This window comes from Chiloscyllium punctatum, chromosome 34 (assembly GCF_047496795.1).
Source record: "Chiloscyllium punctatum isolate Juve2018m chromosome 34, sChiPun1.3, whole genome shotgun sequence".
NCBI lineage: Eukaryota > Metazoa > Chordata > Chondrichthyes > Orectolobiformes > Hemiscylliidae > Chiloscyllium > Chiloscyllium punctatum.
Genome location: NC_092772.1, coordinates 75140917 through 75429274, shown reverse-complemented (window position 1 = coordinate 75429274; position 288358 = coordinate 75140917). Strand labels below are relative to the sequence as shown.

At 47.4% G+C, this 288358-nt stretch overlaps 2 long non-coding RNA genes across 2 annotated transcripts; one reads left to right on the top strand and one right to left on the bottom strand.

Moving 5' to 3' along the window:
• Positions 1-108053: 108053 nt before the first annotated feature.
• Positions 108054-140949, bottom strand: LOC140458935 (uncharacterized). The gene is made up of 2 exons (XR_011953788.1): positions 140705-140949; positions 108054-114215 (listed from the first exon to the last, which is right to left on the bottom strand). It is a non-coding gene; the product is annotated as an uncharacterized lncRNA (long non-coding RNA).
• Positions 140950-141075: 126 nt separating this feature from the next.
• LOC140459039 (uncharacterized) lies at positions 141076-254484 on the top strand. Its single transcript, XR_011953834.1, has 3 exons — positions 141076-141241; positions 247856-248071; positions 253324-254484. It is a non-coding gene; the product is annotated as an uncharacterized lncRNA (long non-coding RNA).
• The last annotated feature ends 33874 nt before the right edge of the window (positions 254485-288358 follow it).

The following is a 288358-nucleotide window of genomic DNA, read 5'->3' as shown; positions in this document are numbered from 1 at the left end:
CCTCATCAATGAACTTTGTCACTTTCTCAAAGAATTCTATTAAGTTGGTAAGACATGACCTTCCCTGCACATAACCATCTTGTCTATCATTGATATGACCATTTTCATCCAAATGAGAAAAGACCCTATCCCTCAAAATCTTTTCTACCAGCTCCCCTACCCCTGATGACAGGCTCACTGGTCTATAATTAAGTGGATTATTCATGCTACCCTTCTTAAACAACAACTTTCCAGTCCTCCGGGACCTCAGTTGTGTTCAAGGATGCTACAAAGATATCTATTAATCCCCCAGCTATTTCCTGTCTCCCTTCCCTCAGTAATCTGCGAGAGCGGTGGAGCTTCTCGTCAAAAGGAAGAAGGCAGCTTACATAAGGTGGAGGAAGCTAGGGTCAAGCTCAGTTCTTGAGGATTACAGGCAGGCGAGGAAGGAGCTCAAAAATTGTCTGATGAGAGCCAGGAGGGGGCACGAGAAAGGCTTGGCAGAATGGGTTAGGGAGAACACAAAGGCATTTTACACTTATGTGAGGAATAAGAGAATAGTCAAAGAAAGAGTAGCGCCGATCAGGGATAGCATAGGGAACTTCTGTGTGGAGTCTGAGGAGGTAAGGGAAGCCCTAAATGTGTTTTTTGCTTCTGTCTTTACGAAAGAAACGAACTTTGTAGTGAATGAAACCATTGAAGAGCAGGTGTGTATATTGGAATGGATAGACATACTGGAAGCTGATGTGTTGAAAATTTTGTCAACCATTAAGATTGACAAGTCGTCAGGCCCAGACCAGATTTGTCTACGGCTGCTTTGGGAAACGAGAAATGCAATTGCTTCGCCACTTGCGAAGATCTTTTCATCCTCGCTCTCCACCACAGTCGTACCTGAGGACTGGAGTGAGGCAAATGTAATTCCTCTCTTCAAGAAAGGAAATAGGGAAATCCTCTGCAATTGTGTACCAGTAAGTCTCTTGTCTGTCTTCTGCAAGGTGTCAGAAAGGAATCTGAGGGATAGGATTTATGACCATTTGGAAGAGCATGGCTTGATTAAATGCAGTCAACACGGCTTTGTGAGGAGTTGGTCATGCCTCACAAACCTTATCGAGTTCTTTGAGGATGTGACTAGAAACTTTGATGAGGGTCGAGCTGTGGATATGGTGTATATCGACTTCAGCAAGGCACTTGATAAGGTTCCCCATGGTCGGCTCATTCAGAAGATCCAGAGGAATGGGATACAGGGGTACTTAGCTGTCTGGATACAGAATTAGCTGGCCAACAGAAGACAGCGAGTGGCAGTAGAATTAAAATATTCTGCCTAGAAGTCATGGGTGATTGGTGTTCCACATGGCTTTCTCCTTGGGCCTCAACTGTTTGTAACTTTTATTAATGACTTGGATGAGGGGATTGAAGGATGGGTCAGGAAATTTGCAGATGACACAAAGGTTGGAGGTGTCGTTGACATTATAGAGGGCTGTTGTAGGCTGCAGCGGGACATTGACAGGATGCAGAGATAGGCTGAGAGGTGACAGATGGAGTTCAACCTGGACAAATGCGAGGCGATGCATTTTGGAAGTTTGAATTTGAAAACTGAGTACAGGATTAAGGATAGGATTCTTGGCCGTGTGGAGGAACAGAGGGATCCTTGTGTGCAGGTATATAGTCCCCTTAACATGGCCACCGAAGTGGACAGAGTTGTTTAGAAAGCATATAGTGTTTTGGCTTTCATTAACAGGGGGATTGAGTTTAAGAGTCCAGAGATCTTGTTGCAGCTCTATAAAACTTTGGTTTGACCGCACTTGGAATACTGCGTCCAGTTCTGGTCGCCCTATAATAGGAAAGATTTTGGTGCTTTGGAGAGGGTTCAGAGGAGGTTTATCAGGATGCTGCCTGGACTGGAGGGCTTATCTTATAAAAAGAGGTTGACTGAGCTCGACTTTTTTCATTGGAAAAAAGGAGGAGGAGATGGGACCTGACTGATTATACAAGATAATGAGAGGCATAGATAGAGTGGATAACCAGAGACTATTTCCCAGGGCAGAGATGGCTAACACGAGGGGTCATAGTTTTAAGCTGGTAGGAGGAAACTATAGAGGGGATGTCAGAGGCGGGTTCTTTACACAGAGAGTTGTGAGAGCATGGAATGCGTTGCCAGCAACAGTTGTGGAAGCAAGGTCATTGGGGACATTTGAGAGACTGCTGGACATGCATATGGTCACAGAAATTTGAGGGTCCATACATGAGGATCAATGGTCGGCACAACATCGTGGGCTGAAGGGCCTGTTCTGTGCTGTACTGTTCTATGTTCTTTGTTCTAGATGATGGTAGCCTTTCTGCGGCAACGAACCGTGTAAGTAGAGTCAATGGATGGGAGATTGGCTGTGAACCTAACCTTCTGTAGTTTCCTATGTTCCTGGGCAGAGCGTTGCTGTATGAAGCCGTGACACACCCAGACAGTATGCTGTCAGTGGTGTATCTGTCGAAGTAGTACATGCTGAATTTACTGAGCCTCCTGAGGAAGAAGAGGCGTTATTGAACCTTCTTGACTGTCACACCTATGCAAGAAGACGAGGGTAGGTTGTCAGTTATCGTCACTCCGAGGGAGTTGATGCTCTGCACTGCCTCAACCATTGATGTAGATCACGGTGTGTTCCTCTCCTTTCTTTCTGAACTCAATGATCAGTTCCTTACTATTGCCAATTTGAGAGAGAGGTTATTATCATTACACCATGCCACTCAGCCCTCAATCGCCTTTCTGTATTCTGACTCATCGTTGTTTGATATCCCTCCTAATTTGGTAATGTTATAAGCGAACTTGTAGCTGGCGTTGTTTGGAATTTGACAACACAACCGCGTGTGTACAGGGCGTACAGTAGGGGGTGAAGACAGAGATATGGGAGTAGAGGGAGTAGGATATGGGGCTGAGGACACAGCCTTGGGAGTAGAGGGAGTAGAGTATGGGATGAGGACACAGCCATGGGAGTGCAGGGAGTACAGTTGGGGGCTGAGGGCACAGCCAGGTGTGTACAAGGAGTACAGTAGGGGGCTGAGGGCACAGCTGTGGATATACAGGGAGTACAGTAGGGGGCTGACAACATTGCTGTGGGTGCACGGAGAGTACAACAGGGGGCTGAGAACTCATCCTCCAGGAGTTCCAGTGTTGAGTTCTATTGTGGAGAATGTGCAGATACCTATCTTCACAGATTGTGGTCTCTGTGTCCAAAACCAGGTTATCCAGTTGCAGAGGGTGGAGCCGTGATCAAGGTAACAGAGTATTGAGATGAGTCTGGAGGGGATAACGATATTGAAGGTGGAGTTGTAGTCAATGACCAGGAGGCTGGTGTAGGCGTCCTTGTGGTCCAGGTGTTCCATGGATGAGGGCAGGGCAGGTATATGGCATCTGTTGTGGACCCGTTACATTATAGGACAGCAGGTCAGGCTGGGAGACTGAAGGTGTTGTGGGCCATAACCAGCGTCTCAAAGCACTTTATGTTGATTGAAGTCAGAGCCACTGTGGGGGAGTCATTAAGGAACGTTGCATGTGATTTCTCACTTACAAGGATGATGGTGGTCTTCTTGAAGTGGGTTGGGATTTCGGCTTCAGGAGGGAGAAGTTGAAGTTGTTTTTAAATACCTCTGTCAGTTGGTCCTCACAGGATCTGAGTGCTCAGCCAGGAATACTCTGCAGGCCTGTCATTTTCTTTGATTTGACCTGCAGGAAGACTGATCATGTCTGCTGTGGTGATAACAGGCACAGGTACATCTGATGCTGTCAGAGCAGGTTTCAGACTGACAGTCACACGTCATTCATCATAGACATTCCCTCCCCCAGCTCTCTCCATCATCATCAACATACAGTGACATTGGTTGTTGTGAGCAACACACAGTTAGTGTTGAGACAGAGTGATATCATTAGATTGGGATTGTGCAGCATCAAGTCTTGTGTCACCATAACGGGGTAAATTCATAACAATTCGGGGGCAGGGTGTGCTCCTACTGGGCGTCAGTGGTGTAGGGAGTGAAGATGTTACAGGTATAATTCCAGTCAAGCCACTGCTTTAACCTGAATGTAGTCAACCACTTTGAGTGCTGTGTCTTTTCAATGGTGGGCAGTTCTTAGGGAGTCAGGAAGTGCCATTTACATGAATCACCTGAACAAAGGACCTGAGGGCAGTTTTGCTCAGTTTGGAGATGATACAGTGATGGTTGGATCAGCAGGGGATATTCATGAAGTGGGGAGGCTGCATTAAAGCTTGGACAGTTTCGGACTGTGGGCAAACACGTGGCTGATGGAACACAATATGGAATCGTGTGAGATTCACTTTGATAGGCGGAATAGAGGCAGACACTATGTTCTAATAGGATCCATTGAATCTGAAGCACAAAAGGATTTTGAAGCACTCATCCTCTCTTTTTGGATAATGTGCAGGTTCAGTTGACAGGTAGGAAACCAAATGCAATGTTCGCATTCATTTCAAGGGATCTAGAATACAGGAGAAGAGCCATACTGCTGAGAATGTAATGGGCTATGTTCAGACAGCATTTGGAAGTTGTTTTGGGCGCTATCTCTGGGGGAAGATCTGCTGGTGTTGGAGGTGATCCATCCTGGGGATGGTGATTTGTCATATGGGCGGCAGTGTGTGTACTCGATGGAATTTAGAAGAATGGGAGGTGAGATATCTGATAGAAACTGATTGATCACTGCAATGATTGATACAGTCAGTGTGTAGAAGATAGTTCCACTAGTCATACAGACAATGACAAAATGGCAGTTTCAGAGTGAAAGAATAGGCGGAATGGCCTAAATCTATTACTATATCTCATGCTCTTTAGGTAGTAGGGTCTATTATTCAGTGCAGAATTGTAAGTCTGTGACCTGCTTTTGTAAGCCTTGTATTTGTATGGTGATTTTACTTCACGTTCTGTTCAATGGTAACCCCTATGGTATGAATGGTTGGAGTATTCAGTGTCAGCCAGTAGTCCATTAAACGTTGAATATAAACAGTGATCTGTGAATCTCATCTGGCGGGAGTACATTGTCTCTCCGATGATTGTCATTTTCAGTTTGGTATTTTCGAAGGATTGATCCTGTTACGCCAGTATTGATGAATTAAACAAAACAGACGCAACTTATCACAGCACACAGCAACAATAAGTCATCGAACACTGAACACCCTTCTAATAACAAAAAGTCTACAATGTTCTCTATAAGAAACACTGCTTTCCTGTTCATGTTCAAATCAGATAACCTTTCCCATTGAGATGCTCAACTGGGAACTGTACTTTAAAAATCTTTTTTTGGATGCAGGCATTGCTGGATGGGCCCAGCATTTCTTGTCCGTCCCTCGTTGCCCCCTTGAGAAAGTGGTGCTGAGCTGCCTTCGTGAACCTCTGCAGTCAACCTGCTGTGTGTTGACCCACAATGCTATTAAGGAGATTATTCCAGCGTTTTTACACAGCAACAGTGAAGGAACGGCGATATATTTCCACATCAGGATGTTGACTGGTTTGGAAGGGAATTTGTAAGTGGCGGTATTCGCATAAGTCTGCAGCCCTTGTCATTCTAGACGAAAGTGTTCGTGGGATTGATAGATGCTGTCTGAGGATTTTTGGGGAATTTCTGCATTATGTCTAGTAGATAGTACACACTTCAACTACTGAGAGACGGTGCTGGAGGGAGTGAATGCTTGTGGATGTGATGCCAATCAAATGGACTGTTTTGTCCAGGATGGTGTCAAACTTCTTGGTGCTGTTGGGTCTGCACTCATTCAGGCAAGTGAGAGTATTCCATCTCATTCCTGACTTGTGCCTAGTAGATGATGGACAGGCTTTGGTTAGTCAGCAGGTGAGTTACTCGCACAGTATTCCTAGCCTCTGATCTGCTCTTATATTTATGTGGCGAGTCCAGTTGAGTTTCTGGTCAATGATAACCCCCAGGATATTGATAGTGGGGAATTAAGTAATGGTAATGCTGCTGAACACCAAGTTGTTATATTGTTTCTTATTGGTGATGGTCATTGTCTGGCTTCTGTGTGGTTTGAATGTTACTTGCCACTTATCAGCCCAAACCTGGAGATGAACCACATCTTGTTGCATTTGGGCATGGGCTACTTCCATATCTGAGCATTTGTGAATGGTGCTGAACATTATGCAGTCATTGTCAAATATCCCCACGTCTGACCTTATGATGGATGGAAGCGCATTGATGAAGCAGCTGAAGATGCTTGGATCGAGGCTTTATCTGAAGTGTCACTGAAGATATTACCTAGTATGGTGATGAAACGTCTGATAATGAACCTTCCAGCTCAGCGAGCAAAACTACATTCACATTATCCTGAGAGACTGCTGCAGAAATGTTCTGGAGCAGAGATGACAGACCTCCAACAACAATGACCATCTACCTATCTGTCAGGTATGACACCAATAATGGAGTATTTGCCCGCAATGCCCTTTTTGATCGGATTCCATGATGCCACATTTGAAAGAATGTAGCATGACGTCAAGGGCTGGAATTCAGCTCCTTTTTCTATGTTTGAACCAAGGTTATCATGAGATGGATAGATATGGACAAACAGTGTTAAGAAGTTTTATTTAGAAATTCCTCTGGACTGCAAACCCTTTGTCTGGGTGTCATGCACTGTGAGCAGTGTGCTGATACCGGCTGTCATCCCAGATCACTTATTCCCAATAATGTTACAGAGCTAGGTTACTGACAGCGAACCAAATCCATTCGGCCAATAGATTAGTACCATGGAGAAGGTGGATTTTTAAAAAATAGACTATTCCAAGAACAGCAGGAAATTATAACAACCCCCACTGTGTGAGAGACTGATCCAGGGAATCTCAGTCAGGTGGATCACTGACTGGCGTGGAAATTAATCTGACTGGACTCAGATGTGAGCAAGAGCAAAGCTTTATTTTTAACCACTGCAGGGAACCAATACACTTGGCAAACACACCTTGTGTAAGGGCCCTGAACATTATTAACGTATTCCTTTTATGTCCTTCTTATCACACGCCCAATGACAAGAGTTGGGAAACATTCGAGTTCTTATTTTCTCATCCCCTTGCCGTGGACATAACTGTCTTTCTGTTTTCGTTAGCTTTTCTGCTGAATTCGCCTGCTCGCCAGACCAGGTTGAATGTGTACAAAGTTCAGTAAAGACAAGCTGTCTCTTCGACTGCAGAATTCAGCAAAGTGTTTGTAATGTTCAGAAAGTTTTAGAATTAGCGTAGTGTTCTCTTTCAGGTTTTACAGAAAATGTTAAGTTTGTTTCTTTTCTATTACACTGAGAGAGGGGAAATCAGGATCTCAGTTGTGGATCAAATAATGATTGATAAATATCACACACCACTTACATCGTCTGTAATCCACATTTCAATTTATATAGCTCCATATCAGGAGTACATTTTAACAACTGCATCTCTTTGTAGTTTGCATATTTCCGTCTGTTCAGAAAATCACTTTTCCCTGTATTTTGTATTGCATAAATGCATTTCATTAATATTGTCTCTGCTAACTCCTCATTGCAGATGTACCCTTGAATCTGTTCTTCATATGAGTTATAAAGAGTAATGTTCCAATGTTAGGAATTGGGGAACATCACTGTCCCTCCGCCCAGACTGAACAGTCATGTCCCCGAGTCCTCGTCATCTTCTCGCTTTTCCCCAATGTCATAATCACAATGTAAATGAAGTCTAGTAAATGATACTTCATTACAGTTCTTTAGCATCGAAAACATCAACAACATAACGCATACCTGCCCTCTCTGATTCTGGAATAACAATCTGAATTGTGTTTATCATGTACAATTCTGCATTAACATATCCATGTCGTTTGTTTGTTATAAAACCACATTGTCTCAGACACATTTTGCCATCAGATCATGAATGAAAGATGTTCGCTCAATGTGTTACTGATATTGCAATGACTGATCTGTAGTTACAGGATTTGTTTCTCCATATATGAGCAGAGAAGCATGTTTATGGTCTGTTAAACCTCTGGCATTATTTCCATGTCCAAGGCAGACTGAATGATTACACACAATCAATCTTCCATCTTCAACATTCCTTCCTTCAGTCACGCTCACATATCACACCCAGAATGCATGAATGTTCAAAGTCATTTTGAATTTTAATGAAACAGTATTGAATTGAAAGGGATTAACTGAGCTGTTTATTCAGCGATTGTTATTATGTCAGTCTCCATGGATCCTATGCGTCCCGAGAGAAATTCCCTCTTCTATGAAGAAGGGAATGTTTTCAGTGTTTTATCCCATCGTGTGATCAGGAGCAGCACCCACACCAGTAACAGGGATCCGCAGCTTCAAAGAGAGGGTAGGAGAGATCAGAAACTGATAGCAGTAGACTGGAATATTCCAACAATGGACAGGAGTTTATCCGATGGTCTTTACTAGCTTTCCCAGCCTTGGATATCATTAGTATCGTGGATTGAAGATGTACTGATGGTTATTCAAGCTGGTTACTATCCAATCCTTGCTATAGTTGGTACTCCTGGTAAGTCTCTCGAGCTGTCTAGTGAAACGGTCTGAACTGAATTTATGCTCATTATATGTAAATTTTGGAAAGGTGCAAGTCAACGTTTCCATTTTCAATCAAAGATTCCATTCCTTAGAAATTATAACGAACAAAGTACTCAATATCAGTTGCTCACCAATATGCGAGGATGAAACAGACTGTCCTCAACCTCCTTGATTCATTTTCCCCTGCCCAGTTTACATCTCCATATCTTCCCCTCTTACCAATCCTTTCCAGTACCACCGTTGTGACATCCAGTGTCCTCCTCAGCCTCATGCAATTCTTGAATAAACCTTTGTGCCTTTGTTAATTCCGGATGCAGCTATTTCACGTCCCTTCTACCACGTGTCCATTGCAAAACAATTGCACTTGACATGTTTAACTTGTTCTCTGCACAGAATCTGAAAGATGGGATGACAGTGTATGGTGGCCACATCATTGGTTCATAATCTTGAGCCACAGAATTATAATTTATTGTTATCGGTTTGCCTCATGCCCATTACAGAAAGCAGTGGGTCATCCTTCCCTAGTCAGGTTTCTGTGTGACTGCAAACCCACAGTACTGTGTTTTACCATTTTATGTCCTGTGGAAAGGCTGCACTAGCCACTCAGTTCAAGGTCGCCATAAGATGCTGGCCTGACCAGGTCTGCACAGATCCCGCAAGGGGAGATCTAAAGGAAAGATAGCTCCCTTCCTCTGCCTGTACCCCATACTCCAGCAGTTCATTTCCATTCAGGTAGGTGGCCATTCACTGTTTTAGATGGATTCTTTGTGATTGAGTCTCTCCCCTAGAGTGATGTCCATCTGAATAGGCACCTCCGGTGCTGGCTTTATTGATGCTGACCTACAGATGTAAGGATGTTTTAAATTGCAACTCAGTGACAGTGCATCGTAAATGAATAGTTTCCTATTTCACACAAAAGGAACGGAGCCAGATAAGTGAGGGAAAGGAATTTTTGCGATCAAACCTGAGAGTGTAGTTGAGGCCGTATTTGGGGCATTATGGACAGATTTTCTCTCCTTTATAAGAAGTGATTTTACCAGAGAGAATGTGAAAAGGAGTTCCACCAGATTAATCTCTGGGATAATGGCACCATGAGGAGTGAGTGAGGGTTGATCTGCAGCGCTGTGAGCTAATTCGAGGTGATTGCATTGAACCCTGGGGGGATGGGCAATCACTCATTATATTCTAAACAAACAACGGGAAGTTGATAGATCCCATGACTGTTGTTTCACTCAGGATGCATAATTATGGATAGTTTAAGTGCCTCTGAGGACATTACGCCCTCCCCCACCCCAACTAGCACTCCCCACTGTAATTGGCAGAGAAGGAGAGGTCCAGGTTTTAAATAAACTCTCCCCACATTAAATCAGTGCAATTGGTGTGTGATCCTGCACTGAATGTCATATTTTCCACCACCCCGACAGCAGCCACAATGCCTTCATTCTAAAACAGTTAACTATTCCCTCCACCTTCTGACCTTCATGAAGAACATGAATCCATCTTCTCGGAGATGCAAGCTGCCTCCTTGAGGTTTAAACCATAAGACGATAAGACATAGGAGCAGAAATTAGGCCATTTAGCCCATTGAGTCTGCACCACCATTCAATCATCGCTGATAGGTTTCTCAATCTCATTCTCCGACCTTCTCCTTGTAACCCTTGATTGTCTGGATAATCAAAAGCTTATCTGTCTCCGTCCCAAATATACTCAATGACCTGGCCCCCACAGCCTTCTGTGGCAACAAATTTCAAAGGTTCACCATTCTCTGGTTAAAGACATTTCTCCTTATCACAGTTCTAAAAGGTGCTCCCTTTCATCTAAGGCTGTGCTCTCTGTTTCTAGTCAAATGGAAACATCTTACCAACATCCACTCCGTCCAGGCCATTCAGTATTCTGCATGCTTCCATTACAATCCCTCTCATCCTTCTAAACTTTATCATGTATAGACCCAGAGTCCTCAAACATGCCTCATACGATAAGCTTTTCATTCCTACGACCATTCTTGTGAAGATCTTGTAAACATACCCCAGAGCCAGTACATCCTTCCTGAGATATGTGTCTCAAAATTACGCACAATACTCAAAATATGGTCTATTCAGAGCCGAATACAACCGTATTCAATTCCTCTCATAATAAATGCCATCAATAATAAATGCAATTGTACTCCTAACAATTGCCTCAACCTGCAATCTTACCTTGAGAGAACCCTGCACTAGAACTCCCAATTCCCTTTGCACTTCAGATTTCTGAATTTTCTCCCGATTTAAAAAATAGACCATGTCTCTATTCTTCGTGCCAAAATGCATGACCTCACATTTTGCGACGTTGGATTGCAGCTGCTGATCTCTTTACCTGTCCAACTCCTTCTTCAGCCTCTCCACCTCCTCAATATGAGCTGTCCATTTGCCTATCTTTGTATCGTCTGCAAACTTGTCCAAGACCTTCTTGAAGACAAGGTGGATAACTGTGTTTGGTCGAGCCTGCTCATTTCGTCTTCAAAGGATTCCAACAGATTTATCAAGCATGACCTTCCCTTGATGAAACTGTAGTGACTTTGCCCTATTTTAACAAACACTTCCAAGTATTCAGAAAACTCATCATTCACAATGGATTCCAGGATCTTACCCACGACCGAGTTTAAGCTATTCATTGTGGATCTTTTGTCTTTTTCCTTACTCCGTCGTTAAAGAGGGGTGTCACGTTAGTGGGTTTCCAGTGATCTGAGAGTATTCATTACTCGAGTGATTCCTGAAAGATCACCACGATCGCCTCCCTTCTCTGTTCCGCTATCTCCCTTATAACGCTGGGATATAGTCCATCTGGTCAAGGTTATTTAACTACCTTCAATTCTTTTCTAGCATGTTCTCCATGGTGGTGGCCAACATACTCAGCTCTGACCTCTCAATCGCTTGAATGTTTAATGTATTACTCGTGTCTTCCATCGCTAAAGCTGATACGAAGTAATTCTTCAGTTCCTTGGCTATTTTCTCGGTCCCAACTACTATCTCTCCAGTATCATTTTCCAGCAATCCAATGTTCAATTTTGCCGTCTTTTGTACTTTATGTATCGACAGAAACTGTTACAGTCTTCCTTAACATGACCCCAGACTGAATCATCTCTCTCCTTATTTTAGTTTGTTTGCCCTCAGTTTTATCTTGGTAAGCTTCCCAATCCTCAGATTTCCCTCCGCACTTTGCCACATTATATCCTTTCTCTTTTGCTTTTCTGCTATACCTGACTTCCCTAGTCAGCTATGGTTGCCTCATCCTTCCTATACAAGCCTCTTTTTCCTCAGGATAAATCTCTGTTGTAACCTGAATTACTCCCAAAATCTCCTGCCATTGCTGTTGCACTGTCTTTCCTGCTGGGCCAGTCTCCCAGTCAATTCCAACCACTCCTCCCTCATGTCCCTGTAATTGCCTTTATTCAGCTGTAATACCGTTACTACTGATTCTACCTTCTCCATCTGAAACTGAAGAGTAAGTTACATCATATTATGATCACTGCCTGCTAAGAATTCCTTCACCTTAAGCTCCTTCATCTATTTCGTCTGTACAAGCTGCTCCAAAAAGCCATCTCATACACTTTCCTCAAATTCCTTTCCTTGCAAACCATGACCAACCTGAATTCCCAGTCCACCTGCATAAATGAAATCCCACATGATCATTGTAACTTTGACTTTCCTACAGAACTTTCTAGCTCCTGGTGTATCTTGCACCCCAGCTCCCTGTACAAAACTCTAAGTGCATTTTTTCACCTTTTTGATTCCTCAATTCTACCGACACAGATTCTACACGATCTGACCTAACTTCATATCTTATTATTGATTATTGATTCAATTCTATTCTTAATAATGAAACAACTCTATCTCTCTGTCCACCTGCCTATCTTTTCGACAGGATGAATATCCTTGAATATTCAGCTCCTAATCCTGATCCTGTAATGACCATGTCATACCTGCCAATTTGTGAATGATTCACAAGCGTGTTAAACTTATTCCTTATGCTGCAAGCATTTCGATATGATAGTTTAGTCCTGTATTATCAGTCGCTCTTTTCACTTTCATTTGTTTGTCTAGCCGTTGGTACCGACACAGACCCTGTCCACTGGATCATTCCCCGCCCAATCCAAGTTCTTCTGTAGCCCAGATGATATATCCCAAACCCAAGTACCAGGTAGGCAACACATCATTCTGGACTCTCAATCCCAATCACAGAGAACAGTAGCTATGTCTCTAACTCTGATTATCCATCATTGGGCGGCACGGTGACAACACTGCTGCTTCAAAGTGCGAGGGACTCAATTCCAATCTCTGGACCCTGTCTGTGTGGACTTTGTAAATTCTTCCCGTGTCTACATTAGGAACATTAACTCTTTCATTTCTCCACAGTATGCCTCTGTGTTTGCTTCGGATTTCTACCATCTACACTATTTTTGCTTTGGTTCGACAGAGAAATCTAGCAAACGTGACAGGCTTTCGTAAAAGCAGCCGTGCATCGCGAGTTCCCTGGCTGTTTAGGAATCTTGCCCGGCCCCTTCCGTGTGTGCAGTGTCCCTGGATACCCATTCCATCCCTTTCATTCCCTCAGTCCATCGTCACTACATGCAGCCTTTTCTTGTGCCACCCCTGGGACTCCCCACACCCCATTGCCTGGCACTGGACACTCCCTTCGCAGGACTGTGCAAACAACGACACTGGGCACTTTCTGACCCATTGGCGATGCTGGGTAAAGATCCTGCCATTGAAAGGAACAGAATAACTAAAGTCCAATTGAATAGCAAAGCAGAGTAAACAAGCTGCATGACATCCATCTGCTCTGACATTTTCTAGTGTTCTGTTTATCCTCGTCCATCTGCAAATATATGGTTCATGTGTATACCTTGGTAAAAACAATGACTGCAGATGCTGGAAACCAGATTCTGGATTAGTGTTGCTGGAAGAGTACAGCCGTTCAGTGGTGCTCTTCCAGCACCACTAATCCCTATGTATACCTTGTCAAACAGGTTTAGTGTCGGGGATAGATATCAGATCCTCTGGGCATTGGACTGATTCAGTGGACTCCACTTTCCTGAGGTCACACTTAAGTTTTTATTATCAAGTTTATCCACTTTAAAGAAAAGGTCTTGCGAGAGTTCTGTTGAAAGGATATTTGAATTTTGGAGACACTAGAATATGTCACGTGCGAGTGAGGTTAGGAATAGGAAGGTAGCAAAGTTAAATACATGGCCAAATAGCTGGCAGGGCAGGCAGCACTTCTGATATGTGGATCATTGGGATTCCCGACTCGGTAGGACCTAAACAAGAAGGACTGGATGGACCTGAACTTGCAGCAATCTCTGATATGTGGAGAGGGGTATCGCAGGAAAGACAGTGGGACAGCAATGGCAGGTGATTCCAAGATTAATTCAGGAGACACTGCAGAGATCCATGCTGAGGAATAGAGGCATGATACAGGGAGAATAAGGCAACCAGGGCTGACGAGGGAAGTCAGGGATTGCATACAAGCAAAAGGGCAGTGGGAAATGAGAGAATTGGAAAACTTATAAAGACCAACAGAGGGCAAAACAATAAGGAGGGAGAAGATTAAATATAGGGGTAACCGAACCAGCAATATAGAGGAGACTGTAAGAGGTTCTTTAGATATATAAAGTGCAAAAGAGAGGTAAAAGTCATATTGGACACTGGTAAATGATGCTGAAGAGACAGTAGTGGGAAACAAATAAATGAACGAGGAACTTGGCGTCAGTCTTCACGGTGGAAGACATGAATAATTTCACAAAAGTTGAAGAGAGTGAGAGGGCAGAGCTGAGTGTGGTGGCCATCATCAAGAATAACATGTTACAAAACTGAATGGCCTGAATGTGGAGAAATCACCTGGACCAGATGGACTACACCCCCAGTCTTGGAAGGGAGATAGCTGAAGAGGTAGTGCAAGTATAAGTAGTAATCTTTCAGGAATGACTAAAATCAGGAAAGGACCAAGAAGCTGGAAATTGCACATGTCACACCCCGTTTAATAAGGGAGTTCAACAGAAAATGGAAAATTACAGACGGATTAGTCTTACCTTAGTAATGGGTAACAACCTGGAATCCATCGTGAAGGATGGGATTTCTGAATACTTGGAGGTCTTTGGTAAAATAGAACAGTGTCAACATGGTTTCATCAAGAGGAGGTCAGGCTTGACAAACCTGTTAGAATTCACTGAGGCAGTAACGAGCAGATTAGACCAAGAAAAACTATAGATGTTATCCGCTTGCTCCGCAAGAATCTTTGGCAAGGTGCCCCACAGGAGGCTATTGAGAAAGATAAGGGCCCATGGTGTTAGAAGCCATGTACGAACATGGATAGTAGCTTGACTGTCTGACAGAAAGCAGGGAGTTGGGATTAAAGAGTCCTTCTCAGGATGGCAGCCAGGGACCAGTGGTGTTCCATAAGACTCAATGTTGGGACCACAACTTTTCCCTTTATGCATTAATGATTTGCATGAAGGAACTGAGGGTATTCTGGCTAAGTTTTCAAAAAGTGCAAAGATAGATAGAGGGACATTGAAGAGGTGGTTCGGCTGCAGAAGGGTGCTCTAGCGAATCTCCTCAACTTCCCGCACCTCCGCCCCTGATCTCCACCATTCCAAATACAACAAGGAGAGAACCCCTCTGGTGTTCGACTTCCATCCCACCAACCACACGATACAACGCATCATCTTCCGCCATTTCCGCCACCAACAGTCAGATCCCACCACCAGAGGTATAATTCCTTCCCCACCCATATCAGCAGAGACCATTCCCTTCACAACTCCCTCGTGAGGTTCACGCGCCCCCCAACCCCACCCAGCCACCTTCCACTCCTGACACCTTCTTTGCCACTGCAAGAGGTATGAAACCTATGTCAACATTCTCTCCTCACCTCCATCCAAGGCTTCAAAGGATCCTTCCACATCAGGCAAAGAACATCCTGTGCATCCAAACACCACATCTACTCTGTCCATTGCAACGGATCTCCTCCCCATTGGGGAGACAGGGAATCAATTTGCAGAACGGTTCAGATAACACACTCGGACACACACACCCAACAACCCCACTTCCCTACCCTTCCACTACAACAAGTAGATGCAAGTTTTTGCCCTCCTCCATGGCCAATTTCTAGCCACCAGTCGTCTGGAGAAAGAATGCATCATCTTCCACCGAGAGACCCTCCAATCACACGATATCAAAGGCAATTTCACCAATTTCCTCATCTCCCCTCCCACCACCTTATCCCAGATCCAACCCTCTAGTTCAGTACCGCCCTCTTGAACTGTCCAACCTGTCCATCTTCCTTCCCATTTATCCACTCCACCTTCCACTCTGACTTTTCACTACCACCACTCACCTTCATCTAGCTTCCTCCCAGCCCCAGCCCCTCCCATTTATCTCTCAGCCCCCTTCCGCCCAACCCCCTCGTTCCTGATGAAGACTTTACGCCTGAAACACCGAATCTCCGGCTCCTCGGATGCCGCCTGACTCGCTGTGTTTTTCTAGCATCACACTTTTTGACCCTGATCTTCAGCATCTACTGTCTTTACTTTCTCCTACAGGTTAGGGGAGTGAGAAAAGATGTGGCAGATGGAGTATAATGTGGGCAAGTGTGACATCATGCACTTTGCCAGGAAGAATACTGGCATGGACTATTTCCTAAATAGCAAGCAGGTCAGAAGTCAAAAGTGCAAAAAGCCGAGGGAGGTCCAGTCCAGGAGTCTCGAAAGATAATCTTGCAGGTTGTCAATAGTTAGGAAGGCAAATACAATGATGGCATTTATTTCAAGAGGGCTTGAATATAAAAGCAGGGATGTACTTCTGAGGCTGTATAAGGCTTTGGTCAGGCGACATTTGGATTATTGTGCACACTGTTGTGTCCCATATCTCAGGAAGGATGTACTGGCCCCGGAGCGTTTTCCAAGGAGATTCACGAGAATGGTCCCAGGAATGAAAAGCTTAACATATGAAGAACATCTGAGGGCTCTGGTTCTATATATGATAGAGTTCAGAACATGTTAGGAGGTCGACTCGAAACTTACAGGATATTGAATGGCCTGGACAGAGTGGATTTCCGGACGATTTTTCCGATGGGAGGAGAGACTAGGCCCCGATGGGAAAGAGTAAAGAGAAGACCATTCAGAGCAGAGATACGGACGAACCTCTTCAGCCATAGAGTGGTGAATTATGGAATTTACTGCCAGAGAAGGCTGTCGAAGCCAGGTCACTGAGTATATTTAAGAGTGAGACAAATAGGTTCTTGATTGTAAGGGGGATCAAGGGTTACAGGTAGAAAGCGGGAGAATGCAGTTGAGAAGCTTAACAGCCATCATGGAATGGCGGAGCAGGCTCAAATGTCCTAATGGCCAAATTTCTGCTGCAATGTCTTCTATTTGTATGATTAATATTGGCTCTCCTCATTCCTCATTGGAGTTGTATCCCGGAATTTGATCTTCATATGTTTTAAGAAGAATCAAATTCCAATACTGATAGTTGGGAAATATCATATTCCGTCCCTCCACTCTCAGCAGCCATGTCCCCAATATCATAATCACACTGCAATAGAAATCCAGTGAAATTTATTTCATCATAGTTGATTGACATCGATAACATGATCAGCATGACTCTCACCTGCCTTCTCTGATCCTCGAATAACGATCTGAATTGTGTGTCACATCATATTCTCTGTTAACATATCCATGCCATTTGTCTGTTATCCTCATGTTGTTGTATGCACATTTTCCTGTCAGAGTCTGGACTAGAAAAGTTCTCTCCATATTTTACTGACATTATAATCACTGATCAGTACTTACAGACTATATGTTTCGATTTATCAAAGGAGAAACTTTTTTTAAAGTTCTGACAATCCTTTGACATACTCGCATATCTAAGGCAGATTGAATGATTACATACAATCAATCTACCATCTCAAATATTTCTTCCCTCTGTTCACCCCTCCCCCCCTACACACACACACATATCCCATGCCAAATGTGTAGCTTTCAACGTTTTTTTGAATTTTAATAAAATCAATATTGAATTCAAAGGGGTTAACTGAAGCTATTTGTTCAGTGACTGCGATTAATGTCAATTTCCATGGATCCTAATTATCACAATGGAGAGTTTTCATTGTTGAAAGATAAATGGGCTCTGTTCAATGTGCTATCCCATAGTATGAGGAGGAGCATCACTGACAGCACTAACACGGATCATCAGATCGAAAGAGAGAGAGAAACGTGGAGGAGAGATCAGAATTTGAGAACATTAGACTGGAATGTTCCGACAATGAACAGGAGTTTATCCTCGGGTCTTTACTGGCTTTCTCGGCCTTGGATATCATTAGCATGGCGATTCCAGGATATCCTTTGGATTATTCAGCGTGGTTACTATCCCATCCTCGTTATAGTTGGTGCTCCTAGTAAGTCATTATATTTAATAGGAGAAAGTGAGGACTGCAGTTGCTGGAGATCAGAGCTGAAAAATGTATTGCTGGAAAAGCGCAGCAGGTCAGGCACCATCCAAGGAGCAGGACAATCGACGTTTCGGGCATAAGTTCCTGAAGAAGGGCTTCAGCCCGAAAAGTCGATTCTCCTGCTCCTTGGATGCTGTCTGACCTGCTGCGCTTCTCCAGCAACACATTTTTCAGCTTTCAAGTCATTATATTTGTCGACTAAACCGGGTTGACCTGAATTTCTGCTCATTATATATAAATTTTGGCAAGTGCTAGTCAATGCCTTCAGTTCCAAACAAACATTCCTTTCCTTATATATTATAACTATCAAACTACTACAAACTACTATTTATAAATTACTCACTGATATGCGAGAAGGAACCAGACTGTTCTCAAACTCCATAATCCATTTTGTCCTTCACAGATTTACATCTCCATGTCCTCCCTTCTCACCAATCCTGTCCAATACCACCATGATAATATCCCAGTCTCGTCCTCAGTCTTAGTGCAACTTCTGAATAAACCATTTGTGCCTTTGTTCAATCCGAATGCAATAGTTTCACGTTCTTTCTAACCACATGTCCATCACTAAATAATTGCTCTTGAAGATGTTTAACTTGTTCGCTGCACATACGGGAGGACAGCTTATGGTGGTCAAGCCATTGACTGATAATTTAGAGCCACAGAATAATGGTCTGTTGGTATCTCATGAAGGAAATTGGGGTCTTTAAAAGCAACCAATATCATTTGTTATAAAGACCAATATGCTTGCCTCAAGACCTTTAGGGAAGTCAATGTGTCATGCTTACTTCGTCAGGTTTCGGTCTGACTTCTGTGATGAACACATGGGTGTACTGTACCATTGAGAGAATTAAAAGCCAGCAATAACTATCTGACAGCACCAAGTGTTCTGAAAAATAGATATAATGTAACATTTGGTCGAACAACCCGATTAGCTCATTGTCTCGAAACAAAAACAAATTCAGCAAAACATTTTAAATGATACCTCAAAATACCCACCTCCAACCAAGTATGAATTTATTGTATTGACAATCTTAAAAGCCAATAATACAATCTCCAATAATTTAGCGGGAAAAGACCATGGGAAAATTGAACAGTTGAGAGGAGAACTGCCAAGCTACCAGCGTTCAAAGACTGCCTGAAAAATAGCTTTCCTATAGGTACCTTTATTGATTAGTAACTGGTGAAGCAGAATACCCAAGAAGAAAATAAGACAGGAATATGGAGAAGAACCGAAAGCTTCCTGATTTTGAGATAAGAAGGTTTGTTTTGTAAATCTTAATTAGGAGTCTTATCGGACTAGTATTATGGAGGGGGAAGGTAAAAGACAGGTTAGAGGAAGAAGTTATAAATAGTCATTCGTTTATTATTCTCTGTTATACTTTAAGAAATAAAGTTATTAATTTTAACTTTAAATAGATTTGGCCTCGCGAATTATAACAAAATACTGCATGGGATAAATCTTTTCTCTGTCGCTGGTTTAAATTAAGCAGGAAGATATATCCTGTGTTGTAATACTACAAACCCAAAGCTATGCGATTTACTCTTTACAGTAAAGTGGAACAGCTGAACCAACCACTCAGTTCAAGATCTGCATAACATGCTGCCCTGACCAGGGCTTCATACATCCTGTGAGAGAAGAACAAGGTAGAGATAGCTCCCTTTCTCTGACTGTTTCCTGTATTGCTACATCTCATTTCCATTCAGGAACGTGATCATCCCCTATTTTAGGTGCATTCAATCTCAGTGAAATTCTCCCTGAGAGTGATGCAGAGTTCCATAGGCAACTCTGGTGCTCGCTTTATTGATGCTGACGTACAGATGTAAGGGACTTATAAATTCCATGTCAGTCGTAGTTCATAGAGAAGGAATGGCTTTTTGTGGCACAGGAAAGAAATGGCGATGTCTAACTGAGAGAAATGGATTATTGTGATCATCCAGGAGAGTGCTGTTGAGGCAGTATTTGGGGGACTGTGGATAGACTTTCTCCCAAGTTTCACCAGATAAATCCCTGGGATGATGGCACCATGACCAGTGAGTGAAGCTCAGTGAGAAAATAAGAGGTGATTGCATTGAACCTTAAGGGGGATGGACAATCACTCATGATGTTCTAAACAGACACGGTTACGGTGATAACTTCCATGTTTTTTTTCACGCAGATTACATGATTCTCGATAGTTTAAGAGCCTCTGAGAACTTTCCACATAACCACTCCCACTCCCTATTTCGACCGAGAAAGAGAGGAGAAAGGGAGGAGAGAGAGAGGGGGGAGAGACAGAGCGAGGGGGGTTCAGGTTTTTGAATAAACTGTCCCAACGTTAGTACAGTTCAATTGGTGGGTGATCCTGCAATGAACCTCATGTTATCCATAACCTCGACAGCAACAACAATGCCATCATTATAAAAGTATGAACTCTTTCCAGCAGTGTAGAGAGAAGGAAAGTCTTTTTCCGCGACAGGAAAGAAACGGAGATGTCTAAGAGGAAAAAGAGTTATTGTGATCATTGCTGAGAGTGTTGTTGAGGCAGCATTTGGGATATTGTGGACAGACTTTCTCTCCTTTATAAGGAATGATCGCCTTGCCACAGAGAGAGTGCAATGGGGTTTCACCAGACTCATCCCTCGGATGGTGGTGCCATGAGGAGAGAATGATGATTAATCTCCAGCGTTGTGAGAGAATGAGAGGCGATTGAATTGAACCTTGGGGGGAGGGACAGTCACTCACGATATTCTAAATAAACACTGATACGGTGAAATATTCCATGGCTTCTTTTATACTCGGGTTACATGACTGTCAATAGATTAAGACCCTCTGAGAATATTCCCCTCACTCCACACCCAATCCCCATTTCGCATGAGAGAGACAGCGAATCAGTCTTTGAATAAACCCTCCCCACATTAATACAGTGCATTCAGTGTGTGGTCCTGCACTGAAATTCTCGTTATTCGCAATCCGTACAGCAGCCACAATACCCTCATGCTAAAACAGTTAACCGTTCCCACCAGATTCCGACCCCCATGGAGAACATGGGTGTGTCTTCTTGGAGATGCAAGTTGCCTCCTTGAGACTTGGCACAAATCATTTGGCTTCCCTCCTCACTGTCAGCAAACATTGTTAAAGTAGCAAACGTTCTACAAACAATGGAACCTTGATTAACTAAATCTGTACACACTACTCCAGATGTGATCTCACTAAGACCCTGTACAGCAGCAGCAATGCTTTACCAGCCTGTTGTAAGGTTCCCACCCAGGTTAGAGCTGTCTCAGCTCTCTGGGGGAGATACAGAGCATTTATGAACGATCATTGTCCTTCTCTACTCCATCAGCATAACGGGAGATCTGGAGAAAATGTCACAATGATGCTTAAGAAGATCAGAAATGATGTGGCGAGATGATCTCTACCATTAATCTCCCCAAATCCAACATCGCTCAGATTCTCCAGAATCTAGTAAGGTGGAGTGCAAAAACAGCAAGGAGAAGGAAGCATTGATGGGAGTTATATATCAAAGTGAAAGCTGCTATACAATGGCTGGATATGTTTAAAACCGGGAAATGAGATATACACATGTGTGGGTACTGCAGTAATAATTTCCTGTTTACATTATATCTAAACTGTGTTAACCCAACTGAATGCTAATGCTGGGAAAAAATGGATTTCATGAGCATGTGTTAGATGGTGGCATTAACATTTTGTCGAGCACTGAGCTAGAGATCAGGTTATTTAGAAATTGGTGTTGGATGATCAGAAAAGCTAATTGGAAACTTTGCTGTAAAGGACATTTTGGGAACAGTGACCACAATGCATTGGTTTTCTTTTATGCTGTTTGAGTTCACGGTAGTTTTTGTTTTATTTGAAGTAACCGTTATAAATCTGAATCATGCAAGTCCTGAAGGTGTGAGGAGAAATTGGGGACTACAGATGGTGGAGTTCAGAGTCGAAGAGTGTGGTGCTGGAGATCAGAGTCGAGGAGTGTGGTGCTGGAAAAGCACAGTCAGGCAGCGTACAAGGATCAGGAGAATTGACGTTCTGGGCATAAGCCCTTCATCAGGAATGAGGCTTATGATGAAGGGAGCTGAGAGATAAATGAGAAGGCGGTGTGGCAGGAGGGAGGTAGCTAGGAATGCGATAGGTAGATGAAGGTGGGGTTGAAAGTGAAAGGTGATGAAGGGAGACGGAACGCCTCATCTACGACATACATTCAAGCCAGTGTGGTCTTCTCTACATTGGTAAGGCAGGTGGATCATTTCAGAGAACATCGCTGGAACAGCCACATTGACCAACTCCACCGCCTTGTGGCTGAACACTTTAACTCCCCTTTCCACTCTGCCAAGCACGAGAGAGTCCTGGGCCTCCTCCATCGCCAAACCCTAACCACCCGAAGCATGGATGAAGAATGGTTCCTCTTCTACCTTGAGACCCTCCAACCACAGGGGATTAATGTAGGTTTCACCGGTTTCCCCATTTCCCCTAACTCCACCTTATCCCAGTCCAATCTTCCAACTCAGCATCCTCCCTCCTTTTGAACGTTCCTATGTGTTCATCTTCCTTCCGATCAATCTGGTCCACCCGCCTCTCTGACCTCACCCTTTCAGCCTCACCTTCAACTATCTATTAGATCACAGGAATTAGCTTAGAAAAATGCCAAGTACCGTAGTAAGCCTGTGGATTCGGAGAAATATAGGACCCAGCAACGGATGACCAAGAAAAGAAAAGCAAACAGCGAAAAACATACAAACAAAAGAAAAACATAAAGACTGCAAAAAAAAGTACATCAGTGTATGAAACAAAAATAAAAACAAGGTCAAATATGGAACAATGGGTGTGCGGACAGAATAATTTATTGAAGACAACAGAGAAATCACAGGGAAAAGAAACAGTTTCTTTGTTTCTATCTTCAAGGCAGAATATCCAGAAATTCTCCCAGAAATACCAAGTGACCATGGGACTTGTGTAAGCAAAGTCTAAGATCATTCCTATAAGTGTTGAGGTCATGTTTTAAAAGAAAGCTGGATTGAGTATTTATAAATCTGACAGATCAGATGTACTTCATACAAGAATTTCAGAAAAAGCAGCAAAAGGCATATTGATTGCATCGCAGATTATCACGTTGTTTTCCAATACATTCCTGAAAGATATTTAGCCAATCTGGATAAGGCAAAGGTTACAAATATTATCCAACAGTTTAAGAAAGGATGAAGATGGAGAGTGGTGAACTGCAGATCAGTAACTTGTCATCCGCGGTCGGGTGTCTGTTGGGCTCGATTATAAAGAACGTGTTACTGGATATATAGAAGGTAATGGGAAAACTGGGGAGGATGATAATGCATCGATGAAACGAAAACCATAAGTGGCAAACATTTTTTGGAATGGTTTGAAGATGATTCTTGTGGACGTGGGCAATGAGGAGCTAATGGATAACGTATCGTTGGATATTCAAGAGGATCTTTTTTAAGAACTCTCCCACTAACATCATAAGAAAAGTTAAAGTAAAAGGAATTGGGAAGAATTGGGCGGCACAGTGTCATAGTGGTTAGCACTGCTACCTCACAGCGCCAGAGACACGGATTCAACTCCCGCCTCAGGTGACTCACTGTGTGGAGTTTGCACATTCTCCCCGTGTCTGTGTGGGTTTCCTCTGGGTGTTGCCGGTTTCCCCCCACAGTTCAAAGATGTGCAGGTCAGGTGAATTAGCCATGCTAAATTGCCCGTAGTGTTCGGTATGGGGTAAATGTAGGGGTATGGGTGCGTTGCGCTTCGGCGGGTCGGTGTGGACTTGTTGGGCCGAAGGGCCTGTTTCCACACTGTAATGCAATGTAATCTAAACACAAGCAAATAGGAAACGAAAAATTAGGTTTACATTCATGTGAATGTAATTGAAATAAAGAAGATGTCATGTGCCAGCTGCACAGAGTGTTGCTGAGACTACACTGAGAGTATTGTGTACCGCTTGGAGTCCCAATCTAAGATAGAATATACTATAGACGAACTGCAAAAGGTATTCTCCAGATTAATCCCTAAAATGGCAAGATTGTCTGATGTGGAAACTCAGCCTGTGATCTCGAGTTTCAAAAACTGAGAGGTGATTTTAGTGAAACTTAGAAACACAGAGGGGAGACAACAACCGAGGGACATGGAGAAGTGTAAGCAGGAGAGATGAGGGAGAATCCCATGATATTCTACACGGACAAGTAGAACAGAATAATCAGCAACAGTTAGTGTCCATTAGAAACCAAAGGGGCAATCAGTGTGTCAACCCGGAGAACATTGATAGATTGTTACATGTAAACATCACAGCAGTTTTACTTGGGAGAAGCAGGATGCAGGTACAGAATTGTGGGCGGCACGGTGGCACAGTGGTTAGCACTGCTGCCTCACAGCGCCTGAGACCCGGGTTCAATTCCCGCCTCAGGCGACTGACTGTGTGGAGTTTGCACGTTCTCCCCGTGTCTGCGTGGGTTTCCTCTGGGTGCTCCGGTTTCCTCCCACAGTCCAAAGATGTGCAGGCCAGGTGAATTGGCCATGCTAAATTGCCCATAGTGTTAGGTAAGGGGTAAATGTAGATGTAGTGGTATGGGTGGGTTACGCTTCGGCGGGGCGGTGTGGACTTGTTGGGCCGAACGGCCTGTTTCCACACTGTAAGTAATCTAATCTAATCTAATTCGAGAAGATGGACTGGAAAGCTCTTGGAAAGAGATTGATGTAAAATACGAGCAGCGGTTTGAGGCTTTGTCTGGTATAAAATTGGACCAATCTGCAGGTCTGGATAATGTTGGAGTCAAGGGAGGAAAGACGCTGATTGGAAATTTTAATTAGAATCTGACAATAGGGGAGGTGCCAGAGGACTGGAGAACAGCTATTATGATTGCACTGCACAGTAAGGGTGGTAGAGATAGACCAGGAAACTCTAGACGAGCGAGTATTAAATCACTGTTCGGGAAACTACTGGAGAAAATAGAGAAGGAGAAAATTGAACTCCAATCAGAATGGCAAGGTTTGATCAGGGATAATCATCATGACTTTATCAGAGGGAAGTCACACTACTGGAATTGATTCAATTAGTTGGAGGAGGTCGCTTATTTAGTTTTGATGCAATGCCTTTGACAAAGTTCCGGATGGGAAACTGAAAGAAAAAGTAAATTCTCACAGTATCAAGGATAACTTGAAAAGTTACAGCGAAAATTGTCTTAGTGTCAGGAGGCAGAGGGTGGTGGGAGAAGGCTGTTTGTGTGATTGGAGACCAGTGTCCCCTGATGTACCACAGGGATCAGTGTTGTGTCCCTTATTGTTTGTAGCATTCATAAATGGTATAGATGTGAATCTGGAGGGGGAGTGGGTGGAGGGGTGGGAGTTGTGATAAGCAAGTTTGTGTTTGACACAAAGATTGGCCGGGTGGATGGTAGTGAGGAGGAAGTTCTGATTTTACAGGAAAATACAAGTGGAATGATCAGATGGGCAGATCAATGGCAGATGGAATGTGATCCTGATAAATATGAGGTGATGTACTTTGGAAGGAGGAACCGGACATGGGGTGTACACAATGATTGGCAGCACACTAGGGAGCTCAGAGGGTATTTCTCCACACATCCCTGAATGTGACTGAACAGGGTAATGGACTAGTTAAGAATTGAACCTTGGGTGTCGCGTTTATTAATCCGGGAGTAGATTATAAGTGCTATACAGAGCTTGGTTTAGTCCATGATGGAGTACTGTATGTCGTTCTGGGAGCCTCATTATAAGGAAGGATGTGATTGTACTGGAGGGGTTTGCAGAGGAGATTCATCAGGATTTTCCCTGGGATGGAGCATATCAGCTATGGAGAGAGGCTGGATAAGCGCAGGTTGTTTACTTTTGACAGAGAAGGCTGAGGGAGATGTGATTCAGAAGGATAAGTTAACAAGGGGCATTAACAGGGTGGACAGACAGCAACTGTTCCTTTTAGACAGAGGATCAAGAACAAGGGAGCACACTTTTAAAGTGAAGGGTTTGAGGTTCAGAGAGGATTTAAAGACGACTTTTTCTTCACCCAGAGGGTGTTGGGGTCTGGAAAGTAATTTCTGAGAGGGGAGTTATCAAGGTTAACCTCTCAACTGTTAAAAGTACTTGGACAAGCACTTGGAAGTGCCATAACATTCCAGGCCATGAACCTTTTTTCGGAAAGTGGGACTAATATAGATCGTGCTGTATTTCTGTTGGCACAGTGACTATGCTCCTGTGAGTGTATGATGTGGAAGGTCAATGGTTGAGCAGCTTAACAAAAGAATTGATGGGTTTCTGGAGATAATGTACACAAAGGTTATAAGAGTGAACTGTTATAGCTTGTCAAATTATGTCAATGTGAGAAGTATGAAAAAAAGTGCAGGTTTTTTCCAGTTTGAAACCAGAGAATGGAGAAAGGGAAACAGAGAAATGGCAAAACTATGAATCCACTACTTCAGTTCTGTCTTCACAGAACTTTCTGACAATACCAGGAAAACCAAGTCTGGCGTGGAAAACGAAATAGTACATGGAACATAGAACATAGTAAGTAAATCGTTTGGGAGAAATTATTGGGACTGAAAATAATGGTCATAGACAACACTAACATAGATTTATGAAATGGGAATTATGTTTGAGAAACAGACTGGGAGACAAATGAAAGAGAAGCAATGGATGTAAAACATGTGGATTTTCAGAAAGATTTTGGTAAAGCTCCAAGCCTAGTTTGCAAAATCAAATCTTCGTGGATTGGGGTGAATATATGGCCATGCTTCTAGAATGGGACAGCTGGCAGGAGACAGTGAATAGAAATAAACAGACACGTGAAGCAACAGCCTGACATTGTATTTAAGGTAAGATTCTGTGAGTATGACTATATCCCTGACACCCCATCACCTTCCCCGGATATCTCCTGTCTCACCAGCAGGTCAGACAAAGCAGAAGTGGTGGCACAGTGGGATACAGTTGGAAGGGAATTGTTCTGGGAGTCCTCAACAGTGACTCTGTATCCCATGAACTCTCATGGTGTTAGTTTACACATGGGAAAGGAAACCTCCTGCTGATTACCATGTACCAGCCTCTCCCAACTGATGAGTCAGTACTCCTGAATGCTGACCAACACTTGGAGGAAGCACTGAGGGTGACAAAGGCACAAAATGCACTCTGGTTGGGGATGTCAATGTCCACAAAAAGAGTGGTTCAGCAGCAGGATTACTTATTGAGCTGGTTGGGTCCTAAAGGATATAACTTCTCGACTTGGTCTGCGGCAGGTGGTGAAGGAACCCACAAGAGGGAAAAGCCATATTTGATCACAGCCTTACTAATCTGCCAGTTGCAGAAGTATCTGTCCATGACAGTATCGGGTAAGAGTGACCACTACATAGTCATTGTGGAGATAAAGTCACACTTACATATTGAGAATAACCTCCACCATTTTAGGTGGCACTCTCACCATGCTAAATAGGACAGACTTTGAACAGATCTAGCAGCCCAAGTCTGGGTTTCGATAATATGTTGTGGGTCATCAATAGCAGCAGAATTGTACTCCCGCACAACCTCATGGTCTGGCATATCCCCCTCACAACAATTACCATCAAGCCAGAGGATCAACCTTGATTCAATGGAGTGTGCAGGAGGGCAGGAGCAGCACTGGGAATACCTGAAAATGAGGTGTCAGCCTGATGAAGTCACCAACCATGACTACCTGTGTGCCAAACAGCATAAGCAGTTAGTCATAGACAGAGCTAAGTGATCCCACAAGCAACGGTGCAGATCTAAGCTCTGCAGTCCTTCTACTTCTAGTTGAGAATAGTTCTGGACAATTAAACAAGTCATCGGAGGATGACATTCCACAAGTATCCCTATCCTTAATGATCGAAGAGCCTAGCACTTCAGTGCGAAAGATAACGTTCATGCATTCGCAACAATCTTCAGTCAGAAGTGCTGAGTGGATGATCCATCTCGGCCTCCTCCAATGGCCCTCAACAATTCAGTTACCAGTCATCAACCAATTTGATTCACTCCACACGATATCCAGGTTCAGTTGGAGACACTGGATACCTCACATACCCTGACAACATTCTGGCAATAGTACTGAAACGTTGTTCTCCAGACCTTGTCACTGCCCTCACCATGCCTTTCCAATACCATTACAACAACATTTCCCCGATTACATGGAAAATTACCCCAAGTATCTCCTGTATATAAAAAGCAGACCAAATCCAATCCTACCAATACCACTCCATCTGTCTACTCTCGAACATCAGTAAAGTGGTGGAAGGTCTCAGTGCTTTTAAGCAGCACCTGCTCAGCAATACCCTGGTCAATGACGCCCAGTTTGGGCACCCCCAGGGCCATCCAGCTCCTGACCTCATTACCGTGGTTCAAACATGGACAAAAGAGCTGAATTCCAGGTGGGGTGAGAGTGACAGCCCTTTAAATCAAGGCTGTCTTCGACCAAGTGTGTTATCAAGGGTCCTTAGCAACACTGGAATCAATGGGCATCAGGGGCAAATTCCCCGCTGGTTAGGATCATACCTGACACGTAGGAAGATGGTCATGGTTGATAAAGGTCAGTCAACTCAGCACCAGGATAAATCTGTAGGAGTCCCTCTGGCAGTGGCCTAGGCCCATACATCTTCAGGGCTGCTTCATCAATGACCTTGCCTCTATTATAAGGTCAGAAGTGGAGATGTTTGCCAATGATTGCACAATCTTCTGCAACATTTGTGGCTCCTCAGATACTGAAGCAGTCCATGTTCAAATACAACATGACCTGGACAGTATCCAGACTGACAAGTGACAAGTAATAGTCACGTCACACAAATGCCAGACCGTGAACATCACCACTAAAATACAATCTAACCTGCCCCTTGGCATTCAATGGTGTTACTGTCACTGAATCCACAGTGGACTGCAGCGGTTCAACAAGGCAGCTCACCACCACCTTCTCAAGGGGCAACCAGGGACAGGCAACAAATGCTGACCCAGCCAGTCACACCCAGCTTCAGGAAATAAATATTATTTTAATAAAATAACAGAGGAAGGTTTCTGGGATATCACAGAGATCAGTGCTCAGGTCCCAGTTGTTCACAATGCCCATTAAACATTTGGTTGCAGGAATCAAATACAATATATCCCAACCTGCTGATAGAACTAAAGGTTGTTGGATTGCGAGTGGGTGAGGAGGTTGTAAAAAAGCTTCAAGGTGACTAAGACAAGTGGAGTGAATGGGCAAATACGTGGCAGATGGAGAGCAAGGTGAGTTGAGGTGACAGTATGCCCATTGGTGGGAACAAGAGATTGGCAGCATTTCGTTTGAAAAGGGATTGTTTGAAACATGTTGACCTGAAAAGCGAAGTATGGGCCTTTTTGTTGGTTCCTTCTGCGCGGCACTCCGAGGTCCCTGCAGCACAGTGAGGTCTGAACCCACAAGGCAATACTGGGAATGGCATTCACACGCTGCCCAGTGTACATAGACCGACGAAGTGGGTAGCTGTAACATTGCAAAGGATCTGGATCTCCCTGTACACCAGTCACTGAAAGCAATATTGCAGGAGCAAGAACCAGATAGGAAGATCAATGATGTGCTGACCTTCATTTCAGGGGGATTTGAGTCCAGGAGTAAGCGTGTCTTACTGCAGCTGTAGAGAGCTTTGGTGTGACCCTATCTCAAACACTGTGCAGTATTCTGTGCAGATTTGGTCTCAGTACATAATAAAGGAAAAAACCTTACATTGAGGGAGAGCAGTGAAGGATGACCAGACCGATCTCTAGGATGACAGGCTTGTTGTGGGAGCAGAGTTTGGGGCGACTGGGCCTGTATTCCATGGGGTTTAGGAAAATGGGTGGAGATCTCAGTGAGATATATAAAACTCTGACAGGGTGAGATGGATTGGAAGCAGGGATAATAATTCCCCTGGATGTGGTGTCTAAAACAAGGGTCCGCAGTATTAGGTACAGAGAGACCATTCTGCAATAAGATGACAATAAATGTCTGCACTCAGTGACTGGTGAACCTGGGGAATGCGCTCTAAGCTGGAAGCCAAGACACTGAATATAAGTCCGGACGTAGAGACAGTAAGGGAATGGTGGGAGAGACTGAGAACGATATGGAAATAAATGGCCAGGTATCATTATATTGAATTGGGTAGCAAACTCGACAGACCAAATGGACTACTGCACATCCTACTTTATAGCTTTCCACAGTTAATCACATTAAGGGATGTGTACAGTGTGTGGGAAAAGTGCATTGTGTACGTATTTGAACATGAACTGGAATGGGGAAGGCTCAATGTGTTGTATGGCCTACTCCATTCCCGATGTTTCTGTGTCGGCTGTAAATGTTGTCGTAAGCTCTCAGATGTTAGGAAGCAGGTCTCTGCAGGGTCAACAGGACTGTGTTTCTCATTCACATTCTGTGTGTCTGCAGTCACGTTTAGGCCAGACCAGGAAATCACGGGAGATTCACTTTCTGAAAGTACATTTGTGAAGCAAATTGGTGTGTACAATCGACATTGGCTTGAAGGTCACTATTTACGGACACCAGATTTTGCATCTTAATATTTTGTCAATTGTGTTTAACTTACACCAGCTGCCAGTGCATTAGCCTGGTCTGGATTAGTAATCCAGTGACCTTTCCACAGCAGCACCATCTCCACATGGGGACCTATCTGAAATCATACTGAGCAGGTTATTTCTGTGCTGTTTGATAACTCTGTCAAAAAGAACTCCCACCAATTTGACTGTCGAGGTGGGACTGAGGGGGAGGTAACTGGTCAGATTGTAATTATAATCCTCTTAGGAACTGGATATAGTTGAGTAATTTTCCACATTACCAGGGAGATGTCAGAGTTGGAGCTGGAATGAAACAGCTTCCCCAGGGACACGGCTTATTGTGCAGCACAAGTCTTCAGTCCTATTACAAGAATGGTGTCAGGGACCATTGCCTTTTTCGTACGTACTGTGTTCAGCTGTTTCTTCATGTCACGTACAGCAAATTGAATTGGTTGAAGACTGGCATCTGTGATTCTGTGGGTATCATGGCGAGGGTGAGGTGGATCATCAACTCCACACTTCTGGCTGAGGGTGGTGCAGATACCACGTCCTAGTCTTTTAAACTGATGTACAGGACTGTTCAATTATTTAGGATGGGGATATTCGTGGAGCCCTTTCCTCCGTCATTTGTTTAATCATCCATCACCATTTATGACAGAATGTGATAGGATTGCGGAGCTTCGATCAGATCTGTTTGTCAAGAGTGGTAGCTTTAATGGGTTAGCATCAGGTTTAGGTTCACGTGGTTCTGACCCAGTCATGTTCACTCACAGTCATTACTGAAACATAGATCGTATTGATGGTCATGGCAGACCGTGGAAATTATTCGAGGCTAAAAGTTACAGGTTGTGGTTGAATGCTGTTCTGCTTCTCCTGCTGCTGTAGTCTACAGCACCACATAAATACGATACGCAGTTTTGAGCTGCAATATCTGCAGTGCAATTCTGCTGTCGGTCCTTTAGTTCACATCGAGACCCATTCACCCATCAGTCATGTACTCAGTGACCTACTCTGGTTTCTGGTGTGGTAACACTTCCATTTTCATACTCTCATTCTGCTGAAGGTCTCTTCCCGGGTCTTGCTTTCAATATGACACATTCTGCAAAACCAATTAACTGTTTTTAATCAATTGTTTAATTCATCTGAATCTTTTTCCTTGAGTAATACCACCTTCTGTGTTTAAAGTGAATGATTTTCCTCTGTTTCTCTCCCTGACCATGATTAAGAGCTCTGTAATATCAGTGATGCCAGCCTTATGTAGTTTCCGAGCCAATGAATTCTCTGGATTCCCAATCATTTTCACCACATTGTATGTTTCCTCTTTTGGTTTGATGCCATATTACTCATGGTTGCCTTGTCCTGCCATGAGTACGTTTCATCACCTTTGGGATAATTTCTGATATCCTCCGAAATATCCCCAGAAATTCCTGCTTTTGCTGTTCCATGGTCTGCCCTGCTCGGCTCCCCTTCCAATTAACTCTGGCCAGCTCCTCCCACATGTCATTGTAGTTACATTGTTCAATTATAATCACATTACATTAAGAAGAGACCAATAGATATAAACCAAAAGAAGGAGCTTTGAGACAGGAGACGCAAAAAATAATTGGTAAATTTCTTAACTAGATACAAAGAGAGAAAGAGCGAGACAACATAGATGAGGAAATATGAAAAATGAGAAAACTAGATCATCGAAAGAAGTAGATGCACATCCCTCAATGTTTTGGCAATTCCTGTGTGCTGTGGTCCTTTGTATAGTACATGTAAAACAGAGCAATATGTTCAAATGCTGAGTCTGATGCCAGAATTTTTATCTCCAATAATATGACAGACACTAGCTTTGGAAAGCATCCAACAGGCCAATATATTGAATTCTGGTAGAAAGGGGAGTAACTGAAATAGGTTGGGACACCAGAAGCAAGAATTTATAACACATTCTGATCAGAATGAGAAATTGGAGTGGAGAATTCCAGAAAAACAGGGAATGTTGAGGGAAGGGGAACATATCATTTTAGATGAGAATCAAATGACGTTTTAATGTTTTATAAATTTTATACATCATATGCATCACTTTTTGTTAACTGTGTCTCCGTTGTTAATTTAGAATGTGTTGTGCACATATGAAAAATGTTACTTATCTGCACTTTCACATTATTTAAACAGTGTGTATAAAATCATTCTTCCGCCATTGAATTGGTCCTGTTGTTGTGTTACCAGGATACATGAACACCAGCTGGCCACCAAAACCCATGACCCATTATCACTATGTTCCATACATACAGACAAAGAAGGGCACGACTTTGATTGGGACAAAGCACACACATACTAAGACACGCAACGACGTTCTTAGAGGAATGCCATTCTGACCAGAAGTCTGTCAATAAACACAGCAATTTAGATCCTAAATACCTTCTCTTGTAAAACAAAAGAACTGGAAATGACATCACCCATCCTAAGAACCCAAGACCTATAAATAGAGAGGTGCACCATACCACCAGCACTTCAGCAGAGACTCTCACTGATGATGTTACCTAGTCATAATGTCGAATCGTCAGAAAACAAACCTTCAAGCACAGCGAGCTAACATTCATACATACAAACTGTTATTTTTCTTGTATGAGTGGAACTTGGGAGTTCTTTGTCACTCATGTATTAACAGATTACGAGGTGAGGTGAGCTTTTTAGGTTTGTGGTTTTAATTAACAGAAGTGCTCGACATAGATGTTTCCACAGTTTGGGGCCCTGCCGTATGGGACTTGGACAGATTTGAACAGATTTCAGGTACAAAATATCCCAGCAAATTCCAACACGTTGCAATTAGTGACCTAGATCTTCAAATAAAACCGGTCAGAAAATCTGTTTAATTTTGTTTACTGGTGGTGGTTTAAATTAAAAGTGAGGGAAAATGCTTTTAACATTACGAAAGAGGTTCCCAAATTTGCCAAGAAAGTTTAGAAAGACAAAAGGAGGACATTTTTTAGAATTAGCAAATAGGTTGGAATTGGGTTTAACCAGGGACAAAAGGAAAGCTGAAATTGTAATGGAGTTAGTAAAGCACTTTGATGTATTAGAGAAACAGACAAGTGCACTCGAGTTAGATAAAACTTAAATTGCAAATATGGCAACTGAAGTTAGAAGATAAAGAAAGAGAAGGAAACAGAGAGAGAAAAAAAGTGAAGGAAAGGAAAAAGAAAGAGAGAGAGAATTTGAGATTCAGAAGTTGGGAATTAGACAAGAAAGTTAAATTAACAGGATGGAGACGAAGGGAGAACGTAGGGATGCATACAACTAGGTTAGTTACTTGCCATATTTCAGTGAGAAAAATGTCAAAACCTTTTTTATTTCATTTGAAAAAAATGACTCGGCTGATGACGTGTCCAGTGAATTTGTGGGTAATGCTCGTTCAGACTAAACTGGTGGGCACAGCTGGTGAGGTATGTACAGCGCTGTCAGATGAGGGGTCAAGAGATTATCAAGATGTCAAATTGGCTATTTTGATTGGTTATGAATTGGTACCAGAAGCATATGGACAGAGGTTCATAAAAATAGAGACGGAACCAGGTCAGACTTATGTTAAGTTTGAAAGAATTAACTACAGTCATTTTGATAGTTGGGTGCTGGATTTAACAATAGATAAGACCTGTGAGGCTCGAAGGGAGATTAATCTGCTGAAGAAGTTGAAAGACTCACTTCCAGAGACGGTAAAAATTCATGTGCACGAACAGAAAGTTCAAGAAGCGAGAAGCGCGGCAGAAATAGCAGGTAAATATGCATTGGTGCATGAGCTGAAATTTAGCTTCCAGGAGAATTTTCATGCTGTGAGGGAAAGAAATTGGGAGAAGGGAAGTTCACACATTACAAAGCGAACAGTAGCGCACAATAGTTTACCACAGGTGAAAAAAGAAGCCCAAAGGGGTTGAAAGGAGGTGAAAGGCCTCAGGTGTTCTCAGTAAAAGGGAGTGGAACACATAAAATGACAGTGCTGATGGTTTAAGAAGGGCACTGGGAAAAGGTGTTTTCATTGAAGTAAGCTGGGACACACTGTGATGGTCGTTGAAGGAAGGCACTTTGGGGAAAGATTCGGTAGAAGAGGTTAAGCCAGTGGCATTAGTGAAACTGGTAAAGGAGACCCCAAGTAGTGCGAGGAGCTGCAGGAGAGTGCACAGCCGAGGCAGGGTCTGGGTATGGATCTCTGAAAGAATTCGCCTCAGTAGATAAAGTTTACTTAGAAAGATCAGGGGGAGAAGGACAAGAAGTTATAATTTTGTGAGATATGGGATCTGCTCAGTCTCTAATAGTTGAGAAGTGAGACGCCAGAAAAGAACAAAAGATCTGGCAGCATCCAAAAAGCAGAACAATCGAATATCAGGCAGAAACCGATTGTCAGGAATGGCATGGGGGGACAATGGGGCTGAAAGATAAATATGAGGGTAGTAGCTGGGCTGGTGGGAGGGTCACTGGGAAGGCGATAAGATGATGTAGGTGGGAGTAATAGGGATATGTCAGTTGGTAGGGTGGAGTCAATCGGTGGGAAGGAAGCTGGCCAGTTCGGGTGGTTCAAGAGGGCAGTGCTTGTTTGAATGGTTCAATCTGGCAGAGGTTGGGGGAGGGGAGATTTGGAATTTGGTGAAGTCAACGTTGATGATGGTTCTAGTTTGAGGGTTCAAGTTGTCCTACCACCTATCCACAACACCCTCCTCTCCGACCTATCACCATCACACCCCAGCTGCGTCTACCTTTCACCTTCCAAGCTATCTTACACCCAGCTCCACTCCCACTCTCCTATTTATTTCTCGGCCCCCTTCCCCCTCCCTTACCCCACCTCCCACTTTCCTGATGAAGGATTTATGCCTGAAACGTCAACTCTTCTGCCCCTTGGATGCGGCCTGGTTGGCTATGCTTTTCCAGCCCCACACTGTTCAACTCTCATCTCCAGCATCTGCAGCCCTCACTTTCTCTTGGCCTCTAATGGTGAGAGATGAAAGTATTTTCACTCTTTCTGACATATTAATCAAGATCGTAACAATTTGTGGAATGGGGTTAGAAATTAAGTATTCCCTTGTGTAACATCAGGATGGAATGCCAAATCAAGGTTGGGGCAGTAACAGTGACAGTGAGTAACAAAGTGTCATTTCCAGGAATACAGTTTATTCTTGTGAACGATTTAACAGAATCCAAGGTGGGAGTGGCACCCCTTGTGTTGGAGAAGGCAAAAGGAAAACTAGGGAATTGGGGAGTTAAAAGAAAAATACCCAGGGTTTTTCCAGACTGTATAGTAACAAGATTCCACTGTCATAAGTTAGAGCAGGAAGGAAAACCGTAATAAAAAGCCAAAGGAGTTGATGTGCAGTGAACTGACTCCCTGTTTGATGTCACGGTGCAGGTAAAACCTGAACAGGCAGAGGGTCAGGCAGGGGTGTATAGTCCTGAAAGGCTAATGGACTTACAACAGAAATATGCACACACATTCACACACACATACACATGCACACACACAGAAAAGGAATCAAAATATATTGCCGAACGTTGTTAACTTAAAGATAGAATGCGAAAATTAAAATGGAGACCCCGATAGGTTAGTGCAGAAGGGAAATGGGCCGAAGTGCACCAGATTGTTTTAGAGGTAGCCAACAGTGTTACGGGTAGCACATAAACTAACTGCAGGGCGTCACCTAGTGTACAGAAGAATCAGGTTAAGGTACAGAGGCATTTCTAGTGGCCTGGAATGCACAAGGACGTGGTTATTTTTTGACGTACATGTCAAACATTCTAAATGGTAGGTAAGTCACAGGCAGTAATAAAGCCAGAACCTTTGTTACCAATTCCTGCATTCGAAGAACATTTCACGTAGGTTATGATGAGTTGTGTAGCTCCCCTATCTAAAATAAAAGTGGAAACTAATATTTGCTAACCATAATGGATGTGTCTACCAGATTTCCAGAGGCAATTCTATTATGGAATGTTCAGGTAAAAAGGGAGGTGGAGGAGTTGATAGCTTTCTTTACTCACTGTGGGTTCCACAGAGAGATTCAGTCAGACCAAGGTCTCATTTTACCAATCAGCTGTTTAAGGAAGTCATGGATAGCTTAGGCATACAGCAGTTTAAATCAAGGGCGTCCCATACTGAATCCCAGGGAACCTTGGAAAGTTAACATCAGACACTGAAGACCATATTAACAGTGTACTGTCAGGATTACCGGAATGATTGGAATGAAGGTGTCTCATTAAATTGTTTGCCATTAGACAAAAAATATTTGCCCGAAATAAATCTACTCAGTTTAGTTCCTTTGAGTTAATATTTGAATTGAGAGGTCCTTTGGAATTAATTGAATATAAATTGACAGGACAGAAGTCAGAGATCTCACACTCGGATTATGTATGTGAGGTGAGGGAGCGATCAGATGGAGTAGGTCAGTTCGCTAAACAGCACCTGAAGGGCTCAGCATAGAATGAAGCACGTGGCAGATAAAAACTCTGAAATTTTGACGATTTCCTGTGGGGATGACGTATTAGCATTGCCACCAGTGATAGGAATTCCATTCAAAGCCAGGTTTAGTGACTCAGGAACAGAGGTATGGTCAGATGAACAAATTGTGCAGTTTATCTGTAGTGACCTTAAGCAAGTGATTGAAAGCTCACATTTTACAGTTGGCAGAGCATGTTGAATGATTACAAGAAGCAAAGTTGGTAATAAACGTAAAGAATACAGAATTCACGAAGGCAGAGGTGACGTTCTTGGGACATTACATTGGACATGGAAGGTTGACCCCATGGAACACAAAGACAAAGGGCTTTGAGGAATTTCCACGACCGTCCTCGAAGAAAGAGGTGCTTCAATTTTTGGAACTGATTGGATTCTATCGGAAGTTTGTTCCAAACTTCAGCAGCCTATTGGCACCACTGATGGACTTAGTAAAGAAGGAAACAGAATTGTGGTGGACAGAACAATGCCAGGAGGTATTTGAGAATTTTAAAGAAGGATTAATCACCGCACCAGTTTTAGCTATACCAAATATTCTGAAACCCTTTGAAAATTCTATTTGCTTCTAGGGATATCGTGGTTGGAGATGTATTGATACAAAAAGGTTCTGATGGATTTGAATGGCTAATTGGCTACTTGTCGAAAAACGCAATATCCACCAGAAAGAAAAATAAAACATTCTCCATTATTGAAAAAGAATGATTAAGTTTTGCACTGACCTGACAATATTTTAATGTTTATGTGACAAATAAATTGTCGGAGATGGTTGTGGACAACGACAAACCTCTGAAGTTTTTTGGAATATTTAAAGACCAGAATATGAGAGTATTTCATTGGAGTCTTATCACACAAAGTTTAAACTTACAAAATGTACATGCTGTGGGTCCTAAAATGTGATAGCAGATGTGTTATCGCGGATTTAAAGGAAAAAGTTTCGGTAAGATTTGAGTTATTCCGGTTTAAATAAGTGTACAAAATTAATATGAATGACATAATTGAGATTAATACTTTTGTATTTCATAATAATGGGATTAAGAATTAGAGGAAAAGAAACGAAGCCATCTTTTCATTCTGATGGTTCTTTTGTTTTCTGAAGGAGGGAGGTCTTATGAAGCTGAAAGCATGTCAGGTCACTTTAAGACAGAATGGGTTTTGTTGAACAGAAAGTGCCCCACAGATGCCAGCTAAATGTCAGATTGTTCCATATGTCACAATTAGCTGGGAAATGGAGACCTGAGTTTTGGTTGCTCTTTTGACAACATTTCAAATACAACCAAAGATTTTAAATAACGTTCAGGATACCAGAAGCCAACGGAACTTGAATATTATTGTTTGGACACCTGGAAAGCAATCAAATTATGAGAATTGTTGTATCATGGGGAGTAGATAAACCCAGCATTTGAACACTAGAGGGAGAGCCGCTGCCATCCAACAGCAGAGTAACTGCTGCAGAGCAGGAGTGCTAACTGACCATCTCAAACACTCTCTATCAAAGACACATGGTCATGTAAACCTACTTGCAATAAAAACATGACCCAGGGAGATCAGCAGCTGAAAGGGTGAACACAGTGGGGAAGATAGAGACTGTGTGGTCTTGAGATTGTAATGTTTAATATGTGGGCTTTAGGAACAGAATATTTTTCCAGAGTCGGAGTCAGATAGTAAGTAGCTAAGAAAAGAGGGGCTTGTATTTGTGAATAGCTGTTGTTTAGTGTTCACTATTAAAGTTAAGAAACTAACTTGCTAATTTTTGTTTAAATAGTGGAATGTAGGAGATCTGTGTCGCTCATATTTTAACAGACGACGAGGTGAGGCCAGCTTTTCTGGGTGTTTGGTTTTAATTAACAGAGGGGTTTCGACTCTACGTTGTAAATGTCCATCCACGCTAACCCCAATTCCCTGCAGTTAGCCCATATCCTTCCAGTCCTTTCCTATCCACATATTTATCCAAATGCTTTTGAAATGTTGTTAATGTAACCCCCTCAACCATATCCGCTGGCAGCTCATCCACGTACCAGCCCTCTGTGTAAAGAAGTGGCACCTCAGGTTCCCTTTTATTCCTTCCCCTTTAACCTTAAACTTATCCTCTCTCGTCCTCGATTCTCTAAACCTTGGAAAAAGACTGAGAGCATTAACCCTGCCATCATGATCTTATTCAGCTCTATAAGGACTCCCTTAGTCTTCTACACGCTAAAGAAAAGGTCCTAGCTTGTCCAAACTCTCCCTATAACTCAGACGATTGGGTCCTGGCAACATCCTTGAAACTTTCTTCTGCACTCTTACTAATTTAATAACATCCTCCCTGTAACAATGTGACAAAACTGAATACAATACTCTCAGTGCAGCCTTACCAAAGTCCTGTGTAACTGCAACATAAATTCCCAACTTCACTACTCAATGTCCTCCCTGATGAAGGCCTGTGTGCCAAAAGCCTTCTTCACTGCCCTGCCTACCTGTGACTCCACTCTCAGGGAACCGTGCACCTGAACACCAAGGTCTCTTTGCCCACGACACACCTAAGATCCTCCCATTCACCATGAGACTCCTACCTTGATTTGAGTTCCCAAAATGTAAGACATCACACATCTATATTAAATTCCTTTTGCCATTTCTCTGCCCATTTTTCCACCTGATTAAGGTCCTGCTGAAATTTCTGATAAACTTCCTCACTGATCATGCTCCCACTTATTTTAGTGTCATCTGCAAACGTACTAATCATGCCTTGTACATTCTCAACTAATTCATAGATAACAAACAGCAATGGACCCAGCCTCCAGTCTGACAAGCATCCTTCCACTAAACCCTCTCTGCCTTCTACCATCAAACCAACCGTGTATCCAATTTGCCAGTTCCCCAGCATTCCACGTGGTGTCCCCTTCCAGAGCAGCCTGCCGTGTGGGACCTTATCAAAGGCCTTACTGAAATCCATATAGACTATGTCTACCGCTCTGTCCTCATCAACCTTCCTGGTCACTTCATCAAAGAATGCAAACAAATTTGGGAAGCATGAACTCCCATTCACAAGTCGATGCTGACTGCTCCGAATCAAACCCTGTGTCAGTAATGGGTGCAGTCAATGGTATGCTGTCCTTCATTGTAAGATGATTCGAGTACATAAGCAAAGCCATCTTCCTGCTGTTGTAGAGCCTTGCTGAGAGAGCATTTGGGGCACTCTCTACAGATTTGATGTCCTTTGTAAGGAATGATCTTCTTACCACAGACACGGGGATGGTAACATGAGGATAGAGTAAAGAAACTAAGTGTTTAACCTGTAGAGCTGTGAGAGACGAAGAAATGGTGACGCTGAAACACAAGATGTGGCAGCTATCACTTATTTCCAAAAGACACATTGGTAGTGTGAGAAATTCCATAATTTTCCCAGGATTGATTAGTTTGATTTATTGTCACGTGTACCTCAGTACAGGGAAACACTTTGTTTATGAGCGTGGGGGCAGGTCATAGTAAGCATGGCCAGACAGATCATAGGGTGGAAATAGATTTGGACCGAGTAAGGCATACAGGTTACACTGAACAGGACGTGCACTAGACAAGATCAACACAAGCAAGATCACCATTATTTGAACTTAGAGATTCATCTATCTAACATGGCTTTCCGAATAGTTTATATGCCTTTACTAACTCTCCCCACGTTATTGTGCAGTCGGCGTGTGAACCCTGTACTGAACGCCAGGTTGTTCACAATCCCCAACAGCAGCCACAATACCTTCCATCGGAAACAGGTAGCCATTCCCACCAGCTTCCGCCCTACATAGAGAACAACAGGCTGTCTTCTCAGAGTTGGAAGGTGCCTTCTTGAGACTTCACACAAGACATATGGCTTTCCTCCTCACCATGTTAAAGTCCCACGTGTGTATCATGAGCAACGGAGCCAGGAGGAACAACGTGGAACAGTCTGTCTGTGCAGCCTCTGTCCCAATTGTTCATCATGTTAGAGCATCAATTAGGAAACACTTAAGACGCCGATGCTGGAGATCAGAGTAGAGCGTTGATTGCTGGAAAAGCACAGCAGGTCAGGCAGCATCCGAGAAGCAGGAGAATCGACGTTTCGGAATAAGACATTCATCAGGAATCAGCATCAATTACCACATTCTGCCCCCGTGTAAGTGCATTGAGGCGGGAATGGCCTCCTGCTGTTCCTGTATAAGTGACTCAAGGAGCTGATTGGCATCTTCCTCTTCCGATTGGACAAGGCCAAGGGCCTGACTGGGTTATCCCTGGTTCCTGTTTGACAGGTCGATGTACTGACAAGTCTGATGATGCTGCAGTTTTAAGAGGTTATTTTGTCCGGGTTTCTTTTATGAGAGAGATTGAACGATCGTTACCAAGCTGGTTAGTTAAGACCACTTGAGTAACAGCTCCGGGAGGCCTTAGGTTAATTTTAATGCAGCCTGAATGAGTGTGGCCAGCTCTCACAGGTTAGGATCTCTGGGTTTTGGTTTCTCAGTAACATCAGAAACTATTGGGGTCTCCACAGAGTTGGAAGCTTCAGGGAATGTCTCCTGGTTACTACTGTCTCTGAATTTTCTCTTAATGCTGTCACATTGCATCTGGAACAGACACTTTACATTCCCTTTAAAATAAGAAAACATTAGAGTATACGCTACTGCCTTCAAATATTTTCGAGGGGCTCTAGTCTGATTGGACAGGGCCAACGACCTGACTGGTTACCCCTGGTTCCTGTTTGATAGCTCTATGTACTGACAAGTGTGATGATGCTGTAGCTTTAAGAGGTTATTTTGTCCTGGTTACTTTTAAGAGAGAGATTGAACGATCGTTACCAAGCTGGTTAGTTAAGACCACTTGGGTAAACAGCGAGGGATGCCTTAGGTTAATTTTAATGCAGCCTGAATGGGTGTGACCAGCTCTCACAGATTAGGATCACTGGGTTTTGGTTTCTCAGCAACATCAAAAACTATAGGGGTCTCCACAGAGTTGGAAGCTTCATGGAATGTTTCCTGGCTGCTACTGTCTCTGAATTTTCTCTTGATGCTGTCACATTGCATCTGGAACAGACACTTTACATTCCCTTTAAAATAAGAAAACATTAGAATCTAGGCTATTGCCTTCAAATATTTTCGAGGCGCTCTGGTGTGGCCCATCACACTAGACTCCTTCCCTTCCTGAGTAATAGGCCGGAGGCACTGAATGGGCTGTCCCTGTTCTTCTCCAATAGTGTCAATGAGCTGAATAGTTTCCTCATATTCCTGTGAAACCAGCGGGAGGTGCTGAATGAACTCTTGTTTTATTGTGGCAATAGGCAGTGTCAGGCAGTGCTGTTACATGAATGTTACTGACAAGTTAACAGCACAAGTCTCAATGGAGTCTGGGCCTTGCTGCACATGGACACAGACCAGTTCAGGAGCTGACGGGGGGACAACATGTTCTGAACATTGTGGAATCTTCAGTGACCATCCCCACTTCTGATCTTCTGGTGGGGAGGGGAGACATTGATGAAGCAGCTGAACATGTATTTGAAGAGGAAGCTACCCTGAGGATCTCCCACAGAGGTGACCCAGGACTGAGATGATGAACATCTTCCTTTGTGCCATGTTTGACCCCAAACACTGGAGAGTTTACTCTGATTCCCATTAAGTCCAGTTTTGTTAAGCTCCTTGATGTCAGCAGACTCAACCACTACCTTGATATCAGGGTCTGTCATTTTTTCCTGATCCCTTGTCTCAACCTCTTTAGTTCATATCAATAAACCATGATATAGGAGCAGCACGTGTTTTCTTCAAACAGGTGGGATTGAATGTAAGGATTTCTGTTCTCAAGAGTGTTCGGGGAGCGAGATGACTGAAAGTATTTGAAGAGGAGGCAGATGGATATTGACCTGTCAGAGAGTTGAGGGCTATGAAGAATTGGGTATGAAAGAGGATTTCAGACCAAAAGCAGATCAGCCACAATCTTAGTGAAGGACAAGGCAGGTTTGAGGAGTGAACAACATGCCCCTGTTTCTGATGTTCTCCCATCCTGTTATTGGAAAGTTAGTGGGTGTTATTTTCATGAATATTCTGATATTGCATATTGCAGTCAGGGAGACCAGATGATTTTGTGAGCCAACTCTGGTTGAAATATGGGGGCTGTATTCACAGTGAATCTGGGTGTACAACATGACCAACAAATGAAGCACAAGTTGCAGAGACGGGAAGCTCTATAAAGAGAGATGAGGGGACTCTTTCATACCCAGCCTGGGCTTTCCAACGACATTTCCCAAATCACCTCAAAGCGTGTGGGACAGTACTGAGGGGCTGATTGATCGCCCCTGTTTCTGAGCACCAGGTTATAGGAGTAAGTGGCCTCCAACTGCTCCTGTATAGCAGGTATGAGGGGCTGAATGGAACACAGGAAAATGGGACTGAGGAGCAGGAGTGGGTCATTAGATATTTCGAGCCTTCTCCACTAGGCAGTAAGATTGTGGCTGATCAGGTTGGGGTCTCAGCCCCACTTTCCTGTCTATATCCCATTATCCGTGACTCACTTCTCTGTCAAATATTTAACTAATGCAGCTTTCAATCAATGTGAACATAGAGAAACGATAACCTTCCAATGAAGAGAATTCCCTCTTGAAAGGTCCTTTCAGAATTTTTCATCATCTTTCTTAGAGAATCGGAGAGTCATGCAGAACGGAAACAGACCCGTTAGTACAATCTGTTCACTCTGATCAGATATCAAATCTGATCCAGTCCCATTTGCCAGCATTTGGCCAATATCCCTCCTTTATCAGATACTTTTTAAATGTGCGATTGTAACCGCCTTCAGCGCTTCCTCTGACAGCACTTTCTGTACACACACCACTCTCTGTGTGAAACATTTATCTTCAGGTCCCTTCTAAATCATTCGCCCTTTCTCCTCCAATCTATGCCCTCTTGTTCTGGATCCCCCTACCCTGGGGAGCAGAACGTGGCTGTTCAGAATATCCATGCCCCTGATGGTTTATAAACCTCTATAATGTCACCCTTCCGCCTCTGACACTCCGGGGGAAACACCCTAAACTAATCAACCTCTCCCAACTGCTCAAACTCCCAGTCCTGGGACTCCCGTGTAAGTCATTTCTGCAGAAAACCGAGTTGTACGCAGTATTCTTAAAGTGGCCTCACCAACACCCTGCACAGATACAACATACCACCACAACTCCTGTACTCAATGCTCTGATTGATTAAGGCAAATGTACCAAATGTGTTCAGCACCACTCTGTCTACCTGCGACTCCACTTTCAAGGAACTATGTACCTGCAGCCCTGTGTCCCTTTGTTTCAGAACACTCTCCAGGACCTTACCATTAAGTGGACTATTCCTGCCCTGGTTTGCCTTCCCAAAATACAAAACCTCGTCTTTATCTAAATAAAACTTCATCTGTTACTCCTTGTCCCTTTGTCCCATCTAATTGCGGTCTTGTTGTACTCTGAGATAATCTGCTACACCACCTTTCTGATGTCATCTGTAAACTTACTAACTATTGCCCCAATATTCACATCTAAAACCTTTACATAAATGATGAAATGCAGTGAACTCAGTCCTGATTCTTACAGCACACTGCTGCTCACAAGCCTCCAGGCTGAAAAATACCCCTCTTCCTTCAAGCCAATTGTGACTAGCTTCCTATGTATCCCATGTGACAGAAAGTTACTAATCTGTTTACCAATCGGAATGAATTACTCGCTATGAAGAGAGGCTGAGTAGGTTAGGTTTATTTTCACTGGAAAAAGGAGACGGTGGGGGGGGGGGTGGGGGGTGGGGACCTGATTGAGGTTTACAAAATCATGAAGGGTATAGACAGGGTGGATCGAGAGGGGCTTCTTCCCAGAGTGAAGGATTCAGTAACGAGAGGTCGTGCTTTTAAGATGAGGGGTGGATAGTTTAAGGGGGATACACGCGGTAAGTACTTCATCCAGAGGGTGGTGGGCGTTTGGAATACATTGCCTGCAGAGGTGGTAGAGGCAGGCACGGCAGATTCATTTAAGATGCGTCTGGACAGATGCATGGGTAGGTGGGGAGCAGAGGAAGACAGAAGCTTAGGAAGTGGCCGACAGATTTAGACAGTACATTTGGATCGGCTCAGGCTTGGAGGGCGAAGGGCCTGTTCCTAGGCTGTAAATTTTCTTTGCTCTTTGTTGTTTAAATTAACACCTTGCTGAAGTCCATATAGACAATGTCCACCAAACTGTCTTCATCAATCTTCTTTGTTACCTCTTCATAAAACTCAATCAAATTAATGAGACATGATTTCCCATGCAGAAAGCCACATTGTCTACCCCTATCAGCCCTTGGCTTCCCAAATGTATGTAAATGCTATCCCTCAGAATCCCCTCCAACAACTTACCCACCACTGACATCAGGCTCACCGGTCTACAGTTCCCCAGCTTTTTGGGGTCACTGTTTCCTTTTCTAGTCCCACTCCTCCACTGCTCACAACAAATGTTAAATGTGACCAGGTTGGTGATATGGCCGATCATATCAGTCTCAGACTGGGTCAGGGTCAGATTTAGGGACAAGTCAGGCTAGTTTCTTTAATCTGCTAAAACAACACGTTTATGATCCAGAGCAATGTTAGTCAAACTATGGTGGAAAGATGAATGGCAAACTGTTTGGGTATTGCAAATACATAATCAATGGTTTGGAAAGGATGGATGCTAAGAATTTGTTTCGGTTAGGCGAGGAGACTAGGCCCCGTGGACACTGCCTTAGAATTAGAGGGGATCAATGCAGAAACATTTCTTCAGCCAGAGAGTGGAGGGGCCTGTGTAATTCATTGCCACGGAGTGCAGTGGAGGCCGGGACGCTAAATGTCTTCAAGGCAGAGATTGATAAATTCTTGATGTCACAAGGACTTAAGGGCTACGGGGAGAATGTGGGTAAGTGGAGTTGAAATGCCCATTAGCCATGATTAAATGCCAGAGTGGACTCGATGGGCCGAATGGCCTTACTTCCACTCCTATGTCTTATGGTCTTATGGTTTAATACATCCCTTTCTAAACACACACACACACACTTGCAGACAAACAAACACACACACACACACACACACACACACAGATTAACAAAATTTTGCAATTTTAATTTGAAAGAACTTTGTCCAGATATTAATGGAACTCATGACAAAAGTAAAAATTGAGATTGTCCAAATCGTTATTCTGCTTCTGAAGATATTGTACTCACACAGCTGCTAGCAATGGGATTTCATCGTGGGACAGTTGGATTTGGCTGAATTCCCTTTGCTTTAGGCAGTGAGTAGATTCCAATGAATTCTGGTCAGGGAGCACCCAAAGGGAAGCACGGTGGTTTGCACTGCTGCCTCACAACACCAGGGACTTGGGGTCGATTCCAGCCTTGGGTGACTGTCTCTGTGGAGTTTGCATATTCTCCACTTTCCTGTGTGGGCTTCTAATGGGTGATCCAGTTTCCTACCACAAATTGTGTAGGTTCGGTGGATTGGTCATGTTAAATTGTCCGTAGTGTTCAGGTAATTCTAGGTTAAGTGCATTAGTTAGGGGAATGGGTTGGGAAGGTTGGTATGGACTTGTTGGGCCGAAGGGCCTGTTTCAACACTGCAGGGATTTCATAAAAATAAGAACGGCAATGATGACTGTCGAGGTTTTTTTTAGCTCGCACACATTGCTGTGATGAAGAACAATGAAGGAGAGAGAGTGCAATAGACCATTCCTTCTCAGGCAGATTACATTGTCTCCCTCACTGAGTTGAATCATGCAGTAATGTGTGATTCCCAAACTGGACCATGTGAGGTCTCCTTGTACATTGTCCAAACTATGTCTCCATCACATTCCCTGTTCCATGTAGGTGCATCATTGCTGCTGTCATACACAGAGCCATACCCTGAGCAGAAAAATGGTCTCGGCCAATTTGAAATATGTTTACATGGCCCTGCGTTTTTTAAAAAATAAAATATTTGATGTATTCAGAATATCTGTGTTAAAATGCATGTATTTTTAAATACAGAAATTTCTGGAAAAGCTCGGCAGGTCTGTCAGTATCCAGATGCCTTTTACATGCTGTAGTTGTACCAGCCTCCACCACTTCCTCTGGCAGCTCATTCCATACACACACCACCCTCTGTGTGAAAATGTGCCCTTTAGGTCTCATCAAAACCTTTCCCCTCTCACTTTCCACCAATGCCTCTAGTTTTGGACGCCCCTAATCTGGGGAAAAACCCCTGACTATTCACCCTATCAATGACCATTTTGATTTTATAAACCTTTACTGCTGCGAAATGTGACTCCAATCAACACGAATGGCTGTACTTTCAGTCATCCTGGGCCTAAATTCTGAAATGCAATACTGACACCTCTTCCTTCTCCATCAGGTCACAATTCTAAATCCATTTTAATCAGTTTGTTCAGATGTATCCTGAGACACTTCTGTGGGCTTTACACTGAGACCTTTGTGCCCAGAGGTAGGGACACTAGCATCACTCAGCAATACCCATAAAGCTGAAACAGTATTCTCCTGTGTGTTTGTTCATCAGACTGTCCTGACATGCTGTGACATACCTCTGCAACAGGCAGGACTTGAATCCAGAACTTCTAGTCCAGAGCTAGGATCACTACCACAAAAGTTAAGGAATTGGAATCAAATCCAGAGTTCTGGTTCAGAGACAGGGACATTGCCCACTACACTACCATACCCAGATTTTGGGTCATATTTTAAGTGTCAGCTTTCAGCTCGGTGTGGATTTATTATAATCAGGTTACCATTACTGAACTACACAAAACACTTTGTATTGTTAAACAAATGCAAGATATTTGTCTCAACTGTAAGATATTGAGTGCACGTGCTGTGCCATCGAAGTTAAATATGAACAGCTTTAATCGCTGTTATCTGAAGTCTGCAATATTAGGGAAAGAAATCCTGCAGACATTCTGCACAATGAAGGGTCTCAAAAAGATATTTATTACTGACCACCAGAGACGGAAGAAGAGCTTAATTTCTGATCACAAAGCACCGATCACTCTTAGCAACCTCCAACGTGTGACTGCCCTTTTCCAGGCCGCTGATTACTGTCCAGCCTCTCCTCCCCACTGACTGTGTCTGCAATCTGTCCCTCCTCCCTCTAAACACACAAGGCAAACCAAGCTCAGGGTCTTTGTGAAAAACAAGGCCTGAGTGTGCAGGCCTCCTGGAGAGGGATGGGCATTTTAAAATTGAAGGGGGAGGGGGAGGTGGCAGTAATATCACACTCACTGGGCTGAAGGGTGGCAGATGGAGTTTAGTTTGGATTAATGCGAGGAATTGGATTTGGTAAATCAAACAATAGCAGGATCTATACAATTAAAAGTAGAGACTTTGGCAGTGTTGTAGTACAGAAACATAGGCCGTCAGGTTTAATTCTTTAAAATTTGCATCTCATATAGAGAGTGTGGTTATAAAGGTGTTTAACACACATGTCTTCATAGGACAGACCTTTGAGTATCGGAATTGGGACATCATGATGAGGTTGTACAGGACATTGGTGAGACCTCTTCTGGAATACTGTGTCCAGTCTGGTCATCCTGCCCGCACATTCCATAGGCATACCACCCTCTGGGTGAAACAACTGCCCCTTAGATCACTTTAATATTTCCCCTCTCACCTTAAGCCTATGTCCTCTAGTATTGGTGTCCCCGTACCCTTAGAAAACACCTTGACCATTCACTTTGATATTACTGACCTTGATATTATTAAGCTGGAGAGGATTCAGAAGAGATTAACCTGGAGGTTGCTGGGACTGGAAGGAGAGAGCGATAAGGAGAGGCTGGGTCTGCTGGGACTTTTTTCACTGGAGAGGATGAGATTAAGGGGTAACTTTACAGGGGTTTATAAAATCGTGAGGGGGACAGATAAGCTGAAGGGCTGATATTTTTTCCCTAGAGTTGGGGATTCAAAACTGAGGGATATTTTAAGATGGGAGGAAAAAGATTTACAAAAGTCATGAGAGGTAATTATTTTAGACAGAATCTGGCTTGTGTGTGGAAGGAACTTCCAGAGGAAGTGGTGAAAGCAGGGACAGTTACAACGTTTAAAGGACATTTAGATTATTCCATGGATAAGACATCAGTTTGGATGGTGCTGTGAGCAGCTGCCCTCTCCCTCCCCCTCTCTGAATGAATCCCTGTTGGTTTTCACCCTCTGCCAATGCCTGTGCAGTGGCGTGTGGAGGCCAGCAGAGGGTGGCATTACATCACTTTAAGCACCACAGAGACTTCCAGACCTGCCCCACACACAGACACACAGATACACACACGGGAATGGTTAGGGCACTGCGTGAAGCTTATCTGGTAACTTAAACTAAACATAAAGAAATGCTCAGTTTGCCTCGTAAACTATTAAAATATGAGTGACAGCGAACTCCCAAATTCCACTGTTTAAATAAAATCATCAATTTATTTTTTCACTCTGAAAGTTAACATTTTACATGAACTATTCTCAACTCTGGGACCCCCTTTCTCTTAACTGCTTATTACCCGACTCCAGCTCTATAGCAATATATTGTTTCTGGGTCTGCCATCCTCTCCTCCCACAGGTGCTTGTAAGCTCTCAGTTCAGAACAGCATTCCCTCTCTCTTAAAAGTACAATACACGCTTTCAACTTCATCACATTATACCCTGATGAATATCGATAAGTGGGACCGATCCGGATTTCTCTTGCTCTGTGGTTTGTCAATATTTCATTCACTCCGTCTGGTGTGTGTCAGGAGTTTTGCTGCTCCATTGACAGTATGTCATTATTCGATTCCATCCGTGTGAATGTATCAGTATTTCACTTGCTCACACTCGCGAGTGTGGGACAGGATTTCAGTTGTTTCATGGGGACTGTGAGGCTATGACAATCTCAATGTTTGTAGGTGGCACCGAACCTGGAAGAACTCTGAAGTCTATGGAGGACAGTGTGGAACTCTGACAGGACAGTGATTCGTTGGAGTAGTTTTCGGGCAGATGGGGATCAGTGCAGAGCAGTGTGAGGTGATGTACAGTGGGAGGAAGGACATTGAAAGGCAGTTTGAAACAGGCTGTACCATTATAAAGGGGCTGCAGTAGCAGAGGGCGCCGGGTGGACATGAGCACAGATTATAGAAGATGTCAGGACAAGTGGGGAGAGCAGTAACTATCACAGATTAGTTTCAGTATCTGAGCTGTTTACAGGGGGAGGTGTAGGAGGGAGTCTCGGTGCTCCCTTCCTGGTAGGTGGTGGTGACAATGTGTTGTGAGCCCACCCTCCTGCCCACCGAGACCGTGGGGATTCCATTTGTACCAGCTCGACACAAAAGGGAGATGGCATCAGGGGCACGGCTTCTAAGTTGTGCTGGGGGGAAACGGAGCTGGCAGTGGGTTTAAAGTGAGAATTGTCCTTCGCTGAACATTGCTCCTTACTCGGTCGGTGGGACGTGGATGTTTCAGAATCTCCACACGAGGTGTCCTGGTCCTCTCCGGCTCCTACCAGGGTCCTCCCCACATGGCGAGTGGGGGGGGGGGAGGGAGGGAACGGATATGGGAGAAGGGGGGGAGGGATGGAGGGTGGGAGTGGGTGGCCCTGTTGTTAGTGCTGGTGTAGGTGAGGGATGGGGAGAGTCAGTCCACAGTATTGTATTCATGCAGTGTTATTAGTGTAATGGAAGGGGTGACACAGAGAGAGAGAGAGAGAGAGAGAGAAAGAGAGAGAGATGGGGATGTGGGGGAAAGGTGCTGCATGCAGCAGTGAGAGTGGTGGACCATGAGCCTTGTTCGGCGATAGGTCCTATAACAGATATACAGTGAGTGTGAGGGAGGAGAGAGAATACAGTGACCCTTATCCTGACAGAACAGGGAAGGTTATTGATGCTTGTCCTGTTTTGATAGACATTTCTTCAGACAGCAGATACTGCACCGAGTTTGGTGGTGAGCACAGACCATGCTCGGTGGGTCTGGTGGAAAGGCCCCCTCTGGGAAGGCAATGGTCCCACACTGTACTAGCCCATCCACTATGCACACCATGCAGTGTCAACAAACTATGGTATAATTGCCGCTTATCTGCCATGCTCGGGGTAAACTATGCAGGGCAGCTCCTTACTGAGAAAACTCAACCATGTGCCCATTGGCCTTTTAAAAATGGCACCAGTGTCAGGGATCACCAAATATCCAGGAGCACGCGGGTGATGGTGAGGATCTCCAGCCATGATTTTTGGGAGAATCAGGCGGATATTGAATTAGAGAGATACTATGGGGTGGGCTGGGTAGTTAATGAGGTGAGTCCGATAAGATAGGACCAGGAAACGAGCTCAGCCTCGTGTGGACAATCCCTCCGTCACACTGAAGGAAAATCAAACAAAGATAAATTATTGTTAGGATCTGCCCAATGAGTCATAGACTTTGTTGAAACTAATTGCAGTTACAAAGATGCAGAACAAATGCTCATCTGGCCTCACACCAATATCCCTTTTTCCCATCTTTCCTGGGAAGACTGGCTCATGTTACAGGATGCTATCGAAGTGTCTACATTTCAGCATTCTGCAACCTGGGAACACATCCTTCCATGACACTGTCTCTCAGTCTCCCCCTCTCTGTCTATTTCCTAAACCCCTCCCATGTCATGATATTTAAACTGATTCCCTCACCATCTCTCTCTGGCAGTGAGGTTCACACCCACAGCACCCCCTTGTCAGGGCAGAATGGAGACATGGAGCTGTAAATGGGTGGGAGCTGCATATCCTGTCACTTCCAGCCTGGGCTGCAAGTTTCCTCACGCTGGGCAGGGATATAACACAGTGTTACTGAGGAATGCAGTGGGTTGGAGTACAGAGCTCTACATGCTGGGAGGGTAACTGCGCCTGGGTTACAGATCAATGCACTGGGGTGGTGTACACAGTCCTACATGCTGGGAGGGTAACTGCTCCTGGGTTGCAGATCAATGCACTGGGGTGGTGTACACAGTCCTACATGCTGGGAGGGTAACTGCTCCTGGGTTACAGATCAATGTACTGGGGTGGGGTACACAGTCCTACATGCTGGGAGGGTAACTGCTCCTGGTTTACAGATCAATGTACTGGGGTGGTGTACTCAGTTCTACATGCTGGGGGGGTAACTGCTCCTGGGTTACAGATCATTGCACTGGGGTGGGGTACACAGTCCTACATGCTGGGAGGGTAACTGCTCCTGGGTTACAGATTAATTCCCGTGCGATCACTGCACATCCTGCTGTGTTGGTCAGACCATCTGCGGTTTATAGATAATGTAATGATGTGGTCAGTGCAGCTCCCCACGCTGGATGGATATGCAGCCTTTGCACAGTACATCATGTTGGTGGGGTGGATAGGGGGTAAAGGTCATGGACAGGTCAAGGAATTCCCCAGAACGTTCTGTTCCTGACATTCTGTAACTGACATCCCCCGGAACGTTCTGTCCCTGACATTCTATAACTGACATTCCCCGGAATATTCTGTCCACGACATTCTATAACTGACATTCCCCAGAATATTCTGTCCCCGACATTCTATAACTGACATTTCCCGGAACGTTCTGTCCCCGACATTCTATAACTGACATTTCCCGGAACGTTCTGTCTCCAACATTCTATAACTGACATTCCCCGGAACGTTCTGTCCCCAACATTCTATAACTGACATTCCCCGGAACGTTCTGTCTCCAACATTCTATAACTGACATTCCCCGGAACGTTCTGTCCCCGACATTCTATAACTGACATTCCCCGGAACGTTCTGTCCCCGACATTCTATAACTGACATTCCCCGGAACGTACTGTCCCCGACATTCTATAACTGACATTCCCCGGAACGTTCTGTCTCCAACATTCTATAACTGACATTCCCCGGAACGTTCTGTCCCCGACATTCTATAACTGACATTCCCCGGAACGTTCTGTCCCCGACATTCTATAACTGACATTCCCCGGAACGTACTGTCCCCAACATTCTATAACTGACATTCCCCGGAACGTTCTGTCCCTGACATTCTATAACTGACATTCCCCGGAACGTTCTGTCCCTGACATTCTATAACTGACATTCCCCGGAATGTTCAGTCCCTGACATTCTATAACTGACATTCCCCGGAACGTTCTGACCCTGACATTGTTTGTGAACGGCCGGACGTCAGTGAATTGAACAAACGATAAGATCCCGAGGGAAGAGATCCCGTTCCAGGGAGAAGGAGACACTGTTCCGAACGGCCCTCAGGCAGTTAAAGGGGTGAATACGTTTTCCCTGTGTTTACATTTCTCCACGACACAGGATCGACCAAAATTTAGACCAAAATACAGAAATTCCCAAACTCCATTTGTCTTCAGGAAACTGGGAGAGAATCCTTCAGGACAGCAACATTTCCACCCTCCGTATTAGGAACTGGGACGGAGTGACCTGTGTCTGCTCTCGAGTGATCGAGTGTGTGGGAACGTTCTAGAAACCATCTGTCCTTATGGATGTGTCTCTGTGTGTTTGGGGAGGGAGGGTTTCTTGTGGTTTATGTCACATTTTTGTCAGTAATTCTGACCTTCCCATTTGTTATTCCAGCTCCAATTATTTTAATAAATCCCTGAATACAGGGACACATTTGTAAATCTCACTGGGTCCCCGATCAAACGGGTCCCTTTGCCTCCAGGCTGATGGATAATGGGTTTGTTTTCCTTCCTCACAGTTAACGTAGTGACCATCTACGTCCTGCTTTATAAAGATTGTGGATTGTCTCCATGTGTCAGACGTTACCTGGGGGCCATGGCAGCGGCGGATCTCCTGGTCATTATCCTCGACCTGATCCTGAGACACATTCCCATTATTTATCGGGAACAGTTTTATTTCCTGAGGGACTCCGTCCCCGTGTGTAATATCCACGCCGTCCTGGTTTATGCAGCCACTGACTGCTCTGTCTGGTTCACCATCACTTTCACCTTTGATCGGTTTGTGGCAATTTGTTGGCAGAAGCTGAAAAGTAAATATTGCAGTGAGAAAACGGCGGCTGTGGTTCTGGGAGCAGTGACTGTGCTGAGCTGTTTAAAGAACATTTCCTGGTATTTTATGCGCGAGGCTCGGTATTTGCTGCTGAACGTCCCCTGGTTTTGTTCTGTAACAACCGCTGTTGTATACTCCAGTGTCTGGGGGACAATAGAGTCCCTCCACCACATTCTAACCCCGTGTGTCCCATTTCTCCTGATTCTGCTGCTCAATGTTCTCACCGTCAGACACATTTTAGTGACCAGCAGAGCCCGCAGGAGACTCCGCGCTCACACCAATGGGGACGCTCAGTCTGACACTGAAATGAGAAACCGAAAAAAATCCATCATTTTACTGTTTGTGATCTCGGCCAATTTCATCCTGTTATGGTCAACGTTAATGCTGTATTCTATATGGAGACGGATGTGGTGGATTGGGTATCGGTCTGTGTTTCTCCCTTACTTTCTGCAGGAATTGGGCTTCATTCTGCAGCTCCTCAGTTGCTGCACAAACACCGCGATTTATGTCGTGACCCAGACTAAGTTCAGGCAGCAGCTGAAGAATGTGCTGAAATATCCCTTCACCCAAATCCATCCATCCATCAAATTCCCTCATTAATCAATCCATCCGGGATTTTCTCATTTCAGTTCAGTGTTTCAGCGATGGAGCAGCCTGTCGCTATGGTAATAGACTGAGGGTAGCGCTGGTTTGTCCATCCTTATCCCACAGGGGGGTTACAGGGAAACATTTCAATGTTACTCACAACTCAGGGGCCAGTGAGAAAAGGCACCATCCCACTGACTGTATCCATCACTTCCATTGGTAACCAATAAAAATGTTGATTAAAGCGTGCCGAGCAGCAGAGTGACCGATGTTGTTGTGTGTCTTTGTGTTGGAGAAGCTGAGCTGGAGAGAGACAAACTCAGCCCCAAGTCCTGGTCCTCAGCGAAGGGGAGGGCACCGCGCCCTGGGCTCAGGAGCTGGATTTAACTCCCTCTGTTCCCGCCACTCCAACCTGACCTCCCCATTTCCTCACCCCCACACTTTCTCCTCATTTCTCTCTGTCTCTCTGTCTCTCTGTCTCTCTCTGCATACTCTCTCTTTCACAGCACCTCCCCTTTCACTCTCCATCGTCCACCAATCTCTCACACACACATCCCCAACCCTGGTTTCTCCATCTGCCTCCAGTCATTCCTCCCCCCTCCCCTGCACTCTCTCTCTCTTCTGCCGTATGTCTCCCTCATGCAATTCCATTTCTACCACATTTTCCCCCTCCTCTCACCTGTGTCATAGAGAGAGGGAGGGGCAGGAGGGAGAGAGATTTAGTCAGAGAGAAACAGAGGGAAGCGGGGAGAAAGAGAGACCGAGGTAGGTGGATCGAGAGTTTGAGAAGGTGTAGAGATAGTGGTGGAGTCGGGAGAGACAGAGACAGAGAGAGAAAGGGGGGCAAGGGAGAGATAAGGTGAGGGACGGGGAGAGAGAGAGAAATAGGGGAGGACATAATGAGAGGGGGGATAGAGAGTGGGGGACAGAGAGTGGGGGTTCAGAGATCGGGGGGACAGAGTGAGAGGGTAAAGAGTGGGGACAAAGAGGGGGGGGGCAGAGAGAGGGGGACAGAGAGAGGGTGACCGAGAGAGGGCAACAGAGAGGGAGGGGACAGAAAGGGGGGCAGAGAGAGGGGGGACAGTGAGTGGGGGGGACAGAGAGTGGTGGGATGGAGAGAGGGGAGACAGAGAGGGGGGTAGAGAGGGAGGGGATAGAGAGAGGGAGTACAGAGGGGTGTGACAGAGGGGGGACAGAGAGCGAAGGGACAACGAGGTGGGGACAGAAGGGAGGGAGGAGAGAAAGAGAGGGGTCACAGAGAGAGAGGGGGATAGAGAGGAGACAGAGAGGGGGAGGACAGAGGGGGCAGGACAGAGAGAGAGGGGAGACAGAGAGGGGGGAGAGAGAGGGGGAACAGCGAGAGGGGGGACAGAGGTAGGGGGCAGAGAGAGGGGAACAGAGAGAGGGACAGAGAAAGGAGTTGACAGAGTTGGGGGACAAAGAGATGGGGCAGAGAGGGGCGACAGCGATTAGGGGACAGAGGGAGGGGGACAGAGAGAGGGGGGCAGAGAGGGGTGGACTTAGGGGGGAACCGAGAGGGGGGAGAGAGAGAGGGGGACGGAGAGAGGGGGAAAAGAGAGTGGGACAGAGAGAAGGGGTAGAGAGAGGGAGGGGGACAGAGAGAGAGGGGTCAGAAAAGGAGGGGGGACAGAGAGAGGGAGAACAGAGAGAGTGGGAACAGAGAGAGGGAGCAGAGACAGGCGTTGAAAGAGAGCGGGTCAGAGAGAGAGAGATGGGGACAGAGAGAGGGGGGAGAGAGAGTGAGGGAACAGAGAGGGGGACAAAGAGCAATGGGGGACAGAGAGTGGGGGGAGAGAGAGTGAGGGAACAGAGAGGGGGACAAAGAGCAATGGGGGACAGAGAGTGGGTGGACAGTGAGAGAGGCGGGACAGAGAGACTGGGGGTGACAGAGAGAGGGGTTGCGGGGGGGCAGAGAGAGGGGCAGAGAGAGATGGGGACAGAGAGAGAGGGGGACAGAGAGAGAGAGGCGGGAGAGAGAGGGGGGACAGAGAGAGGGCAGAGAGAGGGAGAGAGAGAGTATGGGACAGGCAGGGGGCAGAGAGAGGGGGACAGAGAGAGGCGGATAGAGAGAGAGGGAGACAGAGAGGGAGGGACAGAGAGATGGGGACAGAGAGAGGGGACAGAGAGGGGGTGACAGAGGGGGCGGGACAGAGAGGGGGGTAGAGAGAGAGGAGACAGAGAGAGAGGAGACAGAGAGAGGGGGACAGAGAGAGAGGGGACAGAGAGTGGGGACAGAGAGCGGGGACAGAGAGGGGGAACAGAGAGAGGGGGGAGATAGAAGGGTTCAGAGAGTGGGGTGGACAGAAAGTGGGGGGACAGAGTGGGGGGACAAAAAGGGTGGACAGAGGGGGCAACAGAGAGAGGGACAGAGCAGAGTGGGGGATAGAGAGAGGGGAACAGAGAGGGGGGACAGAGAGAGAGAGAGGGACAGAGAGAGGGGGGATCTTGAGAGAGATGGGACAGAGAGAGAGGGGGGCAGAGAGCACCGAGGGACAGAGAGAGGGACAGAGAGAAAGAGGGGACAGAGAGAGGGGACAGAGAGGGTGGGCAGAGCGACTTAGACAGGGGAAGGAGAGAGAGGGGGACAGAGAGAGAGGGGAAAGAGAGAGTGGGGGGACAGAGAGAGAGGGGGGACAGAGAGCGCGGTGGACAGAGACAGGGGGAGAGACGAGGTGGACAGAGAGACCATGACAGAGAGAGAGAAGGGCAGCCTTGGCGGGACAGAGAGAGGGGGAGATAGAAGGGGTCAGAGACTGGGGTGACAGAGAGACCGGGACAGAGAGAAGGTGGACAGAGAGAGGGTGGACAGGAGGGGAGGGGTGACAGAGAGGGGGCGGAGCAGAGTGGGGGACAGAGAGAGGGGGACACAGAGAGAGAGATGGGACAGAGAGAGAGTGGGACAGAGGGGGAAAGAGAGCGCGTGGGCAGAGAGAGGGGTGACAGAGAAGGGTGACAGAGAGAGGGACAGAGAGGGGGACAGAGAGAGTGGGACAAAGAGAGGGGGACAGGAAGAGGGATGACAGAGAAAAAGGGGGACAGAGAGAAGGGGGACAGAGAGAGTTGGACAGAGAGAGAGGCGCGGGACAGAGAGAGGGTGGACAGAGGGGTGTGACAGAGAGAGGGGGACACAGAGAGAGACGGGACAGAGAGAGAGTGGGACAGAGGGGGACAGAGAGCGCGTGGGCAGAGAGAGGGGTGACAAAGAGGGGGACAGAGAGGGGGACAGAGAGAGGGGGACAGAGAGGGGGACAGAGAGGGGGACAGGGAGGGGGGGACAGAGAGAGAGGGACAGAGAGACCGAGGACAGAGAGAGGTGGACAGAGAGAGACGGGGACAGAGAGAGGGGGGACAGAGAGAGGGGGATAGAGAGTGGGGGACAGAGAGAGGGGAACCGAGAGAGGGGGGACAGTGAGTGGGTGACAGAGAGAGGGGGGGGGCAGAGAGAGGGGGACATAGAGAGGGGGACAGGGAGAGGGGGACGGAGAGACGGGAACAGAGAGAGGGCTCAGAAAGAGGGGGACAGAGAGAGGTGGACAGAGATAGATGATCAGACAGAGGGCTCAGAAACAGGGGGCAGAGAGTGGGGGACAGAGAGAGGGGGCAGAGAGACGGGGACAGAAAGATGGGCGACACAGGGCGACAGAGAGAGGGGGCAGAGAAGAGTGGAACAAAGAGGGGGTACAGAGAGAGGGAGGATACAGAGAAGAGGGACAGAGAGAAGGGGACAGAGAGAGAGGGGGACAGAGAGAGAGGGGGACAGAGAGGGGGTACAGAGAGAGGGAGGACACAGAGAGAGGGCAGAGAGATGGGAACAGAGAGAGGGAGGACAGAGAGAGGGGGGCAGAGAGAGGGGGACAGAGAGAGAGGGGAGCAGACAGGGGGGCTGGGTGGGGAGACAGAGAGGGGGACAGAGAGAGTGTGGTCAGAGAAAGGGGTACAGAGAGATGGGGACAGAGAGGGGTGAGAGAAAGGGTGGACAGGGCGAGGGAGGACAGAGAGGGGGGGCAGGGACAGAGGGGGACAGAGAGAGGGGCAAAGAGAGGAGGTACAAAGATGGGGGGACAGAGAGAGGGGGCAGACAGGGGGCAGAGTTGGGAGACAGAGAGGGGGGATAGAGAGAGAGTGGTCAGAGAAAGGGATACAGAGAGATGGGGACAGAGAGAGGGGGGACAGATAGAGGGGGACAGAGAGAGGGGACAGAGAGATGAGGAGAAAGAAAAGGGGCAGTGATGGGGACAGAGACTAGGGGTACAGAGTGGGGTACAGAGTGGGGGGACAGAGAGAGGGGAACAGAGAAAGGGGAACAGAGAGCGCGGGACATTGAGTGGGGGACAGAGAGAGGGAGAACAGAGATGGGGCAGAGGGACGGGGGCAGAGAGAGGGAGGACAGAGAGAGGGGTTACAGAGAGAGGGGAAATAGGGGGGCACAGAGTGAGAGGGACAGAAAGTGGGCAGAGAGACGGGGACAGAGAGAGGGTGGACAGAATGAGGGAGGACAGAGAGGGGGGCAGAGACAGAGGGGGGCAGAGAGAAGAGGGAAAGCGAGAGAGGTGGACAGAGGGGGGCAGAGAGAGTGGGACAGAGAGGGGGTACAGAGAGAGGGGGACAGAGAGAAGGGGGCTGCCAGTGGGGCAGAGTGGGGAGACAGAGAGGGGGACAGAGAGATTGTGGTCACAGAAAGGGGTACAGAGAGATGGGGTGAGAGAGAGGGAGGTCAGATAGAGGGGGGCAGCGAGAGGGGGAAAGAGATCGGGGAGCAGAGAGACTGGGACAGAGAGAGGGGGTACAGAGAGGGGGGACAGAGAGGGGGGACTGAGAGACGGGGACAAAGAAAGGGGGGGACACTGTGGGGGCAGAAACAGGGGGGCAGAGACAGGGGGACAGAAATGGGGGACAAAGAGAGAGAGGGGTAACTGAGGAAGCGGGACTGAGAGAGGGGGAGATAGAAGGGGTCAGAGAGAGGGGGCAGAGAGTGGGGGGACAGAGACTGGGGGTACAGAGTGGGGGTACAGAGTGGGAGGACAGAGTGGGGGACAGAGTGGCGGACAGAGTGGGGGACAGAGAGAGGGGGACAGAGAGAGGAGATACGGAGGGGGCGGGACAGAGAGGGGGGACAGAGAGAGGGCAGATGGAGGGGGGACAGAGAGAGGGGGTTACAGAGAGGGGGGACAGAGGGGGCGGGACAGAGAGAGGGGGACAGAGAGAGAAGGCGACAGAGAGAGGGGGAAGACAGAGGGGGACAGACAGAGGAGGGACAGACAGAGGGGGGACAGAGAGAGAGAGGGGCACAAAGTGAGGGGTACAGAGAGAGGGGGTAGATAGAAGGGGTGAGAGAGTGTGAGGACAGAGAATGCGGGGACAAAGAGTGGGAGTACAGAGTGGGGGGACAGAGTTGGGGATCAGAGAGAGGGGGACAGAGACAGTGGGACAGAGAGAGGGGTGTACAGAGAAGGGGGACAGAGAGCGGGGTGGGACAGAGAAAGTGGGGGACAGAGATAGAGAGGGACAGGGAAGGGGGACAGAGAGATGGAGGCAGAGGGGCAGAGAGCACGAGCGAGGGGATAGAGAGAGAGGGGGGGAACAGAGAGATGGGGACCGAGAGAGAGAGAGAGAGACAGGGACAGAGTGAGGGGGGACAGAGAGAGGGAGGACAGAGAGAGGGGGGACAGAGAGAGGGGATCAGAGGGGGGGACAGAGAGAGGGCGAACGGGGGGGACAGCGAGAGTGGGGACAGGGAGAGAAGGGTGACACAGAGACGAGGACAGAGAGAGAGGGACAGAGAGAGGGGGAACGGAGACGGTGGGACAAAGAGAGGGGACAGAGAGAGAGGGGCAGATAGAGATGGAGGAAAGAGAGAGACAGGGACAGAGAGAGGGGGGACAGAGAGAAGTGTGGATGGAGAACGGAGTTCAGAGAGAGGGGGATAGAGAGAGAAAGGGGACAGAGATCGGGGGAAAGAGAGAGGGGGACAGACAGAGGAGGGACAAAGAGAAGGGGACAGAGAGAGAGGGGCAGAGAGAGGGGTGCGAGAGAGTGGAGCGAGACGGGGGGCGAGAGGGGGGTGAGAGAGGGGGGAGACGGGAGGGGAAGAGAGATGGGGAGAGGAAGCTGGAGAGAGTGGGGGAGAGACGGGGAGAGAGAGGAGTGAGAGAGAGGGCAGAGTGAGAGAATGAGTGAGGGAAGGAGTGAAAGAGGGAAGGGGTAAGAGAGGGAGAGAGGGGGGAGAGAGTTCAGTGATAGTTAGGGGAGACAGATAGTGAAGAGTGAGAGAGGGGGAGAGAGAGAGTAAGGGGTAGAGAGAGGGGGTGAGAGAGAGAGGGGAGAGAGAGATGCATGGAGAGAGGGGGGGTAGAGAGAGAGGGGAAGAGAGGGGGGGAGAGAGAGGGAGTGAGGGGGAGGGGAGGAGGAGAGAGGGGTTAGAGAGAGGCGTGGAGCGAGAAGGGGTAGAGAGAGGGGGTAGAGAGAGGGTGGTAGAGAGAGAGTGGAAGAGAGAGGGGGAGAGGGAGGGGGAGAGGGAGAGAGAAGGGAGGGGAGAGAGAGAGGGGGTGTAGAGAGAGAGTCGTGGAGAAACGGGGAGAGAGAGAGGCAGTAGAGAGAGAGGAGGGAGACAGCGGAGAGAGAGGGGAGAGAGTGAGGTGGACAGAGTGAGGGGAAGAGTGCGAGGGGACAGAAATGGGACAGGGACATTGAGGGCAGAGGGAGGGAACGAGGAAGGGGGCAAGGGAGGGTGCGTGGGAGGTGTCAAGGAAGGGGGTGAGAGAGTGGGCGGGAGAGGGGTCAGGAGTGGGTGGCGAGAGAGGGGGGAGAGCGCGGGGGAGGGAGGGGGGTGATGGAGAGACAGGAGATGGACTGCAGAGTTGGAAATGGGAGTTGAAGTGGGGAGAGAGAGGGGAAGAGAGTGGGAGAGCGAGTGGAGGAGAGCGGAGGAAGGGGGTGAGAGAGTGGGGGAGAGAGGAGGAAGAGGGGGAGAGGGGGAGAGGGGGGCAGAGAGGGGGAGATGCAGAGAGGGCAGATGGAGAGCAGTTGGAGAGGGGAGAGAGAGGGAGGGAAGAGAGAGAAAATTCGGAAGGGAGGGTAGAGAGGGGGGGAAAGAGACAGACGGAGTTAAAGAGAGGGTGAAGAGACAGGTGGAGAGAGAGGGTAGATAGAAGGGGAAGAGAGAGAAAGGGAGAGAGAGAGGAGCGAGAGAGGGGTAGACGGAGGTGAGAGAGAGGGAGAGAGTGGGAACGAGAGATGGGACAAGAGAGCGGGCGAGTCTGGGGGCGAGAGTAGGGGCGAGAGTGGGGCTGAGAGATGGGGAGAGAGAAGATTAAGAGATGAGCGCGAGAGAGGTGGACGAGAGATGGGTGCAAGAGGGGGGCGAGAGAGGGGGCGAGATAGACAGAAGGATTTAAATAGAGGGTGAAGAGAGAGGAGAGTCGAGAGAGGATGCAGAGAGAGATGGAGAGAGAGAGGGGGCGAGAGAGGGGGCGAGAGTGGGAGTGAGAGTGGGGACGAGAGTGGGGGCGAGAGAGGGGGCGAGAGTGGGGGCGAGAGTGAGGGCAAGAGGGAATGAGATGGGGGAGAGATGGGGATGAGAGAGGGGGTGAGAGAGAGGGGGCGAGAGCGGGGGAGAGGGTGGGGGCAAGAGGGAGTGAGATGGGGAGAGATGGGGACGAGAGAGGGGAGCGAGACGGCAGGCGAGAGATGGGCAAGAGGGGTGCAAAAGAGAGGGCGAGAGAGGTGGGCAAAAGAGAGGAGTCAAGAGAGAAGGCGGCGAAAAAGGGGGGGAGAGAGATTTGGGGAGAGAGAGTGGGGAGAGAGATTTGGCGGGAGAGATGAGAGAGAGGGGGAAGAGACAGGGAAGAGAAAGGCGGGAAAGAAAAGGGGAGAGAGAGGGGGAGAGGGGTGCAGAGAGAGGGGGAGGGGAAGAGAGTGGGGGAGAGAGAGTGGGGGAGAGAGTTGTGGAGAAAGATGGGGTGAGAGAGGGGGGAAAGAGAGGGGTGGAAGAGAGGGGTGGCAGAGTGGGGACAGAGTTGGGGAGAGACACACTGGGACTTTCTCTGACAATTTGAGACACACTGTGACACTCTCTGATAGACTGTGACACACTCTGACACACTCTGACACACACTGTGATACTCTCTGACATTCTTTGAAACACATTACTATACTCCCTGACAAACTGTGACACAAACTGACACTATCTGCGACACACTGGGACCCTCGCTGACAATTTGAGATGCACTGTAACACTCTCTGATCCTATCCGACACTCTCTGAGACACACTGCGACACTCTCAGAAAACTCTCTGAAAAGCACTGTGACACTCTCTGACAGACTGTGAGACTCTCTGACACTCTCTGACAGTTTGAGACGCACTGTGACAATTTCTGATCCTATCTGACACTCTCTCAGCCACACTGTAACACTCTCTGACTCTCTCTGACATTTCGAGATGCAATGTGACACTCTTTGACTATCCCTGAGACACACTGTGACACTCTCAGAGACACATTGTGACACTCTGTGACTCCCTCTGAAACACACTGGGACCCTCTCTGAGATTTTGAGATGCATTGTGACACTGTCTGCCCGGAAGTGACACACTGTGACAGACTCTGACACTCTATAAGACACACAGTGGCACTGTCTGACATTCATTGAAACGCACTGTGATACTCTCTGACTGACTATGACACACGACAACACACTCTGCGACACCCTGGGACCCTCTCTGACAATTTGAGATGCACTGTGACACTCTCTGATCCTATCCAACACACTCTGAGACACACTGACACTCTCTGATCCTATCCGACACTCTCTGAGACACGCTGTGACACTCTCTGAAACTCTCTGAAAAGCACTATGACATTCTCTGACAGACTGTGACACACTGTAACACTCTCTGACAGATAGTGACACATTCAGACTCTCTGACACACACTGTGATACTGTCTGACACTCTCTGAGACACAATGTGGCACACTCTGACAGACTGTGACACACTGAGACACTCTCTGAGACGCACTGTGTCACTCTCTGATTTTATCTGACACTGTCTGAGACACACTGTGACACTCTCGAACAGACTGTGACACACTGCGACATTCTCTGACAATTATAGACACACTGTGACACTCTCTGATCCTGTCTGACACTCTCGGAGACACACTGGGATACAGTCTGACTCTATCTAAAATACACTGTGACACTCTCTGAGAAACTATGACAAACTGTGACACTCTCTGAGACACACTGGGACCCTCTCTGAGATTTTGAGATGCACTGTGACACACTCTGACAGAAAGTGACACACTGTGACACACTCTGACAGAATGTAACACACTGTGATACTCTCTGACTGACTGTGACACACTCCAACACATTCTGCGACACACTGGGACCCTCTCTGCTCTGTGATACTCTCTGATCCTATCCAACACACTCTGGGACACACTGTGACACTCTCTGATGCTCTCTGAAAAGCACTGTGACACTCTCCGACACTCTCTTAGACACACTGTGACACTCTCTGACTCTCGCTGACATTTTGAGACGCTCAATGACACTCTCTGATCCTTCTGACACTCTCTGAGACACACTTTGACACTCTTTGACTCTCTCTGAAACACACTGCAACACTCTCTGAGAGACTGTGATACACTGTGACACTCTCTGAGACGCACTGGGCCCCAATCTGACAATTTGAGACGCATTGTGACACTCTCTGACACACACTGTTACACTATCTGACATTCTTTGAATCACACTGTGACACTCTCTGACAGACTGTGACACATTCTGACACACACTGTGACACTCTCTGACATTCTTTGAAACGCACTGTGACACTCTCTGACAAACTGTCACACACTCTACACTATCTGCGACACACTGGGACCCTCTCTGACAATTTGAGATGCACTGTAACACTCTCTGATCCAATCTGACACTCTCTGAGACACACTGTGAAACTCTCTGACACTCTCTGAAAAGCACTGTGACACTCTCTGACAGACTGTGACACACTGAAACACTCTCTGAGACGCACTGTGACACTCTCTGATCTTATCTGACACTCTCTGAGACACACTGACACACTCTCTGACAGACTGTGACACACTGCGACATTCTCTGAGACGCACTGTGACACTCTCTGATCTTATCTGACACTCTCTGAAACACACTTACACACTCTTTGACAGGCTGTGACACACTGCGACATTCTCTGACACTCTCTGACACTTTGAGACACACTGTGACACTCTGATCCTGTCTGACACTCTCGGAGACACACTGGGATACAGTCTGACTCTCTCTGAAACACACTGTGACACTCTCTGAGAAACTGTGACAAACTGTGACACTCTCTGAGACACATTGGGACCCTCTCTGAGATTTTGAGATGCACTGTGACACACTCTGAGACTCTATAAGACACACTGTGACACTCTCTGACATTCTTTGAAACAAACAGTCACAATCACTGACAGACTGTGATACACTCTGACACACTCTGCGACACAGCGGGACCCTCTCTGACAATTTGACATGCACTGGGACAGTCTTTGATCCTATCCAACACACTCTGAGACACACTGTGACACTCACTGACACACTCTGAAAAGCAATGTGACACTCTCTGACAGACTGTGACAAACTGTGACACTCTCTGACAGGTAGTGACACATTCAGACTCTCTCTGAAAGTCTGACACACACTGAGATACTGTTTGACACTCTCTCAGACACAATGTGACACACTCTGACAGACTGACACACTGAGACACTCTCTGAGACGCACTGTGACACTCTCTGATTTTATCTGACACTGTCTGAGACACAGTGTGACACTCTCTGACAGACTGCGACACACCGTGACATTCTCTGACACTTTCTGACACTTTGAGACACACTGTGACACTCTCTGATCCTGTCTGACACTCTCGAAGGCACACTGGGATACAGTCTGACTCTATTTGACACTCTCTGAGGCACATTATGACGTACTGTGACACTCTCTGATTTACTCTGACATCTCTGAGACACACTGTGACACTCTCTCACTGTGACCATCTCTGAGCCAAATGCTGACACTCTCTGAGACACAGTATGACACACTGTGACACTGTCTGACTCTCTTTGAGGCACACTGTGACACTCACTGACAGACTGTGAAACACTGAAACATGCTCTGACTCTATGACACTCTCTTAGACACACTGCGACACTCTGACTCTCTCTGACACTTTGAGATGCACTATGACACTGTATGATCCTATCTGACACTGTCTGAGACGCACTGTGATACTCTCTGACTCTCTCTGACATTTTGAGATGCACTGTGACACTCTCCGATCCTATCTGACACACTCGGAGACACACTGTGACACTCTCTGACTCTCTGAAACACACTGTGACTCTCTGAGACTCTCTGAGACACACTGAGACCATCTCTGAGAAACTATGACAAACTGTGACACTCTCTGAGACACGCTGGGAATCTCTCTGAGATTTGGAAATGCACTGTGACACTCTCTGCCCGGAAGTGACACACTGTGACTCACTCTGACACTCTATAAGACACACTGTGACACACGCTGAGACTCTATAAGACACACTGTGACACTCTCTGACATTCTTTGAAACACACTGTGACAATCTCTGACAGACTGTGACACACTCTGGAACTTTCTGCGACACACCAGGACCCTCTCTGAAAATTTGAGACACACTGTGACACTCTATGACAGACTGTGACACACTCTGACACACTCTGACACACACTGTGATCCTCTCTGACATTCTTTGAAACACATTATTACACTCCCTGACAAACTGTCACACTCTGACACTATCTGCGACACACTGGGACCCTCGCTGACAATTTGAGATGCACTGTAACACTCTCTGATCCTATCCGACACTCTCTGAGACACACTGTGACACTCTCTGATCCTATCCAACACACTCTGAGACACACTGTGACACTCTCTGAAACTCTCTGAAAAGAACTGTGACACTGTACGACACTCTCTTAGACTCACTGAGACACTCTCTGAGACTCGCTGACACTTTGATACGCACTATGACACTCTCTGATCCTATCTGACACTCTCTAACACACACTGTGGCACGCTGACTCTCGCTGAAACTTTGAGATGCACTGTGACACACTCTGACACACTCTGACACGCACTGTGACACTCGATGACATTCTTTGAAACACACTGTGACAATCTCTGACAGACTGTGACACACTCTGACACTATCTGTGACACACCAGGACACTCTCTGACAATTTGAGATACACTGTGACACTCTCTGATCCTATCCAACACTCTCTGAGACACGCTGTGACACTCTCTGAAACTCTCTGAAAAGCACTATGACACTCTGACAGACTGTGACACACTGTAACACTCTCTGACAGATAGTGACACATTCAGACTCTCTGACACACACTGTGATACTGTCTGACACTCTCTGAGACACAATGTGGCACACTCTGACAGACTGTGACACACTGAGACACTCTCTGAGACGCACTGTGTCACTCTCTGATTTTATCTGACACTGTCTGAGACACACTGTGACACTCTCGAACAGACTGTGACACACTGCGACATTCTCTGACACTCTCTGACACTTATAGACACACTGTGACACTCTCTGATCCTGTCTGACACTCTCGGAGACACACTGGGATACAGTCTGACTCTATCTGAAATACACTGTGACACTCTCTGAGAAACTGTGACAAACTGTGACACTCTCTGAGACACACCTGGACCCTCTCTGAGATTTTGAGATGCACTGTGACACACTCTGACAGAAAGTGACACACTGTGACACACTCTGACACTCTATAAGACACACTGTGACATTCTGTGACTCTCTCTGAAAGACACTCTCTGAGAAACTGACAAACTGTGACACTCTCTGAGACACACTGGGAACCTCTCTGAGATTTGGAGATGCACTGTGACACTCTCTGCCCGGAAGTGAAACACTGTGACAGACTCTGACACTCTATAAGACACACTGTGACACTCTCTGACATTCTTTGAAACACACTGTGATACTCTCTGACTGACTGTCACACACTCCGACACACTGGAACCCTCTCTGACAATTTGACACGCACTGTGATACTCTCTGATCCTATCCAACACACTCTGAGACACACTGTGACACTCTCTGATTCTCTCTGAAAAGCACTGTGACACTCTCCGACACTCTCTTGGAAACACTGTGCCACTCTGTGACTCGCGCTGACACTTTGAGACGCACTATGACACTCTCTGATCCTACTTGACACTCTCTGAGACAGACTATGACACTCTTTACTCGCTGCAAAAGACACTGCGACACACTGAGAGACTGTGATGCACTGTGACACTCTCTGAGACGCACAAGGCCCCTATCTGACAATTTGAGACGCATTGTAAGACTCTCTGACATTCTTTGAAACACATTGTGAAAAGCTCTGACAGACTGTGACACACTCTGACACTTTCTGTGACACACCGGGACCCTCTCTGACAATTTGAGACACACTGTGACACTCTCTGATAGACTGTAACACACTCTGACACATTCTGACACACACTGTGATACTCTCTGACATTCTTTGAAACACATTTTTAAACTCCCTGAAAACTGTGACACACTCTGATACTATCTGCGACACACTGGGACCCTCTCTGACAATTTGAGATGCACTGTAACACTCTCTGATCCAATCTGACACTCTCTGAGACACACTGTGAAACTCTCTGACACTCTCTGAAAAGCACTGTGACACTCTCTGACAGACTGTGACACACTGAAACACTCTCTGAGACGCACTGTGACACTCTCTGATCTTATCTGACACTCTCTGAGACACACTGACACACTCTCTGACAGACTGTGACACACTGCGACATTCTCTGAGACGCACTGTGACACTCTCTGATCTTATCTGACACTCTCTGAAACACACTTACACACTCTTTGACAGGCTGTGACACACTGCGACATTCTCTGACACTCTCTGACACTTTGAGACACACTGTGACACTCTGATCCTGTCTGACACTCTCGGAGACACACTGGGATACAGTCTGACTCTCTCTGAAACACACTGTGACACTCTCTGAGAAACTGTGACAAACTGTGACACTCTCTGAGACACATTGGGACCCTCTCTGAGATTTTGAGATGCACTGTGACACACTCTGAGACTCTATAAGACACACTGTGACACTCTCTGACATTCTTTGAAACAAACAGTCACAATCACTGACAGACTGTGATACACTCTGACACACTCTGCGACACAGCGGGACCCTCTCTGACAATTTGACATGCACTGGGACAGTCTTTGATCCTATCCAACACACTCTGAGACACACTGTGACACTCACTGACACACTCTGAAAAGTAATGTGACACTCTCTGACAGACTGTGACAAACTGTGACACTCTCTGACAGGTAGTGACACATTCAGACTCTCTCTGAAAGTCTGACACACACTGAGATACTGTTTGACACTCTCTCAGACACAATGTGACACACTCTGACATACTGACACACTGAGACACTCTCTGAGACGCACTGTGACACTCTCTGATTTTATCTGACACTGTCTGAGACACACTGTGACACTCTCTGACAGACTGTGACACACCGTGACATTCTCTGACACTTTCTGACACTTTGAGACACACTGTGACACTCTCTGATCCTGTCTGACACTCTCGAAGGCACACTGGGATACAGTCTGACTCTATTTGACACTCTCTGAGGCACATTATGACGTACTGTGACACTCTCTGATTTACTCTGACATCTCTGAGACACACTGTGACACTCTCTCACTGTGACCATCTCTGAGCCAAATGCTGACACTCTCTGAGACACAGTATGACACACTGTGACACTGTCTGACTCTCTTTGAGGCACACTGTGACACTCACTGACAGACTGTGAAACACTGAAACATGCTCTGACTCTATGACACTCTCTTAGACACACTGCGACACTCTGACTCTCTCTGACACTTTGAGATGCACTATGACACTGTATGATCCTATCTGACACTGTCTGAGACGCACTGTGATACTCTCTGACTCTCTCTGACATTTTGAGATGCACTGTGACACTCTCCGATCCTATCTGACACACTCGGAGACACACTGTGACACTCTCTGACTCTCTGAAACACACTGTGACTCTCTGAGACTCTCTGAGACACACTGAGACCATCTCTGAGAAACTATGACAAACTGTGACACTCTCTGAGACACGCTGGGAATCTCTCTGAGATTTGGAAATGCACTGTGACACTCTCTGCCCGGAAGTGACACACTGTGACTCACTCTGACACTCTATAAGACACACTGTGACACACGCTGAGACTCTATAAGACACACTGTGACACTCTCTGACATTCTTTGAAACACACTGTGACAATCTCTGACAGACTGTGACACACTCTGGAACTTTCTGCGACACACCAGGACCCTCTCTGAAAATTTGAGACACACTGTGACACTCTATGACAGACTGTGACACACTCTGACACACTCTGACACACACTGTGATCCTCTCTGACATTCTTTGAAACACATTATTACACTCCCTGACAAACTGTCACACTCTGACACTATCTGCGACACACTGGGACCCTCGCTGACAATTTGAGATGCACTGTAACACTCTCTGATCCTATCCGACACTCTCTGAGACACACTGTGACACTCTCTGATCCTATCCAACACACTCTGAGACACACTGTGACACTCTCTGAAACTCTCTGAAAAGAACTGTGACACTGTCCGACACTCTCTTAGACTCACTGAGACACTCTCTGAGACTCGCTGACACTTTGATACGCACTATGACACTCTCTGATCCTATCTGACACTCTCTAACACATACTGTGGCACGCTGACTCTCGCTGAAACTTTGAGATGCACTGTGACACACTCTGACACACTCTGACACGCACTGTGACACTCGATGACATTCTTTGAAACACACTGTGACAATCTCTGACAGACTGTGACACACTCTGACACTATCTGTGACACACCAGGACACTCTCTGACAATTTGAGATACACTGTGACACTCTCTGATCCTGTCCTACACTCTCTGAGACACGCTGTGACACTCTCTGAAACTCTCTGAAAAGCACTATGGCACTCTGACAGACTGTGACACACTGTAACACTCTCTGACAGATAGTGACACATTCAGACTCTCTGACACACACTGTGATACTGTCTGACACTCTCTGAGACACAATGTGGCACACTCTGACAGACTGTGACACACTGAGACACTCTCTGAGACGCACTGTGTCACTCTCTGATTTTATCTGACACTGTCTGAGACACACTGTGACACTCTCGAACAGACTGTGACACACTGCGACATTCTCTGACACTCTCTGACACTTATAGACACACTGTGACACTCTCTGATCCTGTCTGACACTCTCGGAGACACACTGGGATACAGTCTGACTCTATCTGAAATACACTGTGACACTCTCTGAGAAACTGTGACAAACTGTGACACTCTCTGAGACACACCTGGACCCTCTCTGAGATTTTGAGATGCACTGTGACACACTCTGACAGAAAGTGACACACTGTGACACACTCTGACACTCTATAAGACACACTGTGACATTCTGTGACTCTCTCTGAAAGACACTCTCTGAGAAACTGACAAACTGTGACACTCTCTGAGACACACTGGGAACCTCTCTGAGATTTGGAGATGCACTGTGACACTCTCTGCCCGGAAGTGAAACACTGTGACAGACTCTGACACTCTATAAGACACACTGTGACACTCTCTGACATTCTTTGAAACACACTGTGATACTCTCTGACTGACTGTCACACACTCCGACACACTGGAACCCTCTCTGACAATTTGACACGCACTGTGATACTCTCTGATCCTATCCAACACACTCTGAGACACACTGTGACACTCTCTGATTCTCTCTGAAAAGCACTGTGACACTCTCCGACACTCTCTTGGAAACACTGTGCCACTCTGTGACTCGCGCTGACACTTTGAGACGCACTATGACACTCTCTGATCCTACTTGACACTCTCTGAGACAGACTATGACACTCTTTACTCGCTGCAAAAGACACTGCGACACACTGAGAGACTGTGATGCACTGTGACACTCTCTGAGACGCACAAGGCCCCTATCTGACAATTTGAGACGCATTGTAAGACTCTCTGACATTCTTTGAAACACATTGTGAAAAGCTCTGACAGACTGTGACACACTCTGACACTTTCTGTGACACACCGGGACCCTCTCTGACAATTTGAGACACACTGTGACACTCTCTGATAGACTGTAACACACTCTGACACATTCTGACACACACTGTGATACTCTCTGACATTCTTTGAAACACATTTTTAAACTCCCTGAAAACTGTGACACACTCTGATACTATCTGCGACACACTGGGACCCTCGCTGACAATTTGAGATGCACTGTGACACTCTCTGATCCTATCCGACACTCTCTGAGACACACTGTGACACTCTCAGAAAACTCTCTGAAAAGCACTGTGACCCTCTCTGACAGACGGTGACACACTGTGACACTCTCTAACACTTTGAGATGCACTGTGACACTCTCTGATCCTATCTGACACACTCGGAGACACACTGTGACACTCTCTGACTCTCTCTGAAACTCACTGTGACTCTCTCTCTGAGACTCTCTGAGACACACTGAGACCCTCTCTGAGAAACTGTGACAAACTGCGGCACTCTCTGAAACACACTGGGACCCTCTCTGAGATTTTGAGATGCACTGTGACACTGTCTGCCCGGAAGTGACACACTGTGACAGACTCTGACACTCTATAAGACACACAGTGGCACTGTCTGACATTCATTGAAACACACTGTGATACTCTCTGACTGACTGTGACACACGACAACACACTCTGCGAAGACCCTGGGACCCTCTCTGACAATTTGAGATGCACTGTGACACTCTCTGATCCTATCCAACACACTCTGAGACACACTGACACTCTCTGATCCTATCCAACACACTCTGGGACACACTATGACACTCTCTGATGCTCTCTGAAAAGCACTGTGACACTCTCCGACACTCTCTTAGAAACACTGTGCCACTCTCTGACTCGCGCTGACACTTTGAGACGCACTATGACACTCTCTGATCCTATCTGACACTCTCTGAGACACACTGTGACACTTTTTACTCTCTCTAAAACACACTGCGAAACTCTCTGAGAGACTGTGATACACTGTGACTCTCTCTGAGATGCACTGGGCCCCTATCTGACAATTTGAGACGCATTCTGACTCTCTCTAACACACACACTGTGACACTCACTGACATTCTTTGAAACACACTGTGACAATCTCTGACAGACTGTGACACACTCTGCCACTTTCTGCGACACACCGGGAATCTCTCTGACAATTTGAGACACACTGTGACACTCTCTGACAGACTGTGACACACTCTGACACACACTGTGATACTCTCTGACATTCTTTGAAACACATTATTACACTCCCTGACAAACTGTGACACTCTCTGAGACACACTGAGACACTCTCTGAGATTTTGAGATGCACTGTGACACACTCTAACAGAAACTGACACACTGTGACACACTCTGACACTCTATAAGACACACTGTGACACTCTCTGACTCTCTCTGAAACACACTGTGACACTCTCTGAGAAACTGTGACAAACTGCGACCATCTCTGAGACACACTGGGACCCTCTCTGAGACTTTGAGACACACTGTGACACTCTCTGATCCTGTCTGACACTCTCGAAGACACACTAGGATACAATCTGACTCTATTTGACACTCTCTGAGGCACAGTATGACCTACTGTGACACTCTCTGATTCACTCTGAAATCTCTGAGACACACTGTGACACTCGCTCACTGTGACCATCTCTGAGCCAAATGCTGACACTCTCTGAGACACAGTATGACACACTGTGACACTCTTTGACTCTCTTTGAGGCACACTGTGACACTCACTGACAGACTGTGACACATGGAAACACTCTCTGACTCTCTCTGACACTTTGAGACGCACTATGACACTGTGCTCCTATCTGACACTCTCTGAGACACACTGTGACACTCTCTGACTCTCTCTGACACTCTCTCAGACACACTGTAACACTCTCTGACTCTCTCTGACATTTTGAGATGCACTGTGACACTCTCTGATCCTATCTGACTCACTCGGAGACACACTGTGACACTCTCTGACTCTCTCTGAAACACACTATGACTCTCTCTGAGACTCTCTGAGACACACTGAGACCCTCTCTGAGAAACTATGAAAAAATGTGACGCTCTCTGAGACACGCTGGGAACATCTCTGAGATTTTGAGAAGCACTGTGACACTCTCTGCCAGGAAGTGACACACTGGGACACACTCTGACACTCTATAAGACACACTGTGACACACTGTGACACTCTATAAGACACACTGTGACACTCTCTGACATTCTTTGAAACACACTGTGATACTCTCTGACTGAGTGTGACACACTCCGACACACTCTGCGACACACTGGGACCCTCTCTGACAATTTGACACGCACTGTGATACTCTCTGATCCTATCCAACACACTCTGAGACACACTGTGACTCTCTCTGATGCTCTCTGAAATGAACTGTGACACTCTCCGACACTCTCTTCGACACGCTGTGACACTCTCTGACAATTTGACACGCACTAAGACACTCTCTGATCCTATCTGACACTCTCTGAGACACACTGTGACACTCTCTGACACTCGCTGAGACACACTGTGACACTGTCTGACTCGCGCAGGCACTTTCAGACGCACTATGACACTCTCTGATCCTATCAGACAATCTCTGACACACACTGTGACACTCTGTGAGAGACTGTGCTACACGGTGACACTCTCTGAGACGCACTGGGCCCCTATCTGACAATTTGAGACGCATTATGACACTCTCTGACACACACTGTTACACTATCTGACATTCTTTGAAACACACTGTGACAATCTCTGACAGACTGTGACACACTGTGACACTTTCTGCGACACACTGGGACCCTCTCTGAAAATTTGAGACACACTGTGACACTCTCTGACAGACTGTTTAACACTCTGACACATTCTGACACACACTGTGATACTCTCTGACATTCTTTGAAACACATTTTTAAACTCCCTGAAAACTGTGACACACTCTGATACTATCTGCGACACACTGGGACCCTCGCTGACAATTTGAGATGCACTGTGACACTCTCTGATCCTATCCGACACTCTCTGAGACACACTGTGACACTCTCAGAAAACTCTCTGAAAAGCACTGTGACCCTCTCTGACAGACGGTGACACACTGTGACACTCTCTAACACTTTGAGATGCACTGTGACACTCTCTGATCCTATCTGACACACTCGGAGACACACTGTGACACTCTCTGACTCTCTCTGAAACTCACTGTGACTCTCTCTCTGAGACTCTCTGAGACACACTGAGACCCTCTCTGAGAAACTGTGACAAACTGCGGCACTCTCTGAAACACACTGGGACCCTCTCTGAGATTTTGAGATGCACTGTGACACTGTCTGCCCGGAAGTGACACACTGTGACAGACTCTGACACTCTATAAGACACACAGTGGCACTGTCTGACATTCATTGAAACACACTGTGATACTCTCTGACTGACTGTGACACACGACAACACACTCTGCGAAGACCCTGGGACCCTCTCTGACAATTTGAGATGCACTGTGACACTCTCTGATCCTATCCAACACACTCTGAGACACACTGACACTCTCTGATCCTATCCAACACACTCTGGGACACACTATGACACTCTCTGATGCTCTCTGAAAAGCACTGTGACACTCTCCGACACTCTCTTAGAAACACTGTGCCACTCTCTGACTCGCGCTGACACTTTGAGACGCACTATGACACTCTCTGATCCTATCTGACACTCTCTGAGACACACTGTGACACTTTTTACTCTCTCTAAAACACACTGCGAAACTCTCTGAGAGACTGTGATACACTGTGACTCTCTCTGAGATGCACTGGGCCCCTATCTGACAATTTGAGACGCATTCTGACTCTCTCTAACACACACACTGTGACACTCACTGACATTCTTTGAAACACACTGTGACAATCTCTGACAGACTGTGACACACTCTGCCACTTTCTGCGACACACCGGGAATCTCTCTGACAATTTGAGACACACTGTGACACTCTCTGACAGACTGTGACACACTCTGACACACACTGTGATACTCTCTGACATTCTTTGAAACACATTATTACACTCCCTGACAAACTGTGACACTCTCTGAGACACACTGAGACACTCTCTGAGATTTTGAGATGCACTGTGACACACTCTAACAGAAACTGACACACTGTGACACACTCTGACACTCTATAAGACACACTGTGACACTCTCTGACTCTCTCTGAAACACACTGTGACACTCTCTGAGAAACTGTGACAAACTGCGACCATCTCTGAGACACACTGGGACCCTCTCTGAGACTTTGAGACACACTGTGACACTCTCTGATCCTGTCTGACACTCTCGAAGACACACTAGGATACAATCTGACTCTATTTGACACTCTCTGAGGCACAGTATGACCTACTGTGACACTCTCTGATTCACTCTGAAATCTCTGAGACACACTGTGACACTCGCTCACTGTGACCATCTCTGAGCCAAATGCTGACACTCTCTGAGACACAGTATGACACACTGTGACACTCTTTGACTCTCTTTGAGGCACACTGTGACACTCACTGACAGACTGTGACACATGGAAACACTCTCTGACTCTCTCTGACACTTTGAGACGCACTATGACACTGTGCTCCTATCTGACACTCTCTGAGACACACTGTGACACTCTCTGACTCTCTCTGACACTCTCTCAGACACACTGTAACACTCTCTGACTCTCTCTGACATTTTGAGATGCACTGTGACACTCTCTGATCCTATCTGACTCACTCGGAGACACACTGTGACACTCTCTGACTCTCTCTGAAACACACTATGACTCTCTCTGAGACTCTCTGAGACACACTGAGACCCTCTCTGAGAAACTATGAAAAAATGTGACGCTCTCTGAGACACGCTGGGAACATCTCTGAGATTTTGAGAAGCACTGTGACACTCTCTGCCAGGAAGTGACACACTGGGACACACTCTGACACTCTATAAGACACACTGTGACACACTGTGACACTCTATAAGACACACTGTGACACTCTCTGACATTCTTTGAAACACACTGTGATACTCTCTGACTGAGTGTGACACACTCCGACACACTCTGCGACACACTGGGACCCTCTCTGACAATTTGACACGCACTGTGATACTCTCTGATCCTATCCAACACACTCTGAGACACACTGTGACTCTCTCTGATGCTCTCTGAAATGAACTGTGACACTCTCCGACACTCTCTTCGACACGCTGTGACACTCTCTGACAATTTGACACGCACTAAGACACTCTCTGATCCTATCTGACACTCTCTGAGACACACTGTGACACTCTCTGACACTCGCTGAGACACACTGTGACACTGTCTGACTCGCGCAGGCACTTTCAGACGCACTATGACACTCTCTGATCCTATCAGACAATCTCTGACACACACTGTGACACTCTGTGAGAGACTGTGCTACACGGTGACACTCTCTGAGACGCACTGGGCCCCTATCTGACAATTTGAGACGCATTATGACACTCTCTGACACACACTGTTACACTATCTGACATTCTTTGAAACACACTGTGACAATCTCTGACAGACTGTGACACACTGTGACACTTTCTGCGACACACTGGGACCCTCTCTGAAAATTTGAGACACACTGTGACACTCTCTGACAGACTGTTTAACACTCTGACACATTCTGACACACACTGTGATACTCTCTGACATTCTTTGAAACACATTTTTAAACTCCCTGAAAACTGTGACACACTCTGATACTATCTGCGACACACTGGGACCCTCGCTGACAATTTGAGATGCACTGTGACACTCTCTGATCCTATCCGACACTCTCTGAGACACACTGTGACACTCTCAGAAAACTCTCTGAAAAGCACTCTTTCACTCTCTGAAAGACAGTGACACACTGTGACACGCTCTGACACTCTCTGATACTTTGAGATGCACTGTGACACTCTCTGATCCTATCTGACACTCTCTGAGACACACTGTGACACTCTCTGACTCGCTCTGAAACACCCTGCGACACTCTCTGAGAGACTATGATACAATGTTATACTCTCTAAGACTCTCTGAGACACACTGGGACCCTCTCTGATTATTTCAGACGAACTGTGACACTCTCTGACAGACTGCGACACACTGTGACACTCGCTGACATTCTTTGAAACACACTGTGACACTCTGACAATCTGTGACACACTCTGACAGACTGTGACACACTGTGACACTCTATGACAGATAGTGACAATTTCAGACTCTCTCTGAATCTCTGACACACGGTGATACTGTCTGTCACTCTCTGAGACACAATGTGACACTCTCTGACAGACTGTGACACACTAAGACACTCTCTGAGTCGCACTGTGATACTCTCTGACAGACTGTGACACTCTGTGACACTCTCTGACATTCTCTGACACTTTGAGACACACTGTGACACTCTCTGATCCTGTCTGACACTTTCGGAGACACACTGGGATACAGTCTGACTCTATCTGACACTCTCTGAGGCACAGTATGACGTACTGAGACACTCTCTGACTCACTCTCTCATCTCTGAGACACACTGTGACACTCTCTCACAGACTGTGACCATCTCTGAGCCAAATGCTAACACTCTCTGAGACACAGTACGACACACTGTGACACTCTCTGACTCTCTCTGAGTCACACTGTGACAATCTCTGGCAGACTGTGACACACTGAAACACGCTCTGACTCTCTCTGACACACTCTTAGACACACTGTGCTCTCGCTGACACTTTGAAATGCACTATGACACTCTCTGATCCTATATGATACTCTCTGAGACACACTATGACACTGTTTGACTCTCTCTGAAACACACTGCTTCACTCTCTGAGAGACTGTGATACACTGTGACACTCTCTGAGACACACTGGGACCCTATCTGTCAATTTGAGATGCTCTGCGACACTCTATCACAGACTGTGACACACTGTGACACGCTCTGACACACTGCGTGACACAGCGGCACCCTCTCTGACAATTTGGCACGCACTGGGACACTCTCTGATCCTATCCAACACTCTCTGAGACACACATTGACACTCTTTGAATCTCGCTGACACTTTGAGACGCAGTATGACACTCTCTGATCCTATCTAACACTCTCTGAGACACACTGTGACACTCTCTGAGAGTCTCGGAGACACACTGGGACCCTCTCTGACAATTTGAGACGCACTGTGACACTCTCTGACAGACTGTGACACACTCTGACACACACTGTGACATTCGCTGACATTCTTTGATACACACTGTGACACTCTCTGACAAACTGTGACACACTCTGGCACTCTCTAAGACACACTGGGACTCTCTCTGACAATTTCAGATGCACTGTAACACTCTCTGATCCTATCCTACACTCTCTGAGACGCACTGTGACACTCTCTAAAACTCTCTGAAAAGCACTGTGACACTCTCTGACAGACTGTGACACACTATGACACTCTCTCACAGATAGTGACACTTTCAGATTCTCGCAGAATCTCTGACACATGCTGTGATACTGTCTGTCACTCTCTAAGACACAATGTGATACTCTCTGACAGACTGTGACACATTGAGACACTCTCTGAGACGCACTGTGACACTCTGTGTTATCCTATCTGAGACACACTGTGACACTCTCAAAGACAGACTGTGACACATTCTGACTCTCTCTGAGGCAAAGTATGACTTACTTTGACACTCTCTGACTCACTCTGACATCTCTGAGACACACTGTGACACTCTCTCAGACAGTAGCCATCTCTGAGCCAAATGCTGACACTCTCTGCCACTCTGAGACACAGTTTGACAACCTGTGACACTCTCTGACTCTCCCTAAGGCGCACTAGACATTCTCTGACAGTGACACACTATAAACATTCTCTGACTCTCTCTGACACTCTCTTAGAATACTGTGACACTCTCTGACTCTCACTGACACTTTGAGATGCACTATGACACTCTCTAATCCTATCTGACAATCTCTGAGACACACTGTGACACTCTCTGACTCTCTCTGACACTCTCTGAGACACACTGTGACACTCTATGACACTCTCTGAAACACACTGTGACACTCTCTGAGAAACTGACAAACTGTGACACTCTGTGAGACTCTCTGAGACACGCTGGGACACAATGAGATTTTGAGATGTCCTGTGACACTCTCTGACAGAAAGTGACACACTGTGACATACCCTGACACTCTTTAATACACACGGTGACACACTCTGCCTCTCTGAAACACACTGTGACACTCTCTGACAGACTGTGACACTCTCTGACAGACTGTGACACACTGTGACACTCTCTGAGACTCTCTAAAACACGCTGGGACACTCTCTGAGATTTTGAGATGCACTGTGACACTCTCTGACAGAAAGCGACACACTGTGACACACACTGACAGAATGTGACACATTCTGACACACTCTGCGATACAGCGGGACCCTCTCTGACACTTTGAGACGCACTGGGACACTCTCTGAATCTATCCAACCCTCTCTGAGACACACTGTGACACTCTCTGACACTCTCTGAAAAGAACTGTGACAGTCTCTGACAGACTGTGACACACTGTGACACTCTCTGAAACACACTGTGACACTCTGTGACAGACTGTGACACACTGTGACAATCTCTGACTCTCTGAAACACACTGTGACACTCTCTGAGACACACTGTGACACTCTCTGACAAACTGTGACACTCTGACTCTCTCTCAGACTCTTTTAGACACACTGAGACTCTCTGAGACGCACTGTGACATGTCTGATCTTATCTGACACTCTCTGAGACACACGATGACACTCTCTGACTCTCTCTGAAACACACTGTTACACTCTCTGACAGACTGTGACACACTGTGACACTCTCAGAGACAGACTGTGGCACTTTCTGACACTTCCTGTCTCTCTGACACACACTGTGAAACTCTCTGATCCTATCGCACTCTCTCTGAAACACACTGTGACACTCTCTGACAGACTGTGCCACACTGTGACAAACTCTGACACTCACTGAGACACACTGGGGCACTCTCTGACTCCCTCTGACAATTTGAGACGCACTGTGACAGTCTCTGATCCGATCTGACACTCTCTGAGACACACTGTGACACTCTCTAACAGACTGTAAGACACTGTGACACTCTCAAAGGCAGACTGTGACATTTTCAGACTCTCTCTGACACTCTTTGAGGCACACTGTGACACTCGCTGACAGACTGTGACAAACTGAGGCACTCTCAAAGACAGACTGTAACACGTTCTAACTCCCTCTGACTCTCTGAGACACAATGTGACACTCTCTGAATCTCTCTGAGGCACACTGTGACACTTTCTGACTCCCTCTGACTCTCTGAGACACACCGTGACACTCTCCGACAGACAGTGACACTCTCTGACACCCTCATAGACACACTGTGACACTCTCTGATTCTATCTGACCCTCTCTAAGACACACTGTGACACTCTGTGACTCTCTCTGAGGCACACTGTGACACTCTCTAAGACACACTGTGACACTCTCTGACTCTCTCTGAGACACACTGTGACACTCTCTGACACACTGTGACACTCAGAGACAGACTGTGGCACTTTCTGACACTTCCTGTCTCTCTGACACACACTGTGAAACTCTCTGATCCTATCGCACTCTCTCTGAGACACACTGTGACACTCTCTGACAGACTGTGACACACTGTGACACTCTCTGACATTTTGAGATGCACTGGGACACTCTCTGATCCTATCTGACTCTCTCTGAGACACACTGTGACATTCTCTGAAACACACTTTGACACTCTCTGACAGACTGTGCCACACTGTGACAAACTCTGACACTCACTGAGACACACTGGGGCACACTCTGACTCCCTCTGACAATTTGAGACGCACTGTGACACTCTCTGATCCGATCTGACACTCTCTGAGACACACTGTGACACTCTCTAATAGACTGTAAGACACTGTGACACTCTCAAAGACAGACTGTGACATTTTCGGACTCTCTCTGACACTCTTTGAGGCACACTGTGACACTCGCTGACAGACTGTGACAACCTGAGGCACTCTCAAAGACAGACTGTAACACGTTCTAACTCTCTCTGACTCTGAGACACAATGTGACACTCTCTGAATCTCTCTGAGACACACTGTGACACTCTCCGACAGACAGTGACACTCTCTGACACCCTCATAGACACACTGTGACACTCTCTGATTCTATCTGACACTCTCTAAGACACACTGTGACACTCTCTGACTCTCTCTGAGACACACTGTGACACTCTCTGAGACAGACTGTGGCACTTTCTGACACTTCCTGTCTCTCTGACACACACCGTGAAACTCTCTGATCCTATCGCACTCTCTCTGAGACACACTGTGACACTCTCTGACAGACTGTGACACACTGTGACACTCTGACATTTTGAGATGCACTGGGACACTCTCTGATCCTATCTGACCCTCTCTGAGACACACTGTGACATTCTCTGAAACACACTGTGACACTCTCTGACAGACTGTGCCACACTGTGACAAACTCTGACACTCACTGAGACACACTTGGGCACTCTATGACTCCCTCTGACAATTTGAGACGCACTGTGACACACTCTGATCCGATCTGACACTCTCTGAGACACACTGTGACACTCTCTAACAGACTGTAACACACTGTGACACACTCAAAGACAGACTGTGACATTTTCGGACTCTCTCTGACACTCTTTGAGGCACACTGTGACACTCGCTGACAGACTGTGACAAACTGAGGCACTCTCAAAGACAGACTGTAACACGTTCTAACTCCCTCTGACTCTCTGAGACACAATGTGACACTCACTGAGACCCACCGTGACACTCTCCGACAGACAGTGACACTCTCTGACACCCTCATAGACACACTGTGACACTCTCTGATTCTATCTGACACTCTCTAAGACACACTGTGACACTCTGTGACTCTCTCTGAGGCACACTGTGACACTCTCTAAGACACACTGTGACACTCTCTGACTCTCTCTGAGACACACTGTGACACTCTCTGACAAGCTGTGACACTCTCTGAGACAGACTGTGACACTGTCTGACTCTCTATGACTGTGAGACACACTGTGGCACTGCCTGACACTCTGTCACATTCTCTAGCACACTGTGACACTCTCTGAGACAGACTGTGACACTCACTGAGACACACTGTGACACTCTCTGACAGACTGTGACACTCTCTGATTCTATCTGACACTCTCTGATACACACTGTGACATTCTCTGACACTCTCTGAGACACACTGTGACACTGTGACACACTGTGACACACTGTGACACTCGCTGACTCTCTGAGACACATGCTGATTCTCTCTGACCCTCTCTAAGACAGAATGTGAGACTCTCTGACACTCACTGAGGCACAGCACTACACACTGTGACACTCTCTGACAGGTTGTGACAAACTGACATTCTCTGACTTTCTCTGACACTCTCTTAGACACACTGCGACACTCTCTGACTCTCTCTGTCACTCTCTGAGACACACTGTGTCACGCGCTGACAGACTTTGAGAATTTCTGTGTCACACTATGACACTCTATGAACGACTGTGACACACTGAGACACTCTCAAAGACAGAATGTGATACTTTCTGACTCCCTCTGACTCACTCTGAAATATACTGTAGCCTTCTCTGACAGACGGTGACACACTGTGTGCAGCACGGTGGCACAGTGGTTAGCACTGCTGCCTCACAGCGCCAGAGACCCGGGTTCAATTCCCACCTCAGGCGACTGACTGTGTGGAGTTTGCACGTTCTCCCCGTGTCTGCGTGGGTTTCCTCTGGGTGCTCTGCTTTCCTCCCACAGTCCAAAGATGTGCAGGTCAGGTGAATTGGCCATGCTAAATTGCCCGTAGTGTTAGGTAAGGGGTAAATGTAGGGGAATGGGTGGGTTGCGCTTCGGCGGGTCGGTGTGGACTTGTTGGGCTGAAGGGCCTGTTTCCACACTGTAATGTTATCTAATCTGTAATGTAATCTAAACACTGTGACTCTCTCTGACACTTTGAGACGCTTTATGACACTCTCAAATCCTATCGGACACTCTCTGACTCTCTCTGACACTTTGAGATACACTATGACACTCTCTGATCCTATCGGACACTCTCTGAGACACATTGTGTCACTCTCTGACTCTCTCAGAAACACACTTTGACACTCTCTGACAGCCTGTGATACACTGTGACACTCTCTGAGACAAACTGTGACACACTCTGAGACACACTGTGATACAGTCTGACTCTCTCTGACACTCTCTGAGGCACAGTATGACACACTATGACACACTCTGACTCATTCTCTAGCACACTGTGACACTCTCTGAGACAGACTGTGACTCTCTCTGAGACACACTGTGACACTCTCTGAGAGACTGTGACACTCTCCGACTCTCTCTGACATTTACTTAGACGAACTGTGACACTCGCTGACTCTCTCTGAAACTCATTGTGACACTCTCTTACAGCCTGTGACTCACTGTGACACGCTCTGACACTCTCTGAGACAGACTGTGACACTCTCTGACTTTCTGAGACACACTGTGACATGCTTTGACTCTTTCTCAGACACATTGTGACACTCTCTGACTCTATAAGACACACTGTGACACTCTCTGTCCCTCTCTGACATGCTCTGAGACATACTGTGACATTTATGACTCTCTCTCACACACACTCTCTGAGACACACTGTGACACTCTCTGACTCTCTCTGAGACAAACTGTGACTCTCTCTGACACGCTGGGATACACTTTGACGCTCTCTCACTCTCTCTGAGAAACATTGTAACACTCTCTGACAGACTGTGACAGACTGTGACACTTTCTGAGACACACGATGACACTCTCTGATGGATGGTGACACTCTCTGACTCTGGGTGACTTTTTCTGAGACACTGTGACACTCTCTGAGACACACTGTGACACCCTCTGAGGCACACTGAGACACTTTCTGAGACAGACTGACAATTTCTGACTCTTTGAATCTCTGAGACATACTGTGGCACTGCCTGACACTCTCTGAGACACTCTGTGACATTCTCTGACAGACTGTGACATGCTGTGACACTCTCTGACTCTCTCTGAAACACACTGTTACACTCTCTGACAGACTGTGACACATTGTGACACTCTCAGAGACAGACTGTGACACTTTCTGACTCTCCCTGTGTCTCTGACACACACTGTGAAAATCTCTGATCCTATCGGACACTCTATGAGGCACATTGTGACACTCTCTTACAGACTGTGACACACTGTGACAATCTCTGACACTCTCTTAGACACACTGACACGCACTGTTCTTATCTAACACTCTCTGAGACGCACTGCAACACTCTCTGATCCTATCTGACACTCTCTGAGACACATTGTGACATTCTCTCACAGACTGTGACACTCTCTGAGCCAAATGCTGACATTCTCTGACACTCTCTGAGACACAGTATGACAGACTGTGACACTTTCTGACTCTCTCTGAGACACTCTGCAAAACACTGTAAGAGTCTCTGACAGATTGTGTCTCACAGTGACACTCTCTGAGAAATACTGTGACACTTTCTGACTCTTTCTGACTCTCTAAGTCACACTATGACCCTCTGACAATCTTTTAAACACACTGTGACATTCTCTGACTCTCTCTGACTCTCTCTAAGGTACACTATGATACTGTCTGACAGACTGTGACACACTGAGACACTCTCAAAGACAGACTGTGACCCTTTCTGACTCTCTCTGACACTCTCTGAGGCACACTGTGACACTCTCTGACAGACTGTGTCAATCTGGGGCACTCTCAAAGACAGACTGTGACACTTTCTGACTCTCTCTGAAATATACTGTAACCTTTTCTTACAGACTTTGACACACTGTGACAGGCTCTGAGACAGACTGACACGTTCTAACTATCTCTGACTCTCTGAGACACACTGTGACACTCTCTGACTCTCTCTGAGGCACACTGTGACACTTTCAGACTCCCTCTGACTCTCTCTGAAATATACTGTAACCTTTTCTTACAGACTGTGACACACTGTGACAGGCTCTGAGACAGACTGACACGTTCTAACTATCTCTGACTCTCTGAGACACACTGTGACACTCTCTGACTCTCTCTGAGGCACACTGTGACACTTTCAGACTCCCTCTGACTCTCTGAGACATACTGTGACACTCTCTGTAACACACTGTGACACTCTCATAAACACACTGTGACACTCTCTGATCCTATCTGGCATTCTCAGAGACACACTGTGACACTCTTTGACTCCCTCTGACACTTTGAGACAGACTGTGACACACTGTGACACTCTCTGAGGCACAGTGTGACACTCTCTGACAGACTGTGACACACTGAGACACTCTCTGTGACGCACTGTGACACTCTCTGAACTTATCTGACACCCTCTGAGACACACCGTGACACTCTCTGACAGGCTGTGACACACTGTGACACTCTCTGACACTTTGAGACGCACTGTGACACTCTCTGACTCTCACTGAAAGGCACTGTGACACTCTCTGAGACACACTGTGACACTCTCTAACTCTCTCCAATAGGCATTGTGACACTCGCTGTAACACACTGTGACACTCTCTGAGACAGACTGTGACACTGTCTGACTCTCTCTGAAACACACTGTGACACTCTCTGACACATGCTGAGACACACTGTGACACTCTCTGACACTCTCTCAAACACACTGTGTCAAGCTCTGTCAGACTGTGACACACTGTGACACACTCTGACACTCGCTGAGACACACTGGGACACTCTGACAATTTGAGATGCACTGTGACACTCTGTTATCCTATCTGAGACACACTGTGACACTCTCAAAGACAGACTGACACTTTCTGACTCCCTCTGACTCACTCTAAAATATACTGTAGCCTTCTCTGACAGAGCGTGACCCACGGTGTCACTCTCTGAGACAGACTGTGACACACTCTGACTCTCGGAGATGCACTGTGATACAGTCTGACTCTCTGTGACACTCTATGAGGCACAGTATGGCACACTACGACACTCTCTGACTCACTCTGACACTCTCTGAGACACACTGTGACACTCTCTCACAGACTGTGAACCTCTCTGAGACAAACTCTCTGACACTCTCTAAGACGCATTGTGATACTCTCTGACAGACTGTGACACTTTATGACTCTCTCTGACACGTACGTAGACACACTGTGACACTCTCTGACTCTCTCTGATACTCTGAGACACGCTGTGACACTCTGTGACTCTCTCTGATACTCTGGAAAACACTGTGACACTCTCTGTCCCTCTCTCACACTCTTTGAGACACACTGTGACACTCACTGACTCTCTCTGAGACACACTGTGACGCTCTCTGACACTCTGAGATACCCTGTGACGCTCTCTCAGACTCTCTGAGAAACACGGTAACGCTCTCTGACAGACTGTGACACTTTCTGTGACACACGATGACACTCTCTGACCTACTGTGACACTCTCTGACACACGGTGACATTTTCTGCGACACTGCGACACTCTCTGGGACACACTGTGACACTTTCCGTCTCTCTCTGACTCCCTGAGACACACTGTGACACTCTCTGTCCGACTCTGACACTCTCTGTCTCTCTCTCTGAGACACACTGTGACTCTCTCTGAGGCACACTGTGACACTTTCTGACACACTGTGACACACTGTGACACTCTTTGATTCTCTCTGACACTCTCTTAGACACACTGTAGCACTCTTTGAGACACACTGTGACACACTCCGATCTGCTCTGACTCTCTGACTCTTTCTGAGATGCACTGTGACACTCTCTGACGCTCTCTGGCACTCTCGGAGACACATTGTGACACTCTCTGACAGACTGTGACACTTCTGACCCTCTCTGACTCACTCCTAAATATACTGTAACCTTCTCTGACAGACTGTGACACACTGTGACACTCTCTGATACAGACTGTGACACGTTCCGACTCTCTCTGACTCTCTGAGACACACTGTGACACTCTCTGACAGACTGTAACACGTCTGACTCTCCCTGACACTCTCTGAGGCACAGCACGACATCTGTGACCCTCTCTGACAAATTGTGACAAACTGTGACACTCTCTGACTTTCTCTGACACTCTCTTAGGCACACTGTGACACTCTTTGACTCTCTCTGAGACACTTTGTGACACTTTCTGAGTCATTCTGTCACTCAGAGACCCTCTCAGAGACAAACACTGACCCACTCTGACACTCTCTGAGACACAGTAGGACTCACTGTGACACTCTCTGACTCTCTGACACACTCTGAAATACATGTAACCTTTTCTGACAGACTGTGACACACTGTGACACTCTATGAGACGGACTGTAACACGTTCTGACTCTCTCTGACTCTCTGAGACAGACTATGACTCTCTCTGACACTCTCTTAAACACACTATGATACTCTCTGACTCTCTCTGACACTCTCTATGGCACACTGTGACACTCTCAAAGACAGACGGCGACTCTCTGACTCTCTGAGACACACTGTGACACTCGCTGAGACTCACTCTGATACTCTCTGACAGACTGTAACACTCTCTGACTCTCTCTCACTCTCATAGACACACTGTGACACTCTCTGGTTCTCTCTGACACTCTCTTAGACACACTGTGACACTCTCTGATCCTACCTGAAACTCTCTGAGACGCATTGTGACACTCTCTGATCTTACCTGCCACTCTCTGAGGCACACTGTGACACTCTCTGACTCTCTGAGACACACCGTGACACTCTGTGACAGACTGTGACACTCTCTGACTCTCTGAGACACACTGTGACACTCTCTGACACTCTCTGAGACAGACTGTGACACTCTCTGACACTGAGGCACAATGTGACATTCTCTGACTTTTTATGTCAATCTCTGAGACACACTCTAGCACTCTCTCATGGACTGTGACACTCTCTGAGACAAATGCTGACCCTCTCTGACACTCTCTGAGACACACAGTAACACTCTCTCACGGACTGTGACACTCTCTGAGACAAACACTGACACTCTCTGAGACACAGTATGACACACTTTGACACTTTCTGATTCTCTCTGACTCACTCTGAAATACACTGCAACCTTCTCTGACAGACTGTGACATACTGTGACACTCTCTGAGACACACTGCGACACATTCTGACTCTCTCTGACGCTCTGAGACAAACTGTGACATTTTTTGACAGTAATGACACACTGTGACATTCGCTGACTTTCTCTGACACTCTCTGAGACACACTGTGACAATCCCTGACAGACTGTGACACACTGTGATAGTCTCTGACTCTCTGAGACACACTGTAAAACTCTCTGACCCTCTCTGAGACACACTGTAACACTCTATGACACTCTCTGACAGACTGTGAAACACTGTGACACATTCTGACCATCTCTGAGACACACGGTGACACTCTGTGACTCTCTCTGACACTCTCTGAGACACACTGTGACATTCACTGACTCTCTGACACTCACTGAGGCACACTGTGACACTCTCTGACAGACTATGACAATCTCTGTGACACATTCTGTCTCTCTCTGACTCTGAGACACACTGTGACACTCTCTGCCTCTCTCTGAGACACTCAGTCACTCTCCAATACACTGTGACACACTATGACATCTTTTGACTCTCTCTCACACTGTCTGAACACACTGTGACACTCTCAGACAATCTCTGAGACACACTGTGACACTCTCTGAGACACACTGTGACACTCTCTGTCAGATTGTGACAAACTGTTACACTCTCTGACTCTCTCCGACACTGTATTAGACAAACTGTGACACGCTATGTCTCTCTCAGACATTCTCTGAAACTCAGTGTGACAGTCGCTGACTCTCTCTGACTCTCCCTGACACCCTATGAGACACACTTTCTGACTCTTTCCGTCACTCCCTGAGACACATTGTAACACTCTCTGACAGACTGCGACCCTCTCTGGGACAAATGCTGACCCACTCTGACAGTCTCTGAGACACAGTACGACTCAATGTGACACTCATTGACTTTCTCTGAAACACTTTGAAATACACTATAACCTTCTCGGACAGACTGTGACACTCCCTGAGACACACTGTGATACTTTCGGACTCATTCTGCCATTATGAGGCACACCCTAATGCTCTCAGAGACACACTGTGACACTCTTTGACTCTCTCTGACACTCTGAGACACACTATGACACTGTTTGACTCGCCTCGACACTCTCTGAGACACACTGTGACACTCTCTGAGACACACTGTGACACTCTCTGACACACGGTGACATTCTCTGAGACACTGTGACACTCTCTGAGACACACTGTGACACATTCTATCTCTCTCTCTGACACTCAGAGACACACTGTGACACGCCCTGCCTCTCTCTGAGACAATCGATCACTCTCTGAGACACAGTGTGACACACTGTCATATTTTCTGACTCTCTCTCACACTCTCTGAGACATACTGTAACTCTCTCTGACAGATTGTGACACACTGTGACATTCTCTGACTCACTCTGAGACACACTGTGACACATTCTGACACACTGTGACATTCTTTGAGACACTGTGACACTCTCTGAGACAGACTGAGAAACTCTCTGACTCTCTCTGACACTCTCTAAGATATAGTATGACACACTAGGACATTGTCACACTCTGAAATAAACTGTGACACACTGCGACACTCTCTGACACATGGAGACATTCTCAGAGACACTGTGTCGCTCTCTGACCCTCTCTGACACTCTCGGAGTCACATATGATACTCTCTGAATCTCTCTGTCACTCTCTGAGACACACTGCAACACTCTCTGACTCTTTCTGACTCTCTCTGAGACATACTACGACACTCTTTGACAGGTTGTGACACACTGTGACACACTGACCCGCTTTGAGATAGACTGTGAAACTCTCTGACACACTCTGGAACACACTGTGACACTCTCTAACAGACTGACAAACTGTGACACTCTGTCTTTCTCTGACACTCTCTGAGGCAGACTGTGACACTCTTTGACAGGCTGTGATACACTGTGTCACACTCTGACCCTCTCTAAGACCGACTGTGACACACTCTGACACTCTCAGAAACACACAGTGACGCTATCTGACAGAATGTGACACACTGTGACACTCTTAGAGACACACTGTGACACTTTCTGACTATCTCTGATTCTCTGAGACACACTGACTCTCTCTGACAGACAGTGACACACTGAGACACTCTCTGAAAATTCCTTGAGACACACTGTGATACTCTCTGGCAGCCTGTGACACTATCTAACTCTCACTGACACTGTCGGAGATACACTGTGACACTCTCTGACACTCCGAGACACACTGTGTCACTCTTTAACAATCTCTAACATACTGAGATACACTGTGACACTTTCCGACTCTCTCTGACACTCTGATACAGACTGAGACACTCTCTGGCACTTTCGGACACTCTCTGATATATAGAATGACACACTGTGACACTCTCAGACTCTCTCTAACACACTCTGAAACACACTGTGACACAGTGCGACACTCCCTGACACACGGTGACATTCTCAGAGACACTGTGTCACTCTCTGACCCTCTCTTAGACAAATGCTGACCCTCTCTGACACTCTCTGAGACACACTGTAACACTCTCTGACAGACTGTGACATTCTCTGAGACTAACACTGACACTCTCTGACACTCTCTGAGACACAGTATGACACAATGTGAAACTCTCTGAGACACACTGACACTTTCTGACTTTCTCTGATTCTCTGAAATACACTGTGACTCTCTCTGAGACACACTGTAACACTCTCTGACTCTCTCTGACACACTCTGAAATACATTGTAACCTTCTCTGAAAGACTGTGACACACTGTGAAACTCTCTGAGACACACTGTGACACTTTCTGACTTTCTCTGATTCTCTGAAATACACTGTGACACTCTCTGAGACACTGTAACACTCTCTGACTCTGTCTAAAACACTCTGAGACATACTATGATACTCTTTGACAGGTTGTAACACACTGTGACACTCTCGGACCCTCTCTGAGACCGACTGTGACACTCTCCGACACACTCTGTAACACACTGTGACACTTTCTGACAGACCGTGACACACTGTGACACACTCTGAGACACGCGGTGACAATTTTCGACTCTATCTGACACTCTCTGAGACATACTGACTCTCTCTGACAGACTGTGACACAGTGAGACACTCTCTGAAAATCTCCGAGACACACTGTGACACTCTCTGGCAGACTGTGACGCTATCTGACTCTCACTGACACTGAGACACACTGTGACGCTCTCTGAGACACACTGAGACACACTCTGAAACACACTGTGGCTCTCTCTGACACTCTCTGAAACGTACTGTGACACTCTCTGACAGACTGTGACACACTGTGACACGTATTTGACTGTCTCTGACTCTCTCTGACATTCTCTGAAACACACTGTGGCACTCTCTGACAGGCTGTGACAGACTGTGTCACGTTTTGACTCTCTCTGACATTCTCTGAAACACACTGTGGCACTCTCTGACAGGCTGTGACAGACTGTGACACGTTTTGACTGTCTCTGACACTCTCTGACTATCTCTGACACTCTCTGAAACGTACTGTGACACTCTCTGACAGACTGTGACACACTGTGATACTGTTTGACTCTGCATGCATCACTTTCTGAGTCTCTCTGAGACACACTGTGACACTCTCTGACTCTCTCTCTCTGACACACTGTCACAATCCCTGACACACTGTAGCTCCCACTGAGACGCTGTGACACTTTCTGACACTGTGTGAGACAAACTGTGGCACTCTCTGACACACTGTGACACTCTCTGAATCTATCTGACACACTATGACAATCTCTGACACACTATGACATTCTCTAAGACACTGTGACACTTTCCGACACTCTCAGAGACATACTGTATCCTTCTCTACGACACTGTGATAATCTCTGACGCACTCTGACACATACTGTGATACTCTCTAACAGACTGTGACACACTGTGACGCTCCCTGACTCTCTCTGATACTCCCTGAGACACACTGTGACACTCTCTGGGACACACTGTTACACTGTCTGACACTCTTTGGCACTCTCTGTAAGACACTGTGACACTCTCTGACACACGGTGACGTTCTCTCAGATGCTGTGACACTCTCTGAGACGCACTGTGACACATTGTGTCTCTCTCTCTGACCCTCAGAAACACACTGTGACACTCTCTGAGACACACTGTGACACTCCCTGCCTCTCCCTCTGAGACACTCGGTCACTCTCTGAGACAGAGTGTGACACACTGTGACATCTTGTGACTAAATCTCACACTCGCTGAGACACACTGTAACTCTCTCTGACAGATTGTGACACACTGTGACACTTCCTGACACACTGTGACAATCTCTGAGACACTGTGAAACTCTCTGAGACACACTGTGACACTTTCTGAATCTCTCTGACACTGATACAGACTGAGACACTCTCTGGCTCTCTCGGACACTCTCTGAGATATAGTATGACACACTGTGACACTCTCAGACTCTCTCTAACACACTCTGAATCACACTGTGACGCACTGCGACCCTCTCTGACACACGGTGACATTCTCAGAGACACTGTGTCACTCTCTGACCCTCTCTGACCCTCTTTTAGACAAATGATGACCCTCTCTGACACTCTCTGAGACACGCTGTAAGACTCTCTGACAGACTGTGACATTCTCTGAGACAAACACTGACACTCTGACACAATCTGAGACACAGTATGACACACTGTGACACTCTCTGACACACTCTGAAATGTACTGTAACCTCTGAAAGACTGTGACACACTGTGAAACTATCTGAGACACACTGTAACACTCTCTGACTCTCTCCGACATGCTCTGAGACATACTATGACACTCTGACAGGTTGTGACGCACGGTGTCATACTCTGACCCTCCCTGAGATCGACTATGACACTCTTGGACACTCTCTGAAGAACACTGTGACACTTTCTGACAGACTGTGACACACTGTGATACACTCTGAGACACACGGTGACACTTTCCGACTCTATCTGACACTCTCTGAGATAAACTGACTCTCTCTGACAGACTGTGACACACTGAGACACTCTCTGAAAATCTCCGAGACAAACTGTGGCACTCTCTGGCAGACTGTGACACTATCTGACTCTCACTGACACTGTCTGAGCCACACTGTGACACTCTCTGACACTCTCTGACTGACTGTGTGACTCTGTGACAATCTCTGCTACACGGTGACACTCTCTGAGACACACCTTAACACTCTCTGAAACACACTGTGGCTTGGTCTGACACTCTCTGAAACGTACTGTGACACTCTCTGACAGACTGTGACACCCTGTGATACGTATTTGACTGTCTCTGACTCTCTCTGACATTCTCTGAAAAACACTGTGGCACTCTCTGACAGGCTGTGACAGGCTGTGACACGTTTTGAATCTCTCTGACACTCTCTGACTATCTCTGCCACTCTCTGTAACATACTGTGACACTCTCTGACAGACTGTGAGACACTGTGACACACTCTGAGACACGCGGTGACACTTTCCGACTCTATCTGACACTCTCTGAGACAAACTGACTCTCTCTGACAGACTGTGACACACTGAGACACTCTCTGAAAATCTCCGAGACACACTGTGACACTCTCTGGCAGACTGTGGCACTTTGACTCTCAGTGACGCTGTCTGATACACACTGTGACACTCCCTGCCTCTCTCTACAAGATTCTCGGTCACTCTCTGAGTCTGAGTGTGACACACTGTGACATCTTCTGACTCTCTCTCACACTCTCTGAGACAGACTTTGACTCTCTCTGACAGATTGTGACACACTGTGACATTCTCTGAGACACTGTGAAACTCTCTGAGACACACTGACACTTTCTGACTCTCTCTGACACTCTGATACAGACTGAGACACTCTCTGGCTCTCTCGGACACTCTCTAAGACATAGTATAACACACTGTGACACTCTCCGACTCTCTCTAACACACTCTGAAACACACTGTGACAAACTCCGACACTCTCTGACACACGGTGACATTCTCAGAGACACTGTGTCACACTCTGACACTCTCTGAAACATACTGCGACACTTTCTGACAGACTGTGACACACTGTGACACACGGTGACACTTTCCCCCTCTATCTGACACTCTCTGAGACAAACTGAGTCTCTCTGACAGACTGTGACACACTGAGACACTCTGAAAATCTACGAGACAAACTGTGACACTCGCTGGCAGACTGGGACACTATCTGACTCTCACTGACACTGTCTGAGACACACTGTGACACTCTCTGACTCTCTCTGACACTCTCTGACAGACTGTGAGACACTGTGAAAATCTCTGATACACTGTGACACTCTCTGTGACTCACCGTGACACTCCCTGAAACACACTGTGGCTCTCTCCAACTCTCTCTGTCACTCTCTGAGAAACACTGTGACATTCTCTGACAGACTGTGGCAGCCTGTGATACTGTTTGACTCCGCGTGCAGCACTCTCTGACTTTCTATGAGACACACTATGACACTCGCTGACATACTGTGACACTCTCTGACTCTCTCTCTCTGACGTACTGTTACAATCCCTGACACACCGTGACACACACTGAGACGCTGCGAAACGTTCTGACACTCTCTGAGACACACTATGACACTCACTGACACACTGTGACACTCTCTCTGAGACACTCGGTCACTCTCTGAGACAGAGTGTGACACACTGCGACATCTTCTGACTCTCTCTCATACTCTCTGAGAGACACTGTGACTCTCTCTGACAGTTTGTGACACACTGTGACACTTTCTGACTCTGACACTCTGATACAGACTGAGAACTCTCTGGCTCTCTCGGACACTCTCTGAGATATTATATGACACACTGTGACACTCTCAGACTCTCTCTAACACACTGTGACACACTGCGTCACTCTCTGACACACGGTGACATTCTCAGAGACACTGTGTCACTTTCTGACCCTCTCTGACCCTCTCTTAGACAAATGCTGACCCTCTCTGACACTCTCTGAGACACACTGTAACACTCTCTGACAGACTGTGACATTCTCTGAGACAAACACTGACACTCTCTGAGACACAGTATGACACACTTTGACACTTTCTGACTCCCTCTGACACACTCTGAAATATACTGTAACCTTCTCTGAAAGACTGTGACACACTGTGACACTCGCTGAGATACACTGTGACACTTTCTGACTTTCTCTGATTCTCTGAAATACACTGTGACACTCTCTGAGACACTCTGTAACACTCTCTGACTCTCTCTGACACTCTCTGAGACATATTATGACACTCTTTGACAGGATGTAACACACTGTGTGAAACTCTGACTCTCTCTGAGACTGACTGTGACACTCTCCGACACTCTCTGAAACACACTGTGACACTTTCTGACAGACTGTGACACACTGTGACACACTCTGAGACACATGGTGACAATTTCCGACTCTATCTGACACTCTCTGAGACACACTGTGACACTCTCTGGCATACTGTGACACTATCTGACTCTCACTGACACTGTCTGAGACACACTGTGACACACTCTGAGTCTCTCTGACACTCTCTGACTCGTTCTGACACTCTCAGAGACATACTTGACACTCTTTGACTCTCTCTGACACTCTCTGAGACGCACTGACTCTCTCTGACAAATTGTGACACACAGAGACACTCTCTGAAAATCTCCGAGACACACTGTGACACTCTCTGACTGACTGTGAGACACTGTGACAATCTCTGACACACTGCGACACTCTCTGAGACACACTGTGACACTTTCCCACTCTATCTGACACTCTCTGAAACAAACTGACTCTCTCTGACAGACTGTGACATACTGAGACACTCTATGAAAATCTCAGAGACACACTGTGACACTCTCTGGCAGACTGTGACACTATCTGACTCTCACTGACACTGTCTGAGCCACACTGTGACACTCTGTCACTCTCTGACTGACTGTGAGACCCTGTGACAATCTCTGATACACTGTGACACTCTCTGAGACACACTGTGACACTGTCTGAAACACACTGCGGCTCTCTCTGACACTCTCTGAAACGTACTGTGATACTCTCTGACAGACTGTGACAGACTGTGACACGTATTTGACTGTCTCTGAATCTCTCTGACACTGTGTGAAACGTACTGTGACACTCTCTGACAGACTGTGACACACTGTGACACGTTTTGACTCTCTCTGACACTCTCTGAAACACACTGTGCCACTCTCCGACTCTCTCTGTCACTCTCTGAGAAACACTGTGACATTCTCTAACAGACTGTGACACACTGTGATACTGTTTGACTCTGCATGCAGCACTCTCTGACTCTCTCTGTGACACTATGACACTCGCTGACACACTGTTACACTCTCTGACTCTCTCTCTCTGACACACTGTGACACTGTCTGACACACTGTGACAATCCCTGACACACTGTGACACCCACTGAGACGCTGTGACACTTTATGACACTCTGTGAGACAAACTGTGGCACTCTCTGACACACTGTGACACTCTCTGATTCTATCTGACACACTATGACAATCTCTGACACACTGTGACACTCTCTAAGACACTGTGGCACTTTCTGACACTCTCAGAGACATCCTGTATCCCTCTCTAAGACACTGTGATAATCTCTGACGCTCTCTGAGACATTCTGTGACACTCTCTAACAGACTGTGACACACTGTGACACTCCCTGACTCTCTCCGACACTCCCTGAGACACACTGTGACACTCTCTGAGACATACTGTTACACTGTTTGACCCTTTTTGACACTCTCTGTAACACACTGTGACACTCTCTGAGACACACTGTTACACTGTCTGACCCTCTTTGACACTCTCTGTAGCACACTGTGACAATCTCTGACTCCGTCTGACACTCTCTGAGTCCCACTGTGACACTCTCTGGCATTGTCTGGGACATACTGTCTGTGCCAATCTCTGATGAACTTTGATACGCTCTGACTGTCTTTGAGACACACTGTGATATTCTCTGACACACTGTGACACTCTCTGACACACTATGACATTCCCTGCCTCTCTCTGATACACTGTGACACTCTCTGAGACACAATGGGACACACTGAGACCCTCTCTAAGATACATACTGATACACACTATGACACTCAGACTCACTGTGACTCTCTCTGAGACACATTGTGACACCCTGTGACTCTCTGAACACACAGTGACTGTAATTGAAAATGATCCATTTACTATGAAATTAATTATCCACTTACTGTAAAATTTAAAGAGAATGCTTTGTCTAAATCAATGCTGTGCTGAGCTTTGTAAACGATGCTTTGATGAAGGGTTGCAGTTAACTTATCTCTGTTTGATTTCTGTAAGCATTCAACTCGACCTTGCGATAGTCAAACTCAGCGAAAGCTGAATAACTGTTATGTCTAGCACCAGGGGATGAGAGGATAACAACTTGACTTTCCCCAGTCTCTGCCCTTGAGAGTGTGGTAAGGAACGCTATAAGGCAGGTGTCTGTGTAAATGTTTGGGTACTTATTGCATTGAGCATCTGACTTAGTGTAATGGGCTAATCTTGTAAAATTTTTAATGAAGGCCCTTGCTTTGCTCTTGCTAATTATTGAGTCAAGTCAATTTAATTTCCATGACAGTAAACCTGGGGGCTCATCCCAGGACCCAGCGACTGGATGAGATTCTGAAGATTCCCAGGAAGCGCAGGTGCCAGCGGCTTGAAGGTCTTTCACTTCATCTTGAGAGCTGAATTGGACCTTTTGCGTGAGAGGACTGGGAATCTGTAGATTGCCCTAGCGCCGGGGTTTCAAATCAATTAAGGTTGGGTCATAGTCGTGGTTTGCGTAATCCTACATAGAGAGTCATTCTTAGAGAATAAATACAGCAGGAAAAGGGTTCAGTGAACTCTCACATGGTATTAGAGTAAAACCCCAAGGGAAGGGGATTGCTGTCTGAAGAGTGTTTAGGAGACAGCGAGGTTAAGGATGGTTTTAGACTTGGAACCACCACTGGCTGAGTTGGACTCGCCGAAGACGTACGAGGTACGTGGTTTCTTGGTTTACGAAAACCAAGGCCTTGAGGCGGACGTGCTCAATGTGAGAGGGGACCTCCGGAGGGAAAAGAATGTCAAAAGGGAATAGATAACTGTACCACGAGATCGAGAGACAGAGAGAGAGAGAGAGAGAGAGAGAGAGAGAGAGAGCTGAACACTTTTGATGTTACACTAAAAATGGGTTCTGGCAAGAGCGAACAAAGGGGGAGTCCACACAAAACTTGGAATACCCAACCAAAAATACAATACATGCTAAATAAGTACCGCCCCGAATGTGTAAAGCAGTTAGAATTGTGGATTAAGGAATGTGGTTTGCCGGAGGGAGGAAGTTTTAGTAAAAGACAGCTGGAAATATTAAGGTTGGGTAGGAGGAGAGAGAGAAGGAGAAAAGGGACGGAAAGATCGAACCTGTGAATTGGAGTGTTTCTTGTAAGTGGAAGGCTGAGGCTGATATCAGAGAAAGGAATTCTCAAGTAAAGGATCGATCAAATACACGTACAAACACCAGTGCCCATGTGGGAAACAACCTAACGAAGCTGTACAGTGTCTTAAATCTGTTTCAGACCCTGACCTTGATGACTTCCTTCCGAGACCTGCCGCCCCCCCACCCCCACCACGAGATCCGCCTGGTGAAAGTTCCACGTCAGCGACCACCACCTCAGGGCCTGCTAGATCACCGATAGCACACCATACCCACAACAGACCGAAACAAAAAGGCCAAAAGAAGGACGACCACTCCAAGGTGGATAGGCATCCAAGGCCTGTCCGTGATCACCCCCCGACGGATGATGAGTCACACGGTGAGGGTACTGGCGTACGATCATCTAACCAGGTCGTTCTGCAAGACCCAATGGTTGAAGTTGCAGGTCCAGAAGGGTGCCCAGTGTTGGCCCACCAGCCATGGACCATGAAGGATCTGGAAAGTGCCTATGGGCAGTTGCCTGACCCACGCGAGGTTGGAGCTAATAAGAAGTGACAAAGTTCTGTACTGAGTTCCGTCCCACATCCCAAGAGATGAGACGTCTCCTGGGATGAAAACTAGGTGCCAATGTCACCAAACACAAGTATACCTGGCCAGCTGCAAACGTCCATGCCAGAGCAGCCAACCCACAAGTGGAAGAGAAGGGAGACTTTAATGTTTTTGTTACAGCGCTGGGAACCACCTGTAGGGAGGCATTCCCAGTGTGAATGGACATGACCAAAACAGCAATGTGAAAACAATGGGAATGTGAGAGAGTGTCCCAGTACCTCACTGAAGTTCATAACACCCATAGTGCACTGAGACGACATGAGGACATAACGACGGCAGAAATCACACTGTATGAGGCACACCTGAGGAACAGCTTCATCAATGGAAAGAAGGAAGAAATAGTGAAAAAGGTAAAAGACCTGGGACACGGGAAAGCTGAATTTGAAAGAACAACATGCAATACATGCTGAAATATTGCTTACCCAAGAGAAGATAAGCGGAAATTAAGATGGAACAGCAAACACATAAAGGTCAGCTTACTCTGATGCAAATGGTCACCCAGCTGTTGGAGGGAGGTGCTGCAGGAAGAGAGAGAGGGAGAGGGGGAGGTCGCGGAAGAGGAAGAGGTCACAAAAGAGACATTGATAGAGGGAGATCTGGCGGGTGCTTTGTTTGCAGAGCAATGGACCACTGGGTGAGACGGTGCCCCACACAGACAGCCTCACTCGGCCCAAGAGGTGGGATATAAGGGTGACTAACAGGGGAAGGCTGAGGTGGAGGTGGGCAGCCCACAAGGTACAGGTAAGCCTCTTTCCTTTATGCTTGGCAACGAAGAATCGCTTATGCTAATCTCTTCTACTAACCTTTCACACACTGAGACATATCTCACCTCAATGTTCAGCACTGAGATTGCAAAGTGTGGACAGTATATCCAATATCACAATGATGTGTATAAGCCGATGCCCACCTCTATGTTATATATGAAAGTACATCAGTTCCCTTTTTGGTAGATACAGGGTCACATACTCAATCCTTACATTAGGCCCGTTTAGACAATCGACACAAATAAAGATTAGTGAAAGGTTCCTGAACACAATGGGTGCATCAGGAGTCATGATGCAGGAGAGATTTTCTGTACCTCTAGTAAAAGGGAAACATTCTAATTCTCCTTCTTGTTATCGGAATTTTGTCCTTTAAATTTGATGGGCCGGGATCTCATACGGAGACTGGGATTGGATTTGATCAGTACTCCGACGGGCTTGCAGATAATTCAAAGAAACGATTTACCCAGTGCAGGCTGTAAAATATGACCTACGACCCCTGATGTATGTCTATGAGTGGCTATTAATCCAGAGAGAGATAAGTTCAGTGAGCAATTCATTCACCCAGGAAGCAAGTAACTATGTTAATCCTACTAACACCGATTTTCTTGCTGGAGACATGCTGCACTGCACAGCACATATACATCACGTTGGCCCTGACGAACCACATGAGAAGGATTGGTTCAGGAGATTGGTTAAACCAGATCAGTTGTTATTATCTGAATTTTATTGGAACTTATCTAAAGTATCTGTGACGGCAAGTCGACCCTATTTTGTTGATGTGGAAGGTTCTACTCTCACGTGTCACTGGTGAAGGTGTCCAGTGACAGGTGGTAGGATTGAGGAGCATGGGTGCTAAAGGCACAAAGAATGAAAGGTTGGTTCTTCAGGGACGATGTGGGTATCTGGTTAAATGCAGATATGCGGACATATAAGAAGAAACTAAATTGGTTACCCAGGCAGATAGGACAGTCCAGGTAACGCCCGCTAGTCCTGAGAAGCCTAGGGGGATAGCCTGGCGTTTCCCGAAGATAGAAGTCTCAAACCCAAGATTAAAAATGGTCCCTACTGAGTTGTGGACAAAGGGCAAACATGATATGGGACTAATACTGGGCTGTGAGCCCATAAGGATAACCCCGAAGTCTGAGTATCGTCCTCGCAGAGCACAATACCTGTTAAAACCCAAAGCCATAGAAGGAATTACTGCAGTCTTTGAATCCCTCCTAAAGGCTGGAGTGATAATCCCCTGTGAAAACTCACCGGTGAGAACCCCCATTTATCCGTTCAAAAAGACAAACATTCCCGGTGAACCGGAGGAATGGAGATTTGTTCAAGACCTGCAGGTTGTCAATGACGCTGTTGTTCCACATGCCCCAAACGTTCCCAATCCCTGTACTATATTGGCTCAAATTCCACCGGACAGGAAATGATTCCCTGTTGTGGATTTAGCAAATGCCTTCTTTTGTGTATCGGTGCACCCAGATTGTCAATTCTTGTTCGTTTTTTCATTCAAAGGGAAATCATATACCTTCACGCGAGGTTACTGTGAGTCTCCCATCATATATAATGGGGCTCTACACAGGAGTCTGGAGACTCTTGTTCAAACCCCGGGGTCAGTGCTGCTGCAGGATGGAGATGATTGTTTGACTGTGGCACCAACAAAGGAACAATGTGGAAGGAGACCCTTCCGTTGCTCTGCCATCTAGTGCGGGAAGGGCACAAAGCCAGTCTCACAAAGCTACAATTTGTGCAACAACAGGTGAAGTTCTTAGGTCACCTAATATCTGAATAAGGGAAGGCTATTGGTCAAGACAGAGTTCAAACAATCCAGCAAATTCCAAAGCCACACATGAAGAGACAATTGCTCTCCTTTTTGGGTATGTGCTCCTACTCTAGGATGTTTAAAGCACATTACGCAACACTTGAGGCTCCCTAAGTGACATAGCCCATGGAAAAGGGTTGCAGACCCAGAGTCCATGACAGTGGACCCCAGAGACCGAGACTGTCTTTGTTGAATTAAAAAGGGTCTCTCCAAACTGCACCTACACTGGGGATTCTGAACCCAAACCAGTCTTTTGTACAAACGGTTAATGATTAACGTGGCTGCATGACATCTGTGCTGTTCCAGGATCATTGGGGAAGATTGAGGCCGGTAGCATATTTTTCAGCTAAACTTGACCCTGTAGCAGCAGGATTGTCTCAATGCCTGTGAGCTGTGGCCGCAGCTGAAAAGGCTGTTGGAGCATCCAGGGATATAGTCGGCTGTGGTGAATTAACCCTTCTGGTCCCACATGCAGGATCCTGACTGCTTTCCGAGCAAACGACCGCGCACATGTCAGCAGCATGTTGGCTCCGATACAATACTGTGTTATTGGAGACACCTAACATTATAATAAAGCGATGTAACGCCCTTAACCCTGCTAGCCTTCTTCCCACAGAAGAAGACAGAGACCTACATGATTCTGTTGCTGTAACTAAGAAATTTGCAGCCCGAGACCAGATTTGCAGGATTGACCATGTCAGACTCCAGATATGGAGTTTTTTGTGGATGGGTCAGCATTCAGGAGCAAGGGGACAGGCCAGAATTGTGTTGGGTATGATGCAGTGACTATGTACGAGGTAGTCAAAGTGGAATCACTCCCTTCTCATCTGTCAGTGCCAGCAGCGGAGCTGATTGCCTTGACTGAGGCCTGTAAGTTGGCTGAGGGAAGGACAGTGAATATTTACACCGATAGCAGATATGCCTTTAGGGTTGTACATGATTTTGGAACCCTGTGGAAACACAGGGGATTCTTGACCTCCACCGGAAAGCCCATCACACACTGCGACCTGATTTCCGACCTCCTGGAAGCAGTCCTGTTGCCTAAATCAATCGCTGTGTGTAAGTGTGAAGCTCACACAAAAAATAATGATCTTATTTCCCAAGGCAATGCGAGGGCAGACTCAGCAGCGAGAACGGCAGCCCAGCAGCTGCCAACTGAGCAGATTGACATGTGTATGGCGAAGAGGTGGCTTGGAGCGTTTCAAGTGCTCCTCACAACACAGACAGTAGTTAAGCTCGCAGAAAGAGCCAAGTGGATACACACCAGCCTTTACAAGTGTGTAGCTGAGCCCGAGGAGATATCGGACAGCACCAGAACCAATTAAGTGCAAGTAGTGATTAGAAGCCTCATACGGTTATGGAGCTGCCGCAGCTCACACATGGGCTGTGTACAGGGCACACCAGAGCAAGGGAAGATACCACCACAAAGCTGTGTTTCGGGGAGGTGGTATCTGAGGAAAGGCCTGGTGTTTCCTAAACTTTTTTTGATGTATAACTATTACGGCTCTGTATTTCTTTGTAGTTGTTGCTGTAGTTGGGCTTGATATCATAAAACGACAAAAAGGGGGAAAATGAAATGGGAAATTATCCATTTACTGTGAAATTAATTATCCATTTGCTGCGAATTTTAAAGAGAATGCTTTTCTTTAATTCAATGCTGTACTGATCTTTGTAAGCGATGCTTTGATGAAGGGTTGCAGTCAGCTTAACTCTGTGTGAATTCTGTAAACATTCTACTTGACCTTGCGATAGTCGAACTCAGCGAAGGCTGAAGAACCATTAAGTCTGAAAGACCAGGGAGTTGCCCTTGAGAGTGTGATAAGGAACACTATATGGCAAGCATCTGTACAATGTTTCAGTGCTCTTTGTATTAAGGCATCTGGCGTAGCGTAGTGAGTCAATCCTGCAGGATTCAAAATAAAGACCTTTCTTTGCTCCTGCTAATAGTTGAGTAGATTTAATTTCCATGACAATGACCCTTGATTTTATTTTAGTTGAGAAAATCTACAGCACCATCTTCATTGATCTGCTCTGATACTAGCTTAATAAACTGTCCTTTCTTGTCGATACATGTGTTTTCCATTTGCGTCGCTATTCTAGTTGCTTCTTGTAAATCCAATGTATCTGAGGAACAAATTATTCTCCCCAAATGGTGGACTCTAGAAGTCTCCTCAATATTTTAATTATATTATATTGGCTTTTCTTTATTACAGGGTTTGCCTCTTCTTTTATGAAAAGAGATGGTAATTGAAAACTCTTCAGTCCTCTGACCACACTTCCATATCTATGGAGCATTAAATAGTTAAGATCAATCACTTTGCTGTTGTGTCCATTCCTCAGAAACACTCAGTCATCCCATCCAGACTGAGCAAATGTATTAATTTACCATGGTATAAAACAAATTGGTTTGAATGGGGTTAAGTGAACCTGCTCGTTCAGTGATTGTTGTTAATGTCAGTCTCCATGCATCAAATTATTTCACTAAAAGGTTTACTTCCTATTAATAAGGGGGGGGTCTTACAATATTATCACATAGTATCAGTAGGAACTTCACTTGCAGCACTAACCAGGATCAACAGTTCAAGAGTGAGGGAGAGAAGAGATCAGAGTCTGAGAACAATGCACTGACGTGTTCCAACAATGGACCAGAATATGGGAACAATAGACTGGAATGTTCCAATACTGACCAGGGGTTTACATTTGGGTCTTCACAATCTTCCTCAAGATTGGGTGGACCTTAAGTGTGCTTTGGCTGATTCAAGCTGATTTCTATCCTCTCCTCACTATTATTCCTGGTAAGTCTTTCCATCTGACTATGAATTCAATAAACTTTGTTGAACTAACTTACTGTTCTCATAACTTAAATACTGAAAAAAAAGGAAGCTGTTGCCATGACTTCTGTCCACAAACTCCATTCCTAACCAAACAATTTTAATGCCAATATCTGAAGTGGAATCAAACTGCGTATAACTCCAACATGTACTTCGGCTCTAAGCTGATATCTATTTCCACATTCTCTCCAGCACCAATCCTGTTCACTATCAACTCCGCAATATCTCAGGTCTCCCATTTTGTCTCAGTCTAGCTGCTGAATAAACCATCATCTGCACCTTTGTTATATCCAGATTCAACTGTTCCTATTCTCTTCCGGCCACAAATAATTTGACTAGAAATGTTGAGTGTTCTCCCTGAAAGGTTCTGACTTCAGCAGAGTCAGTGGGATTGTGATAATATCACTACACTTGCAATCAGAGCCCCAGGCTATTACTGTGGATAGTCAGAGCCTTTTTTCCCAGGATACTCATCTCAATTACAAGGGGACATAGTTTTAAGGTAAGAAGGGAAAGTTTAAAGGAGATGTGAGACAGCTTTTTTACACCGATGGTGATAGCTACCTGAAATGTGCTTCTGAAAGGTAATGGTGGAGGTGGATACAATAGCAATTTCTTGAATAGGTAGGGAATCGAGGGATATGGACTCTGAAAAGATAAAAGGTTTTTCATTTGGAAAGGCATCACGTGTGAGCACAGTCTTGGTGGGCCGAAGGGCCTGTTCCTGTGCTGTACTGTTCGTTATTCATTACTCTCTGTTTCCTCTATAGTTTAGATTAGATTAGATTACTTACAGTGTGGAAACAGGCCCTTCGGCCCAACAAGTCCACACTGACCCATTCTCCTACATTTACCCCTTCACCTGTTTGAGGTTTGGGGGTTCTTTAAAGACGAGCAACAACTGCCAATTTCCGAGCACCATCCTACAACTCATCCGCTTTATCCTCAATTACAATGTCTTCACCTTTGACAACAGGTTCTTCATCCAGACACATGGTTCAACCATGGGGACCAAATTTGCACCCCAATATGCCAACATCTTTAGGCTCATGTCTGAACAAGATTTCTTCTCTACGCAGGACCTCCAACCAACACTATACACCAGGTACATCAACGACATTTTCTTCCTCTGGACCCATGGCGAGGAGTCACTGATAAAACTACACAGTGATATCAACAAGTTTTATCCCACCATCACACTCACAATGGACTACTCTCTACTGTCTCATTTTGGACACATGTATCTCCATCAAGGATGGGCACCTTACTCTACTGCAAACCCACAGATAACCTCCCAGTGCTACACTTCTCCAGCTTCCACCCAAAACATATTAAAACAGCCTGACCCTATGGACAAACCCTACACATACACAGAATCTGGTCAGATGAGGAGGAGTTGTTTAAAAGAGTTAAATCATCTCCTTGGTACACTGTGCAGTACGTTCTAAGTGTTGAATACAAGTTACTATGCAACTCTTTAGAGGGGCTGAATGGTTTATTCCTGTGCCTCAGTAATAGCCCTGAGAAATTCTGTCAGAGACGTGTTGTGTGACATTACACGGGAGGTAGGAGCACCAGTTGGTCATTCGGTCTCTGCTACACCATTCAGACAGATCAGAGCTGGTCTGACTGTGGCTGAACTCCCTGTCCATCTCTGCTCCCAATAAACATGGGCTTCCTCGACCATCAAGGAGCTACTGAGCTCAGCCTTGAATATCTTCACTGCTCCCTGCAGATGAGAATGCCACAGTTAGCACATCCCTCAGGACAAAGGAGCATCCTCACCTCAATCTGAAATGGGAGCACCCTTGCATTTAAAGTGATTGTCCTTGCACCAAATCACCTCCTACTTATGACATGATGCACAACAAATCAGAACATACGTAGACCATTCCACCCCCTCAAACCTGGCCCCCATAAGCACTGGCTGTCTAGTTGATCAAATATCTATCAGATTCAGCCTTCACTGCTCTCTGCGCAACACATTATCAGATCCATCCTTATCTCAGTCTGAAATGGAAGAGATCACATTTTCAAACATTCTCCAGTTCCCCTAGTTCGACACACCCAACGTGGGGATCCATCCTCTCAGCATCCACCCTGTCAATTCCCCTCAGGGTCAGTTATGTCTCAATATGATCATGCCTATTTCTGCTGAACTTCAAAGGGTATACATCCAAACTGCGCAACATTTCCACATGGGATGAACCGGTCATCCCAGGAATCAACTGTGTGAGCTGTGTCCGTACACCTTCTCATATAATTAAATTCTTTCTGTGGTAAAGAGATTTTAAAAAGCCCGATACAGTCCTCCAGCTGTGATCTCAGTAAAACTGGGAACAGCTGCAGCAACGCTTCCTTCATGGTTGACTCCTTGCAAGAAACATTAAAATTGAGACAAGAGCCGGAAGACACTTGATTTCTTAAGTCTTAAATAAGGCAACTTTGATTGGTTAAGATTCAGAGATGCCGGTGTTGGACTGGGGTGTACAAAGTTAAAAATCACACAATACCACGTTATAGTCTAACAGGTTTAATTGGAAGCACACTAGCTTTCGGAGCGACGCTCCTTCATCAGGTGATTGTGGAGGGCTCGATCGTAACACAGAATTTATAGCAAAAATTTACAGTGTGATGTAACTGAAATTATACATTGAAAAATTGATTGTCTGTTAAGCCTTTCATCTGTTAGAATACAGTGATAGTTTCACTTCTTTCATGGGTAAATCATAAAACCCTTTTTTTAAAAGTTGCATTCTCGGATTAGCTGTTAACAATGGTGATAGCTAGACAATATGTTGAAGGTGTTGTCCCCCTGTGTTCTCTGTCCATGACCTGATGTTTAGATTGATTCTAATCTAAAAAGTGAGATAACAGAGTTTTACATAAATTCATGCAGTTTTGAGCTCAGAGTTCTACATGAATGTATGTAGCTTTTGAGCAAACTACATGTAGTATATGTGTGCATGTGGGTCTTTGTGCGTGTGCCTGTCTGGGGTGGGGGTTGTGAGTGTGAGAAAGTGTGTTGTGTGTGTGTAGTGAGTGCAGAGTGTCTTAAGTCTGTGAGGGTGTGCAGGTTTGGGAGTATGTGTGTCTATTAGGGTGTGTGTGGGTGTCTGTGTGCGCGTCTGTGTGTACGTGTGTCCGTGTGCATGTGAGGGTGTGTGTGTAGGAATATCTGTGTGTGTGTGTGTGTGTGTGTGTGTGTCTGTGTGTGTGTGTGTGTACTGTAATGGTGATCACCTGTAATGTGACATGAACCCAAGGTCCCGGTTGAGGCCCTCCCTATGGGTACCGAACTTAGCTATCAGCCTCTGCTCGGCCACATTCCTCTGCTGCCTGTCCCGAAGTTCACCTTGGAGGATGGTCACCCGAAGGTCCGAGGCTGAATGTCCTGGACCACTGAAGCGTTCCCCAACTGGGAGGGAACCCTCCTGTCTGTTGATTGTTGTGTGGTGCCCATTCATCCGTGAATAAAATTTGATTAATTTTAAAGTAGCAATGGTTTTTTGTGTGGGAAATCATGTCACACGAACTTGACTGATTTTTTTGAAGAAGTAACAAAGAGGATTGATGAGGGCAGAGCGGTGAACGGGATCCGTGTGGACTCCGTACGGGATCCGTAAGGTGCTTGACAAGGTTCCCCATGGAATTCTGGTTAGCAAGGTTACATCATATGGAATACAGGGAGAATGAGCCATTTGAATTGACTCAAAGGCAAGAGGTGGTGGTGTAAGGTTGCTTTTCAGACTGGAGGCCTATGCCCAGTGGTGTGCTCCAAGGATCGGTGTTGAGTCCACTGCTTTTCATCATTTATATAAATGATTTGGATGCAAACGTAGGAGGTATAGTTAGTAAGTTTGCAGGGGGCAACAAAATTGGAGGTGCAGTGGACAGTGAAGAAAGTTTCCTCAGAGTATAATGGGATCTTGATCAAATGGGCCAATGGGCCTAGCAGTGGCTGTTGGAGTTTAATTTAGATAAATACGAGGTGCTGCATTTTGGAAAAGCAAATCAGAGCACATCATATCCACTTAATGGTAAGGGTGTGTTGCCGAACAAAGAGACCTTGGAGTGCAGGTTCATAGTTCTTTGTAAGTAGAGTTGCAGGCAGATAGGATAATGAAGAAGACATTTGGCATGCTTTCCTTCAATGGTCAGATGATTGAGTATCGGAATTAGGAGGTCATGTTGTGACTGTACAGGACATTGGTTAGGCCACGTGCATTCTGGTCTCCTTCCAATCGAAGAATGTTGTGAATCTTGAAAGCGTTCAGAAAATATTTCCAAAGATATTGCCAGGATGGAGGATTTGAGCTATAGCGAGAGGCTGAAATAGGCTGGGGCTGTTTTCCCTGGAGCATCAGAGGCTTCTCAAGTTTCATAAAATCACGAGGTGCATGGATCGGACGAAGTCTTTTCCCTGGGGTGAGAGAGTCCCAAATTGGAGGGCATAGGCTTAGAGTAAGAGGGAAAGATATAAAATGGACCTAAGGAGACAACTTTTTCACATAGAGGATGGTGTATGTATGGAATGAGCTACCAGAGGAAGTAGTGGAGATTGGTACAATTACAGCATTTAAAAGGCATCTGGACGGTTATATGAATAGTAAGGTTTAGAGGGATACAGGCCAGGTGCTGGCAATAGAGACGAGATTAGGTTAGGATATCTGGTTGGCATGAATGTGGTGGACCGAAGGGTTTGTATCCATGCTGTACATCTCTATGACTAAGTGCAGTGTAACAGAGCATTTAGGGCTCCCTTAGTGACAACAAGGGTGTGTTTGCACTGTGGTGATATTTACACTCTAAATCTATACATCTGTACATGACAAACACCTCAACATACAGAGACCAGGAGGGCAATCTGTCAAGACTTGAATTCTTTAACCAGAGACTGTGAGAACGAGAACATTTCTGGGGGACATGGTAGATGGATGTAGCTTCACAAATCAAAACACGTGTATCCTTCAGTTCCTTTGTTAAAAAAAAACTTCCTCATTTAAACTGACTAACAGTTCCAGTATCCACTGTCGTTTGTGGAAGAGAGTTCCAAACCTCTCCCATCCTTTGTCTGTAGATGTGCATCCTAACATTCCTCCTGAACGCTCTGGCTCTCATTCTCAGACTGTGCCCCCTCGTTAGAGAATTGCCAGCCAATGGAAATCATTTATCTTTTTCTGTTAATGTCTTGGAGGACTTCACTCAGATCAGCCCTTATCCTTCAAGATCCTTGTGAACACAGGCTTCGTTTGTATATCAAAAAACAGAAATTGTTCAGCAGGTCTGGCAAGCATCTGTGAGAGAGAAAGTAGAGTAAATGTTTCAAGTCCGGAGACCCTTCTTCAGTACTAAGTTGCATGATTTCTCTTCATACCTTCAGAATATACGAAACCAGAACAGATGAGAGAATACTTAAGTCAGGACATTCTTCAGCAGCAGTGACTTTGAGAGTCTCCGTCAATGGAAAATTGTACCATGAATGCTGCTCACTGGATTGTTATCACTGTTCTGGGGTCTGGATATGGCTGACCAGTCAATGAGATGGTGACGTTGTTGTTCAAAAGGTAAAACCAGAGAGCAGATCAACAGCAGATTACAGTAAGTCCAAATGTCTTTATGCCACACCAGAAACACCAATAATAACCAGGATGGTGTCGAACACCTTCTCCACCTGCTGAGTTGGTCGATGCATGATTCCATGTGAGGTGATCTGTCCCTTCAGGCAGCTGACAAGCTCCTTGTTTGAAACTCTGGGCTGATGCATTCCCAGAGATGCTGCCTTATACTGTCTGAAAGCTCCTTTGGGAGACTGACACGACAGCATTGCTCAGCTTTGTGTCAAAACTCTGACAATGAACAAACTCATTACAATAACAAGTTTAATCCCAATTATGAAGGAGCGTTACTGTTTAGTATATCATAATGAAATAACAAAAAACAGAACCTGGGATCTCTCAGCAATAATGCTGCCCACACAAATACCGTGAGCCCCGTCACAAGATCACAAATAATTTCAACCAATGCTGCATCAAGCCAGTTTATTCCATGTATGAAAATATATCTCAGAGCTGTTCTTCTGTTCTCTAGAGTAGGAGCTGCCCTCTTTAAAAAAGAGCGTTTCACTCACTGATTGAAATATGATTCTTCATACACACTGAATGTGTGCATTGCTGCCGAGGTCAGCATTTATTCCACATCACTCATGGCCCAGGTTCCAGAGGCACATGAAGGGCTTTCCTGGAGGAAGGGGACTGAGTGAACAAGTTAGGCTTCCAACAATGGAGGTATCACTGATGTCACTCTTATTGTCATTCTCCATCCTTCCCAAAGGGGCAACTAGGGACGAGTAATAAACACTGGCCCAGCCAGTGATGCCCACATCCCATCAATGGATAAGAATAAAGTGATAACCCTGGAGGTTCCATCTACCTTATAGGCCCTTGTCTGTATTCATCAGGATCATACCCATGTTTGGGGATAGGTGCCTTTTCCAAACTACAATCATAACCACCACTATCCCAAGATATATCATGGGGAGTGCAGTTAGGACCACAGCTTGATGTGAGAGGAGCCGAATTCATGGATGACAGGCTATGGGCATGTGATCATATGGCCTGTTCCTTTACATTTACTTAAGAGTGGTCCCTGTCAATGTCCCCTCTATCTCCACATTATGTGGGAGGAAGATATGATAAGCCATCTAAATACATTTTTTAATATAATTCCGTTAATTTGGACATCATCCTAACTTCGTCACTTGGGATAATTGGAATCCCTAGCACTGAGAGTGCCCTTGCAGTTGCCATTAAACGAGACCTTAGTGAGCTGCTGTAATTGGGGTGGATGGTGGGTCAGTGGTCAGCATTGCTGCCTCACAGCACCAGGGACATGACTTCATTTCCAGCCTTGGGCGACTGTCTGTGTGGAGTTTGCACATTCTCCCCATGTCTGCATGGGTTTCCACCCACAGGCCAAAGATGTGCAGGTTAGGTGAATTGGCCATGCTAAATTGCCCATAGTGTTAGGTGCTTTGTCAGGGGTAAATATAGGGTGGGGGAATGGGTCTGAGTGGGTTCTTTTTCAGAGGGCCAGTGTGGACTTGTTGGGCTGAAGAGCCTGTTTCCATATTATAGGGAATGTAATTTAAACTGACAGTGAGAGATATTGGGCTGGGTCTTCTCCTGGAACAAATGTTTACACTATTTGTCACAAATTTGCTGTGGGGCTTTCCCTTGGCTGGCCTGTCTGAACTCCTCCCTCATCCTGTTCCTGCAGATACTGCACAGGGTGAACCAGCAATAATGACGGTGGGCAACAAAACTGCATTCTGTGCAGTATCTACAGCACAGAGACCCAGAGATGGAGAGCAGGAGGAAGTCTGTGATTTTGCTCCTCACCATCTCTTGGAGCTTCATCCTCCTGTTGTTGATCTATGATTTAAGTTTCTTACATTATATTATTCAAGGAGTCCAGCCTGAAGATTACTCGCTTTTCCTGCATAACTTCACAAAACTTGGTTATATGCTGCAGACCCTAAGTTGGTGCAGAAACAGGTTTATTTGTGCAGCAACATTATCTCGGTTCAGAGTGAAGATCACTAACACAGCAAAGTAGCGAGTGACACAAATTCCTTGCATAATGAATAAATAAAACTCCTTAGTGAAGCCACAGGAGGGTCCTGTTGTTCCCGACATGAAACAATTTTTCAAATTCATTCATGGGATGTTGGCATCACTGCCAGGCCCAGTATTTATTACCCATCCCTAGTTGCCCCTTGAGAAGTTGGTTGTGAACTGCCTTCTTGAACCGCTATTATCCATGTAGGTCAACCCATAACATTGTTAGGGAAGGAATTCCAGGAATTTGACACAGGGATATATTTCCACTTCAAGATGGTGAGAGGCTTCGAAGGAAATTTGCATAAGGTGGTGTTCCCATGTATTTGTTGCCATTTTCCAAAATGGAAGTGGCTGTGGCTTTGGAAGGTGCTGTCTCGGATCTTTGGTGAATATCTGCACTGCATTTGTAGGTGGTACACACTGCTGCTACTGAGTATCTTTGGTGGAGGGAGTGGATATTTGTGGGTGGGGTGCCAATCAAGCAGGTTGCTTTGTCCTGGATGGTGTCAAGTTTCTTGAGTGTTTATTGTAGCTGCACTCATACAGGCAAGTGGAGCATATTCCATCACATCCGACAGAGAGTCCTTATCCCAGTGCAGAGAGAGGGTTGAGCTGGGAACCGGCAGATTCCCCATCTTAGCATAATCCAAAGGAATTGTCCAGGAAAGTGGAATTTCCTACTGGGTAAGTCCTATCAGTTTGGAACCCTCTAAGTGTCCATCAAAAATCAAATTCTTCTGCGGGTTCTGATCCAGTTAAACAGACGAGTTAATCTGTAAATATTTCATGTATACCAACCCTATATTAATGTCCCAAATAGCGATCTATGAGCTGTTGTGAAGTGAGAAATCATGGCAGGTGATTACATGATATTATTGGAACCCACTCACCAAAGAACTGGCTGGCCTCTATTTTTCAGCATCAAGCTTCCAGTTTCTTTGGGCTGCTTATCCATGACAGTCTCATCAGAAATTTCCTGCCATTAATTACGACGCAGAGGTCGAACCTCTCTGTTAATTAAACCAAACACCCAGAGAGTCTTGGTTCACTCTGTAATCTGTTAAAATAATAGGGACAGAGAACTCTAAAATTCGAATACATTAAGAAAATTATAATTATTTTCTTAACTCTAATAGTGAACACTAAACAACAACTGTCCACAAATCCAAGTCCCCTTCTTTTACCTACTTAGTATCTGACTCCAACTCCACAAAAGTACACTGTTCCAATTATTAAACTTGACACTTATTAAGCATTGCATTAACTTAATCTCAAGACCAAACATGTTCCTCTGAATTCAATCGTCTGCCTGCTGATCTCGCTGGGCCATCTTGTTTCTTTTTTTTAAAGTGAGAAGGTTGTACATGTAAAGGTACTTTGGTTGAAATTGTTTTCTAATTTCTTTGCGAGGAAGATGCGAGATGGCCATTTCGCTCTTGGGCTCGGCAGCAGTTGCTCGCTATTCGATGGCAGTTGCTCTCCCTCAGACTTTCAAAATAGTCGTGGGTGTTTATATAACACCCACGACTCAATAAACTCTTAGAATCAGTTTCAAGGTGTCAAAACAATCAAACCAAATGCCGTTGGTTTCTGGTATCCTGGGCACAACTTAAACTAGTTGGGTAAATTGGAATTGTGGTCAAAACAGCAGCAAAACCTCAAGTAATTGGAACATGTCTCTATTTTTGAAAAGCTGTTCTCTCAGATGGCAGGTATTGCTGTGCTTAAAATCAAAAAGCACTTTCTATCTTGCAGCCAACATACACTCTGTTGGCTTTGGAACAATGTGGATTCGTTGGTTACAGTTCCAGATACAGACTGTACATCCACCTGTACTGTCACCAAAAAAACAGATTCACCGAAACTGCACTCACCCCCTCCCTGACTGATCCCTACCCAACACTGCAATCACCCACTCCCTGACTGATCCCTACCCAACACTGCACTCACACCCTCCCTGACTGATCCCTCCCCAACACTGCAATCACCCACTCCCTGACTGATTCCTACCCAACACTGCAATCACCCACTCCCTGACTGATCCCTACCCAACACTGCACTCACCCCCTCCCTGACTGATCCCTACCCAACACTGCAATCACCCACTCCCTGACTGATCCCTACCCAACACTGCAATCACCCACTCCCTGACTGATCCCTACCCAACACTGCAATCACCCACTCCCTGACTGATCCCTACCCAACACTGCACTCACACCCTCCCTGACTGATCCCTCCCCAACACTGCAATCACCCACTCCCTGACTGATCCCGACCCAACACTGCAATCTCCCCCTCCCTGACTGATCCTTACCCAACACTGCAATCTCCCCCTCCCTGACTGATCCTTACCCAACACTGCAATCACCACCTCCCTGACTGATCCTTACCCAACACTGCAATCTCCCCCTCCCTGACTGATCCCTACCCAACACTGCAGTCTCCCCCTCCCTGACTGATCCCTACCCAACACTGCAATCCCCCTTCACTGACTGATCCCTACCAAACACTGCACTCAACCCCTCCCTGACTGACCCCTCCCCAACACTGCAATCTCCCCCTCCCTGACTGATCCCAACCCAACCCTGCAATCTCCCCCTCCCTGACTGATCCTTACCCAACACTGCAATCACTCCCTCCCTGACTGATCCCTACCCAACACTGCAATCTCCCCCTCCCTGACTGATCCCTCCCCAACACTGCAATCTCCCCCTCCCTGACTGATCCCTACCCAACACTGCAATCTCCCCCTCCCTGACTGATCCCTACCCAACACTACAATCTCCCCCTCCCTGACAGATCCCTACCCAACACTGCAATCACCCACTCCCTGACTGATCCCTACCCAACACTGCAATCTCCCCCTCCCTGACTGATCCCTACCCAACACTGCAATCTCCCCCTCCCTGACTGATCCCTACCCAACACTGCAATCTCCCCCTCCCAAGGAAAAAAGAATAGAGAGAAAATAAGACCCTTCAAGGACCAGAGTGGACATGTGTGTGCAGAATCACAGGAGTTATTTCTCCTCTGTGTTGATCTTGGAGAAGGACATGAAGGCTTGGGAACTTGGGAAAGTTAGTGATGATCTCTTGGGGTCAGTCCATATCACAGGAGAGGATGTGTTGAATGCATTAGAGTGTATGAAGGTGGATAAATCTCCTGGACCTGAACTAACATATCCAACGGCACCTCAAGAGGCGAGGGAAGTACGTGTGGGGTCCCTGCTGATCTTTTTGCCTCACCGTTAGCCACGGGTGAGGTCCCGGAAGACTGGAGGACAGCATATGTTGTGCCCTTATTCAAGATTGGCTGTAAAGATAAACCTGGGAACTATAGATCAGTACACCTAACATCCGTGGTAAGTAAGTTACTTGAGAAGATGCTGAGAGATTAGATAGACATGCATTTGGAAATACAACATTTGGTTGGGAGTAGTCAGCAAAGCTTTGTGCATGGGAGACCATGCCTCACAAATTTGTCAGCGTTCTTTATTGAAGTGATCAGGAAGTTTGACGAGGGCAGGCCAGTACATGTAGACTCTACAGATTTCAGGAAGGCCTTTGATAAGGTTCCACATGATAAGTTGCTTTGGAAGGTTAGATCGCATGGAATCCAGGGGGCGTTGGCAAGCTGTGTACACAATTGGCTTGATGGTAGGAAGCAGAGGGTAACAGTCAGACTGGAGGCCTGTGACTCGATGTGTGCCTCAGCGGACATAGAATCATAGAATCCCTCCTCTGTGGAAACAGGCCCTTCGGCCTAACAAGACCACTGGCCCTCTGAAGATCATTTCACTCAAACCCATTCCCCTACCTTATTACTCTACATTTACCCCTGACTAACGCAACTTACTTCCACATCCATGAACATTCTCGGCAATTGAGCATTGCCAATTTACTTGACCTGCAGAGCTTTGGACTGTGGGAGGAAACCGGTGCACCCAGAGGAAACCCACGCAGACATGGGGAGAACGTACAAACTCAATTGGTCTGGCATGGTGGCTCAGTGGTTGGCACTGCTGCCTCACAGCGCCCGGGACCCGGGTTCGACCCCAGCCTCGGGTGACTGTGTGGAGTTTGCACATTCTCCCTGTGTCTGTGTGGGTTTCCTTTGGGTGCTCCGGTTTCCTCCCCATTCCAAAAATGTGCAGGTCAGATGAATTGGCCAGGCTAAATTGCCCATATTGCTAGGTGCATTCGACCAGGGTAAATATTGGGTAAGGAGAATGGCTCTAGGTGGGTTAGTCTTCGGCAGGTCGGTGGGGACTTGTTGGGCCAAATGGCCTGTTTCCATACTGTAGGAAATCTAACCCTAACAGGATCTAACCCACACAGACCATCCTGTGAGGTTGGAATTGAACCCAGATCCACAGTGCTGTGACGCAGCAGTACCAACCACCGAGCCATTGTGCCACTGAGCTGGTCAGTGCTAGGCCCATGGCTGTTTGTCATCTATATCAATGATTTGGATGCGGGTGTTTAAGGCATGATTAGAAAGTTTGCAGATTACACTAAAATAAGTGAGGAAGGGTCTCAGCAATTGCAACAGGGCCTTGATCAGCTGGGAAATTGGGCTTAGAAATGGCAAATGGAGTTTAATACAGAAAGTGCGAGATCTAGCATTTTGGAAAGTCACATCAAGACAGGGGTTTCATGGGGAATGGTAGGGCCTGAAGGAGTGTCGTGGAACAGAGGGACCTTGGATTCCAGGAGCACGGCTCTCTGAACTCAGGGAGACAGGGCAGTGAAGAAGGCTTTTGGCACACTGGGCCCTTCACCAGTCAGGGCATGGAATATCGAAGTTAGGAAGTTCTGTTGTAGTTGTGCAGGATGTTGCTGAGGCCGCACTTGGAGTATTGTGTTCAGTTTTGCCCACCTTGCTATAGGAAGGATGTTATTGTACTAGAAAGAGGACAGAAGTAATTTACAAGGATGTTGCCAGAATTCAACTAGACAGATATAGAGAGAGGTTGGACAAGCAAGGACATTTTCTTTAGTGTGTAGGAGACTGAAGGGTGTCCTTATTGAGGTGTATAAGATCATGGGAGACATGGATAGGGTGAATGCACTCAGTCTTTATCCAAGTCTTGGGGAATCAAGGATGAAAGGTCATCAGTTTAAGGTGAAAGGGGAAGATTAAAAGGGAACCTGGGGGACAAAGCTTTTACCCAGAGGGTGGTACACATACGGAATGAACTACCAGTGCAAGTGGTCGAGGAGGATACATTTAATAACATTTAAAAGGCACTTGGACAAATACATGGAGAGGAACGTATTGGAAGGATATGGGCCAAGTGTAGGGAAACGGGGTTAGTGTGGATGGACCAGTTTGGGCCAAAGAGCCTGTCTCCATGCTGTCGAACTCTATGAACATACCGAAGTGTCCCATCAAGCAGAAGCGGCCAAAGCAACACGAACACGAGCCGGGACAAATGGGAAACAGTCCTGCAGAATTTGGCAGGAAGCCAGCCTGGCCGTGCAGTGAAGGATTCCTGGTACAGGAGCTGTGGTGAGATGCCCAAAGAGAACTGGGGAAGGAAGCTGGAAAGCTCACTCCACTGCTGATAGCCTGGAGGAGCCCCGGCTGGGATAAGGCAGCTGGGATCCGGTCACCCCAGGGAAAACTACAGGCTGTGACCGAGCTAGGTCTCCTACACAATGAGCAGGACAGAACGTTACAGGAAAATCTCACCAACATGGGACCACTCCAGTTCCAATTGGGAAGAGTCCAATCCAGTGAAAGGAGGGTCTCTGGGGATGGGGAGGCAGCCTCAGGTGACAATATCAATCTGGAAGGACAGTGTATGAGCTCCAAGCAGCTGCATGGGTCCTGTACACCTACAACATGGAGCAACACACATCAGGCCCTAGTAGGGGGTGCCAGGAGCAAATACAATCCCTAGGGAACTAGGACCCCTCCCAGAATGGGATAATGTGTGCCTTTGGGGTTCTACCTCCCCAGGGAGATAATGACAGGCCCCACACTGACACATCCACACCCGCTCACAGATGGGGACTCCCACTGCCTGTCTCCCAGGTAACTGCACCTTTTACCCCCAGCCCTGACCCACAGCCGAACTCAGATTCCATGAATCATATGGTTACCCAGTGTAAAGCATCTTCTGGTCTCACTCTGTACACAACAGTCATTCCAGGCACCCAGCTGGTGGGCAGCACCAAAAAGATCCCATCTCTGGCACAGATACTGACTGACAGTCTGTCATACACAGAGTGGACGCTGAGGAGCAAACCAAATGAATCGCCATGTGCCTTAGTCCAGCAGGCCATTCAGCCCTCCCTGAGGGCCAACAGCTAGGGAGGGGCATCCATGATGAGATGAAGGCAGCAATTATCACTGCTCGATGGCAGGATAAGGCATAACCTGCAGAGGCGCTACATAACTGCTGAACAACAACCAGGGGAATGCTCCCCCCTCCCCCTGTCAGCTTCACTTGGAGACTCTGGGTCCAATTTGTCTGGATTTTTGGGGATATGACCTGCACCTCTCTTAGCGATGAGAAACTGGGCCCGACCCTTTGTCTCCCATGTCTCAGAAAGGAGGAGGGACACCTGGGATTCGACCCCTCAATTGCACCCGTAATGAGGCTTGGGCTCTCAGCTAATTAATTGCTGAATACGAAATAGACTTTAGGGATTTCCACATTGTGTTACAGGAGCTCAGGGATCAGAAGCGATTGGTAGGGTTTCCCGAGAATGGTAGTAGGATACCAAGCACCCTGCCTGGACTAGGGGTCATTTTCGGACAGTAATATCCCAGGAAGCCCACCAGGGAGAATTCCTCAGAAACAAAATTAAAAACGGGCTGTGACCAGGAGGGAAGGCTCCTCCCCCAGCTTGTCCCACACATACCAGGCTCTCACAATGGACTAGTCACTAAACTCACAGGGAATTCCTTCTTCATGAACATTTTTCACAAACTGATAATAATCATTATGAATGTGTCCGGGATACAGTAATCAGAGTGGTGTCCTTCCCCATAAAAATAATCATGTTCCCAACTGACCCACAGGATATTGGGACAAAGGATAGGGAAATTTGAGGGAAAACACAAAACCCAGAAAAGTAATTAACAGACAAAAGAAAAGGGAACTCCTTAATGATTTAGCCACAGTATACGAGTCCACTCCCAGGGCAGGAGTGTTACTGGTCAGAACGCTGACTTGGCTAATTTGGAGAATAAATCAGGATCCTGACCCAACAACTCTCTAATGAGCCTGAGAAAGACTTAATACAGAAAACCCAGAGGAGACCATGGGACAACTCGTGGAGAATCCGGCTAACCATCACTTAGTGACCAGACTGGAGGGTCACGCCAACACGATTAATCAGATCATCCACGGCCCAATCAGAGATTATGGTGAGCAATAAAACCACACCCTGTGCAGTAACGCGATGATGGAACAGCTGAGGGAGGAGCTCAGGCAGGCCAGACATTGGAAAGTCCCATCCCGGGTTCGTGACAAACAGTTTCAATATTTGTTCCAGGAGAACCCCCACACCAACGTCTCTCACTGTCAGTGACAGCAGCTCACCAAGGGCTGGGTTAATAACAGCTGTAAGGACACTCTCGGTGGGACACCTGGGCTTGGTATGAGGGATTCCACTTAACCCAAGTGACCAAAGGTAGGATGAAGTCCAAATTATCGGAGTTGTATAAAAAAGGTATTTGGATGGGCTACCATGATTACCTCCCACTTACTGTGGAGATAGAGGGAACATTGCCAGGGACCATACTTACCTAAATGGGAAGGAACCGGTCATACCATGACATTCCCATAGCCTGGTATCCAAGAATTCGGCTCCTCTCACATCGGCTGTGGTCCTAACCGCACTCACCTTGATATATCTCGGGATACCGGTGATTAGGATTGCAGGCTGTAACAGATGGGTACGATCATGGTGAATAATGCCTGGATACACCCCCAGGGGCTGGAAGGTAGATGGAACTCCCCGGGTGATCACCTTAGTTTCATTCATTTGCAGTGTTTGGGTGTTCCTGGCCGGGCCAGTATTGAGTTCCTGCCCATAGTTGCCATTACGACAGATTGGCCATATTAAATTGCCCATTGTGTCAAGGGATATTCGGGCTAGCTGGAGTAGCTATAGGAAATGCAGGGTTTCAGGGATATCACTGGGGGAGTGGGTCTGAGTTGGAATCTCTTCAGAGGGTCATTATGGACTCAATGGGCCGAACAGTCTGATTCTGTTCTGTCAAGATTTTATGATATCACTTATCAGCTCTAAGACTTAGGGTGTAGGTTTGCTCGGTGATAGGTTTGATATCCAGACGTTTCGTTACCTGGCTGGGTAGCATCATCAGTGGTAACCTCCAAGTGAAGCTATAAGAGCATCGGTTTGGAAAACGTACACAATGGCTTTTGCACAGACAGCTGGCTACTCTGACAACAAGCATAACCAGCTTTTAAAATTAGGTTTGTAATTTATTGCATAAGCTTCTTCCTTTCCATTCAAGTGGATGAGTTGGGGGAGATGTCACAAACTCCTGGCTAAAACACAGATAGACAGCCAAGGTTTATTGGCCAAGGAAATCTCCCAAATCACAAAACCCACACACCAGGCACAGCGCAAACACAGCATAATGTAAAAGGCAACAGTTATTCTGGACAGACGTATCTACCAAACAAATGAGGGCCCAGACAGGAAGGCACAGGTCCTGCTACACAAAGAAACTAACAGCAACAAGCCATCCAAATGATTGGCAATGCTTCAAACTATTAACGGATTCTCCTAATTGGCCAAAACGATAGAAAGTTCCTGAAAACCATCCAGAAATGAACAAAAACAGAGTTTATCTGCAGACTGATTGCCTGAATCTGTGGAGGCCTTCTGAGGAGACCAGCATGGCAAGAGACAGAGACCATCTGACCATCCAGAGAGAGAGAGGGCGAGAGAAAACAGTTTTGCAGACCCAGAGGCAGAACCAGTGAGAGAGGGAGAGAGAGAGAGAGACAGGCTGAAGCAAAACCCAGGGGCATGGGAGAGAGGGAATGTGAAAATCCATTGAGAGAGAGAGTTGGAACCAACTGGAATAACGAGTGTCACCCCTTCAGTCTGTCCATGTTTAACTCCTCAGTCTTAGTCTGACTTCCCCTTCTCTCCCTCTCTCTGTCCCCTCTCTCTCTGTCCTTCTGTCAGTCTGTCTCTCTCTCTCACACACACACACACTTTCTCTCTCTCTCCCTCTCCCTGTCTCTCTCTGCCCATCTTTCTCCCATCCCCCTTCTCCATCACCACTCTCTCCATCTCTGACTCTTTTTCTCACCCTCCCTTTCTGTTTTTCGTTATTTCAGACCTGAAAGATCTCACCCAATTTTGTCCCCCCTCAAAAATACTGTGCCCTTCATTTTCACTGTTCTCCCAAATTTATTCCCTTCCCCAAATACCTTCCCTCCCAAATACCTACCTTACCAACTGTGCCCCCCTGAAATATTTTGCTGCCCCCCCCCCAACATTGCTGTGATCCCCACTCCCTGGGGCAGAGGGAAATGAGTGGAAAAGTGTGGAGCTGGAAAAGCCCAGCAGGTCAGGCCTGAACCATCGACTCTCCTGGCTGACCCGCTGTGCTTCCCCAGCTCCACACTTTGTAACTCTGACTCTCCAACATCTGCAGTCCTCACTTTCTCACACAGGTAAATGAGTCTGGGTTGGCTGACTGGCCTGTGGCTGTTTTAATGCACAGCAAGATCCCAGTCCCAGAATTATAAAAGGTTTGTATCACAGATGGAGTCCTTTCTGCCCATTCCGCCCCTCCCCCATTAAATGATCCTCGTCCTGTTCAGGATCCTCAGGATTGTCCCCTGAATGGCCTCACTGACTGTCCTTTTTGTGGAGACCCCTTCTCCGTGTTATGGTTCTGTTCGCCGTGCTGGGAATTGTGTTACAGACGTTTCGTCCCCTGTCTCGGTGATATCCTCAGTGTTTGGGATCCTCCTGTGAAGCGTTTCTGTGATGTTTCCTCCGGCATTTATAGTGGCCTGTCTCTACCGCTTCCGGTTGTCAGTTCCAGCTGTCTGCTGCAGTGGCTGGTATGTTGGGTCCAGGCCGATGTGTTTGTTAAACACACCAACCTGGACTCAATATACCAGCCATTGCAGCAGACATCTGGAACTAACAACCGGAAGCGGCAGAGACAAACCACTACAAATGCCGGAGGAACCAACACATAAGCGCTACACAGGAGGATCCCAAGCAATGAGGATGTCACCGAGACAGGGGACGAAACGTCTGCAACACAAATTCCCAGCACGGCGAACAGAACCACAACAATGAGCACCCGAGCTACAAATCTTCTCCCAAACTTTGAACACCTCTTCTCCATCCTGTCTCAGACTTTGTGTCTCATGCTGTCCCTCCCTCAATCTCTCTGTCTCTCACAGCAGCCTCTCCTTTCTCTACCATCTCCAAAACCCCATCAAACAGTCCCCCATCTCTGGCTGTCCCACTCCCCCCTTGTCTCCCAATCTCCCCCTTCCCATGTAGACCCACAGCTCCTGGGCTGGAGGACATGATGCAGAGACTAACACACCTTTTGACTGACTGCTGTCATGCACAGAAAGATCCCACTCTGCAACCATTCCCCAGCCACACACACTGTCCTTCTCCCTCCATATGTTTCCTTCTTCCTCTCCCTGTTTCTCACTGCCCCTCTCACCCTCTCCTCAATTTCTCCATCCCCACTCTCTCCATGTCTCTCTTTCTCTTTTTGTCACCCTCCCCTTCTCTTTTTCTTCATTTCAGACTCAATGAGAAAAGTACTTTTATGTCCCTTACACTAACCCCCTCCCCACAGTCGGGGTAACATTCGGGAGAGACCAGGAAAAGTTTGGTCCCCCCACATTAACTGTACAGCATCCAGCAACACAGAGACAAACTCTTCCCAATGTCCCTTCCCCAGTCACTGGGACAGGGGTCTAGGGAGACAGAGGGAGAGAAACTACAAGAGAGATAGAGAGCTGGGTAGACAGACAGTGAGAGGGAGGGAGAGAACAAGAGAAAGACGGGCAGGCAGAGGGAGGGACAGAAAGTGAGAGAGAAAGAGGAAAACGCCAGGAAGAGACATACAATGTCAGAAAGATACAAGGGGAAAAAGGGGAGGCAAAGACAGGGAGTGAAGGTCAGATAGACAGCAAGAGAGAAAACCCAGGGAGAGATATAGGACAGAGAGAGAGAAAGGAGTTGCAGCAGCAGAGAGATAGAGCTGAGAGAATGGAGTGGTGAGGGGGGCTGCTGCGATGCAACGAGAATGATTTACAGACAAGAATAGCAAGATCCCATAGAGCTGAGAGAAAGATGCAGAGAGAGATGAGCAAGGTGTTGGTTTTGGGGAAGATTGAATGATTAAGCATTCCTGAAAAACATGATGGGGTGTCAAAGGGGCAGAGTGTTGGAGGAAGGGAATCTGCAGGGAAATGTCAACAGGGCAGAGATATGAAGGATATTGTGAGATAGGGATTGAAGGGAAAATGTGGGAGAGACAGCTGGGAACACAGAAATATACATAAGAGCTCTCATGGGAGTGGGAAGCAGTGAGATCGGTGGGATTAGACTGTGCAGCTGCCCCCTCTCTAGCATTTTGCGCCTTTGTCTTTCCTCAGTGTAGAGCTCACACCTTGTGGTAAAATTCCCACAGACAGCCTGAATCCCACAATGTGTCTGTGTGTGTGTCTGTGTGTGTGTGTTCACTCTCTCTGGTTCCAGCTCCTGTCTGATGATTCCGTATAGCAGAATAATTTGATTCTCTGTCTCTGTACTCTCCGGGTTTCAGCTCCCAAATCAAATGCTAAATCATTCACGATCCACGATCCTATTGAATAGTAGAGCAGGCTCGAGGGTCTGAATGGTCTCCTCCTGTTCCTATTTCAGATGGTCTTATGTCCTTAACACTACCTCCCAGCTCTTGGCCCCCACACTGGAGGTTATGACTCCACAAGGCCCTGATCTGTAGAGTGTTGCACCCTTCCGTGAGTCTCGGAGGGAACCAGCCTGATTTGGATTGGAGTTGCAGCCTCTCAGTGAGAAGTGAAATCTCCTCGAGATTCCCCTCAGTCTCTCACTATAAGGTGGAGCAGGCCAGTCTCAGGGAAGTAAACAGCAGGCCAGGTCTACCCTGTCCTCTTGCTCCATTTCAGAAGGCCACATGGGAGGGGCTTGTTTCCTTCATCAGCTTCCCGTGCTCTCCCTTCTGGGTAAGGGTGGGGGCCGAATGGCCTTGCTCCTGGCTCTAATTGAGGTGCAGGCTGGCAATGATTGGGTTATACAGGACATGCTCCTGGAGTGAAGTCAGTTAGCTCAGTTAGCTGGACAGTTGGTTTATAATGCAGAGTAAAACCAATAGCGTGTGTTCAATTCCCACACCAGCTGGGATTACCCTGAAGGACTCTCCTTCCCAACCTCTCCCCTCAGTTGGGCCATAGTGACCCTCTGATTAAACCCCCACCAGACCCCACTCTGTAATGAGGAGCTGTCCCATGCTCTGGTAAGACTATGGTGACATTACATTGGTTTGTACCTGGAGCACTGTGTGCAGGACTAGTCACTGCATTGCCAGAGGGATGTTAGTGTGTGGGAAGGTTTACTGGATGAATCCCCACTGGAATGAACAGCACTCTCTTTCCCCCAGTTAATTCACTCTTGCAGCCTTTGTGTCTTTGGAGACAAAAGGACCATTTCACCTGAAACTGCAGCTGGATTTTATATTCATGAGCACCCAATAAGATTGGCTAGTTTACACACACACACACACACAGACACACAGACACACTCCCTCAAACACACACAGACACACTGTCACACACACATACACAAAGGACCCCACCACACGCAGGCTCTCTCACACACACAGACACACGCTCCCTCAAACAGAAACACACACACACACACACACACACTCCCTCAAACACACACAGACACACTGTCACACACACATACACAAAGGACCCCACCACACGCAGGCTCTCTCACACACACAGACACACGCTCCCTCAAACACAAACACTCACACACACACATACACACACACACAATCACACACTATATCTCTCACACACATACACACACAGACATACGCTCCCTCAAATACACACACGGACACACACTCACACAGACACACTCTGTCTCACACACACATACACACACTCTCTCATTTACACACACACGCTCACACGCACACTCTCATTCTCTCACACACCCACTCACTCTCACGCACGCTGAAACTCTCTCTCACACACAGAGACATTCTCTCTCACACACATACACACAGACAGACACACAGACACACGATCCCTCAAACACACACAGACACACTCTCTCTCTCACACACATAAACACACAGTTACTCTCTCTCTCACACACATACACACGCAGACACATGCTCCCTCAAACACACACAGACACACTCTCACACACACACATAAACGCACAGTTACTCTCTCTCACACACACATACACACGCAGACACACGCTCCCTCAAATATGCATAGACACACACTCTCTCACACACACACACGGACACCCACACTCTCTCTCACACACACTAACACACACACTCTCTCTCACTTACAGACACACTCACTCTCACACACACATGCACACAGACACACACACTCTCACACACACACACACACACACTATTTCTCACATAAGACACACTGTCATACACAGACAGACACACAGACACATACACACATAGACACACAAACACACACACACATAGACACACAGACACATTCTCTCACACACACAGACACACTCTCACACACACATACACACAGACAAATTCTCTCACACATACAAACACACACAGCCACACACTCTCACATGAACATGCACTTTCTCTCTCACGCACACATATACAGACACACAGAGATACACATGCATCCACTCTTTCACACACACAAACACCGGCAGTCTCTCTCTCTCTCTCTATCTCTCTCTGTCTCTCTCTCTCACACACACGGCTGTAAAGGCATGGTTGAGTTATTGCTGGAGAAATGATTTCTCCGAGGACTGATCCCTGATCTCACATGATGACTGCTCCAGGGAGACAGACAGCAGCTACAGATGACTTGTTGGATCTTCCTGTGCACCACCTCTTGCATCAACAGCGTTAGTCTGTTTGGGTGCCTGCTTTTCTAAAGCGTATCCAAGCAACAAGTAACAATAGATTGAGGAACGTTTTCCTCCAAACCATGTTTCAGACACATGCTGCTGTTATTTTTCACTGATTGTTTAAAATGATCTGAATCTTCTGAAATGGGAAGTGGCTTCCATTTCAAATTACGACACCAGAGTGCCTCAGGGACCCTGAGGAAATGATCAGGAAATTGCATCTGTTCCTTTCTATCCTCTGCACTCTGTACCACCAGATAGTGCTCCCTCAGAACCTCAGATAGTGCTCCCTCAGTACCTCAGATAGTTTCTCCCTGACTACCCCAGATAGTTCTCCCTCAATACGTCAGACAATTCTCCCTCAGTACCTCAGATAGTTCTGCCACGGTACCTCAGAAAGTGCTCCCTCAGTACCACAGAAAATGCTCCCTCAATATATCAGATAGTGCTCCCTCAATACCTCAGAGAGTCCTCCCTCAATACTTCAGATAGTGCTCCCTCAATACTTCAGATATTGCTCCCTCAGTACCTCAGACAGTTCTCCCTCAGTACCTCGGATAGTTCTCCCACAGTACATCAGAAAGTGCTCCCTCAGTACGTCAGATAGTGCTCCCTCAATCCCACAGAAAGTGCTCCCTCAATATTTCATTTAGTTCTCCCTCAATAGCTCAGAAAGTGCCCCCTCAATACCTCAGAAAGTACTCCCTCAATACCTCAGAAAGTGCTATCTCAATACCTCAGAAAGTGCTACCTCAATACCTCAGATAGTTCTCCCTCAGTACCTCAGAAAGTGCTGCCTCAGTACCTCAGACAGTGCTCCCTCAATAGCTCAGAACGTACTCTCTCAATGCCTCAGATAGTTCTCCCTCAATACCTCAGATAGTGCTTTCTCAGTACGTCAGAAAGTGCTCCCTCAGTACGTCAGAAAGTGCTCCCTCAATACCTCAGAAAGTGCTCCCTCAGTACCTGAGAAAGTGATCCCTCAGTACCTCAGAAAGTGCTCCCTCAGTAACTCAGAAAGTGCTCTCTCAATGCCTCAGAATGTTCTCCCTCAATACCTCAGAAAGTGCTCCCTCAGTACCTCAGAAAGTGCTCCCTCAGTGCCTCAGAAATTGTTCCCTCAATACCTCAGAAAGTGATCCATCAGTACCTCAGAAAGTGATCCCTCAATGCCTCAGATATTTCTCCCTCAATACCTCAGAAAGTGCTCCCTTAATACCTCAGATATTTCACCCACAATACCTCAGATAGTTCTCCCTCAATACCTGAGATAATTCTCCTTCAATACTTCAGGTAGTGCTCCCTCAGTACCTCAGACAGTGCTCCCTCAATACCTCAGCATGTGGTCCCTCAATACGTCAGAATGTGGTCCCTCAATAGCTCAGATAGTTCCCCTTCAGTACCTCAGATAATGCTCCCTCAATGCCTCTGAAAGTGCTCCCTCAATACCTCAGAAAGTGCTCCCTTAATACCTCAGATATTTCACCCGCAATACCTCAGATAGTTCTCCCTCAATACCTCAGACAATTCTCCTTCAATACTCCAGATAGTTCTCCCTCAATACCTCAGAAAGTGCTCCCTCAGTTCCTCCGAAAGTGCTCCCTCAGTTCCTCAGAAAGTGCTCTCTCTGTACCTCAGAAAGTGCTACCTCAGAAAGTGCTCCCTCAATATCTCAGAAAGTGTCCCTCAATACCTCAGAAAGTGCTCCCTCATTACCTCAGAAAGACCGCCCTCAGTACCTCAGAAAGTCCTCCCTCTGTACCTCAAAGTGCTCCCTCAATACCTCAGATAGTTCTCCTTCAGTACCTCAGAAAGAGCTCCCTCAACATCTGAGAAGGTGCTCCCTCATTACCTCAGACAGTGCTCCCTCAGTACCTCAGAAAGAGCTCCCTCAATATCTCAGAAAGTGATCCCTCAATACCTCAGAAAGTGCTCCCTCAATACCTCAGAAGGTGTACCCTCAGTACCTCAGATAGTGCTCCCTCAGTATCTCAGAAAGTGCTCCCTCAATATCTAAGAAAATGCTCCCTCAATACGTCAGACAGTGCTCCCTCAATACGTCAGACAGTGCTCCCTCAATACCTCAGAACGTGCTCCCTCAATACTTCAGATAGTACTCCCTTAATACCTCAGAAAGTGCTCCCTCAATATCTCAGATAGTTCTCCCGCAGTACCTCAAATAATGCTCCCTCAATTCCTCAGATAGTTCTTCCTCAATACCGAAGAAAGTGCTCCCCTAAAGCCCCTTAGACAGTAGCTCCACAAAACATTCACATCCTCAACATTTCAGGGCTCAGCCCAGCTCCCCCCTCAGATTGCGTTCAAACCCCTTCAGACTGGAAGGACCCACATCCACCCCTGTCCAAGATTGGAGCCCAGGTCCCCAGAACATTACTTGTCTCTCTGGATTAATTTTAGAATTCCTACAGTGTAGAAGCAAGCCATTCGGTCCATTGGCTCCACACTGACTGTCTGAACAGCATCCCACCCAGACTCACATCCTCTACTCTATCCCTGTAATGCTGCATTTCCCATGGCATCTTTGGGCGGAGGGAGGAAACTGGAGCACCCGGAGGAAACCCACACAGATACAGAGAGAATGTGTAAACTCCACACAGACAGTCACCGGGAGTTAGAATCAAACCACTGAGACACTGTGCTGTCCTCTCTCCCTGGATGGCATGTCATCTAACCTTTTACTAAGCAACCTCCCATGTGAAACCTTCACATCTGTCTCCTTGGTCATCCCTTCAAAAGCTCTATCAACTTGGACACATCATTTCCAAACAAAGCCATGCTGACCATCCCTAATCAATTCTTGCTTTTCCAAATGCATGTAAATTGTCTCTCAGAATGCCCTCCAACTGCTTACCCCCCACTGCCATCAGGCTCACAGCTCCATAGTTCAATGACTGTTCCTCACAGCCTTACTTCAATAATGGCACATCATTAATCACCCTCCAGTCTTCAGGCACCTCACCCGTTGCCACTGATCGGTCCATCTGACAAGGCCATCTCCATCCTTCTGTAATCTAAGGCTATCATCCTCAGTATTTATCACCCAACCAATCTTCATATCATTCATGAACCCAATGATTAACCCTCCACCATTCAAATCTAAATCTTTTCTATCAACCACATCAGCAAGACCCCAACAGTGAGACATGAACAGACAGAGGTTTCTAATGGGGCCATCACTGTCTGCTTCCTGCCACTCAGCATTCTGCGCCAAATTCCTTGGATCTTGAGTTTTTATGTTCACTATCAGTTTCCAATATGGATCCTGATAAAAGCCTTACTGACCTCCAAGCAGGCGACAGGAAAGTATTGCCCTTATTTACACACCTGGTCACCTCCTTAAAAAGCGCAATCCCATTGGTCAGACCTGACCCTCCCCTTAACACAACCATTCTGACTGTTCTTCGTGAACTCCAGTCTCTTTAAATGCTGATTAATTCTATCTCCCAAAATTGCTTCCAACAGACGCCCCACCCACGATATTAGCCTGACTGCCCTGTGGCTGCCTGGTATATCCCATGTTCCTTCTTGAATAACAGTACCACATGGTCAGTCCGACGACACCTCTCCTGTGGACAGAGGGGATTTGAAAATGTTTGCAAGTGTACCTGCTCCTTCCTCCATCACCTCATTCGGTAAACTGAGATACATTTCCACCGTCTTTGGAGATTTATTGGATTGTAAGAAGGCCTGACCACTCAGAACCATCTCTCTCTCTATATATGCTCATTCATTTAATTGTATCACAGAGCATCTTCACGATTTCATACCAACCCTGTCCCAATGAGCATTGACAAAATGCATTCATTCACTGTAGCCTCTGGGTCCATGCACAAATTTTCACTGTGTTTCTCGCATTATCAATTCACCCTTAATGTCACTGTAAGGTACATTCAGAATTCTATTTCCCCTCTTAGCACTCCTCTCTCCCAGGCAATTAGCCTGTGATACGATTTGGAGGAGTGTGGGATGTCATTCTGGATGTGAATTAGCATTGGGAAGCTCAGAAATAAGGAACACCCAACTGTGCTGAGTGTGGGGCAGTGGGATTCATTTGGGATGAGCACACGGAAGCTGAGGAATAAAACAAAAACTCGATCCCTGGGAAAAGAGGGTGGTACCTCTTCAGGTTCAATAACCAATTAAAGATGGTCTGTTTGAACACAGTCTCTGGAATCTGGACGTGGGAATCATTACTGAGCAGGGTATGTAGGAAGCAGATTCAGAAATGGACTGAACAATTTCAGATATTCCTCGTAGACCACAAGACATGGGAGCTGAAACTAAGTCTTTCAGCCCATCTGATAGTGTGGCACTCACTCAGTACTGACTCTCTTACAATGCAGGTATCCCACAGACTGATGCGCTGACAGTGTAGCGCTCCCTCAGTAATGACCCTCTGACAGTGCAACACTGCACCCATATGGACCCTCTGACATTGCAGCACTCCTTCAGTACTGACCCTCTGACAGTGCAGCACTCCTTCAGTACTGACCCCCTGACAGCGCAGCCCTCCCTCAGTATTGACCCTCTGACAGTGCAGCACTCCCTCAATGTGACCCTCCGACAGTGCAGCACTCCCTCAGTGCTGACCCTCTCACAGTGTGACACTCCCCCAATGCTGATACTCTGACAGTGTGGCACTCGCTCAGTAATGACCCCTCTGACAGAGCAACACTATCTCAGTACTGACCCTCTGACAGTGTGGCACTCCCACAGTGCTAACCCTGTGACATTGCAGCACTCCCTCAGTACAGACTGTTTAGCAGTGCAGCATTCCTTCAGTACTTACCCTTTTATATTGCAGCACTCTCTCAGTACTGACCCTCTGACAGTGTAGCACTCCCACATTACTGAACCTCCAGCAGTGTAGCACTCCCTCAGTACTGACCCTCTGATATTGCAGCACTCCCTCAGTGCTGACCCTCTGACAGTGCAGCACTCGCTCAGTATTGACCCTCTGGCAGTGTGACAATCCCGCAGCACTGACCCTCTGACAGGGCAGCATTCCATCAGTACTGACACTCTCACAGTGCAGCACTCCCTCAGCACTGTCACTCTGAGAGTGTGGCACTCCCTCTGTACTGACCCTCTGACAGTGTTGCACTCCCTCTGTACTGACCCTTTGGCAGTGTAGAACTCCCTCAGCACTGACCCGCTGACAGTGTGACACTCCCTCAGTGCTGACCCTCTGATAGTGTGACACTCCCTAAGTATTGACCCTCTGACATTGCAGCACTCCGTCTGTACTGACCATCTGACAGTGCAGCACTCCCTCAGTACTGACCCTCTGACAGTGCAGCACTCCCTCAATACTGACCCTCTGACAGTGCAGCACTCCCTCAGTACCGTCACTCTGACACTGAGGCACTCCCACAGTGCTGACACTCTGACAGTGCAGCACTTCCTCAGCACTGATCCTCTGACAGTGTTGCACTCCCTCTGTACTGACCCTTTGGCAGTGTAGCACTCCCTCAGCACTGACCCGCTGACAGTGTGACACTCTCTCAGTGCTGACCCTCTGATAGTGTGACACTCCCTAAGTATTGACCCTCTGACATTGCAGCACTCCATCTGTACTGACCATCTGACAGTGCAGCACTCCCTCACTACTGGCCCTCTGACAGTGCAGCACTCTCTCAGTGCTGACCCTCTGACAGTGTGACACTCCCTCAGTACTGACCCTCTGGCAGTGCAGCACTCCCTCAGCACTGAACCTCCGACAGTGTGGCACTCCCACAGTGTTGACCCCCTGACAGTGTGACACTCCCTGGGTACTGAACCGCTGACAGTGCAGCACCCTCTCTGTACTGACCCTTTTGCACTGTAGCACTCACTCAGCACTGACTGTTTGGAAGTGTAGCGCTCCCTCAGCACTGACCCTCTGACAGTGTGACAATCCCTTAGTACTGATGCTCTGACAGTGTGGCACTCGCTCAGTAATGACCCCTCTGACAGAGCAACACTATCTCAGTACTGACCCTCTGACAGTGTGGCACTCCCACAGTGCTGACCCTGTGACATTGCAGCACTCCCTCAGTACAGACTGTTTAGCAATGCAGCATTCCTTCAGTCATTACCCTTTTATATTGCAGCACTCTCTCTGTACTAACCCTTGACAGTGCCGCACTCCGTCAGTACTGACCCTCTGACAGTACAGCACTCTCTCAGCACTGACCCCTCTGACAGTGGAGCACCCCCTCAGTACTGACCCTCTGACATTGCAGCACTCCCTCAGTGCTGACCCTCTGACATTGCAGCACTCCCTCAGTCCTGACCCTCTGACAGTGCAGCACTCCCTCAGTATTAACCCTTTGGCAGTGTGACAGTCCCGCAGCACTGACCCTCTGTCATTGCAGCACTTCCTCAAGAGCTGACCCTCTGACAGTGCAGCACTCCCTCAGTATTGACCCTCTGGCAGTGTGACAATCCCGCAGCACTGACCCTCTGACAGTTTGGCACTCCATCAGTACTGACACTCTCACAGCGCAGCAATCCCTCAGCTCTGTCACTCTGAGAGTGTGGCACTCCCTCAGTACTGACCCTCTGACAGTGTGGCACTCCCTCAGTATTGACCCTCTGACAGTGCGGCACTCCCTCAATCCTGTCACTCTGACACTGAGGCACTCCCACAGTGCTGACACTCTGACATTGCAGCACTCCCTCATTACTGACTCTCTGACAGTGCAGCACTCCCTCAATACTGACCCTCTGACAGTGCAGCACTCCCTCAGTACTGACCCTCTGACAGTGCAGCACTCCCTCAATACTGACTCTCTGGCAATGAAGCAGACCCTCAGTACTGACTGTCCAACAGTGCGGTGATCTCTCATGACCGATTCATGACAGTGTGAACCTGACTCCGTACTGACCCTCTGATAGTGCAGCAGTCCCTCAGTCCAGCTTTCCTGACAGTGCAGCATCCACTCAGTACTGACCCTCTGACAATGTGACACACCCGCAGTACTGACCATCTGACAGTGCAGTACTCCCTCAGTACTGACCCTCTGACAGTGCAGCACTCCCTCAGTACTGACCCTCTGACAGTGCAGTACTCCCTCAGGGCTGACCCTCTGACAGTGCAGCACTCCCTCAGTACTGACCCTCTGACAGTGCAGTACTCCCTCAGTACTGACCCTCTGACAGTGCAGTACTCCCTCAGTACTGACCCTCTGACAATGTGACACACCCGCAGTACTGACCATCTGACAGTGCAGTACTCCCTCAGTACTGACCCTCTGACAGTGCAGCACTCCCTCAGTACAGACCCTTTGGCAGTGCAGCACTCTCTCAGTGCTGACCCTCTGATAGTGTGACACTCCCTCAGAGCTGACCCTCTGACAGTGCAGCACTCCCTCAGTGCTGATCCTCTGACAGTGTGACACTCCCGCAGTACTGACCATCTGACAGTGCAGTACTCCTTCAGTACTGACCCTCTGACAGTGTGACACTCTCTCAGTGCTGAACCTCTGACAGTGCAGCACTCCCTCTGTACGGACCCTCTGACAGTGCAGCACTCCCTCAGTACTGACCCTCTGACAGTGTGACACTCCCGCAGTACTGACCATCTGACAGTGCAGTACTCCTTCAGTACTGACCCTCTGACAGTGTGACACTCGCTCAGTACTAACCCTCTGACAGAGCAACACTATCTCAGTACTGACCCTCTGACAGTGAGGCACTCCCTCAGTACTGACCCTCTGACAGTGCACACTCTCTCAGGACTGACCCTCTCACAGTTCAATTCTCTCTCAGTAATAATCCTCTGACATTTCAGTGTTTCCTACGTCCCGACCCTCTGACAATGCTGCACTCCCACTATATTGAAGGTTCAATAGGGGCGATTGAGAGTTATAAGGTAGCCCGGAAGGACCTGAAGAGAGAGCTAAGAGCAGCAAGGAGGGGACATGAAAGGTCCTTAGTTGGTAGGATTAGGGAAAACCCTAAGGCTTTCTATAGGTATGTTAGGAATAAAAGAATGACTAGGGAAGGAATAGGTCCAATCAAGGATAGTAATGGGAAGTTGCGTGTGGAGGCTGAAGAGATTGGGGAGGCGCTGAATGAATACTTTTCGTCAGTATTCACTCAGGAACAGGACATTGTTGTCGATATGAATACTGAGGCACGAATAAGTAGAATGGATGGCTTTGAGATATGTAGAGAAGAGGTGTTGGAAATTCTGGCAAGGGTGAAAATAGATAAGTCCCCTGGGCCTGATTGCATTTATCCTAGGATTCTCTGGGAAGCAAGGGAGGAGATTGCAGAGCCATTGGCCTTGATTTTTGTGTCCTCGTTGTCTACAGGAGTAGTGCCAGAGGACTGGAGGCTAGCAAACGTGGTTCCCTTGTTCAAGAAGGGGAGTAGGGATAATCCTAGTAACTATAGGCCAGTGAGTCTCACTTCTGTTGTGGGCAAAGTCTTAGAGAGAATTATAAGGGATAGGATTTATGCACATCTGGATAAGAATGATGTGATCAAGGATAGTCAGCATGGTTTTGTGAAGGGCAGGTCGTGCCTCACAAACCTTATTGAATTCTTTGAGAAGGTGACGAAGGAGGTAGATGAGGGGAAAGCGGTAGATGTAGTATATATGGATTTTAGTAAGGCGTTTGATAAGGTCCCCCATGGTAGGCTACTGCAGAAAATACAGAGATATGGCATTGAGGGTGAGTTGGAGGTTTGGATTAGGAATTGGCTCTCTGGAAGAAGACAGAGGGTAGTAGTTGATGGCAAAGATTCATCTTGGAGTGCCGTCACTAGTGGTGTTCCGCAAGGATCTGTTTTGGGACCATTGCTGTTTGTCACTTTTATAAATGACCTGGAGGAAGGGTTAGAAGGTTGGGTGAGCAAGTTTGCGGATGATACGAAAGTCGGAGGAGTTGTAGACAGTGAGGAAGGATATGGCAGGTTACAGCGGGATATAGAGAAGCTGCAGAGCTGGGCAGAAAGGTGGCAAATGGAGTTCAATGTAGCTAAGTGTGAAGTGATTCACTTTGGTAAGAGTAATAAAAAGATGGATTACTGGGCTAATGGTAGACTACTTGGTAGTGTGGAAGAGCAGAGGGATCTTGGTGTCCATGTACACAGATCTCTGAAAGTTGCCACCCAGGTAAATAGTGCAGTGAAGAAGGCATATGGCGTACTGGCTTTTATTGGTAGAGGAATTGAGTTCCGGAGTCCTGAGGTCATGCTGCAGTTGTATAAGACTCTGGTGCGGCCGCTTCTGGAATATTGTGTGCAGTTTTGGTCGCCATACTATAGGAAGGATGTGGAGGCACTGGAACGGGTGCAGAGGAAGTTTACCAGGATGTTGCCTGGCATGGTAGGAAGATCCTATGAGGAAAGGCTGAGGCACTTGGGGTTGTTTTCTTTGGAGAAAAGAAGGTTTAGGGGTGATTTGATAGAGGTGTACAAGATGATTAGGGGGTTAGATAGGGTTGACAGTGAGAACCTTTTTCCGCGTATGGAGTCAGCTATTACAAGGGGGCATAGCTTTAAATTAAGGGGGGGTAGATATAGGACTGATGTTAGGGGTAGGTTCTTCACTCAGCGAGTCGTAAGTTCATGGAATGCCCTGCCAGTAGCAGTAGTGGACTCTCCCTCTTTATGGGTATTTAAGCGGGCATTGGATAGGTATATGGAGGATAGTGGGTTAGTGTAGGTTAGGTGGGCTTTGATCGGCGCAACATCGAGGGCCGAAGGGCCTGTACTGCGCTGTATTGTTCTATGTTCTATGTTCTATGTTCTATACTGACTCTCTGGCTATGCAGGAATCCCTCAGTACTGACCCTCTGACAGTGCAGCACTCCCTCAGTACGGACCCTATGACAGTGCAGCACTCCCTCAGTGCTGACTCTCTGACAGTGCAGCACTCCCTCAGTACTGACCCTCTGACAGTGCACACTCTCTCAGTACTGACCCTCTCACAGTTCAGCTCTCTCTCACTAATTACCCTCTGAATTTCAGCACTTCCTACGTCCCGACCCTCTGACAATGCTGCACTCCCTCTATACTGACTCTCTGGCTATGCAGGAATCCCTCAGTACTGACCCTCTGACAGTGCTGCGCTCACTCAGTAAGGACACTCTGACAGTGCAGCACTCCCTCAGTACAGACCGTCTGACAGTGCGGCACTCCCTCTATACTGACCGTCTGACATTGCAGCACTCCCTCAGTACTGACACTCTGACAGTGTGACACTCCCTCAGTACTGACCCTCTGACAGTGTGGCACTCTATCAGTACTTTCACTCTGACAGTACAGCACTCCCTCAGTACTGACCCTCTGACAGTCTGGCACTCCATCAATCCTTTCACTCTGACAGTGCAGCACTCCCTCAGTACTGACCCTCTGACTGTGCAGCACTCCCTCAGTACTGACCCTCTGACAGTGTGACATTCCCTCAGTACTGACCCTCTGACAGTGCAGCACTCCCTCAGTACTGACCCTCTGACAGTGCAGCACTCCCTCAGTAGTGACACTCTGACAGTGCAGCACTCCCTCAGTAGTGACACTGACAGTGCAGCACTCCCTCAGTACTGACCATCTGACAGTGTGGCACTCCCTCAGTACTGACCCACTGACAGTGCATCACTCCCTCAGTACTGACCCTTTGGGAGTGTAACACTCCCTCAGCATGGACTCTTTGGCAGGGTAGACCTCCCTCAGCTCTGAGATTCTGACAGTGTGGTACTACCTCAGTACTGACCCCTCTGACAGTGCCGCACACCCTCAGTACTGACCCCTCTGACAGTGCAGCGCTCACTCAGTAAGGACACTCTGACAGTGCAGCGCTCTCATAGTAAGGACTTTCTGAGAATGTGGCACTCCCTCAGTACTAACCTTCTAACTTTGCAGCACCCACTCAGTAATGACACTCTGACTGTGCAGCACTCCCTCAGTACTGCCACTCTTACAGTGCAGCACTCCCTCAATACTGACAGCTCTGACAGTGCAGCACTCCCTCAGTACTGACCCTCTGACAGTGTGGCACTCCCTCAGTACTGACACTCTGACAGTGCAGCGCTCCCTTAGTAAGGAGCCTCTGACAGTGCAGCACTCCCTCAGTACTGACCCTCTGACGTTGCAGCACTCCCTCAGTACTGACATTCTTACAGTGCAGCATTCCCTCAGCACTGACCCTCTGTCAGTGTGGCACTCACTAAGTACTGGCACTCTGACAGAGCAGCACTCCCTCAGCACTGACCATCTGACAGCGAATCACTCCCTCAGTACTGACCCTCTGACAGTGCAGCACTCCCTCAGTAGTAACACTCTGACAGTGCAGCACTCCCTCAGTACTGACATTCTGACAGTGCAGCACTCCCTCAGTACTGACCATCTGACAGTGTGGCCCTCCCTCAATACTGACGTTCTGACAGTGCAGCACTCCCTCAGTACTGACCATCTGACAGTGTGGCCCTCCCTCAGTACTGAAACTCTGACAGTGTGGCACTCCCTCAATTTGACCCTCTGACAGTGCAGCACTCCCTCAGTACTGACCATCTGACAGTGTGGCACTCCCTCAGTACTGACGTTCTGACAGTGCAGCACTCCCTCACTACTGACCATCTGACAGTGTGGCACTCCCTCAGTACTGAAACTCTGACTGTGTGGCACTTCCTCAGTACTGACCCTCTGACAGTGCGGCACTCCCTCAGTACTGACCCTCTGACAGTGTGGCACTCCCTCAGCACTGACACTCTGACAGTGCGGCACTCCCTCAGTACTGACCCTCTGACAGTGTGGCACTCCCTCAGCACTGACACTCTGACAGTGCAGCACTCCCTCAGTACTGACCCTCTGACAGTGTGGCAATCCCTCAGCACTGACCCTCTGACAGTGCAGCACTCCCTCAGCACTGACACTCTGACAGTGCAGCACTCCCTCATTAATGACCCTTGGACAGTGCAGCGCTCCCTCAGTAGTGACCCTCAGACGGTGCAGCACTCCCTCTGTAATGACCCTCTGACAGTGTGACACTCCCTCAGTACTGATTCTCTGACAGTGCAGCACTCCCTCAGTGCTGACCCACTGACAGTGCAGCACTCCCTCAGTGCTGACCCACTGACAGTGCAGCACTCCCTCAGTACTGACCCACTGACAGTGCAGCACTCCCTCAGTGCTGACCCACTGACAGTGCAGCACCTTCTCAGTACTGACCCACTGACAGTGCAGCACTCCCTCAGTGCTGACCCACTGACAGTGCAGCACTCCCTCAGTACTGACCCTCTGACAGTGTGACACTCCCTCAGTACTGATTCTCTGACAGTGCAGCACTCCCTCAGTGCTGACCCACTGACAGTGCAGCACTCCCTCAGTCCTGACCCTCTGACTGTGCAGCACTCCCTCGGTACTGACCCTCTTTATTTCTTGGGAAATATGGAGACATAGGGTTTGCAGATTCTGAGGAAGCATGAGAGAGACACACAAACCAAGGCCTGTCTGAAACTCTCTGCAATAGATTATTCAGAGGCACAGAGTCACAGAGATGCAGAGCATGGAACCAGACCCTCCTATCCAACTTGTCCATACCAACCAGATATTCTCATCTCATTTCATTCCATTTGCTAGCACTTGGCTGATATCCCTCTAAACCCTTCCCATTCACCTACTCATCCTGATGCCTTTGAAATGTCGCAATTATACCAGCCCCCATCACTTCCTCTGGCAGCTACCTGCATGCCCTTGAATAAGTGCTCAAACATTCATACTGTCGATTCAAACTCTAATAAACACCAACCTACGAAAGGCTATCATTGTCATTTTCAACTGACCCTTTGCTTCTTCATTACGCTGATTTGAACAGAGGTAAAGAAACAGAGTTAGTGACCATCCACCGTCACCCTGTTATAAAACTTATTTTCAAATGTGGCTTGTATGTGATTCCCACCCCCTCTAATAGTTGCCTGGAAGGTGGGGGTGGGGTGTACTCTCCTGCTGCAGTCCTTGGGTGTCCCACAGTGATGTTAGGGAGGGAGCTCCAGGAGTTTGACCTGCACCATGTAAAGAGCTCTCTTACTGGAGTGCCCTTTTTAAAGTTGGGAAGTTATTATAGACCAGGAGGACCTGAGAGCTGCTGTCTTGTCAGAGAGAGAGGCCTGGTGGGTCACACCCCTCAGGTGAGGGGAGAGGTCATGATAGAGATTGAGCCAACAATGTTGGCATCATGAACCTGTTAGCTGAGGTAACTGACCCCCCTTTGTAGCCGAGGGATTCAATCCCTTGAACAGAGCAAGCTTGAGAATTCAACACTAAAATCAATCTGTACGGACACGCTAGAGACCTGAAACATCAATACAGAGATTGCTGAAGAAGCTAAGCTTGTCCGGCAGCATCTCTGAGGGGAGAGGGAGAAAGAGACAGAGAGAAAGTTTACCTTTTAATCCAGTGATTTCTGCAGGAAAGTTCCTTCAGAACAAACTGTTTTGAGGAAGAGTCACTTGATAAAGGCACTTCACAAAGATCCTGATCAATGTAACTTTGTGATGTTAGTTCAGAAGGAACAGCTCAGACCTAACATTTCGGTGTGCCTTTGTTCTGTATCTGTTCTCCCATGTAGCCCGCCCTCCGAATACAATACCTTACACAGCCTTAAACCTGCACACCTGCTGTGCTCTTCCAGCACCACTAATCCAGAATCTGGTTTCCAGCATCTGCAGTCATTGATTTTACCACAGCCTTAAACCTGTTTGTCAACTTTCAACAGTAGCAGCCTCAGGGCATTGAACACAGACTGAATTACTCAGTGATGCATGAATGAGATCAAGTTCTCAAGTCAACAGATGGTGGGGAAATTCAGCACAATACAGCAGGTAGCAACAGTGAAGAGAGGAACAATTCGCATTCCAAGTGACTCTTCCTCAAAACGGTCTGTTCTGAAGGAACTTTCGCGCAGAAATCACTGGATTGAAAGGTGAACTTTCTCTCTGTCTCTTTCTCCCCCTCCCTTCACAGAAGCACTATCTGAGGTAATGAGGGGGCACATTCTGAGGTACTGAGGGAGCACTTTCTGAGCTACCGAGGGAGCACTTTTTGAGATATTAAGGGTGCACTTTCTGAGGTATTGAGGAAGCACTATCTGAGGTATTGAGGGATCAATTTCTGAGGATTTGAGGAAGCACTATCTGAGGTATTCAGGGAGCACAATCTGAGGTATTGAGCAAGCACTATCTGATGTAATGAGGAAAAACTCTCTGAGGTACTGAGGGAGCACTTTCTGAGGTATTAAGGAAGAACTACCTGAGGTACTGAGGGAGCACTTTCTGAGGTTTGAGAGAGCACTTTCTGTGGTCCTGAGTGTGCACTATCTGAGGAATTGAGCGAGTACTTTCTGAGGTATTGAGGGAGCACTATTTGAGGTACTGAGGGGCGACTTTCTGAGGTACTGAGTGTGCACTATCTGAGGTATTGAGGGAGCACTGTCTGAGGTATTGACGGTACTCCTTCTGAGGTATTGCATGAGTGCTTTCTGAGGTATTGAGGGAGTACTATCTGAGGTAACGAGGAAGCACCATGTGAGTACTGAGGGAACACTATTTGAGGAACTGAGGGAGCGTGTTCTGAGGTACTGAGGGAGCACTATTTGAGGTGTTGAGGAAGCACTATCTGAGCTATTGAGGGAGCATTGTATGAGGTACTGAGGAAGCACTGTATGAGGTACTGAGTGTGCACTATCTGATGTATTGAGGGGGCACTTTCTGAGGTATTGAACGAGTAATTTCTGAGGTATTGAGGGAGCAGTATCAGATGTACTGAGGGAGCACTTTCTGACGTATTGAGGGAGGACTTTCTGAGGTATTGAGGAAGCACTATCTGAGGTGCTGAGTTAGCACTATCTGAGGTACTGAGGGAGAACGTTCTGACATATAGAGGGTGCAATTTCTGAGGTATTGAGTGAGCACTATCTGAGGTATTGAGGGAGCATTTTCTGAGGTATTGAGGGAGTACTATCTGAGGTATTGATGGAGCACTATCTAGGTACTGAGGAAGCAGTTTCTCAGGTATTGAGTGAGCACTTTCTGAGGCAATGAGGGAGCATTATCAGAGGTATTGAGGGAGCACTTTCTGCAGTACTGCTGGAGCACCTTCTGAGGTACTTAGGAAGCACTATCTGAGGTATTGACGGTGCACTATGTGAGGTATTGAGAGAGCCTTTTCTGAGGTATTGAGGGAGCATTTTCTGAGGTACTGAAGGTGCACTATCTGAGGTACTGAGGGAGCCCTTTCTGAGGTACTGAGGGAGTTCTTTCAGAGGTATTGAGGAAGCACTATCTGAGGGACTGAGGAAGCAGTCTCTGAGGTACTGAGGGAGCACCCACTGAGGTATTGAGGTAGATCTATCTGAGGTATTGAGGAACATTATCTGAGTTATTGAGGGAACACTTTCTGAGGTATTGAGGGAGCACTTTGTGAGGTATGGAAGGAGCTCTTTTTGAGGTATTCAGGGAGCACTTTCTGAGGTATGGAGGGCGCACTTTCTGAGGTATTGGACAAGCACTTTTTGAGCTACTGAGGGAGCAATATCTCAGGTTTTGAGGGAGCACTTTCTGAGGTATTGAGGAAGCACTATCTGAGGGACTGAGGAAGCACTCTCTGAGGTACTGAGGGAGCACTTTCTGAGGCATTGAGGAAGAACTACCAGAGGTACTGAGGGAGCACTCTCTGAGGTATTGAGGGAGATCTATCTGAGGTACTGAGGGAGCACTATCTGAGGTATTGAGGGAGCACATTGATTTATTGAGAAAGCAATTTTCTGAGGTACTGAGGGAGCACTTTCTGAGGTATTGAGTGAACACTTTCTGAGATATTGAGGGAGCATTATATGAGGTATTGAGAGAGCACTTTCTGAGGTTTTGAGGGAGCACTATGTTAGGTATGGTGGAGCACTATCTGATGTATTGAGGGTGGACTTTCTGAGGTATTGAGGGAGGACTTTCTGAGGAATTGAGGAAGCACTATCAGAGGTATTGAGGGAGCATTATCTGAGGTATTGAGGGAGCATTATCTGAGGTACTGAGGGAGCACTATCTGAGGTACTGAGGGAGCACTATCTGACATACTGAGGGACCATTATCTGAGGAACTGAGGGAGCACTTTCTGTGGGACTGAGGAAGCACTTGTTGAGGTATTGCGGGTGCACTATCTGAGGTATTGAGGGAGCACTTTCTGAGGTAGTGAGGGAGCAATTACTGAGGTATTGAGGGAGTACTATCTGAGGTATTGGGGGAGCACCTTCTGAGGTATTGAGTGAGTATTTTCTGAGGTATTGAGGAAGCACTATCTGAGGTACTGAGGGAGCAATTTCTGAGGTACTGAGTATGCACTATCTGAGGTATTGAGGGAGCACTTTCTGACGTATTAAGGAAGCACTGTCTGAGGTACTGAGGGAGCAATTTCTGAGGTACTGAGTATGCACTATCTGAGGTATTGAGGGAGCACTGTCTGAGGTACTGAGTGTGCACTATCTGAGGTATTGAGGGAGCACTGTCTGAGTTGTGAGGAAGCACTGCCTGGAGTACAGAGTGTGCACTATCTGAGGTATTGAGGGGGCACTTTCTGAGGTATTGAGCGAGTAATTTCTGAGGTAGTGAGGGAGCAGTATCAGATGTACTGAGGCGGCACTTTATGACGTATTGAGGGTGCACTATCTGAGGGACTGAGTATGCAATGTCTGAGGTACTGTGGGAGCATGTTCTGAGGTATTGAGTTAGCACTATCTGAGGTAATGAGGGAGCACTTTCTGACATATAGAGGGTGCGTTTTCTAAGTTATTCAGTGAGCACTATCTGAGGTATTGAGGGAGCACTTTCTGAGGTATTGAGGGAGTACTATCTGTGGTATTGATGGAGCGCTATCTAGGTACAGAGTAAGCAGTTTCTCAGGTATTGAGTGAGCACTTTCTGAGGTAATTAGGGAGCATTATCAGAGGTATTGAAGGAACACTTTCTGCAGTACAGCGGGAGCACCTTCTGAGGTACTTAGGAAGCACTATCTGAGGTACTGACGGTGCACTATGTGAGGTATTGAGGGAGCCTTTTCTGAGGTATTGAGGGAGCATTTTCTGAGGTACTGAGGGTGCACTATCTGAGTTACTGAGGGAGACCTTTCTGAGGTATTGAGGGAGTACTTTCTGAGGTACTGAGGGAGTACTTTCCGAGGTATTGAGCAAGCACTCTCTGAGGTACTGAGGAATAATATCTGAGGTATTGAGGGAGCACTATTTGATTAACTGAGAAAGCATTCTCTGAGTTACTGAGGGAGCACTTTCTGAGGCATTGAGAAAGCACTATCTGAGCTACTGTGGAAGCAATATCTCAGGTATTGAGGGAGCACTTTCTAAGGTATTGAGTGAGCACTTTCTGAGGCATTGAGAGAGTACTATCTGCGGAATTGATGGAGCACTATCTCGGTACTGAGGAAGCAGTTTCTGGGGTATTGAGTGAGCACTTTCTGAGGTAATGAGGGAGCATTATCAGAGGGAGCACTTTCTGCAGTACTGCAGAAGCACATTCTGAGGTACTTAGGAAGCACTATCTGAGATTCTGAAAGTGCACTATGTGAGGTATTGAGAGAGCCTTTTCTGAGGTATTGAGGGAGCATTTTCTGAGGTACTGAGGGTGCACTATCTGAGCTACTGAGGGAGCCCTTTCTGAGGTATTGAGGCAGTACTTTCAGAGGTACTGAGGGAGTACTTTCTGAGGTACTGAGCAAGCACTATCTGAGGTACTGAGGAAGTAATATCTGAGGTATTGAGGGAGCACTTTCTTAGGTTTGAGGAAGCACTATTTCATTTACTGAGGAAGCACTGTCTGAGGTACTGAGGGAGCATTTTCTGAGGTATTGAGAAAGCGCTATGTGAGGTACTGAGGGAGCAATGTCTCAGGTATGAAGGGAGCACTTTCTGAGGTATTGAGGAAGCATTGTCTGATGTACTGAGGAAGCACTCTCTGAGGTACTGACGGAGCACATTCTAAGGTATTGAGGAGGCACGACCTGAGGTACTGAGGGAGCACCCTCTGAGGTATTGAGCGAGATCTATCTGAGGTATTGAGGAACACTATCTGAGGTATTGAGGGAACACTTTCTGAGGTATTGAGGGAGCACTTTCTGAGGTATGAAAGGAGCTCTTTTTGAGGTATTGAGGGAGCACTATTTGAGCTACTGAGGGAGCAATATCTCAGGTTTTGAGGGAGCACTTTCTGAGGTATTGAGGAGGCATTATCTGAGGTATGGAGGGAGCACTATCTGAGATATTGAGTGAACACTTTCTGAGATTTTAAGGAAGCAATATTCTGACGTACTGAAGGCGCACTTTCTGAGGTATTGAGTGAACACTTTCTGAGATATTGAGGGAGCATTATATGAGGTATTGAGGGAGCACTTTCTCAGGTATTGAGGGAGTGCTATCTAAGGTATAGGGAGCAAGGAGGTATTGAGGGAGCACATTCTGAGGTATTGAGGGAATACTTTCTGAGGTATTGAGGAAGCACTATCTGAGGTTTTGAGGGAGCACTTTCTGAGGTACTGAGGGAGCACTTTCTGAGGTATTGAGGGAGCACTTTCTGAGGTACTAATGGTGCACTTTCTGAGGTATTGAGGAAGCGCTATCTGAGGTATTGAGGAAGCACTTTTTGAGGATCTGAAGAAGCATGATCTGAGGTATTGAGGGAGTGCTATCTGAGGTATTGAGGAAGCACTTTCTGAGGTAGTGAGGAAGCACTATCTGAGGGACTGAGGGAACATTAACTGAGATACTGAGGGAGCATTATCTGAGGTACTGAGGAAGCACTATCTGAGGTACTGAGGAAGCGTTATCTGAGGTACTGAGGGAGCACTTTCTGAGGTATTGAGGAAGCACTATCTGAACTACTGAGAGAGCAATATCTCAGGTATTGAGGGAGTACTTTCTGAGGTAATGAGGAAGCACTGTCTGAGGTACTGAGGGAGCACCCTCTGAGCTGCTGAGTGTGCACTATCTGAGGTATTGAGGAACACTTTCTGAGGTATTGAGGGAGCACATTCTGAGGTATGGAAGGAGCTCATTTTGAGGTATTGAGGGAGCACTATCTGAGGTATTGAACAAGCACTATTTGAGCTACTGAGGGAGCACTTTCTCAAATTTTGAGGGAGCATTTTCTGAGGTAATGAGGAGGCACTATCTGAGGTACTTTGGAAGCAGAGGTACTGAGGGAGCACTTTCTGAGGTATTGAGGAAGCACTACCTGAGGTATTGAGGGAGATCTATCTGAGATATTGAGGAACACGTTCTGAGGTATTGAGGGAGCACTTTCTGAGATATGGAAGGATCTCTTTTTGAAGTATTGAGGGAGCACTATCTGAGGTATTGAGGGAGCACTTTCTGAGGTATTGAGTGAACACTTTTTGAGATATTGAGGGATCATTATATGAGGTACTGAGGGAGCACTATCTGAGGTATTGTGGGAGCACTATCTGAGGTATTGACGGAGCACATTCTGAGGTATTGAGGGAGCACTTTCTGAGGTATTGAGGGAGCATTATCTGAGGTACTGAGGGAGCACTTTCTGAGGTATTGAGGGAGAATTCTGAGGTATTGAGGGAGCAATTACTGAGGTATTGGGGGAGCACTATCTGAGGTATTGGGGGAGCTCCTTCTGAGGTATTGAGCGAGTATTTTCTGAGGTGTTGAGGAAGCACGATCTGAGGTACGGAGGGAGCACTTTCTGACGTATTGAGGAACCACTGTCAGACGTATTAAGGAAGCAGTGTCTGAGGTACTGAGGGAGCAATTTCTGAGGTACTGAGAGTGCACTATCTGAGGTATTGAGGGAGCACTGTCTGAGTAGTGAGGAAGCACTGCCTGAAGTACAGAATGTGCACTATCTGAGGTATTGAGGGAGCACATTCTGAGGTATTGAGCGAGCACTATCTTAGGTATGGGGGGGCACTATCTGAGGTATTGAGGGAGCACTATCTAGGTACTGAGAAAGCAATTTCTGAGGTATTGAGTGGGCACTTTCTGAGGTAATGAGGGAGCATTATCAGAGGTATTGAGGGAGCATTATCTGAGGTATTGAGAGAGCACTCTCTGCAGTACTGCGGGAGCACCTTCTGAGGTACTTAGGAAGCACTATCTGAGATATTGACGGTGCACTATGTGAGGTATTGAGAGAGCCTTTTCTGAGATATTGAGGGAACATTTTCTGAGGTACTGAGGGTGCACTATTTGAGGTTTTGAAGGAGCATTTTCTGAGGTATTGAGGGAGCATTTTCTGAGATACTGATGGTGCACTATCCGAGGTATTGAGGGAGCAGGATCTGAGGTACTGATGTTGCACTTCCTGAGGTATTGAGGGAGTACTTTCTGAGGTACTGAGGTAGTACTTTCCGAGGTATTGAGCAAGCACTATCTGAGGTACTGAGGAATAATATCTGAGGTATTGAGGGAGCACTTTCTGAAGAATTGAGGGAGCACTATTTGATTTACTGAGGAAGCACTCTCTGAGTTACTGAGAGAGCACTTTCGGAGGTATTGAGAAAGCACTATCTGAGGTACTGAGGGAGCACTATCTGAGGTATGGAGGGAGCACTTTCTGAGTTATTGAGCAAACACATTCTGAGCTACTGTGGGAGCAATGTCTCAGGTATTGAGGGAGCACAATCTGATGTACTGAGGGAGCACTCTCTGAGGTATTGAGGGAGATCTATCTGAGGTATTGAGGAACACTCTCTGAGGTATAGAGGGAACACTTTCTGAGGTAGTGAGGGTGCACTTTCTGAGGTATGGAAGGAGCTGTTTTTGAGGTATTGAGGGAGCACTATCTGAGGTACTGAGGGAGCACAATCTGAGATATTGAGGGAGCACTTTCTGAGGTATTGAGGAAACAATTTTTCTGAAGTACTGAAGGTGAACTTTCTGAGGTATTGAGTGAACACTTTCTGCAAAATTGAGGGAGCATTATATGAGTTACTGAGGGAGCACTTTCTGAAGTATTGAGGGAGCACTATCTGAGCTATTGAGGGAGCATTATCTGTGATACTGAGGGAGCACTTTCTGAGGTACTGAGGGAGCACTATCTGAGGTATTAATAGTGCACTTTTTGAGGTATTGAGGAAGCACTATCTGAGGTAGTGATGAAGCACTCTCTAAGGTACTGAGGGAGCATTATCTGAAGTACAGAGTGTGCACTATCTGACGTATTGAGGAAGCACTATCTGAGGTAGTGATGAAGCACTCTCTAAGGTACTGAGGGAGCATTATCTGAAGTACAGAGTGTGCACTATCTGACGTATTGAGGAAGCACTATCTGAGGTAGTGATGAAGCACTCTCTAAGGTACTGAGGGAGCATTATCTGAGGTACTAAGGGAGCACTTTCTGTGGTACTGAGGAAGCACTTTCTGAGGTATTGAGAGTGCACTATCTGAGGTATTGAGGGAGCACTTTCTGAGGTATTGAGGGAGCAATAACTGAGGTGTTGAGAGAGCACTATCTGAGGTATTGGGGGAGCTCCTTCTGAGGTATTGAGCGAGTATTTTCTGAGGTATTGAGGAAGCACGATCTGAGGTACTGAGGGAGCACTTTCTGACGTATTAAGGAAGCACTGTCCGACGCATTGAGGGAGCAATTTCTAAGTTGTGAGGAAGCACTGCCTGAAGTACAGAGTGTGCACTATCTGACGTATTGAGGGAGCACTTTCTAAGGTATTGAGTGAGGACTATCTGAGGTATTGAGGGAGCACTTTCTGAGGTATTGATGGAGTACTGTCTGAGGTATTGAGGGAGCACTTCCTGAGGTATTGAGGGAGTACTATCTGAGGTATTGATGGAGCACTATCTAGGTATTGAGGAAGCAGTTTCTCAGGTATTGAGTGAGCACTTTCTGAGGTAATTTGGGAGCATTATCAGAGGTATTGAGGGAGCACTTTCTGCAGTACTGCGGGAGCACCTTCTGAGGTACTTAGGAAGCACTATCTGAGGTATTGACGGTGCACTATGTGAGGTATTGAGAGAGCCATTTCTGAGGTATTGAGGGAGCATTTTCTGAGGTACTCAGGGTGCATGATCTGAGATACTGATGGTGCACTATCTGAGGTACTGAGGGAGCCCTTTCTGAGGTATTGAGGGAGCACTGTCTGAGGTATTGAGGAAACAATTTTCTGAAGTACTGAAGGTGCACTTTCTGAGGTATTGAGTGAACACTTTCTGAGATATTGAGGGAGCGTTATGAGGTACTGAGGGAGCACTTTCTGAGGTATTGAGGGAACATTATCTGTGGAACTGAGGGAGCACTATCTGAGGTTCTGAGGGAGACTATCTGAGGTATTAATTGTGCACTTTCTGAGGTATTGAGGAAGCGCGATCTGAGATATTGAGGGAGAACTATCTGAGGTTTGGAGGGAGCGCTTTCTGATGTAGTGAGGAAGCACTATCTGAGGTATTGAGGGAACATTATCTGACATACTGAGAGAGCATTATCTGAGGTACTGAGGGAGCACTTTCTGTGGTACTGAGGAAGCACTTTCTGAAGTATTGAGGGTGCACTATCTGAGGTATTGAGGGAGCACTGTCTGAGTACTGAGGAAGCGCTGCCTGAAGTACAGAGAGTGCACTATCTGAAGTATTGAGGGAGCACTTACTGAGGTATTGTGGGAGCATTTTCTAAAGTATTGAGGTAGCACTTTCTGAGGTATTGAGGGAGAACCTTCTGAGGGACTTAGGAAGCACTATCTGAGTTATTGAGGGTGCACTACCTGAGGTATTGAGGGTGCACTACCTGCGGTATTGAGGGAGCACTATCTGAGGTACTGAGGGTGTACTATCTGAGGTATTGATGGAGCATTTTCTGAGGTACTGAAGGTGCGCTGGCAAAGGTATTGAGGGAGCACTATCTGAGGTATTGAGGGAGCGCTATATGAGGAATTGAGGGAGCACTTTCTTAGGTAATGAGGGACGGACTATCTGAGGTACTGAGGTAGCCCTTTCTGAGGTATTGGGTGTGCAGTATCTGAGGTACTGAGGGAGCACTTTCTGAGGTATTGAGCAAGCATTTCCTGAGGTACTGAGGGAGCACTCTCTGAGGTATTAAGGGAGATATATCTGAGGTATTGAGGAACACTATCTGAAGTATTGAGGGAGCACTATCTGAGGAACTGAGGGAGCACTATCTGATGTACTGAGGTAGCACTTTCTGAGGTATTGAGTGAGCACTTTCTGAGCTATTGAGTGAGCATTATATGAAGTACTGAATTAGCACTTTCTGAGGTATTGAGGGAGCAAAATCTAAGGCATGGGGAGCACTATCTGAGATATTGAGGGAGCACTTCCTGAGGTATTGTGGGTGCTCCTTCTGAGGTACTGAGGGAGCACTTGCTGACGTACTGAGTGTGCACTATCTGTGGTACCGAGGAAGCACTTTCTGAGGTATTGAAGAAGTACAATGTGAGTGCTGAGGGAGCACTATCTGAGGTACTGAGGAAGCACTATCTGAGGTACTGAGGAAGCACTATCTGAGTTATTGAGGGTGCACTATCTGAGGTAGTGAGGGAGCATTTTCGGAGGTATTGAAGGACCATTTTCTGAGGTACTGGCAGTGCACTATCTGAGGTATTGAGGGAGTACTTTCTGAGGTACTGAGGGAGTACATTCTGTGGTAGTGAGCAAGCACTATCTGAGGTACTGAGGAAGTACTATCTGAGGTATTGAGGAAGCACTATTTGACTTACTGAGGAAGCATTCCCTGAGGTACTGAGGGAGTACATTCTGAGGTATTGCGGAAGCACTATGTGAGGTACTGAGGGAGCAATATCTCAAGTATCGAGGGAACACTTTCTGAGGTATTGCGGGAGATCCATCAAAGGTATTGAGGAACACTATCTGAGGTATTGAGGGAGCACTTTCTGAGGTATTGCGGAAGCACTCCGTGAGGTACTGAGTTTTCAATAACTCAAGTATTGAGGAACACTTTCTGAGGTACTCAGGAAGCACTGCCTAAGGTACTGAGGGAGCACTTTCTGAGGTATTGAGAAAGCACTGCCTGAGGTACTGAGGGAGCACTCTTTGAGGTTTTCAGGGAGATCTATGTGAGGTATTGAGGAACACTATCTGAGGTATTGAGGGAGCACTCTCTGAGGAAATGAGAGAGCACTATCTGAGGTATTGAGGTTGAACTTTCTGAGATATTGAGGGAGTACTATCTAAGGTATGGGGGAGCACTATCTGAGGTATTGAGGGATCACACTCTGAGGTATTGAGGGAGCATTATCTGTGGTACTGAAGAAGCACTTTCTGAGGTATTAAGGGTGCACTTTCTGAGGTATTGAGGAAGCACTATCTGAGGTATTGAGGCAGCACTTTATGAGGTTCTGATGAAGCACTCTCTGAGGTACTGAGGAAGCATTATCTGAGGTACAGAGGGAGCACTTTCTGACGTATTAAGGAAGCACTGTCTGACGTATTGAGAGAGCAATTTCTGAGTTGTGAGGAAGCACTGCCTGAAGTACAGAGTGTGCACTATCTGACGTATTGAGGGAGCACTTTCTAAGGTATTGAGTGAGCACTATCTGAGGTATTGAGGGAACACTTTATGAGGTATTGAGGGAGCAATTACTGAGGTATTGAGGGAGCAATATCTGAGGTATTTGGGGAGCTCCTTCTGTGGTATTGAGCGTGTATTGTCTGCGGTATTGAGGAAGCATTATCTGAGGTACTGAGGGAGCACTTTCTGACGTATTTGGAAGCACTGTCCGACATATTGAGGGAGCAATTTCTGAGTTGTGAGGAAGCACTGCATGAAGTCCAGAGTGTGCACTATCTGAGGGAGCACTTTCTAAGGTATTGAGGGAGCACTTTCTAAGGTATTGTGTGAGGACTATCTGAGGTATTGAGGGAGCACTTTCTGAGATATTGAGGAAGCATTATCTGACATACTGAGGGAGCATTATCTGAGGTACTGAGGGAGCACTTTCTGTTATACTAAGGAAGCACTTTCTGAGGTTTTGAGGGAGTGCTTTCTGAGGTATTGAGGATGCACTATCGGAGGTATTGCGGGAACACTTTTTGTGGTATAAAGGGAGCACTACCTGAGGTATTGAGGGAGCACATTCTGAGGTATTGAGGGAGCACCTTCTGAGGTATTGAGGAAGCACTATCTGAGCAATTGAGGGAGCATTATCTGTGGTACTGTGGGAGCACACTTTCTGTGGTACTGAGGGAGGACATCTGAGGTATTAAGCGTGCACTTTTTGAGGTATTGAGGAAGCGCTAGCGGAGGAAGTGATGAAGCACTCTCTAAGGTACTGAGGGAGCACTTTCTGTGGTACTGAGGAAGCACTATCTGAGGTACTGAGGAAGCACTTTCTGAGGTATTGAGGGTGCACTTTCTGAGGTAGTGAGGGAGCAATAACTGAGGTATTGAGGGAGCACTATCAGATGTATTGGGGGAGCGCCTTCTGTGGTATTGAGCGAGTATTTTCTGAGTTATTGAGGGAGCACTATCTGAGGCACTGAGGGAGCACTTTCTGACGTATTAAGGAAGCACTGTCCGACATATTGAGGGAGTAATTTCTGAGTTGTGAGGAAGCACTGCCTTAAGTACAGAGTGTGCACTATCTGACGTATTGAGCGAGCACCTTGTAAGGTATTGAGTGAGAACTATCTGAGGTATTGAGGGAGCACTTTCTGAGGTATTGAGGAAGCACTATCTGAGGTACTGAGGGAGCATTATCCGACATACTGAGGGAGCATTATCTGAGGTACTGAGGGAGCACTTTCTTTGGTACTGAGGAAACACTTTCTGAGGTATTGAGGGTGCACTATCGGAGGTATTGCGGGAACACTTTCTGAGGTATTGCGTGAACACTTTTTGTGGTATAAAGGGAGCACTCCTTAGGTATTGAGGGAGCACTATCTTAGGTATGGGGGAGCACTATCTGAGGTATTGAGGGAGCACATTCTGAGGTATTGTGGGAACACCTTCTGAGGTATTGAGGAAGCACTATCTGAGCTATTGAGGGAGCATTATCTGTGGTACTGAGGGACCACTTTCTGAGGTACTGAGGGAGCACTTTCTGAGGTATTGAGGAAGTGCTCTCGGAGGAAGTGATGAAGCACTCTCTAAGGTACTGAGGGAGCATTATCTGAGGTACTGAGGGAGCATTTTCTGTGGTACTGCGGAATCACTTTCTGAGGTATTGCGGGTGCAGTATCTGAGGTATTGAGGGAGCACTCTCTGAGGTAGTGAGGGGGCAATTACTGAGGTATTGAGGGAACACTATCTGATGTATTGGGGCACGCCTTCTGAGGTATTGAGCGAGTATTTTCTGAGTTATTGAGGAAGCACTATCTGAGGCACTGAGGGAGCACTTTCTGACGTAGTAAGGAAGCACTGTCCAACATATTGAGGAAGCAATTTCTGAGTTGTGAGGAAGCTCTGCCTGAAGTACAGAGTGTGCACTATCTGACGTATTGAGGGAGCACTTTGTAAGGTATTGAGTGAGAACTATCTGAGGTATTGAGGGAGCACTTTCTGAGGTATTGAGGAAGCACTATCTGAGGTACTGAGGGAGCACTTTCTGAGGTATTAATGGTGCACTTTCTGAGGTATTGAGGAGGTGCTATCTGAGGTATTGGAGGAGCAATTTTTGAGGATCTGAAGAAGCGTGATCTGAGATATTGAGGGAGTGCTATCTGAGGTATTGAGGGAGCGCTTTCTGAGGTAGTGAGGAAGCACTATCTGAGGTGTTGAGGGAACATTATCTGACATACTGAGGGAACACTTTCTAATGTACTGAGGAAGCATTTTCTGAGGTATAGAGGGAGCACTTTCTGAGGTACTGAGGAAGCACTACCTGAGGTACTGAGGAAGAATTATCTGACATACTGAGGGAGCATTATCTGAGGTACTGAGGGAGCACTTTCTGTGGTTGAACTATCTGAGATACTGAGGAAGCACTGTCTGAGGTATTGAGGGTGCACTATCTGAGGTATTGTTGGAGCACTTTCTGAGGTATTGAGGGAGCAATTACTGAGATATTGAGGGAGCACTATCTGAGGTATTGAGGGAGCTCCTTCTGAGGTATGGAGCAAGTATTTTCTGAGGTATTGAGGAAGTACTATCTGAGGTACTGAGGGAGCACTTTCTGACGTATTGAGGAAGCACTGTCCGACGTATTAAGGAAGCACTGTCTGAGGTACTGAGTGTGCACTATCTGAGCTATTGAGGGAGCACTGTCTGAGTACTGAGGAAGCACTGCCTGAAGTACAGAGAGTGCACTAGCTTAAGTATTGAGGGAGCACTTTCTGAGGTATTGAGTGAGCATTATCTAAAGTATTGAGTGAGCACTTTCTGAAGTATTGAGGGTGCACTACCTGAGGTGATGAGGGAGCACTTTCTGTTGTAGTGATGGAGCACTTTCTGAGGTACTGAGGGTGTACTATCTGAGGAATTGTTGGAGCATTTTCTGAGGTACTGAAGGTGTGCTGGCTAAGGTATTCAGGGAGTACTATCTGAGGTACTGAGGGAGCACTTTCTGTGGTACTGAGGAAGCACTATCTGAGGTACTGAGGAAGCACTTTCTGAGGTATTGAGGGTGCACTTTCTGAGGTAGTGAGGGAGCAATAACTGAGGTATTGAGGGAGCACTATCAGATGTATTGGGGGAGCGCCTTCTGTGGTATTGAGCGAGTATTTTCTGAGTTATTGAGGGAGCACTATCTGAGGCACTGAGGGAGCACTTTCTGACGTATTAAGGAAGCACTGTCCGACATATTGAGGGAGTAATTTCTGAGTAGTGAGGAAGCACTGCCTTAAGTACAGAGTGTGCACTATCTGACGTATTGAGCGAGCACCTTGTAAGGTATTGAGTGAGAACTATCTGAGGTATTGAGGGAGCACTTTCTGAGGTATTGAGGAAGCACTATCTGAGGTACTGAGGGAGCATTATCCGACATACTGAGGGAGCATTATCTGAGGTACTGAGGGAGCACTTTCTTTGGTACTGAGGAAACACTTTCTGAGGTATTGAGGGTGCACTATCGGAGGTATTGCGGGAACACTTTCTGAGGTATTGCGTGAACACTTTTTGTGGTATAAAGGGAGCACTCCTTAGGTATTGAGGGAGCACTAACTTAGGTATGGGGGAGCACTATCTGAGGTATTGAGGGAGCACATTCTGAGGTATTGTGGGAACACCTTCTGAGGTATTGAGGAAGCACTATCTGAGCTATTGAGGGAGCATTATCTGTGGTACTGAGGGACCACTTTCTGAGGTACTGAGGGAGCACTTTCTGAGGTATTGAGGAAGTGCTATCGGAGGAAGTGATGAAGCACTCTCTAAGGTACTGAGGGAGCATTATCTGAGGTACTGAGGGAGCACTTTCTGTGGTACTGCGGAATCACTTTCTGAGGTATTGCGGGTGCAGTATCTGAGGTATTGAGGGAGCACTTTCTGAGGTAGTGAGGGGGCAATTACTGAGGTATTGAGGGAACACTATCTGATGTATTGGGGCGCGCCTTCTGAGGTATTGAGCGAGTATTTTCTGAGTTATTGAGGAAGCACTATCTGAGGCACTGAGGGAGCACTTTCTGAAGTAGTAAGGAAGCACTGTCCAACATATTGAGGAAGCAATTTCTGAGTTGTGAGGAAGCTCTGCCTGAAGTACAGAGTGTGCACTATCTGACGTATTGAGGGAGCACTTTGTAAGGTATTGAGTGAGAACTATCTGAGGTATTGAGGGAGCACTTTCTGAGGTATTGAGGAAGCACTATCTGAGGTACTGAGGGAGCACTTTCTGAGGTATTAATGGTGCACTTTCTGAGGTATTGAGGAGGCGCTATCTGAGGTATTGGAGGAGCAATTTTTGAGGATCTGAAGAAGCGTGATCTGAGATATTGAGGGAGTGCTATCTGAGGTATTGAGGGAGCGCTTTCTGAGGTAGTGAGGAAGCACTATCTGAGGTGTTGAGGGAACATTATCTGACATACTGAGGGAACACTTTCTAATGTACTGAGGAAGCATTTGCTGAGGTATAGAGGGAGCACTTTCTGAGGTACTGAGGAAGCACTACCTGAGGTACTGAGGAAGAATTATCTGACATACTGAGGAAGCATTATCTGAGGTACTGAGGGAGCACTTTCTGTGGTTGAACTATCTGAGATTCTGAGGAAGCACTGTCTGAGGTATTGAGGGTGCACTATCTGAGGTATTGTTGGAGCACATTCTGAGGTATTGAGGGAGCAATTACTGAGATATTGAGGGAGCACTATCTGAGGTATTGAGGGAGCTCCTTCTGAGGTATGGAGCAATTATTTTCTGAGGTATTGAGGAAGTACTATCTGAGGTACTGAGGGAGCACGTTCTGAGGTATTGAGGGTGCACTATCTGAGGTATTGAGGGAGCACTGTCTGAGTACTCAGGAAGCACTGCCTGAAGTACAGAGAGTGCACTATCTGAAATACTGAGGGAGCACTTTCTGAAGTATTGAGGAAGCTCTATCTGAGGTACTGAGGAAGCACTATCTGAGGTACTGAGGAAGCACTTTCTGAGGTATTGAGTGACCACTATCTGAGGTATTGAGGGAGCACTTACTGAGGTATTGTGGGAGCATTTTCTAAAGTATTGAGGGAGCACTTTCTGAGGTATTGAGGGAGAACCTTCTGAGGGACTTAGGAAGCACTATCTGAGTTATTGAGGGTGCACTATCTGAGGTATTGAGGGTGCACTATCTGAGGTATTGAGGGAGGCTTTTCTGAGGTATTGAGGGTGCACTACCTGAAGTAATGAGGGAACACTTTCTGAGGTAGTGAGGGAGCACTTTCTGAGGTACTGAGGGTGTACTATCTGAGGTATTGATGGAGCATTTTCTGAGGTACTGAAGGTGCGCTGGCAAAGGTATTGAGGGAGCACTATCTGAGGTATTGAGGGAGCACTATCTGAGGAATTGAGGGAGCACTTTCTGAGGTAATGAGGGACGGATTATCTGAGGTATTGAGGTAGCCCTTTCTGAGGTATTGGGTGTGCAGTATCTGAGGTAATGAGGAAGCACTATCTGAGGTATTGAGGGAGCACTTTCTGAGGTATTGAGGAAGCCCTATTTGATTTGCTGAGAAAGCACTCTCTGAGGTACTGAGGGAGCACTTTCTGAGGTATTGAGGAAGCACTATCTGAGATACTGAGGGAGTACTGTCTGAGGTATTGAGCAAGCACTATCTGAGGTACTGAGGGTACAATATCTCAGGTATTGAGGGAGCACTTACTGAGGTATTGAGGAAGCACTATCTGAGGTACTGAGGGTGCAATATCTCAGGTATTGAGGGACCACTTTCTGAGGTATTGAGCAAGCATTTCCTGAGGTACTGAGGGAGCACTCTCTGAGGTATTGAGGGAGATCTATCTGAGGTATTGAGGAACACTATCTGAAGTATTGAGGGAGCACTCTCTGAGGTATTGAGGGTACTCCTGAGGTATGGAAGAAGCTCTTTCTGAGGTATTGAGGGAGCACTATTTGAGGAACTGAGGAAACACTATCTGAGGAACTGTGGGAACACTATCTGAGGTATTGAGGGAGCACTTTGTGAGGTAGTGAGGGAGCAATAACTGAGGTATTGAGGGAGCACTACCTGAGGTATTTGGAGGGCTCCGTCTGTGGTATTGAGCGAGTATTTTCTGAGGTATTAAGGAAGCATTATCTGAGGTAGTGAGGGAGCACTTTCTGACATATTAAGGAAGCACTGTCCGACATATTGAGGGAGCAATTTCTGAGTTGTGAGGAAGCACTGTCTGAAGTACAGAGTGTGCACTATCTGACGTATTGAGCAAGCACTTTGTAAGGTATTGAGTGAGAACTATCTGAGGTATTGAGGGAGCACTTTCTGAGGTATTGAGGAAGCACTATCTGAGGTACTGAGGGAGCATTATCTGACATACTGAGGGAGCATTATCTGAATACTGAGGGAGCACTTTCTTTGGTACTGAGGAAGCACTTTCTGAGGTATTGAGGGTGCACTATCGGAGGTATTGCGTGAACACTTTTTGTGGTATAAAGGGAGTACTAGCTGAGGTATTGAGGGAGCACTATCTTAGGTATGGGTGAGCACTATGTGAGGTATTGAGGGAGCACATTCTGAGGTATTGAGGGAGCACCTTCTGAGGTATTGAGGAAGCACTATCTGAGCTATTGAGGGAGCATTATCTGTGGTACTGAGGGAGCACTTTCTGAGGTATTAAGGGTGCACTTTTTGAGGTATTGAGGAAGCGCTATCTGAGGTAGTGTTGAAGCACTCTCTAAGGTACTGAGGGAGCATTATCTGAGGTACTGAGGGAGCACGTTCTGTGGTACTGAGGAAGCACTTTCTGAGGTAGTGCGGGTGCACTATCTGAGGTATTGAGGGCGCACTTTCTGAGGTAGTGAGGGAGCAATTACTGAGGTATTGAGGGAGCACTATCTGAGGTATTGGGGGAGCGCCTTCTGAGGTATTGAGCGAGTATTTTCTGAGTTATTGAGGAAGCACTATCTGAGGTACTGAGGGAGCACTTTCTGACGTATTAAGGAAGCACTGTCCAACATATTGAGGGAGTAATTTCTGAGTTGTGAGGAAGCACTGCCTGAAGTGTAGAGTGTGCACTATTTGACGTATTGAGCGAGCACTTTGTAAGGTATTGAGTGAGAAATATCTGAGGTATTGAGGGAGCATTTTCTGAGGTATTGAGGAAGCATGACCTGAGGTACTGAGGGAGCACTTTCTGAAGTATGAAAGGAGCTCTTTTTGAGGTATTGAGGGAGCACTATTTGAGGTATGGAGGGAGGACTTTCTGAGGTATTGAGCAAGCACTATTTGAGCTACTGAGGGAGCAATATCTCAGGTTTTGAGGGAGATCTATCTGAGGTATTGAGGAACACTATCTGAGGTATTGAGGAGGCAGTATCTGATGTACTGAGGAAGCACTCTCTGAGGTATTGAGGGAGATCTATCTGAGGTATTGAGGAAAACTTTCTGAGGTATTGAGGGAGCAATCTTCTGAAGTACTGAGGGAGCACTTTATGAGGTATTGAGTGAACATTTTCTGAGGTATTGAGGGAGCATTATATGAGGTATTGAGGGAGCGCTATCTTAGGTACTGAGGAAGCATTATCCGACATACTGAGGGAGCATTATCTGAGGTACTGTGAGAGCACTATCTGAGGTAGTGAAGGAGAACTTTCTGTGGTACTGAGGAAGCCCTTTCTGAGGTATTGCAGGTGTACTATCTGAGGTATTGAGAGAGTACTTTCTGTGGTATTGAAGGAGCAATTACTGAGGTATTGAGGGAGCATTATCTGAGATATTGAGGGAACTCCTTCTGAGGTATTGAGCGAGTATTTTCTAAGGCATTGAGGAAGCACTATCTGAGGTACTGAGGGAGCACTTTCTGACGTATTAAGGAAGCACTGTCTGAGGTACTGAGGGAGCAATTTCTGAGGTACAGAGTGTGCACTATCTGAGGTATTGAGTGAGCATTATCTTAAGTATTGAGTGAGCATTTTCTGAGGTACTTAGGAAGCATTATCCGAGGTATTGAGAGAACACTTTCTGTGGTAGTGAGGGAGGACCTTCTGAGGTACTGAGGGTGTACTATCTGAGGTATTGATGGAGCATTTTCTGTTGTATTGAAGGTTCGCTGGCTAAGGTACTCAGGGAGCACTATCTGAGGTATTGAGTGAGCACTATCTGAGGTAATGAGGGACGTTCTATCTGAGGTACTGAGGGAGCCCTTTCTGAGGTCTTGGGTGTGCACTATCTGAGGAACTGAGGAAGCACTATCTGAGGTATTGAGGGAGTACTTTCTGAGGTACTGAGGGAGTACTTTCTGAGGTATTGAGCGAGAACTATCTGAGGTACTGAGGAAGCACTATCTGTGGTATTGAGGGAGCACTTTCTGAAGTATTGAGGAAGCACTATTTGATTTGCTGAGGAAGCACTATCTGAGGTACTGAGGGAGCACTTTCTGAGATATTGAGGAAGCACTATCTGAGGTACTGAGGGAGTACTTTCTGAGGTATTAAGCAAGCACTATGTGAGGAACTGTGGGAACACTATCTGAGGTGTTGAGGGAGCACTTTCTGAGGTATTGAAGAAGCAATTTTCTAGGTACTGAGGGAGCACATTCTGAGGTACTGAGGAAGCACTATCTGAGGTATTGAGGGAGCAGTATCTAAGGCATGGGGGAGCACTATCTGAGGTATTGGGGGAGAACATTCCGAGGTATTGAGGGTGCTCCTTCTGAGGTATTGAGCGAGGGCTTTCTGAGGTATTGAGGGAGCACAATCTGAGCTATTGAGAGTGCACGACCTGTGGTACTGAGGAAGCACTTTCTGATGTATTGAGGAAGCACAAAAAGAAAACTGAGGGAGCACTATCTGAGTTACTGAGGAAGCACTATCTGAGTTATTGAGGGTGCACTGTCTGAGGTATTGAGGGAGCATTTTCTGATGTACTGATGGTGCACTATCTGAGGTACTGTGGGAGCCATTTCTGAGGTATTGTGTGTGCACTATCTGAGAAAGTGAGGAAGCTCGAAATGCGGTATTGAGGGAGTACTTTCTGAGGTACTGAGGGAGTACTTTCTGTGGTATTCAGCAAGCACTATCTGCGGTTCTGAGGAAGTACTATGTGAGGTATTGAGGGAGCTCTTTCTGAGGTATTGAGGAAGCAATTTGTGAGGTACTGAGGGAGCATTATCTGACATACTGAGGGAGCAATATCTGATGTACTGAGGGAGCACATTCTGTGGTACTGAGGAAGCATTTTCTGAGGTATTGAGGGTGCACTATCGGAGGTATTGAGGGAACACATTCTGAGGTATTGCGTGAACACTTTTTGAGGTATAAAGGGAGCACTATCTGAGGTATTGAGGGAGCCCTTTCTGAGTTATTGAGGGCGCACTATCTTAGGTATGGGGGAGCACTAACTGAGGTATTGAGGGAGCACATTCTGAGGTACTGAGGGAGCACTTTCTGAGGTATTAAGGGAGCACCTTTTGAGGTATTGAGGAAGCGCTATCTGAGGTAGTGATGAAGCACTCTCTAAGGTACTGAGGGACAATTATCAGAGGTACTGAGGAAGCACTTTCTGAGGTATTGAGGGAGCACTTTCTGAGGTACGGAGGAAGCACTATCTGAGGTACTGAGAAAGCATTATCTGACATACTGATGGAACATTATCTGAGGTATTGAGGCAGCACTTTCTGAGGTTCTGACGAAGCACTCTCTGAGGTACTGAGGGAGCATTATCTGAGGTACAGAGGGAGCACTTTCTGACGTATTACAGAAGCACTGTCCGACCTATTGAGGGAGCAATGTCTGAGTTGTGAGGAAGCACTGCCTGAAGTACAGAGTGTGCACTATCTGACGTATTGAGGGAGCACTTTCTAAGATATTGAGTGAGAACTCTCTGAGGTATGGAGGGAGCACTTTCTGAGGTATTGAGGAAGCAATATCTGAGGGACTAAGAGAGCATTATCTGACAGACTGAGGGAGCATTATCTGATGTACTGAGGGAGCACTTTCTGTGATACTGAAGGAGCACTATCTGAGGTATTGAGTGTGCACTATCTTAGTTATTGAGTGAGCACTGTCTGAGTACTGAGGAAGCACTCCCTGAAGTACAGAGTGTGCACTATCTGAAGTACTGAGGAAGCACTTACTGAGGTATTGTGGGAGCATTTTCTAATGTTTTGAGGGAGCACTTTCTGAGGTATTGAGTGTGCACCTTTTGAGATATTGAGGAAGCGCTATCTGAAGTAGTGATGAAGCACTTTCTAAGGTACAGAGGGAGCATTATCTGAGGTAGTGAGGAAGCACTATCTGAGGTACTGAGGGAGGATTATCTGACATACTGATGGAGTATTTTCTGAGGTACTGAGGGAACACTTTTTGTGGTACTGAGGAAGCACTTTCTGAGGTATTGAGAGTGCACAATCTGAAGTAGTGAGGGAGCACTTTCTGAGGTAGTGAGGGAGCAATAACTGAGGTATTGAGGGTGCACTATCTGAGGTATTGAGGGAGCACTTTCTGAGGTGGTGAGGGAGCAATTACTGAGGTATTGAGGGATCACTTTCTGTGGTAGTGAGGGAGCACTTTCTGAGGTATTGAGGGTTCACTATCTGAGGTACTGATGGAGCACTTTCTGAGGTATTGAGGGAGCACTATCTGAGGTACTGAGGGAGTACTGTCTGAGGTATTGAGCAAGCACTATCTGAGGTACTGAGGGTGCAATATCTCGGGTATTGAGGGAGCACTTACTGAGGTATTGAGGAAGCACTATCTGAGGTACTGAGGGTGCATTTCCTGAGGTATTGAGCAAGCACTAAGTGAGGTACTGAGGTCGCAATATCTCAGGTACTGAGGGAGCACTTTCTGAGGTATTGAGCAAGCATTGCCTGAGGTACTGAGGCAGCACTCTCTGAGGTATTGAGGGAGATCTATCTGAGGTATTGAGGAACACTATCTGAGGGTATTGAGGGAGCACTATCTGTGGGATTGCGGGAGCACTTTCTGAGGTATTGAGAGAGTACTATCTGAGGTATTGATGGAGCACTTTCTGAGATACTGAAGGTGCGCTGTCTAAGGTATTCAGGGAGCACTATCTGAGGTATTGAGGGACTGACAATCTAAGGTACAGAGGGAGCCCTTTCTGACGTATTGGGTGGGCACTATCTGAGGAACTGAGGAAGCACTCTCTGAGGTATTGAGGGAGTGCGTTCTGAGGTACTGAGGGAGTAGTTTCTGAGGTATTGAGGAAGAACTTTCTGAGGTATTGAGGAAGCACTATCTGAGATACTGAGGGAGTACTGTCTGAGGTATTCAGCAAGCACTATCTGAGGCATTGAGGGTGCAATATCTCGGGTATTGAGGGAGCACTTACTGAGGTATTGAGGAAGCACTTTCTGATGTACTGATGAAACACTCTCTGAGGTACTGAGGGAGCACTTTCTGAGGTATTGAGCAAGCATTGCCTGAGGCACTGAGCGAGCCCTCTCTGAGGTATTGAGGGAGATCTATCTGAGGTATTGAGGAGCACTATCTGAAGTATTGAGGGAGCACTATCTGATGTACTGTGGGAGCACTTTCTGAGGTATTGAGTGAGCACTTTCTGAGCCATTGAGTGAGCATTATATGAGTACTGAGGTAGCACTTTCTGAGGTATTGAAGAAGCACTATCTGAGCTATTGAGGGAGCATTATCTGTGGTACTGAGGGAGCACTTTCTGAGGTATTGAGGGAGTACTTTCTGAGGTATTGAGGGAGAACTTTCTGAGGTATTGAGGAAGCACTGTTTGATTTGCTGAGGAAGCACTCTCTGAGGTACTGAGGGAGCACTTTCTGAGGTATGAAGGAAGCACTATCTGAGATACAGAGGGAGTACTGTCTGAGGTATTCAGCAAGCACTATCTGAGGCATTGAGGGTGCAATATCTCAGGTATTTCGGGAGCAGTTACTGAGGTATTGAGGAAGCACTTTCTGATGTACTGATGAAGCACTTTATGAGGTATTGAGGGAGCACTTTCTGAGGTATTGAGGGAGCACTATCTGAGGTATTGGGGGAGCTCCTGCTGAGGTATTGAGCGAGTATTTTCTGAGCTATGAGAAAGCACGATCTGAGGTACTGAGGGAGCACTTTCTGACATATTAAGGAACCACTGTCCGACGTATTGAGGGAGCAATTTCTGAGTTGTGAGGAAGCACTGCCTGAAGTACAGAGTGTGCACTATCTGACGTATTGAGGGAGCACTTTCTAAGGTATTGAGTGAGGACTATCTGAGGTATTGAGGGAGCACTTTCTGAGGTATTGAGGGAGCAATTACTGAGGTATTGAGGGAGCACTTTCTGAGTTATTGAGGAAGCATTATCTGACGTACTGAGGGAGCATTATCTGGCATACTGAGGAAGCATTATCTGATGTACTGAGGGAGCACTTTCTGTTATACTGAGGAAGCACTTTCTGAGGTTTTGAGGGAGTGCTTTCTGAGGTATTGAGGGTGTTCCTTCTGAGATATTGAGGGTGCTCCTTCTGAGGTATTGGGTGAGGGCTTTCTGAGGTATTGAGGGAGCACAATCTGAGCTATTGAGAGTGCACGACCTGTGGTACCGAGGAAGCACTTTCTGATGTATTGAGGAAGCACAAAAAGAAAACTGAGGGAGCACTACCTGAGTTACTGAGGAAGCACTATCTGAGTTATTGAGCGTGCACTGTCGGAGGTATTGAGGGAGCATTTTCTGATGTCCTGATGGTGCACTATCTGAGGTACTGTGGGAGCCATTTCTGAGGTATTGTGTGTGCACTATCTGAGAAACTGAGGAAGCTCGAAATGCGGTATGGAGGAGTACTTTCTGAGGCACTGAGGGAGTACGTTCTGTGGTATTGAGCAAGAACTATCTGAGGGACTGAGGAAGTACTATCTGAGGTATTGAGGGAGCACTTTCTGAGGTATTGAGGAAGCAATATCTGAGGGACTGAGAGAGCATTATCTGACATACTGAGGGAACATTATCTGATGTACTGAGGGAGCACTTTCTGTGATACTGCGGGAGCACTATCTGAGGTATTGAGGTTGCACTATCTTAGGTATTGAGGGAGCACTGTCTGAGTACTGAGGAAGCACTGCCTGAAGTACAGAGTGTGCACTATCCGAAGTACTGAGGAAGCACTTTCTGAGGTATTGAGGATGCACTATCGGTGGTATTGAGGGAGCACTTTCTGAAGTATTGAGTGAGCACTATCTGAGGTATTGACGGAGTACTTACTGAGGCATTGTGGGAGCTTTTTCTAATGTATTGAGGGAGCACTTTCTGAGGTATTGAGGGTGCACCTTTTGAGATATTGAGGAAGCACGTTCTGAGGTATTGAGGGTGCACTATCTGAGGTATTGAGGGAGCACTGTCTGAGTACTCAGGAAGCACTGCCTGAAGTACAGAGAGTGCACTATCTGAAATACTGAGGGAGCACTTTCTGATGTATTGAGGAAGCTCTATCTGAGGTACTGAGGAAGCACTATCTGAGGTACTGAGGAAGCACTTTCTGAGGTATTGAGTGACCACTATCTGAGGTATTGAGGGAGCACTTACTGAGGTATTGTGGGAGCATTTTCTAAAGTATTGAGGGAGCACTTTCTGAGGTATTGAGGGAGAACCTTCTGAGGGACTTAGGAAGCACTATCTGAGTTATTGAGGGTGCACTATCTGAGGTATTGAGGGTGCACTATCTGAGGTATTGAGGGAGGCTTTTCTGAGGTATTGAGGGTGCACTACCTGAAGTAATGAGGGAACACTTTCTGAGGTAGTGAGGGAGCACTTTCTGAGGTACTGAGGGTGTACTATCTGAGGTATTGATGGAGCATTTTCTGAGGTACTGAAGGTGCGCTGGCAAAGGTATTGAGGGAGCACTATCTGAGGTATTGAGGGAGCACTATCTGAGGAATTGAGGGAGCACTTTCTGAGGTAATGAGGGACGGATTATCTGAGGTATTGAGGTAGCCCTTTCTGAGGTATTGGGTGTGCAGTATCTGAGGTAATGAGGAAGCACTATCTGAGATATTGAGGGAGCACTTTCTGAGGTATTGAGGAAGCCCTATTTGATTTGCTGAGAAAGCACTCTCTGAGGTACTGAGGGAGCACTTTCTGAGGTATTGAGGAAGCACTATCTGAGATACTGAGGGAGTACTGTCTGAGGTATTGAGCAAGCACTATCTGAGGTACTGAGGGTACAATATCTCAGGTATTGAGGGAGCACTTACTGAGGTATTGAGGAAGCACTATCTGAGGTACTGAGGGTGCAATATCTCAGGTATTGAGGGACCACTTTCTGAGGTATTGAGCAAGCATTTCCTGAGGTACTGAGGGAGCACTCTCTGAGGTATTGAGGGAGATCTATCTGAGGTATTGAGGAACACTATCTGAAGTATTGAGGGAGCACTCTCTGAGGTATTGAGGGTACTCCTGAGGTATGGAAGAAGCTCTTTCTGAGGTATTGAGGGAGCACTATTTGAGGAACTGAGGAAACACTATCTGAGGAACTGTGGGAACACTATCTGAGGTATTGAGGGAGCACTTTGTGAGGTAGTGAGGGAGCAATAACTGAGGTATTGAGGGAGCACTACCTGAGGTATTTGGAGGGCTCCGTCTGTGGTATTGAGCGAGTATTTTCTGAGGTATTAAGGAAGCATTATCTGAGGTAGTGAGGGAGCACTTTCTGACATATTAAGGAAGCACTGTCCGACATATTGAGGGAGCAATTTCTGAGTTGTGAGGAAGCACTGTCTGAAGTACAGAGTGTGCACTATCTGACGTATTGAGCAAGCACTTTGTAAGGTATTGAGTGAGAACTATCTGAGGTATTGAGGGAGCACTTTCTGAGGTATTGAGGAAGCACTATCTGAGGTACTGAGGGAGCATTATCTGACATACTGAGGGAGCATTATCTGAATACTGAGGGAGCACTTTCTTTGGTACTGAGGAAGCACTTTCTGAGGTATTGAGGGTGCACTATCGGAGGTATTGCGTGAACACTTTTTGTGGTATAAAGGGAGTACTAGCTGAGGTATTGAGGGAGCACTATCTTAGGTATGGGTGAGCACTATGTGAGGTATTGAGGGAGCACATTCTGAGGTATTGAGGGAGCACCTTCTGAGGTATTGAGGAAGCACTATCTGAGCTATTGAGGGAGCATTATCTGTGGTACTGAGGGAGCACTTTCTGAGGTATTAAGGGTGCACTTTTTGAGGTATTGAGGAAGCGCTATCTGAGGTAGTGTTGAAGCACTCTCTAAGGTACTGAGGGAGCATTATCTGAGGTACTGAGGGAGCACGTTCTGTGGTACTGAGGAAGCACTTTCTGAGGTAGTGCGGGTGCACTATCTGAGGTATTGAGGGCGCACTTTCTGAGGTAGTGAGGGAGCAATTACTGAGGTATTGAGGGAGCACTATCTGAGGTATTGGGGGAGCGCCTTCTGAGGTATTGAGCGAGTATTTTCTGAGTTATTGAGGAAGCACTATCTGAGGTACTGAGGGAGCACTTTCTGACGTATTAAGGAAGCACTGTCCAACATATTGAGGGAGTAATTTCTGAGTTGTGAGGAAGCACTGCCTGAAGTGTAGAGTGTGCACTATTTGACGTATTGAGCGAGCACTTTGTAAGGTATTGAGTGAGAAATATCTGAGGTATTGAGGGAGCATTTTCTGAGGTATTGAGGAAGCATGACCTGAGGTACTGAGGGAGCACTTTCTGAAGTATGAAAGGAGCTCTTTTTGAGGTATTGAGGGAGCACTATTTGAGGTATGGAGGGAGGACTTTCTGAGGTATTGAGCAAGCACTATTTGAGCTACTGAGGGAGCAATATCTCAGGTTTTGAGGGAGATCTATCTGAGGTATTGAGGAACACTATCTGAGGTATTGAGGAGGCAGTATCTGATGTACTGAGGAAGCACTCTCTGAGGTATTGAGGGAGATCTATCTGAGGTATTGAGGAAAACTTTCTGAGGTATTGAGGGAGCAATCTTCTGAAGTACTGAGGGAGCACTTTATGAGGTATTGAGTGAACATTTTCTGAGGTATTGAGGGAGCATTATATGAGGTATTGAGGGAGCGCTATCTTAGGTACTGAGGAAGCATTATCCGACATACTGAGGGAGCATTATCTGAGGTACTGTGAGAGCACTATCTGAGGTAGTGAAGGAGAACTTTCTGTGGTACTGAGGAAGCCCTTTCTGAGGTATTGCAGGTGTACTATCTGAGGTATTGAGAGAGTACTTTCTGTGGTATTGAAGGAGCAATTACTGAGGTATTGAGGGAGCATTATCTGAGATATTGAGGGAACTCCTTCTGAGGTATTGAGCGAGTATTTTCTGAGGCATTGAGGAAGCACTATCTGAGGTACTGAGGGAGCACTTTCTGACGTATTAAGGAAGCACTGTCTGAGGTACTGAGGGAGCAATTTCTGAGGTACAGAGTGTGCACTATCTGAGGTATTGAGTGAGCATTATCTAAAGTATTGAGTGAGCATTTTCTGAGGTACTTAGGAAGCATTATCCGAGGTATTGAGAGAACACTTTCTGTGGTAGTGAGGGAGGACCTTCTGAGGTACTGAGGGTGTACTATCTGAGGTATTGATGGAGCATTTTCTGTTGTATTGAAGGTTCGCTGCTAAGGTACTCAGGGAGCACTATCTGAGGTATTGAGTGAGCACTATCTGAGGTAATGAGGGACGTTCTATCTGAGGTACTGAGGGAGCCCTTTCTGAGGTCTTGGGTGTGCACTATCTGAGGAACTGAGGAAGCACTATCTGAGGTATTGAGGGAGTACTTTCTGAGGTACTGAGGGAGTACTTTCTGAGGTATTGAGCGAGAACTATCTGAGGTACTGAGGAAGCACTATCTGTGGTATTGAGGGAGCACTTTCTGAAGTATTGAGGAAGCACTATTTGATTTGCTGAGGAAGCACTATCTGAGGTACTGAGGGAGCACTTTCTGAGATATTGAGGAAGCACTATCTGAGGTACTGAGGGAGTACTTTCTGAGGTATTAAGCAAGCACTATGTGAGGAACTGTGGGAACACTATCTGAGGTGTTGAGGGAGCACTTTCTGAGGTATTGAAGAAGCAATTTTCTAGGTACTGAGGGAGCACATTCTGAGGTACTGAGGAAGCACTATCTGAGGTATTGAGGGAGCAGTATCTAAGGCATGGGGGAGCACTATCTGAGGTATTGGGGGAGAACATTCCGAGGTATTGAGGGTGCTCCTTCTGAGGTATTGAGCGAGGGCTTTCTGAGGTATTGAGGGAGCACAATCTGAGCTATTGAGAGTGCACGACCTGTGGTACTGAGGAAGCACTTTCTGATGTATTGAGGAAGCACAAAAAGAAAACTGAGGGAGCACTATCTGAGTTACTGAGGAAGCACTATCTGAGTTATTGAGGGTGCACTGTCTGAGGTATTGAGGGAGCATTTTCTGATGTACTGATGGTGCACTATCTGAGGTACTGTGGGAGCCATTTCTGAGGTATTGTGTGTGCACTATCTGAGAAAGTGAGGAAGCTCGAAATGCGGTATTGAGGGAGTACTTTCTGAGGTACTGAGGGAGTACTTTCTGTGGTATTCAGCAAGCACTATCTGCGGTTCTGAGGAAGTACTATGTGAGGTATTGAGGGAGCTCTTTCTGAGGTATTGAGGAAGCAATTTGTGAGGTACTGAGGGAGCATTATCTGACATACTGAGGGAGCAATATCTGATGTACTGAGGGAGCACATTCTGTGGTACTGAGGAAGCATTTTCTGAGGTATTGAGGGTGCACTATCGGAGGTATTGAGGGAACACATTCTGAGGTATTGCGTGAACACTTTTTGAGGTATAAAGGGAGCACTATCTGAGGTATTGAGGGAGCCCTTTCTGAGTTATTGAGGGCGCACTATCTTAGGTATGGGGGAGCACTAACTGAGGTATTGAGGGAGCACATTCTGAGGTACTGAGGGAGCACTTTCTGAGGTATTAAGGGAGCACCTTTTGAGGTATTGAGGAAGCGCTATCTGAGGTAGTGATGAAGCACTCTCTAAGGTACTGAGGGACAATTATCAGAGGTACTGAGGAAGCACTTTCTGAGGTATTGAGGGAGCACTTTCTGAGGTGCGGAGGAAGCACTATCTGAGGTACTGAGAAAGCATTATCTGACATACTGATGGAACATTATCTGAGGTATTGAGGCAGCACTTTCTGAGGTTCTGACGAAGCACTCTCTGAGGTACTGAGGGAGCATTATCTGAGGTACAGAGGGAGCACTTTCTGACGTATTACAGAAGCACTGTCCGACCTATTGAGGGAGCAATGTCTGAGTTGTGAGGAAGCACTGCCTGAAGTACAGAGTGTGCACTATCTGACGTATTGAGGGAGCACTTTCTAAGATATTGAGTGAGAACTCTCTGAGGTATGGAGGGAGCACTTTCTGAGGTATTGAGGAAGCAATATCTGAGGGACTAAGAGAGCATTATCTGACAGACTGAGGGAGCATTATCTGATGTACTGAGGGAGCACTTTCTGTGATACTGAAGGAGCACTATCTGAGGTATTGAGTGTGCACTATCTTAGTTATTGAGCGAGCACTGTCTGAGTACTGAGGAAGCACTCCCTGAAGTACAGAGTGTGCACTATCTGAAGTACTGAGGAAGCACTTTCTGAGGTATTGAGGGTGCACTATCTGAGGTATTGAGGGAGCACTTTCTGAAGTATTGAGTGAGCACTATCTGAGGTATTGACGGAGTACTTACTGAGGTATTGTGGGAGCATTTTCTAATGTTTTGAGGGAGCACTTTCTGAGGTATTGAGGGTGCACCTTTTGAGATATTGAGGAAGCGCTATCTGAAGTAGTGATGAAGCACTTTCTAAGGTACAGAGGGAGCATTATCTGAGGTAGTGAGGAAGCACTATCTGAGGTACTGAGGGAGGATTATCTGACATACTGATGGAGTATTTTCTGAGGTACTGAGGGAACACTTTTTGTGGTACTGAGGAAGCACTTTCTGAGGTATTGAGAGTTCACAATCTGAAGTAGTGAGGGAGCACTTTCTGAGGTAGTGAGGGAGCAATAACTGAGGTATTGAGGGTGCACTATCTGAGGTATTGAGGGAGCACTTTCTGAGGTGGTGAGGGAGCAATTACTGAGGTATTGAGGGATCACTTTCTGTGGTAGTGAGGGAGCACTTTCTGAGGTATTGAGGGTTCACTATCTGAGGTACTGATGGAGCACTTTCTGAGGTATTGAGGGAGCACTATCTGAGGTACTGAGGGAGTACTGTCTGAGGTATTGAGCAAGCACTATCTGAGGTACTGAGGGTGCAATATCTCGGGTATTGAGGGAGCACTTACTGAGGTATTGAGGAAGCACTATCTGAGGTACTGAGGGTGCATTTCCTGAGGTATTGAGCAAGCACTAAGTGAGGTACTGAGGTCGCAATATCTCAGGTACTGAGGGAGCACTTTCTGAGGTATTGAGCAAGCATTGCCTGAGGTACTGAGGCAGCACTCTCTGAGGTATTGAGGGAGATCTATCTGAGGTATTGAGGAACACTATCTGAGGGTATTGAGGGAGCACTATCTGTGGGATTGCGGGAGCACTTTCTGAGGTATTGAGAGAGTACTATCTGAGGTATTGATGGAGCACTTTCTGAGATACTGAAGGTGCGCTGTCTAAGGTATTCAGGGAGCACTATCTGAGGTATTGAGGGACTGACAATCTAAGGTACAGAGGGAGCCCTTTCTGACGTATTGGGTGGGCACTATCTGAGGAACTGAGGAAGCACTCTCTGAGGTATTGAGGGAGTGCGTTCTGAGGTACTGAGGGAGTAGTTTCTGAGGTATTGAGGAAGAACTTTCTGAGGTATTGAGGAAGCACTATCTGAGATACTGAGGGAGTACTGTCTGAGGTATTCAGCAAGCACTATCTGAGGCATTGAGGGTGCAATATCTCGGGTATTGAGGGAGCACTTACTGAGGTATTGAGGAAGCACTTTCTGATGTACTGATGAAACACTCTCTGAGGTACTGAGGGAGCACTTTCTGAGGTATTGAGCAAGCATTGCCTGAGGCACTGAGCGAGCCCTCTCTGAGGTATTGAGGGAGATCTATCTGAGGTATTGAGGAGCACTATCTGAAGTATTGAGGGAGCACTATCTGATGTACTGTGGGAGCACTTTCTGAGGTATTGAGTGAGCACTTTCTGAGCCATTGAGTGAGCATTATATGAGTACTGAGGTAGCACTTTCTGAGGTATTGAAGAAGCACTATCTGAGCTATTGAGGGAGCATTATCTGTGGTACTGAGGGAGCACTTTCTGAGGTATTGAGGGAGTACTTTCTGAGGTATTGAGGGAGAACTTTCTGAGGTATTGAGGAAGCACTGTTTGATTTGCTGAGGAAGCACTCTCTGAGGTACTGAGGGAGCACTTTCTGAGGTATGAAGGAAGCACTATCTGAGATACAGAGGGAGTACTGTCTGAGGTATTCAGCAAGCACTATCTGAGGCATTGAGGGTGCAATATCTCAGGTATTTCGGGAGCAGTTACTGAGGTATTGAGGAAGCACTTTCTGATGTACTGATGAAGCACTTTATGAGGTATTGAGGGAGCACTTTCTGAGGTATTGAGGGAGCACTATCTGAGGTATTGGGGGAGCTCCTGCTGAGGTATTGAGCGAGTATTTTCTGAGCTATGAGAAAGCACGATCTGAGGTACTGAGGGAGCACTTTCTGACATATTAAGGAACCACTGTCCGACGTATTGAGGGAGCAATTTCTGAGTTGTGAGGAAGCACTGCCTGAAGTACAGAGTGTGCACTATCTGACGTATTGAGGGAGCACTTTCTAAGGTATTGAGTGAGGACTATCTGAGGTATTGAGGGAGCACTTTCTGAGGTATTGAGGGAGCAATTACTGAGGTATTGAGGGAGCACTTTCTGAGTTATTGAGGAAGCATTATCTGACGTACTGAGGGAGCATTATCTGGCATACTGAGGAAGCATTATCTGATGTACTGAGGGAGCACTTTCTGTTATACTGAGGAAGCACTTTCTGAGGTTTTGAGGGAGTGCTTTCTGAGGTATTGAGGGTGTTCCTTCTGAGATATTGAGGGTGCTCCTTCTGAGGTATTGGGTGAGGGCTTTCTGAGGTATTGAGGGAGCACAATCTGAGCTATTGAGAGTGCACGACCTGTGGTACCGAGGAAGCACTTTCTGATGTATTGAGGAAGCACAAAAAGAAAACTGAGGGAGCACTACCTGAGTTACTGAGGAAGCACTATCTGAGTTATTGAGCGTGCACTGTCGGAGGTATTGAGGGAGCATTTTCTGATGTCCTGATGGTGCACTATCTGAGGTACTGTGGGAGCCATTTCTGAGGTATTGTGTGTGCACTATCTGAGAAACTGAGGAAGCTCGAAATGCGGTATGGAGGAGTACTTTCTGAGGCACTGAGGGAGTACGTTCTGTGGTATTGAGCAAGAACTATCTGAGGGACTGAGGAAGTACTATCTGAGGTATTGAGGGAGCACTTTCTGAGGTATTGAGGAAGCAATATCTGAGGGACTGAGAGAGCATTATCTGACATACTGAGGGAACATTATCTGATGTACTGAGGGAGCACTTTCTGTGATACTGCGGGAGCACTATCTGAGGTATTGAGGTTGCACTATCTTAGGTATTGAGGGAGCACTGTCTGAGTACTGAGGAAGCACTGCCTGAAGTACAGAGTGTGCACTATCCGAAGTACTGAGGAAGCACTTTCTGAGGTATTGAGGATGCACTATCGGTGGTATTGAGGGAGCACTTTCTGAAGTATTGAGTGAGCACTATCTGAGGTATTGACGGAGTACTTACTGAGGCATTGTGGGAGCTTTTTCTAATGTATTGAGGGAGCACTTTCTGAGGTATTGAGGGTGCACCTTTTGAGATATTGAGGAAGCGCTATCTGAGGTAGTGATGAAGCACTTTCTAAGGTACTGAGGGAGCATTATCTGAGGTACTGAGGAAGCACTATCTGAGGTACTGAGGGAGGATTATCTGACATACTGATGGAGCATTTTCTGAGGTACTGAGGGAGTATGTTCTGAGGTAGTGAGGGAGCAATAACTGAGGTATTGAGGGTGCACAATCTGAGGTATTGAGGGTGCACTATCTGAGGTATTGAGGGAGCACTTTCTGAGGTGGTGAGGGAGCAATTACTGAGGTATTGCGGGAGCACTATCTGAGGTACTGAGGAAGCACTTTCTGAAATAGTGAGGGAGCACTTTCTGAGGTATTGAGGGTGCACTATCTGAGGTACTGATGGAGCACTTTCTGAGGTATTGAGGATGCACTATATGAGGTACTGAGGGAGCAATATCTGAGATAATGAGGAAGCACTATTTGATTTGCTGAATAAGCACTCTCTGAGGTACTGAGGGAGCACTTTCTGAGGTTTTGAGGAAGGACTATCTGAGATACTGAGGGAGTACTTTCTGAGGTATTGAGCAAGCATTATGTGAGGTACTGAGGGCGCAATTTCTCGGGTATTGAGGGAGCACTTACAGAGGTATTGAGGAAGCACTATCTGAGGTACTGAGCGTGTCCTTTCTGAGGTAATGAGCAAGCACTAAGTGAGGTACTGAGGGAGCAATATCTCAGGTACTGAGGGAGCACTTTCTGAGGTATTGAGCAAGCATTGCCTGAGGTACTGAGGGAGCACTCTCTGAGGTATTGAGGGAGATCTCTCTGAGGTATTGAGGAACACTATCTGAGGGTATTGAGGGAGCACTATCTGAGGGATTGAGGGAGCACTTTCTGAGGTATTGAGAGTGTACTATCTGAGGTATTCATGGAGCATTTTCTGAGATACTGAAGGTGCACTGTCCAAGGTATTCAGGAGCACTATCTGAGGTATTGAGGGAGCACTTACTGAGGTAATGAGGGACTGACAATCTGAGGTACAGAGGGAGCCCTTTCTGACGTATTGGGTGTGCACTATCTGAGGAACTGAGGAAGCACTATCTGAGGTATTGAGGGAGTACGTTCTGAGGTACTGAGGGGGTACTTTCTGAGATATTGAGGGAGCACTTTCTGAGGTATTCAGGAGGCACTGTTTGATTTGCTGAGGAAGCACTCTCTGAGGTACTGAGGGAGCACTTTCTGAGGTATTAAGGAAGCACTATCTGAGATACTGAGGGAGTACTGTCTGAGGTATTCAGCAAGCGCTATCTGAGGCATTGAGGGTGCAATATCTCGGGTATTGAGGGAGCACTTACTGAGGTATTGAGGAAGCACTTTCTGATGTACTGATGAAGCACTCTCCGAGGTACTGAGGGAGCACTTTCTGAGGTATTGAGCAAGCATTGCCTGAGGCACTGAGCGAGCCCTCTCTGAGGTATTGAGGGAGATCTATCTGAGGTATTGAGGAACACTATCTGAAGTACTGAGGAAGCACTTTCTGAGGTATTGAGGATGCACTATCGGTGGTATTGAGGGAGCACTTTCTGAAGTATTGAGTGAGCACTATCTGAGGTATTGACGGAGTACTTACTGAGGCATTGTGGGAGCTTTTTCTAATGTATTGAGGGAGCACTTTCTGAGGTATTGAGGGTGCACCTTTTGAGATATTGAGGAAGCGCTATCTGAGGTAGTGATGAAGCACTTTCTAAGGTACTGAGGGAGCATTATCTGAGGTACTGAGGAAGCACTATCTGAGGAACTGAGGGAGGATTATCTGACATACTGATGGAGCATTTTCTGAGGTACTGAGGGAGCATGTTCTGAGGTAGTGAGGGAGCAATAACTGAGGTATTGAGGGTGCACAATCTGAGGTATTGAGGGTGCACTATCTGAGGTATTGAGGGAGCACTTTCTGAGGTGGTGAGGGAGCAATTACTGAGGTATTGCGGGAGCACTATCTGAGGTACTGAGGAAGCACTTTCTGAAATAGTGAGGGAGCACTTTCTGAGGTATTGAGGGTGCACTATCTGAGGTACTGATGGAGCACTTTCTGAGGTATTGAGGATGCACTATATGAGGTACTGAGGGAGCAATATCTGAGATATTGAGGAAGCACTATTTGATTTGCTGAATAAGCACTCTCTGAGGTACTGAGGGAGCACTTTCTGAGGTTTTGAGGAAGGACTATCTGAGATACTGAGGGAGTACTTTCTGAGGTATTGAGCAAGCATTATGTGAGGTACTGAGGGCGCAATTTCTCGGGTATTGAGGGAGCACTTACAGAGGTATTGAGGAAGCACTATCTGAGGTACTGAGCGTGTCCTTTCTGAGGTAATGAGCAAGCACTAAGTGAGGTACTGAGGGAGCAATATCTCAGGTACTGAGGGAGCACTTTCTGAGGTATTGAGCAAGCATTGCCTGAGGTACTGAGGGAGCACTCTCTGAGGTATTGAGGGAGATCTCTCTGAGGTATTGAGGAACACTATCTGAGGGTATTGAGGGAGCACTATCTGAGGGATTGAGGGAGCACTTTCTGAGGTATTGAGAGTGTACTATCTGAGGTATTCATGGAGCATTTTCTGAGATACTGAAGGTGCACTGTCCAAGGTATTCAGGAGCACTATCTGAGGTATTGAGGGAGCACTTACTGAGGTAATGAGGGACTGACAATCTGAGGTACAGAGGGAGCCCTTTCTGACGTATTGGGTGTGCACTATCTGAGGAACTGAGGAAGCACTATCTGAGGTATTGAGGGAGTACGTTCTGAGGTACTGAGGGGGTACTTTCTGAGATATTGAGGGAGCACTTTCTGAGGTATTCAGGAGGCACTGTTTGATTTGCTGAGGAAGCACTCTCTGAGGTACTGAGGGAGCACTTTCTGAGGTATTAAGGAAGCACTATCTGAGATACTGAGGGAGTACTGTCTGAGGTATTCAGCAAGCGCTATCTGAGGCATTGAGGGTGCAATATCTCGGGTATTGAGGGAGCACTTACTGAGGTATTGAGGAAGCACTTTCTGATGTACTGATGAAGCACTCTCCGAGGTACTGAGGGAGCACTTTCTGAGGTATTGAGCAAGCATTGCCTGAGGCACTGAGCGAGCCCTCTCTGAGGTATTGAGGGAGATCGATCTGAGGTATTGAGGAACACTATCTGAAGTATTGAGGGAGCACTATCTGAGGTACTGAGGGAGCACTTTCTGAGGTATTGAGGAAGCAATTTTCTGATGTATTGTGGGAGCACTTTCTGAGGTATTGAGTGAGCACTTTCTGAGCCATTGAGTGAGCATTATATGAGTACTGAGGTAGCACTTTCTGAGGTATTGAGGAAGCACTATCTGAGCTATTGAGGGAGCATTATCTGTGATAATGATGGAGCACTTTCTGAGGTATTGAGGGAGCACTTTCTGAGGTATTGAGGAAGCACTATCTGAGGTACTGAGAAAACATTATCTGACATACTGATGGAACATTATCTGAGGTATTGAGGCAGCACTTTCTGAGGTTCTGACGAAGCACTCTCTGAGGTCCTGAGGGAGCATTATCTGAGGTACAGAGGGAGCACTTTCTGACGTATTAAGGAAGCATTGTCCGACGTATTGAGGGAGCAATGTCTGAGTTGTGAGGAAGCACTGCCTGAAGTAGAGAGTGTGCACTATCTGACGTATTGAGGGAGCACTTTCTAAGGTATTGAGTGAGAACTATTGAGGTATTGAGGGAGCACCTTCTGAGGTATTGAGGAAGCACTATCTGAGCTATTGAGGGAGCATTATCTGTGGTACTGAGGGAGCACTTTCTGAGGTATTAAGGGTGCACTTTTTGAGGTATTGAGGAAGCGCTATCTGAGGTAGTGATGAAGCACTCTCTAAGGTACTGAGGGAGCATTATCTGAGGTACTGAGGGAGCACGTTCTGTGGTACTGAGGAAGCACTTTCTGAGGTATTGCGGGTGCACTATCTGAGGTATTGAGGGCGCACTTTCTGAGGTGGTGAGGGAGCAATTACTGAGGTATTGAGGGATCACTTTCTGTGGTAGTGAGGCAGCACTTTCTGAGGTATTGAGGGTTCACTATCTGAGGTACTGATGGAGCACTTTCTGAGTTATTGAGGGAGCACTATCTGAGGTACTGAGGGAGTACTGTCTGAGGTATTGAGCAAGCACTATCTGAGGTACTGAGGGTGCAATATCTCGGGTATTGAGGGAGCACTTACTGAGGTATTGAGGAAGCACTATCTGAGGTACTGAGGGTGCATTTCCTGAGGTATTGAGCAAGCACTAAGTGAGGTACTGAGGTAGCAATATCTCAGGTACTGAGGGAGCACTTTCTGAGGTATTGAGCAAGCATTGCCTGAGGTACTGAGGGAGCACTCTCTAAGGTATTGAGGGAGATCTATCTGAGGTATTGAGGAACACTATCTGAAGGTATTGAGGGGGCACTATCTGAGGGATTGAGGGAGCACTTTCTGAGGTATTGAGAGTGTACTATCTGAGGTATTGATGGAGCACTTTCTGAGATACTGAAGGTGCGCTGTCTAAGGTATTCAGGGAGCACTATCTGAGGTATTGAGGGACTGACAATCTAAGGTACAGAGGGAGCCCTTTCTGACGTATTGGGTGTGCACTATCTGAGGAACTGAGGAAGCACTCTCTGAGGTATTGAGGAAGAACTTTCTGAGGTATTGAGGAAGCACTATCTGAGATACTGAGGGAGTACTGTCTGAGGTATTCAGCAAGCACTATCTGAGGCATTGAGGGTGCAATATCTCGGGTATTGAGGGAGCACTTACTGAGGTATTGAGGAAGCACTTTCTGATGTACTGATGAAACACTCTCTGAGGTACTGAGGGAGCACTTTCTGAGGTATTGAGCAAGCATTGCCTGAGGCACTGAGCGAGCCCTCTCTGAGGTATTCAGGGAGACCTATCTGAGGTATTGAGGAGCACTATCTGAAGTATTGAGGGAGCACTATCTGATGTACTGTGGGAGCACTTTCTGAGGTATTGAGTGAGCACTTTCTGAGCCATTGAGTGAGCATTATATGAGTACTGAGGTAGCACTTTCTGAGGTATTGAAGAAGCACTATCTGAGCTATTGAGGGAGCATTATCTGTGGTACTGAGGGAGCACTTTCTGAGGTATTGAGGGAGTACTTTCTGAGGTATTGAGGGAGAACTTTCTGAGGTATTGAGGAAGCACTGTTTGATTTGCTGAGGAAGCACTCTCTGAGGTACTGAGGGAGCACTTTCTGAGGTATGAAGGAAGCACTATCTGAGATACAGAGGGAGTACTGTCTGAGGTATTCAGCAAGCACTATCTGAGGCATTGAGGGTGCAATATCTCAGGTATTTCGGGAGCAGTTACTGAGGTATTGAGGAAGCACTTTCTGATGTACTGATGAAGCACTTTATGAGGTATTGAGGGAGCACTTTCTGAGGTATTGAGGGAGCACTATCTGAGGTATTGGGGGAGCTCCTGCTGAGGTATTGAGCGAGTATTTTCTGAGCTATGAGAAAGCACGATCTGAGGTACTGAGGGAGCACTTTCTGACATATTAAGGAACCACTGTCCGACGTATTGAGGGAGCAATTTCTGAGTTGTGAGGAAGCACTGCCTGAAGTACAGAGTGTGCACTATCTGACGTATTGAGGGAGCACTTTCTAAGGTATTGAGTGAGGACTATCTGAGGTATTGAGGGAGCACTTTCTGAGGTATTGAGGGAGCAATTACTGAGGTATTGAGGGAGCACTTTCTGAGTTATTGAGGAAGCATTATCTGACGTACTGAGGGAGCATTATCTGGCATACTGAGGAAGCATTATCTGATGTACTGAGGGAGCACTTTCTGTTATACTGAGGAAGCACTTTCTGAGGTTTTGAGGGAGTGCTTTCTGAGGTATTGAGGGTGTTCCTTCTGAGATATTGAGGGTGCTCCTTCTGAGGTATTGGGTGAGGGCTTTCTGAGGTATTGAGGGAGCACAATCTGAGCTATTGAGAGTGCACGACCTGTGGTACCGAGGAAGCACTTTCTGATGTATTGAGGAAGCACAAAAAGAAAACTGAGGGAGCACTACCTGAGTTACTGAGGAAGCACTATCTGAGTTATTGAGCGTGCACTGTCGGAGGTATTGAGGGAGCATTTTCTGATGTCCTGATGGTGCACTATCTGAGGTACTGTGGGAGCCATTTCTGAGGTATTGTGTGTGCACTATCTGAGAAACTGAGGAAGCTCGAAATGCGGTATGGAGGAGTACTTTCTGAGGCACTGAGGGAGTACGTTCTGTGGTATTGAGCAAGAACTATCTGAGGGACTGAGGAAGTACTATCTGAGGTATTGAGGGAGCACTTTCTGAGGTATTGAGGAAGCAATATCTGAGGGACTGAGAGAGCATTATCTGACATACTGAGGGAACATTATCTGATGTACTGAGGGAGCACTTTCTGTGATACTGCGGGAGCACTATCTGAGGTATTGAGGTTGCACTATCTTAGGTATTGAGGGAGCACTGTCTGAGTACTGAGGAAGCACTGCCTGAAGTACAGAGTGTGCACTATCCGAAGTACTGAGGAAGCACTTTCTGAGGTATTGAGAATGCACTATCGGTGGTATTGAGGGAGCACTTTCTGAAGTATTGAGTGAGCACTATCTGAGGTATTGACGGAGTACTTACTGAGGCATTGTGGGAGCTTTTTCTAATGTATTGAGGGAGCACTTTCTGAGGTATTGAGGGTGCACCTTTTGAGATATTGAGGAAGCGCTATCTGAGGTAGTGATGAAGCACTTTCTAAGGTACTGAGGGAGCATTATCTGAGGTACTGAGGAAGCACTATCTGAGGTACTGAGGGAGGATTATCTGACATACTGATGGAGCATTTTCTGAGGTACTGAGGGAGTATGTTCTGAGGTAGTGAGGGAGCAATAACTGAGGTATTGAGGGTGCACAATCTGAGGTATTGAGGGTGCACTATCTGAGGTATTGAGGGAGCACTTTCTGAGGTGGTGAGGGAGCAATTACTGAGGTATTGCGGGAGCACTATCTGAGGTACTGAGGAAGCACTTTCTGAAATAGTGAGGGAGCACTTTCTGAGGTATTGAGGGTGCACTATCTGAGGTACTGATGGAGCACTTTCTGAGGTATTGAGGATGCACTATATGAGGTACTGAGGGAGCAATATCTGAGATAATGAGGAAGCACTATTTGATTTGCTGAATAAGCACTCTCTGAGGTACTGAGGGAGCACTTTCTGAGGTTTTGAGGAAGGACTATCTGAGATACTGAGGGAGTACTTTCTGAGGTATTGAGCAAGCATTATGTGAGGTACTGAGGGCGCAATTTCTCGGGTATTGAGGGAGCACTTACAGAGGTATTGAGGAAGCACTATCTGAGGTACTGAGCGTGTCCTTTCTGAGGTAATGAGCAAGCACTAAGTGAGGTACTGAGGGAGCAATATCTCAGGTACTGAGGGAGCACTTTCTGAGGTATTGAGCAAGCATTGCCTGAGGTACTGAGGGAGCACTCTCTGAGGTATTGAGGGAGATCTCTCTGAGGTATTGAGGAACACTATCTGAGGGTATTGAGGGAGCACTATCTGAGGGATTGAGGGAGCACTTTCTGAGGTATTGAGAGTGTACTATCTGAGGTATTCATGGAGCATTTTCTGAGATACTGAAGGTGCACTGTCCAAGGTATTCAGGAGCACTATCTGAGGTATTGAGGGAGCACTTACTGAGGTAATGAGGGACTGACAATCTGAGGTACAGAGGGAGCCCTTTCTGACGTATTGGGTGTGCACTATCTGAGGAACTGAGGAAGCACTATCTGAGGTATTGAGGGAGTACGTTCTGAGGTACTGAGGGGGTACTTTCTGAGATATTGAGGGAGCACTTTCTGAGGTATTCAGGAGGCACTGTTTGATTTGCTGAGGAAGCACTCTCTGAGGTACTGAGGGAGCACTTTCTGAGGTATTAAGGAAGCACTATCTGAGATACTGAGGGAGTACTGTCTGAGGTATTCAGCAAGCGCTATCTGAGGCATTGAGGGTGCAATATCTCGGGTATTGAGGGAGCACTTACTGAGGTATTGAGGAAGCACTTTCTGATGTACTGATGAAGCACTCTCCGAGGTACTGAGGGAGCACTTTCTGAGGTATTGAGCAAGCATTGCCTGAGGCACTGAGCGAGCCCTCTCTGAGGTATTGAGGGAGATCGATCTGAGGTATTGAGGAACACTATCTGAAGTATTGAGGGAGCACTATCTGAGGTACTGAGGGAGCACTATCTGAGGTATTGAGGAAGCAATTTTCTGATGTATTGTGGGAGCACTTTCTGAGGTATTGAGTGAGCACTTTCTGAGCCATTGAGTGAGCATTATATGAGTACTGAGGTAGCACTTTCTGAGGTATTGAGGAAGCACTATCTGAGCTATTGAGGGAGCATTATCTGTGATAATGATGGAGCACTTTCTGAGGTATTGAGGGAGCACTTTCTGAGGTATTGAGGAAGCACTATCTGAGGTACTGAGAAAACATTATCTGACATACTGATGGAACATTATCTGAGGTATTGAGGCAGCACTTTCTGAGGTTCTGACGAAGCACTCTCTGAGGTCCTGAGGGAGCATTATCTGAGGTACAGAGGGAGCACTTTCTGACGTATTAAGGAAGCATTGTCCGACGTATTGAGGGAGCAATGTCTGAGTTGTGAGGAAGCACTGCCTGAAGTAGAGAGTGTGCACTATCTGACGTATTGAGGGAGCACTTTCTAAGGTATTGAGTGAGAACTATTGAGGTATTGAGGGAGCACCTTCTGAGGTATTGAGGAAGCACTATCTGAGCTATTGAGGGAGCATTATCTGTGGTACTGAGGGAGCACTTTCTGAGGTATTAAGGGTGCACTTTTTGAGGTATTGAGGAAGCGCTATCTGAGGTAGTGATGAAGCACTCTCTAAGGTACTGAGGGAGCATTATCTGAGGTACTGAGGGAGCACGTTCTGTGGTACTGAGGAAGCACTTTCTGAGGTATTGCGGGTGCACTATCTGAGGTATTGAGGGCGCACTTTCTGAGGTGGTGAGGGATCACTTTCTGTGGTAGTGAGGCAGCACTTTCTGAGGTATTGAGGGTTCACTATCTGAGGTACTGATGGAGCACTTTCTGAGTTATTGAGGGAGCACTATCTGAGGTACTGAGGGAGTACTGTCTGAGGTATTGAGCAAGCACTATCTGAGGTACTGAGGGTGCAATATTTCGGGTATTGAGGGAGCACTTACTGAGGTATTGAGGAAGCACTATCTGAGGTACTGAGGGTGCATTTCCTGAGGTATTGAGCAAGCACTAAGTGAGGTACTGAGGTAGCAATATCTCAGGTACTGAGGGAGCACTTTCTGAGGTATTGAGCAAGCATTGCCTGAGGTACTGAGGGAGCACTCTCTAAGGTATTGAGGGAGATCTATCTGAGGTATTGAGGAACACTATCTGAAGGTATTGAGGGGGCACTATCTGAGGGATTGAGGGAGCACTTTCTGAGGTATTGAGAGTGTACTATCTGAGGTATTGATGGAGCACTTTCTGAGATACTGAAGGTGCGCTGTCTAAGGTATTCAGGGAGCACTATCTGAGGTATTGAGGGACTGACAATCTAAGGTACAGAGGGAGCCCTTTCTGACGTATTGGGTGTGCACTATCTGAGGAACTGAGGAAGCACTCTCTGAGGTATTGATAAAGAACTTTCTGAGGTATTGAGGAAGCACTATCTGAGATACTGAGGGAGTACTGTCTGAGGTATTCAGCAAGCACTATCTGAGGCATTGAGGGTGCAATATCTCGGGTATTGAGGGAGCACTTACTGAGGTATTGAGGAAGCACTTTCTGATGTACTGATGAAACACTCTCTGAGGTACTGAGGGAGCACTTTCTGAGGTATTGAGCAAGCATTGCCTGAGGCACTGAGCGAGCCCTCTCTGAGGTATTCAGGGAGACCTATCTGAGGTATTGAGGAGCACTATCTGAAGTATTGAGGGAGCACTATCTGATGTACTGTGGGAGCACTTTCTGAGGTATTGAGTGAGCACTTTCTGAGCCATTGAGTGAGCATTATATGAGTACTGAGGTAGCACTTTCTGAGGTATTGAAGAAGCACTATCTGAGCTATTGAGGGAGCATTATCTGTGGTAATGAGGGAGCACTTTCTGAGGTATTGAGGGAGTACTTTCTGAGGTATTGAGGGAGAACTTTCTGAGGTATTGAGGAAGAACTGTTTAATTTTCTGAGGAAGCAGTCTCTGAGGTACTGAGGGAGCACTTTCTGAGGTATTAAGGAAGCACTATCTGAGCTACAGAGGGAGTACTGTCTGAGGTATTCAGCAAGCACTATCTGAGGCATTGAGGGTGCAATATCTCAGGTATTTAGGGAACACTTACTAAGGTATTGAGGAAGCACTTTCTGATGTACTGATGAAGCACTTTATGAGGTATTGAGGGAGCACTTTCTGAGGTATTGAGGGAGCACTATCTGAGGTATTGGGGGAGCTCCTTCTGAGGTATTGAGCGAGTATTTTCTGAGCTATTGAGAAAGCACGATCTGAGGTACTGAGGGAGCACTTTCTGACATATTAAGGAACCACTGTCCGACGTATTGAGGGAGCAATTTCTGAGTTGTGAGGAAGCACTGCCTGAAGTACAGAGTGTGCACTATCTGAGGTATTGAGGGAGCACTTTCTGAGGTATTGAGGGAGCAATTACTGAGGTATTGAGGGAGCACTTTCTGAGGTATTGAGGAAGCATTATCTGAGGTACTGAGGGAGCATTATCTGGCATACTGAGGGAGCATTATCTGATGTACTGAGGGAGCACTTTCTGTTATACTGAGGAAGCACTTTCTGAGGTTTTGAGGGAGTGCTTTCTGAGGTATTGAGGGTGTTCCTTCTGAGATATTGAGGGTGCTCCTTCTGAGGTATTGGGCGAGGGCTTTCTGAGGTATTGAGGGAGCACAATCTGAGCTATTGAGAGTGCACGACCTGTGGTACCGAGCAAGCACTTTCTGATGTATTGAGGAAGCACAAAAAGAAAACTGAGGGAGCACTACCTGAGTTACTGAGGAAGCACTATCTGAGTTATTGAGCGTGCACTGTCGGAGGTATTGAGGGAGCATTTTCTGATGTCCTGATGGTGCACTATCTGAGGTACTGTGGGAGCCATTTCTGAGGTATTGTGTGTGCACTATCTGAGAAACTGAGGAAGCTCGAAATGCGGTATGAAGGAGTACTTTCTGAGTCACTGAGGGAGTACTTTCTGTGGTATTGAGCAAGAACTATCTGAGGGACTGAGGAAGTACTATCTGAGGTATTGAGGGAGCACTTTCTGAGGTATTGAGGAAGCAATATCTGAGGGACTGAGAGAGCATTATCTGACATACTGAGGGAGCATTATCTGATGTACTGAGGGAGCACTTTCTGTGATACTGTGGGAGCACTATCTGAGGTATTGAGGTTGCACTATCTTAGGTATTGAGGGAGCACTGTCTGAGTACTGAGGAAGCACTGCCTGAAGTACAGAGTGTGCACTATCCGAAGTACTGAGGAAGCACTTTCTGAGGTATTGAGGATGCACTATCGGTGGTATTGAGGGAGCACTTTCTGAAGTATTGAGTGAGCACTATCTGAGGTATTGACGGAGGACTTACTGAGGCATTGTGGGAGCTTTTTCTAATGTATTGAGGGAGCACTTTCTGAGGTATTGAGGGTGCACCTTTTGAGATATTGAGGAAGCGCTATCTGAGGTAGTGATGAAGCACTTTCTAAGGTACTGAGGGAGCATTATCTGAGGTACTGAGGAAGCACTATCTGAGGTACTGAGGGAGGATTATCTGACATACTGATGGAGCATTTTCTGAGGTACTGAGGGAGCATGTTCTGAGGTAGTGAGGGAGCAATAACTGAGGTATTGAGGGTGCACAATCTGAGGTATTGAGGGAGCACTTTCTGAGGTAGCAGGGGAGCATTAACTGAGGTATTGAGGGTGCACTATCTGAGGTATTGAGGGAGCACTTTCTGAGGTGGTGAGGGAGCAATTACTGAGGTATTGCGGGAGCACTATCTGAGGTACTGAGGGAGCACTTTCTGAAATAGTGAGGGAGCACTTTCTGAGGTATTGAGGGTGCACTATCTGAGGTACTGATGGAGCACTTTCTGAGGTATTGAGGATGCACTATATGAGGTACTGAGGGAGCAATATCTGAGATATTGAGGAAGCACTATCTGAGGTACTGAGGGAGTACTGTCTGAGGTATTGAGCAAGCATTATGTGAGGTACTGAGGGAGCAATATCTCAGGTACTGAGGGAGCACTTTCTGAGGTATTGAGCAAGCATTGCCTGAGGTACTGAGGGAGCACTCTCTGAGGTATTGAGGGAGATCTCTCTGAGGTATTGAGGAACACTATCTGAGGGTATTGTGGGAGCACTATCTGAGGGATTGAGGGAGCACTTTCTGAGGTATTGAGAGTGTACTATCTGAGGTATTGATGGAGCATTTTCTGAGATACTGAAGGTGCGCTGTCTAAGGTATTCAGGAGCACTCTCTGAGGTATTGAGGGAGCACTTACTGAGGTAATGAGGGACTGACAATCTGAGGTACAGAGGGAGCCCTTTCTGACGTATTGGGTGTGCACTATCTGAGGAACTGAGGAAGCACTATCTGAGGTATTGAGGGAGTACGTTCTGAGGTACTGAGGGGGTACTTTCTGAGATATTGAGGGAGCACTTTCTGAGGTCTTGAGGAAGCACTGTTTGATTTGCTGAGGAAGCACTCTCTGAGGTACTGAGGGAGCACTTTCTGAGGTATTAAGGAAGCACTATCTGAGATACTGAGGGAGTACTGTCTGAGGTATTCAGCAAGCACTATCTGAGGCATTGAGGGTGCAATATCTCGGGTATTGAGGGAGCACTTACTGAGGTATTGAGGAAGCACTTTCTGATGTACTGAAGAAGCACTCTCCGAGGTACCGAGGGAGCACTTTCTGAGGTATTGAGCAAGCATTGCCTGAGGCACTGAGCGAGCCCTCTCTGAGGTATTGAGGGAGATCTATCTGAGGTATTGAGGAACACTATCTGAAGTATTGTGGGAGCACTATCTGAGGTACTGAGGGAGCACTTTCTGAGGTATTGAGGAAGCAATTTTCTGATGTATTGTGGGAGCACTTTCTGAGGTATTGAGTGAGCACTTTCTGAGCCATTGAGTGAGCATTATATGAGTACTGAGGTAGCACTTTCTGAGGTATTGAGGAAGCACTATCTGAAGTATTGAGGGAGCACTATCTGAGGTACTGAGGGAGCACTATCTGAAGTATTGAGGGAGCACTATCTGATGTACTGTGGGAGCACTTTCTGAGGTATTGAGTGAGCACTTTCTGAGCCATTGAGTGAGCATTATATGAGTACTGAGGTAGCACTTTCTGAGGTATTGAGGAAGCACTATCTGAGCTATTGAGGGAGCATTATCTGTGATAATGATGGAGCACTTTCTGAGGTATTGAGGGAGCACTTTCTGAGGTATGGAGGAAGCACTATCTGAGGTACTGAGAAAACATTATCTGACATACTGATGGAATATTATCTGAGGTATTGAGGCAGCACTTTCTGAGGTTCTGACGAAGCACTCTCTGAGGTACTGAGGGAGCATTATCTGAGGTACAGAGGGAGCACTTTCTGACGTATTAAGGAAGCATTGTCCGACGTATTGAGGGAGCAATGTCTTAGTTGTGAGGAAGCACTGCCTGAAGTAGAGAGTGTGCATTATCTGACGTATTGAGGGAGCACTTTCTAAGATATTGAGTGAGAACTATTGAGGTATTGAGGGAGCACCTTCTGAGGTATTGAGGAAGCACTATCTGAGCTATTGAGGGAGCATTATCTGTGGTACTGAGGGAGCACTTTCTGAGGTATTTAGGGTGCACTTTTTGAGGTATTGAGGAAGCGCTATCTGAGGTAGTGATGAAGCACTCTATAAGGTACTGAGGGAGCATTATCTGAGGTACTGAGGGAGCACGTTCTGTGGTACTGAGGAAGCACTTTCTGAGGTATTGCGGATGCACTATCTGAGGTATTGAGGGCGCACTTTCTGAGGTGGTGAGGGAGCAATTACTGAGGTATTGAGGGATCACTTTCTGTGGTAGTGAGGCAGCACTTTCTGAGGTATTGAGGGTTCACTATCTGAGGTACTGATGGAGCACTCTCTGAGGTATTGAGGGAGCACTATCTGAGGTACTGAGGGAGTACTGTCTGAGGTATTGAGCAAGCACTATCTGAGGTACTGAGGGTGCAATATCTCGGGTATTGAGGGAGCACTTACTGAGGTATTGAGGAAGCACTATCTGAGGTACTGAGGGTGTCCTTTCTGAGGTATTGAGCAAGCACTAAGTGAGGTACTGAGGGAGCAATATCTCAGGTACTGAGGGAGCACTTTCTGAGGTATTGAGCAAGCATTGCCTGAGGTACTGAGGGAGCACTCTCTAAGGTATTGAGGGAGATCTATCTGAGGTATTGAGGAACACTATCTGAAGGTATTGAGGGGGCACTATCTGAGGGATTGAGGGAGCACTTTCTGAGGTATTGAGAGTGTACTATCTGAGGTATTGATGGAGCACTTTCTGAGATACTGAAGGTGCGCTGTCTAAGGTATTCAGGGAGCACTATCTGAGGTATTGAGGGACTGACAATCTAAGGTACAGAGGGAGCCCTTTCTGACGTATTGGGTGTGCACGATCTGAGGAACTGAGGAAGCACTATCTGAGGTATTGAGGGAGTACGTTCTGAGGTACTGAGGGAGTAGTTTCTGTGGTATTGAGGAAGAACTTTCTGAGATATTGAGGAAGCACTATCTGAGATACAGAGGGAGTACTGTCTGAGGTATTCAGTAAGCACTATCTGAGGCATTGAGGGTGCAATATCTCGGGTATTGAGGGAGCACTTACTGAGGTATTGAGGAAGCACTTTCTGATGTACTGATGAAACACTTTCTGAGGTACTGAGGGAGCACTTTCTGAGGTATTGAGCAAGCATTGCCTGAGGCACTGAGCGAGCCCTCTCTGAGGTATTGAGGGAGATCTATCTGAGGTATTGAGGAGCACTATCTGAAGTATTGAGGGAGCATTATCTGATGTACTGTGGGAGCACTTTCTGAGGTATTGAGTGAGCACTTTCTGAGCCATTGAGTGAGCATTATATGAGTACTGAGGTAGCACTTTCTGAGGTATTGAAGAAGCACTATCTGAGCTATTGAGGGAGCATTATCTGTGGTACTGAGGGAGCACTTTCTGAGGTATTGAGGGAGTACTTTCTGAGGTATTGACGGAGAACTGTCTGAGCTATTGAGGAAGCACTGTTTGATTTGCTGATGAAGCACTCTCTGAGGTACTGAGGGAGCACTTTCTGAGGTATTAAGGAAACACTATCTGAGATACAGAGGGAGTACTGTCTGAGGTATTCAGCAAGCACTATCTGAGGCATTGAGGGTGCAATATCTCAGGTATTTAGGGAGCACTTACTGAGGTATTGAGGTAGCACTTTCTGATGTACTGATGAAGCACTTTATGAGGTATTGAGGGAGCACTTTCTGAGGTATTGAGGGAGCACTATCTGAGGTATTGGGGGAGCTCCTTCTGAGGTATTGAGCGAGTATTTTCTGAGCTATTGAGAAAGCACGATCTGAGGTACTGAGGGAGCACTTTCTGACATATTAAGGAACCACTGTCCGACGTATTGAGGGAGCAATTTCTGAGTTGTGAGGAAGCACTGCCTGAAGTACAGAGTGTGCACTATCTGACGTATTGAGGGAGCACTTTCTAAGGTATTGAGTGAGAACTATCTGAGGTATTGAGGGAGCACTTTCTGAGGTATTGAGGGAGCAATTACTGAGGTATTGAGGGAGCACTTTCTGAGGTATTGAGGAAGCATTATCTGAGGTACTGAGGGAGCATTATCTGGCATACTGAGGGAGCATTATCTGATGTACTGAGGGAGCACTTTCTGTGGTACTGAGGAAGCATTTTCTGAGGTTTTGAGGGAGTGCTTTCTGAGGTATTGAGGGTGTTCCTTCTGAGATATTGAGGGTGCTCCTTCTGAGGTATTGAGCGAGGGCTTTCTGAGGTATTGAGGGAGCACAATCTGAGCTATTGAGAGTGCACGTCCTGTGGTACTGAGGAAGGACTTTCTGATGTATTGAGGAAGCACAAAAAGAAAACTGAGGGAGCACTACCTGAGTTACTGAGGAAGCACTATCTGAGTTATTGAGCGTGCACTGTCGGAGGTATTGAGGGAGCATTTTCTGATGTCCTGATGGTGCACTATCTGAGGTACTGTGGGAGCCATTTCTGAGGTATTGTGTGTGCACTATCTGAGAAACTGAGGAAGCTCGAAATGCGGTATGAAGGAGTACTTTCTGAGTCACTGAGGGAGTACTTTCTGTGGTATTGAGCAAGAACTATCTGAGGGACTGAGGAAGTACTATCTGAGGTATTGAGGGAGCACTTTCTGAGGTATTGAGGAAGCAATATCTGAGGGACTGAGAGAGCATTATCTGACATACTGAGGGAGCATTATCTGATGTACTGAGGGAGCACTTTCTGTGATACTGCGGGAGCACTATCTGAGGTATTGAGGTTGCACTATCTTAGGTATTGAGGGAGCACTGTCTGAGTACTGAGGAAGCACTGCCTGAAGTACAGAGTGTGCACTATCCGAAGTACTGAGGAAGCACTTTCTGAGGTATTGAGGATGCACTATCGGTGGTATTGAGGGAGCACTTTCTGAAGTATTGAGTGAGCACTATCTGAGGTATTGACGGAGTACTTACTGAGGCATTGTGGGAGCTTTTTCTAATGTATTGAGGGAGCACTTTCTGAGGTATTGAGGGTGCACCTTTTGAGATATTGAGGAAGCGCTATCTGAGGTAGTGATGAAGCACTTTCTAAGGTACTGAGGGAGCATTATCTGAGGTACTGAGGAAGCACTATCTGAGGTACTGAGGGAGGATTATCTGACATACTGATGGAGCATTTTCTGAGGTACTGAGGGAGCATGTTCTGAGGTAGTGAGGGAGCAATAACTGAGGTATTGAGGGTGCACAATCTGAGGTATTGAGGGTGCACTATCTGAGGTATTGAGGGAGCACTTTCTGAGGTGGTGAGGGAGCAATTACTGAGGTATTGCGGGAGCACTATCTGAGGTACTGAGGAAGCACTTTCTGAAATAGTGAGGGAGCACTTTCTGAGGTATTGAGGGTGCACTATCTGAGGTACTGATGGAGCACTTTCTGAGGTATTGAGGATGCACTATATGAGGTACTGAGGGAGCAATATCTGAGGTATTGAGGAAGCACTATTTGATTTGCTGAATAAGCACTCTCTGAGGTACTGAGGGAGCACTTTCTGAGGTATTAAGGAAACACTATCTGAGATACAGAGGGAGTACTGTCTGATGTATTCAGCAAGCACTATCTGAGGCATTGAGGGTGCAATATCTCAGGTATTTAGGGAACACTTACTAAGGTATTGTGGAAGCACTTTCTGATGTACTGATGAAGCACTTTATGAGGTATTGAGGGAGCACTTTCTGAGGTATTGAGGGAGCACTATCTGAGGTATTGGGGGAGCTCCTTCTGAGGTATTGAGCGAGTATTTTCTGAGCTATTGAGAAAGCACGATCTGAGGTACTGAGGGAGCACTTTCTGACATATTAAGGAACCACTGTCCGACGTATTGAGGGAGCAATTTCTGAGTTGTGAGGAAGCACTGCCTGAAGTACAGAGTGTGCACTATCTGAGGTATTGAGGGAGCACTTTCTGAGGTATTGAGGGAGCAATTACTGAGGTATTGAGGGAGCACTTTCTGAGGTATTGAGGAAGCATTATCTGAGGTACTGAGGGAGCATTATCTGGCATACTGAGGGAGCATTATCTGATGTACTGAGGGAGCACTTTCTGTTATACTGAGGAAGCACTTTCTGAGGTTTTGAGGGAGTGCTTTCTGAGGTATTGAGGGTGTTCCTTCTGAGATATTGAGGGTGCTCCTTCTGAGGTATTGGGCGAGGGCTTTCTGAGGTATTGAGGGAGCACAATCTGAGCTATTGAGAGTGCACGACCTGTGGTACCGAGCAAGCACTTTCTGATGTATTGAGGAAGCACAAAAAGAAAACTGAGGGAGCACTACCTGAGTTACTGAGGAAGCACTATCTGAGTTATTGAGCGTGCACTGTCGGAGGTATTGAGGGAGCATTTTCTGATGTCCTGATGGTGCACTATCTGAGGTACTGTGGGAGCCATTTCTGAGGTATTGTGTGTGCACTATCTGAGAAACTGAGGAAGCTCGAAATGCGGTATGAAGGAGTACTTTCTGAGTCACTGAGGGAGTACTTTCTGTGGTATTGAGCAAGAACTATCTGAGGGACTGAGGAAGTACTATCTGAGGTATTGAGGGAGCACTTTCTGAGGTATTGAGGAAGCAATATCTGAGGGACTGAGAGAGCATTATCTGACATACTGAGGGAGCATTATCTGATGTACTGAGGGAGCACTTTCTGTGATACTGCGGGAGCACTATCTGAGGTATTGAGGTTGCACTATCTTAGGTATTGAGGGAGCACTGTCTGAGTACAGAGGAAGCACTGCCTGAAGTACAGAGTGTGCACTATCCGAAGTACTGAGGAAGCACTTTCTGAGGTATTGAGGATGCACTATCGGTGGTATTGAGGGAGCACTTTCTGAAGTATTGAGTGAGCACTATCTGAGGTATTGACGGAGGACTTACTGAGGCATTGTGGGAGCTTTTTCTAATGTATTGAGGGAGCACTTTCTGAGGTATTGAGGGTGCACCTTTTGAGATATTGAGGAAGCGCTATCTGAGGTAGTGATGAAGCACTTTCTAAGGTACTGAGGGAGCATTATCTGAGGTACTGAGGAAGCACTATCTGAGGTACTGAGGGAGGATTATCTGACATACTGATGGAGCATTTTCTGAGGTACTGAGGGAGCATGTTCTGAGGTAGTGAGGGAGCAATAACTGAGGTATTGAGGGTGCACAATCTGAGGTATTGAGGGAGCACTTTCTGAGGTAGCAGGGGAGCATTAACTGAGGTATTGAGGGTGCACTATCTGAGGTATTGAGGGAGCACTTTCTGAGGTGGTGAGGGAGCAATTACTGAGGTATTGCGGGAGCACTATCTGAGGTACTGAGGGAGCACTTTCTGAAATAGTGAGGGAGCACTTTCTGAGGTATTGAGGGTGCACTATCTGAGGTACTGATGGAGCACTTTCTGAGGTATTGAGGATGCACTATATGAGTTACTGAGGGAGCAATATCTGAGGTATTGAGGAAGCACTATTTGATTTGCTGAATAAGCACTCTCTGAGGTACTGAGGGAGCACTTTCTGAGGTTTTGAGGAAGGACTATCTGAGATACTGAGGGAGTACTGTCTGAGGTATTGAGCAAGCATTATGTGAGGTACTGAGGGCGCAATTTCTCGGGTATTGAGGGAGCACTTACAGAGGTATTGAGGAAGCACTATCTGAGGTACTGAGGGTGTCCTTTCTGAGGTAATGAGCAAGCACTAAGTGAGGTACTGAGGGAGCAATATCTCAGGTACTGAGGGAGCACTTTCTGAGGTATTGAGCAAGCATTGCCTGAGGTACTGAGGGAGCACTCTCTGAGGTATTGAGGGAGATCTCTCTGAGGTATTGAGGAACACTATCTGAGGGTATTGAGGGAGCACTATCTGAGGTATTGGGGGAGCTCCTTCTGAGGTATTGAGCGAGTATTTTCTGAGCTATTGAGAAAGCACGATCTGAGGTACTGAGGGAGCACTTTCTGACATATTAAGGAACCACTGTCTGACGTATTGAGGGAGCAATTTCTGAGTTGTGAGGAAGCACTGCCTGAAGTACAGAGTGTGCACTATCTGACGTATTGAGGGAGCACTTTCTCAGGTATTGAGTGAGGACTATCTGAAGTATTGAGGGAGCACTTTCTGAGGTATTGAGGGAGCAATTACTGAGGTATTGAGGGAGCACTTTCTGAGGTATTGAGGAAGCATTATCTGAGGTACTGAGGGAGCATTATCTGGCATACTGAGGGAGCATAATCTGATGTACTGAGGGAGCACTTTCTGTTATACTGAGGAAGCACTTTCTGAGGTTTTGAGGGAGTGCTATCTGAGGTATTGAGGGTGTTCCTTCTGAGATATTGAGGGTGCTCCTTCTGAGGTATTGAGCGAGGGCTTTCTGAGGTATTGAGGGAGCACAATCTGAGCTATTGAGAGTGCACGACCTGTGGTACCGAGGAAGCACTTTCTGATGTATTGAGGAAGCACAAAAAGAAAACTGAGGGAGCACTATCTGAGTTACTGAGGAAGCACTATCTGAGTTATTGAGCGTGCACTGTCTGAGGTATTGAGCGAGCATTTTCTGAGGTACTGATGGTGCACTATCTGAGGTACTGTGGGAGCCATTTCTGAGGTATTGTGTGAGCACTATCTGAGAAACTGAGGAGGCTCGAAATGAGGTATTGAGGGAGTACTTTCTGTGGTATTGAGGAAGCAATATCTGAGGGACTGAGAGAGTATTATCTGACATACTGAGGGAGCATTATCTGATGTATTGAGGGAGCACTTTCTGTGATACTGAGGGAGCACTATCTGAGGTATTGAGGGTGCACTATCTTAGTTATTGAGAAAGCACTGTCTGAGTACTGAGGAAGCACTGCCTGAAGTACAGAGTGTGCACTATCTGAAGTATTGAGGAAGCACTTTCTGAGGTATTGAGGGAGCACTATCTGAGGTATTGACGGAGTACTTACTGAGGTATTGTGGGAGCATTTTCTAATGTATTGAGGGAGCACTTTCTGAGGTATTGAGGGAGAACCTTCTGAGGGACTTAGGAAGCACTATCTGAGTTATTGAGGGTTCACTACCTGAGGTATTGAGGGAGCCTTTTCTGAGGTATTGAGGGTGCACTACCTGATGTATTGAGGGAGCACTTTCTGAGGTACTGAGGGTGTACTATCTGAGGTATTGATGGAGCATTTTCTGAGTTACTGAAGGTGCGCTGTCTAAGGTATTCAGGGAGCACTATTTGAGGTATTGAGGGAGCACTATCTGAGGAATTGAGGAAGCACTATATGAGGTACTGAGGGCGCAATATCTGAGGTATTGAGGGAGCCATTTCCGAGGTATTGCGGAAGCACTATTTGTTTTGCTGAAGAAGCACTCCCTGAGGTACTGAGGGAGCACTTTCTGTGGTATTGAGGAAGCAGTATCTGAGATACTGAGGGTCTACTTTCTGAGGTATTGAGCAAGCACTAAGTGAGTACTGAGGGAGCAATATCTCAGGTACTGAGGGAGCACTCTCTGAGGTATTGAGGGAGATCTCTCTGAGGTATTGAGGAACACTATCTGAAGGTATTGAGGGAGCACTATCTGAGGGATTGTGGCAGCACTTTCTGAGGTATTGAGAGTGTACTATCTGAGGTATTGATGGAGCATTTTCTGAGATACTGAAGGTGCGCTGTCTAAGGTATTCAGGGAGCACTATCTGAGGTATTGAGGGAGCACTTACTGAGGTAATGAGGGACTGACAATCTGAGGTACAGAGGGAGCCCTTTCTGAGGTATTGGGTGTGCAATATTTGAGGAACTGAGGAAGCACTATCTGAGGTATTGAGGGAGTACATTCTGAGGTACTGAGGGAGTACTTTCTGAGGTATTGAGGGAGCACTTTCTGAGGTATTGAGGAAGCACTATTTGATTTGCTGAAGAAGCAGTCTCTGAGGTACTGAGGGAGCACTTTCTGAGGTATTAAGGAAGCACTATCTGAGATTCTGAGGGAGTACTGTCTGAGGTATTCAGCAAGCACTATCTGAGGCATTGAGGGTGCAATATCTCGGGTATTGAGGGAGCACTTACTGAGTTATTGAGGAAGCACTTTCTGATGTACTGATGAAGCACTCTCTGAGGTACTGAGGGAGCACTTTCTGAGGTATTGAGCAAGCATTGCCTGAGGCACTGAGGGAGCACTTTCTGAGGTATTGAGGGAGATCTATCTGAGGTATTGAGGAACACTATCTGAAGTATTGAGGGAGCACTATTTGAGGTACTGAGGGAGCACTTTCTGATTTATTGAGGAAGCAATTTTCTGATGTACAGAGGGAGCACTTTCTGAGGTATTGAGTGAGCACTTTCTGAGCTATTGAGTGAGCATTATATGAGTACTGAGGTAGCACATTCTAAGGTATTGAGGGAGCACTATATGAGGTATTGGGGGAGCACTATCTGAGGTATTGAGGGAGCACTATTTGAGGTATTGGGTGTTCTATCTGCAGTATTGAGGGAGCACTTTCTGAGGTATTGAGGGAGCAAAATCTAAGGCATGGGGAGCACTATCTGAGGTATTGAGTAAGTACCATCTGCGATACTGAGGGAGTACTTTCAGAGGTATTGAGCAAGCACTATGTGAGTTACTGAGGGAGCAATGTCTCAGGTACTGAGGGAGCACTTTCTAAGGTATTGAGCAAGCATTGCCTGAGGTACTGAGGGAGCACTCTCTGAGGTATTGAGGGAGATCTCTCTGAGGTATTGAGGAACACTATCTGAAGGTATTGAGGAACACTATCTGAGGTGTTGAGGGAGCACTTTCTGAGGTACTGAGGGTATACTATTGGAAGTATTGATCGAGCATTTTCTGATATACTGAAGGTGCGCTGTCTAAGGTATTCAGCGAGCACTATCTGAGGTATTGAAGGATCACGAACTGAGGTAATGAGGGACGGACAATCTGAGGTACAGAGGGAGCCCTTTCTGAGGTATTGGGTGTGCACTATCTGAGGAACTGACGAAGCACTATCTGTGGTATTGAGGGGGTACTTTCTGAGGTACTGAGGGAGTACTTTCTGAGGTACTGAGCGAGCACTATCTGAGGTACTGAGGAAGCACTCTCTGAGATACTGAGGGAGCACTTTCTGAGGTATTGAGGAAGCACAATCTGAGATACTGAGGGAGTACTGTCTGAGGTATTGAGCAAGCACTATCTGAGGTACTGAGGGTGCAATATCTCGGGTATTGAGTGAGCACTTATGAGGTATTGAGGAAGCACTATCTGAGGTACTGAGGGTGTCCTTTCTGAGATAATGAGCAAGCACTAAGTGAGGTACTGAGGGAGCAATATCTCAGGCAGTGAGGGAGCACTTTCTGAGGTATTGAGCAAGCATTGCCTGAGGTACTGAGGGAGCACTCTCTGAGGTATTGAGGGAGATCTCTCTGAGGTATTGAGGGAGCAGTTTCTGAAGAACTGAGGGAGCACTATCTGATGTACTGAGGTACCACTTTCTGAGGTATTGAGTGAGCACTTTCTGAGCTATTGAGTGAGCATTATATGAGGTACTAAGGTAGCACTTTCTGAGGTATTGAGGGAGCACTATTTGAGGTATTGGGGGAGTACTATCTGAGGTATTGAGGGAGCACTTTCTGAGGTATTGAGGGAGCAAAATCCAAGGCATGGGGAGCACTATCTGAGATATTGAGGGAGCACTTTCTGAGGTATTGTGGGTACTCCTTCTGAGGTCATGAGGGAGCACTTGCTGACGTACTGAGTGTGCACTATCTGTGGTACCGAGGGAGCACTTTCTGAGGTATTGAGGAAGTACAATGTGAGTGCTGAGGGAGCACTCTCTGAGGTAATGAGGTAGCACTATCTGAGGTACTGAGGGAGCACTGTCTGAGGTATTGAGGGAGTACTTTCTGAGGTACTGAGGGAGTACTCTCTGTGGTGGTGAGCAAGCACTATCTGAGGTACTGAGGAAGTACTATCTGAGGTATTGAGGAAGCACTATTTGATTTACTGAGGAAGCATTCCCTGAGGTATTGAGGGAGCACTTTCTGAAGTATTGAGGAGGCACTATCTGATGTACTGAGGAAGCACTCTCTGAGGTACTGAGCGGACATTTTCTGAGGTATTGAGGGAGATCCATCTGAGGCATTAAGGAACACTATCTGAGGTATTGAGGGAGCACTTTCTCAGGTAATGTGGAAGCACTATGTGAGGTACTGAGTGTGCAATAACTCAAGTATTGAGGGAGCGCTTTCTGAGGTACTGAGGAAGCACTGCCTGAGGTACTGAGGGAGCACTTTCTGAGGTATTGAGCAAGCATTGCCTGAGGTACTGAGGGAGCACTCTCTGAGGTATTGAGGGAGATCTATGTGAGGTATTGAGGAACACTATCTGAGGTATTGAGGGAGCACCATCTAAGGTATGGGGGAGCACTATCTGAGGTATTGAGCGATCACACTCTGAGGTATTGAGGGAGCATTATCTGTGGTGCTGAAGAAGTACTTTCTGAGGTATTAAGGGTGCCCTTTCTGAGGTATTGAGGAAGCACAATCTGTGGTATTCAGGGAGCAACTTTTGAGGATCTGAGGAATCACTATCTGAGGTATTGAGGTAGCACTATCTGAGGAATTGAGGCAGCACTTTCTGAGGTTCTGACGAAGCACTATCTGAGGTATTGAGGACGCACTTTCTGCGGTACTGAGGAAGCACTTTCTGAGGTATTGAGGGTGCACTATCTGAGGTATTGAGGGAGCAATTACTGAGGCACTAAGGGTGTACTATCTGAGGTATTGAGGGAGCACTATCTGAGGTATTAAGGGAACTCCTGAGGTATTGAGTGAGTATTTTCTGAGGTATTGTTGAAGCACTATCTGAGGTACTGTGGGACCAGTTTCTGCCGTATTGAGGGTGCCCTGTCTGAGGTTCTGCGTGTGCACTATCTGAGGTATTGAGAGAGCACTGTCTGAGCACTGAGGAAGCACTGTCTGAAGTACAGAGTGTGCACTATCTGAGGTATTGAGGGAGCACTTTCTGAGGTATTGTGAGACCATTATCTAAAGCATGGAGGGAGCACTTTCTAAGGTATTGAGGGAGCACCTTCTGAGGTACGTAGGAAGCACTATCTGAGATACTGAGGGAGCACTTTCTTAGATATTGTGGAAGCCTTTTCTGAGGTATTGAGGGAGCACTTTCTGAGGTAGTGAGGGAACAATTTCTGATATACTGAGGGTGTACTATCTGAGGTATTGATGGAGCATTTTCTGAAGTACTGAAGGTGCGCGAGCTAAGGTGCTCAGGGAGCACTATATGCGGAACTGAGGGAGCACTTTTTGAGGTAATGAGGGACGGACTATCTGAGGTATTGAGGGAGTACTTTCTGAGGTATCTGAAGTACTGAGGAAGCACTATCTGAAGTATTGAGGGAGTACTTTCTGAGGTATTGAGCAAGCACTTTCTGAGGTATTGAGGAAGCAATTTTCTGAGGTACTGCGGGAGCACTTTCTGAGGTATTGAGTAAGCACTTTCTGAGCTACTGAGGGAGCACTGTCTGAGTACTGAGGAAGCACTGTCTGAAGTACAGAGTGTACACTATCTGAGGTATTGAGGGAACACTTTCTGAGTTATTGAGGGTGCTCCCTCTGAGGTATTGAGCGAGAACTTTCTGAGATATTGAGGAAGCACTATCTGAGGTACTGAGGGAGCACTTTCTGACGTATTGAGGGTGCACTATCTGTGGTACAGAGTAAGCACTTTCTGAGGTATTGAGGGTGCTCCCTCTGAGGTATTGAGCGAGAACTTTCTGAGATATTGAGGAAGCACCATGTGAGTACTGAGGGTGCACTATCTGAGGCACTGAGGAAGCACTACTGAGATATTGAGAGAGCACTGTCTGAGATATCAGAGGTACTGAGGGAGCACTACCTGAGGTATTGAGGGAGTAGTTTTGGAGGTATTGAGGGACGGATATCTGAGGTACTGGGGGAGCATTTTCTGAGGTACTGAGGGAACACTTTCTGAGTTATTGTGGTTGCACTATCTGAGGTATTGAGGGAGCACTTTCTGGCGTATTGAGGGTGAACTATTTGAGGTATTGAGGGAGAAATTTCTGAGGTATTGAGGGAGCACTTCCTGAGGTACTGAGTGTGCACTATCTGTGATATTGAGGGAACACTTGCTGAGGTATTGAGGGAGCTCCTTCTGAGGTATTGAGGGAGCACTATCTGAGGTAATGAGGGAGCACAATCAGAGGTATTGAGGAAGATCTATCTGAGGTGTTGAGGAAGCACTATATGACATATTGAGGGAGCACTTTCTGAGGTACTGAGGCAGCACTAATTTGAGGTATTGAGGGAGCACCTTCTGAGGTATTGAGGGAGCACTATCAGATGTATTGAGGGAGCACTATATGAGGTATTGAGGAAACACATTCTGAGGTAATGAGAGTGCTCTATCTGAGGTATTGGGGGAGCACATTCTGAGGTATTGAGGGAGCACTATCTGTGGTACTGAGTGTGAACTATCTGAGATATTGAGGGAACACCTTCTGAGCTACTTAGGAAGCACTATCTGAGGCATTGAGGGAGCCTTTTCTGAGGTATTGAGGGAGCATTTTCTGAGGTACTAAAGGTGCACTATCTGAGGTATTGAGGGAGCACTTTCTGAGGTATTGGGGAGCACTTTCCGATGTACTGTAGGAGCACCTTCTGAGGTATTGAGGGAGCACTGTCTGAGGTATTGAGGAACCACTATCTGATGTACTGAGGAAGCACTATCTGAGGTACAGAGGGAACACTTTCTGAGGTATTTAGCAAGCACTATCTGAGGTACTGAGGGAGCACAATCAGAGGTATTGAGGAAGATCTATCTGAGGTATTGAAGCACTATCTGAGGTACTGAGGAAGCACTTTATGACGTATTGAGGGAGCACAATCTGAGGAACTGAGGCAGCACAAGTTTGAGGTATTGAGGGAGTACTTTCTGAGGTATTAAGGGTGCACTTTCTGAGGTATTGAGGTAGCACTTTCTGAGGTATTGGGTGTGCACTATCTGAGGTACTGAAGGTGCACTACCTGTGGTATTGAGGAAGCACTTTTGGAGGTATTGTGGGAGCAACAGTCCAAAGATGTGCCAGTCAGGTGAATTGGCCATGCTAAATTGCCCGTAGTGTTAGGTAAGGGGTTGCGCTTCGGCGGGGCGGTGTGGACTTGTTGGGCCGAAGGGCCTGTTTCCACACTGTAAGTAATCTAATCTAATCTAATCTAATTCAATTTCCAAGGTATTGCGGGACGGAGATCTGAGGTACTGAGGGAGCACTATCTGACATATAGAGGGTGCACTTTCTAAGGTATTCAGTGAGCACTCTCTGAGGAATTGAGGGAGCACTTTCTGAGGTATTGTGGGAGCACCTTCTGAGGTACTTAGGAAGCACTATCTGAGGTATTGAGGGAGGACTTTCTGAGGTAGTGAGGGAGCACTTTCTGAGGCATTGAGGAAGCAATTTCTGAGGCATTGAGGAAGCACTTTCTGAGGCATTGAGGGAGCACTTTCTGAGGTATGGATGAAGCTCTTTCTGAGGTGTTGAGGGAGCACTATCTGAGGAACTGAGGGAGCACTATCTGAGGTACTGCGGGAGCACTTTCTGAGGTATTGAGGGAGCACTATCTGATGTATTGGGGAGCACTATCTAAGGTATTGGGGAGCACTATCTGAGGTATTGAGGGAGCACATTCTGAGGTATTGAGGGAGCAATTTCTGAGGATCTGAGGAAGCACTATCTGAGGTACTGAGGGAGCATCATCTGTGGTACTGAGGGAGTACTTTCCAAGGTACTGAGGGAGCACTTTCTGAGGTATTAAGGGTGCACTTTCTGAGGTATTGAGGGAGCACTATCTGAGATATTGAGGGAACACTATCTGAGGTACTGAGGGAGCCCTTTCTGACATATAGAGGGTGCACTTTCTAAGGTATTGAGTGAGCACTCCCTGAGGTATTGAGGGAGCACCTTCTGAGGTATTGTGGGAGCATTATCTAAAGTTTTGGGGGGGACCTTTCTGAGGCATTGAGGTACCACCTTCTGAGGAATTTAGGAAGCACTATCCGAGTTATTGAGATTGCATTGTCTGAGGTATTGAGGGAGGACTTCCTGAGGTTTGAGAGAGCACTTTCTGAGGTATTGAGGGAGCTCCTTCTCAGGTATTGAGCGACTACTTTCTGATGTATTGAGGGAGCACTATCTGTGGTACTGAGGGAGCACTATCTGAGGTACTGAGGGTGCACTATCTGTGGTACTGAGGGAGCACTATCTGAGGTACTGAGGAAGCACTTTCTGACGTATTGAGGGTGCACTATCTGTGGTACTGAGGAAGCACTATCTGACGTACTGAGGAAGCACTATCTGAGCTATTGAGGGATCACGTTCTGAGGTATTGAGAAAGCACTCTGAGGTATTGAGGAAGCACTTTCAGAGGTATTGATCAAGCAGTATCTGAGGTATTGAGGAGAACTATCTGAGGTACTGAGGGGGCACTTTCTGACGTATTGAGGGTGTAATATCTGAGGTACTGTGGAAGTACTATCTGAGGTACTGTGAAAGCACTATCTGAGGTATTCAGGGCGCACTTTCTGAGGTATTGAGGAAACACTTTCTGATGTACTGACGAAGCACTATCGAAGGTACTGAGGGTGTACTATCTGAGGTATTGAGGGAGCATTTTCTGAGGTACTGAGGGAGCACTTTCTGAGGTCCTGAGGAAGCACTATCTATGGTATTGAGGGTGCACTTTCTGAGTTATTGAGGGTGCACTATCTGAGGTAATGACGGCGCACTTTCTGTGGTACTGAGGAAGAACTACCTGCGGTACTGAGGGAGCATTAACTGAGGTACTGAGGGAGCACTTTCTGAGGTACTGAGGAAACAGTTTCTGTGGTATTGAGGGTGCACTTTCTGAGGTACTGAGGGAACACTTTCTGAGGTACTGAGGAAACAGTTTCTGTGGTATTGAAAATGCACATTCTGAGGTATTAAGGAAGCATTTTCTGAGGTATTGAGGGAGCAATTTCTGAGTTATGAGGGTGCACTATCTGAGGTATTGAGGGAGCACTTCCCGAGGTATTGAAGGAGCTCCTTCTGAGGTATTGAGCAAGTAGTTTCTGAGGTATTGAGGGAGCACTATCTGTGGTACTGAGGGAGCACGTTCTGAGGTATTGAGGGAGCACTTTATGAAGTATTGAGGGAGCACTATCTGTGGTACTGAGGAAGCACATTCTGAGGTACTGAGAGAGCACTTTCTGAGGTATTGAGGAAGCACTTTCTGAGGTATTGAGGAAGCACTTTCTGAGGTACTGAGGGAGCACTATCTGAGGCATTGAGGAAGCACTTTCTGAGGTATTGAGGAAGCACCTTCTGAGGTATTGAGGAAGCACTTTGAGGTACTAAGGGAGCACTTTCTGAGGTATTGAGGAAGCACTATCTATAGTATTGAGAGTGCACTTTCTGAGTTAGTGAGCGTGCACTATCTGAGGTATTGCGGGAACACTTTCTGAGGTATTGAGGGAGCACCATCTGTGTACTGAGAGAGCTCTATCTGAGGTATTTAGGCGGCACTATCTGAGCTATTGACGGCACACTTTCTGCGGTACTGAGGAAGCACTGTCTGAGGTACAGAGGGAGCATTATCTGAGGTACTGATGGAGCACTTTCTCAGGTACTGAGGAAACAGTTTCTGAGGTATTGAGGGTGCACATTCTGAGGTATTAAGGGAGCACTTTCTGAGGTATTGAGGGAGCAATTTCTGAGTTATGAGGGTGCACTATCTGAGATATTGAGGTAGCACTTCCCGAGATATTGAAGGAGCTCCTTCTGAGGTATTGAGCAAGTAGTTTCTGAAGCATTGAGGGAGCACTTCCTTAGGTATTGAGGGAGCACTACCTGAGGTACTGAGAGAGCACTTTCTGAAGTATTGAGGGAGCAGTTTCTGAGGGACTGAGAGAGCACATTGTGAGTTGATGAGGGAGTGCTTTCTGAGGTATTGAGGGTTCACTATCTGAGGTATTGAGTGTTCACTATCTGAGGTATTGCGGGATCACGTTCTGAGGCATTGAGGAAGCATTCTCTGAGGTGTTGAGGAAGCACTATGTGAGGTATTGATGATGCACTATCTGAGGTACTGAAGAAGCACTATCTGAGTTATTGTGGGAACAATTTCTAAGGTACGGAGAGAGCACTATCTGAGGTATTAAGGGAGCACTTTCTGATGTATTGAGGGAGCAGTTTCTGAGGTATTGAGGGAGCTCCTTCTGAGGTATTGAGCAAGTAGTTTCTGAGGTATTGAGGAAGCACTTTCTCAGGTATTGTGGAAGCACTATCTGATGTACTGAGGAAGCATTATCTGAGGTAGAGAGGGAGTACTTTCTGAGGTATTGAGGAAGCACCATCTGGGTACTGAGGGAGCACTATCTGAGGTATTGATGGAGCACATGGTCGGTACTGAGGAAGCACTACCTGTGGTACTGAGGGAGCATTAGCAATGGTACTGAGAGAGTATTTTCTGAGGTACTGAGGGAGCACTTTCTCAGGTACTGAGGAAGCACTTTCTGTGGTGTTGAGGGTGCACTTTCTGAGGTACAGAGAGAGCACTTTCTGAGGTATTGACGTAGCACATCCAAGGTATTGAGGAAGCACAATTTCAGTTTTTGTGGGAGCACTTTCTGAGGTACTGAGAGAGCACTTTCTGAGGTATTGAGAAAGCACTTTCTGAGGTACAGAGGATTCACCATCTGAGGTATTGCGGGATCACGTTCTGAGATATTGAGGAAGCACTCTCTGAGGTAGAGAGCAAGCACCATCTGAGGTACTGAGGGAGCAATTTCTGACACGTAGAGAGTGAACTTTCTAAGGTATTGAGTGAGCAATATCTGAGATATTGAGAGAGCACTTTCTGAGATATTGTGGGAGCATTATCTAAAGTATTGAGGGAGAACTTTCTGAGGTATTGAGGGACCACCTTCTGAGGTACTTAGGAAGCACTATCTGAGTTATTGAGATTGCACTATCTGAGGTATTGAGGGAGCTGTTTCAGAGGTATTGAGGGAGTACTATCTGATGTATTGATGAAATACTATCTGAGGTACTGAGGAAGCAGTTTCTGAGGTACTGAGGGAGCACTTTCTGAGGTATTGAGGGAGTATTATCTGAGGTATTGAGGGAGCACTTTCTGCGGTACTGTGGGAGCACTTTCTGAGGTACTTAGCAAGCACTATCTGAGGTATTGAGGGTGTACTATCTGAGATAGTAAGGGTGCACTATCTGAGGTACTGAGGGAGCACTTTCTGAGGTACTGAGGGAGCACTATCTGAGGTATTGAGGGTGCACTATCTGAGACATTGAGGGTGCACTATCTGAGGTATTGAGGGAGCACTTTCTGAGATACTGAAGGGGAACTATCTGAGGTATTGAGGGAGCACTTTCTGAGATGCTGAGGTTGCCCTAACTGAGGTACTGAAGCAGCACTATCTGAGGTATTGTTGGAGCACTTTCTGCGGTCCTGAGGAAGTACTACCTGCAGTACTGAGTGAGCATTATCTGAGGTACTGAGGGAGCACTTTCTGAGGTACTAAGGTAGCGATTTCTGAGGTACTGAGGAAGCACTTTCTGTGGCATTGAGGGTGCACGTTCTGAGGTATTGAGGGAGCACTATCTGAGGCCCTGAGAGAGCACTTCCTGGTATTGAGAGTGTAATATCTGACATACTGTGGAAGCACTATCTGAGGTATTCAGGGCACACTTTCTGAGGTATTGAGGAAAAACTGACGAAGCACTACCTGAGGTACTGAGGGAGCAGTATCTGTGGTATTGATTGAGCAATTTCTGAGGTACTGAGGGTGCACTATCTTGAGGTACTGAGGGAGCAGTTTCTGATGTATTGAGGGAGCACTATCTGTGGTTCTGAGGATGCGCTTTCTGAGCTTTTGAGGAAGCACCTTCAGAGTACTGAGGGAGCATTATCTGAGGTACTGATGGAGGACTTTCTGAGATACTGAGGGAGCACTTTCTGAGGCACTGAGGAAGCACTTTCTGCAGTATTGAGGGTGCACTATCTGAGGTATTGAGGGAACACTTTCTGAGGTATTGAGGGTGCACTATCTGAGGTATTGAGGGAGCACTTTCTGAGGTACTGAGGGTGCACTATCTGAGATATTGAGGGAGCACTTTCTGAGGTATTGGGGAGCACTATCTGAGGTATTGAGGAAACATCATCTGAGTACTGAGGGAGTATTATCTGACATACTGAGGGAGCATTATCTGATGTACTGAGGGAGCACTTTCTGAGCTACTTAGGAAACACTATTTGAGTTATTGAGGGTGCACTATATGAGGTATTGAGGGAGCAATTTCTGAGGTATTGAGCAAGCACCATCTGAGGTACTGAGGGAGCAATTTCTGACATATAGAGTGTGCATTTTCTAAGCTATTGAGTGAGCACTCTCTGAGGTATTGAGGGAGCACTTTCTGAGGTATTGAGGGATCACGTTCTGAGGTATTGAGGAAGCACAATCTGAGTTATTGAGGGTGCACAATCTGAGGTATTGAGGGAGCACTTTCTGAGGTATTCAGGGAGTACTATCTGGGGTATTGATGGAGAACTATCTGAGGTACTGAGGAAGCAGTTTCTGAGGTAACGAGGGAGCACTTTCTGAGGCATTGAGGGAGCATTATCTGAGGTATTGAGGGAGCATTTTCTGAGGTCCTGTGAAATCACTATGTGGTATTGAGGGTGCACTTTCTGAGTTATTGAGTGTGTACTATCTGACGTATTGAGGGAGCACTTTCTGAGGTTTTGAGGGAGCAATATCTGAGGGAATGGGGGTGCACTATCTGAGGTATTGAGGGAGCTCCTTCTGAGTTATTGAGCAAGTAGTTTCAGAGGTATTGAGGGTGCACTATCTGAGGTATTGAGGGAGCACTTTCTGAGGTATTGAGGGAGCACTTTCTCAGGTATTGTGGAAGCATTATCTGATGTACTGAGGAAGCTCAATCTGAGGTAGAGAGGGAGCACTTTCTCAGGTATTGAGGAAGCACCATCTGTGTACTGAGAGAGCACTGTCTGAGGTAGTGAGGCGGCATTATCTGAGGTATTGACGGCGCACTTTCTGCGGTACTGAGGAAGCTCTGTCTGAGGTACTGAGGGAGCACTTTCTGAGGTATTGACGGCGCACTTTCTGCGGTACTGAGACAGCACTATCTGAGGGACTGAAGCAGCATTATCTGAGGTATTGACGGCGCACTTTCTGCGGTACTGAGAGAGCACTATCTGAGGGACTGAAGCAGCATTATCTGAGGTATGGACGGCGCACTTTCTGCGGTGCTGAGAGAGCACTATCTGAGGGACTGAAGCAGCATTATCTGAGGTATTGACGGCGCACTTTCTGCGGTACTGAGTATGCACTACCTGCGGTACTGAGGGAGCATTATCTGAGGTACTGAGGTATTGAGGAAGCACTTTCTGAGGTACTGAGGGAGCACTTTCTCAGGTACTGAGGGAGCACTTTCTGACGTATTGAGGTTGCACTATCTGTGGTACTGAGGAAGCACTCTCTGAGGTACTGAGGGAGCACTTTCTGAGGTATAGAGGGAGCACTTCCTTAGGTTTGAGGGAGCACTTCCTGAGATTTGAGAGAGCACTTCCTGAGGTTTGAGAGTCCCCATTCTGAGGTATTGAAGGATCTCCATCTGAGATATTGAGCAAGTAGTTTTTGAGGTATTGAGGACGCACTATCTGAGGTACTGAGTGATTACTTTCTGAGGTATGGAGGGAGCACTGTCTGAGGTACTGAGGAAGCATTATCTGAGGTATTGAGGGATCATGGCTGAGGTATTGAGGAAGCACTGTCTGAGGTACTGAGGGAGCACTTTCTGAGGTATTGAGGAAGCACTATCTGAGGTACTGAGTAAGCACTATCTGAGGTACTGTGGAAGCACTATCTGAGGTACTGAGGAAACACCACCTGAAGTACTGAAATACTGAAGTATTGTGGGAGCACGTTCTGAGGTACTGAGGGAGCAATTTCTGAGGTATTGTGGGAACACTTTCTGAGGTATTGAGGGAGCACTTTCTGAGGCACTGATGGAGCACATTCTGCGGTATTGAGGGAGCACTTCCTGAGGTTTGAGAGAGCACTTTCTGAGGTATTGAGGGAGCACAATCTCTGCTACTGAGGAAGCACTATCTGAGGTATTCAGGGAGAACTTTCTGAGGAATTGAGGAAACACTGATGTACTGACGAAGCACTACCTTAAGTACTGAGTGAGCACTATCTGAGGCATTGAGGGTGCAATATCTGAGGTATTGAGTGTGCAATTTCTGAAGTACAGAGAGAGCACTTTCTGAGTTACTGAGTGAGCACTTTCTGAGGTATTGACATAGCATATCCGAGGTATTGAGAAAGGACAATCTGAGTTATTGTGGGAGCACGTTCTGAGGTACTGAAAGAGCACTTTCTGAGGTATTGAAGGAGCACATTCTGATATATTGAGGGAGCAGTTTCTGAGGGACTGAGCGAGCACATTGTGAGTTGATGAGGGAGCACTTTCTGAGGTATTGAGGGAGCATTATCTGAGTTATTGAGGGTTCACTATCTGAGGTATTGCGGGATCACGTTCTGAGGCAATGAGGAAGCATTCTCTGAGGTATTGTGGAAGCACTATCTGAGGTATTGAGGGAGCACTTTCTGAGGTATTGAGGAAGCACCATCTGGGTACTGAGGGAGCACTATCTGAGGTATTGATGGAGCACATGGTCGGTACTGAGGAAGCACTACCTGTGGTACTGAGGGAGCATTATCAATGGTACTGAGTGAGCATTTTCTGAGGTACTGAGGGAGCACTTTCTCAGGTACTGCGGAAGCACTTTCTGTGGTGTTGAGGGTGCACTTTTGGAGGTATTGTGGGAGCACTTTCTGAGGTATTGAGGGAGCACTATCTGAGGTACTGTGGGTTCACTATCTGAGGTATTGCGGGATCACGTTCTGACGAATTGAGGAAGCACTCTCTGAGGTACTGAGGAAGGACTGTCTGAGATACAGAGGAAGTACTATCTGAGGTATTGAATGATCACGTTCTGAGGTATTGAGGAAGCACTTTCTGAGGTAGAGAGCAAGCACCATCTGAGGTACTGAGGGAGCAATTTCTGACACGTAGAGAGTGAACTTTCTAAGGTATTGAGTGAGCAATATCTGAGGTATTGAGTGAGCACTTTCTGAGATATTGTGGAGCATTATCTAAAGTACTGAGGGGGAACTTTCTGAGGTATTGAGGGACGACCTTCTGAGGTATTGAGGGAGGACTATCTGAGTTATTGAGATTTCACTATATGAGGTATTGAGGGAGCTGTTTCGGAGGTATTGAGGGAGTGCTATCTGATGTATTGATGAAGTACTATCTGAGGTACTGAGGAAGCAGTTTCTGAGTTACTGAGGGAGCACTTTCTGAGGTATTGAGGGAGTATTATCTGAGGTATTGAGGGAGCACTTTCTGCGGTACAGTGGGAGCACCTTCTGAGGTATAGAGGGAGCACTATCTGAGGTATTGATGGAGCACTGTCTGCGGTCGTGAGGAAGTACTACCTGCGGTACTGAGTGAGCATTATCTGAGGTACTGAGGGAGCACTTTCTGAGCTACTGAGGTAGCGATTTCTGAGGTACTGAGGAAGCACTTTCTGTGGTACTGAGGGTGCACTATCTGTGGCATTGAGGGAGCACATTCTGAGGTATTGAGGGTGCACTATCTGTGATACTGAGGAAGCACGAGCTCAGTTTTTAAAGGAGCACTTCCTCAGGTTTGAGACAACATTTTCTGTTGTATTGAGAGTGCATTTTCTGTGGTATTGAGGGAGTTCTTTCTCAGTTAATGAGCGACTATTTTCTGATGTATTGAGGGAGCACTATCTGACGTTTTGAGGGTGCATTATCTGTGGTACCGAGGAAGCACTATCTGAGCTATGGAGGGTTCACGTTTTGAGGTATTGAGGGAGCACTATCTGAGGTATTGAGGGAGTACTATCTGACGTATTGAGGGTATAATATCTGACGTACTGTGGAAGCACTATCTGAGGTATTCAGGGCACACTTTCTGAGGTATTGAGGAAACACTGACGAAGCACTACCTGAGGTTCTGAGGGAGCAGTGGGGTACCGCAGGGATCCGTGCTGGGACCGCAGCTTTTTACAATATATGTAAATGATATAGAAGATGGTATCAGCAATAACATTAGCAAATTTGCTGATGAAACAAAGCTAGGTGGTAGGGTGAAATGTGATGAGGATGTTAGGAGATTACAGGGTGACCTGGACAAGTTAGGTGAGTGGGCAGATGCATGGCAGATGCAGTTTAATGTGGATAAATGTCTGGTTATCCACTTTGGTGGCAAGAACAGGAAGGCAGATTACTACCTCAATGGTATCAAATTAGGTAAAGGGGCTGTTCAGAGAGATCTGGGTGTTCTTGTCCACCAGTCAATGAAGGCAAGCATGCAGGTACAGCAGGTCGTGAAGAGGGCTAATAGCATGCTGGCCTTCATAACAAGAGGGATTGAGTATAGAAGCAAAGAGGTGCTTCTGCAGCTGTACAGGGCCCTGGTGAGACCACACCTGGAGTACTGTGTACAGTTCTGGTCTCCAAATTTGAGGAAAGACATTCTGGCTATTGAGGGAGTGCAGCGTAGGTTCACGAGGTCAATTCCTGGAATGGCAGGATTGCCTTACACGGAAAGACTGAAGCGACTGGGCTTGTATACCCTTGAGTTTAGAAGACTGAGAGGGGATCTGATTGAAACGTATAGGATTATGAAAGGATTGGACACTCTGGCAGGAGGAAACATATTTCCGTTGATGGGGGAGTGCCGAACCAGAGGACACAACTTAAAAATACGGGGTAGACAATTTAGGACAGAGATGAGGAGAAACTACTTCACCCAGAGAGTGGTGGCTGTGTGGAATGCTCTGCCCCAGAGGGCAGTGGAGGCCCAGTCTCTGGATTCATTTAAGAAAGAATTGGATAGAGTTCTTAAAGATAGTGGAGTCAAGGGGTATGGAGATAAGGCAGGAACAGGATACTGATTAGGAATGATCAGCCATGATCATATTGAATGGCGGTGCAGGCTCGAAGGGCAGAATGGCCTACTCCTGCATCTATTGTCTATTGTCTATTGTCTACTGAGGGAGCAGTATCTGTGGTATTGATTGAGCAATTTCTGAGGTACTGTGGGTGCACTATCTGAGGTACTGAGGGTGCACTATCTGAGGTACTGAGGCAGCAGTTTCTGATGTATTGATGGAGCACTATCTGTGGTTCTGAGGATGCACTTTCTGAGCTATTGAGGAAGCACCTTCAGAGTGCTGAGGGAGCATTATCTGAGGTACTGAGGCAGCACAATCTGAGCTGTTGACGGAGCACTTTCTGAGGTCCTGAAGAAGGACTACCTTCGGTACTGCGGGAGCATTATCTGAGGTACTGATGGAGGACTTTCTCAGGTACTGAGGAAGCACTTTCTGCAGTATTGAGGGTGCACTATCTGAGGAATTGAGGGTGCACTTTCTGAGGTATTGAGGGTGGACTATCTGAGGTATTGAGGGAGCACTTTCTGAGGTATAGAGGGAGCCATTTCTGAAGTATTGAGGGTGGACTATCTGAGGTATTGAGGGAGCACTTTCTGAGGTATTGAGGGAGCACTTTCTCAGGTATTGTGGAAGTATTATCTGATGTACTGAGGAAGCTCTATCTGAGGTAGAGAGGGAGCACTTTCTCAGGTAATGAGGAAGCACCATCTGTGTACTGAGAGAGCACTATATGAGGTAGTGAGGCGGCATTATCTGAGGTATTGACGGCGCACTTTCTGCGGTACTGAGAGAGCACTATCTGAGGTAGTGAGGCGGCATTATCTGAGGTATTGACGGCACACTTTCTGTGGTACTGAGGATGCACTACCTGCGGTACTGAGGGAGCATTATCTGAGGTACAGAGGTATTGAGGTTGCACTATCTGTGGTACTGAGGAAGCACTCTCTGAGGAACTGAGGGGGCACTTTCTGAGGTATAGAGGAAGCACATCCTTAGGTTTGAGGGAGCACTTCCTGAGGTTTGAGAGAGCACTTCCTGAGGTTTGAGAGACCCCATTCTGAGGTATTGAAGGATCTCCATCTGAGGTATTGAGCAAGTAGTTTTTGAGGTATTGAGGGAGCACTATCTGAGGTACTGTGGAAGCACTATCTGAGGTATTGAGGAAACACCACCTGAAGTACTGAAATACTGAAGTATTGTGGCAACACTTTCTGAGGTACTGACAGAGCACTTTTTGAGGTATTGAGGGATCACTTTCTGATGTATTGAGAGAGCAGTTCCTGAGGTACTGAGGGAGCAATTTCTGAGGTATTGTGGGAACACTTTCTGAGGTATTGAGGGAGCACATTCTGAGGTATTGAGAGAGCCCATTCTGAGGTATTGAAGGATCTCTGTCTGAGGTATTGAGCAAGTAGTTTTTGATGTAGTGAGGGAGTACTATCTGAGGTACTGAGGGAGCACGTTCTGAGGTACTGAGGGAGCACGTTCTGAGGTATGGAGGGAGCACTATCTGTGGCACTGAGGAAGTACTATCTGAGGTACTGAGGGAGCACTTTCTGAGGTTTTGAGGAAGCACTGTCTGAGTTACTGAGGAAGCACTATCTGAGGTTTTGAGGGATTACGGCTGAGGTATTGAGGGAGCACTATCTGAAGTATTGAGGAAACACTATCTGAAGCACTGAGAGTAAACTTTCTGAGGTATTGTGGGAACACTTTCTGAGGTACTGACAGAGCACTTTGTGAGGTATTGAGGGATCACTTTCTAATGTATTGAGGGAGCAGTTCCTCAGGTACTGAGGGAGCAAATTCTGAGGTATTGTGATAACACTTTCTGAGGTATTGAGGGAGCGCTATCTGAGGTCTTGAGGCAGCACTTTCTGAGGCATTGAGGGAGCACGTTCTGAGGCATTGAGGGAGCACTTCCTGAGGTATTGAGGATGCACTATCTGAGGTATTGAGGGAGCACTAACTGAGGTATTGAAGGATCACTTTCTAAGGTATTGAGGGAACACTATCTAAGGCATTGAGTGAGCACTTTCTGAGGTATGTGGGAGCACGATCTGAGGAATTGAGGGAACACTTAGTGTGGTATTGAGTGACAACTTTGCCTGGCATTGAGGTAGCACTTTCTGTAGTATTGAGGGAGAATTATCGGAGGTATTCAGGGAGCACTGTCTGAGGTAGTGGGGCAGCGCTTCCTGAGGTATTGGAGAAACAATATGTGAGGTATTGAGGGAGCAGTTTCTGAGGTACTGAGGGAGCACTTTCTGAGAAATTGTGTTTGCACATCTGAGGTATTGTGGAAGCACTATCTAAGTTATTGTGGCAGCACTTTCTGAGATAGTGACAGAGCACTTTTTGAGGTATTGAGGGATCATTTCTGATGTATTGAGAGAGCAGTTTCTGAGGTACTGAGGGTGAACTTTCTGAGGTATTGAGGAAGCACTATCTCAGGTATTGAGAGAGCAAGTCTGAGGTATTGAGGAAGCACTATCTCAGGTATCGAGAGAGCAAGTCTGAGGTATTGAGGAAGCACTATCTGATGTACTGAGGAAACACTATCTGAGGTAGTGAGAGAAAACGTTCTGAGATATTGAGGGAACACTTTCTGAGATACTGACAGAGCAATTTCTGAGGTATTGAGGGATCACTTTCTGATGGATTGAGGGAGCAGTTTCTGAGGTTCTGAGGGAGCACTTTCTGAGGTATTGAGGGAGCACTATCTGAGGTATTGAGGGAGCACTAACTGAAGTATTGAGGGAAAAAATTCTAAGGTATTGAGGGAACACTATCTGAGGAATTGAGGGAACACTTAGTGTGGTATTGAGGGACAACTTTGTGTGGCATTGATTAGCACTTTCTGAGGTATTGAGGAAGCACCAGCTAGGCTACTAAGGAAGCACTATCTGAGGTATTGAGGGAGTACTTTCTGAGGTATTGTGGGAGCAATATCTAAAGTATTGAGGGAGCACTTTCTGAGGTATTGAGGGATCACGTTCTGAGGTATTGAGGGATCACGTTCTGAGGTATTGAGGAAGCACAATCTGAGTTATTGAGGGTGCACAATCTGAGGTATTGGGGGAGCACTTTCTGAGGTGTTCAGGGAATACTACCTGGGGTATTGATGGAGCACTATCTGAGGTACTGAGGAAGCAGTTTCTGAGGTAATGAGGGAGCACTTTCTGAGGCATTGAGGGAGCATTATCTGAGGTATTGAGGGAGCACTTTCTGAGGTGTTCAGGGAATACTACCTGGGGTATTGATGGAGCACTATCTGAGGTACTGAGGAAGCAGTTTCTGAGGTAACGAGGGAGCACTTTCTGAGGCATTGAGGGAGCATTATCTGAGGTATTGAGGGAGCACTTTCTGAGGTCCTGAGGAATCACTATGTGGTATTGAGGGTGCACTTTCTGAGTTATTGAGGGTGTACTATTTGACGTATTGAGGGAGCACTTTCTGAGGTATTGAGGGATCAATATCTGAGGGAATGTGGGTGCACTATCTGAGGTATTGAGGGAGCTCCTTCTGAGGTATTGAGCAAGTAGTTTCTGAGGTATTGAGGGAGCACTTTCTCAGGTATTGTGGAAGCATTATCTGATGTACTGAGGAAGGTCTATCTGAGGTAGAGAGGGAGCACTTTCTGAGGTATTGAGGAAGCACCATCTGTGTACTGAGAGAGCATTATCTGAGGTAGTGAGGCGGCATTATCTGAGGTATTGACGGCGCACTTTCTGCGGTACTGAGGAAGCACTGTCTGAGGTACTGAGGGAGCACTTTCTGAGGTATTGATGGTGCACTTTGTGCAGTACTGAGAGAGCGCTATCTGAGGTTCTGAAGCAGCACTATCTGAGGTATTGACAGCGCACTTTCTGCGGTACTGAGGGAGCATTATCTGAGGTACTGAGGTATTGAGGAAGCACTTTCTGAGGTACTGAGGGAGCACGTTCTGACGTATAAAGGTTGCACTATCTGTGGTACTGAGGAAGCACTTTCTGAGGTATAGAGGGAGCATTTCCTTAGGTTTGAGGGAGCACTTCCTGAGGTTTGAGAGACCCCATTCTGAGGTATTGAAGGATCTCCATCTGAGATATTGAGCAAGTAGTTTTTGAGGTATTGAGGGCGCACTATCTGATGTACTGAGGGATTACTTTCTGAGGTATGGAGGGAGCACTGTCTGAGGTACTGAGGAAGCATTATCTCAGGTATTGAGGGATCATGGCTGAGGTATTGAGGAAGCACTATCTGAAGTACTGAGGGAGCACTTTCTGAAGTACTGAGGAAGCACTATCTGAGGTACTGTGGAAGCACTATCTGAGGTATTGAGGAAACACCACCTGAAGTACTGAAATATAGAAGTATTGTGGCAACACTTTCTGAGGTACTGACAGAGCACTTTTTGAGGTATTGAGGGATCACTTTCTGATGTATTGAGGGAGCAGTTCCTGAGGTACTGAGGGAGCAATTTCTGAGGTATTGTGGGAACACTTTCTGAGGTATTGAGGGAGCACATTCTGCGGTATTGTGGGAGCACTTCCTTAGGTTTGAGGGAGCACTTCCTGAGGCTTGAGAGAGCACTTTCTGAGGTATTGAGGGAGCACAATCTCTGGTACTGTGGAAGCACTATTTGAGGTACTGAGGAAGCACTATCTGAGGTATTCAGGGAGCACTTTCTGAGGAATTGAGGAAACACTGATGTACTGACGAAGCACTACCTTAAGTACTGAGGGAGCACTATCTGAGGTATTGAGGGTGCAATATCTGAGGTATTGAGGATGCAATTTCTGAAGTACAGAGAGAGCACTTTCTGAGTTACTGAGTGAGCACTTTTTGAGGTATTGATGTAGCATATCCGAGGTATTGAGGAAGGACAATCTGAGTTATTGTGGGAGCACGTTCTGAGGTACTGAAAGAGCACTTTCTGAGGTATTGAGGGAGCACTTTCTGATGTATTGAGGGAGCACTATCTGAGTTATTGAGGGTTCACTATCTGAGGTATTGCGGGATCACGTTTTGAGGCAATGAGGAAGCATTCTCTGAGGTATTGTGGAAGCACTATCTGAGGTATTGAGGGAGCACTTTCTGAGGTATTGAGGAAGCACCATCTGGGTACTGAGGGAGCACTATCTGAGGTATTGATGGAGCACATGGTCGGTACTGAGGAAGCACTACCTGTGGTACTGAGGGAGCATTATCAATGGTACTGAGTGAGCATTTTCTGAGGTACTGAGGGAGCACTTTCTCAGGTACTGAGGAAGCACTTTCCGTGGTGTTGAGGGTGCACTTTTGGAGGTATTGTGGGAGCACTTTCTGAGGTATTGAGGGAGCACTATCTGAGGTACTGCGGGTTCACTATCTGAGGTATTGCGGGATCACGTTCTGACGAATTGAGGAAGCACTCTCTGAGGTACTGAGGAAGGACTGTCTGAGGTACAGAGGAAGCACTATCTGAGGTATTGAGGAAGCACTATCTGAGGTACAGAGGAAGTACTATCTGAGGTATTGAATGATCACGTTCTGAGGTATTGAGGAAGCACTTTCTGAGGTACTGAGGGAGCAATTTCTGACAGGTAGAGAGTGAACCTTCTAAGGTATTGAGTGAGCAATATCTGAGGTATTGAGTGAGCACTTTCTGAGATATTGTGGAGCATTTTCTAAAGTATTGAGGGGGAACTTTCTGAGGTATTGAGGGACGACCTTCTGAGGTACTTAGGAAGCACTATCTGAGTTATTGAAATTTCACTATCTGAGGTATTGAGGGAGCTGTTTCGGAGGTATTGAGGGAGTGCTATCTGATGTATTGATGAAGTACTATCTGAGGTACTGAGGAAGCAGTTTCTGAGTTACTGAGGGAGCACTTTCTGAGGTATTGAGGGTGTACTATCTGAGATATTGAGTTTGCACTATCTGAGGTAGTTTGGGAGCACTTTCTGAGATACTCAAGGTGCACTATCTGAGGTATAGAGGGAACACTCTCTGAGGTACTGAGGTTGCCCTATCTGAGGTACTGAAGCAGCACTATCTGAGGTATTGATGGAGCACTTTCTGCGGTCGTGAGGAAGTACTACCTGTGGTACTGAGTGAGCATTATCTGAGGTACTGAGGGAGCACTTTCTGAGGTACTGAGGGAGCGATTCTGAGGTACTGAGGAAGCACTTTCTGTGGTACTGAGGGAGCGATTCTGAGGTACTGAGGAAGCACTTTCTGTGGTATTGAGGGAGCACATTCTGAGGTATTGAGGGAGCACGATCTGTGATACTGAGGAAGCACTAGCTCAGTTTTTAAAGGAGCACTTCCTCAGGTTTGAGACAGCATTTTCTGTTGTACTGAGAGTGCACTTTCTGTGGTATTGAGGGAGTTCTTTCTCAGTTAATGAGCGACTATTTTCTGATGTATTGAGGGAGCACTATCTGACATTTTGAGGGTGTATTATCTGTGGTACCGAGGAAGCACTATCTGAGCTATGGAGGGTTCACGTTTTGAGGTATTGAGGGAGCACTATCTGAGGTATTGAGGGAGCACTATCTGACATATTGAGGGTAAAATATCTGACGTACTGTGGAAGCACTATCTGAGTTATTCAGGGCACACTTTCTGAGGTATTGAGGAAACACTGACGAAGCACTATCTGAGGTACTGAGGGAGCAGTATCTGTGGTATTGATTGAGCAATTTCTGAGGTACTGAGGGTGCACTATCTTGAGGTACTGAGGGAGCAGTTTCTGATGTATTGAGGGAGCACTATCTGTGGTTCTGAGGATGCACTTTCTGAGCTATTGAGGAAGCACCTTCAGAGTACTGAGGGAGCATTATCTGAGGTACTGAGGCAGCACGATCTGAGCTGTTGACGGAGCACTTTCTGAGGTCCTGAGGAAGCACTACCTTCGGTCCTGCGGGAGCATTATCTGAGGTACTGATGGAGGACTTTCTGAGGTACTGAGGAAGCACTTTCTGCAGTATTAAGGGTGCACTATCTGAGGAATTGAGGGTGCACTATCTGAGGTATTGAGGGAGCACTTTCTGAGGTCTTGAGGGAGCCATTTCTGAGGTACTGAGGGTGCTCTATCTGAGTTATTGAGGGAGCACTTTCTGAGGTATTGAGAGAGCAATTTCTGCGATATTGAGGGAGCACTTTCTGAGGTATAGAGGGAGCAATTTCTGAGGCATTAAGGGAGCAATTTCTGAGGTATTGAGGGAGCACTATCTGAGTTATTGTGCAGCCATTTCTGAGACTTTGAGGGAGCTCCTTCTGAGGTATTGAAGAAGTAGTTTCTGAGGTATTGAGGGAGCACTATCTGCGGTATTGAGGGTACACTATCTGAGTTACTGCGGGAGCACTTCCTGAGGTATTTAGGAAGCACTGTCTGAGTTACTAATGAAGCACTATCTGAGGTATTGAGGCATCATGTTCTGAGGTACTGAGGAAGCACTATCTGAGGTCCTGAGGGAGTACTTTCTGAGGTATTGAGGGATCATGTTCTGAGGTACTGAGGAAGCACTATCTGAGGTACTGAGGAAGCACTATATGAAGTATTGAGGAAGCACTTTCTGAGGTATTGAAGGCGCATGTTCTGAGCTGCTTAGGAAGCACTATCCTAGTTAATGAGGGTGCACTATATGAAGTATTGAGGGAGCACTTTCTGACGTATTGATGATGCATTAACCTGAGATACTGTGGAAGCACCATCTGACATATTCAGGGAGCATTTTCTGAGGTATTGTGGAATCACTATCTGATGTACTGACAAAGCACTATCTGATGTACTGAGGGACCACTATCTGATGTACTGACAAAGCACTATCTGAGGTACTGAGGGACCACTATCTGAGGTATTGAGGGAGCACTTTCTGAGGAACTGAGGATGCACTATCTGAGGTATGGAGGGAGATCTATCTGTGGTATTGAGGAAGCACTATCTGAGTTATTGTGGGAACAATTTCTGGGCACTGACAGTGCACTTTCTGAGATATTAAGGGATCACTTTCTCATGTATTGAGAGAGCAGTTTCTGAGGTATAGAGGGAGTACTTTCTGAGGTATTGAGGAAGCACTATCTGAGTTATTAGGGAGCACTTTCTGAGGTATAGAGGGAGCACAGTCTAAGGTATTGAGGGAGCATTATCTGAGGTATTGAGGGAGCACTTTCTGAGGTATTAAGGAAGCATTATCTGATGTCCTGAGGAAGCACTATTTGAGGTACAGAGGGAGCACTTTCTGAGGTATTGAGGAAGCACGATTTGAGGTACTGAGGAAGCACTCTCTGAGGTATGGAGGCAGATCTGTCTGAGTTATAGAGGGTGCGCTATCTGACGTACTGAGGAAACACTATCTGTGGTATTGAGGGAGCAATGTCTGACATATAAAGTGTGCATTTTCTAAGGTATTGAGTGAGCACTATTTGAGGTATTGAGGGAGCATTTTCTGTGGTATTGTGGGAGCATTATCGAAAGTATTGAGGGAGCACTTTCTGAGCTATTGAGGGAGCACCTTCTGAGGTATTGGGTGTGCACTATCTGAGGGACAGAGGAGGCATTTTCTGAGTTATCGAGGGAGCAATTTCTGATGTACTGAGGGTGCACTATCTGAGGTATTGAGAGAGCCCATTCTGAGGTATTGAAGGATCTCCGTCTGAGGTATTGAGCAAGTAGTTTTTGAGGTATTGAGGGAGCACTATCTGAGGTACTGAGGGAGCACTATCTGAGGTATGGAGGGAGCACTATCTGTGGTACTGAGGAAGTACTATCTGAGGTACTGAGGAAACACCACCTGAAGTACTGAAATACAGAAGTATTGTGCGAACACTTTCTGAGGTACTGTCAGAGCACTTTGTGAGGTATTGAGGGATCACTTTCTAATGTATTCAGGGAGCAGTTCCAGAGGTACTGAGGGAGCAATCTCTGAGGTATTGTGGGAACACTTTCTGAGGTATTGAGGGAGCACTATCTGAGGTGTTGAGGCAGCACTTTCTGAGGCATTGATGGAGCACATTCTGAGGTATTGAGGGAGCACTTCCTGAGGTATTGAGGATGCACTATCTGAGGTATTGAGGGAGCACTTTCTAAGGTATTGAGGGAACACTATCTGAGGCACTAAGTGAGCACTTTCTGAGGTATTGATGGAGCACGATCTGAGGAATTGAGGGAACACAGTGTGGTATTGAGGTAGCACATTTTGAGGTATTGCGGGAGCACTTTCTGTAGTATTGAGGCAGAATTATCTGAGGTATTGAGGGAGCACTGTCTGAGGTAGTGGGGCAGAGCTTCCTAAGGTATTGGAGAAACACTATGTGAGGTATTGACGGAGCAGTTTCTGAAGTACAGAGAGAGCACTTTCTGATTTCTGAGGGAGCACTTTCTGAGAAATTGTGTTTGCACATCTGAGGTATTGAGGAAGCACTATCTGAGTTATTATGGCAGCACTTTCTGAGATACTGACAGATCACTTTTTGAGGTATTGAGGGATCATTTCTGATGTATTGAGGGAGCACTTTCTGAGGTATTGAGGGAGCGCCTTCTGAGGTATTGGGTGTGCACCATCTGAGGGACAGAGGAGGCATTATCTGAGGTATCGAGGGAGCACTTTCTGAGGTATTGAGGGAGCACTTTCTGAGGTACTGAGGGAGCACTTTCTGAGGCACTGAGCAAGCACTATCGGAGGTACTGAGTAAGCACTATTTGAGGAATTTGGGGAGTACTTTCTGAGGGAATGAGGGAGCACTTTCTGAAGTACTGAGGCAGCACATTCAGAGGTATTGAGGGAGCGCTTTCTGAGGTATTGAGGTAGTACTATCTGAGGTATTGATGGAGCACTACCTGAGGTACTGAGGAAGCACTTTCTGTGGTATTGAGGGAGCATTATCTGAGGTATTGAGGGAGCATTATCTGAGGTATTGCGGGAGCCCTTTCTGAGGTAATGAGGGTGCACTATCTGAGCTATTGAGGAAGCACTATCTGAGGTACTGAGGCAGCACTATCTGAAGTATTGAGGGAGCACTTTCTGACGTATTGAGGGAGCATTTTATGAGGTATTAAGGGATGGACTAACTCAGGATTGAGGGAGCACTTTCTGAGGTATTGAGGGAGCATTTTCCTAGGTATTGAGCAAGCACCATCTGAGGTACTGAGGGAGCAATTTCTGACTTATAGAGTGTGCATTTTCTAAGGTATTAAATCAGCACTATCTGAGGTATTGAGGGAGCACTTTATGTGTTATTGTGCGAGCATTATCTAAAGTATTGAGGGAGTACTTTCTGAGGTATTGAGGGAGCACCTTCTGAGGTATTGGGTGTGCACTATCTGAGGGACAGAGGAGGCATTATCTGAGGTATTGAAGGAGCACTTTCTGAGGTATTGGGTGTGCACTATCTGACAGATGGAGGAAGCACAATCTGAGGTACTGAGGGAGTACTTTCTGAGGTATAGAGGGAGCTACTTATCAGGTATTGAGAGAGTACTTTCTGAGGTATTGAGGGTGCACTATCTGTAGTGCTGAGGAAGCACTATCTGAGGTATTGAGGAAGCACTAACTGAGGTATTGAGGGAGCATTTTCTAAGGTAGTGAGGGACCGCTATCTGTGGCATTGAGTGACCACTTTCTGAGGTATTGAGGGAGCACGTTCTGACATATTGAGGGTGCACTATCTGAGGTATTCAGGGCGCACTTTCTGAGGTATTGAGGATACACTATCTAATATACTGACGAAGTACTATCTGAGGTATTGAGGGAGCACTTTCTGAGGTATTGAGAGTGCACTATCTGAGGTATTGAGGGAGTACTATTTGAGGTATTGAGGGAGCAGTTTCTGAGGGACTGAGAGAGCACTTTCTGAGATACTGAGGGAGCACTTTCTGAGGCATTGAGGTAGCAAATCTGAGGTACTGTGGAAGCACTATCTGAGGTATTAAAGAAACACTATCTGATGTACTGATGAAGTACTATCTGAGGTACTGAGGGAGCACTATCTGAGGTATTGAGGAAGCAATTTCTGAGTGTTGAGGAAGCACTATCTGAGGTATTGAGCGAGCACTTTCTGAATAATTGAGGGTGCACTATCTGAGGTATTGAGGGAGCACTTTCTGAGGTCTTGAGGGAGCCATTTCTGAGGTACTGAGGGTGCTCTATCTGAGTTATTGAGGGAGCACTTTCTGAGGTATTGAGAGAGCAATTTCTGAGATATTGAGGGAGCACTTTCTGAGGTATAGAGGGAGCAATTTCTGAGGCATTAAGGGAGCAATTTCTGAGGTATTGAGGGAGCACTATCTGAGTTATTGTGCAGCCATTTCTGAGACTTTGAGGGAGCTCCTTCTGAGGTATTGAAGAAGTAGTTTCTGAGGTATTGAGGGAGCACTATCTGCGGTATTGAGGGTGCACTATCTGAGTTACTGCGGGAGCACTTCCTGAGGTATTTAGGAAGCACTGTCTGAGTTACTAATGAAGCACTATCTGAGGTATTGAGGCATAATGTTCTGAGGTACTGAGGAAGCACTATCTGAGGTACTGAGGAAGCACTATATGAGGTATTGTGGAAGCACTTTCTGAGGTATTGAGGGCGCATGTTCTGAGCTGCTTAGGAAGCACTATCCTAGTTAATGAGGGTGCACTATATGAAGTATTGAGGGAGCACTTTCTGAGGTATTCAGGGAGTACTATCTGGGGTATTGATGGATCACTTTCTGAGGTACTGAGGAAGCAGTTTCTGAGGTATTGAGGGAGCACTTTCTGACGTATTGATGATGCATTAACCTGAGATACTGTGGAAGCACCATCTGACATATTCAGGGAGCACTTTCTGAGGTATTGTGGAATCACTATCTGATGTACTGACAAAGCACTATCTGATGTACTGAGGGACCACTATCTGATGTACTGACAAAGCACTATCTGAGGTACTGAGGGACCACTATCTGAGGTATTGAGGGAGCACTTTCTGAGGAACTGAGGATGCACTATCTGAGGTATGGAGGGAGATCTATCTGCGGTATTGAGGAAGCACTATCTGAGTTATTGTGGGAACAATTTCTGGGCACTGACAGTGCACTTTCTGAGATATTAAGGGATCACTTTCTCATGTATTGAGAGAGCAGTTTCTGAGGTATAGAGGGAGCACTTTCTGAGGTATTGAGGAAGCACTATCTGAGTTATTAGGGAGCACTTTCTGAGGTATAGAGGGAGCACAGTCTAAGGTATTGAGGGAGCATTATCTGAGGTATGGAGGGAGCACTATCTGTGGTACTGAGGAAGTACTATCTGAGGTACTGAGGGAGCACTTTCTGAGGTACTGAGGAAGCACTATCTGATGTACTGAGGGAGGACTTTCTGAGGTATTGAGGGAGCACTTTCTGAGGTATTGAGGAAGCACTATCTGAGTTATTAGGGAGCACTTTCTGAGGTATAGAGGGAGCACAGTCTAAGGTATTGAGGGAGCATTATCTGAGGTATTGAGGGAGCACTTTCTGAGGTATTAAGGAAGCATTATCTGATGTCCTGAGGAAGCACTATTTGAGGTACAGAGGGAGCACTTTCTGAGGTTTTGAGGAAGCACGATTTGAGGTACTGAGGAAGCACTCTCTGAGGTATGGAGGCAGATCTGTCTGAGTTATAGAGGGTGCCCTATCTGACGTACTGAGGAAACACTATCTGTGGTATTGAGGGAGCAATGTCTGACATATAAAGTGTGCATTTTCTAAGGTATTGAGTGAGCACTATTTGAGGTATTGAGGGAGCACTTTCTGTGGTATTGTGGGAGCATTATCGAAAGTATTGAGGGAGCACTTTCTGAGCTATTGAGGGAGCACCTTCTGAGGTATTGGGTGTGCACTATCTGAGGGACAGAGGAGGCATTTTCTGAGTTATCGAGGGAGCAATTTCTGATGTACTGAGGGTGCACTATCTGAGGTATTGAGAGAGCCCATTCTGAGGTATTGAAAGATCTCCGTCTGAGGTATTGAGCAAGTAGTTTTTGAGGTATTGAGGGAGCACTATCTGAGGTACTGAGGGAGCACTTTCTGAGGTATGGAGGGAGCACTATCTGTGGTACTGAGGAAGTACTATCTGAGGTACTGAGGGAGCACTTTCTGAGGTATTGAGGAAGCACTATCTGAGGTACTGAGGAAACACCACCTGAAGTACTGAAATACAGAAGTATTGTGCGAACACTTTCTGAGGTACTGTCAGAGCACTTTGTGAGGTATTGAGGGATCACTTTCTAATGTATTCAGGGAGCAGTTCCAGAGGTACTGAGGGAGCAATCTCTGAGGTATTGTGGGAACACTTTCTGAGGTATTGAGGGAGCACTATCTGAGGTGTTGAGGCAGCACTTTCTGAGGCATTGATGGAGCACATTCTGAGGTATTGAGGAAGCACTATCTGAGTTATTATGGCAGCACTTTCTGAGATACTGACAGATCACTTTTTGAGGTATTGAGGGATCATTTCTGATGTATTGAGGGAGCACTTTCTGAGGTATTGAGGGAGCGCCTTCTGAGGTATTGGGTGTGCACCATCTGAGGGACAGAGGAGGCATTATCTGAGGTATCGAGGGAGCACTTTCTGAGGTATTGAGGGAGCACTTTCTGAGGTACTGAGGGAGCACTTTCTGAGGCACTGAGGAAGCACTATCGTAGGTACTGAATAAGCACGATTTGAGGAATTTGGGGAGTACTTTCTGAGGTAATGAGGGAGCACTTTCTGAAGTACTGAGGCAGCACATTCTGAGGTATTGAGGGAGCGCTTTCTGAGGTATTGAGGTAGTACTATCTGAGGTATTGATGGAGCACTACCTGAGGTACTGAGGAAGCACTTTCTGTGGTATTGAGGGAGCATTATCTGAGGTATTGTGGGAGCATTATCTGAGGAATTTGGGGAGCACTTTCTGAGGTAATGAGGGAGCACTTTCTGAGGTATTGAGGCAGCACATTCTGAGGTATTGAGTGAGCACTTCTTGAGATATTGAGGTAGTACTTTCTGAGGCACTGAGGCAGCACATTCTGAGGTATTGAGGAAGCACTTTCTGAGGTATTGAGGTAGTACTATGTGAGGTATTGATGGAGCACTATCTGAGGTACTGAGGAAGCACTTTCTGTGGTATTGGGGGAGCATTATCAGAGGTATTGCGGGAGCACTTTCATCAGTACTGTGGGAGCACCTTCTGAGGTATTTAGGATGCCCTTTCTGATGTGTTGAGGAAGCACTATCTGAGAAATTTGGAGAGCAATTTCTGAGGTAATGAGGGAGCACTATCTGAGGTACTGCGGGACCAGTTTCTGTGGTACTGAGGCAGCGCATTCTGAAGTATTTAGGGAGCACTTTCTAAGGAACTGAGGAAGCACTATCTGAGGTATTGAGGGGGCGCTTTCAGAGGAATTGAGGAAGGACTATCTGAGTACTGAGGGAGCACTATCTGAGGTATTGCGGGAGCCCTTTCTGAGGTACTGAGGGTGCACTATCTGAGCTATTGAGAAAGCACTATCTGAGGTACTGAGGCAGCACTATCTGAAGTATTGAGGGAGCACTTTCTGACGTATTGAGGGAGCATTTTATGAGGTATTAAGGGATGGACTAACTCAGGATTGAGGGAGCACTTTCTGAGGTATTGAGGGAGCATTTTCCTAGGTATTGAGCAAGCACCATCTGAGGTACTGAGGGAGCAATTTCTGACTTATAGAGTGTGCATTTTCTAAGGTATTAAATCAGCACTATCTGAGGTATTGAGGGAGCACTTTATGTGTTATTGTGCGAGCATTATCTAAAGTATTGAGGGAGTACTTTCTGAGGTATTGAGGGAGCACCTTCTGAGGTATTGGGTGTGCACTATCTGAGGGACAGAGGAGGCATTATCTGAGGTATTGAAGGAGCACTTTCTGAGGTATTGGGTGTGCACTATCTGACAGATGGAGGAAGCACAATCTGAGGTACTGAGGGAGTACTTTCTGAGGTATAGAGGGAGCTACTTATCAGGTATTGAGAGAGTACTTTCTGAGGTATTGAGGGTGCACTATCTGTAGTGCTGAGGAAGCACTATCTGAGGTATTGAGGAAGCACTAACTGAGGTATTGAGGGAGCATTTTCTAAGGTAGTGAGGGACCGCTATCTGTGGCATTGAGTGACCACTTTCTGAGGTATTGAGGGAGCACGTTCTGACATATTGAGGGTGCACTATCTGAGGTATTCAGGGCGCACTTTCTGAGGTATTGAGGATACACTATCTAATATACTGACGAAGTACAATCTGAGGTATTGAGGGAGCACTTTCTGAGGTATTGAGAGTGCACTATCTGAGGTATTGAGGGAGTACTATCTGAGGTATTGAGGGAGCAGTTTCTGAGGGACTGAGAGAGTACTTTCTGAGATACTGAGGGAGCACTTTCTGAGGCATTGAGGTAGCAAATCTGAGGTACTGTGGAAGCACTATCTGAGGTATTAAAGAAACACTATCTGATGTACTGATGAAGTACTATCTGAGGTACTGAGGGAGCACTTTCTGAGGCATTGAAGGAGCACTTCCTGAGGTATTGAGGAAGCGCTATCTGGGGTATTGAAGGATTACGTCTGAGGTTTTGAGGAAGCACTAATTGAGGTACCGAGGAAACACTATCTGATGTACTTAGGCAGCACTATGTGATGTATGGGGGGACATCTATCTGCGGTATGGAAGAAGCACTATCTGAGGTCCTGAGGAAGCACTATCTGGTGTACTGAGGGACACTTTCTGAGGTATTGTGGTGGCATATCTGAGGTATTTGAGGAAGCACTATTTGTGTTATTGTGGGAGCACTTTATGAGGTACTGAGAGCAATTTCTGAGGAATTGAGGGAGCACTTTCTGAGGTATTGAGGAAGCACTTTCTGAGGTATTGAGGGAGCACTTTCTGAGGTATTGAGGAAGCACTATCTGATGTACTGAGGAAGCACTTTCTGAGGTATTGAGGGAGCACTTTCTGAGGTATTGAGGGAGCACTTTCTGAGGTATTGAGGAAGCACTATCTGATGTACTGAGGAAGCACTTTCTGAGTTACTGAGGCAGCACATTCTGAAGTATTGAGGGAACACTTTTTGAGGTATTGAGGGAAGGACTATCTGAGGTATTGAGGGAGCACTTTATGAGGTATAGAGGGTGCACTATCTGACGTACTGAGGAAGCACTACCTGAGGTACTGAGGGAGTAATTTCTGACATATAGAGTGTGCACTTTCTAAGATATTGAGGGAGCACTTTCTGAGGTATTGAGGGAGCACTTTTTGGGTATTGAGGGAGCACGTTTTGAGGTATTGAGGGAAGGACTATCTGAGGTATTGAGGGAGCACTTTCTGAGGTCTCTCTTGTCATCCCCGGTGTCTCTCGCCCCTGGTCTCTCCTCAAACCCGGTCTCTCTCTCTCTCCCCCGTGCTCTCTAGTCCCGGTCTCTCACCCCCGCTCTCTCGCCCCCCTCCGGTCTCTCTCACCCCCGCTCTCTCTCTCTCCCCCGGTCTCTCTTGCCCCTGTTCTCTCATTGCCCCCGGTCTCTCTCTCGCTCCCGGTATCACTTGCCCCCGGCTTCTCCCGTTGCCCCTGGTCTCTCTCCTAGCTCCCGGTCTCTCTCTCTCGCCCCCGGTCTCTCTTATCTCTCCCGGTCTCTCTTTCCCCCAGTCTCTCTTGCCCCTGGCCTCTCTCACCCCCCAGTCTCTCTCGTCGCCGTCACTCTCCACCCCGGTCTCTCTCTCCCCCGGTCTCTCTTGTTGCCCCGGTCTCTCTCGTCAACCCCCTCTCTCTCATCAGGCCCAGTCTCTCGTTGCCCCCGATCTCTTGCCCCCGGTCTCTCTTGTACCCGATCTCTCGCAACCTCCCTGGTCTCGCCCCCGGTCTCTCTCCCCCACCCCCGTCTCTCTCGCCCCGCTCTCTCTCTTCGCCCCTGGTCTCTCTTGCCCCTGTTTTCTCTTCGCCCCCGGTCTCTCTTGCCCCTGTTTTCTCTCCCCCCCGGTCTCTCACCCCCCTGGTCTCTTTTGCCCCCAGTCTCTCGTGCACCCAGTCTCTCTCGTCAAGCCCTCTCTCTCATCCCCAGTCTCTCTCGCTCCCGGTCTCTCTCTCTCTCCCCCGTTCTCTCTCACCCCCGGTCTCTCTCTCTCTCCCCCGGTCTTTCTCACCCCCCCTCTCTCTCACCCCCGGTCTCTCTCTCTCACCCCCGGTCTCTCTCACCCCCGGTCTCTCTCTCTCACCCCCGGTCTCTCTCACCCCCGGTCTCTCTCTCTCATCCCCGGTCTCTCTCTCTCTCCCCCGGTCTCTCTCACGCCCCCGGTCTCTCTCACCCCCGGTCTCTCACACCCCCGGTCTCTCTCTCTCTGTCCCCCGGTCTGTCTCTCCCCCGGTCTCTCTCACCCCCGGTCTCTCTCTCACCCCCGGTCTCTCTCTCTCTCCCCTGGTCTCTCTCACCCCCGGTCTCTCTCTCTCACCCCCGGTCTCTCTCTCTCTCCCCCCCGGTCTCTCTCACCCCCGGTCTCTCTCTCACCCCCGGTCTCTCTCTCTCTCCCCCGGTCTCTCTCACCCCCCGGTCTCTCTCTCTCTCTCCCCCGGTCTCTCTCACCCCCGGTCACTCTCTCTCTCCCCTGGTCTCTCTCACCCCCCCTCTCTCTCACCCCCGGTCTCTCTCTCTCATCCCCCCTCTCTCTCACCCCCGGTCTCTCTCTCTCTCCCCCGGTCTCTCACCCCCCCTCTCTCTCACCTCCGGTCTCTCTCGCTCCCAGTCTCTCTCACCCCCGGTCTCTCTCTCACCCCCGGTCTCTCTCTCTCACCCCCGGTCTCTCTCACCCCCTGTCTCTATCGCACCCCCCCCCCCGGGCTCTCTCGCCCCTGGTCTCTCTCATCATCCCCTCCCTCTTGACCCCAGTCTCTCTCTCACCCCCTTTCCCTCTCGCCCACCCCCGGTCTCTCTTGTCGCCCCCAGTGTCTCTCGCCCCTGGTCTCTCTCGCCCCACCAGGTCTTTCTCGACCCCAGACTCTCTTGTCCCGGTCTCTCTCGTTGCCCCTGGTCTCGTGTCCCCCCGGTCTCTCTCGCCCACCCCGTCTCTCTCTTGCTCCTGGTCTCTCTATCGCCCCCGGTCTGTCTCATCACCCCCAGTCGCTCTTGCCCGTAGTCTCTCTTGTCACCCCTGGCCTCTCGTCGTCCCCGGTCTCTCTCTCGACCCTGGTCTCTCTCTCGCCCCGGTCGCTCTTGCCCGCAGTCTCTCTTGTCACCCCTGGTCTCTCATCGCCCCCGGGCTCTCTCGCCCCTCCCTCTCTCTCATCGTCCCCGGTCTCTCATTGCCCCTGGCCTCTCGTCGTCCCCGGTCTCTCTCTCGTCCCCGGTCTCTCTCTCGCCCCCGGTCTCTCTCATCGCCCCTGGTCTCTCTCTCGCCCCCGGTCTCTCTCATCGCCCCTGGTCTCTCTCTCACCCCCGGTTACGCTCACCCCCGGTCTCTCTCATCGCCCCTGGTCTCTCTCTCACCCCCGGTCTCTCTCATCGCCCCTGGTCTCTCTCTCACCCCCGGTCTCTCTCATCGCCCCTGGTCTCTATCTCGCCCCCGGTCTCTCTCATCACCCCCGGTCTCTCTCGCCCCCGGTCTCTCTCATCGCCCCCGGGCTCTCTCGCCCCTCCCTCTCTCTCATCGTCCCCGGTCTCTCATTGCCCCTGGCCTCTCGTCGTCCCCGGTCTCTCTCTCGTCCCCGGTCTCTCTCATCACCCCCGGTCTCTCTCGCCCCCGGTCTCTCTCATCGCCCCCGGGCTCTCTCGCCCCTCCCTCTCTCTCATCGTCCCCGGTCTCTCATTGCCCCTGGCCTCTCGTCGTCCCCGGTCTCTCTCTCGTCCCCGGTCTCTCTCTCACCCCCGGTCTCTCTCATCGCCCCTGGTCTCTCTCTCACCCCCGGTCTCTCTCATCGCCCCTGGTCTCTATCTCGCCCCCGGTCTCTCTCATCACCCCCGGTCTCTCTCTCGCCCCCGGTTATGCTCACCCCCGGTCTCTCTCTCCTAGCTCCCAGTCTCTCGTGCCCTCTATCTCTCTCGCCCCTCGCTCTCTCTGGTCCTCCGGTCTCCCTCTCACCTGGTCTCTCTCGCCTCCCCCGGTTGCTGGTCACCCACTCTCTCTCTCGCCCCTGGTTTCTCTTGCCCCAGTATCTCTTTTCACCCCAGTCTCTCTCTCACACCCGGACTCTCTCCCACCCCCGGCCTCTGATGTCGCCCCCGATCTCTCTTATCTCTCCCAGTCTCTCTTGCCCCCGGTCACTCTCGTCGCCGGTCACTCTTGCCTCCCCAGCCCCCCCACCCCCACCCCCCCCCCCCGGTCTCCCTCATCTTCCCCGGTCACTCTCGCCCCCGGTCTCCCTCGTCACCCCGGTCTCCCTTGTTGCCCCGACTCTCTCATCCCCAGTCTCTCTCGTTGCCCCCGGTCTGTCTCATCCCTGGTCTGTCTCTCCCCCGGTCACCCTCGTCACCCCTTCTCTCTTGCCCCCGGTCTCTCTCACCTCCGGTCTCTCTCGCCCCTGGTTTCTCTCGTCGTCCCCAGTCTGTCTCACCCCCGGTCTCCCTCATCACCCCCGGTCTCTCTCACCTCCGGTCTCTCTCAACCCCCTGTCTCTCTCGCCCCCCCCCGGTCTCTCTCTCTCGTCCCCCCCACCCTGGTCTGTCTCACCCCCATTCTCTCTCGCTGCCCCTGGTGTCTCTCGCTGCCGGTCTTTTGTCGCCCCCGGTCTCTCTCTCGCCCCCAGACTCTCTCGTCGATCCTGGTCTCTCTCGACCACCCTGTCTCTTGTCACCCCCAGTCTCTCTCACCCTCGGTCTCTCATCACCCCAGTCTCTCTCACCCGCGGTCTCTCTTGCCCCCCGATCTCTCATTTGCGCCCAGTCTCTCTCACCCTCCGGTCTCTCTCGCCCCCGGACTCTGTCATCGCCCCCAGCCTCTCTCGCCCCCGATCTCTCTCGCCCCCTCCCTGGTCTCTCTCACTCCCAATCTCTCTTGCCTCCGGTGTCTTTCAGCCCTCCCCGGTCTCTTTTGCTCTCCCCCCCCCCCACCCACGATCTCTCTCGCCTCCGGTCTCTCTCAGCCCCTGGTCTCTCTCACCCACAGTCTCTCTTGCCCCCGGTCTGTCTCGTCGCTTCCTGTCTCTCTCGCACCCGACTTCTCTCGCTTATCGGCCTCTCTCGTCCCCGGTCACTCTCACCCCCGGTCTTTCTCGCCCACAGTCTCTCTCGTCCCCGGTCTCTCTCACCCCCTGGTCTCTCTCTAGTCCCTGGTCTCTTTCGCTGCCCCCGGTCTCTCTCGCCCCCTGTCTCTCTTTGCCCCCGGTCTCTCTCACCCCCCCGGTCTTTCTTGTCACCCCCTCTCTCTCGCCCCAGGACTGTCTCTCGCCCCCAGTCTCTCTCGCCTCCTGTCTCTCTCTCTCTCTCTTGCCCACGGTCTCTCTGACCCCTGGTCTCTCTTGCCCCCGGTCTGTCTCATCGCTCACTGTCTCTCTCGCATCCGGCCTCTCTCGCCCCCTGTCTCTCTTTGTCCCCTCTCTCTCTCTCTCTCTCTTGCCCCCATTCTCTCTAGCCCCCCAGTCTCTCTCTAAACCCGTCTCTTGCTCCCCAGTTTCTCTCTCACCCCCTGGTTACTCTCACCCCCCGCTCTTTCTCACTCCCGGTCTCTCATCACCCCCGGAGTCTCGCCCCTGGTCTCTCTCACCCCCAGTCTCTCTCGCCCCCCAGTCAGTCTCTAGCTCCCGGTCTCTCTCGCCCTCGTCTCTCTTTGCCCCCAGTCTCTCTCTCTTGTCCACGGTTTCTCTCACCCCGAGTCTCTCTCACCCCCCGGTCTCTCTCGTTACCCCCTCTCTCATCCCCGGTCTCTCTCGTTACCCCCTCTCTCACCCCCGGTCTCTCTCGTTACCCCCTCTCTCATCCCCGGTCTCTCTCGTTACCCCCTCTCTCACCCCCGGTCTCTCTCGTTACCCCCTCTCTCACCCCAGGACTCTCTCTCACCCCTGGTCCCTCTCACACTCAGTCTCTCTCGCCCACAGTCTCTCTCGCACCCGGCCTCTCTCGCACCCGGCCTCTCTCGCACCCGGCCTCTCTCGATCCCGGGCCTCTCTCGCACCCGGCCTCTCTCGATCCCCGGCCTCTCTCGCACCCGGCCTCTCTCGATCCCCGGCCTCTCTCGCACCCGGCCTCTCTCGATCCCCGGCCTCTCTCGCACCCGGCCTCTCTCACACCCGGCCTCTCTCGCACCCAGCCTCTCTCGCCCCCGGTCTCTCTCGCCCCCGGCCTCTCTCGCCCCCGGTCTCTCTTGGCCCCGGACTCTCTCTCGCCCCTGGTGTCTCTCACTCCCGGTCTCTCTCTCGCCCCTGTTCTCTCTCACCCCCGGTGTCTCTCGCCCCCGGTCTCTCTCAAGCCCGGTCTCTCTCGCCCCCGGTCTCTCTTGGCCCCGGACTCTCTCTCGTCCCCGGTCTCACTTCACCCCTGATCTCTCTTTCTCGCCCCCGGTGTCTTTCTCGCCCCCGGTCTCACTCTCGTCCCCTGTCTCTCTCACCCCCGATCTCTCTTTCTCGCCCCCGGTGTCTTTCTCGCCCCCGGTCTCACTCTCGTCCCCTGTCTCTCTCACCCCCGATCTCTCTTTCTCGCCCCCGGTGTCTCTCTCGCCCCCGGTCTCACTCTCGTCCCCTGTCTCTCTCACCCCCGGTCTCTCTTGTCAACCCCTCTCTCTCGCCCCCGGTCTCACTTCACCCCCGATCTCTCTTTCTCGCCCCCGGTGTCTTTCTCGCCCCCGGTCTCACTCTCGTCCCCTGTCTCTCTCGCCCCCGGTCTCCCTTGTTGCCCCCCAGTCTCTCTCGCCCACAGTCTCTCTCACCCCCCGTCTGTCTCATTGCTCCCTGCCTCTCTCGCTCCCCGGTCTCTCTCGCCCCCGGTCTCTCTCTCTCGCTCCTGGTCTCTCTCTCACCCCTGTTCTCTCTCACCCCCGGTGTCTCTCGCCCCTGTTCTCTCTCACCCCCGGTCTCTCTCTCGCCCCTGTTCTCTCTCACCCCCGGTGTCTCTCGTCCCCGTTCTCTCTCACTCCTGGTCTCTCTCTCGCCCCTGTTACCTCTCACCCCCGGTCTCTGTCGCTCCCGGTCTCTGTCGTCACCCCGTCTCTCTTGGCCCCGGACTCTCTCTCACCCCCGGCCTCTCTCGCCCCTGTTCTCACTCACCCCCGGTGTCTCTCGCTCCCGGTCTCTCTCTCGCCCCTGTTACCTCTCACCCCCGCTGTCTCTCGCCCACGGTCTCTCTCGTCACCCCGTCTCTCTTGGCCCCGGACTCTCTCTCACCCCCGGTCTCTCTCGCCCCTGTTCTCTCTCACCCCCGGTGTCTCTCGCTCCCGGTCTCTCTCACCCCCGGTCTCTCTCACCCCCGGTCTCTCTTGGCCCCGGACTCTCTCTCGCCCCCGGTCTCTCTCGCCCCTGTTCTCTCTCACCCCCGGTGTCTCTCGCTCCCGGTCTCTCTCACCCACGGTCTCTCTCGCCCCCGGTCTCTCTTGGCCCCGGACTCTCTCTCGCCCCCGGTCTCTCTCGCCCCTGTTCTCTCTCTCCCCCGGTGTCTCTCGCTCCCGGTCTCTCTCACCCCCGGTCTCTCTCACCCCCGGTCTCTCTTGGCCCCGGACTCTCTCTCGCCCCCGGTCTCTCTCACCCCCGGTCTCTCTCACCCCCGGTGTCTCTCGCTCCCGGTCTCTCTCACCCCCGGTCTCTCTCACCCCCGGTCTCTCTTGGCCCCGGACTCTCTCTCGCCCCCGGTCTCTCTCGCCCCTGTTCTCTCTCACCCCCGGTGTCTCTCGCTCCCGGTCTCTCTCACCCACGGTCTCTCTCGCCCCCGGTCTCTCTTGGCCCCGGACTCTCTCTCGCCCCCGGTCTCTCTCGCCCCTGTTCTCTCTCTCCCCCGGTGTCTCTCACTCCCGGTCTCTCTCACCCCCGGTCTCTCTCGCCCCTGGTCTCTCTTGGCCCCGGACTCTCTCTCGCCCCCGGTCTCACTTCACCCCTGATCTCTCTTTCTCGCCCCCGGTCTCACTCTCGTCCCCTGTCTCTCTCGCCCCCGGTCTCTCTCGTTGTCCCTGGTCTCTCGTCACCCCCGGGTCTCTCTCCACCCCAATCTCTCTTGCCCCCAGTATCTTTTACCCCCCCCACCCCCGGTCTCTCTCGCCTCCCCTGGTCTCTCTTGCCTGCCCCAGTCTCTCGCCCCTGGTCTCTCTCTCCCGCCCCCGGTTTCTCTCTCTCGTCCCCGGTCTCTCTCACCCCCGGTCTCTTGTCACCCCCGGGTCTCTCTCACCCCCCAGTCTCTCTCGCCCCCGGTCTCTCTCGCTTCCCCGGTCTCGCTCGGCCCCCCCCAGTCTCTCTCACCCCCCCTGGTCTCTCTTGTCGCCCCCCGGTCTCTCGTCACCCACAGTGTCTTGCCCCCGGTCTCTCTCGCCCACAGTCTCTCTCGCCCCCGGTCTGTCTTGTCTCTCACTGTCTCTCTCACACCAGGCCTCTCTCTCTCCCCGGCCTCTCTCGCTCCCGGTCTCTCTCTCGCCCTTGGTCTCTCTTGACCCCACTTTCTCTCGCCCCCGGTCTCTACTGTCGCCCCCAGTCTCTCGTTGCCCCCGATCGCTCGTCATCCCCGGTCTCTCACCCCGGTCACCATCTCGCCACGGTCTCACTCACGCTCCCAGTCTGTCTCGTCGCCCCAGTCTCTCTTGTCAACCCCTCTCTTTCGCCCCCTCGGTTTCTCGTCATTGCCGGTCTCACGCCCGCGGTCTCTCTCGCCCCCGGTCTCTCATCACCCCCGTTCTCTTGCGCCCCGGTTGCTCTCAGCACCCCCTTGTCTCTCGTCACTCCTGGTCTATCTCGCCTCCGGTCTCTCACACCCCCGCTCTCTCAGGCACCCCCCTGTCTCTCTCGTCCCCAGTTTCTCTCACACCCCCGGTCTCCGTTATCACTCCCAGCCTCTCTCATCGCCCTCGGACTCTCTCGCCCCCATTCTCTCACACCCTCCGGTCTCTCACACCCCCGCTCTCTCAGGCACCCCCCTGTCTCTCTCGTCCCCAGTTTCTCTCACACCCCCGGTCTCCCTTATCACTCCCAGCCTCTCTCATCGCCCTCGGACTCTCTCGCCCCCATTCTCTCTACCCCCCGGACTCTCATCGCCCCTGATCTCTCGTCAACCCCGGTCTCTCACTCCTGATCTTTCTCGCGCCCGTTCTCTCTCACCGCCCCCGGTGTCTCTCTCGCCCCCGTCTCTCTTTCGCCACGGTCTCTCTCGTCGCCCCCGGTCTCTCTCGTCGCCCCCGATCTGTCTCGTCGCCCCCCGTCTCTCTCTTCACCCCCTGTCTCTCTCTTCACCCCATGTCTCTCTCGCTCCCAGTCTCTCTCTCTCTCGCACCCCCGGTCTCTCTCGCCCCAAGTCTCTCTCGTCACCCCCGGGTCTTTCGTCACCTCCAGTCTCTCCCGTCAGCCCCGGTCTCTCTTGGCACCCCCGGGTCTCTTGTCACCCCTGGGCTCTCTCGCCTCTGGTCTCACTCACTCCTGGTCTCTCAGGCGGCCCCCGTCTCCCTCGTCCCCCGGTCTCTCTTGCCCCCGTCTCTTGTCAACCCCCCCCGGTCTCTCTCACCCCCGGTGTCATTTACCACCACCACCACCCCCCCCCACCACCTGGTCTCTAAACGGCCCCGGTCTCTCATCATCCCCGGTCTCTTGCTCTGGGTCTCTCTCGACCCCGTTCTCTCTCATTGCCCCCGAACTCTTGTCATCCCCCGGTTTCTCTCCTCACTGGTCTCCCTCGTTGCCCCCGGTCTCTCTCGCCCCAGTTCTCTCTCTTTGCCTATGGTCTCTTGTCGCTCCGGTCTCTCTCACACCCCCATCCCCCTACCCCGGTCCCTCTTGCCCCCGGTCTCTCTCACTCCCGGTCTCTCTTGCCCCAAGTCTCTCTTTTTGCCCCCGGTCTCTTGTCACCCCCGATGTCTTGCCCCCTGTCTCCCTTCTCCCTTGATCTCTCTCGTCCCCCGCTCTCTGTCACCCTCTCTCTCGCCCCCGCTCTCTGTCCCCCTCAGTCTCTCTCACCGCCGGTCTCTCTCATCCTTGGTCTCTGTCACCTCTCACCCCCTGGTGTCTCATCGCCCTCAGTCTCTCATCGACCCGCTCTCTCGTCACACACAGTCTCTCAGCCCGGTCTTTCTTGCCCCCGGTCTCTCTCGCCGCCCCTGGTCTTTCTCTTACCCCCGGTCTCTCTCTTGCCCCTCTGTCTCTCTCTCGCATCTCTCCCCGTCTCTCTCTCTCGCCGCCACCCCCGTCTCTCTCTCTCGCCCCCCGTCTCTCTCGTCAAGCCCTCTCTCTCACCCCCAGTCTCTCTCTCGCCCCCTCGTCTCTCTCGCCCCCGGTCTCTTTAGTCCTGGTCTCTCTCGCCCCCGGTCTCTCTCGCCCCCGGTCTCTCTCGCCCCCCTGTCTCTCTCTCACCCCCCGGTCTCTCTCGCCCCCGGTCTCTCTCGCCCCCCTGTCTCTCTCTCACCCCCGGTCTCTCACACCACCGGTCTCTCTCGCCCCCTGTCTCTCTCGCCCCCAGTCTCTCTCACCCCCGGTCTCTCTCACCCCCGGTCTCTCTCGCCCCCCTGTCTCTCTCTCACCCCCGGTCTCTCACACCACCGGTCTCTCTCGCCCCCTGTCTCTCTCGCCCCCAATGTCTCTCACCCCCAGTCTCTCGCCCCACGGCCTCTCGCCCCTCTGGTCTCTCTCCCCCCGGTCTCTCTCTCTCGCCCCCAATGTCTCTCACCCCCAGTCTCTCGCCCCACGGCCTCTCGCCCCTCAGGTCCCTCTCCCCCCTGGTCTCTCTCGTCGCCCCAGGTTCTCTCGTCGCCGGTCTCTCTGCCCCACTGGTCTCTCGTTGGCCCCGGTCTCTCTCTGCCCCACTGGTCTCTCTTGCCCCCGGTCTCTCTCGCCCCCGGTCTCTCATCAGTCCTGGTCTCTCGCGCCCCAGTCTCTCTTGGCACCTCCGGGTCTTTCATCACCCCTGGGCTCTCTCGCCTCTGATCTCTCTCGTCCCTCGGTCTCTCTCGCCCCATGGTCTCTCTCGCTCCAGTCTCTCTCTCAGGCGCCCCTGGTGTCTCTCGCCCCCGGTCTCTTGTCAACCCCCCCCCCCACCCCGGTCTCTCTCACCCTAGCCTCTCTCCCCCCCCCACCCCGGTCTCTAATCGGCCCCGGTTTCTCATCATCCCCAGTCCCTTGCTCCGGGTCTCTCGCCCACGGTATCTCCCGTCACCCCCGTCTCTCGTCACCCCCGGTCTCTCTCGACCCCGTTCTCTCTCGTTGCCCCCGATCTCTTGTCACCCCCTGTTTCTCTCCTCACTGGTCTCCCTCGTCGCCCCCGGTCTCTCTCGCCCCAGTTCTCTCTCTTTGCCTATGGTCTCTTGTCGCTCCGGTCTGTCTCACACCCCCATCCCCCTACCCCGGTCCCTCTCGCCCCCGGTCCCTCTCGCCCCCGGTCTCTCTCACTCCCGGTCTCTCTTGCCCCAAGTCTCTCTTTTTGCCCCCGGTCTCTTGTCACCCCCGATGTCTTGCCTCCTGTCTCCCTTCTCCCTTGATCTCTCTCGTCCCCCGCTCTCTGTCACCCTCTCTCTCGCCCCCGCTCTCTGTCCCCCTCAGTCTCTCTCACCGCCGGTCTCTCTCATCCTTGGTCTCTGTCACCTCTCACCCCCTGGTGTCTCATCGCCCTCAGTCTCTCATCGACCCGCTCTCTCGTCACACACAGTCTCTCAACCCGGTCTTTCTTGCCCCCGGTCTCTCTCGCCGCCCCTGGTCTTTCTCTTACCCCCGGTCTCTCTCTTGCCCCTCTGTCTCTCTCTCGCACCTCTCCCCGTCTCTCTCTCTCTCGCCGCCACCCCCGTCTCTCTCTCTCACCCCCAGTCTGTCTTGTCGTCCCGGTCTCTCTTGACAACCCCTCTCTCTCGCCCCCGGTCTCACTTCACCCCCGATCTCTCTTTCTCGCCCCCGGTGTCTTTCTCGCCCCCGGTCTCACTCTCGTCCCCTGTCTCTCTCGCCCCCGGTCTCTCTCGTTGTCCCTGGTCTCTCGTCACCCCCGGGTCTCTCTCCACCCCAATCTCTCTTGCCCCCAGTATCTTTTGCCCCCCCCCACCCCCGGTCTCTCTCGCCTCCCCTGGTCTCTCTTGCCTGCCCCAGTCTCTCGCCCCTGGTCTCTCTCTCTCGCCCCCGGTTTCTCTCTCTCGCCCCCGGTCTCTCTCACCCTCGGTCTCTTGTCACCCCCGGGTCTCTCTCACCCCCCCAGTCTCTCTCGCCCCCGGTCTCTCTCGCTTCCCCGGTCTCGCTCGGCCCCCCCCAGTCTCTCTCACCCCCCCAGTCTCTCTTGTCGCCCCCTGGTCTCTCGTCACCCCCGGTCTCTCTAATCTCCCCCGGTCCCTCTCTTGCTTCCCCTCCCCTTCTCTCTCTCTCTCTCTCGCCCCCCTGTCTCTCTCTCTCTCACCCCCCCCCCTCTGTCTCTCTCTCTCTCGCCCCCGGTCTCTCGCATCACCCCCGTCACTCTTATCTGCCCCAGTCTCTCTCTCGCACCCCACCCCCCCCCACCGCCGGTCTCTCTCTTGCCACTGGTCTCTATCGCCCCCCGGTCTCTCTCTCTCTCGCCACGGTCTCTCCCTTGTCCCCTGTCTGACTTGTTGCCCCAGTCTCTCTTGTGGACCCCTCTCTCTCGCCCCCGCTCTCTCTCACCCGCGGTCTCTCTCTCGCCCCCCGGTCTGTCTTATCTCCGGTCTGTCTTGCCCCCGGTCTCTCTCGCTGCCCCCGGTCTTTCTTTGCCCTGTCTCTGTCTCTCGCCCCTGGTCTCTCTCGTCAACCCCCCTCTCTCTCGCCCCCAGTCTCTCTCATCATCCCCGGTTTCTCTTATCTCCCCGGGTCTCTCTCGTCCCTGATCTTGATCGTCCCTGGTCTCTCTCTTGCCTCCCCAGTCTCTCACTCCCGCACCCGGTCTGACTTGTCACCGCGGTCTCTCTTGTGAACCCCTCTCTCTCACCCGCGGTCCCCTTTGCCCCCGGTTTCTCTCTCACCCTCAGTCTCTCTCATTAACCCCTCTCTCTCGACCCAGTCTCTCTCTTCATCCCTGGTCTCTCTTATCTCCCCCGGTCTCTGTCTCACCCCTGGTCTCTCTCACTCCCTGTCTCTCATTGCCACTGGTCTCTCAACCCCGTCTCTCATCGCTCTCGGTCTGTCATTGCACCCGGGCTCTGGTCACACCTGATCTCTCTCGCCCCGGTTCCTCTTGCCCCCGATCTCTCTCTTGCCACGGGTCTCTATCGCCCCCAGTCTCTCTCTCTCTCTCGCTACGGTCTCTCTCTTGCCCCCGTTCTGTCTTGTTGCCCCAGTCTCTCTCGTGAACCCCTCTCTCTCGCCCTTGGTCTCTTCCCCCACCCCACCACCCCCCCCCCCCCCCCGGTCGCTCTCTCACCCCCGGTCTCTATCATTCCTGGTCTTTATCGCCCCGGTCTCTCTCTCTCTTGCTACAGTCTCTCTCTCGCACCCGGTTTATCTCATCGCCCCGGTCTCTCTTGTGAACCCCTCTCTCGCCCCAGTCACTCTCACCCCTTGACTCTCTCTCTCTCGTGCCCCCGGTCTCTCTCTCATCCCACCCCACCGGTCTCACTCTTGCCCCTGGTCTCTCTCGCACCCGGTCTCTCTTGCTGCCCTGGGACTCTCTCTTTCTCGCCCCTGGTCTCTCTCTCGTCCCCCAGTCTCTCTCTCGCTCCCTGTCTCTCATCGTCCCCGCTCTCTCATTTCCCCCGGTCTCTCTTGCCCCCCGGTCTTTTTTGTTGCCCCCGGTCTCTCATCGCCCCAGTCTCTCTTGCCCCTGATCTCTCTCGTTGCCCCCGGTCTCTCGTTGCCCCCAGTCTCTCTTCAACCCCAGTCTCTCTTGTACCCGGTCTGTCTTGTCACCCCCTCTCTCTCGCCCCCAGTCTCCTTCTCACCACGGTCTCACTCTCACTCTCGCTCCCGGTCTATCTTGTCACCAACAGTCTCTCTTGTCAACCCTTCTCTCATCACCCCTGGTCTCTCTCTTGTCCCCGGTCTCTCAGGCACCCAGATCTCGTCAACCCCGGTCTCTCTCCCCCGGTATCTCTCGACCCGGTCTTTCTCTCCACCCCCAGCCTCTCTCATCACCCCCAGTCTGTCTTGTCACCCCCAGTCTCTCCCACCCCCAATCTCTCTCATCCCCACCACCCCGATCTCTCACACCCCCGGTCTCTCACACCCCCGGTCTCTCTCGCCCCGGTCTCTCACACCCCCGGTCTCTCACACCCCCGGTCTCTCTCGCCCCCGGTCTCTCTCGCCCACGGTCTCTCACACCCCCGGTCTCTCACACCCCCGGTCTCTCACACCCCGGTCTCTCTCACCCCCGGTCTCTCTCACCCCCGGTCTCTCACACCCCCGGTCTCTCTCGCCCCCGGTCTCTCACACCCCCGGTCTCTCTCACCCACGGTCTCTCTCACCCCCGGTCTCTCACACCCCCTGTCTCTCACACCCCCTGTCTCTCACACCCCCGGTCTCTCACACCCCCTGTCTCTCACACCCCCGGTCTCTCTCGCCCCCGGTCTCTCACACCCCCTGTCTCTCTCACAACCGGTCTCTCTCACCCCCTGTCTCTCACACCCCCAGTCTCTCACACCCCCGGTCTCTCACACCCCCTGTCTCTCACACCCCCGGTCTCTCACGCCCCCGGTCTCTCACGCCCCCGGTCTCTCACACCCCCTGTCTCTCACACACCCGGTCTCTCACACCCCCTGTCTCTCTCACCCCCGGTCTCTCACACCCCCGGTCTCTCTCACCCCCGGTCTCTCACACCCCCGGTCTCTCACACCCCCTGTCTCTCTCACACCCCCTGTCTCTCACACCCCCGGTCTCTCACGCCCCCGGTCTCTCTCGCCCCCGGTCTCTCACACCCCCTGTCTCTCACACCCCCTGTCTCTCACACACCCGGTCTCTCACACCCCCTGTCTCTCTCACCCCCGGTCTCTCTCGCCCCCGGTCTCTCACGCCCCCTGTCTCTCACACCCCCGGTCTCTCACACCCCCTGTCTCTCTCACACCCCCAGTCTCTCACACCCCCGGTCTCTCACACCCCCGGTCTCTCTCGCCCCCGGTCTCACGCCCCCGGTCTCTCACGCCCCCGGTCTCTCACACCCCCGGTCTCTCACACCACCGGTCTCTCTCGCCCCCTGTCTCTCACGCCCTTGGTCTCTCTCGCCCCCGGTCTCTCTCACCCCCGATCTCTCACGCCCCCGGTCTCTCACGCCCCCGGTCGCTCTCGCCCCCGGTCTCTCTCGCCCCCGGTCTCTCTCGCCCCCGGTCTCTCTCGCCCCCGGTCTCTCACACCCCCGGTCTCTCACACCCCCGGTCTCTCACACCCCGGGTCTCTCACGCCCCCGGTCTCTCACGCCCCCGGTCGCTCTCGCCCCCGGTCTCTCTCGCCCCCGGTCTCTCTCGCCCCCGGTCTCTCACACCCCCGGTCTCTCACACCCCCGGTCTCTCACGCCCTTGGTCTCTCACGTCCCCGGTCTCTCACGCCCCCGGTCTCTCACGCCCCCGGTCTCTCACACCCCCGGTCTCTCACACCACCGGTCTCTCTCTCGCCCCCGGTCTCTCACACCCCCGGTCTCTCTCACCCCCCCTCTCTCACACCCCCGGTCTCTCTCACCCCCGGTCTCTCTCTCACACCACCGGTCTCTCACACACCCGGTCTCTCACACCCCCGGTCTCTCACACCCCCGGTCTCTCTCTCGCCCCCGGTCTCTCACACCAACGGTCTCTCACGCCCCCGGTCTCTCTCTCGCCCCCGGTCTCTCACACACCCGGTCTCTCACACCCCCGGTCTCTCACACCCCCGGTCTCTCTCTCGCCCCCGGTCTCTCACACCAACGGTCTCTCACGCCCCCGGTCTCTCTCTCGCCCCCGGTCTCTCACACCCCCGGTCTCTCACACCCCCGGTCTCTCACGCCCCCGGTCTCTCTCACACCCCCGGTCTCTCTCTCACCCCCGGTCTCTCACACCCCCGGTCTCTCTCTCGCCCCCGGTCTCTCACACCAACGGTCTCTCACGCCCCCGGTCTCTCTCACACCCCCGGTCTCTCACACCCCCTGTCTCTCACACCCCCGGTCTCTCACGCCCCCGGTCTCTCACACCCCCTGTCTCTAACTCTCCCCGGTCTCTCTCACCCCCCGGTCTCTGACTCTCCCCGGTCTCTCTCACCCCCTGGTCTCTAACTCTCCCCGGTCTCTCTCACCCCCGGTCTCTGACTCTCCCCGGTCTCTCTCACCCCCGGTCTCTGACTCTCCCCGGTCTCTCTCACCCCACGGTCTCTGACTCTCCCCAGTCTCTCTCACCCCCTGGTCTCTAACTCTCCGCAGTCTCTCTCACCCCCTGGTCTCTAACTCTCCCCGGTCTCTCTCACCCCCTGGTCTCTGACTCTCCCCAATCTCTCTCACCCCTCGGTCTCTAACTCTCCCCGGTCTCTCTCACCCCTTGGTCTCTAACTCTCCGCAGTCTCTCTCGCCCTCAGTCTCTGACTCTCCCCAGTCTCTCTCACCCCCTGGTCTCTAACTCTCCGCAGTCTCTCTCGCCCTCAGTCTCTAACTCTCCCCGGTCTCTCTCTCCCCTCCGGTCTCTAACTCTCCCCAGTCTCTCACACCACCCCGTCTCTAACTCTCCCCAGTCTCTCTCGCCCTCAGTCTCTAACTCTCCGCAGTCTCTCTCACCCTGCGGTCTCTAACTCTCCCCGGTCTCTCTCGCCCCCAGTCTCTAACTCTCCCCGGTCTCTCTCACCCCCCGGTCTCTAACTCTCCCCGGTCTCTCTCTCACCCTCCGGTCTCTAACTCTCCCCGGTCTCTCTCGCCCTCAGTCTCTAACTCTCCCCGGTCTCTCTCACCCCCCGGTCTCTAACTCTCCCCGGTCTCTCTCTCCCCTGGTCTCTAATTCTCCCCGGTCTCTCTCGCCCTCAGTCTCTAACTCTCCCCGGTCTCTCTCACCCCCCGGTCTCTAACTCTCCCCAATCTCTCTCACCCCCCGGTCTCTAACTCTCCCCGGTCTCTCTCGCCCCCGGTCTCTAACTCTCCCCGGTCTCTCTCACCCCCCGGTCTCTAACTCTCCCCAATCTCTCTCACCCCTCGGTCTCTAACTCTCCCCGGTCTCTCTCACCCCCCGGTCTCTAACTCTCCCCGGTCTCTCTCACCCCTCGGTCTCTAACTCTCCCCGGTCTCTCTCACCCCCTGGTCTCTAACTCTTCCCGGTCTCTCTCACCCCCCGGTCTCTAACTCTCCCCGGTCTCTCTCGCCCCCCATCTCTAATTCTCCCCGGTCTCTCTCGCCCTCAGTCTCTAACTCTCCCCGGTCTCTCTCGCCCCCGGTCTCTAACTCTCCCCAATCTCTCTCACCACCTGTCTCTAACTCTCCCCGGTCTCTCTCGCCCCCGGTCTCTAACTCTCCCCGGTCTCTCTCACCACCTGTCTCTAACTCTCCCCGGTCTCTCTCGCCCCCGGTCTCTAACTCTCCCCGGTCTCTCTCACCCCCCGGTCTCTAACTCTCCCCAATCTCTCTCACCCCTCGGTCTCTACCTCTCCCCAGTCTCTCTCACCCCCTGGTCTCTAACTCTCCCCGGTCTCTCTCACCCCCCGGTCTCTAACTCTCCCCGGTCTCTCTCACCCCCCGGTCTCTAACTCTCCCCAGTCTCTCTCACCCCCTGGTCTCTAACTCTCCCCGGTCTCTCTTGTCCCCGGTCTCTAACTCTCCCCAATCTCTCTCACCCCCTGGTCTCTAACTCTCCCCGGTCTCTCACACCCCCTGTCTCTAACTCTCCCCGGTCTTTCTCACCCCCCGGTCTCTAACTCTCCCCGGTCTTTCTCACCCCCTGGTCACTAACTCTCCCCAATCTCTCTCACCCCCTGGTCTCTAACTCTCCCCGGTCTCTGTCGCCCCCGGTCTCTAACTCTCCCCAGTCTCTCTCGCCCCCGGTCTCTAACTCTCCCCAGTCTCTCTCACCCCCTGGTCTCTAACTCTCCCCAGTCTCTCTCACCCCCGGTCTCTAACTCTCCCCGGTCTCTCTCGCCCCCTGTCTCTAACTCTTCCCGGTCTCTCTCGCCCCCCGTCTCTAATTCTCCCCAGTCTCTCTCGCCCCTCGTCTCTAACTCTCCCCAGTCTCTCTCACCCCCCCGGTCTCTAACTCTCCCCGGTCTCTCTCGCCCCTCGTCTCTAACTCTCCCCAGTCTCTCTCGCCCCTCGTCTCTAACTCTCCCCGGTCTCTCTCGCCCCCTGGTCTCTATCTCTCCCCAGTCTCTCTCTCGCCCCCTGGTCTCTAACTCTCCCCGGTCTCTCATCACCCCGGTCTCTAACTCTCCCCAGTCTCTCTCTCGCCCCCGGTCTCTAACTCTCCCCGGTCTCTCTCGCCCCCGGTCTCTAACTCTCCCCAGTCTCTCTCGCCCCTCGTCTCTAACTCTCCCCAGTCTCTCTCACCCCCTGGTCTCTAACTCTCCCCAGTCTCTCTCACCCACTGGTCTCTAACTCTCCCCGATCTCTCTCACCCCCTGGTCTCTAACTCTCCCCAGTCTCTCTCACCCCCCGGTCTCTAACTCTCCCCGGTCTCTCTCGCCCCCGGTCTCTAACTCTCCCCAGTCTCTCTCGCCCCTCGTCTCTAACTCTCCCCAGTCTCTCTCACCCCCTGGTCTCTAACTCTCCCCAGTCTCTCTCGCCCCTCGTCTCTAACTCTCCCCAGTCTCTCTCACCCCCTGGTCTCTAACTCTCCCCAGTCTCTCTCACCCACTGGTCTCTAACTCTCCCCGATCTCTCTCACCCCCTGGTCTCTAACTCTCCCCAGTCTCTCATCGCCCCGGTCTCTCTCACATCTGGTTTCTCATCTCTCCGGATCTCTCTCTCCCCTCGATCTCTCTCACCCCCTGGGTCTCTCTTGTCCCTGTTCTCTCTCGACCCTGGTCTCACTTGACCCCGGACTCTCTCACCCTCCCCCCTACCGTCTCTATCACCCCCCTCCACCCCGGTCTCTCTCGCCCCTGTTCTCTCTCGCCCCCGGACTCTCTCACCCTCCCCCCACCACCATCTCTCTCACCGCACCCCCCCCCCCACCCCCAGTCTCTCTTGCCTCTGTTCTCTCTTGCACCCGGTCTCTCTCTCACCCTTCGGTTCCTCTCGCCTCAGTCTCTCTCATTGCCCCGTGGTCTCTCTCGCCCCCCTGCGTCACTCACCCCTGATCTCTCTCACCCTCCCTGGCCTCTCGTTGCACCCCCCCCCCCATCTCTCTCTTGCCTCTGTTCTCGCTCGCCTCCCCCCGGTCTCTCTCGACGCCCGGTCTCTCTCGCCCTCGGTCACTCATCCCCCCTCGTCTCTCTCTCCCCTCGGTCTATCGCCCCGGTCTCTCTCACCCCCCGGTCTCTCTCGCCCCCCTCAGTCTCTCTCACCCCCCGATCTCTCTCGTCAACCCCGGTATCCCTCATCACCCCCGGTCTCTCTCTCCACCAGTCTCTCGTCATTCCTGGTCTCATTCACGCCCAGTCTCACTTGCCTCCAGTCTCTCTTGCCCCCGGTCTCTCACGTCAACCCCTCTCTCTCGCCCTCCCCCGGTCTCTCTCTCACCCCCGGTCTCTCTCTCGCCCCCGGTCTCTCTCTCGCCCCCGGTCTCTCTCTTGCCCCCTGGTCTCTCTTGCCCCCTGGTCTCTCTTGTTTCCCCCGGTCTCTCTCTCTCTGCCCCGTTCTCTCTCGTCCCCGGTCTCTCTCGCCCCGGTCTGTCTTGCCCCTGGTCTGTCTCGTCGGCTCCTGTCTCACTTGCCCCCGGTCTCTATCACACCCTGTCTCTCTCTCGCCCCCGGTCTCTCTCTCGCCCCCGTCTCTCTCACCTCCCCCCCCCCGCGTCTGTCTCACCCCACCCCCCTCGCGCTCTCGCCCCCCCCCCCCACTGCGTCTCTCGCCAGCCCCGGTCTCTCTCACCCCCTTCTCTCTCTCATCACCCCTGGTCTCTCTCGTCACCTCCAGTCTCTCATCACCCCCTCCGTCTCACCCCTGGTTGCTCTCACCCCCCTAGTCTCTCATGTTCCTGGTTTCTCTCGTCACCCCCGGTCTGTCTCGCCCCCGGTCTCACATGTCCCCGGTTTCTCTCGTCGCCCCCAATCTCTCTCTCGTCCCCCTCTGTCTCGCCCCCCCTCACTCAGTCGGCCCCCTCTCTCTCTCGCACCCCCTCCCTCTCTTGCCCCCCTCTCTCGGCCCCTTTTCTTTCGCACCCCCCCTTGCCCCCCTCTCTCTCTCACCGCCTCTCTCTCTCTCACTGCCTCTCTCTCTCGTCACCCCCTCTCTCTCACCCTCGGTCTCTCTCGCCCCCACCCCCACCCCCGGTCTCTCACGGCCCTGGTTTCTCTTGTCGCCCCGGTCTCTCTCTTGTCCCCAGTCTCTTTCATCACCTCCAGTCTCTCATCGCCCCCCTCTCTCTCTCACCCCTCTGTCTCTCTCGCCCCCCTCTCTCTCGCCCCCTCTCTCTCGCCCCCCCCTCCTCGAACCCCTGTCTCTCTTGCCTCCTCTCTCTCACCCCCCCCTCTCTCGGCCTCCCCTCTATCGGCTCTCCTCTCTCTCGCACCCCCCGTTTCTCCCACCCCTTTAGTCCGTCCCCCTCTCTCTCTCGCCCACCTCCTCTCTCTCTCTTGCCCCTCTCTCTCACCCCCCTGTCTCTCGTCCCCCCCAACCCTGTGTCTCCCTGCTCTTTCACATTCTCTCGAATCACTGTCGCCTCATCTCCCTTTCTCTCCTCCCTCTCTCTCTCATTCTCGCCTCTGTCTCTCTCTCTTTCTCTTGCTGCCATCTCCCTCCCTGTCTTGCCCCCTCTGTTTGCCCCTCTCTCGTTCCCTCTCTTAACTCCATCCCTATCTCCTCTCTCTCTCTCTCTCTCTCTCTCAGGGAGGGAGAGAGGGAAGAGGGGAGGCAGGTGGAGAAACCGGGGTTGGGGGTGTGGTGTGATAGAGACGGGGGAATGAGTGAGAGTGAAAAGGAGAGGTGATGAGAAGGAAAGAGTATGCAGAGATAGAGAGGGAGAGCAATGAGGAGAAAGGGTAGGGGAGAGGAAATGGGGAGTCCAGGTTGGATTGGGGGGGGGGGACACAGGGAGTTAAACCCAGCTCCTGAGCTCAGGGCGCGGTGCCCTCCCCTTCCCTGAGGACCAGGACTTGGGGCTGAGTCTGTCTCTCTCCAGCTCAGCTTCTCCAACACAGACACACAACAACATCGGTCACTCTGCTGCTCGGCACGCTTTAATCAACATTTTTATTGGTTACAAATGGAAGTGATGGATACAGTCAGTGGGATGGTGCCTTTTCTCACTGGCCCCTGAGTTGTGAGAAACATTGAAATGTTTCCCTGTAACCCCCCTGTGGGATAAGGATGGACAAACCAGCGCTACCCTCAGTCTGTTACCATAGCGACAGGCTGCTCCATCGCTGAAACACTGAACTGAAATGAGAAAATCCCGGATGGATTGATTAATGAGGGAATTTGATGGATGGATGGATTTGGGTGAAGGGATATTTCAGCACATTCTTCAGCTGCTGCCTAAACTTAGTCTGGGTCACGGCATAAATCGCGGTGTTTGTGCAGCAACTGAGGAGCTGCAGCATGAAGCCCAATTCCTGCACAAAGTCATCGAGATACACAGACCCATAGCCAAAATACCACATCCGGCTCCATATAGAATACAGCATTAACGTTGACCATAACAGGATGAAATTGGCCGAGATCACAAACAGTAAAATGATGGATTTTTTTCGGTTTCTCATTTCAGTGTCAGACTGAGCGTCCCCATTGGTGTGAGCGCGGAGTCTCCTGCGGGCTCTGCTGGTCACTAAAATGTGTCTGACGGTGAGAACATTGAGCAGCAGAATCAGGAGAAATGGGACACACGGGGTTAGAATGTGGTGGAGGAACTCGATTGTGACCCAGACAATGGAGGATAGAACAGCGTCTGTTACATCACAAAACCAGGGGGCGTTCACCAGCGAATACCGAGCCTCGAGCATAAAATACCAGGAAATGTTCTTTAAACAGCTCAGCACAGTCACTGCTCCCAGAACCACAGCCGCCGTTTTCTCTCTGCAATATTTACTTTTCAGCTTCCGGCAACAAATGGCCACAAACCGATCAAAGGTGAAAGTGACGGTGAACCAGACAGAGCAGTCAGTGGCTGCATAAAGCAGGACGGCGTGGATATTACACACGGGGACGGAGTCCATCAGGAAATAAAACTGTTCCCAATAAACAATGGGAATGTGTCTCAGGATCAGGTCGAGGATAATGACCAGGAGATCCGCCGCTGCCATGGCCCCCAGGTAACGTCTGACACATGGAGACAATCCACAATCTTTATAAAGCAGGACGTAGATGGTCACTACGTTAACTGTGAGGAAGGAAAACAAACCCATTATCCATCAGCCTGGAGGCAAAGGGACCCGTTTGATCGAGGACCCAGTGAGATTTTCAAATGTGTCCCTGTATTCAGGGATGTATTAATAATTGGAGCTGGAATAACAAATGGGAAGGTCGGAATTACTGACAAAAATGTGACATAAACCACAAGAAACCCTCCCTCCCCAAACACACAGAGACACATCCATAAGGACAGGTGGTTTCTGGAACATTCCCACACACTCGATCACTCGAGAGCAGACACAGGTCACTCCTTCCCAGTTCCTAATACGGAGGGTGGAAACGTTGCTGTCCTGAAGGATTCTCTCCCAGTTTCCTGAAGACAAACGGAGTTTGGGAATTTCTGTATTTTGGTCTAAATTGTGGTCGATCCTGTGTCGTGGAGAAATGTAAACGGAGGGAAAACGTATTCACCCCTTTAACTGCCTGAGGGGCCTTCGGAACAGTGTCTCCTTCTCCCTGGAACGGGATCTCTTCCCTCGGGATCTTATCGTTTGTTCAATTCACTGACGTCCGGCCGTTCACAAACAATGTCAGGGACAGAACGTTCCGGGTAATGTCAGAATTGAATGTCAGGGACAGAACGTTCCGGGGAATGTCAGTTATAGAATGTCAGGGACAGAACGTTCCGGGGAATGTCAGTTATAGAATGTCGGGGACAGAACGTTCCGGGGAATGTCAGTTATAGAATGTCGGGGACAGAACGTTCCGGGGAATGTCAGTTATAGAATGTCGGGGACAGAACGTTCCGGGGAATGTCAGTTATAGAATGTCGGGGACAGAACGTTCCGGGGAATGTCAGTTATAGAATGTCGGGGACAGAACGTTCCGGGGAATGTCAGTTATAGAATGTCGGGGACAGAATGTTCCGGGAATGTCAGTTATAGAATGTTGGGGACAGAACGTTCCGGGGAATGTCAGTTATAGAATGTTGGGGACAGAACGTTCCGGGTAACCCCTTGACCTGTCCATGACCTTTCCCCCTACCCACCCCACCCACATGATGTCCTGTGCCTGGACACACTGTAACATAAATGGGATGAGAGACGGAGCGTCCAATCACAGGAATGGGAACTAAAGGCATTGCGAGACCAGCTGAAATGGTGAGATATGCCACATTCTCAATCCACCTCACAGAACCAGCCCAGACACCATACACCCAGAGGAGATATCTGTTCACTGTGGAACACTGCACAGACCAGGCCAGTGTCCTGCTCAGTCCAACTCAACAATCTGTCCAGATTCATCCATTACACTGGTCAATACAATCCAGCAATCTGTCCAGAGTGGAACACTGCACACAGATCATGTCAGGGCACTTATCTTCAAACGCAGGCTAGACATCTGTCCAGTTTGGGAAGCTGTGATAGAGAGAGAAAAGCTGCAGACGCTGGAGTCCAAAGTAGACAGGCAGGAAGGTGGGAGAACACAGCAATGCTGACAGCATCAGGAGGTGGAACCATTCTGTAAGAGTCCTGAAGGAGGGCTACACCTGAAACATCAAATTCTATACCTCCTGATGTTGCCTGGATGGCGGTGTTCCTCCAGCAAGTATTCAGCATGGTAAGCAATGCAGACCACAGCAGTGCATTGATCTATAAGCCCAGACTAGATATCTGTCCAGAGCTGAAAATGTGTTGCTGGAAAAGCGCAGCAGGTCAGGCAGCAGCCAAGGAACAGGAGAATCGACGTTTCAGGCATAAGCCCTTCTTCAGCAACCGGCTATCTGACCAGCATGGGGAGCTGTGCAGACCACAGCAGTGCATTGATCTATAACCCCGGACAAGATATCTGTCCAGCACTGAGAGCTGTGCAGAACAGAACAGGACACTAATGTCTAAACCTGAAACAAATATCCATCCAGCATTGGGAGCTGCACAAACCACATCATTGTATTATCTATAAACCTCAACTAGATAGTCTGACCAGCACAGCGACCTGTGCAGTGATCACCCATGGATTCATCTGTAAACCAGGAGCAGCTCCCCTCCCAGAATGTAGGATTATGCACACCTCCGCATTGCATAAATCTGTAACCCAGGAGCAGTTACCCTCCCAGCGTGTAGAGGTGTGTACCCCACCCCAGTGCATTAATCTGTAACCCAGGAGCAGTTACCCTCCCAGCATGTAGGACTGTGTATACCACCCCAGTGCATTGATCTGTAACCCAGGAGCAGTTACCCTCCCAGCATGTAGGACTGTGTATACCACCCCAGTGCATTCCTCAGTAACACTGTGTGAGGTTCCTGCCCAGTGTGGGGAAACTTGCAGCCCGGGCTGGAAGTGACAGGATGTGCAGCTCCCTCCCATTTACAGCTCGAACTCTCCATTGTGCCCTGACAAGGGGGTGCTGTGGGTGTGAACATCACTGCCACAGAGACACGGCGGGGGAATCATATTAAATATCACCACATGGGACGGGTTTGGTGTATAGACAAAGATGGGCAGACTGAGACACAGTGTCATGGAAGGATGTGTTCCCAGGTTGCAGAATGCTGAAATGTAGACACTTCGATAGCATCCTGTAACATGAGCCAGTCTTCCCAGGAAAGATGGGAAAAAAGGATCTTGGTGTGAGGTCAGATGAAACAACAGCTGCTGTGTGGTTTTGAAATTACGTTTATGTAATTACTGTAGAGTTGGAATGGGGAAATAAGCAGTTTAGAGAAATGGGGTCTCAGAGTTGTGAATAGTTGATGAAAAATGTTCACTTTCAGAGTTAAAAAATAAATTGATATTTTTGTTTAAACAGTGGAATTTGGGAGTTTTCTGTCACTCATATTTTAACAGTTTACAAGACAAATTGAGCATTTCTTTATGTTTAGTTTATATTACCAGATGAGCTCACTGTTGTGTCCTAACAATTGCTGTGTGTATCTGTGTGTCTCTGTGTGGGGCAGGTCTGCCAGTCTCTGTGGTGCCTAAAGTGATGCAATGCCACCCTCTGCTGGCCTCCCCACGCCACTGCACAGGCATTTGCAGAGGGTGAAAACCAACAGGGATACACTCAGAGAGGGGGAGGGAGAGGGCAGCTGCTCACAGCACCATCCAAACTGATGTATTATCCATGGACTGATCTAAATGTCCTTTAAACGTTGTAACTGTTCCTGCTTTCACCACTTCATCTGGAAGTTCATTCCACGCACAAGCCAGATTCTGTCTTACAAAATTACCTCTCCTGACTTTTGTAAATCTTTTTCCTCGCACCTTAAAATATCCCTCAGTTTTGAATCCCCAACTCTAGGGAAAAGACATCAGCCCTTCGGCTTATCTGTACCCCTCAATAATTTATAAACCTCTGTAAAGTTACCGCTTAATTTCATATTCTTCAGTGAAAAAATCCCAGCCTATACAGCCTCTCCTTATAGCTCAATCCCTCCTTTCCCAGCAACATCCAGGTTAAACTCTTCTGAACCCTCTCCAGTTTAATAATATCAAGGTCAGTAATATTAAAGTGAAGAGTCAAGGTATTTTCTTAGGGCACAGGGAGTCCAAAACTAGAGGACATAGACTTAAGGTGAGAGGGGAAACATTTAAAAGTGACCTAAGGGGCAGCTTTTTCACCCAGAGGGAGGTATGCCTATGGAATGAGCGGGCAGGATGACCAGACTGGACACAGTATTCCAGAAGAGGTCTCACTAATGTCCTGAACAACCACAAGATTTGACGTCCCAATTCCGATACTCAAAGGTCTGACCAATGAAGACAAGTGTGTTAAACACCTTCTTAACCGCACTATCTATATGAGATGAAAATTTTAAAGAATTATACCTGACGGCCTAGGTCTCTGTTCTACAGCACTGCCAAAGACCCTACTTTTAATTGTATAGGTCCTGTTCTTGTTTGATTTACCAAATCCAATGCCTCGCATTAATCCAAACTAAACTCCATCTGCCACCCCTCAGCCCAGTGAGTGATATTACTGCCATATCCCCCTCCCCCTTCAATTTTAAAACGCCCATCCCTGTCCAGGAGGCCTGCACACTCCAGCCTTGATTGTCACAAAGACCCTGAGCTTGGGTTGTCTTGTGTGGTTAGGGGGAGGAGGGACAGATTACAGACACAGTCAGTGGGGAGGAGAGGCTGGACAGTAATCAGCGGCCTGGTGTCACTTCATGGTTTTAGGAAGAGGGCAGTCGCACGTTAGAGGTGGGTAAGAGTGATCGGTGTTTTGGGACCAGAAATTAAGCTCTACCTTCGTCTCTGGTGTTCAGTAATAAATATCTGTTTGAGACTCTTCATTGGGCAGAGTGTGTCTGCAGGATTTCTTTCCTTAATATTGCAGACTACAGATAATAGTGATTAAAGATGTTTATAGCAATGATAACCTGATTATAATAAATCCACACTGAACTGAAAGTGGGCACTAAAATATGGCCCAAAATCTGGGTATGATAGTGTGGTGGGTAGTTTCCCTGTCTCTGAGCCAGAGCTCTGGATTTGATTTCAATTCCTGAACTTGTGTGGGAGTGTTCCTAGCTCTGGACTAGAAGGCCCGGATTCAAATCCTACCTGTTGCAGAGGTATGTCCCAGCATGACAGAACAGTCTGATGAACAAACACACAGGAGAATACTGTTCCAGCTTTATGGGTATTGTCGAGTGATGCTAGTGTCCCTTTCTCTGGGCACAAAGGTCTCGGTGTAAAGCCCACAGAAGTGTTTCAGGATACATCTGAACAAACTGTTTAAAATGGATTTAGAATTGTGACTTGATGGAGAAGGAAGAGGTGTCAATATTGCATTTCAGAATTTAGGCCCAGGATGACTGAAAGTACAGCCATTCGTGTTGATTGGGGTCACATTTCGCAGCAGTAAAGGTTTATAAAATCAAAATGGCCATAGATAAGGTGAGTAGTCAGGGGTTTTTCCCCAGGTTTGGGGCGTCCAAAACTAGAGGACATTGGTGGAAATTGAGAGGGAAAAGGTTTTGATGCGGCCGAAAAGGCACCATTTCACACAGAGGGTGGTGTGCTTATGGAATGAGCTGCCAGAGGAAGTGGTGGAGGATGGTACAACTACAGCATGTAAAAGACATCTGGATGCTGACAGACCTGCCGAGCTTTTCCAGCAATTTCTGTATTTCTTTTAAAAATGCATTCAGTTTAACACAAGTATTCTGAATAACTTAAACAATTTTAATTTTTAATGACGCAGGGATATATAAACATATCTTCAAATCGACCAAGATCATTTTCTGCTACGGGTCTGTCTCTGTACATGACAGCAGCAATGATGCACCTACATGGAACAGGGAATGTGATGGAGACATCGTTTGGACAATGTACAAGGAAGTTTGGACAATGTACAAGGAGATCTCTCATGGTCCAGTTTTGGGGAGAAGATGACATTACTGTGTGATTCAGCTCAGAGAGGGAGAAAATGTAATCTGCCTGAGAAGGAATGGCCTATTGCACTCTCTCTCCTTCAATGTTCCTCATCACAGCAATGTCTGCGAGCTAAAAAAATACTCTAAACTCATCGTTACCTTTCTTATTTTTATGGAATCCCTGCAGTGTTGAAACAGGTCCTTCGGCCCAACAAGTCCATACTAACCTTCCCAAAAAATTCCCCTACATTTACCCCTGACTAATGCACCGAACCTAGAAATCCTTGATCACTACAGACAATTTAGCATGACCAATCAACCTAACCTACACACTTTGAGCTGTGGTAGGAAACTGGAGCACCTACTAGAAGCTCACACAGACACGGGGAGAACGTACAAACTCCACACACCCAGGCTAGAGTCGAACCAAAGTCCCTGGTGTTATGAGGCAGCAGTGCTAACCATCGTGCTACCCTTTGGGTGCTCCCTGACCAGAATTCATTGGAATCTACTCACTGCCTAAAGCAAAGGGAATTCAGCCAAATTCAATTCTCCCAGGATGAAATCCCATTGCTAGCAGCTGTGTGACTACAATATCTTCAGAAGCAGAATACTGTTTTGAACAATCTTGCAATTTTTCCTTTGTCGTGAGTTCCAAGAATATCTGGACGACGTTCTTTCAAGTTAAAATTGGAGTGTGTGTGTGTGTGTGTGTGTGTGTGTGTGTGTGTGTGTGTGTGTGTGTGTGTGTAATATTGATTATATTATGGCAATACACAAACGGTTTACCATTCATCTGTTAAAATTGCCCATGGTATTCAGGGATGTGTATGTTAGGTGCATTAGTCAGGGGTAAATGTGGGGAAATGGGTCTGGATGGGTTTTTCTTCTGTGGGTCAGTGTGGTCTTGTTGGGCTGAAGGGCTTGTTTCCCCACTGTCGGGATTATATGAATCACCCAGAACCCTCTCGATTAGATTCCAACGTGTAACTCACTTCCATGTATGTGTGACTGGCATGTTTCAAAACCACCCCAAAACCTTCAATTCTATTCCACTTCGATAAACACGAGGCGCTGCATTTTGGGAAAGCAAATTTGAGCAGGATTTATACACTTAATGGTCAGGTCCGAGGGAGAGTTGCTGAACAAAGAGACTTTGAAGTGCAGGTTCGTAGCTCCGTGAGAGTAGAGTGGCAGGTGGATAAGATAATGAAGGCAGCGTTTGGTTTACTTTCCTTTATTGGTCAGTGTTTTGAGTATAGGCATTGAGAGGTCATGTTGTGGCTGGACTGGACATGGGTTAGGCCACTGTTGGAATATGGCATGCAATTCTGGTCTCCTTCCTATCGGAAGGGTGTTGTGAAATTTGGAAGGGTTCAGAAAAGATTTACAAGGAGGTTGCCAGGGTTGGAGGATTTGAGCCACAGGGAGAGGCTGAACAGGCTGGGGCTGTTTTCCCTGGAGCATCAGAGGCTGAGGGGTGACTTTATCAAGGTTTATAAAATCATGACGGGCATGGATAGGATAAATAGACAAAGTGTTTTCCTTGGGGTGGGGGAGTCCAGAACTAGAGGGCATAGGTTTAGTGTGAGAGGGGAAAGATATGGAAGAGACCTAAGGGGCAACTTGTTCACTCAGGGTGTGGTACATGAATGGAATGAACTGTCAGAGGAAGTGGTGGAGGGTAGTACAATTGCAACATTTAAAATTCAGCTCGATGGGTATATGAATGGGAAGGTTTGGAGGGAGATGGGCCAAGTGCTTGAAAAAGAGACTAGAGTAGGTTACGATATCTGGTCTGCATAGACGGGTTGGACCAAAGGGTCTGTTTCCATGATGTACATCTCTATGACTGTATAACTCTGCGATTTTGTGACTCACGACTTGTTATCTGTTATTCTGTATGTAAACCACCCTGAACCCCTCGATTAGATTCCAGTCGGTCCCTCACTCCTGGGTATCTCATATGCTGTATGTAAACCCTAAACCCCTCAATTAGATTCCAGTCTGGAACTCACTCCTGGGGATCTGTTATTGGATCTGTGTAGTGATCCTTGTTGGATGTTAGACCGAAGACAAGATAAACTAAATGGTCAAATGTTACATTGGGAGCAGGAACACAGAAAGCTGCTGTACATTTCTGTCCTGTTACATATCTCCAAGTTTCAGATTGGGGCTGAATTCCTGTCACAATGGGGAAAGTCTCAAAAGCTGTTTCTTGTCCTGCATGAATGCATCATTATAACATGAATTCCATTGTAAGGTAGGAAATGGAGACAGCTTCTGGAAGGAGTCTGTATCTCTCTGTGTGTGATTCTGTGTGTCTGTGTATGCACGTTTACGTGTGATTTTGTGTGCGTGTTCAATGTTTTATGTTGTTGTGGTTCTGTTCGCTGAGCTGGGAATTTGTCTTACAAACGTTTCGTCCCCTGTCTAGGTGACATCCTCAGTGCTTGGGAGCCTCTTGTGAAGCGCTTCTGTGCTGTTTCCTCCGGCATTTAAAGGGGCCTGTCTCTGCCGCTTCCGGTTGTCAGTTCCAGCTGTCCGCTGCAGTGGCCGGTATATTGGATCCAGGTCGATGTGTTTGTTGATAGAGTCTGTGGATGAGTGCCATGCCTCTAGGAATTCCCTGGCTGTTCTCTGTTTGGCTTGCCCTATAATGGTAGTGTTGTCCCAGTCGAATTCATGTTGCTTGTCGTCTGTGTGTGTGGCTACTAAGGATAGCTGGTCGTGTCGTTTTGTGGCTAGTTGGTGTTTATGTATACGGATCGTTAACTGTCTTCCTGTTTGTCCGATGTAGTGTTTTGTGCAGTCCTTGCATAGGATTTTGTACACTACAGTAGTTTTGCTCATGTTGGGTATCGGGTCCTTTGTTCTGGTGAGTTGTTGTCTGAGAATGGCTGTTGGTTTGTGTGCTGTTATGAGTCCTAGTGGTCGCAGTAGTCTGGCTGTCAGTTCAGAAATGCTCCTGATGTATGGTAGTGTGGCTAGTCCTTTGGGTTGCGGCATGTCCTCGTTCCGTTGTCTCTCCCTTAGGCATCTGTTGATGAAATTGCGAGGGTATCCGTTTTTGGTGAATACTTTGTATAGGTGTTCCTCTTCCTCTTTTTGTAGTTCTGGTGTGCTGCAGTGTGTTGTGGTCCTTTTGAATAGTGTCCTGATGCAACTTCGTTTGTGTGTGTTTGGGTGGTTGCTTTCATAGTTTAGGACTTGGTGAATTCTCCGTTCGGTGTTCTCTGTACCTTCACGTCTAGGAATCGGAGTTGGTTGTCCTTTTCTTCCTCTCTAGTGAATCGTTTTATGTATTTTCGAACTGTATTGATGTTGCCAGTCTCTCTTGCTTTTCCTTATTTATAAACTCAATGTCATCGTTTTGCTGATATAAAATGGTGGCTGTGGACAAATCTAAAATGACTGCCTGACTGATTTGTGTCCGGAATACTTTCAGCAAGGGAGAGGGGGCAATGTGTCAAAAGTCATTTCCATTCATTGATGCCAGCAGAGATAGGAAATGGAGACAGCTCTCTGAAGGTGGTTAAAATGTAAATCCCAGAACCTTTTTACAGTGAATGCGGAGAGACAATGTGACATTCCAGTAAGGTCTGCCTTACTTTCCAAGCTCCTAATGTATGAAGAAACATAATATACAAAACCTGATAGAGCTTAGTCACTGAATTGTAGATTTGCAGATTTGGATCAGAAGCCTGCCTGGCTAGGCCTCATCCCAAAGTGAAGAGTTTCTCAAATCCCACACTGACCTTCTATGGGTTCAAATTGTGTGTTGTCGACAAATCAAAGAAAGTAATGCACCTGCAATTGAACAAAGCTCTTTCTGGAACTTTGTGTTTTTATTTGGTTTACGTATCTTTCAACAGGATTGAAGATAAATGAGACAGTGAGAGATAGGTAGCACTGTAACCAGAATGGCAGTGCAGTATAAAAGGTATATTAATACTTTCAGTGAAAGGGGAAAACAGAGGAGGATAGTCCTCAAACAAGGAAAGTTGGGAGTCAGTAAAGTTGTGTAGTTTGTGACTGCATTCTGTTTATGTGAGTCAAGATTTGAAACCACTTGGCCAATAGTGCACTTTGTGACTCACTCCCAGTTACAAGTTATTTCATATAAAAAGGTGAACATATCCCTCGATTAGATTCCAGGCTGTAACTCACTCCGGGCTCTCTGTTATTCTGTATATAAACGACCCTGAACTCCTCGATTAGATTCCAGCCTGTAACTCACTCCGGACTATCTGTTATTCTGTATCTAAAACTCCCTGAACCCCTCGATTAGATTCCAGGCTGTAACTAACTCCAAGGCATCTGTTATTCTGTACATAAACCATGCTAAACCCCTCGACTAGGTTCCAACCTGTAACACATTCCAGGCTATCTGTTATTCTGCAAATAAACCACCCTGAATCCCTCGATTAGATTCCAGGCTGTAACTCACTCTGGACTATCTGTTATTCTGTATATAAACCACCCTGAACCCTGCAATTAGATTCCAGGCTGTAACTCACTGCGGGCTACCTGTTATTCCGCATATAAACCACTCTGAAACCCGAGATTAGATTCTATGCTGTAACTCACTCTGAAATATCTGTTATTCGTACATAAACCACCCTCAACCCCTAGATTAGATTCCAGATTGTAACTCACTCCGGGGTATCTGGTATTCTGTATATTAATCACCCGAACCCCTCCATTAGATTCCAGTCTGTAAATCACTCCGGGCTATCTGTTATTTTGTGTATTAACTACCCTGAACCCATTGATTTGATTTCACTTCCTGACATGTTAAGCTCATGTTTCCAACACAATCTAATCTCAATAATGATTAATGTATCACTGGTCCTCCTATCTGCTGGCACTACCATCATGTTAACTTTCTGATGTTTACGTACATGATTACCTGTAGCAGTGAGTCGCACGTAGACAGAGTGGTGCTGAACACATTTGGCATATTTGCCTTAATCAGTCAGAGTATTGAGTATAGGAGTTGTGGTGGTATGTTACATCTGTACAGGATGTTGGTGAGGTCACTTTAAGAATACTGCGTACAACTCGGTTTTCTGCAGAAATGACTTACACGAATGTTCCAGGACTGGAGGCTTGAGCTTTAGGGAGAGGTTGATTAGGTTGAGGTGTTTCCCCCTGGAGTGTGAGAGGTTGAGAGGCAACATTATAGAGGTTTATAAAATCATCAGGGACATGGATATTCTGAACAGCCATGTTCTGCTCCCAAGGATAGGGGAGTCCAGAACAAGAGGGCAGAGGTTGGAGGGGAGAGGGCGAATGATTTAGAAGGGACCTGAAGGTAAATATTTCACACAGAGAGTGGTGTGTGTACAGAAAGTGCAGTCAGAGGAAGTTGTCAAGGCCGATACAATCAAAGGAGGAATATTGGCCAAATGCTGGCAAATGGGACTAAATCAGATTTGATATCTGATCGGAGAGAACAGATTGGATTAATGGGTCTGTTTCCATTCTGCATGACTCTCTGATTCGATAAGATGGATGACGAATAATTCTGAAAGGACTTTTCAAGTCGGAATTCTTTTCAGTGGAAGGTTATCGTGTCTCTATGTTCACATTGATTGAAAGCTGCGTTAGTTAAATATTTGACAGAGAAGTGAGTCATGCACAATGGGACACAGACAGGAAAGTGGGGCTGAGACCACAACCTGATCAGCCACAATCTTAGTGCCTGGTGGAGATGCCTCAAAGTATCTAATGACCCACTCCTGCTCCTCAGTCCCATGTTCCTGTGTTCCATTCAGCCCCTCAAACCTGCTAGACAGGAGCAGTTGGAGGTTACTTACTCCTATAACCTGTTGCACAGAAACACAGGAGACATTTCAGCCCCTCTGTACTGTCCCACACGGTTTGAAGTGAATTGGGAAATGTAATTGGAAAACCCAGGCTGGGTACGAAAGAGACCCCTCATCTCTCTTCACAGAGCTTCCCCTCTCTGCAACTTGTGCTTCATTTGTTGGTCATGTTGTAGACCCAGATTCAGTGTGAATACAGCCCCCATACCTCACTCAGGGATGGCTCACAAAATCCTCTGGTCTCCCTGTCCGCAACATTCAATAACAGAACATTCATGAAAATAACACCCACCAACTTTCCAATAACAGAATGGGAGAACATCAGAAACAGGGGCATGTTGTTCACCCCCCAAGCCTGCCTTGCCCTTCTTTAAGATCATGACTGATCTGCTATTGGTCTCAAATCCTCTTTCATATCCAATTCTTCATAGACCTCAACTCTCTGACAGGTCAATTTCCATCTACCTCATCTTCAAATACGTTCAGTCATCTAGCTCCCCGAACACCCTTGAGGAGAGAAATCCTGACATTCAATCCCACCTGTTTGAAGAAAACACGTGCTGCTCCTATATCATGGCCTATTGATGTGAACAAAAGAGATTGAGACAAGGATTCAAGTAAAAATGACTGGCCCTGATATCAAGGCAGTGGTTGACATCTGTTGACATCAAGGAACTGGACTTATTGGGAATCAGATCAAACTCTCCAGTGTTTGGTGTCAAACATGGCACAAAGCAAGATGTTCATCATCTCTGTCCTGGGTCACCCCTGTGGGAGATCCTCAGGGTAGCTTCATCTTCACAAACATCTTCAGCTGCTTCATCAATGTCTCCCCGCCCCCACCCTCCCCACCATAAGATCCGAAGTGGGGATGGTCACTGAAGATTCCACAATGTTCAGAACGTTTTGTCCCCCGTCAACTCCTGAACTGGTCTGTGTCCATGTGCAGCAAGACCCAGGCTCCATTCAGGCTTGTGCTGTTAAAGTATCAGTAACATTCATGTAACAGCACTGCCTGACACTGCACATTCCCACAGTAAAATAAGAATTCATTCAGTACCTAACACTGGTTTCACAGGAATATGAGGAAGCCATTCAGCCCATTGACACTATTGGAGAAGAACAGGGACAGCCCATTCAGTGCCTCCAGCCTATTACTCAGGAAGAGAAGGAGTCTAGTGTGATGGACCACACCAGAGCCCCTCGAAAATATTTGACGGCAATAGCCTAGACTCGAATGTTTTCTTATTTTAAAGGAAATGTAAAGTGTCTGTTCCAGATGCAATGTGACTGGTCAAACTACTCGGTGTGAAGCAAAACACCATCTACTTAAACACGAAAGAAGAAATAAAACCACAGAAAGAGGAATTTAGAATAACGTAATTCTATTGGATAGTTTAACAGAATAATAGATCTAGGAACTATTACTAATGAACTGTTCCAATATAGGGAAATCCCATAAACACAGCCCTTGGCAAAAAGGAATATTCAGACACAGAATGTCACAAATATTTCTCCAATCCAGGAATTAAAAACAGCATCAAGAGAACTTTCAGAGAGGGTAGCAACCAGGAAACATTCACTGAAGTTTCCAACTCTGTGGCGACCCCAATAGTTTCTGATGTCACTGAGAAACCAAAACCCAAAGATCCTAATCTGTGAGAGCTGTCCACACTCATTCAGGCTGCATTAAAATTAACCTAAGGCCTCCCTCGCTGTTTACTCAAGTGGTCTTAACTACCCAGCTTGGTAATGATCGTTCAATCTCTCTCATAAAAGAAACCCCGACCAAATAACCTCTTAAAGCTGCAGTATTGTCATACTAGTCAGTACAATGAGCTGTCAAACAGGAACCAGGGGTAACCCAGTCAGGCCCTTGGCCCTATCCAATTGGACGAGGAAGAAGCCAGTCAGTCCCTTGAGTCACTTACACAGGAACAGTAGGAGGCCATTCCCACCTCAATGCACTTACACGGGGGCAGAATGAGGGAATTGATGCTGATTCCTGATGAATGTCTTATGCCCAATACGTCGATTCACCTGCTTCAAGGATGCTGCCTGACCTGCTGTGCTTTTCCAGCAATCGACTCTCTACTCTGATCTCCAGCATCAGCAGTCCTCACTGTCTCTTAATTGATGCTCTAACATGATGCAGAAGCTGCACAGACAGACTGCTCCACGTTGTTCCTCCTGGCTCCGTTGCTCATGATCCACATGTGGGACTTTAACGTGGTTTTCTAGTGGTGAGGAGGGAAGACATATGCCTAGTGCAAAGTCTCAAGAAGGCATCTTCCATCTCCAAGAAGACAGCCTGGTGTTCTCTATGTAGGGCGGAAGCTGGTGGGAATGGCTACCTGTTTCAGATGGAAGATATTGTGGCTGCTATTGGGGATTGTGAACAACCTGACGTTCAGTACAGGGTTCACACACCGACTGCACAATAACGTGGGGAGAGTTAGTAAAGGCATATAAACTATTAGGAAAGTCACGTTAGACTGATGGATGGATGCTCTCAGTTCAAATAATGGTGATCTTCTTCATGTTGACCTTGTCTAGTGCATGTCCTGTTCAGTGTAACCTGTATGCCTTACTCTGTCCAAGTATATTTCCACCCTATGATCTGTCTGACCATGCTTACTATGATCTGCCTCCACTGCTCATAAATAACGTGTTTCCCTGTACTGAGGTACACGTGACAATAAATCAAACCAATCAATCCTGGGTTAAGTATGGAATTTCTCTCCCTGTCAATGTCTATTTTGGAAATAAGTGATCGCTGCCACTCCTCGTGTTTCAGCGTCACCATTTCTTCATCTCTAACAGCACTACCGATTTAACACTCAGCTTCTTCACTCTATCCTCATGTTACCATCACCCGTGTCTGTGGTAAGGAGATCATTCCTTACAAAGGAGATCAAATCTGTACAGAGTGCCCCAAATGCTCTCTCAGCAAGGCTCTACAACAGCAGGAAGATGGCTTTACTCACGTACTCGAATCATCTTACAATGAAGGACAGCGTACCATTGACTGCACCCATTACTTACACAGGGTTTGATTCAGAGCAGTCAGCATAGACTTGTGATTGGGAGATCAATTCCCAAATTTCTTAGAGTCCTCTGGTGAAGTGACCAAGAATGTTGAGGAGGACAGTGTGGTAAATGTAGTCACTATGGATTTCAGTAAGGCCTTTGATAAGGTTTCACATGGCAGGCTGCTCTGGAATGTTCCATCACGTAGAATATTGGGGGAACTGGCCAATTGGATACACAGTTGGCTTGTTGATGGGAAGCAGAGGGTTTAGTGGAAGGATGCTTGTTAGACTGGAGGTTGGGTTCATAGCTGTTTGTTATCTATGATTTGGTTGAGAACGTACAAGGTATGATTAGTAAGTTTGCAGATGACACTAAAATAAGTGGGAGCATGATCAGTGAGGAAGTTTCTCAGAAATTGCAGCAGGACCTTAATCAGGTGGGCAAGTGGGCTGAGAAATGGCAAATGGAATTTAATATAGACGTGTGAGGTCTTGCAGCGAGGAATCTCAAATCAAGGTAGGAGTCTCATGGTGAATGGGCGGGCCTTATGGGGTGTAGTGGGCAGAGAGACCTTGGAATTCAGGTGCAAAGTTCCCTGAGAGTGGAGTCACAGGTAGACAGGCCAGTGAAGAAGGCTTTTGACACACTGGCCTTCATCAGGCAGGACATTGAGTATAGAAGTTGGGAATTTATGTTACAGTTACACAGGACTTTGGTAAGGCCGCACTTGGAGTATTGTGTTCAGTTTTGTCAACTTGTTATAGGGAGGATATAATGAAATTAGAGAGAGTGTAGAAGAAATTTACAAAGACGTTGCCGGGACCCAATGGTCTGAGTTATAGGGAGAGGTTGGACAAGCTCGGAACTTTTCTTCAGAGTGTAGGAGACTGAGGGGGGACCTTATAGAGCTGTATAAGATCATGAGGGACATGGATAGGGTGAATGCTCTCAGTCTTTCTCCAAAGGTTAGAGAATCGAGGGGAGATCAGTTTAAGGTTAAAGCGGAAGGAATAAAAGGGAACCTGAGGGGCCACTTCTTTACACAGAGGGCTGGGTTGTGGATGAGTTGCCAGCAGATGTGGCTGGGGGGGGGGGGTGTATTAACAACATTTCAAAAGCATAGAACATAGAACATAGAAAAGTACAGCGCAGTACAGGCCCTTCGGCCCTCGATGTTGCGCCGACCGAAGCCTACCTAACCTACACTTGCCCAATAACCTCCATATGCTTGTCCAATGCCCGCTTAAATGACCATAAAGAGGGAGAGTCCACCACTGCTACTGGCAGGATATTCCATGAACTCACACCCCGCTGAGTAAAAAATCTACCCCTAACATCTGTCCCATACCTACCACCCCTTAATTTAATGCTGTGTCCCCTAGTAACAGCTGACTTCATTAGCGGAAAAAGGTTCTCACTGTCAACCCTATCTAAACCCCTAATCATCTTGTACACCTCTATCAAATCACCCCAAAACCTTCTTTTCTGCAATGAGAACAGCCCCAAGTGCCTCAGCCTTTCCTCATACGATCTTCCTACCATACCAGGCAACATCCTGGTAAACCTCCTCTGCACTCGTTCCAATGCCTCCACATCCTTCCTATAGTATGGCGACCAAAACTGCACACAATACTCCAGATGAGGCCGCACCAGAGTCTTATACAACTGCAACATGACCTCAGGACTCCGGAACTCAATTCCTCTACCAATAAAGCCCAGTACGCCATATGCCTTCTTCACTGCACTATTTACCTGGGTGGCAACTTTCAGAGACCTGTGTACATGGACACCAAGATCCCTCTTCTCATCCACACTACCAAGTAGTCTACCATTAGCCCAGTAATGCATCTTCTTGTTACTCCTACCAAAGTGAATGACTTCACACTTAGCTACATTGAATTCCATTTGCCACCTTACTGCCCAGCTCTGCAACTTATCTATATCCCGCTGTAACCTGCCACATCCTTCTTCACTGTCCTCCACTCCACCGACTTTCATATCATCCGCAAACTTGCTCACCCAGCCTTCAAGCCCCTCTTCCAGGTCATTTATAAAAATGACAAACAGCAATGGTCCCAAAACAGATCCTTGTGGAACACCGCTAGTAACTGCGCTCCAAGATGAACCTATACCATCAACTACTACACTCTGTCTCCTTCCAGCCAGCCAATTCCTAATCCAAACCTCTAATGCACCCTCAATGCCATAACTCCGTCGTTTTTGCTTTAGCCTGCCATGGGGTACCTTATCGAACGCCTTGCTAAAATCCATATACACCACATCTACTGCTTTCCCCTCGTCCACCTCCTTAGTCACCTTCTCGAAGAATTCAATAAAGTTTGTGAGGCACGACCTGCCGTTCACAAAACCATGCTGGCTATCCTTGATCACATTATTCCTATCCAGATGTTCATAAATCCTATCCCTTACAATTCTCTCTAAGACTTTCCCCACAACAGAAGTGAGACTCACTGGCCTATAGTTACTCGGTCTGTCCCTGCTCCCCTTCTTGAACAAGGGGACCACATTCGCTATCCTCCAGTCTTCTGGCACTATTCCCGTAGACAACGACGACATAAAAATCAAGGCCAATGGCTCCGCTATCTCCTCCCGAGCTTCCCAGAGGATCCTAGGATAAATGCCATCAGGCCCAGGGGACTTATCTATTTTCATCCTTTCCAGTATTCCCCAGACCTCTTCCCTACGTACCTCAAGGCCATCCCTTCTAATCACTTGCGACTCAATATTCACATCAGCAACAGTGTCCTTTGGATAAATATGTGGATAGGAAAGGACTTGAAGCATATGGGCCAACTGCAGGGAAATGGGGTTAGTGTGAATGGACATTTACAAGGTGGAGTCAAATCCCTTTGTTAATTAAAACCAAACACCCAGAAAAGCTCGCCTCACATCGTAATCTGTTAAAATATGAGTGACACAGATCTCCTACATTCCACTATTTAAACAAATATTAGCAAGTTAGTTTCTTAACTTTAATAGTGAACACTAAACAACAACTATTCACAAATACAAGCCCCTCTTTTCTTAACTACTTACTATCTGACTCCAACTCTTTAAAAAATATACTGTTCTAACAACCTACATATTAAACGTTACAATCTCAAGACCACACAGTCTCTATCTTCCCCGCTGTGTTCACTCTTTCAGCTGCTGGTGTCCCTTTATCATGTTTTATTTTTAATGCAAGTATGTTTTACATGAACATGTGTCTTTGATAGAGAGTGTTTGAGATGGTCAGTTAGCATTCCTGCTCTACAGCAGTTGCTCTATGTTGGATGGCAGTGGCTCTCCCTCTATTTTCAAAATGCTGGGTTTATTTACTTCCCATGATACAATAATTCTCATAATTTGATTGATTTCCAGGTGTACGAACAATAATATTCAAATTCCATTGGCTTCTGATATTATGAGCATTATTTAAAGTCTTTGATTGCAGTTGATTGCTGTCAAAACAGCAACCAAAACTCAGGCTTCCATTTCCCAGTTAATTGTTACATTTGGAACAGTCTGACCATTAGCTGGCATCTGTGGCTGTACTTTCGATTCAGCAAAATCCGTCCTATCTTAAAGTGAACAGACATTGATTAGATTCCAGGCAGTAACACACGCCGGGCTATCTGTTATTCTGTATACTAACCTCCTTGAACCCCTCGATTAGATTCCAGGCCGTAACTCACTCTGAGCTATCTGTTATTCTGTATATAACCCACCCTGAACACCTCAATTCGATTCCAGGCTGAAAATCACTCCGGGGTATCCGCTATTCTGTTTATAAACCACTCTGAACCCCTCAATTAGATTCCAGGCTGTAACTCAGTCCAGAGTATCTGTTATTCTGCATATAAACCACCCTGAAACCCTCAATTAGATTCCAGGCTGTAACTCAGTCCGGGGTATCCGATATTCTGCATATAAACCTCCCTGAACCCCTCAATTCGATTCCAGGCTGTAACTCACTCTGGGCTACCTGTTGTTCTGTGTATAAACCTCCCTGAACCCCTCAATTCGATTCCAGGCTGTAACTCACTCTGGGCTACCTGTTATTCTGTATATAAACCACTCTGAACCCCTTGATTCGATTCCAGGCAGTAACTTCCTGTCAGGGTTGAAAGGGAAGGCTGGTAGTTATAGAGAATGCTGGATGACTAAAGAAATTGACGGTTTGGTTCAGAAAAAGAAGGAAGCATATGCCAGGTATAGACAGGATAGATCCTAACCCATGTCCATGGATTCCAGGCTGTAACACACTCCAGGCTATCTGTTATTCTGAATATAAACCACCCTGAACCCCTTGATTAGATTCCAGATTGTAACTCACTCTGGGGTATCTGGTATTCTGTATATTAACCACCTGAAACTCTCGATTAGATTCCAGTCTGGAACTCACTCCGGGCTATCTGTTATTTTGTATATAACCCACCCTGAACGAATTGATTTGATTTCACTTCCTGACATGTTAAGCTCATGTTTCCAACACAATCTAATCTCAATAATGATTAATGTATCACTGGTCCTCCTATCTGCTGTCACTACCATCATGTTAACTTTCTGATGTTTATGTACATGATTACCTGTAGCAGTGAGGCGCAAGTAGACAGAATGGTGCTGAACCCATTTGGCACAATTGCCTAAATCAGTCAGAGCATTGAGTATAGGAGTTGTGGTGGTATGGTGCATCTGTACAAGATGTTGGTGAGACCACTTTAAGAATACTGTGTACAACTCGGTTTTCTGCAGAAATGACTTACACGGATGTTCCAGGACTGGAGGCTTGAGCTATTGGGAGAGGCTGATTAGGTTGAGGTGTTTCCCCCTGGAGTGTCAGAGGTTGAGAGGCAACATTATAGAGGTTTATAAAATCATCAGGGGCATGGATATACTGAACAGCCATGTTCTGCTCCAAAGGATAGGGGAGTCCAGAACAAGACAGCATAGGTTGGAGGGGAGAGGGCAAATGATTTAGAAGGGACGAGAAGGTAAATATTTCACGCAGAGACTGATGTGTGTACAGAAAGTGCAGTCAGAGGAAGTGGTCAAGGCGGGTACAATCACAGGAGGATTATTGGCCAAATACTGGCAAATGGGACGAAATCAGATTTGATAACTGATCGGAGTGAACAGATTGGACTAATGGGTCTGTTTCCATTCTGCCTGACTCTCTGATTCTATAAGAGGGATGACAAATAATTCTGAAAGGACCTTTCCAGTCAGAATTCTCTTCAGTGGAAGGTTATCGTGTCTCTATGTTCACATTGATTGAAAGCTGCGTTAGTTAAATATTTGACAGAGAAGTGAATCATGCATAATGGGATACAGACAGGAAAGTGGGGCTGAGACCACAACCTGATCGGCTACAATCTTAGTGCCTGGTGGAGAAGGCTCAAAGTATCTAATGACCCACTCCTGCTCCTCAGTCCCATGTTCCTGTGTTCCATTCAGCCCCTCAAACCTGCTAGACAGGAGCAGTTGGAGGTTACTTACTCCTATAATATGTTGCACAGAAACACAGGAGACCATTCAGCCCCTCAGTACTGTCCCACGCGGTTTGAAGTGAGTTGGGAAATGTAATTGGAAAACCCAGGCTGGGTACGAAAGAGACCCCTCATCTCTCTTCACAGAGCTTCCCTTCTCTGTAACTTGTGCTTCATTTGTTAGTTATGTTGTACACTCAGGTTCAGTGTGAATACAGCCGCCCCCCGCCTCCCCCATACCTCACTCAGGGATGGCTCACAAAATCCTCTGGTCTCCCTGTCTGCAACATTCAAAAACAGAACATTCATGAAAATAACACCCACTAACTTTCCAATAACAGAATGGGAGAACATCAGAAACAGGGGCATGTTGTTCACCCCTCAAGCCTGCCTTGCCCTTCTTTAAGATCGTGACTGATCTGCTCTTCGTCTCAAATTTTCTTTCATATCCAATTCTTCATAGCCCTCAACTCTCTGACAGGTTAATGTCCATACACCTCCTCTTCAAATACGTTCAGTCATCTATCTCCCCGAACACCCTTGAGGAGAGAAATCCTGACATTCAATCCCACCTGTTTGAAAAAAACACTTGCTGCTCCTATATCATGGCCTATTGATGTGAACAAAAGAGGTTGAGACAAGGGTTCAGGTAATAATGACTGGCCCCGATATGAAGGCAGTGGTTGACTTCTGTTGACATCAAGGAGCTTAACAAATCTGAACTTAATGTGAATCAGAGTAACCTCTCCAGTGTTTGGGGTCAAACATGGCACAAAGGAAGATGGTCATCATCTCAGTCCTGGGTCACCTCTGTGCGAGATCCTCAGGGGAGCTTCCTCTTCACAAACACCTTCAGCTGCTTCATCAATGTCTCCCCGCCCCCACCCTCCCCACCATAAGATCAGAACTGGGGATGGTCGCTGAAGATTCCACAATGTTCAGAACATTTTGTCCCCCATCAACTCCTGAACTGGTCTTTTTCCATGTGTAGCAGGATCCAGACTCCATTGAGACTTGTGTTGTTAAATTGTCCGTAACATTCATGTAACAGCACTGGCGGGCACTGCACATTGCCACAGTAAAATAAGAGTTCATTCAATACCTCACGCTGGTTTCACAGTAATATGAGGAAGTCATTCAGCCATAGACACTATTGGAGATGAACAGGGATAGCCCATTCAGTGCCTCCAACCTATTACTCAGGAAGAGAAGGAGTCTAGTGTGAAGGGCCACACCAGAGCTCCTCGAAAGTATTTGACGGTAATAGCCTAGAGTCTAATGTTTTCACATTTTAAAGGAAATGCAAAGTGTCTGTTCCAGATGCAATGTGAATGGTCAAACTACTCGGTGAAGCAAAACACTATCTACTTAAACACGAAAGAGAAAATGAAACCAAAGAAAGAGGAATTTAGCATAACGTAATTCTATTGGACAGTTTAACAGAATAATAGATCTAGGAACTATTACTAATGAACTGTTCCAATATAGGGAAATCCCATAAACACAGCCCTTGGCAAAAAGGAATATTCAGACACAGAATGTCACAAATATTTCTCCAATCCAGGAATTAAAAACAGCATCAAGAGAAATTTCAGAGAGGGTAGCAACCAGGAGACCTTCACTGAAGCTTCCAACTCTGTGGAGACCCCAATAGTTTCTGATGTCACTGAGAAACCAAAACCCAGAGATCCTAATCTGTGAGAGCTGGCCACACCCATTCAGGCTGCATTAAAATAAACACAAGGCCTCCCTAGCTGTTACTCAAGTGGTCTTTACTACCCAGCTTGGTAACGATCGTTCAATCTCTCTCTTAAAAGAAACACGGACAAAATAACCTCTTAAAGATGCAACATTGTCATACTAGTCAGTACAATGAGCTGTCAAACAGGAACCAGGGGTAACCCAGTCAGGCCCTTGGCCCTGTCCAATCGGACGAGGTTGAAGCCAATCTCTCCCTTGAGCCCCTTATACAGGAACAGTAGGAGGCCATTCCCACCTCAATGCACTTACACAGGGGCAGAATGACGTACGTTTTGCTGATTCCTGATGCTGCCTGACCCGCTGTGCTTTTCCAGCAATTGATGCTCTACTCTGATCTCCAGCATCGGCAGTCTTATGTGTCTCCTAATTGATGCTCTAACATGATGAACAAGTGGGGCAGAGGCTGCACAGACAGACTGCTCCACATTGTTCCTCTTGGCTCTGTTGCTCATGATACACATGTGGGACTTTAATGTGGTTTTCTAGTGGTGAAGAGGGAAGCCATATATCTTGTGTGAAGTCTCAAGGAGGCATCTTCAATCTCCGAGAAGCCAGCCTGGTGTTCTCTATGTAGGGCAGAAGTTATTGGGAATGGATACCTGTTTTAGACGGAGGTATTCTGGCTGCTGTTGGGGATTGTAATTAACCTGACGTTCAGTACAGGGTTCACTCACCGACTGCACAGTGACGTGGGGAGAGTTAATTAAGACATATAAACTATTAGGAAAGTCACGTTAGACTGATGAATGGACTCTCTAAGTTCAAATAATGCTGATCTTGTTCATGTTGACATTGTCTAGGGCACGTCCTGTTCAGTGTAACCTGTATGCCTTACTCTGTCCAAGTCTATTTCCACCCTATGATCTGTCTGGCCATGCTTACTATGATCTGCCTCCACTGCTCATAAATAAAGTGTTTCCCTGTACTGGGGTACACGTGACAATAAATCAAACCAATCAATCCTGGGTAAAGTATGGAATTTCTCTCCCTGTCAATGTCTATTTTGGAAATAAGTGATCGCTGCCACTCCTCGTGTCTCAGCGTCACCATTTCTTCATCTCTCACAGCTCTACAGATTAAACACTCAGCTTCTTCACTCTATCCTCATGTTACCATCACCCGTGTCTGTGGTAAGGAGATCATTCCTTACAAAGGAGATCAAATCTGTAGAGAGTGCACCAAATGTTGTCTCAGCAAGGTTCTACAACAGCAGGAAGATGGATTTACTTATGTACTTGAATCATCTTACAATGAAGGACAGCATACCATTGACTGCACCCATTACGTACACAGGATTTGATTCGAAGCAGTCAGCATAGACTTGCGAGTGGCAGATCATGCTTCCCAAATTTCTTAAAGTCCTTTGATGAAGTTACCAGGATGTTTGATGAGGGCAGAATGGTAGATGTAGTCTCTGTGGATTTCAGTAAGGCCTTTGATAAGGTTCCACACGGCAGCTGCTCAGGAAGGTAACATCTCGTAGAATGCGGGGGGGAACTGGCCAATTGGATACACAGTTGGCTTGATGGTAGGAAGCAGAGGGTTGAGTGGAAGGTTGTTTGTCAGACCGGAGGCTTGGTCCATTGCTGTTCGTTATCTATGATTTGGTTGAGAATGTACAAGTTATGATTAGTAAGTTTGCAGAAGACACTAAAGTAAGTGGGAGCATGGTCAGTGAGGAAGTTTATCAGAAATTGCAGCAGGACCTTAATCAGGTGGGAAAGTGGGCCGAGAAATGGCAAATGGAATTTAATATAGATGGGTGATTTCTTACATTTTGGGAACTCAAATCAAGGTAGGAGTCTCATGTTGAATGGGAGGATCTTCAAGGGTGTAATGGGCAGAGAGACCTTGGAGTTCAGGTGCACGGTTCTCTGAGAGTGGAGTCACAGGTAGACAGGGCAGTGAAGAAGGCTTTTGACACACTGGCCTTCATCAGGCAGGATATTGTGTATAGAAGTTGGGAATTTATGTTGCAGTTACACAGGACTTTGGTAAGTCCGCACTAGGAGTATTGTGTTCAGTTTTGTCACGTTGTTAAAGGGAGGATGGTATTAAATTAGAAAGAGTGCAGAAGAAATTTACAAAGACGTTGCCAGGACCCAATGGTCTGAGTTATAGGGAGAGGTTGGACAAGCTAGGACCTTTTCTTGAGCATGTAGGAAACTGAGGGAGACCTTATAGAGCTGAATCAGATCATGATGGTGGGGTTAATGCTCTCAGTCTTTTTCCAAGGTTTAGAGAATCGAGGACGAGAGAGGATCAGTTTAAGGTTAAAGGGGAAGGAATAAAAGGGAACTTGAGGGGCCAGTTCTTTACACAGAGGCTGGTACGTGGATGAGCTGCCCGCAGGTGTGATTGAAGGAGATACATTAACAACATTTCAAAAGCATTTGGATAAATATGTTGATAGGAAAGGACTGGAAGGATATGGGCCAACTGCAGGGAATTGGGGTTAGCGTGGATGGACATTTACAAGGTAGAGTCGAAACCCCTCTGTTAATTAAACCCAAATACCCAGAAAAGCTCGCCCCACCTTGTAATCTGTTAAAATATGAGTGATACAGATCTCCTACATTCCACTATTTAAACAAAAATTAACAAGTTAGTTTCTTAACTTTAATAGTGAACACTAAACAACAACTATTCACAAATACAAGCTCCTCTTTTCTTAGCTACTTACTATCTGACTCCAACTCTGTAAAAATATTCTGTTCCAACAGCCCACATATTAAACATTACAATCTCAAGACCACACAGTGTCTATCTTCTCCGCTGTGTTCACTCTTCCAGCTGCTGATCTCCCTGGGTCATGTTTTTATGGCAAGAAGGTTTACATGAACATGTGTCTTTGATAGAGAGTGTTTGGGATGGCCAGTTAGCACTCCTGCTCTACAGCAGTTACTCTGCTGTTGGATGGCAGTGGCTCTCCCTCTAGCGTTCAAATGCTGGGTTTATCTACTCTCCATGATACAACAATTCTCATAACTTGATTGCTTTCCAGGTGTCCAAACAATAATATTCAAGTTCCGTTGGCTTCTGGTATCCTGACCATTATTTAACCTCTTTGGTTGTATTTGAATTATTGTCAAAACAGCAACCAAAACTCAGTTATCCATTTCCCAGCTAATTGTGACATATGGAACAGCCTGACATTTAGCTGGCATCTGTGCTGTACTTTCTATTCAATAAAACCCGTTCTGTCTTAAAGTGACCTGACATGCTTTCGGCTTCATAACACCTCCCTCCTTCAGAAAAAAAAACCATCAGAATGAAAAGATGGCTTCGTTTCTTTTCCTCTAATTCTTAATCCCATTATTATGAAATACAAAAGTATTAATCTCAGTTATGTCATTGATATTAATTTTGTACACCTATTTAAACTGGAATAAGTCAAATCTTATCTAAAGTTTTTCCTTTAAATCCACGATAACACATCTGCTATCACATTTTAGGACCCACAGCATGTACATTTTGTAAATTCAAAGTTGGTGTGATACGACCCCAATGAAATCCTCTCATATTCTGGTCTTTAAGTATTCCAAAAAAAGTGAGAGGTTTGTCGTTGTCCACAAACATCTCCGACAATTTATTTGTCACATAAACATTAAAATATTGTCAGGTCAGTGCAAAACTTAATCATTGCGTTTTTTCGACAAGTAGCCAATTAGCCATTCAAATCCATCATAACCTTTCTGTATCAATACATCTCCAAGCCCTATATCCCTAGAAGCAAATAGAATTTTCAAAGGGTTTCAAAATATTTGGTGTAGCTAAAACTGGTGTGGTGATTAATCCTGCTTTAAAATTCTCAAATGCCTCCTGGCATTGTTCTGTCCACCACAATTCTGTGTTCTTCTTTATTAAGTCCGTAAATGGTGCCAATACGCTGCTGAAGTTTGGAACAAACTTCCGATAGAATCCACTCAGTTCCAAAAATCGAACCATCTGTTTCTTCGAGGATGGTTGTGGAAATTCCTCAAAGCCCTTTGTCTTTGTGTTCCATGGGGTCAACCTTCCATGTCCAATATAATGTCCCAAGAACGTCACCTCTGCCTTTGCGAATTTTGTTTTCTTTAAGTTTAGTACCAAGTTTGGTTCTTGTAATCGTTCAACATGCTCTGGCAACAGTAACGTGAGCTTTCAATCACTTGCTAAAGATCAAGACATCATACAGATAAACTATACAATTTGTTCATCTGACCAGCACTCTGTTCCTGAGTCACTAAACCCGGCTTTGAAGGGAATTCCTATCATTGGTGGCAATACTAATGCGTCATCCCCACAGGAAATCGTCAAAATTCCCGAGTTTTTATCTGCCACGTGCTTCATTCTATGCTGTGCCCTTCAGGTGCTGTTTAGCTAACTCACCTACTCCATCTAATCTCTCCCTCAGCTCACATACATAATCCGAGTGTGAGATCTCTGACTTCGGTCGTGTCAATTTATGTTCAATTAATTCCAAAGGACCTCTCACTTCAAATATTAACTCAAAGGAAGTAAACTGAGTAGATTTATTTGGGACAAATAATTTTTGTCTAATGGCAAACAATTCAATGAGACACCTTCATTCCAATCATTCCGGTAATCCTGACAGTACACTGTTAATATGGTCTTCAGCGTCTGATGCTAACTTTCCAAGGCTCCCTGGGATTCAGGATGGAACGCCCTTGATTTAAACTGCTGTATGCCTAAGGTATCCATGACTTCCTTAAACAGCTGAGCGGTAACATGAGACCTTGGTCTGACTGAATCTCTCTGCGGAGCCCACAGTGAGTAAAGAAAGATACCAACTCCTCCACCTCCCTTTTTACCTTAACACTCCATAATAGAATTGCCTCTGGAAATCTCGTAGACACATCCATTATGGCTAGCAAATATTAGTTTCCACTTTTATTTTAGATAGGGGAGCTACACAACTCATCATAACCTACGTGAAATGTTCTTCGGATGCAGGAATTGGTAACAAAGGTGCTGGCTTTATTACTGCCTGTGACTTACCTACCATTTAGAATGTTTGACATGTACATCAAATAATAATCACGTCCGTGTGCATTCCAGGCCACGAGAAATGCCTCTGTACCTTAACCTGATTCTTCTGTACACCTAGGTGACCCCCTGCAGTTAGTTTATGTGCTACCCGTAACACTGTACGTTACTGCTAACACAATCTGGTGCACTTCGGCCCATTTCCCTTCTGCACTAACCTATCGGGGTCTCCATTTTAATTTTAGGATTCTATCTTTAAGTTAATAACGTTCAACAATATATTGTGATTCCTTTTCTGTGTGTGTGCATGTGTATGTGTGTGTGTGTATGTGTGTGTATATATCTGTTGTAAGTCCATTAGCCTTTCTGGACTAAACACCTCTGCCTGAAGCTCTGCCTGTTCAGGTTTTTCCTGCAAACAGGGGGTCAGTTCACTGCACATCAACTCCTTTGGCTTTTTATTACGGTTTTCCTTCCTGCTCTAACTTATGACAGTGGAATCTTGTTACTACACAGTCTGGAAAAATCCTGGGTATTTTTCTTTTAACTCCCCAATTCCCTAGTTTTCCTTTTGCCTTCTCCAATACAAGAGGTGCCACTCCCACCTTGGATCCTGTTTAATCGTTCACAAGGATAAACTGTATTCCTGGAACTGACACTCTGTTACTCACTGTCACTGTTACTTCCCCAACCTTGATTTGGCATTCCATCCTGATGTTACACAAGGGAATACTTAATTTCTAACCCCATTCCACAAATTGTCACGATCTTGATTAATATGTCAGAAAGAGTGAAAATACTTTCATCTCTCACTATTAAAGGCTGAGAGAAAGTGAGGGCTGCAGATGCTGGAGGTGAGAGTTGAAAAGTGTGGGGCTGGAAAAGCATAGCCAACCAGGCAGCATCTGAGGGGCAGAAGAGTTGGCGTTTCAGGCATAAATTCTTCATCAGGAAAGTGGGAGGTGAGGTAAGGGAGGGGGAAGGGGGCCGAGAAATAAATAGGAGAGTGGGAGTGGAGCTGGGTGTAAGATAGCTTGGAAGGCGATAGGTAGACGCAGGTGGGGTGTGATGGTGATAGGTCGGAGAGGAGGGTGTTGTGGATAGGTGGAAGGACAACTAGAACCCTCAAACTAGAACCATCATCAACGGTGACTTCACCAAATTCCAAATCTCCCCTCCCCCAACCTCTGCCAGATTGAACCATTCAATCTAGCACTGCCCTCTTGAACCACCCGAACTGGCCAGCTTCCTTCCCACCTACCGACTCCACCCTCCAAACCGATATATCACTATTACTCCCACCTACATCTTCTTATCGCCTTCCCAGTGACCATCCCACCAGCCCAGCTACTACCCTTGTATTTATCTTTCAGCCCCATTGTCCCCCACCACATTCCTGACAATCGGTTTCTGCCTGATATTCGATTGTTCTGCTTTTCGGATGCTGCCAGATCTTTTGTGCTTTTCAGGCGTCTCACTTCTCAACTATTAGAGACTGAGCAGATCCTGTATCTCACAAAATTATAACTTCTTGTCCTTCTCCCCCTGATCTTTCGAAGTAAACTTTATCTGCAGAGGCGAATTCTTTCAGAGATCAGGTACTGACTCCATACCCAGCCCTTGCCTAGGCTGAGCACTCTCCTGCAGCTCCTCGGCTCTACTTGGAGTCTCCTTTACCAGTTTTACTAATGCCACTGGCTTAGCCTCTTCTGCCACATCTTTCCCAAAGTGCCTTCCTTGAACGACCATCACAGTGTGTCCCAGCTTACTTCAATGAAAACACCTTTTCCCAGTGCCCTTCTTAAACCATCAGCACTGTCATTTTATGTGATCCACTCCCTTATACTGAGAACACCTGAGGCCTTTCACCTCCTTTCAACCCCTTTGGGCTACTTTTTTCACTTGTGGTAAACTATTGTGCGCTACTGTTCGCTTTGTAATGTGTGAACTTCCCTTCTCCCAATTTCTATCCCTCATAGCATGAAAATTCTCCTGGAAGCTAAATTTCATCTCATGCGCCAATGCATATTTACTTGCATTTTCTGCTGCGCTTCTCGCTTCTTGAACTTTCTGTTCGTGCACATGAATTTTTACCATCTCTGGAAGTGAGCCTTTCAACTTCTCCAGCATAATAATCTCCCTTCGAGCCTCACAGGTCTTATCTATTTTTAAGTCCAGCGCCCATCTATCAAAATGACTGTACTTAATTCTTTCAAACTTAACATAAGTCTGACCTGGTTCCGTCTCTATTTTAATGAACCTCTGTCTATATGCTTCTGGTACCAATTCATAACCAATCAAAATAGCCAATTTGACATCTGCATAATCTCTTGATCCCTCATCTGATAGCGCTGCACATACCTCACCAGCTGTGCCCACCAGCTTAGTCTGAACGAGCATTACCCACAAGTTCACTGGACATGTCATCTGCTGAGTCATTTTTTTTCAAATGAAATAAAAAAGGTTTTGACATTTTTCTCACCGAAATATGGCAAGGTACTAACATAGTTGTATACATCCCGATGTTCTCCCTTCATCTCCATCCTGTTAATTTAACTTTCTTGTCTAATTCCCAACTTCTGAATCTCAAATTCTCTCTCTCTTTCTTTTTCCTCTCCTTCACTTTTTTTCTCTCTCTGTTTCCGTCTCTTTCTTTATCTTCTAACTTCAGTTGCCATATTTGCAATTTAAGTTTTATCTAACTCGAGTGCACTTGTCTGTTTCTCTAATACATCAAAGTGCTTTACCAACTCCATTACAATTTCAGCTTTCCTTTTGTCCCTGGTTAAACCCAATTCCAACCTGTTTGCTAATTCTAAAAAATGTCCTCCTTTTGTCTTTCTAAACTTTCTTGGCAAATTTGGGAACCTCTTTAGTAATGTTAAAAGCCTTTTCCATCACATTTAATTTAAACCACCACCAGTAAACAAAATTAAACAGATTTTCCGACCGGTTTTATTTGAAGATCTAGGTCACTAATTGCAACGTGTTGGAATTCGCTGGGATATTTTGTACCCGAAATCTGTTCAAATCTGTCCACGTCCCATATGGCAGGGCCCCAAAGTGTGGAGACATCTAAGTCGAGTACTTCTGTTAAATAAAACTACAAACCTAAAAAGCTCACCTCACCTCGTAATCTGTTAATACATGAGTGACAAAGAACTCCCAAATTCCACTAATAAAAGAAAAATAACAGTTTGTATGTATGCAAGTTAGCTCGCTGTGCTTGAAGGTTTGTTTTCTGACGATTCGACACTATGACTAGGTAACATCATCAGTGAGAGTCTCTGCTGAAGTGCTGATGGTATGTTGCGCCTCTCTATTTATAGGTCTTGGGTTCTTAAGATGGGTGATGTCATTTCCAGTTCTTTTGTTTTACAAGAGAAGGTAGACAGGATCTAAATTGCTGTGTTTATTGACAGACTTCTGGTCAGAATGCCATTCCTCTAAGAACGTCCTTGCATGTCTTAGTTTGTGTGTGCATTGTCCCAATCAAAGTGGTGCCCTTCTTTGCCTGTATGTATGGAACATACTGATAATGGGTCATGTCTTTTGGTGGCAAGTTGGTGTTCATGTATCCTGGTAACACAACAACAGGACCAATTCAATGGCGGAAAAATAATTTTATATACACTGTTTAAATAATGTGTGTGTGCAGATAAGTAACATTTTTCATATGTGCACAACACATTCTAAATGAACAACGGAGACACAGTTAATAAAAAGTGATGCATATGATGTATAACATTTATAAAACATTAAAACATCATTTGATTCTCATCTAAAATGATATGTTCCCCTTCCCTCAACGTTCCCTGTTTTTCTGGAATTCTCCACTCCAATCTCTAATTCTTATCAGGATGTGTTATAAATTCTTGCTTCTGGTGTCCCAACTTATTTCAGTTAATCCCCTTTCTACCAGAATTAAATATATTGGTCTGTTGGATACTTTCCAAAGCTAGTGTCTGTCATATTATTGGAGATAAAAATTCTGGCATCAGAGCCAGCAATTGAACACGATACTCTGTTGTCCATGCCCTATACAAAGGACCACAGTACACAGGAAATGCCAAAACATTAAGGGATGTGCATCTACTTCTTTCAATGAACTAGTTTTCTCATTTTTCACATTTCCTCATCTATGTTGTCTCGCTCTTTCTCTCTTTGTATCTAGTTAAGAAATTTACCAATTATTCTTTGCGTTTCCTCTCTCAAAGCTCCTTCTTTTGGTTTATATCTATTGGTCTCTTCTTGATGTAATGTGATTATAATTGAACAATGTAACTACAATGACATGCGGGAGGAGCTGGCCAGAGTTAATTGGAAGGGGAGCCGAGCTGGGCAGACCATGGAACAGCAAAAGCAGGAATTTCTGGGGATATTTCGGAGGATATCAGAAATTCTCCCAATGGTGATGAAACAAACTCATGACAGGACAAGGCAGCCATGAGTGATAAGGCATCAAACCAAAAGAGGAAACATACAATGTGGTGAAAATGATTGGGAATCCAGAGAATTCATTGGCTCGGAAACTACATAAAGCTGGCATCACTGACAATACAGAGCTCTTAATCATGGTCAGGGAGAGAAACAGAGGAAACACATTCACTTTAAACACAGAAAATGGTATTACTCAAGGAAAAAGATTCAGATGAATTAAACAATTGAATTAAAAACAGTTAATTGGTTTTGCAGAATGTGTCAGATTGAAAGCATGACCCGGGAAGAGACCCTCAGCAGAATGACAGTATGAAAATGGAAGTGTTACCACATCAGAAACCAGAGTAGGTCACTGAGTACATGACTGATGGGTGAATGGGTCTCGATGTGAACTAAGGGACAGACAGCAGAATTGCATTGCAGATATTGCAGCTCAAAACTGCGTATTTATGTAGTGCTGTAGACTACAGCAGGAGAAGCAAAACAGCATTCAATCACAACCTGTAACTTTTAGCCTCGAATAATTTCCTCAGTCTGCCATTACCATCAATATGATCTATGTTTCAGTAATGACTGTGGGTGAACATGACTGGGTCAGAACCACGTGAACCTGAACCTGACGTGAACCCATTAAAGCTACCACATTTGACCAACAAATCTGATCGAAGCTCCGCAATCCTGTCACATTCTGACATAACTGGTAATGGATGATGAAACAAATGACTGGAGCAAAGGACTCCACAAATATCCCCATCCTCAGTAATCGAACAGCTCTGCAAATCAGTGTAAAAGACCAGGATGTGGTAGCTGCACCACCCTCAGCCAGAAGTGTGGAGTTGATGATCCACCTCACCCTCGCCATGATACCCACAGAATCACAGATGCCAGTCTTCAACCAATTCAATTTGCTGTACGTGACATGAAAAAACAGCTGAACACAGTACGTACGAAAAAGGCAATGGTCCCTGACCCCATTCCTGTAATAGGACTGAAGACTTGTGCTGCACAACAAGCCGTGTCCCTGGGGAAGCTCTTTCATTCCAGCTCTAACTCTGACATCTCCCTGGTAATGTGGAAAATTACTCAACTCTGTCCAGTTCCTAAAAGGATTATAATTACAATCTGGCCAGTTACCTCCGCCTCAGTTCCACCAGGACAGTCAAATTGGTGGGAGTTCTTTTTGACAGAGTTATCAAGCAGCACAGAAATAACCTGCTCAGTATGAATTCAGATAGGTCCCCATGTAGAGATGGTGCTGCTGTGGAAAGGTCACTGTATTACTAATCCAGACCAGGCTAATGCTCTGCCAGCTGGTGTAAATTAAACACAATTGACAAAATATTAAGATGCAAAATCTGGTGTCCGTAAATAGTGACCTTCAAGCCAATGTCGATTGTACACACCAATGTGCTTCACAAATGTCCTTTCAGAAAATGAATCTCCCGTGTTTTCCTGGTTTGGCCTAAACGTGACTGCAGACACACAGAATGTGATAAACTCTTAAATGGTCTCAGAAACCGCCAAACAAGACATTCTATTGTATCAAACTGTTCCGAGGTCTAAAGGATAAAACCGGACAGAACACCCGGCCCCAGCCTCAGTATCGGAAAAAGGGAATGAGAAACACAGTCCTGTTGACCCTGCAGAGACCTCCTTCCCAACATCTGAGAGCTTGTGACAACATTTACAGACTACATAGAAACATCGGGAATGGAGTAGGTCATACAACACATTGAGCCTTCCCCATTCCAGTTCATGTTCAAATATGTACACAATGCACTTTTTCCACACACTGTACACATCCCTTAGTGTGATTAACCATGGGAAGCTATAAAGTAGGAAGTGCAGTAGTCCATTTGGTCTGTCGAGTTTGCTACCCAATTCAATACAATGATATCTTGCCCTTTATTTCTATATCGTTCTCCTTCTCTCCCACCATTCCTTTACTGTCTCTAAATCCTTATTTATATTCAGTGTCTTGGCTTCCATGTTCGAGTGCTTTCCCCAGGTTCACCAGTCACTGAGTGCAGACATTTATTGTCATCTCATTGCAGAATGGTCTGTCTGTACCTAATACTGCGGATCCTTGTTTTAGACACCACAGCCAGGGGAATTATTATCCCTGCTTCCAATCCGTCTCACCCTGTCAGAGCTTTATTAATCTCACTGAGATCTCCATCCATTTTCCTAAACCCCATGGAATACAGGCCCAGTCGCCCCAAACTCTGCTCCCACAACAAGCCTGTCATCGTAGAGATCGGTCTGGTCATCCTTCACTGCTCTCCCTCAATGTCAGGTTTGTCCTTTATTATGTACTGAGACCAAATCTGCAGAATACTGCACAGTGTTTGAGATAGGGTCACACCAAAGCTCTCTACAGCTGCAGTAAGACACCCTTACTCCGAGACTCAAATCCCCCTGAAATGAAGGTCAGCACATCATTGATCTTCCTATCTGGTTCTTGCTCCTGCAATATTGCTTTCAGTGACTGGTCTACAGGGAGATCCAGATCCTTTGCAATGTTACAGCTCCCCACTTGGTAGGTCTATGTACACTGGGCAGCGTGTGAATGCCATTCCCAGTATGGCCTTGTGGGTTCAGACCTCACTGTGCTGCAGGGACCTCGGAGGGCCGCGCAGAAGGAAACAACAAAAAGGCCCATACGTCGCTTTTCAGATCAACATGTTTCAAACAATCCCTTTTCAAACGAAAAGCTGCCAATCTCTTGTTCCCACCAATGGGCACACTGTCACCTCAACCCACCTTGCTCGCCATCTGCCACGTATTTGCCCATTCACTCCACTTGTCTTAGTCACTTTGAAGCTTTTTTACAATCTCCTCACCCACTCACAATCCAACATCCTTTAGTTCTCTCAGCAGGTTGGGATATATTGTATTTGATTCCTGCAACCAAATGTTTAATGAGTATTGTGAACAGCTGGAACCTGAGCACTGATCTCTGTGATATCCCAGAAACCTTCCTCTGTTATTTTATTTAAATGATATTTATTTCCTGAATCTGGGTGTGACTGGCTGGGCCAGCATTTATTTCCTGTCCCTGGTTGCCCCTTGAGAAGGTGGTGGTGAGCTGCCTTGTTGAACCGCTGCAGTCCACTGTGGATTCAGTGACAGTAACACCATTGAATGCCAAGGGGCAGGTTAGATTGTATTTTAGTGGTGATGTTCACGGTCTGGCATTTGTGTGACGTGACTATTACTTGCCACTTGTCAGCCTGGATACTGTCCAGTTCTTGTTGTATTTGAACATGGACTGCTTCAGTCTCTGAGGAGCCACAAATGTTGCAGAAGATTGTGCAATCATTGGCAAACATCTCCATTTCTGACCTTAAAATGGAGGGAAGGTAATTGATGAATCAGCCCTGAAGATGTATGGGCCTAGGCCACTGCCCGAGGGACTCCGACAGATTTATCCTGGAGCTGAGTTGACTGACCTTTATCAACCATGACCATCTTCCTACGTGTCAGGTATGATTCTAACCAGCAGGGAGTTTGGCCCTGATGCTCATTGACTCCAGTGTTGCTAAGGCCCCTTGATAACACACTTGGGCGAAGGCAGCCTTGTTTTAAAGGGCTATCACTTTCACCCCACCTCTGGAATTCAGCTCTTTTGTCCATGTTTGAACCACGGTAATGAGGTCAGGAGCTGAGTGGCCCTGGTGGAGCCAAACCTGGGCGTCATTGACCAGGGTATTGCTGAGCAGGTGCTACTTAAAAGCACTGAGACCTTCCACTACTTTACTGATGATCGAGAGTAGACTGATGGGGTGGTAATTGGCCGGATTGGATTTGGTCTGCTTTTTATATACAGGAGATACTTGGGGTAATTTTCCATGTAATTGGGGAAATGTTCTTGGTGAGGGCAGTGACAAGGTCTGGAGAACAACATTTCAGTACTATTGCCAGAGTGTTGTCAGGATATGTACCCTCTGAGGTATCCAGTGTCTCCAACTGAATCTGTATATCGTGTGGAGTGAATCAAATTGGCTGATGACTGGTAACTGAATTGTTGAGGGCCATTGGAGGAGGCTGAGGTGGATCATCGACTCAGCACTTCTGACTGAAGATTGTTGCGAATGCATGAACGTTATCTTTTGCACTGAAGTGCTAGGCTCTTCCATCATTAAGGATGGGGATACTTGTGGAATGTCCTCCTCCGATGACTTGTTTAATTGTCCATAAATATTCTCTACTAGAAGTAGAAGGACTGCAGAGCTGAGATCTGCACCGTTGCTTGTGGGATCACTTAGCTCTGTCAATGACGAACTGCTTATGCTGTTTGGCACACAGGTAGTCCTGTTTGGTGACTTCATCAGGCAGACACCTCATTTTCAGGTATTCCCAGTGCTGCTCCTGCCCTCCTGCACACTTCATTGAATCAAGGTTGATCCTCTGGCTTGATGGTAATTGTTGTGAGGGGGATATGCCAGGCCATGAGGTTGTGTGGGAGTACAATTCTGCTGGTATTGATGCCCCACAACATATTATCGAAACCCAGACTTGAGCTGCTAGATCTGTTCAAAGTCTGTCCTATTTAGCATGGTGACAGTGCCACCTAAAATGGTGGAGGTTAGTCTCAATATGCAAGTGTGACTTTATCTCCACAATGACTATGCAGTGGTCACTCTTACCCGATACTGTCATGGACAGATACTTCTGCAGCTGGCAGATTAGTAAGGCTGTGGTCAAATATGGCTTTTCCCTCTTGTGGGTTCCTTCACCACCTGCCGCAGACCGAGTCGAGAAGTTATATCCTTTCGGACCCAACCAGCTCAATCAGTAATGCTGCCGCTGAACCACTCTTTTTGTGGACATTGACGTCCCTAACCCAGAGTACATTTTGTGCCTTTGCCACCCTCAGTGCTTCCTCCAAGTGTTGGTCAGCTTGGAGGAGTACTGACTCATCAGTTGGGAGAGGCTGGTACATGGTAATCAGCAGGAGGTTTCCTTTCCCATGTGTAAACTAACGCCATGAGAGTTCATGGGATACAGAGTCACTGTTGAGGACTCCCAGAACAATTCCCTTCAAACTGTATCCCACGGTGCCACCACTTCTGCTTTGTCTGTCCTGCTGGTGAGAGAGGAGATATCCGGGGAAGGTGATGGGGTGTCAGGGATATAGTCATACTCACAGAATCATACCTTAAATACAATGTCAGGCTGTTGCTTCACGTGTCTGTTTATTTCTATTCATTGTCTCCTGCCAGCTGTCCCATTCTAGAAGCATGGCCATATATTCACCCCAATCCACGAAGATTTGATTTTGCAAACTAGGCTTGGAGCTTTACCAAAATCTTTCTGAAAATCCACATGTTTTACATCCATTGCTTCTCTTTCATTTGTCTCCCAGTCTGTTTCTCAAACATAATTCCCATTTCATAAACCTGTGTTAGTGTTGTCTATGACTATTATTTTCAGTCCCAATAATTTCTCCCAAACGATTTACTTACTATGTTCTATGTTCCATGTACTATTTCGTTTTCCACGCCAGACTTTGTTTTACCTGGTATTGTCAGAAAGTTCTGTGAAGACAGAACTGAAGTAGTGGATTCACAGTTTTGCCATTTCCCTGTTTCCCATTCTCCATTCTCTGGTTTCAAACTGGAAAAAACCTGCACCTTTTTTTCATACTTCTAACATTGACATAATTTGACAAGCTATAACAGTTCACTCTTAAAACCTTTGTGAACATTATCTTCAGAAACCCATCAATTCTTGTGTTAAGCTGCTCAATCATTGACCTTCCACATCATACACTCATAGTCTCTGTGCCAACAGAAATACAACACGATCTATATTAGTCCCACTTTCCGTCAAAAGGTTCATAGCCTGGAATGTTATGGCACTTCCAAGTGCTTGTCCAAGTACTTTTAACAGTTGAGAGGTTAACCTTGATAACTCCCCTCTCAGAAAGTACTTTCCAGACCCCAACACCCTCTGGGTGAAGAAAAAGTCATCTTTAAATCCTCTCTGAACCTCAAACCCTTCACTTTAAAAGTGTGCTCCCTTGTTCTTGACTCTCTGTCTAAAAGGAACAGTTGCTGTCTGTCCACCATGCCCCTTGTTAACTTATCCTTCTGAATCACATCCCCCTCAGCCTCTCTGTCAAAAGTAAACAACCCGAGCTTATCCAGCCTCTCTCCATCACTGATATGCTTCATCCCAGGGAACATCCTGGTGAATCTCCTTTGCAAACCCCTCCAGTCCAATCTCATCCTTCCTTATAATGAGGCTCCCAGAACGACATACAGTACTCCATCATGGACTAAACCAAGCCCTGTATAACACTTATAATCTACTCCCTGATTAATAAACGCGACACCCAAGGTTCAATTCTTAATTAGTCCATTACCCTGTTCAGTCACATTCAGGGATGTGTGGAGAAACACCCTGTGAGCTCCCTAGTGTGCTGCCAATCATTGTGTACACCCCATGTCTGGTTCCTCCTTCCAAAGTACATCACCTCATATTTATCAGGATCACATTCCATCTGCCATTGATCTGCCCATCTGATCATTCCACTTGTATTTTCGTGTAAAATCAGAACTTCCTCCTCACTACCAACCACCCGGCCAATCTTTGTGTCAAACACAAACTTACTTATCACAACTCCCACCTCTCCACCCACCACCCCCCCCCTTCCCCCCGCCTCCAGATTCACATCTATACCATTTATGAATGCTACAAACAATAAGGGACACAACACTGATCTGTGGTACACCAGGGGACACTGGTCTCCAATCACGAAAACAGCCTTCTCCCACCACCCTCTGCCTCCTGACACTAAGACAATTTTCGCTGTAACGTTTCAAGTTATCCTTGATACTGTGAGAATTTACTTTTTTTTTCAGTTTCCCATGCGGAACTTTGTCAAAGGCATTGCATCAAAACTAAATAAGCGACCTCCTCAAACTAATTGAATCAACTCCATTCGTGTGACTTCCCTCTGATAAAGTCATGATGATCATCCCTGATCAAGCCTTGCCATTCTGATTGGAGTTCAATTTTCTCCTTCTCTATTTTCTCCAGTAGTTTCCCGAACAGTGATTTAATACTCGCTCGTCTATAGTTTCCTGGTCTATCTCTACCACCCTTACTGTGAAGTGCAATCATAATAGCTGTTCTCCAGTCCTCTGGCACCTCCCCTATTGTCAGATTCTAATTAAAATTTCCAGTCAGCGTCTTTCCTCCCTTGACTCCAATAGTATCCAGACCTGCAGATTGGTCCAATTTTATACCAGACAAAGCCTCAAACCGCCGCTCATATTTTACATCAATCTTTTTTTTTCAGGAGCTTTCCAGTACATCTTCTCGAATTTTGTTCCTGCATCCTCCTTCTCCCAAGTAAAACAGCTGTGATGTTTACATGTAACAATCTATCAATGTTCTCCGGGTTGACACACTGATTGCCCCTTTGGTTTCTAATGGACACTAACTGTTTGCTGATTATTCTGTTCTACTTGACCGTACAGAATATCATGGGATTCTCCCTCGTCTCTCCTGCTTGCACTTCTCCATGTCCCTCGGTTGTTCTCTCCCCTCTATGTTTCTAAGTTTCAGTAAAATCACCTCCCATCTTTTGAAACTCGAGATCACAGGCTGAGTTTCCCCATCAGACAATCTTGCCATTTTAGGGATTAATCTGGAGAATACCTTTTGCAGTTCGTCTGTCGTATATTCTATCTTAGATTGGGACTCCAAATGGTCCACAATACTCTCAGTTTAGTCTCAGCAACACTCCGTGCAGCTGGCGCATGGCATCTTCTATATTTCAGTTACATTCACATGAATGTAAACCTAATTTTTCGTTTCCTATTTGCTTGTGTTTAGATTACATTGCATTACAGTGCAGTAAACAGGCCCTTCGGCCCAACAAGTCCACGCCGACCCGCCGAAGCGCAACCCAACCATACCCCTACATTTACACCTTACCTAACACTACGGGCAATTTAGCATGGCCAATTCACCTGACCTGCACATCTTTGGACTGTGGGAGGAAACCGGAACACCCGGAGGAAACCCACGCAGACACGGGGAGAATGTGCAAACTCCACACAGTCAGTCACCTGAGGTGGGAGTTGAACCCGTGTCTCTGGCGCTGTGAGGTAGCAGTGCTAACGACTGTGCCACTGTGTCGTCCAATTCTTCCCAATTCCTTTCACTTTAACTTTTCTTATGATGTTAGTGGGAGAGTTCTTAAAAAAAAGATCCTCTTGAATATCCAACTATACGTTATCCATTAGCTCCTCATTGCCTACGTCCACAAGAATCATCTTCAAACCATTCCAGAAAATGTTTGCCACTTATGGTTTTCGTTTCATCGATGCATTATCATCCTCCCCAGTTTTCCCATTACCTTCTATTTATCCAGAAACACGTTCTTTATAATCGAGCCCAACAGACACCCGACCGCGGATGACAAGTTACTGATCTGTAGTTCACCACTCTCCATCTTCATCCTTTCTTAAACTGTTGGATAATATTTATAAACTTTGCCTTATCCAGACTGGCTAAATATCTTTCGGGAATGTATTGGAAAACAACGTGATAATCTACGATGCAATCAATACGTCAATTGCTGCTTCCTCTGAAATTGTTGTATGAAGTACATCTGATCTGTCAGATTTATAAATACTCAATCCAGCTTTCTTTTAAAACATGACCTCAACACTGATAGGAATGATCTTAGACTTTACTTACACAAGTCGCATGGTCACTTGGTATTTCTGGGAGAATTTCTGGATATTCTGCCTTGAAGATAGACACAAAGAAACTGTTTCTTTTCCCTGTGATTTCTCTGTTGTCTTCAATAAATTATTCTGTCCGCACACCTACTGTTCCATATTTGACCTTGTTTTTACTTTTGTTTCATACACTGATGTACTTTTTTTTAGCAGTCTTTATATTTTTCTTTTGTTTGTATGCTTTTTCGCTGTTTGCTTTTCTTTTCTTTATCATCCGTTGCTGGGTCCTATATTTCTCCGAATCCACTGGCTTACTACGATATTTGACATTTTTCTAAGCTAATTCCAGTGATCTAATAGATAGTTGAAGGTGAGGCTGAAAGGGTGAGGTCGGAGAGGCGGGTGGACCAGATTGATCGGAAGGAAGATGAACACATAAAATCGTTCAAAAGGGGGGAGGATGCTGAGTTGGAAGATTGGACTGGGATAAGGTGGAGTTAGGGTAAATGGGGAAACGGGTGAAACCTACATTAATCTCCTGTGGTTGGAGGGTCCCAAGGTAGAAGAAGAACCTTTCTTCATCCATGCTTCGGGTGGTTAGGGCTTGGTGATGGA